This window comes from Moschus berezovskii, chromosome 14, assembly GCF_049115385.1.
Source record: "Moschus berezovskii isolate FMDL1 chromosome 14, NW_MosBer_1.0, whole genome shotgun sequence".
Classification (NCBI taxonomy): domain Eukaryota; kingdom Metazoa; phylum Chordata; class Mammalia; order Artiodactyla; family Moschidae; genus Moschus; species Moschus berezovskii.
The window spans coordinates 86,999,164-87,286,431 of NC_142473.1; the positions used below are offsets into that span (position 1 = coordinate 86,999,164).

The 287,268-nt window shown below is 45.6% G+C and overlaps 8 protein-coding genes and 1 pseudogene across 12 annotated transcripts; 6 read left to right on the forward strand and 3 right to left on the reverse strand.

The window, feature by feature from the left end:
* Positions 1–10,503: 10,503 nt before the first annotated feature.
* LOC129553746 (olfactory receptor 5B21-like) lies at positions 10,504–18,462 on the reverse strand (annotated as a pseudogene).
* A 10,275-nt stretch (positions 18,463–28,737) lies between these two features.
* LPXN (leupaxin) lies at positions 28,738–68,543 on the reverse strand. The gene is made up of 9 exons (XM_055424175.2): positions 68,531–68,543; positions 63,341–63,498; positions 56,148–56,194; positions 49,183–49,282; positions 45,380–45,547; positions 43,330–43,503; positions 43,147–43,228; positions 31,046–31,194; positions 28,738–30,092 (listed from the first exon to the last, which is right to left on the reverse strand). The coding sequence occupies exons 1-9, from the start codon at positions 68,541–68,543 to the stop codon at positions 29,823–29,825; spliced, it is 1,161 nt and encodes a 386-aa protein (XP_055280150.2). The 3' UTR covers positions 28,738–29,822.
* Positions 68,544–71,720: 3,177 nt separating this feature from the next.
* On the forward strand, positions 71,721–107,234 carry ZFP91 (ZFP91 zinc finger protein, atypical E3 ubiquitin ligase). Of its 2 annotated transcripts, none has more exons than XM_055424173.2 (11): positions 71,721–72,103; positions 77,231–77,259; positions 98,850–99,059; positions 99,313–99,349; positions 99,731–99,835; positions 100,359–100,493; positions 101,125–101,175; positions 101,590–101,668; positions 102,567–102,681; positions 105,370–105,469; positions 105,717–107,234. In XM_055424173.2, exons 1-11 carry the CDS (start codon positions 71,793–71,795, stop codon positions 106,225–106,227), a joined length of 1,683 nt encoding a protein of 560 aa, XP_055280148.1. In that variant the 5' UTR covers positions 71,721–71,792; the 3' UTR covers positions 106,228–107,234. The 2 variants fall into 2 exon arrangements, with proteins under 2 accessions (XP_055280148.1, XP_055280149.1); XM_055424174.2 differs by having other exon boundaries at positions 99,734–99,835.
* A 2,284-nt stretch (positions 107,235–109,518) lies between these two features.
* Positions 109,519–117,808, forward strand: CNTF (ciliary neurotrophic factor). The gene is made up of 2 exons (XM_055424176.2): positions 109,519–111,244; positions 112,474–117,808. Exons 1-2 carry the CDS (start codon positions 111,131–111,133, stop codon positions 112,957–112,959), a joined length of 600 nt encoding a protein of 199 aa, XP_055280151.1. The 5' UTR covers positions 109,519–111,130; the 3' UTR covers positions 112,960–117,808.
* Positions 117,809–136,801: 18,993 nt separating this feature from the next.
* LOC129554876 (glycine N-acyltransferase-like protein 2) lies at positions 136,802–172,476 on the forward strand. 4 transcript variants are annotated; one of them, XM_055424181.2, is made up of 5 exons: positions 136,802–137,080; positions 152,514–152,621; positions 155,637–155,763; positions 155,858–156,035; positions 160,480–160,660. In XM_055424181.2, the coding sequence occupies exons 1-5, from the start codon at positions 136,913–136,915 to the stop codon at positions 160,616–160,618; spliced, it is 720 nt and encodes a 239-aa protein (XP_055280156.2). In that variant the 5' UTR covers positions 136,802–136,912; the 3' UTR covers positions 160,619–160,660. The 4 variants fall into 4 exon arrangements, with proteins under 4 accessions (XP_055280156.2, XP_088699476.1, XP_088699478.1 ...); XM_088843350.1 differs by lacking the exon at positions 160,480–160,660 and adding an exon at positions 160,743–161,917 and having other exon boundaries at positions 136,805–137,080; XM_088843352.1 differs by lacking the exon at positions 160,480–160,660 and adding an exon at positions 172,404–172,476 and having other exon boundaries at positions 136,806–137,080.
* On the forward strand, positions 172,419–185,656 carry LOC129554873 (glycine N-phenylacetyltransferase-like). The gene is made up of 5 exons (XM_055424178.2): positions 172,419–172,499; positions 178,239–178,346; positions 180,829–180,955; positions 182,484–182,655; positions 184,891–185,656. Exons 1-5 carry the CDS (start codon positions 172,422–172,424, stop codon positions 185,291–185,293), a joined length of 888 nt encoding a protein of 295 aa, XP_055280153.1. The 5' UTR covers positions 172,419–172,421; the 3' UTR covers positions 185,294–185,656.
* Positions 185,657–189,078: 3,422 nt separating this feature from the next.
* On the forward strand, positions 189,079–205,623 carry LOC129554872 (glycine N-acyltransferase). Its single transcript, XM_055424177.2, has 6 exons — positions 189,079–189,557; positions 192,989–193,084; positions 199,382–199,489; positions 200,902–201,028; positions 203,101–203,272; positions 203,699–205,623. Exons 2-6 carry the CDS (start codon positions 193,007–193,009, stop codon positions 204,099–204,101), a joined length of 888 nt encoding a protein of 295 aa, XP_055280152.2. The 5' UTR covers positions 189,079–189,557; positions 192,989–193,006; the 3' UTR covers positions 204,102–205,623.
* Positions 205,624–227,848: 22,225 nt separating this feature from the next.
* On the forward strand, positions 227,849–251,389 carry LOC129537453 (glycine N-acyltransferase-like). The gene is made up of 5 exons (XM_055396857.2): positions 227,849–227,938; positions 229,443–229,550; positions 236,694–236,820; positions 243,596–243,767; positions 250,853–251,389. Exons 1-5 carry the CDS (start codon positions 227,861–227,863, stop codon positions 251,253–251,255), a joined length of 888 nt encoding a protein of 295 aa, XP_055252832.1. The 5' UTR covers positions 227,849–227,860; the 3' UTR covers positions 251,256–251,389.
* Positions 251,390–277,239: 25,850 nt separating this feature from the next.
* Positions 277,240–279,492, reverse strand: LOC129553747 (macrophage-expressed gene 1 protein-like). The gene has a single exon (XM_055422468.2). It carries the CDS (start codon positions 279,490–279,492, stop codon positions 277,240–277,242), a length of 2,253 nt encoding a protein of 750 aa, XP_055278443.2.
* Between the last annotated feature and the right edge of the window lie 7,776 nt (positions 279,493–287,268).

Sequence of the window (287,268 nt, forward strand, 5' to 3'; positions counted from 1 at the left end):
CAAAACTAAAATTCAAAAAGATACATCCACCCCTACGTTCATAGCAGCCCTATAGACAATGGCCAAGACATGGAAATAACCTAAATGTCCATCAACATAAGAATAGATGAAGAAGACGTGGTACATAAATTCAAAGGAATACTACTCAGCCATAAAAAGGAGTGAAAGAATGCCATGCGGCAGCATGGATGCAGCTAGAGATTATCATACTAAATGAAGTAATTCAGAACAAGAAAGACAAGTGCCAGGACATCATGTATATGTGGGATCTAAAGTGTGTCACAAATGAATGTATCTGTGAAACACAAACATTCTCAGACTTAGAGATCAGACTTGCGATTGCCAAAGGGGAGCGGGGGAGGGCTGCAGGGAGAGGGATAGACTGGGAGTTTGGGGTCAGCAGCTGCTAACTATTACATCTAGAGTGGGGAGACAACAAAGTCCTACTGTGTAGAGCAGGGAACTGTCCCCAGTCTTCTGGAGTAAATCATAAGTGTGCTAGTCACTCAGTCGTGCCCGACTCTTTGCGACCCCATGGACTGCAGCCCACCAGGCTCCTCTGCCCATGAGATTTTCCAGGCAAGGATACTGGAGTGGGCTGCCAAGATGGGAAATAACACAGAAAAGAATGTATATATATATGTATATATATGTTGTCGTGTAGGTCGATCAGTCCTGTCCGACTCTGCGACCACCGACTATAGCTTGCCAGGCTCCTCTGTCCATGGGATTCTCCAGGCAAGGATACTGGAGGGGGCTGCCATTTCCTTCTCCAGGGGATCTTCCCGACCCAGGGATCAAACCCGGGTCTCCTGCATTGCAGGCAGATTCTTTATCATCTGAGCCCCCTGGGAAGCCCCATATACTTATATGGGGTCCAAGCAGCTCACCGTGGCGTCCGCTCTGGGAGGCCCTATTATTGACATAGAAGATGTTTGGAACTGAAGAGAGGAAATGTTAAGAGTAGCCAACTAGGGAACCAAAGAGAAGAAGACGCTGCAATTAACTTGAAAGGCAGCAAGTTGGCTCTTGGATATGACTTTCTCCAGCTCTCGCCAGGCCCCCGTGTCACTCAGGTATGAAGTGATGTTTTCTGAGAAGGCAGCAAGGAACGTGTTTATAAGACTAAGGATGATGCTGTGAGAAATGCCCAAGGAGAAGCAAAAGTGGGCGTTCTCGAGCACAGCCTGGGTGGAGGCCCCCGCCAGGCGCGCTGCGGTGTGTGTGGCGTCAGCGGCCGTGGGATGTGTCCTGGGCTCTGCCTCAGCCACTTTCTGGGCGGGAGACCACTTCCCCTCCCTGGGCCTCAACTTCCTCGTCTTAAACACGCAACGGTGGGTGGCACTGACCCTCGGGTCTCCTTCATTCCCGTGTACAAATAACCCCAGATCTGAATCGTCACTGTCGGCAAGGAACTTTGGTTAGAAAATGGATGACCTGGCAGCTGCTTAGCGTTCTGAGGGGAGTTTAATTCTGTAGCAAGGCTTTCTCTGTGTCATTCATTTCCCTTCTGCCCTGCGCGTTGCAATGCTTATGGACTTTTGTATTACTGACTACTTTTTCTGCTCTATTTTTCAATGTCTTGTCTCCTGGTCACTGTACAGTCCCTGGATAATTGTCACTCACGCAATAGATATATGGTATGTTTGTTACTGAGATCTGCTCAGGCAAACGTAAAGGGGGAAGATGGGATAACTGAAAGGACATCGAGAGGCTCAAAGACTCAAAGGGAAACTGGACCAAAGGCAGGTGGTTATTATTGGTGTTCAGTCGCTAAGTCCTGTCTGACTCTGTGCGACCCCATGGACTGCAGCACACCAGGCTTGCCCGTCCTTCACTATCTCCCAGAGTCTGCTCAAATTCACGTCCGTCGAGTCAGTGATGCCATCCAGCCATCTCACCCTCTGTCGGCCCCTTCTTCTCCTGCCTTCGATCTTCCCCAGCGTCAGGGTCTTTTCCAGTGAGTCAGCTCTTCGCATCAGGTGGCCAAAGTGTTGGAGCTTCAGCTTCAGCGTCAGAGGGACTAAGTCGTTTCGGAGGCTGAGGGACAGCAGTCAGCAGCACAGAAGCCGTGCCCGGCCTGAATGCCACCGACGGGCGAGCGACTCCAGGCCCACACGCTTCCCCCGCTTCATTTGCTTCAGAGTTAAGTTGGGGGAAATGAGGACCTGTTATTGGCTGAACAGGGGACCCCTGTGAGGCCCATCTGCCCCTCCACACAGCACGGTTCAGGGATCTCCTGAAAGAAGGCAGGGGAGGAAAGACTCTCGTTGCCTCAGTTTCCACGGACTTGGGTGGGCATGGGAATTCTCTCATCCATCCAGTAACGGAGATCATTCTCCAAGGAAGTCAGAACATTTTCAAGAAGGAATGTGGATTCTGGACATATCAAGAAATGGTCACTCAGTATGACAGAGTGTAGGTTCTGTTATACTGAGTGAAGCAAGTCAGAAAGAGAAAAATAAGCATTGTACTTTAACGTGTATATATATGGAATCTAGAGAAATGGTATGGGTGCATCTATCAGCAGCGCGGCAAGAGAGATGCAGACGCAGAGAACAGACTCACGGCCAAACCGCGGGAAGGAGAGGGTGGCGCCAACTGAGAGCAGCAGTGCCATCCACACGCGACTGCGCGCAAAGCGGGCAGCTGATGGGCGCTCAGCCTGGGCCGGTGATCGCCGAGAGGGGCGCCACGGGGCGGGAAGGCGGTCACGAGGGAGGGGACATACGCGTGCTTGTAGCCGATTCATATTGCTGTACAGCAGCCACAGCATTGTAAAGCGATTCTACTCCAATTAAAAATAAATTTAAGAAGAAAGCATATAAAAAATGAATCAGTATGTCAATCAACATCAAAAAAAAGATCAGTGTCTGCTCCAAAAGGCGCTGAAACTACTTTTCAGGTGGCTATGTGCTCACACATAAAGTGCTGGACAATTTGCCGAAAGCAAACAAATGCTTTGTTTTAACATAGATGCAGAGGCAAAGCCGTTTTAAATGTTCTCTGCGGTGGCTGGGATTCTGCCTTTAGCTCTGGCAGCTGCACAATATCTAAGCTTCTTTAGTGGTGCTGGGACCTACAGTATAAACTTGAAAGCTTTAATCTGAAGGAGAATGGTCTCCACAATTGGGCACCAACTCCCAGCCTTCCAAATTTATTTTTGATTATTTTTCTTCAAGAATATTACATTTCAGACAAACAAAGCAGCGTTTGCTGAATACATCTGCATACTGTCCGTGTTGTTTCCCTGTCTGTCTCTTCCTTGTCCGGAACAAAGGCCATGCTCTTCACGCCTCCACCGTGGGACCCAGCCATGCTCTCTCCTACCACGGCATTGCGTGTGTACCTCTTGTATTGTTTATAATTTCCACACAGAACTAAAGTTACTTACACCTAGATACTGTCCACACTTTACTTTATACCATAAACCTCCTTAATACAGGAGCTGTTTGATATACTTTTTAAAAAAACATTTCTGATGTGAAATACACCCTATACAGAAAGCATAACCAAAATTTACACAAACTCCTTTAATACAGGAGCTATATTTGATTTACTTCTGTTAAAATTTTTACTGTGAGACATATATATTTCTGAAGTGCATAAGACATGTAGGTTCAGTTTAACAATAGAAAACCCCAATGTATCTACCATCCAAGTCAAAAATAGAACAGCAGCCTTGGTACACCCACTCCCAGACATCCGTTCCTATCCATTTGTGGTTTGCTGTCTTTTTATACAATAAGAGAAAAACAGCTGAAAGATCTGGGGGAAAAAAGTACATGTGTGTTTAATTTCATCAGTAATCAAATAAATGCAAATTAGGACAACAATAAGAAAAACACTGACCTCTTTCCAGACTGGCATAATTTAAAAGCCCAGTTATACCAAGCGTTGGCAGTGGGAATTCACACTCTGTTGATGGGAAGATAAATTGGCACAACCACTTTTGAAAGTAACACATATTATTTGGTAAAGTTGAAACTGGATATAGCCTATGATTCAGCAATTACAGTTTAAAATAGATACACCCTAGAGAGCTGACTGCATTTGTGGAGTGAAATACTTGACAAAAACGGTTACATCAACATAGCTCATCTCTATCCTACAGGTAAACCAAATTAACATGAACAATAGATTGAGCCATTAAATTTTGTACTTTTCTATTGGGTTGTCTGACTTTTTCTCACTGATTTGTAAGAAGTTTAAAACAAACATTTTACACAAACACAGACACAAGTGCAGACACACACTCACTTTTTAGTTGGTTAAGTACACTATGAAAATATTTTGCAATCCCCACCCCCCCACACACACACACCTTGCTTGTGAATCAATCACAGGCCAGCGACTGAGAAATCCCATGTTACGAATGGGAACTAAGACTCCTGGGCTTGGATCTGGGCGGGTGAGTGGTGATACCCTACAGAAGTTTCTGCAAACAGTGCAGCTTCTCTGGGGGGAACCAGTTGTTCCTGTAAGTCCACGTTCTTCCCACAGTTTGATAGGAGCAAGTCTCAACTGTCTTTATTGCAGCATTACTTACAATAGCCAAGATATGTGCGTCAACAGATGAATGGCTAAAGACGTGGTGTATATATATAAATATATATATATAAACTGGAATATTATTCAGCCATGAAAAGGAATGAAACTGGGTCATTTGTCATGATGTGGATGGACCTCGAGTCTGTCATACAGAGTGAAGTAAGTCAAAAAGAGAAAAAACTAATATCATATATTAACATACATGCATGGAATCTAGAGAGATGGTATCACCAGTAAGTGGTAGAGTTTTGATTAGAGGCTAATTCTTCTGTCTTAGAATTCTGGACGTTCTCATCATCCCTTCGGAGTCTGGCTCAAGTTCTAACCTCTTCCAGGGAGCTTTCCCCACCTTCAGGATTCTTTGTCACCTCTGAAGCATTCTAAATATTATCTTCTTTTTTAAAATAGATAATCTATCAGATGCTTTCAAACTCAGTAAAACAAGCTGAGACCATAGAGTTTGGGAAGATCGACACACTACTGAGACTGTGGGTACAGCGATGGCTACTGCGGAGTCACCGCGGGCGCAGGAGGCCTACGCAGCGCTCTGTGCCCACCTGGATGGGAGTCCAGAGAAAGAGGAGACGTGCAGTGGGAGCTCTGTATCCGCTTTGCACATGGCTGCTCACTTTGCTGCAAAGCAACCACACTCCAGTAAAAATTCATTGTTTAAAAAAGACAAGAAATGAATTCCCTGGTCTTTCCCTTCCAACCGTATCACTGCCAGGATCTTTCGGTTTGTTTTTTCAAGCCGTGGTTAAAATGTCGTTGCTTCAGAGGGGCCCTCCTCCATCCATCACAGCTTCCTAAATATTTTTTCTATACTACTCCCTTAACAATAATCACAGGACTGCCCTGTTGGCACAGTGGATAAGAATCCACCTGTCAATGCAGGGGACACAGATGCGATCCCTGGTCTGGGAAGATCCCACATGCCACGGAGCAACTAAGCCCGTGCACCACAACTCCTGAGCCCACGCTCTAGAGCCCACGAGCTGCAACTGCTGAGCCCGGGTGCCTAGAGGCTGTGCTCCACAGCGAGAGAAGCCACAGCAATGAGAAGCCCGGCCATGGCAGCAAAGAGCGGCCCCTGCTCCCCGCAACTAGAGAAAGTCCAAGCACAGCAACAGAGACCCAGCGCAGCAAAAGTAAAGAAGCATCTCAAACACACACACACACACGAAAGCCTTGAGGGGTCATCCATCTCAAAGTATGTGTCTTATTCCGCCACACTATTTGCAGGCTCCTTCCGAAGCAGGAACAATGCAGTATATCCTGGCTCCTTCACAGACCTCACACCATGCCTTTCCTGCTGCTTGTCCCCAGTAAATCCTGGCCGGGATTTGGCTGTCTCCATGGGATGCAGCATTCAAAGAGCCCAGAATGACAAGAATGACGTGCCCTGGTCCATGCAGCTTCCGTAGGATAGAGGAACATCTCCTGCCAACCAAGTCATTGAACACTGAGTCGTGAATCCCAAAGTGCATCCCATCAGTCATCATGTATGCAGGAGGATTTACTTTGTTGAAGTAGGAATTATATCTGATATCCTTAAATCTGTGTGTATTCTCCAGACTGCCTTGCCACACAGCGGGAACTTATCATGAAAGGCTGTCTTTAAATGATTTATACATCAAATAAGTCATCTATTGAAATTTACTACAATATAAGGCTACTTTTCTTTTCTCAGAAGATTGACCAGGGACGTCAAGACTTATGTTCAAATCTGGGCTTCTTTTGTTACCACTCAGCAAGTAAGTCAACTTCTCAAAGAGTTGATTTCCTCAGCTGCCAAACAGAAGCACGAAAATCCATCTCCAAGTGAACCAATGAAAGTAAAACTTTCTTTTGATACATCAAGAGTTTTACAGAAGGTAAAGGATGAATAAGAGTCAAGTAAGATTTGGTTCTTGTGAGAGGAAGCAAGTTAAACTGCAGGGATCAGAGTTCTCAATTGTAAAATGAGAGAATTGGTGTAGATTATTTTTGAAGTCTATCATGGCTAAAGAGTCTGTGAGTCTGTAATGTTCACTTCAATTGTCCAGGACTCTACATATTTTAATTTTTCTTTCCATATACATAAAAGCTAAACAAATTATCTCATGCACAAAGGGAAACTCTTATTTAAAATAATTCAATCATGAATCTTTACTCAAAAGGATGATCTACCCTGATGTAAATAACTGTCCCAGTTTGCGTGTTTTTGCATTCTGCTTCTGGACATTTCAGGAAGGAGTTCCTCTGGGCTACCTGAGCTGGTGCTAACCCGAGCTGCAGGCCCTACCCACAGTGTCTGTCCTGCCCTGCCCACTCCTGCAGGGAGAAGGTGGGGGTTGTTAATAACCAGCTGAGCACACAATCTCTCTCTGAAGATTTCCCATGTGGATGTGAAAAGCTCCCCACAGTAATTTGTATTCTGTAACTGATGTCTTATTGGAAACAAGACGTCTCCTTCTGAGTAGCTTGCATAAATGAATGCTCATGTAATATCAGCTTGAAATGGGTCTGCTGCGTAACTGGGGGCTTGGGAGACAGGAAGGTAAGTGATGGATGGGCATAAAGGCTTGGACACAAATAGCGTGGACAGAGTGGAGCAGCTCAGGAGCCAAACGCCGAACGTGCAAGAACGGTTAAGCGAGAGCTGTTGCAGGAATCTCAGCTGTATGAGACATGCTCTCATTACGATGGGCCTGTTGCCACACTTTATTTCCTGTTATCTTTACCGTCTCGGGCTTCCCGGTGGCTCAGTAAAGAAGTCGCCTGCCAATTCAGGAGATGCAGGAGACGTGGGTTCAGTCCCTGGGTCAGGAAGATCCTCTGAAGGAGGAAATGGCAACCCACTCCAGTATTCCTGCCTGGAAAATCCCATGGGCAGAGGAGCCTGGCGGGCTGCAGTCCATTGGGCTGCAGAGAGCTGGATACGGCTAAGTGACTAAGCACATACACATCTTTGGAGTTTATCCCAAATGATGGGTTCAAAGAAATCAAACAACTTTCTAGAAGTCACACCACTGAGAAGAATAGTAAGGATTTTCATCCAGCCCTTGATGCTAGAACTAGGACGCTTACACTCATTTGCCATCAACTGCACTGCTAATCTGAGGCGATTTCAATTAAAAAAGAGGCAATGTGTAGGCATTAGGCTTTTAACTTTTAGAAGAGCCACATACTTTTTGACCTAAACTGGGAGATAGAGGCAGAAAGAGACATGCCCAGAAACACACATTACTGGGTACTTTCACAGTTCTAATATAAAAAAACTTTAATTTTTCATAGGACCTAAGTGCCTCAAGGTGAGAGAAGTTCTTGCCCAGGCTGAGGAAAAGAAAAAAAGGAACACAAAACAGGAAGAGGAGAAGGGAAAAGAAGAAGTAGAAAATGAGGAGCAGGAAGAAGACGAAAGGGACTTCCCTTGTGGTCCAGCGGGTAAGGCTCTGCCCCCAGTGCAGGGGACCCAGGTCTGATCCCTGGCTGGGGAACTAGGGCCCACACGCCTGCTCCAAGCGTGAGTCCACGGGCTGCAGCTAAGACCCAGTGCAGCCAAAATAAATAAATGGTTTTTAGAAAAGAGGAAGAAGAGGAAAATTTTAATGATATCTATCAAGGGAGGAAAGAAGCTGAGCTATGAGTGGAATACACTCAATGCTCTCATAGCCGCTTCCGACACTCACTTCCAAATCAGGCACCGTGAGCTCAGTAACTCCTATGAGTAGCTGAGAAGGACTCCGTGAAGTGAATCCTGGCCATTAAGCCCTGTTCTGCGATGTGTGCAACTGAAAAGTCCTCACTGCTCAGGCAGTGGGGTGGGAGGGTGGTGAGGCAGGTCCAGGCTGTCAAGGCTTTGGATCCACAAGAAGCCCCCAGTGTGTTCAGATGATGCTGACCAGGTGCTAGAGAAGGTCTCTCCTCCAGGTTGGCCTCATGTCCGTTTCTGCTTCTCTCTCCATGAGACCCATGCTCAACCCTCCTCAGACCGAGGCTGCCCTGTGTATGATAGGGTTTGATCACCTCAAAATCAACTTGACCTTCTAAGTTCCCTGATTTAGCCCACCAAGATTTCTGGTTTTGGACTTCTCTGGTGGTCCAGGGGCTAGGAATCCCCCTGCCAGTGCAGACGTTGATCCCTGGCCCGTGAAGATTCCACATTTGGTGGGGCAACAAAGCCCGTGCGTCACAATTCCTGATTCCCTGTGCCGAAGCGATTGAAACTTGTAGGCCCTAGAGACTGTGTCCCCAAACGAGAGGAGCCACCGCAAGGAGAAGCCTGAAGACCACAGCTAGAGAGGAGAGCCCACTCAGCGCAACTAGTGAAAAGCCTGGGCATGGCCACAAAGAGCCACCACAGCCAAGAATAAACAAATAAATGAAACCTTTTTATAAAAACAGATGTCTGGTTTTCACATTTAAGGTAAAAAAAAAAAATTGAGATCTTGAAAACATGAAGTATGTGACAACTTAGACTCCTTGTAGCTCTAAATATCAAGCAGTTGATGAGAAGTAAGATGAATCACCTCTCCCTTCCCACCCACTCACACCCGTTCACAGCGCCCAGCCCACGAGAACAGACCTGAAGGGGGACTTTGGCTGTGAGTCACGGTCATTCCAGTCTTACTTTTGCTTATCTAATTACAGAACATCTGAAAGGAACAGGATTTTCAGAGGTGAACTGAATTATTTAAAAAGCAGAAGCAATTAGGGCACAAAAAACTGTCGGGTGTATTAATAAGGGATTCACCAAACTTAAGGATGTGAGAGACACGAGCGTTTGATTCAAAGACAAATATCCTTTCTCACAGCCCTTGGGCAAACTTTTTTTTTTTCTTTAAACCTTCTGCAATCTTTGGTAGTTATGTTAGATCAAGGCCAAAAGCATAGAACAGAGTGCAGGTGCTCAAAAAAGAGATACAGTTATGCAAGTTAAATTTTAAACAATTTAACGACTGAAGCAAGGTGGCTTATTGTTCCCTACCAAGGTCGTGCTGACACTTTAATGGGGCGGACTTCACTGGTCGTCCAGGAGTTAAGACTCTGAGCTTCCAGCGCAGAGTGTCAGTCCCTTGTTGTGGACGTAAGATCCCACAGGCTGTATGCTGCAGTCAATCAATAAAGAAAAGGCGGGGACATTTTAGCAGAAGGAGATGGAGAATACAGAGGTGTTCAACCTGTGAGTGAGGTTGGGAATGCAAGCAGGGTGGGGGGAGGGACTTAATACTTGGACCAGCGCCCTATCCTTTCAATTACAACCTTCTCTGAGACGCTATTAAACATATTGAAACCTCCTTTGTCAGCATTAGAAACTTTTAACTTTCAAATCCGTGGATCAGATCAAAGAAATGAAAAGCATAATTCCATGATAAATATTATTCAATGAAGACGTAGTCCTTCTACCCAATTTTAGTAACAAATGGAAGTTTTCTCCAATTAAAATAAGGAGAGGGAGATTCAGTGCCTTCGGTCTCTGCTTTAAAGCACGTCAGGAAACGAATGCAAGAAAGATTTAAACATCCCAGGGTGTTGCTCACTAAACACGAGGTTATTTCTTCTGAGTGAGACATTTCAAAGTGCTGCTTTTTACCACTGCACCTAAGCGCAGAAGCACTGTTCTTGGACAAGAAGGAACTGAAATCTGCCAAGCCTCAAAAGATGAGATGGCATCTGAGTCTGAGGGAAAGCTTATCCATTACCGCCTGCCTACTTTCTTGTTGTTGCTGTTTGTCAGCCGCTCAGTCGTGTCCAACTCTCTGTGACCCCATGGACTGCAGCACGCCAGGCCTCCCTCTCCGTCACCAACTCCCAGAGTTCGCTCAAACTCGTGTCCATCGAGTCGGTGATGCACAAAAACATCCAACCATCTCATCGTCTGTCCCCTTCTCCTCCTGCCTTCAGTCTTTCCCAGCATCAGGGTCTTTTCTGATGAGTCAGTTCTTTGCATCAGGTGGCCTATGTCTTGGCCTACCTCCTACTCACACTGAAAGACTGGGGATCAGGTTTGTTGAATATTTTCCAGAGAGCACCTTTCACTTCTTTGCTCCTGAGACTGTAGATTAGGGGGTTCAGCATGGGAATCACCCACCCCGTAAAACACAGATGCTACCTTGTCCGTGTCCGCCAGCGGCGTGGAGCTGGGCTGTAAGTACATGACAATGAGTGTCCCGGAGAAGATGGACAAGGCCGGGAGGTGGGAGGCACAGGTGGAGATGGCCTCCTTCCTTCCTTCTGCAGAACGTGTCCGTGCCACGGCAATGCACGTGAAGAGGGAGGAGATGAGGATGGCCGGGAGGGTGAAAAAGCCACTGAAGCTCATGATGAAGAAGGCCGCCAGCTCGCTGACGGCGTGCGTCGGAGCATGAGAGAGCCAGGAGCGGCGGGGCTGTCACAGAAAAAGTGATTGATTTCATTCGAACCACAGGAGAGTCTGAAGGTGTCTGCCATGTGGATCGAGGCACTCAGGAAGCCACAGATGTAGGAGCCCACTGTCAGGAGGGCACAAGCACCTGCGGTCACGGTGTTGGTGTAGTGAAGGGGCCTACGCACCGCTGCGTGGCGGTCGTAGGCCAGGGAGGCCAGAAGGAAGCTCTCAACGGTGGCAAATCCCCCAAAGGAGGAGGACTGAGCAGCACATCCACTGTAAGAGATGACTTTGTTCCGTGAGGGCAGCGCTGCCACCATCGTGGGAGCCATGGCTGATCAGTAACCCAGATCTGCAAAGGAAAGGTTGCTAAGGAAGAAGTGCATGGAGTGTGGAGGCGGGGGTCCGAGTAGATGACCACAGTAACCCGCCCATCCCCACCCAAGGTGATGAGGTGGACGGACAGAAATACCAGAAAGAGGGGGATCTGGAGGTTGGGGTCCTCTGTTAATCCCAGAAGATGAACTCTGTTGCTTCTGTGCTGTTCTCCACTGAGGTTTACTTCAACTCAGCCTAAGAAAAGGGGGCGTAAAGTCAGATGAAAGTATAGAGGAATGACATAAAAACAGAAAGCAAACGTCTATCGAGAAAGTCCTATGTGTGAGGCACATGCTAGAGCCTTCTATCCCATTACAACAGCTAATCCTGCAAGGCAGGTGCTACAGATGATGAGATGGTTGGATGGCATCACCAACTCCATGGACATGAGTTTGAGCAAACTCTGGGAGTTGGCGATGGACAGGGAGGCTTGGCGTGCTGCAGTTCATGGGGTCGAAAAGAGTTGGACACGACTGAGCAACTGAACTGAACCGAACTTATTATGCCCACTTTGCAGATGAGGAAGTTAAGGCCTAGGCGCTTAAGATTGACCAGAACAACCTAATTAGTAGAAGTCAGAACTAAATTTCCAGCTTTATACTTCTGAACCCAAAGTCCGTACACTCAAAGTTTGAATTATTACCTGTTTACATCCTTGGGAAAACCAAGATATGTCTGGTAGACTAGTTTTTGAGATTTTATTTGAAGGAGAGAAAGGGAGAAAGAAGGAATTCAAGGGAGAAAACGCTTCAGCTCTGCATGACCTTGGTTTATCTGCAACTGCAGCGATCAGACTGATACGGAGCCTTTCTTATTACATGAAAGGAGACAGTTCAGCCTCTTGAGTTCAGATGATAATTACACCCAGGATTGTGCCAGCTGGCATCAGAAGATGGGCTCAGCCTGAGAAACGCTATCACTCAGGAACCATGATAATACTCCAGTCCTAGCGTCCACTTTCCACCATCGTAAACAATTCTCCAAGGAATACCCTCGTAGATGTTTCTCACACCTCTTTCTTTTACCTTAAGATAAGTTCCTAGAATTTTCTATTTTTATCTTTCCCTTGCTTATTAACAGATTTCCATTCAGTAATGCACCACTTTCTATTACATTTCAATTCAGTTCACTTCAGTCGCTCAGTTGTGTCCGACTCTTTGCGACCCCGTGAACCACAGCACACCAGGCCTCCCTGTCCATCACCAACTCCCGGAGTTCATTCAAACTCATGTTCATCGAGTCGGTGATGCCATCCAACCATCTCATCCTCTGTCTTCTCCCACCCTCAATCTTTCCCAGCATCAGGGTCTTTTCCAATGAGTCTGCTCTTCACATCAGGTGGACAGAGTATTGGAGTTTCAGCTTCAGCATCAGTCCTTCCAGTGAACACCCAGGACTGATCTCCTTTAGGATGGACTGATTGGATCTCCTTTCAATCCAAAGGAGTCTCAAGAGTCTTCTCCAACACCACAGTTCAAAAGCATAAATTCTTCGGCACTCAGCTTTCTTTATAGTCCAACTCTCACATCAATACATGACTACTGGAAAAACCATAGCCTTGACTAGATGGGCCTTTGTTGACAAAGTAATGTCTGTGCTTTTTAATATGCTGTCTAGGTTGGTCATAACTTTCCTTCCAAGGAGTAAGCATCTTTTAATTTCATGGCTGCAATCACTGGCCACAGGACTGTTACGTTTAGCCAGTACTTTTTATTTTCTTTTTTCCCTTTTGACATTTGGCACGTGTGTGTGCTCTCTAAGTGAGCAGACACAATATCCTACCATCTACAGGAGGCAGTTCCTTGATAGCACACATTAGAACACTGGGGCCTCTTAATTGCAGTATCTGTACAAAGTCCCAGAGCGGGATTTATCAACCACAGCTTCGTTAATATTATGAGCTGAACAGTCATTTGGTTGTAGGTGGCAGTGGTGGTGGGGGAAAGGCTGTCCTGTGCTTTGTAGGAGGTTTACAGAATCCCTCGCCTCTGCCCACTAGATGCCAGGGACACACCCCCTTCCTTAGTTGTGACAACCAGCAATGTCTCCAGACCTCGCCAGAAGTCCCAAACGTCCATGGCATCATCCCTGGTTGAGAACCACTGTTCAGGAGATTATAAAACTCTACTTGTGTTCACAGCTCATGTAACCACAATGTCATGAATTATGTGTATTATATATTTCACAGTGTACATATGTATTATAGATCATATTCAAGTATATCTGGGTATGTGTACTTAGTCACCAAGTTGTGTCCGACTCTTTGCAACCCCATGGACTGTAGCTCGCCAGACTCCTCTGTCCATGGGATTCTCCATGTTCATGTATAGTTGCATATGTATGAAGAAACTGAGACTTGGTGAGATAAACTGACTAGTTGAAAATCTAGAGCTCCAGACAAATACTGCTGCTCATTGGTGAGGGAGTCCAAGAAAGGAAAACTGCTTGCCAAGTACCGTGGTCCCTCAACTAAAGAGACACCCACCTTCTATTTCATAAACCAAATGTCTTCCCCAACAAGAGGTAGGACAAACAAGATAGAAAAACTCCAAGAATGAAAGGCAGCTGACTTAGCGTGGTCTCTGAATTCTATTCCAAAACATCTTCTCAAATGCTTAGTCAATTTTCTTAGTTAATGCTGACCACCCAATTATATGTACCTAAGCTGTAGGTCAGGAGAAGGCAATGGCAAGCCACTCCAGTACTATTGCCTAGAAAATCCCATGGATGGAGGAACCTGGTAGGCTGCAGTCCGTGGGATCGCTAGGGGTCGGACACGACTGAGCGACTTCACTTTCACTTTCACACATTGGAGAAGGAAATGGCAACCCACTCCAGTGTTCTTGCCTGGAGAATCCCAGGGACGGGGGAGCCTGGTGGGCTTCTGTCTATGGGGTCACACAGAGTCGGACACGACTGACGTGACTTAGCAGCAGCAGCAGCAGCAGCAGCAGCAAGCTGTAGGTCTGATCTCTAAGCTTTATTACCCACTCCCCCTATTGAATTGCTCCAGAATGGCATCTTGGTACATTATTAGCCTTCAAAGTGTTTCTATTCTCCTGATGGACAATCCTTTCCATTACGCATTGCCATCACTGTTCACAAATGTGTCCAGACCCAGAGCAGCAGAGAGATCTGGAGTCACGGTGGAGACAGGAAGGCCCTGCTGGTCCCCAGCACCCTCTCTCATGGCCTGAATCCACACCCCATTGCTGAGTGCTGTGCCCCTCCCACCAAAGCCCTCCAGAGGACAAGCTTTTCTGCATAGCCCTGAAATAAATACCAGAAGGAGCCTTGAAAAAGCAGACACTTTAACAAATATTAAAGATATTGCTTTATTTAGTAAGTAACAAATAAGAGGGAATTCTCTGGTGGTCCAATGATTGAGAGGCTACACTTTCACTTCCAAGGGCCCAGGTTCAATCACTGGTCAGGGAACTAAGATCCTACAAGCCGCGCGGTGTGGCCAAATAAACAAATAACAAATGAGAAAGTGTGCTGAAAACTGAAAAACATTAAAACTTTAATGATGAAGGGATTATAAAGTCGAAATCAGCAAGACAGATAATCTGAAAATAAAAGTGTCATCAAAATTGCTTCTAAAGGGGTTTGAAGAATCACCCTCAGCCATCATGTTCCATGGGGGAGTCTTCCAAAGAAGAATCTCAGTGGAAAACTCTTAGACTAAATTCCATGAAAAAGAGATAAAGCGTGTTCCTATTCTGTGCAGCAATCTCCACTGCCTAGGCCAGTCCCAAGCGCAGAGTAGATTCTTAAATATTTGTTAAATGAACGGATAGACTAGAAACTCAACAGCTGAGTGAGAATCATAGCTTTAATACTTACAAGTGTGGGACTGTAGGCAAGCCAATTTCCTCTAATAACAGAGAATTAAGTAAGATAAAATATGAGAAAATCTAGCCACTGTGTGGTCTGTGGTGGGTCCTCAATAAAACTGAATTTATCTTTTTATTAGACTGTTGGTCAATCAAGAGAAAGCAAACTTATGGTTACCAAATGTGGAAGGAGGTTGGGGAGGGATACATTAGGAGTCTGGGATTAACAGATACACACTAATGTGTATAAAGTAGGTAAACAAGGTCCTACCTTACAGCACAGGGAGCGATGCTCAACATCTTGTAATAAACCACAATGAAACAGAACACGTAAGCATATGTGAAAGTATATACGTGTGCACACACACACTCATTGGACCACTCTGCTGTCCACCAGAAGCCAGCACAACACTGTGAACTCACACCTCAACTGAAAAAGTAAAAAAAATTAGACACCAACTGGTCAACCATACAACCTCGGTTCCTGGATTTTATTAGCACCAACTGGTAGCAGCGTTCTACATAGAAATGACTGCGTCATTTTCTCTTTAAGAAAAGGTGACCAAAACATTGCCTTGGTGATTTTGTCCTGTCTCAGGTTTTCACACGGCAGAGTAAAGTGGGGAAAAAGGAGTTGAGTCCTAGTTTACACCTTCTTCTGAGCCCCTTTCTCTTAGATAAACCCATTATTTTTATCAACAGTATGAAGAATGCTGGGGAAAAAAAAAAAAAAGAGAAATCATACCTGGGAATTTCAAGGTCTTAATTCAGAGCTGCCTTCAACTACAGGGTTTTTGAAGCCTGTAAAAGAAAAGAAGCACTGTTTAGTCTCTGAAGGCCTCAGATTTCAGAGAGTAAAAGATTTCCTGAGGCTACGGAGCAAGTGTAAAGGCAGTTCAGCTGCCGGTACAGTTTGTTTCAGAGCTTAAGTGAGTGGTACCAAACTATAGGAGAGGCTTGGGACCAGCTGTCTGTGTAGATGTGGAATCCTCTGGGAGGAGGTTCCCCAAATTCTCAACCCCAACCCAGGGCTCAGTACTGTGCAAACAAGGAATCAGAGCACCACTTTCCTGAGGAAATGAGACTCACTGTGATATGAAAGAGGCTGAGAGGCCTGGGGGAGGGCCAGGCCTTCAAGCAAAGGCTAAAATGACTGATGATCAAGCTCCGTCACAATGCCTTCAAAAGAACTGCTGGGTCTAACCATCCCCACTCTGCCCATGGAAGACTTCCTATGAGTATCAGGATTTGGCTCTAAGACTTAGAGAGAGGTAGTGAGTGGTCTAAGGCCCTGGATTTAGGCTCCAGTCATTTTGATGGTCTGGGTTCAAATCCCACCACTGCCACACCTTGAGGGTTTCACTTCTGGGACTTCCCTGGTGGTCCAGTGGCTAACACTCCACGCTGTAAAGGCAGGGGGCATGGGTTCGATTCCTGGTCAGGGAACTAGACCCCACATGCCGCAAATAAGACCCAGCACAACCAAATAAATACTTTTGTTCTTCCTAGCGGCTCAGACGGTTAAGAGGCTGCCTGCAGTGCTGGAGACCCGGAGAAGGAAATGGCAAGTCACTCCAGTATCCTTGCCTGGAAAACTCCATGGACAGAGGAGTCTGGCGGGCTACAGTCCATGGGGTCGCAAGAAGTCAGACACGACTGAGTGACTTCACTTCCTTCTAAGACTAAATGGGGAGAAATTTTAATTGTTATTTCACTTAATATTCACTCCACTCTATAAGAACTCTATTATGTCTCCAGTCTTACAGTTGTAAAAGCTCCAGTTTATACCTAGCACCCCAATCTTTGTTTCTAATAATAATCTCTAATAAAAGGAACCAGGGCTCCTTGGAGAAATGACTGCTTCCAAGACTAGAGCAAGGACTAACCAGTCAAACCCGGAACATCTGACCCCTCCAGAAGGAAGGAGATGCTCAAGCCTGACTTGCTCAGTCTAGGTACTGCAACGCTGTGCTCTGCTGCTCCTTTCGGGAGTCCGTGCGCAAGAGCAGGGATGTTCTCAGAATCTAGAAAAGTGTCCTCTTTTCCACAGGGAGTCACAGAAGCAATCTCCAATAGAGTCAGTTAAAAAAGTGAAGCTTATTCACCTGTTTCTTGTACGAAAATATTTTGCTTTACAAAAAAAATTGTGTAGAATAAATTTAACTTTTTATAAAAATAATGATAAGTGGCGAAAGTAAGTGGCAAGCTAGGTGCTAAAGGGCAGGGGTGTTTTTGCACCAGTCGTGGAATTCTGCGGCTCTCATCTTCCCGCACAGACTACTCTGAAGACTACACCTTCCTCACTGCTCGTTCGTTTGATCACAGCGACAATCAAGGGGGGAGGGAGCGAGAAAGAGGGAGAGAGATTTACAACGAGAGACGGAGAAGGGAGGAGGGTGGGAGGAGGGAGAAGAGAAAGGAGGAGGAGGAGGAGGAGGGAAGGAGGTGAGAGAAGGGGAGGGGAGGGAAGATGGACACGGGAGGGGGGAGGGGAGGAGGGGGAGGGACAGAAGGAAAAGGGAAGAGAAGAGGCGCGGGGAGTGGAAAGACGGGAGAGAGAAAACTTCACCTGTGCGTCTAACATCCCAACCGAGACAACCTGTCAGGACATCTGTTGCCACAAAATAGCTTGCTTCTCCCCTTTATCCGTGTTTAATATCAAGACCGCATTACACAGCTTAAAATGGAGACAGTCGACAAGGTACAATGGAATGGTCCTGGGTCTTGGTGAGCGAGAGCCCAGCTCCCGCTGCTCATCAGTTCCTGCTGGTCCTGAATTTACTTCCCTCCTTTTCTCTCCGGAAGGCTCTGAGCTCCCAGGGGCACACTTGCGCCTGGACTCCTGTGGCTCCTCACTGCTGGGTCCTCAGAAGATCAAGCCCCGACTTCACCTTCAAACAGGTATACTCTGGGGTTTTAGAAAAGTGAAGAAGGAAGGGGCCGATCCTGACTTTTCGGTTAGCTCAAGGCCACATATCTTTGATTGAATGCTGCCACCTTGAGGCCACTGCAAGCTATCCTGCGATGAGCTTACTGGGGTGCCAGCTGGGGGACCAGAGCCTGCATTCCCCCACACCCTGACCAGTGAGTTCACTGAGGAAAGACACTTTGGACTTACAAACAGTGAAGAAGCTGCTAGTGTTCTTAAAATGCTAATTTTGTGCACTCATGGATGCCAGCGCCTTTTAAGACTCAAGAGATCAAGGGGTAAAGGTGCCCAAGTCAGCAGTGGCCCAGTGGAGACAAGGACGGTCCCTAGAGCCAGAGGTACGGGTTCAAACCCTTGCTCTCCGTGTCCCCAAGCACCCTGTGCCTGGACGTCTCGGCCAAGTCACTTAGGCTCTCCATGCCTCTCTTTCTCATTGTAGGGTTGTTGTAAGAATCAAGTTAACAGACATAAAGCACCTGGGGTACTAAACACTATAAATATGTGTTATTTTGTAAATATCTGATTTGATTGAGGATTAAACAGATGTATAGAGATGAAGTGATCCACCCAAAGCCACAAAACTGATTAGCAATATATTTGGAACTCAGTGGACATGGTCGAGTTTAGGAGATAGTGAAGGACAGGGAAGCCTGGCATGCTGCAGTTCACGGGGTCGCGAAGAGTCGGACGCGACTGAGCGACTGAACAGCAAAAGGCTCTAAGGCCCCTGACTGATCTCCACCCATCAGTTTACCCAGAGTCTCCCGAGCTTCTCTTGTGTCCTCAGCCCCACTGAGGTCTCTGCCCTTTCCACGGGTGACGTCATATTCTTTACTACGACTGGGGCCACCCGATTTTAATGTCAGTTCAGTCACCCCATCTAACTTCACACTGCCCGCTTCTGCCTCCCTGGCTGGGACCTTGCCTTGCCCTCTTCCTTTTCCTCCTCCTCCAAGTATACTGTTGATCCTGTCTCTGCTTACTGCTGGGAGAGCTTTACTGTAGCTACTGGCCCCGTCCTCCACACCCTCCCTCACTTGCTCTTACCCTGTGTTCTCAAGCTTGCTTAAGTTACCCATCCTTTCCCCAAAACTCTCAGAAGGCTTTCTCCCACCCTAAGAGACGCTTCTGCCCCACCAGTGTCCCTCCTTCTACCGTTGAGATTCTCATCTACATCATCTCCCGCCATACCCTCAATCCACTGCCCCGCAGCCTCAACCGTTTCCACGTCCGTGCTATTGAAGCGCTGTTTTTAAGGCCGCTCCAGAGCCTGCCTCACAGACAGGCAGTCATTGTCATACAGGGATGCAGGCTCAGGAGGGATCCATCCTTGGGGTTTAATGCTCTGCAGTTGCTATTCTCAAGTTATTAGCAATTTTATCTTCAAATGCATGTTTTGCACGTAAAATCTCCGAGCACGCACAGGAGGCTCGGGACCTCAGCTCATACCTCCCTCTGCTTCCCCTTCTCGCTTCAATCCCCCGTGTTCAGAACTGCGACGACTTGCTTGTTGCCCACAGGATAACATGCAGCTTCTCCAGCCTGACAGTCAAACCCAACTAGCGCAACACACCTTTTTTGCTTTATTTCTCTCTCTCTTTTATACGGGGTACAGCTGATTTGCAATGTTGTGTTAGTTTCAGGTCTACTGCAAGGTGGTTCGGTTCTGCACACACGGACGCCCATTCTTTTTCAGATTCTTTTCACACATAGGTGATTACGGAACATCGAGTAGAGTCCCCCGTGCTATTCAGTGGGTCCTGGTTGATTATCTGTTTTATTTATTCAATGTGCACTGTGTCCTAAGTTGTTTCAGTCGTGTCTGACCCTTTGCAACCCTGTGGACCATAGCCCTCCAGGCTCCTCTGTCCATGGGATTTTCCAGGCATGAATACTGGAGTGGGTTTGCTACGCCCTCCTCCAGGGGATCTTCCCAGCCCAGGGATCAAACCCACATTTCTTTTGTCTCCTGCATTGACAGGTGGGTTCTTTACCTCTAGCGCCGCCTGGAAAGCCCATATAGTAGTACGTATATGCAAATTCTCTTTTATCACTACAAGCACCCTACATCGCTCACACACACCCGCAAAGGCGCACAGTGGGTCTCAGTAAAGGAGCTCCTCTCTCCACCCACACACCAAGCACTCTTACCCTTTGCCTTACCTCTTGCCTTTCCCCTAGGGTTGGAACGCCCCAGTTTTCTCATTTTCACTTGAAGATTCAAATTGAAGCCATCTCCACCATGAAGCTTTTTGCTGAGATTATGAAACACATATGTGTGTCCTTCTATTTATAACACTTTTCCAAACTGCCTTGTAATATTTTGCTGCTGTTGTCATGTCCGATTCTCCGCAGCCCCAGGGACTGTAGCGCGCCAGGCTCCTCTATCCTCCCCTCTCTCCCAGAGTTCGTTCAAATTCACGTCCACTGAGTCAGCGGTGTTCTCCAACCAGCTATCTAGCTCTGAACATCATCTGCCTCCTTTCGTTTTCCTTCCCAGTTCCTGTGTCTCTCACTGCCCTGACATCTGCTGCCAGGCAAGAAGTCCTTCTGTACAGACAAGCTCATATTAAGGCTGGATACGTGACTTTCCTAGGCTGTAAGCTCCTCAAAGATAAAGACTAAGGCTTACTCATCTTAGATTTTCTTCAGGAGCCCAGAGCTGTGCCTGAAAACAGAATGAGCCTACCGAATTTTGCACCTTCTATCTGATTTTCAGTTTAATAAAGTCAACTAGGAACAGAGATGTCATTTGAGGAGCTCAACTTAAAAGAAATGTATTTGTCTCTAACTCACCAAACTAGCATTCAGATCATCAGACGCGGTAATCTTAAAAAAGCACTGGATGCTTCTCATTAGGAATGAAAATGGAAAATGGAAAAGTATCTATTTGTAGATTTGCAAACCCTGAGGGCTTCTTTGTGAAAAATAAAAAAGAACAGCTTAAACTGGTGCTTTGAAATCTCTCTCCCCCTCGCCTTTAAAAGAGAAAGCAGCTGCGTCAGCTGTATCCCAGAACACTGGCATGTGTAAACGCTCAGAACCTGGACCCTTCTCATAACGTCTCCCCCAGCCTCCATCTCATCTGTTCCCTTTAGTATCATCTTCTTCATCTTAAGACGCATGGGTGCTAAGTCGCTAAGTCGTGTCCGACTCTCTGTGACCCCATGGACTGTAGCCCGCCAGGCTCCTCTGTCCATGGGATTCTCCAGGCAAGAATACTGGAGTGGGTTGCCATTCCCTTCTCCAGGGGATCTTCCTGACCCGGGGATTGAACCCGTGTCTTTTACGTCTCCTGCACCAGCAGGAGGGTTCTTTACCACTAGCATCAGCTGAGAAGCCCTGGAGATAGAGCTAATGTAGATTAAATGAGGCCCTTAGGGTGGGCCCCTAAAGCAACAGGACTGTTGTTCTTATAAGAAGAGGAGGAAACAGCAGGGAGACGCGTGCACGGAGGAGAGGACGCCTGGGGACAGCGGGGGGAGGCGGCCGTCGGCCAGACAGAGAGGCCGCAGGAGACGCCAAACCCGTGGACGCCTGGACCTTGGACACGCGGCCTCTAGAGCCGTAAGAAGATGAATTTCCGTTCTTTCTGCCACGCAGTCCGTGGCATTTTGGTACGGCACCCCTGGCAATACACGTGATGATGATGGCGAGGACTTTCCTGGGAATTTCATCTGAATCACGGTCAGGCCATTGACAGGCAGTGACTCCCACAGCCTTGGAAGGCCCTGAACCCTTTTCCCCTTGGCTCTGCTTCCTCAGCCTGGGCTCACTGTTTTCTCTCTACAGGAAGCAGCTAACTGAATGGATTTCCTGTACTGTGGAAATCATTTCGTCTTGAGCACTACTTTGTCAATATGTTGCTGCAAAGGGAGATTATCAGCTCACACTCAAGCTCTTCTCCTAATCTCCCAGCATTTTCAATTCCACCAGCTTTCATCCTGAGCCCCAGAAAAGATTTCTAAAATCATATAAATACAACTAAAAGCCTGCTATATTTTCACAGTCTCCATGGAAATGCTAGAGATGGAAGCTATACTGACTTCCTCACATACCTGTTGGACTATTTTGTTAATGCCTTTTATGTGTGGTTCTTGGAGGTTTACAAAGCTCTTTTGCACTTATTATCTTGGTTAATCCTCAGAGCAAACCCACATGAGAGATATTCTTACCCACATTCAGCATATTATGAAACTGAAGTTTTGAGAAGATAAATAAGTAAGGTTTACACCATCTGTAAATGGTACACTCAGCCTCTGAACTTGGGTTTGTCTGATGTCAAGGCAACAGTCCTTGCCACTAGATCCCAAACAACATAGGTTACACCACTGGATCACCTTTCCTGCCCCAGGGCCCTCACTCATCCTTGAAAATACACTTCATGGGCCTTATTTCTGAGACGTATTTCACACTGTTCAAGTAAAGCCTTAGAGAAAGTGTCCCAGGTAAGGGATACTATAAGCAAGCCATGGACGTGCCATGGCCTGGTTTGAGTGCTAGCACTAAAGTTGAGTGATCTTGGCCAAGCTGTGCAGCTGTCATTTTTCCATGGGTAAAATGGAAATGCCCACTCTTTTCCTCCCTAAATCCCCTCAACCACCGATACGCATGATGAAATGCATTCAGCTTCCTAGAACTGGGGACATTTTATTTTCTTTTAATTGGGGTATAGTTGCTTTACAACATTGGGTTAGTTTCTGCTGTACAAGGTGAGTCGGCTCATGGAAACGTATGGCCTTCCCTCTCTGACCTCCCCCCTCTCCCCCCAGGTCATCGCAGAGCACCAGGCTGAGCTCACTGTGCTACGCAGCGGCCCCACTAGCTGCCTGCTGTGCCCTCGGCCGTGTGCATATGTCAATCCTAACTTCCCAACGCACCCTCGCCCGCGTCAGCGTTCCCGTGCCCTCACATATGTTCTCACGTCTGCGTCTCCATGCCCGCCTGTAGGAGGTTCGTCTGTGTCACTTCTGCAGATTTCACGGGCAGGCGTTAACATGTGATACGCGTCTCTCTCTGACTTCCTTCACCCTGCATGACAGACTCTAGCTGGGCCCATCCACCTCACCGTAACTGACTCCCTTTTTGTGGCTGAGTGATATTCTACTGCATACATGTACCCTATGAAAGTTCTGAAAACAGACGGCTTACTATACATCCCAACTGGAGGAGGTCATGCAACCCACTCCAGGATTCCGGCCGGGAAAATCCCACGGACGGAGGAGCCTGGCGGGCTGCAGTCCGTGGGGTCACAAAGAGTCAGACACGGCCGAGCGGCTGAGTACGAGCAGGCACTCCAAACATGACGCGAAGGCGTTTCCGGTGAATCTCTTCTGAGCAGCTTGCCTCCTCATAACTTTCCCCCACCGACGCTCTGACTTCTTGTGTGTGCTGGTACTCACTGCCTGGGGCAAGCCGTTGCTTCCCGCTGAAAGCACCCGTCACTCAGATTAAGGGCTTTCTATGATCAGAAGCACAAGCTGGAATCAAGATTGCTGGGAGAAATATCAATAACCTCAGATATGCAGATGACACTACCCTTATGGCAGAAAGTGAAGAGAAACCCAAAAGCCTCTTGATGAAAGTGAAAGAGGAGAGTGAAAAGGTTGGCTTGAAGCTCAACATTCAGAAAACAAAGATCATGGCATCTGGTCCCATCACTTCATGGGAAATAGATGGAAAAACAGTGGAAACAGTGTCAGACTTTGTTTTTTTGGGCTCCAAAATCACTGCAGATGCTGATTGCAGCCATGAAATTAAAAGACGCTTGCTCCTTGGAAGGAAAGTTATGACCAACCTTGATAGTATATTAAAAAGCAGAGACATTACTTTGCCGACCAAGGTCCGTCTAGTCAAGGCAATGGTTTTTCCCGTGGTCATGTATGGATGTGAGAGTTGGACTGTGAAGAAAGCTGATCGCCGAAGAATCGATGCTTTTGAACTGTGGTGTTGGAGAAGACTCTTGAGAGTCCCTTATACTGCAAGGAGATCCAACCAGTCCATTCTAAAGGAGATCAATCCTGGATGTTCATTGGAGGGACTGATGCTAAAGCTGAAACTCCAATACTTTGGCCACCTCATGAGACGAGTTGACTCACTGGAAAAGACTCTGATGCTGGGAAAGGTTGGGGGCGGGAGGAGAAGGGGACGACGGAGAATGAGATGGCTGGATGGCATCACCGACTCTGTGGACATGAGTTTGAGTGTACTCCGGGAGTTGGTGATGGACAGGGAGGCCTGGCGTGCTGTGATTCATGGGGTCGCGGAGAGTCGGACACGACTGAGCGACTGAACTGAACTGAACTGAACTGATGGTCAGAAGCGTATCCAGCTTGTGTAGAGGGCGGGCCAGAGGCAGCACGGGTCTGGTGGGGATTGCTTGACATCTCGTGCGGTCTAATAAACCCCAGAAATCGTCCAGAGTTTCGAGCTCCGACTCCCCACTCCAGTGAGCTGTTTGTTAGCGGGCGTTAGTCCCGTCTCACTCCCCCACGCTTCTGTCTGTACACCCGCACGGCTTCTAAATAAACTGCTGCACACGGATCCGAGCCTCGGGTCCACTTCCAGGAGAGCCCAAACTACGAGGCACTCCAGGCTGGGTCTGCGTAAGGGGATCAGCTGAGTGACGGCCAGCCCCACCGCTGCTCCTTTCCCCTGCAGAGAGTGCTACGTGCCACCCTTCTTGCTTCCCCATGTTTCCTGGCAGCACCAGCATCTTCACCTTGTCCAGCTCACGCGTTCACTTATAGAGCCCGTAACTCCTGTCCCCTCCTTTTTCCCCTTCTCTTTCAAAACCGTCAGATTATTTGAGGAAAATCTCTCTCCCTCTAAGCGCCCCTTAGAGGCACACCTTAAGCACACCTTCCTTCTGAGCCTCCAATATCTCTGAACTCGGGTCTGAAAATGGAAGAGCAACCAGACAGGGAAAAGTCTTATTTTCCAAGTGTTATTGGACATAATGAAAACCTTCACCCTCAACCTCCAAAACATTAAAAAGCGTCCCTGCAAGCTCCTCTCAGAATTACTATAAATATCTTCTGTCTCTTCCTCAACTCTTTTTAACCAATTTTCTTCAAGTACCAATTCTCAGGATGAAGGTAAATATAACAATTCTCTTACAATTTTTCAAATTCTTTCTTTTTTTATTTGCAAGTAAGACATCAAAATTTTTAAAAGATTTTCTCACTACAAACATCCAGTATTACAGTGACATTAAAGATTTAGCCATTTTCTGCGGAGGGGAACTAGACAAAGCCGCATATGCAGCACGAATTTCAACGCATGTTTTATTGGAGAGTAATTGCTTTAGCATGTTGCGCCTTCTGCTGCGTGATGACACGGTTGTGTGCATACATATATGGCCTCCCACCTAGACCTTCCTCGCACCCCCCGAGGCCATCACGAGCGCCGAGCTGAGCTCCCTGTGCTACGGAGCTTCTCTGTTTTACACATGGTGGGGTGTATACGTCAACCCCAGTATCCCAATCCGCCCCACACATCCGTTTTCTCTGTCCGCGTCCCTACTCCTGCCCCGCAGATAGGTTCATCGGCCCCATTTTTCTAGAGCCCACCTATATGTGTTAATACATGATATTTGTTTTTCTCCTCTGACTTACCTCGCTCTGTAGATCTGAGACTAGATCTGAGGCACTGCCACCTCTGTTCTTATTAAGGACCTTCTGACACCTAACAGGCTTCCCTTGTAGCTCAGAGGGTAAAGAATCTGCTTGCCATGTAGGAGACCTGGGTTCGCTCCCTATGTTGGGAAGATCCAATTGAAAAGGGCATGGCAACCCTCTCCAAGTGTTCTTGCCTGGAGAATCCCATGGACAGAAGAGCCTGGCGGGCTACAGTCCATGGGGTCACAGAGAGTCAGACACGACTGAGTGACTAACAGACTCCGTATTCTTGCCTGAAAAACTCCCTGGACAGAGGAGACCCATGAGATACAGTCCACAGGGTCACAAAGAGTCAGACATGACTGAGCGACTGAACTCACACACACCTGCGACGCTTGCCCCTGAACGCGGCTGTCACACCTCACTTTTATTTCAGCGATATCTCCTTTCTCAGATTCTCAGACTGAAGCTGCTTTGGATGTCTCTGAATGCCGTGCCCGCGCCCGCCTCCCACCCAGGCCCTGAGGGAGGCCGGTACCCGCCACATGTCTCTGTCACACCCTCACTCCAGGCTCCCCTCCTGTGCCCTAACTCTGGAAATGATCTAGTTTAGTTTAAGGCGGGCTGCATAGTACAGTTCCCCCAGCAAAAGTCACTGGTGGGTATGCGGCTTTCCCTGGTGGCTCAGACAATGAAGAATCTGAGAGTAACGTAGGAGACACGGGTTCGATCCCTGGGTTGGGAAGACCCCCACCCACCAACCCTGGCCCCTGGAAAAGGGAAAGACTACCCACTTGAGTATTCTTGCCTGGGAAATCTCATGGACAGAGGAGCCTGGCAGGCTACAGTCCTTGAGTTGAAGAGTCGGACATGACTGAGTGATTGTTTTTTTCTTTTTTAATGTGATCTAAGCTAGGTGAGTTTGAGTGAACTCCGGGAGTTGGTGACGGACAGGGAGGCCTGGCGTGCTGTGATTCATGGGGTTGCAAAGAGTCGGACACGACTGAGCGACTGAACTGAACTGAAGCTAGTGCAGTTAGGATGAATCTCAGGACTTTTGCTTGCAAAGCTAGAGAAAAGCACTCTGTCTCCCTCTACTGCTCACAAACAGGGAGCTTATGCCCAGTAGCCATCCTACAAAGTTAGGTGCTGGAACTCCAGAAAAACGATTGTTGTCTTTATCTAAGTATCACCTCGGAGGACTCTATTCCGAAGGACCATTGGCCAAACCGAGTGATTCCTCCTTGAGAATAGAGGTCTCAATCAATGGCACATTCTTCTACAAAAATATATATCCTCATGGGCAGGAAAAACCCTGTCTTTTGAGAGTAGGGTTTTTATTTATTAAAAGCTATAAGGGGACTTCCCTGACAGTTCAGTGGCTAAGACTCCATGCTTCCACTGCAGGAGGCACAGGTTCAATCCCTGGTCAGAAAACAAAGATCCTGCATGCTGCGTGGTATGGCCGAAAAATAAGAACAAAATTTTGGAGACTTCCCTAGCAGTCTGGTGGTTAAGACTCTGCACTTTCACTGCAGGGGGCTTGGGTTCAATCCCTGGTTGGGGAACGATGGTCCTGCAAGCTACGTGGCATAGCCAAAAAAGTAATTAATAAAATACAACCTATAAGTTACTCAGAACTGAGTAAACAGGTATATATCACTGTGAGAAAAGTATTGATTTTTTAAGAAAGTAGAACTTTTAACTTTTGAGTGGTTTCCTTGTTGCTAAAACACTAATCCAGAAGACAGAATCCCCTCTTCAGTCCAGTTCAGTTCAGTCGCTTAGTCGTGTCCAACTCTTTTCGACCCCATGAATCACAGCACGCCAGGCCTCCCTGTCCGTCACCAACTCCCGGAGTTCACTCAAACTCATGTCCATCAAGTCGGTGATGCCATCCAGCCATCTCATTCTCTGTCGTCCCCTTCTCCTCCCACCCTCAATCCTTCCTAGCATCAGGCTCTTTTTCAGTGAGTCATGTTTTCCAGTCTTTTCCACTCATCGCATGAGGTGGCCAAAGTATTGGAGTTTCAGCTTTAGCATCAGTCCTTCCAATGAACACCCAGGATTGATCTCCTTTTGGACAAATATAAAATCACTTTCATAATGAAAATAAAAATTTTCACTTCTTAATTTTAACTTAGTAAACTGCGGTTTTTCTTTGACATTTTTAAATACATGGCTTCTACTGAAATCTCAAAATAGCCAATCCTTAAAAAAAAAAAAAGTCACCACCTGAACGTTCTTTCTGGTTAAAACCCCAAGTTTCTTTTGTCAAATTCCAAACCAACCATGAACACCGCCATATTAACACCTGCAAACACCATCACAGAGTCATATGCAGTCAAGAGGATGTTTAGAAACGGAACATGTATTTTGCTTAGTCTGGGACTCGGCCAGCCAAACAGGACGAAAGGCCAGCTGGCTCCCTATCTCATCAGCCTCCCTCACAGCTGGGGTGCATTTGGAGTTCCTATTTTGTCGAATTTCACTGTTACCACTTCCTTTTAACCCTCAAATCCCCCTTACCATTCACTCCAATAAAGGGGGCCAACAGGATAAAGCTTGGCAAGAATCATTTCATCCATTCCTGCCCTCCTAGAAGTTCTGTCCCCATACTAATAATCTGAAGACATCAGTCTATTTTAAAAATTCAGTCCTATTTTAAAAAATACCTCCAAGGAAGGGGATTTCCTAAGTGATTTGAAAAATTTTCATAACAAATAATCATACTGTTGTTTTTAATATCATGGTAAGAGAGATACGTTACAGAGCATATCAAGATTTCTTTTGAGGAAGCATGGCGCCTTTTAAAACTGACCTGAGATAGAACTTGAGAAAGTCAGACTCCTGAATAGTCTGACAAGCTTTTCTACAAGTTTACTCACAATAATTTTCAGAGGAACAAATACTTAGGTGGAGCTTTTTTTTTTTTTTTGGCGGGGGGTTGGATTTCCTAATCCAAACTAGAAAATGGTGAAATGATGTTTAAAGCATCCTTCTTCAGAGATGCTCTAAGAACAGCCATCCTGCTTGTTTTCACACAACAACTGTGAAGTTGAAGGAAAATGCACATTTCACTTTTTAAAATAGCTTTATTGAGATACAGTTGATATACAAGAAAACTGGACAAATACATACCACTTTATGAGTTTGGAGATATGCATGCATATGTAAATATGAATTTGCAACTGCCTAGTGGAAATTATTTTCCTCTGAAGGTAAACAAAGCAATGAAAAAAATTTTAAGAAGCATTGCCATCTTTTAACCAATCACTTAAGTGCAAAAAAATAAAGTGAAAGCTACAGGCCCAAATTAAAAGTCAATGACTAGGAGTCCCTCTTTTCATTTCTTCTGATGTAAACAAAAGGGCCCGCTGTATGGAAGTAAACAAGAGGCATGATACAAACTTAATTGCATATTGTGCCCAGCATACAACAAGTGGAGCAGAAGATTCATTTACCAAACTAATGTGACACTGAGTCATTAAAACCACAAGTTCCTTTATCTATCAGTGATGTCAGGAGTCAAAGTTTTCCACTTAAAATCTACTTTCTCTTGAAAAGGAGAAATACACTGAAGGGAAATACAAGGAACTTAAGAGTGACACCATGATTCCTAATAGCAAGAATAAAGCCCTGGAGCAGTGACCACCATAATGTTGTAAAGCAATTATCCTCCTATTTAAAAAAACAAAAAGAAACAAAGCCCTCCCCCCCCAAAAAAGGAACAAAGTGAGTGATTGTGGGAAAGTCAGTCACAGGGAAATGGGGGTAGCTTAAAAGACCCAGTTCCTAAGGACAAACAGAGAAGATCTATCTGTAGGACCCTCAATAGAGGTGAAAGTGGAGAAAGTTGAGTAAGACAGGAGTGGAACGAACGTGTGCATGTGAAAATACTCCTGCAGAGGCACTAGATAGCAGGTCCCAGATCAAAATTCAACAGCATTATTTAAAAAAAAAAAAAGGCTTGAGATCAAAACTTAAAGCCGGAAGCCTCGTCACGCCACCTCTAGACACTCCCTTCTCTGCCTATCACCTTTGCTTTCTCTCTAAGCCTACTGAGCAGAAGAAGGTCAGGAACTAGAAATGTACTCTTCCCTCTCTTGGCTTAAATTTTCCAGCAGATCAGAAGAAGGCGCGTGTGGGTTCAGCTGGGATTACACCGGGAAGAGCTTGTTGAAGCAGGGGTGACAGTAGGTCTTGGCATTCTGCTCCTTGAAGACCCCCTTGGACAGCTGCGTCAGGCAGAAAGCGCACACGAAGTGCTCAGGGTGAAACTTGTAGCCCATGGCGCTGACGCAGCGGCCCGTGATGGGCTGTCCGCACCCGTGGCAGAGGGTTCCTCGGCGCTGATGGTAGTGGAGCTCACAGAAGGGACGCCCGTCCAGTTCAAAGAAGGAGCCGGTAGAAAAACAGCCAAAGCAGTCCTGGGAGGTGGGGGGAAGAGAAAGACAAGGGGTGCAGATGCCAAGAAGTAAAATTTCAGCCTGGAACTCCCTGCTGGTTTCCCACCAGTGCAGAGCCCCTCTGCAAACCAGACGAGCAAATGCCCACATGGATGTTGTGTTTCGCGTTTCTTTTTTTAAAGAAACTTTTAACTTTGTATTGGAGTATAGCCGATGGAGAAGGAAATGGCAACCCACTCCAGTGTTCTTGCCTGGAGAATCCCAGGGACAGGGGAGCCTGGTGGGCTGCCGTCTGTGGGGTTGCACAGAGTCGGACACAACAGAAGCGACTTAGCAGCAGCAGCAGCAGCATAGTTGATGAACAAGATGGTGATAGTGTCAGGTAGATGGCAAAGGAACTCAACCATACATAAACACGTATCCATTTTCTCCCAAACTCCCGTCCCATCCAGGCTGCCACATGACACTGAGCAGAGCTCCCCCTGCTACGCGGTAGGTCCTTGCTGGTTATCCATTTCCAGTACAGCAGGGTGTGCGTACCCATCCCAGACTCCCTAACTTCCCTCCTCCTCACCCTCCCGCCTCCTCGGCAAGCATGAATGCACTCTCTAAGTCTGTGAGTTTGCATCTGCTTGTAAATCAGTTCATTTCTCCTGTTGTCACTCTTCAGTTGCTGGGTTGTGTCTGACTCTTTGTGACCCCATGGACAGCAGCCTATTTCTTTTCAGGTTCCACATAGAAGGGTGTCATACTGCATTTCTTCTTCTCTGGCTCAGTAAGATAGTCTCTAGGTCCACCCATGTGGCTGCAAATGGCATCATTTCATTCCTTCTAATGGCTGACAAATACTTGTATTTCTTTCAAGAAGCCGCTGTCAAATTCTCGCCCCGAGCTGTGAACCCTCTTACCAGCTGCGCCCCAGAAAGGAGAACCCTGCCTTTCCCGAAACCCAAAAGATAAGGGAGTATACCCACCCCGCACACGAAGCACTCTGGGTGCCAGACGGTGCCCATGGCCGAAAGGTAGTTTTCCAGCACTGGCCGGTTGCAGCCCCCGCACCGGGGTGCGAACATGCCCAGGAAGTCCTTCCGGCAATACGGCTTCTTGTCCTTCTCATGAAAGCCTGGAGACAGGGAAAGCAAGGGTTTGCTCTTGCGGTTTGAGACCTTAAACCAAGGTGCAGACAGAGAAGAGGGCAATGACGGAACTCTCCCACATTCAAAATGTGCTCGTGGACACCCCTGTAGTGGACACCCCTGTAGTGGACACCCATGTAGTGGACACCCCTGTAGTGGACACCCATGTAGTGGACACCCATGTCAGGGGCCGCTACGAGAAGCACACGAGACAGTGCAGCTACCGCGTTTCTCAATCGGGCCTGGTTCACATCTGCTGTTGTTCTGTCGCCAAGTGGTGTCCGAGTCTCTGCAATTCCATGATCTGCAGCCCCCCAGGCTCCTCTGTCCATGGGATCTTCCAGGCAAGAATACTGGAATGGGCTGCCATTTCCTTCTCCAGGGGATCTTCCTGAACCAGGGATCAAACCCACATCTACTCTTTACCACTAAGCCACCAGGGAAGCCTGCCTGATTTGGGCAAGCATTTAATAAGAGTTAAGGACTATTCCTCCTCAACGCCTCTGCACTAAGTATTCCGTTGGCCTCTGCATTCCTAGGTCTTGATATGGGAGCCCCGCCTCGTCTTTCAGAAATCAACTCAAATGTCCTCTAGTCAGAGAGAATCTCTGCAGCCTGTATCTATCTCGTCATCTTTTTTTCATTGCCTTTTCTCTCTCACTGGAATGTCTGCTCTGAAAGAAACTAAGTATACTTGGTCTGGTCACTTGATAATCCCCAGTATCTAAAACAGTATCCTGGGGGGAGAAAAGTGACTAATATTTAAAAAGAAAGCAATATTAAAGAATAATTTCCAAATTGCAAAACCCAAATGTAATAATTCTAACTGTACAAACACGTGACTTAGAAATGGACGGGGGCTTCCTTGGTGGCTCAGCGGTGAAGACTGCACCTGCCAATGCACGAGACTCGGTTAGACCCCTGATCTGGGAAGATCCCACCTGTCACGGAGCAACTGAGCCCGTGCGCCACGACTATTGAGTCTGTGCTCTAGAGCCCGGGCTGCAGCTGCTGGAGCCCGAGCACCCTCGAGCCCACCTTCCATGACAAGGGAAGCCACTGCGGGGAGAAGCCCGCGCCCCGCAGTTAGAGAGGAGCCCCGCCTGTCAGAACTGGGGAGCGGCCCTCACGGTGAGGAAGACCCAGCACAGCCCAAATAAACGAAGAATGTGCTTTTTGAATGGATGGGCTCCTCTTTAACTGGGGATTAGAGAACTGTGATAAAATTGGCTCAAATTTCAAAAGGAAGTTAAAGATTAATAAATTTAGCTACATTAAAAATATATCGGAATGACTTACGTGTGGCCAAAAAAGATCATTAGCAAAGACAAAGAACAAGGAGAAAGGGAGGAAGATATCTGCACCTATTTATCGGAAAAACATAACTAAAGCAAGGGCTTCCAACTGGATATACGATTTCAATTATTGTTTTATAAAACGTAAAAGAAAAATCAATCTCTAAAATTTTAATCAAGTTTTAGCAAATTAACCATACATCAAATTGATAACGTGACTAAAGAAGGCAATAATTCATTCAATGGCTTTAAAACACAGTATTTTGACTGTGCAATTTATTTATACATAGGCTGTATTCTAAAAAGAGCTACTAAAATCTTTTAAACTTTTCTCAATAAGGTTATAAAAGCATTTATTCATGATAAAACCATTTATTCATAGTAAAACATTTTTTTCAGTTTTCCTGTATGAGATGTATTTCAAGATAACTAAATAGCTAATGATGAAATGGTACTGTTTATATAATCCCATCTAATAAATGCTGAAAGAGCGATGGAAAAGTCACCATTTTACAACTGAGATCACTGGTAATAGGCATGACCATCAAAAAGGAACTTGAAAATGGAGGGGTGAGCCTGACACTGCTTGCAACCAGTGGTCAGTCTTAGCATCAGTAAAAGCAGGTCAGGCTTCCCTGGTGGCTCAAACGGTAAAGAATCCACCTGCAATAAAGGAGACCTGGGTTCAGTGCCTGGGTCGGAAGATCCCCTGGAGAAGGGAATGACAATCCAGTCCAGTATTCTTGCCTGGAGAATTCCAAGGTCAGAGGAGCTTAGCGGGCTACAGTCCACGGGGTAGTAAAGAGTCAGACACGACTGAGCAGGTAACACTTTCATTATTCAAAAGCAGGCCAACCAGTCATTACATACCTCTAGATATGACTCAACAAGGAGTACACAGCAGCCAGTATCTACGACCTGCTGCTGCTGCTGCTGCTAAGTCACTTCAGTTGTGTCCGACTCTGTGTGACCCCATTGACGGCAGCCCACCAGGCTCCCCCGTCCCTGGGATTCTCCAGGCAAGAACACTGGAGTGGGTTGCCATTTCCTTCTCCAATGTGTGAAAGTGAAAAGTGAAAGTGAAGTCGCTCAGTCATGTCTGACTCGTAGCGACCCCATGGACTGAAGCCTACCAGGCTCCTCTGTCCGTGGGATTTTCCAGGCAAGAGTACTGGAGTGGCTTGCCATTGCCTTCTCCTGATTCTCCCCTAAATACTAAGCCTAAACTGAATCAAGTCTCCAGGTCTAAATTAACAATCTACACAAAATACAGGAGAAGGTGGGGTCAGATGAAGATAGAGCAAATAAGGTAAACTTCATCATGAAGCCAGTCAAATGAAGAATATGGGACATTTTATAGAACATAGGTTTTTTTTTTAATGAATCAATGCTACAAAAAAGGAAGGAAGGATTGTTACAGAATTCAAAACTTTTCAGGGCTAAAGCAGTCAAAGGCACATAAAGGATCTCGCTTGGATCCTGCTTCAAACAAAGCAACTGAATAAGTTGAAACTTGAGAAACTGGGATGTGGGTTTTAAATGAAAATAAGGAACTGTTAATTTTGTGAAGTATGAAGGGTGTTTATCAGTTGGAGATGACGTTTGCTTAAGTATTTAATGGTGAGATGATGTGGTTTTTAGGATTTGCTTTTAAATTATTCCCTCAGAAGAAAAGGCTAGGTGGTTTATTAGTGGTTAGATCTGCTTGGCAAAATGTTGGTATTTATTGAAATTTCCATAATAAAAAGTTTAAAAATAAATGTGTTGAGGTATAAGTGCTTTCGTTTTAATACTTGAAATGGTCACTGTTATGTGCAGACTAGAAAACCCCTGGCTCTTAAAGATCCTGTGTCCAGATGATGCGAGATAAGAGACCCATGGTGACTGCTTTTAAAAATCTTTGAAATAAGTCTGCTTCACAAATAGACAACTAGCACAAGAAGAAATACTTTTAGGGGTACTGTGTTCAGCATTATGATTAAGAATGACACATGAAAGAAAGTATTGAAGTTCCAAGTTTTGCTAATTAGTAGTTTAATTTCAAATTAGCTAAGTAGTGAAAACAGTGTTAAATAAATAAATACTCAATGCTGCAAAACATATGAAGGTATTCACATAGTTTTATATTCCTAGTGACAAAGATAAATGTTACTATTCCATTATTCTTATAGAAAGTCATTTGATAATGTGTATCAGTATTTTTAAAATATATAAATATCTCGATCCTAGAAATTAATCTATATAAATAATTCAATAGAAGAAAATTCTAAGTTTAAAGATAGTCATTACAGCTCTACTAAGGCAATAGAAGCAATCTAAATATATTGTTACAAATACATTTAGTTGTTTTCAGTATTTGGAACTATAAATAATGCTTTAGTAAACATTGTCAGGCATATAATCTTTTAAAATTTGTCTACATGAAGCCCTGATGGAATAACTGATATTATTAAAATTATTATAAAACTATTAAACAACATGGGAAAATGCTTAAGTGGACAAAAAGGAATTTCAGGTATACTGTACCTTTTATATATACATAAATATTAATAAATGTAGAAAAATATTGGTAGGACAAATTTTTTGTTGCACTAGGTTAAGAAGTTAATAGATTACAAATAAAATTTTATGCAAGGTCTTATTATCTTCACATTAAAAAAAAGAAAAATATAATAAACTGATTCACCCTCAAGCACTTATTCGTGTGATATATTCCTTCTGCTTCAAAAATCATTTCCTAAGACACCCAGATGGTTTGGTTCTTCCCTTAACTCAGGGGTCTGCTTAAGGGAACAACAGCTAGACCACTTTATTTCAAGCAGAGCCCTCTTACGCTCCCTCAGCCCCTCTCCTAAGGTCAGAGTGAGTTCGTTAATCAGTTAGTTGGCTACTTTGACTGCTGTCTCTTTTTCACTAGAACATGCGCACCACGAACGCAGGGACTTTGTTTTTCGTCACCGTCTCCCTAGTTCCTAGAATAGTACCTGATACACATGAGAAGCTGCTCAAAACACATGCCTCGAATTAGCAGACCTGTGAACAGCGCTACAGCAGCAAGGCTGAGACCATCGGCTTCAGAAGAGGGTCGCCCCGCATCAAGATTAACTAGAACATGTATAACCAGGTGAACTTTTCTAGAAGAAACTCTGCTTAGCATTTACAAGGAGATTCCACCTAAAACAAAGAGGACCAGTAGCAACGCCATTTTTGCAGCACCTACTGTTTTACTGTTTCCACCTGAGGATTCTCCCTACAGGACTAAATCAAAATTAGATTCTTCATAGCAACCTTCCCATTTTACAAGGGAGAAAAGGGAAGCTCAGAGAAATTACAAATAACCAACTAGGCGGTAGAGGAACTGATTCAAATCCAGGCCTAACTTCAAAGTCCAACTTGGATGTCACACCCCTGACCTTAAACGCGTTGTCACCTTGATCTCTCCATGGGAACTGCAAGTATAAGCTGAGCTCAAATTTCATGACCCAATAATTTGGTAAACAGAAGAACTCTCTAACTGCGCCCCACTCAAACAGCATGTAAGCAACACACAAGAAACATTACTTCTAGAGACACACTTTGATAGCAGCAACCAGATCCAAAAAAGGCAACAGGAGACGCCAGAGGTTCAAACCCAAATCGTGCAGCTGCAGTGGTCCATAACCTTGGGTCATTTTGTGACATGCCTTGCCTTGTTCAAATATGCTTTCTTTGAAAAGCGGACAATTTAATAGATTTCTGAGGCCTCTAGGTCTAAGAATATAAACCAATTAATTTTTCAGGCTGTGCTGTGTCCTCTTTTCTGCCTCTGAGACGAAGAAGAGCTCAATTGTTCCCTTTGTCAAAGAACGTCCAGAGTCCGATCAAGGACAAACTGAGAGCGGGCATGCTAAGTAGCTTCAGGTGCGCCTGACTCTTTGCAGTCCTTTGCACTGTGGTCCACCAGGCTCCTCTGCCCATGGGACTTTCCAGGCAAGAATACTGGAGATCCTCCCGACCCAGGGACTGGACCTGCGTTTCCTGTGTCACCTGCATTGCGGACCGATTCTTTACCTGCTGAGCCATCAGGGGAAGCCAAGCAAACCAACGCCCACAGCCATCTTTCTCGCTTCTGCGGCACACAGGCTATAGCACGCATCCGTCACCTGGAGAACTGGTCAATGCGCGACTGCGTGGCCCCATCCCACCCAGCTCTTCTGATTCAGTCGGTCTGGGCTGGGGCTCGAAACTCTGCATGCTTGACAAGTCCCCAAGCTGATGCTGATGTTTCATAAAACAAATGGGATAGAACTGAGCTTGCATAGAAGTAGGTGTTACTTGAGAAAATTGTGAGACAGGCCGGCTTCCCGGAATGACCCTCGTCTAGGCATTTACAGGGTAGCTGGTCTCAAGCATGAGACAGTAGGGAAGTAACAGCCTCTGTTTCAGCTCAGGTGAGCCCCAGGAGAGGACTCAAAGCAATCAGCCTAGCTTCCTGTGAAACCCCCACAGTGAGTAATCCACAAATTGAGAAAGTTTCAGCACTTAACTTTTCTGGAGGCTCTCTCCGGGGCCAATTACTCTGGAGGACAGATAAGAAACACTAACAATTTGCAAAAGTACCTTCCAGAGAAGAAGGGTGTTTGTACTCTGGCGAGGCTCGCAGCCACCGGGGAAATTAGGGGACACCAGAGTGGCCTGGATAATAAACAATTAAAGAGGAAGACACAGGCACTGGGGACCCGGTCCCTATGGGAGGATGCTAAGGGCTGGTGTGCTTAGCAACGTGTGCCTTAGAGAGGAATCCTCTGAACTGAAACAAAAATGCAGATGAATTTAATTTCCCAGGAGGCTCAGCGGTTGCGCTGTCATTACAGAAACTTCGTGTGTGACTATGTGACTTGGGGCCAGGCAGGATGCCACCTAATTAATGGACTAACCATATGGCAGGAGGCGCATTTACAGGAAACAATGGATGCAAGCAAACATACAACCCAAGAGGAGCTTCTGCTTAGTAAAGGACCTTTTTTGTCACTTGTCTCAATAAATATGCTTTAAGCGTAGCTTCATATTGATTATATAAAGTCATAAATGACCAAGTCAGCCTTGTCTACTTAGAAGGGGCCCAAGCCAAAAACAATACGAACTAGCTACCTTCAAGGCACTTTCTGGTTATCCTATGGATAGGGTATTTTTCTTTTGTGTTTAACTTATGTCTCTTCTTGAAATATGTCTGCACTGTTGTCTGCTCTCAGGCATCTTCTACGTGATAACTATCCATGGGACGTATTCACTTGCTGACTCTCACCCAACAAACCCTCAGACTTCTATGGCAACCAGTGCAATATAAGTTGACCATGACTTAGATTAAATCTCAATGAAAAATGCTGTTTAACTAAAGTGCAATCTAAAAATGAAAGACCTAATGATTTGTGAAAAGCACTGAACAAGCTTCAGTGAGTGAGCAAATGACTACAAAGCACTTCGCCAGTGGATCTTATCGGTGCTACTCCACCCAGGTCTGTCTTCAAATAGACTGTACTGTGTTTGTGCCAAGAAAGTAGAAACTCAACAGCAGAAGAGGGGTTCAGTCTCCATCAGGGGGCAGTTATAATGGTGCAGAAAAAAACACAGAACTTGCAGAAATGAGACCTGAGTCTAAATTCCAGGTCTTTGATTTTCTAGCTGCATGACTTAAAAAAAAAAAAAAAGAATTTACCTCCCTGATGCTCAGTGCTTCCATCTAATACTTGGTGAAATTATTCTCCCAAAGTTGTGCTGGGGATTAAATGAATAATATTCAGGAATATACATAGGGTTTCCCAGGTGGCACTAGTGGTAAAGAAACTGCCTGCCAATGCAAGAGGCATAAGAGATGTGGGTTCGATCCCTGGGTCGGGTTCCATCCCTAGAGGAGGGCATGGAAACCCACTTCAGTATTCTTGCCTGGAGAATTCCGTGAGCAGAGGAGCCTGGCAGGCTGGAGTCAGTGGCATCACAAAGAGTTGGACCCGACTGAAGCAACTTAGCACACATACATGTTAACCTGCCTGATATTTAAGACCTGACCTCCAGGAGAACTAGCATAACACGGGGTTTACCTTCATACCCTCTTGACTCATCACTATCACAACAGGTAAAGAATTATTTAAAACAGAAGGATTCACGGGAAAATAGAGAAAAGGGAAGACCATGCCACAGGTGAAATATCAAAATCGTCTAAAATTTAAAGTAGGTGTTAGAGTGGACCTAGCTTGGCAGAAACAAAACAAAACAAACAACAGCAACAAAAACCTGAAACCTAGAAAATTAAAGAGGGAGATGCTGGTAAAACTGAAGCCATCCTCGGGCTCCCTGGTGGTCCAGTGGTTAACACTCTGCGCTTCCACTGCAGGGGACAGGGTCTGATCCCTAGTCAGGGAACGAAGCTCCCACATCCCGCACGCTGAGTGACATGGCCAAAAAACCCCTCAACCATCCTGAGCTCCAAAACATCAAAGGGGCTCATGCTGAGATTATTTTAAATTCATAAAATAGTCTTGAAGGCTGGAAGCAGGATTGGTTGAAAGTCTGAAGAACTGTCAGAAAATCATATTCCCATATCCGAACCATAAGATGCAATGATTATTTCTGTAAATTTCAAGTCAGAGTGTCTCAATGTTCAGGGATACTGGACATTTATTATCAGAAAAGAAGTCAAGCTTTCTACTAAAAGTATTAGTCACTTAGCCCTGTCCAACTCTTTGCACCTCTATGGACTATAGCCCGTCAGGCTCCTCCATCCATGGATTCTCTTGGCAAGAACACTGGAGTGGGTTGCCGTTCCCTTTTCCAGGGGATCTTCCTGACCCAGGGATCGAAGCCAGGTCTCCTGCATTGCAGGCAGAGCCACAAGGCAGCTCAGAGCCATTACCATCTGAGCTACCAGGGAAGCCTGATGGAATTAAAGTTCTATGTTTTTTAGTAAAAAATGGGAATTAAATAAAAGTTGGCATCAGTTCAGTTCAGTCACTCAGTCGTGTCCGACACTTTGTGACCCCATGAATCACAGCACGCCAGGCCTCCCTGTCCATCACCAACTCCCAGAGTTCACTCAAACTCATGTCCATCGAGTAGGTGATGCCATCCAGCCATCTCATTCTCTGTCATCCCCGTCTCCTCCCACCCCCAATCCCTCCCAGCATCAGAGTCTTTTCCAGTGAGTCAACTCGTCGCATGAGGTGGCCAAAGTATTGGAGTTTCAGCTTTAGCATCAGTCCTTCCAATGAACACCCAGGATCGATCTCCTTTAGAATGGCATACTGAATGGTAAAAACCCCATTCCCTAATCCCTTTTACTAATTTTTGTAAAGCTGACAGCACAACTCTTTGATAAAATTTATTCAAGACAGAAGACCTAAAATATTAATATTCAAGGGTCCTGCAGTACCAGCCCACCAGTCAGCGTGTTCCGCCTTACCCGCAGAGCTTCCAGCTAGCATTAAAGTGTCTTATTCATTCTTAGGTAAAGAATGGGCAAGCAAAGGCCAGCAGCACTTGGCAAAGACCAGCGCAATGGGATAAGGGCATCAAGACGTGATGTCAAAGTTCAAAGTGGGCGGCAAGATGTCCGTCACAGTAGACAGTTACAGACTCTCTGCACAAATCCTGGACTCTTCACTTACACCCAGGATACTAAACAGGTAAAGAGAACAGATCTTTTCCCTGATGCTGGGAAAGATTGAAAGCAGGAGGAGAAGGGGAGATGGAGGATGAGATGGCTGGAGGGTATCACCAGCTCAATGTCCGTGAGTTAGAGGAAATCCCGGGAGATGGGGAAGGACAGGGAAGCCTGGTGTGCTGCGGTCCGTGGGGTCGCAGAGAGTGGGACACGACTGAACCACTGAACGGCAACAAAGAGAGAGGGAAACCGAGACAGGGGTTGCTCTGAGAAAGCTGTGCTGTGTGTGCTCCCCACCGTCGTCAAGAGGCACGAGGTGCGGCCCCGGGGAGCCGCAAGCCAAGAGCGGGACTGCTACAGGGCCACTCCGAGAGCCGGGCATGGGTGCCCTGCCAGGCGCGGGGTACAGCTGATGGCATCTGACTCATCCCCGGAAAACACCCACAGGTGAGAGTCTGGTTAAAGGGCCTGCCGCGGCTGAATAGAGAGAGGCACCTGAGATCAAGCGCAGTCATTCTAGCCAGCTTCCCTGGCGGCTCAGAAGGTAAAGCGTCTGCCTGTGACGCGGGAGACCCGGGTTCAATCCCTGGGTCAGGAAAATCCCCTGGAGAAGGAAATGGCAGCTCACTCCAGTATTCTTGCCTGGAAAATCCCATGGACTGAGGAGCCTGGTGGGCTGCAGTCCATAGAGTCGCAAAAGAGGCAGACACGACTTAGCAACTAAACAAGAAGAAGAAAGTCAGAGTTGAATATATGCCAAGCCCAGAGAGTTCAAAGCAAATTAGACAACTTAGGACTTTTCTGCCCTCTAGGCTAAACCCTCCTACCCCTGTTTCAACCCTGGAGGGGTCGGCCATGGGGATTAGCAATGGGGGTGAGAATAAAAGCAGGGAGAGGACCAAAGAGCAGCCAGAGTCCTCTCCCCTGGCCTCCTGCAGCGTAAGGGACCCACCAGGAAGAGAGTAGCTGTCACTTTAAGTAAGTTGGAGGCTTTAGTTATCACACGGAATGAATTACCTAAGGACTTGGATTTGTATTTTGTGTCTTAAATTGATTCTCTATTTAGAGTAGTTCATTAAGAATAATCAAAAAGACATAAGACTGCCTCAAATTTTTATTTAGAAGAGAACTTTCCCCGTGAAGTAATTCTAAAAGGACAGGAAAAGAAAAAGAAGCTTTCTGATTTCATATATGAGTCATATTGGTCCAAAACAAACATAAAAAGAAGAAGTCAGGGGAAAAAAAATCAAGACAATGCAGAAAACAGAAGGCAGTAAAAAGCCTGCAACAGGGGAGAAATAGGTCACGTAGAAAGGGTCAGGAATAAGAACAAAATCTGAATAAAAAAACTTTTTCAGCCATGGAGGCTGGAAGACAGTAGAGCAATGTCTTCAGAATGTTGAGGGTAATAGTTTCTACCTAGAATTCTATGTCCAGGACACTTAAGGTAAACAAGATATTTTCAGATGCTCAAGATTTCAAAGCTTTTACCAGGAGCTACTGGAGAGTATGCTCCACCAAAATAAAAGCAGTTATACATATTCAAAGACAGAGGAAAGGATTTAGTACCAGGGATTCCTGAGATAAAGTACTGCTTCTCAGCAGGCAGGCTGGAGCAGAAGGATGAAAGTCTCCTGAACAGATATCTCCAAGAAAAAAAAAAAAAGAAACGAATGGAACTGATGTATTATCAGAAGTGGATGACCATTTTGAGAAGGATTTCACAGCTCTGTCAGATAACTTAGTGATACTTACAATGAGAATTAAGCTAATGAAAAATGGACCCAGATGTTAATTTCAGGAAATAACACATGTGTATGAAAAGAACACCAAGAGATGATCATCAACTTCATTATCAGTCTTCGCGTGCCAGGCACTGCTGCAAACATTGACATTGTCTCTTAAAATCCTCCTAATGACCCTATACAGTAAGCATTATCATCTTTTCTTAAACAAAAAATCTTTTTGGTCATGCCACATGGCATATGAGAGCTTAGATTCCCAACCAGGATCGAACCCACGCTCCTGCATTGGAAGCGCAGAGTCTTCACCACTGGACCAGGAAGGAAGTCCTAAAGTAAGCATTATTATTAGGTCCATTTCACTCATGAGCAAAGTGAGCTCCAAAGAAGGTTAAATAACTTAAACATCACATGTCTAATAAGTGCCACAGCCCAGATCTGAGCCAGGCAGTCAAACCCCCAAATCCACACTGTACTATATCACAGTTTGTTACATGACTCAGCTGTGAGCAATATTTATGTGACTGTCAACATGTACGCACTGAATACTGATCTGACTTATAATGATGACCTAATTATAACTGAGAGACTAGGGGAGGGGAATTATGGCGGGGGTGGGTGGGGGAGTAATAATGTTTCTAAATCCTTATCTCTCTTGGTAGAAAGTTAACACGTCATGGGGAAAATTGGACAAAAAATCCATATAGAGGAATATACTATTTAAAATATACAAGGAAATAATGTGCAGTGCTGTGCTTAGTCGCTCAGTCATGTCCGACTCTTTGCGACCGCATGGACTGTAGCCCGCCAGGCTCCTCTGTCCATGGAATTCTCCAGGCAGGAATACTGGAGTGGGGTGCCATGCCCTCCTCCAGGGGATCTTCCCGGTCCAGGGATGGAAACTGCGTCTCCTGCATTGGCACGCAAGTTCTTTACCATTAGCGCCACCTGGAAAGCCCAAGTAAATAATAGAAGAAGCTAAAATATTGAGAGAGGAGAACTGGACTTGGGGGTGGAAACAGGAAAAGCAAGGGAGTGTTCTTTTTTAATATTACTCTTGGCGTAGTATTTGCATTTTAAACTATGCATTTGTATGACTTTGATTTAAAATTTTCATTTAAGCAAAAGGTATCAATGTCAGATCAGGTAGGAAGGGATGGCGTTTGGTACAAAAAGGGGCACCTGGGTGCTGGAGGCAGGACCCAGGACCAGCAGAGAAGACCAGGGAAAAGCCCTGCTGGTCCTCTGTAAGCACCCGGGCAGTACCTTCTTCGCCGAAGACCTCTCCACAGTGAGCGCAGAAGAAGTGCTCGGGGTGCCAGGTTTGGTTCATGGCCGTCAGCACTTTCTGGAAAAGCAACGGAGGGCGATTAGGAGGCTGCAGAGCCGTAAAGCACGAGCCGGGCTCTGACAGGAACCGCGCGACGGCGGGGCAGGGGGCTCACTCACGTCCAGGATGGGCGCGGCGCAGTAGGCGCAGCGCGGAGAGAACAGACGGTGGTAGTCCTCCGCGCAGTAGGCCAGGCCGCTCCGCTCGAAGAAAGGGCTGGCGCCGATCTCCCCCTTGCAGTGGGCGCACACGAAGTGCTCGGGATGCCAGGCCTGCCCCAGCGCGTGGATCACCTGCAGGGTGAAGCAAAGCCTGGCGTGGGGGCCCGGGCACTCGGGGGTCCGCGGTGTGCGTGACTCTGGGCCGTGCTCTTTCAACAGCACCCATGGAAACGACACCCCTGCAGTTACGCCACACTGAGGCCAAGACCTTGGGTGCACTCACGCGGCCTGTGGTCCATGGGTGTGTATGTGTGTGTGTGTGTGTGTGTGTGAGTCGCTCAGTCATGTCCGACTCTGTGCGACCCCATGGACTGCAGCCCACCAGGCTCCTCTGTCCCTGGCATTTCCAGGCAGGAGTACTGAAGTGGGCTGCCACTCCCTTCACCTGTGGTCCATACTTCACGGGTAATGGCATGGTGTCCACTTTCCCGACTTACAAATGCTCATTCTGCTATACTGCCCCCAGAAAATTGCGGACACGGAATAGAGCATGGTGAAGGGCGACAGGCTCGGCCTGGAAGGGGTCCCCGGAACTCGAGAAGACCAGTGACAGTTTCTATTCCTCTAATCTGGACACCTCATCTCACGCCCTGTGGAAAGTCAGGTCTCAACGCCCTTTGTAATGCCTTGGATGAAGGATGGTGCCCAAGCAGGAATTTGTGGTCCTGCCATGATGCTGAGAGCGGCTGAAAGTCATAATCAGTCACTTTGCACTGGGAAGATTTGAACCAGGGGAGCAGAGGGAAAGTTATTCTCCATAAGGAAGTAGAGGAAAACGGTTCCGAGCTCGAACTCTCAAGCCAGAATCTCCTAGATTGGGATCTTACATCGACCTCTTACTAGACCCGGAACATGTCAGTTAATGACCCTGGGCCCTCAGTTTCCTCATCTTTACAAAGAGCTGTAACCACTGAAGGGCTGTGTGTGTGTGTGTGTAACCTTTGAAGGGCTGTGTGTGTGTGTGTGTGTAACCTTTGAAGGGCTGTGTGTATGTGTTTGTGTGTAACCTTTGAAGGGCTGTGTGTGTGTGTGTGTGTAACCTTGAAGGGCTGTGTGTGTGTGTGTGTGTGTATAACATTTGAAGGGCTGTGTGTGTGTGTGTATAACCTTTGCAGGGCTGTGTGTGTGTGTGTGTAACCTTTGAAGGGCTGCGTGTGTGTGTGTATAACGTTTGAAGGGCTGTGTGTGTGTGTGCGTGTAACCTTTGCAGGGCTGTGTGTGTGTGTGTGTAACCTTTGAAGGGCTGTGTGTGTGTGTGTGTGTGTGTATAACCTTTGAAGGGCTGTGTGTGTGTGTGCGTGTAACCTTTGAAGGGCTGTGTGTGTGTGTGTATAACCTTTGAAGGGCTGTGTGTGTGTGTGTGCGTGTAACCTTTGAAGGGCTGTGTGTGTGTGTGTGTGTGTGTAACCTTTGAAGGGCTGTGTGTGTGTGTGTGTATAACCTTTGAAGGGCTGTGTGTGTGTGTGTGCGTGTAACCTTTGAAGGGCTGTGTGTGTGTGTGTGTGTGTGTGTGTGTAACCTTTGCAGGGCTGTGTGTGTGTGTGTGTGTAACCTTTGAAGGGCTGTGTGTATCTGTGTGTAACCTTTGAAGGGCTCTGTGTGTGTGTGTGTGCTCAGTCGCTCAGTCGTGTCTGACTCTTTGCGACCCCATGGACTGTAGCCCGCCAGGCTCCTCTGTCCATGGGATTCTCCAGGCAAGAACACTGGAGTGGGCTGCCATGCCCTCCTCCAGGGGATCTTCCTGACTCAGGATTGAAGGGATAATGCAACCATTAAATAAAAGAAGACTTGTACAGCGCTCAGTCCCACACCCGGAGCACTGTAAAGGATCAGTAAGTGTTACTAAATTGTCTTAGGTCATAAGAAGAAAGCGCAGTCCTTGGAGGGTAGAGACCGACACACACACAGACGCGGACGGCCAAGGCATCGGTGTCTTGGCCCGCCCCACCTTTCCAGCGATCGGTTTCTGGCAGGAGGCACAGTGGCCCTTGGGTACTGTGGCAATTCCCAGGTTCTGCAAGTCCTTCTCCAAGCCTCCCAGCATGGAGTCCAGGGAGGCCTTGTGATCCTGCTTGTCGGATACGGGTTTCTTGCTGGCATCTGCTTTCACTGTAACCTGTACCAAGAAGAGAACCATGAAGAGAGTCATCCTCACTGGCATCTTCTGCACCATCTCTTAGTCTTTCCCTGAACTTCCTGCAAGGCGCTGGAAGAATGCAACATTGCAACACCAAAAAAAAAAAAAAATGCTTTAATCTCCCTTTCATTCTAAGTTCCTCAGGCTGAATGAACTCTGACTAGTCTTCCTGTTTGCAAATCTCTTCTGGCAGCAGGAAGTTGAAAGTAGGAAGATGATACCTTATCTCTTATGATGACTGCAGGTCAACAATTCATCTTTTTATCCATTTATGTTGCAGTGTTTATTGGGCATCTGGTTTGTGCCACTCACTGAGCTAGACTCGTGGTGGAGAGCAATCCTCAAGACTAACCAAGTGTCTGCCCTCATGGAATCTATCTTCTCTGAGTAACAGACAGCAAGCAATTAAAGAAGTAACAGACGATACGATGTCAGGTTAGAGATATGAATTATGCGTTGAGACAACAGGCGGAGAGTGGGGTGGTGAGAAGAACTGATTCAGATGAGGGCGATCGGAGACGGCTACGGGGCTGGCCCTCGAGCAGTATTTGAGTGACGCACTGAGACACAGAAATATTGATAGTTGTGAGGGAAGCATTCTAGAGGGAAGGCAGGCCCAGAGACAGGCTGACACATAAAAAGTAAAAAGAGGGCAGCAGGGCTGGGACTGAGGATGAGGGAGGCAGGAGAAAACAATGGGAGCAGAGGCAGTGATCACGTGGAGCCCGCAGGACAAAGCTTCGGTTTGATTAATACAAATAAATAATTGCTGTTATTTAATCAAGCTCCGGTTTTATTCCAAGGGTGATGGAACCATTAGGGCGCTTCAAGCATGAGAGGGAAAGAATCTGATTCACAAGCTCCCTGCGGTAGCTGAGTGAGGAGCTAGGTGTGGACAGCAAGAGTGGAATGAGAGGCGCTCGCTAGGTAGCAGACTTTCAAAACGGCTCGGATCAGAAATGACTTGGGCCAGTGACGGTGGAGAAGGTGGTGAGAGGTCCTCAGATAAAACTTGGTGACGGGTTGGATTTATTAAAGAGACACTCCAGTGCAGCTGTGATAAAACATTCAAAGGGAAAACTTCAAATGACAGAACAGTTGCCCAACTCTTCTTAGAACTCCCAGTTTCCAGACTCTGAAACTTCCGGGCCAGAGGACCGCAGTGCTTCTCCATGGCCTCAGGCACTGAAGTTGCAGCGTCAGATGGACGCTGCGTCTCCCATCCACTGCCCTCACTTTGCCTTTCTGACTTCATCTTTGATTACTCAGTAAAAAGCCCGCATTGTTGAAAGCCAGCCAGGCTCGCAGCAGTCTCCCCAAAGTGATGTTACCATTTGCCTTCAGGCCTCTGCCTGGGACAACCTCCCACTATCTCACTAATCCAAAATGCTCATTTCCCTTCAAGAAACTTACCATTTGACACATTTCCTTCCTCTCCTATTATATAATGTTAGTTAATGCTCAAGAGATGAGTGTTCTAAAGGTTAACACCAAAAAGGCCTGAAAGTGACTAAGTAAAAACACAGCAACATGTCTGTGTCTATATATACAATTACATCTATTTGCTGGTGTATTTCAGAGTGCTTCTGAAAGGATTACGTGAAAAACAGAAAATACTGAGTCTCCAGGGGGCAGACCTGGATGGCTGGGAACACTTCACTGTACACTGTTGTACTCTGGATTTTTGTATAGTGTAAAGGTATGGCTAATTCAAAACATAAACATAAATTTTTAAATGTAAATAAACTAAGACACATGCTAAATCAATTTAAAAACATCATACAATTAAAACTGCTAATGTAGATTGTTTTTCCCTAGTATTTGCAGATTTGGGCTTCCCTGGTGGCTCAGTGGTAAAGAATCCGCCTGCCGCTGCAGGAGATGCAGCTTCCATTCTGGAGTCGGGAAGATCCCCTGGAGAAGGAAACGGCAACCCACTCCAGTATTCTTGCCTGGGAAATCCCAAGGACAGAGGCTCCTGGTGGGCTATAGTCCATGGGGTTGTAAAATAATTGGCACAATTTAGCAACTAAACAACAATTTTCAGATATACAGTGCGATAAGGAATGCACTCAGCTTTATTGTAAATATTTTTAAAAAAACTTGTTTCTGATATTTATTCATTGTCTCTCTAATAATACGCATTATTCATAATGTATCAGAAACAGCTCTGGAAAGCCAAAGGTGAGCCACAAAGATCCCTGCCCTTCAAATCACACTCATTTCTATACACTGCCTTGAAATTACTTCATAGTCACTTCAGGTGTGCAGATCAAATACCCCAACCAATTCAGAATGGCTGGATTCTCTGCCTTAAGAATTCTGGCTCAATATTCTGTAATAACCTAAATGGGAAAGGGACTTGAAAGAGGATGCGTGTGTCTATGTGACTGAGTCGCTTCGCTGTGCTCCTGAAATCACCACACCGTTGATCAACTATGGTGGCGGTGGTGTAGTTGCTCAGTCGAGTCCGACTCTTGCGACCCCGTGGACTGTAGCCCGCCAGGTTCCGCTGTCCAGGCAAGAATACTGGAGTGGGCTGCCATTTCCTTCTCCAGGAGATCTTCCCGACCCAGGGATCAAACCCAGGTCTCCCGCATTGCAGGCATATCTTTACCAACTGAGCCACCAGGGAAGCCCAGAGGCTAGACCAAGAGGGGTGGATTTTTTCTCAGGAAGAGTTTAGGACTCACCCTTCCTTCCAAAACCACGCTTTCCCTCGCTTGCTGTGCTCCAGCGTGCTGTGGGCCTCCTCTGTCTAACTCAGGGAGGCCTCTAACAGCCTTTCCACACTGTATCCAGCTTTAGTGCAAACAGTCTCTCTTTTAGTCTAATAAATGTCACCAAGTCTTATGTCTCATTTTATCAAGCACACTCCAAGCCCCTTGAGATCAGAACCTGTATCGCAGAGTCTTTTATATCCAGATAAGACATCTAAAAAAAACCCAACACAAATGAACTTACATGCAAAACAGAAATAAACCCATAGACTGAAAGAAATAAAAAAGTGTGGTTACCAAGGGGGTAAAAGGCTTCCCAGGTGGCGCTAATGACAAAGAATTGCCTGCCAATGCAGGAAATGTAAGATACGAGGGTTCCACCCCTGGGTCGGGAAGACCCCTGGAGTAGAAATGACAACCACTCCAGTATCCGTGCCTGGAGAATCCCGTGGACAGGGGATCCTGGCGGGCTCTGGTCCATGGGGTCGCAGAGAGTCGGACACGACTGAAGTGGCTTAGCACATTTGGGGGTAAAGGGTGGGAGGGATAAATCAGGAGTTTGGGATTACCATGGACACATTACTATATATAACACAGACAACCAACAAGGACATACACTGTGCAGCACAGGGAACCGTACTCAATAGTTTGTAATAACCTGTGACATAAAAAAGTCAGATACAGATATAGATGGAGGTACAGAACTGAATCGTTTTGCGGAACACCTGAAACGAACACAACACGCTGTAAATCAGCTGTGCTTGAGGAAGCTCATCCACTGAGTTAAACTGAGTCCGGCAGAATCAGTAAGGACTTCGGAGAGTCTCTGAAGCGGGAGAGCAGGGCGGAGGTCCACAGAGAGAAGCCCTGCGGGCTGTGCCAGACTGTGCTCACCTGACGTTGCATCTCACACAGATGGGCCATCAGCTCATCCAACTGTGCAGCTGCTGAGGTTTTAGAAGCTGGTGGAGATTCCTTTGGCTCTCGAATCTCACTGTAAGGAGGAAAGAAAATCACACCAACACATCAAAACTCAAATAAGCGCTAGACGGTGCATAAAATACCAGAAAATGCGATTTTAACTATTAGTCCTTTGCGTGCATGCTAAGTTGCTTCAGTCATCTCCGACTCTTTCAGACCCCATGGACTGTAGCCCACCAGGCTCCTCTGTCCATGGGATTCTCCAGGCAAGAATACTGGAGTGGGTTTCCATGCCCTTCTCCAGGGGATCTTCCTGACCCAGGGATTGAACCTGTGTCTCTTAAGTCTCCTGCCTTGAAAGGTGGATTCTTCCCCACTGTGCCACATGGTTAGACCCACTAACCCCTTCAGTTCAGTTCAGTTCAGTCGCTCAGTCGTGTCCGACTCTCCGCGACCCCATGAATCACAGCACGCCAGGCCTCCCTGTCCATCACCAACTCCCGGAGTTCACTCAAACTCATGTCCATATCCATAGAGTCGGTGATGCCATCCAGCCATCTCATTCTCGGTCGTCCCCTTCTCCTCCTGCCCCCAATCCCTCCCAGCATCAGAGATATGACTAAAACTAGACCAATTCAGCAATTTTACTTCCAAGACTCTATCCTACAGAAAAACTGGACATATCTCTAAAGATACTTGCACACAAACATTCCTTGAGACACAAAAGCAGTATAGCTTTATGAGCAAATTAAAACTAAATGGAGATAGAGTCAAATAAATTATGGTCCACTCACACTATAAAATACCCTGTGGCTGCTAAAAAAAAAAAATGTCGACAGATCTATGTGAAGTAAGGGAGACTTCTAATTTATACTGCTAACTTAAGCAAGGCCCACAACCATATGAAAAATACCCTTCCATTTACATCATTTTAGAAACACAGATATACAAGTCTGAAGCTGCACACACAGAGATCTGTAAGAAGACAGACCTGACAGCAGTTACCTGTCGAGCTGGTAATCAGGTGGTGGGAGGAGACTCTGCTGGAGGTGGTCTCACATTTTACCCTGGATATTTCCGATTTGTCTGACTTTTTTTGGTTTGTGTTTGACTGTGCTGTGAGCCTTGTGGAATCTTAGTTCTCTGACCAGGGACTGAACCTGGGCCCGGCAGTGAAAGCACAGAGTCCTAAGCACTGAACAGCCAGGGAATTCTCTGCTTTGATTTTTTTTTTTTTAATGACTATTTTTCAGAGCTGCTGCTGCTGCTGCTGCTCAGTCACTTCAGTCGTGTCCGACTCTGTGTGACCCCACAGACGGAAGCCCACCAGGCTCCCCCGTCCCTGGGATTCTCCCAGGCAAGAACACTGGAGTGGGTTGCCATTTCCTTCTCCAGTGTGTGAAAGTGAAAAGTGAAAGTGAAGTAGCTCAGTCGTGTCCGACCCTTAGCGACCCCACGGACTGCAGCCTACCAGGCTCCTCCATCCATGGGATTTTCTAGGCAAGAGTACTGGAGTGGCTTGCCATTGTTTTAGGTTTATACACAATAGTAAGCAGAAGATACCTCTTCGACTTTTTACATAGGTGAGTTCATAAAATAATTGCGTGTTTGAAGTTATATTTTCAAAACAAAGGTCAGCTATACTAGGAAAGAGACACGACAGAAACAGATGAGACGGTGGCGGCGGGCTGGGCATCAGCAGTCGATTCTCAGGTACGTGCGTGTTTTAGATGCATACGCGCATTTGTCAACAATGATTCCATTAAATGACTTTCAGCGTACTACATTAACATAGTCATAATGCTGCGATTCCTATTAAAAATTATGTTCCGCATAAAATGAGTAATGTTAAATGTAGAACATTTTAAAACCGCAGAGGAATACAAAGGAAAAAATAAAAGCACATATTCTCTTCCTTTTGAGAGGCACTGAATACCCTAGACACGATGGCTTATGCTTTTCCACTCTTCTATGACTGTGTATGATTTTAGGAAATTGAACAGTACTGCTTTTCTTCATGTTTTAAAGTTAACAGTTTTCCATCCCCTAATTCACATCCTTATCTGTCCTTTGCAACCATAATAGTTAACAGCTATTGAGTGTGCAGACAACACTAGGCCCTCTGTAAAGGGCTCTACATGGGTTCTCTTTAAACCCTCATAAAAACAATAAGAGGTAAGTAGGCAATGGCAAGCCACTCCAGTACTCTTGCCTAGAAAATCCCATGGATGGAGGAGCCTGGTGGGCTGCAGTCCGTGGGGTCGCTAGGGGTCGGACACGACTGAGCGACTTCACTTTCACTTTTCACTTTCCACTTTCACACACTGGAGAAGGAAATGGCAACCCACTCCAGTGTTCTTGCCTGGAGAATCCCAGGGAAGGGGGAGCCTGGTGGGCTTCCGTCTATGGGGTCACACACAGTCGGACACGACTGAAGTGACTTAGCAGCAGCAGCAGCAGCAGCAGTATTACCCCCAGATGAAGAAACTGGGGCCTAGGGATGTTAAACCTTTGCTCTACCCTATAAAAGGCAAATAGCAGAGTTTGGGCCTGCAGACTGCTAAGCTTGTGCTCCCTATCACTGAATTATCTTTTAAAATGATGTACAAAGGCTATCCAGTTTTCAAAGGCATAATGTGCTATAATCTATTAAACCAATCATTTATTGTTAGACACCTAGATTGTTTCTGATTTTCACTGTTGTAGTCAACACTGCTAAATAAATGTTTGATGCCTTCACTTCCACAGAGTACATTCTGAGAAGTGGAATTCTGGGTTATACAAGCAACGGGGTCTGGAGTAGTGTTTGTCATCAAATTAATCAAGAAGCTTAGCTAACAACCCACCAAACTATGTGTGCGTGTATGAGAGAGAGAGAAAAACACACACATAAAGCCATGCTGCTGCTGCTGCTAAGTCACTTCAGTCGTGTCCGACTCTGTGTGACCCCATAGATGGAAGCCCACCAGGCTCCCCCGTCCCTGGGATTCCCCAAGCAAGAACACTGGAGTGGGTTGCCATTTCCTTCTCCAATGTGTGAAAGTGGAAAGTGAAAAGTGAAAGTGAAGTCGCTCAGTCGTGTCCGACCCTTAGCGACCCCATGGACTGCAGCCTACCAGGCTGCTCCATCCATGGGATTTTCTAGGCAAGAGTACTGGAGTAGCTTGCCATTGCCTTCTCCGCATAAAGCCATAAACAAAGTCACATATTCTAAATCATTCACTAAATGTGTTTTCATAAATGACAACAAAAGTCTTACTATTTTACTTATTTTACATATTTATCAACTAGGGAAAATGTAGACAAAAGATGGCTATCTTCCTCTCTTAACAAAATAAAGACCGTCTCTTGGGTACAACACGTCCTGCTACCGGCTCACGTACGTTTGAATATCTAACAACAAGGAAACCGTAGGAGGAAAGTGGATCTATTCCCCTCTTAAAAGACTTTGTCCTTTAGGTACAATATGGCTTCCTGCCAGACACAAGTTTGGGTTTAGTTTTTTTTTTTTTTTTTGGAGGCGGGTAGTTAATCGAAGAACAAAAATGGTCAGGTATGCAAGTGACGGATTTAGTCCTTGGAGGTTTCCAACGAAGTGCAAAGGAGCTCTCCCTCTCTCTCACACACACAACTCTTTTCAGTCTGAATCCCTCAGAACTGCTGCCACAGGCCGTGTCTTAGGAATACAAAGGTGGCAGGACCCACCTCCTCTCTCCTGAGTCCCAGCGTAGAACAAATGCAGCTTCTCACGCGGCCCTATATAATCCAAAAACCTGTTCATCCCACAGGTGGGCATCCTTGTTCGCATGGAAAGGACTCTCACTGGTTTGTTCCCCCCGCTTTTTTGGCTGTGTTATGTGGCATGCAGAATCCTAGTGCCCCAACCAGGGATCAGCCCTGTGGCCCCTGCACTGGGAGTGCAGACCCTCAACTACTGCCTGCCAGGGGGCCCCTCTCACTAGTTGCTAACTAGACGCCTGCCTAGTGCAGAAGGAAAGAGAGCTCGCTGTCATAACACCCTCGGAGTAACTCAGCCAACAGCGTCAACCTCTAAATGGGAAGTGAGAGGCCTCCTGAAGCGTCAATGATGACTTCACTACAGGAAACACTCCTGAAAAGAGAGAAACCCTCAAATCAGAGCTCCTTTGATTTCTCCCTCCGTCTCTAAGATGATGCGTGCTTGCTAAGTCACTTCAGTCATGTCTAACTCTGTGATCCCATGGACTGTAGCCACCCCCCACCCCCCGCCAGGCTCCTCTGTTCATGGGATTCTCCAGGCAAGAATACTGGAGTGGGTGGCCAAGCCCTTCTCCAGGGGATCTTCCCGACCCAGGGACTGAACCCGTGTCTCTTAGGCTTCTGCACTGGCAGGCGGGTTCTTTACCATGGACGCCACGTGATGAAAGTACTTAAGTTTGCCGTCAGTAACACCTTCATTAGGCAGAGCTCTTAATGATACAAACAGGGGTGTCAGGATGGCCAAGTGGTCTAAGGTGCCAGCTCTGCTGCACAGCACAGGGAGCTCAGCTCGGTGCTGTGAGATGACCGAGAGGGGTGGGCTGGAGTGAGGGAAGGTCAAGAGGGAGGAGACATACGTATACCTACAGCCGACCCAAGCTGTTGTTCAGCAGAAACAAACACAACTTTGTAAAGCAACTACCCTCCAATTAAAAAAAAAAATCCTATGATAAACCATTACAAAAATATATAAAAGTTGAGTTCAAGACTTCTTAAGTGAAGGGCTTTATTTTTTCCCCTATTTACACCTCTGCAATATGTTTATGAAGTGTCCCTCCCTATTCTTAACTAAAATTATTTTGGGTCATATAAAAGATACATTTCTAAAAATCTTCATATTGTTATATCCACAACTGGTATTGAACATACTTTCAGGGTTGAAAGTAATGCTTGGTTAATTTAGGCAAGTCAAGGGGAACAGTGGAAACAGCATGCAGGAATCTTGCTTCTGTGTCTCATGCTCAATCTGCACATGGAAGCCTCGCGGGCTCTGAATTTTATCAGCCTTGGGTTTGGATCAGCCCGTTACATATTGACTCGGTCACCTGGATTTCATGTCGCTGTCCTACACAGATCGACACGGTGGGTATCGTTCAGTGATGGTATTTGTATCGATTGAGATCTGCTCAGGAAAATACAGAGACTGAGAGTAAGCAGAAGGAGTTTACTCCCGTAATTTAATCACACGGGGGATGGAGAGCTCAGAGCAAACAGGAAACACCGAGGGAACCCAGAGGTCAGGTTCAGCAAGAAGCCGTTAGGTCAAAGGCACAAAACGGAGAGGCAAAGTTACCAGACCCCAGGCGCCCAGGTGCCCAGGCAGAGGAGGCAATCGGGAGCCATAACAGGGGACACAACTGCCGTCAGCGACGCTGTGGAGACAGACTCGGCGAGCACACGCCCTAAACGCCCTTGCCTTGCACCCCGCTCCCCAGCACCCCCAGCCGCCCGCCCGGCACAGGCTCCCGACAGCCTTCCAAAAAGCCAACCCGCAGGGGTCAGTTCTCCGGAGAAGAGGGAGCCGGGTCTGACGGGAAACAGCACGAAGACCTGTACTCCCGAGGAAAGGCGCCCGTCAGCGGGTCACGAGGCCAGACACCCGGCGAGGTGGCTGCCGGCTGGGCTGGGCTTCGTACTACATATCCCTGTGTTTACCAGCGTCTCCATTCAAGTCTTGGTTTCCTCAGTATAAAAAAAATTAAATATTAACTGAGAACCTGTGGTGTACCAGGTACTCACTGTTTTCTTGCTGATGCTTTCAATTTTTTTTTTTTTTTTTTACAAAGGAGAGAGACGGGAAGGCCTAAGGGGCACACCCAGCAGGCAGCTTCCTAGGACTGGAATAAGCTGGCGATACCTTTTGGTAAGTTGGCTTCACTCTCACCTGAATAGAAAGCCCGCTAAAATGGAAAGTCGTGCCAAGGCTTCAAAAGAGAGCACAGGCCCTTCTTGTATTTTTGTGCCATGTGAAACATTACCATCTACATTTAAAACCCTTCAATTTGTTTCCCAGAATGCTGTCTGATTTTTTTTTTTTTAATTTCAAGCTGTAACTGAAGAGAGAACAGAAACAGTGGTCCTTTAATTTTTTCAGATCATCAAACTCTGCCTTGGCCAGAAGAGATCATTTAGTAAGTAGACTCTGCAGCAGTAGGTAACTTTTATTAACAGGAAATCCCTCCACCGCTAAATAAATGTTGAGTAACCCTGAAAATTCATTGGAATGATTGCTACTGAAGCTGAAGCTACAATACTTTGGCCACCTGATGCGAGGAGCTGGCTCATTGGAAAAGACCCTGATGCTGGGAAAGATTGAAGGCAGGAGGAGAAGGGGGCGGCAGAGGATGAGACAGTTGGATGGCATCACAGACTCAATGGACGTGAATTTGAGCCAACTCCGGGAGACAGTGAAGGACAGTGGAGCCTGGAGTGCTGCAGCCCATGGGGTTGCAGAGAGTCAGACACGACTTAGCAACAGAACAAAAACAACATATATTCATCAATCTGCCGTGGAGACTCGCTGTCTTAGTTCAGCCCTGATCTTAGCTCTGATTTTGTCAGCATCTTGCTGACGTTTCTTTAGGTGTTTTCTCTTTTGGGAACTGAAGCCCTGTGTCTGGAATAGCTGGCCCGGAGCACCCATGGTGACTCGAGCTGTTTACACTGTTTCCGGAGGTAAAGGAAAAACAGCGCCCACCCGCGCAGATGACTAGATGACCCGTCTAGAAGTCAGGCTCCCTGAGAAACTGCCACATGCAGCTGGCAGAATTCCACCACTGCTCACAGACCATGGAATGAGGGGGGAGGAAATAGGAATGCTAGTAACAAACACTTGCAAAGCAAATGATGGCCCAGGCACAGGCTGATAACAATTCTCTAGTGTCCTTAATTTTTAAATATTTAATTAAAAAGAAAAATACCTGTAGACATTGGGTCCCTGGATTTCGGTAGTATACACAAGCTGCACCTAAGACACGCAAGTGACAAAGAAGAATAAAGAATGAATATCTCATTATTTGAATGTTGAATAAACAACAACGTCCTACTGAAAAGCACAGGGAGCTATATTCAATATCCTGTGATAAACCATAATGGTAAAGAATATGAAAAAGAAATAGATAATACATATATACATGTGTGTATATGATAATTGAATCCCTTTGCTGCACATCAGGAATTAACACAACCTTGTAGATCAACTGCGCTTCAATAAAATTTTTTAATAAAAGATAAATTTAAAAAGAATACTAGTACTTACCCACAGCCAGAGTTAGAAGATGTTTGGAGCTTCTAAAGGGGACTGATAACTAGCATATGTCAAATCTTTCACAAGGCAGAGGAATAGCAGCCATCTCATAGAAAAAGGTCAAATTCTCAGCACAGAAGCTGGCTCGTGAACAAATATAGGGGACCTCTCCACACCCTGAACTCAAAGCACAGAAACAGATGTCACCACACTCAGAAAAGAACCACAAAACAACATGAGTCAGGGCGAAGCCCCTTGAACTAGACAGGATGGAGTCGGAGAAGAGTATAACTCGGCTCAGTTTAACACACTGGAAGAAATAATGAGTGACTCTAAAGGGTAGCTGACCCGTAGTTATTTCATGAGCAAATATTTATTGAGTGCCTGTCAGGTGTGAGGGCTAGAGGATGCAGGAGTCAAAAAACAAAACAAAAGAATAGAAATTGTTCCTGAGCCTTACATCACGGTGGTGAGAGGCAGATCATAAATTAATATGTAAAAAAATAATAAGCATTAATGACGGGTAGGAGATAAGAAAGGGGCTTCCCTGGTGATTCACTGCTAAAGAATCAGCTGCCAGTGCAGGACCTGCAGGTTCGATCCCTGGGTCAGGAAGTTCCCCTGGAGAAGGAAATGGCAGCCCACACCAGTATTCTTGCCGGGGAGATCCCATGGACGGAGAGGCCTGGTCGGGGCTACAGTCCATGGGGTCACAAAGAGTCAGACGCTCCTGAGAGACTAAACGACAACAGAGGAGATGAGACACAACGGCATTCATCGATATGCCGGTTGGGCAAGGACGCACAGGCAATGAGGACAGTGCAGCTGTCAAGGGTGACGCGTCCAGCGCCGGCGGGACAGAGAACAGCCTGGCCTGAGCCGAGTGCGCCAGTGAGACGAGAACAGTCAGGGCCTGGTTCCCGCAGGCTCGGCGACCACACAGCTGATCACTCAGGCTGGGACACCTTTCAGAGTGAAGTGGGGTGGAACTCGCCCCGTCGTGTCCGACCCTTTGTGACCCCGTGGGCTATACAGCGCATGGGACTCTCCAGGCCAGAACGCTGGAGTGGGTGCCCATTCCCTTCTCCAGGGGGTCTTCCCAGCACAGGGATCCAACCCAGGTCTCCTGCATTGCAGGTGGATTCTTTACCAGCTGAGCCACCAGGGAAGTCCTTGCGAGTGACAGAGAGTACTAAAAATAACTAATATTACATTAATTTTTAAATGTGTATTTATGGACCAATATTTTTATTTTATCATACTGGTGGACCTATCAACTAATTCTACTCAAAATAAAATTTTCTAGAACATTTTAAAATGACATATAGCTATGAACATGAAAGCAAAAATTTTTTTAGACTTTTTATATTGATTACTTGAGCATTTTTAAATGGCACAAGTAAATATTCTTGAGATATATGTATGCATATCTTAATTGGCTACTTAGCGATTGTTGTCTTTTAACATCGTGATGCTAAAATTTTTCTGAAAAAATGCCTTTTTTCAACATGATCTTATTTATTTTTACACTTTTTATTAAACTGCAGTCTTCCGTGAAGCTGTTTTATGGTTAATATATCTGAAATTGTTGACGCTGTTTCTCCACAGCCCATAATAATTTTAATTGAGAAGATACTCCCTGTCTAGATGGTGATGAAGCTTTAAGTTCGGAGCAGATTTTGCTGAGTGGAAGATATTCTCAATCCTATTTTTTACATTAAAATGTGTGAATATTTCGGCTCCAAAATCTTCACGCGCGCGGCATTGCTGCCTCCATTCAGTGCACCTTTCTCTGGCATTTGTACGAGACAGAGCCTTAAACGACGCCTCTAACACTTCATCAAGTGTAGTCACTGCAAAATCATACGCCTTCACAATTTCATCCCATTCTGATGGGAATGTAAATTTATTCAAGTAAAATCAGGAGGTCCATCAAAGTTGAGATGTTTCCAAAACATAATTTTCAAGTTAGGTCATTAAAATGTTTGAGGGCTCATCTTTTGATTGGTTCATTTCCTCCCACACTTTTGTAAGGAGAAATCTGAGCTACTTCCTTTTTGCAAACTTTGTTGCACATAATTGCAACTTGTTAAAAAAAACTTCAAAAGCTGAATATTCATACTACATTCATTAAATAATGTGGTTAAATATTTCCAACTGATTTTGCACATAATGTGGCCTACATTGAAGTTGCTTTACAAAGTGACTTTTCAAAGGTTCAGACATTTCTAAAATCTAGTTGATGTCAAGCAATGAATAGAGAAAATATATACAGCAATGCAAATATATATTTTCATATTCAGCAACAGCTTCTGTCACAAAAGTTTTGTAGATGAATTATATAGATATAAATACACACCCTGATTGTGTGTGTGTGTGCATGTGATAAGTCACTCAGGCACGTCTGACTCTTTGCTACCCCACGGACTGTAGCTCACCAGGCTCCTCTGTCCTTTGGATTTCTCAGGCAAGAATAATGGAGTGGGTTGCCATTTCCTTCTGCACTGATTGTGTGTAAATATATAGAGAGAGACTTTGTAAATTTTAACAACCACAGTCTCTATTCTGATTGGTAGAATACTGAAGCTTATTTGGATGCAGTCATGAATTTTGTGCACATCACGACCAGTTCCAACTACCTATCTGCTCCACAGGCTTTTAAGTATGAAAAAAACATTGACTTTACCATTAGGCTGTGTGCCATCAAAATCTGTATTAGTATTATCACCCCCTCAAAACAACATTGATCTCCATTGTTGAACTTTTCAACTAATTTACAATGGCATTAGCAATATCAGTGGAGAAGGCAATGGCAAGCCACACCAGTACTCTTGCCTGGAAAATCCCATAGATGGTGGAGCCTGGAAGGCTGCAGTCCGTGGGGTCGCTAAGGGTCGGACACGACTGAGCGAGTTCACGTCCACTTTTCACTTTCACACATTGGAGAAGGAAATGGCAGCCCGCTCCGGTGTTCTTGCCTGGAGAATCCCGGGGACGGGGGAACCTGGTGGGCTTCCGTCTATGGGGTCACACAGAGTCGGACACTACTGAAGTGACTTAGCAGCAGCAGCAATATCAGATGTTTCATTTTAGACAGAAGAATAAACTTCTAAGTACTTTTCTGTGGTCTTTTGAATGAGCTGTAACAATTAAACCAATTTGGAACTAAAGTTTCTAATTGAGGCCTCTAACTGATTTAATCTGACATTATTTGGTGGCTTGCAATAGGAGTCAATTAATAATTACTAGTTCACTTTAGTTACAAGCACAAGAAAACTTAGAATTGAAAATGAGCAAAATTAACTGAGGAGTCATTTGATCCGTATGGAAGGTATGTATCACAATGGCATGTAAACATACCTCCTGCAGCTTCACATATTGAATCGGCATCCGGCACGTTCTTCTTAAGTATTAACTTTTCAAAACCAAAACTACATGTTTAATTGTCTCAAGAAAGTTGAATATCGGGACTCCCCTGGTGATCCAGTGGTTAAGAATCTGCCTGCCAAGCAGGGAACACGGGGTCAAAGCTTGGACAAATACTGAGCCCAGATGCCCCAACTCTTGAAGCCTGCACTCCCTACAGCCCATGTTCCTTGACGAGAGAAAGCCGACCAAAGCTAGAGAAAACCAACACAGCGATGAAGACCCAGCACAACCAATAAATAATAAAACTTTTTTAAAAAGAAGAGACGATGACGGGTGGGTATTCTGCACAAAGTATTTGTTCAACTTTGTTAATATTTACCATCTAACATGGGGGGGTAGAAATATCATTGTCAGTTCAAAAACCAGAAGACACAAATATTATGAAGACGCATCAAGATCTACTTCAAAAGCTACATCAGCATAAATAGATCCCACTTAGGGGGCAGATGCTTAACCAGTAGACCACCAGAGAAGTCCCAAACATCAACTTCATTGAGACACTTAAACGTGTAGTTTTGGTTTCGGTTTGGATTTGAGCCAAATGCTGCTGGAAGTGTTCGTTACAAAATTTGAAAGCATTACCAAATAATAAAACTAACGTCTTTAATATACAATCAGTGACAAAACTGCTTTAACAAGAACATTTAGATCACACTGTACCCTATGGCAAGAGTGCTCAGCCTCTGTTTCTTCAGCAAGATGTGTCTGACGTTAAGCCACAGTTTCCCGTATTCCTCTCTGGCCCTGAGGAGACGCTCTGCATCTCACAGATCATCGCACAGACCACAGCAGGGCAGGAGCAGTGCTATGACAAGTGGCCAGCAGGGGAAACAATACCTCATCATTTTTCTTGCCACCACTTAAAACCAGAGGAGTCAGCTGCCACTGACTGCTGCGCTTGAGCTCTAGCTACGACAGCCAGCACCCTGAGAATCACCCTTCAAAGGGTGCTGCCAGTTAGATTTTGCCTTAACAGGATCAGGAAACGAGAGGCTAGGAACTGTCATCAGTCACCTCTGAGATCCTAGACGTCCCTCGTAGCTCAGCTGGCAAAGGACTCACCTACAGTGCAGGAGGCCCAGGCTCCATTCCTGTGTGGCGAAGACCCCCTGGAGGAGGAAATGGCAGCCCACTCCAGTATTCCTGCCCGGAGAATCCCATGGACAGAGGAGCCTGGTGGATTACAGTCCATGGGGTCGCCAAGAGTAGATCATGACTTAGTGACTAAATCACGTCTATTAGATCCAGCTATAATTAAAACTGAGCATTCAAACAACAAAGATCATGGCATCCGGTCCCATCATTTCATGGCAAACAGATGGGAAAAAAGTGGAAACAGTGACAGATTTTGTTTTCTTGGGCTCCAAAATCACTGTGGATGGTCACTGCAGCCATGAAATTAAGAGACCCTTGCTCCTTGGAAGAAAAGCTATGACAAACCTAAACAGTGTATTAAAAAGCAGAGACATCATTTTGCTGATAAAGGTCCGTATAGTCAAAGTTATGGTTTTTCCCGTAGTCATGTATGGGATGTGAGAGTTGGACTATAAAGAAGGCTAAGCGCTGAAGAACTGATGCTTTTGAACTGTGGTGTTGGAGAAGACTCTTGAGAGTCCCTTGGACTGCAAGGAGATCCAACCAGTCCATCCTAAAGGAAATCAGTCCTGAATATTCATTGGAAGGACTGATGCTGAAGCTGAAATTCCAATACTTTGGCCACCTGATGTGAAGAGCTGACTCATTTGAAAAGACCCTGATGCTGGGAAAGATTGGGGGCAGGAGGAGAAGGGGACAACAGAGGATGAGATGGTTGGATGGCATCAGCGACTCGATGGACATGAGTATGAGCAAACTCCAGGAGAGAGTGAACAGGGAAGCCTGGCGTGCTGCAGTTCATGGGGCTGCAAAGGGTCAGACAGAACTGAGCGACTGAACAACAGAAATAATAAAATAAGAACTCTGTTCACTGCACATGTGTTTTATATACTACTACAGGAGACAGTGACAGAAGCCAGAAGAACCAAATGGAGGTTTACAGTCCATGCTGGTTTACTTTAAAGCTAATACTAACTTTTAAAATTTCACAAAAAAATGGAAAATCTGGGGTAAAAGGTAAAGTCAATAATAGAATGTCAAGATTATAAGCAAAAACCCAGGTTCTTCCAGGGAACCAAGACATATGGTCACCCCATAAATAAGGTTAGTGTAAAGACTAGGGCTTTTTACTACCAATGAGATGAGGATTCACCACGGGGTTCTGAGTAGGAGAATGAGGTGATCTGATTTAAGTTTCACAGGATTATCCTGACTGCAATTTGGAGAATAAATTGCAGGGGGTCAGGTTAGGGGACCAGTTAGGAGTCTACGGCTATACCTCACAGTGAGATCAAAGACAACGGCTCCCTAGTAAAGAGAGAAATGTGTATCTTGAAAACTGTACAAGCATAGCTGGAAGGAAGAACAGTTTAAGAGGAAGCCTTCCCACAGGCTCAGGTTTCAAGTCTGTGCTACTGGTGATTGCACATGGTGTACAAGGATGAGTCAGAATACCATAGTTCAGGGACCTCCTGTGGTGCAGTGGTTAGGATTCCACACTCCCAATGCAGGATGCACAGGTACGATCCCTGGTCGGGAAACTAAGATCCCACATGCAGAACGGTGTGGCCAAAAAGAAAAAAATCATCGTTCAGAAACACCAGATATGAAGAGCATCTTCTTAATTCCTTCTATACTAATCCATTCTCACCAAGTAAGCTTCTAATTGTAAAGTAGATGCATGTAGATTTATCCATAGGAAAGGACATATATCAACATATATCAGCAAATGTTATTCGCATCTGTTCTACTTGATCCTTTAAATTCTAACCAGAAGTTAATAAATTGGATTTTCGGGGAGGCTAATTCATAATCTTTCCTGAGTGTAGTTTTCTTGTGTTGGTTCCCTAGAGCTTCCTCACCTCTGGATATACTAATAATTGAATTTCCTAATATATTCAGCAGAAAAGAAGAGCCGGAAAGTGAATACCCTAAAAAAGCCATCCTGAGAAGATTTAGCTAAACTGTCACCTGGCCTTGCCCAGGTGATCTCTGGCCTTACTGAGTGACATTCCAATCAAACTGCAACATGCATGTCTGATACCCAGATGGTGATGTCAGAATATCCCAAGTGAATTACGAAATACTCTGCCAGCTCCAGGCCCTCATAAGAAAAAATAAAGTTTCCAAAGACCTATTCTTCTTTCTCAGTGCTCCTCCTCTTTTCAAAAACAACCACCTCTATCATTAAAAAAAATTTTTTTTTTTAATTTTTAAGGAGTTTTTTTCTCTCTCTTGGATATGTGATTCTTCTTTTTGCATAATTTTATTTGAGATACAATTAATTTTCAGAAATGCACTCAAATATGTACATTCAAGGTACTTCAATAAATGAAAAGTTACCGGAAAGGGATTCATGCCATCAGGAACGGAAGGGACCTTTGAAGTCTCAGCAAGGTTACTCTCCTTTCTGGAATGCTGATCCAGGGGAGAAGAAGCTGCGTTGGAGTATTCATCACTTTCCTGGAAGGTAGAGTATTCCAGTTCCTCCAACAAGGCATCTATATAAAAGATACAAGGGAATCATGATATGGAATCATGGAATGGACTATGTACATCTTCTAGAATAATGATCCTTTTGAGCATCCCCACTATGCCGCCATTTCCTCTTCTCTTAGGTTAAGAGTTAAATGTAAACTCAAACATCCTCCCTTACTCCTTATTTGACTTTAAGAATACGGTCTGTTTTACCAGGAGATGTTTAATGCCCTCTGCATACTGTGGCCTATTTCTTATTTCCCATGGCTGCGCTCAATCGCAGAGTCTCACGCTACAGTTTGACTTTCTACATTGCCCCGTATTCATTTTTATCATTGAGAGTGGATCACCCAGGAAGCTCTCCAATTAGAGAAATGTAAACAGGGACGCCCCTGGGGGTCCAGTGGCTAAGACCCCGCACTCCCGATGCAGGGGGCCTGGTTTCAGCCCCTGGTCGGGGAACTAGATCCCACACTCCGCACTGAAGATCAAAGCTTCCACTTGCCGCAGATAAGACTCGGCACATCCAAGGAAAGAAGCAAATAAATAATTTTAAAAATAAAAACTTTAAATATGGTTTAAAATTATTTATTTTTGATTGGAGGATAATTGCTTTTCAGTATTGTGCTGGTTTCTGCCATATGGCTACATGAATCAGCCATGGGTGTACATATGTCCCCCCTCTGGAACCGCCTTCCCAGCTCCCTCCCCAGCCCACCCCGCTAGGTTGTCACAGAGCAGTGGATCTGAGCTCCCTGGGTCACAGAGCTGCTTTCCACGGCCATCTCAGTTTACGGAGGGTAGTGTGTACGTCTCAGCGCCATTCTCAGTGCTTCCCGAGGCCTCCACCCACCGCTGCGTCCACCCGTGTCTTGTCTGCGTCTGCGTCTCCTGCGGCCCTGCAAGCAGGTTCATCAGTGCCATCTTTCTAGATTCCGTATGTATGCGTTCATATTTGGTGTTCATCTTTCTCTTTCTGACTTACTTCGCTCTGCATAATAGACTCTAGGTGCAAAGGCTACATATTTTCCTATCAGAAAAATATAAGCAATTATTTTACAGTTTTCCCAAACATACCAGTACAGTGAAACTGATTCTTAACCCTGATTTGTTTCCTCATATCCCCAGCACGTAACAAAAGTCTCAAGGTGTCGGTACTGTCTTTTAAAGTGTGGGGAGAAGAATGGGTTGATTGGAAACAGACTGTAAAAGCGAGCAACATGCTGCAGTCCAAACAGTGGAAATTTGTTTCTCTTGTAGTTTTCTTAGGAGAAACCAATGGACTTTCTTGCATGAGGGTTACACTACTGACTTTCTGTTTTCAGGAAATTAATATTAATAACTAATAAAATCAACACAGGACATGTATTTTTTATATTATGCATATAAATATAAACATAACATTATTATATGATACATATTATAGTTATATATTTATACGTTAGTCATCCTAATACTTTGAGTCAAATGATAGTATTGTCCTTATTTTGTAGATTAAGAAAGAGAAAAATATCTCGTGTAAGGTCACACTGCTCCTGAGTGCCAGCTGATGGCTCAGGAGGTAAAGAGTCCCCCTGCCAATGCAGGAGATGCAGCTTCAATCCCTGGATCGGGAAGATCCCCTGGAGTGGGAAATGGCAACCCACTCCAGTTTTCTCACCTGGAGAATCCCATGGACAGAGGAGCCTGGCGGGCTACAGTCCACAGGGTTGCAAATGGTCAGACATGACTGAGCGACTAAGCACTCAGTCTACTGAATGCAGAGCCTGGCAGATCCTGATCTGATCCCCAACGTCTCAAGTCAGAAATGCCATGTGGATTCTCTGGGTCGTCTTTGCATGACATGTGCTTCTCTGAGGCTGTTTTCTCATCCACATAATGAAGCAATTGTATCACAATAGTATTTTTTAAATTGCAAATCCACACCCAGGAGTGAACCTCAGTGAATTTCTTATCAGAGACTGTAGCGTTTTAAACTTTGCAAAACACTGGATTATATTATTCCTAAGGATCTACCTAGCTCTAAAGTCTTCAGATAGGGAAAATTAACTTTACAGGTCATTAAAAAATGATTTTATTTCCGACGTTGGGGTATGGGTATTTCTTAATGGTGTGAAAATATCTGATCATTTTTTTTACAAATGAAATCTTCTGCAGATCTTTCTCAAGCATCTGTCTCACAAATATATTGAATTGTATGCACCATTTTGGAGATAAACAAACTGAGCTAAACTCTTCAGGGCTAATGATCCTTCAACAAATAAACTTTAGTGGAAAAGAAGAGACAGAGGAGGACCATTGGTTAAAAGATTCGGGAGATTTACAACTGATTCAGTGGATGAATCTTAAACAAACAAGCAAGAACCACCAAAAAGAAAGAATTAGAAACAGTGAACAGTGACTGAAAATTCAGTAAGTAGCAAAAACTGTTAATGTATTTCAGGTGTGACAAGGATATTTGATAATATTGTAGTTTCTGTTAATATTTCAGCTGTGATAATGGTCTCTAATGACATTAAGGAATCACTATTAAGAATTTTATGGATACGATATTATGGTTACTTGCATAATGATATATATATATATATATATATATGTTTATAGGTGAAATCATACAATGTCCGAAATTACTTTAAAATAATCTAGGAGTAGAAGGAATGGATGTATAAATGAAATAAGATTGACCAAGAGTTGTTAAATGTTTAAGGTGACTCGGGGATACCTCAGATTTCTTTAAGTATTTTTTCCTCTTGTAAATTTTAAAATTCTCTATAATAAAAGGTTTTCTCTTAATTTTTTAAAGAAAACTATGGACAGGGAGGCCTGGCGTGCTGCGATTCATGGGGTCGCAAAGAGCTGGACACGACTGAGTGACTGAACTGAACTGAACTTCAAATGTATGACAAATAAGGGATTACTGCTGCAGGATTCGGGGTATCAGACCGAAAACTCTACCATCCATTTTTATAGCCCTTTGTCTGAGGAAATCAAGAAACGTCAACATTCACAGGAAAAGAATTAAGGGAGGTCTCTTGAGGGTCTCAGTGGATTGTAATGCCTTCATTCAGAGCTACAGTTTGCTCCTGGTTCCCCCTTCGGTAGCATCCTCCCATAATGAGGGTTTGGGTGAGACCTCCTGAGTGGACATAAACTGCCCACCTTGGGGGCAGTGCTGCCAAGAGGAAATACTGGCCGGCTGGGCTGACTGGTCCTCCCCACACTTCCCCACATTGGAGAAGACAGCCCCACCCTAAGTCTTTGAGGGAGATGTGGAGCTGATGACGATCTGAAGGCGTGACTGAGGTGCAGTTATTAATAGCCTGATGAGGCTTGGCCACCCGGATAACACACATGAATGTTACCTTCCAGGCCACTTGGTAGTTTCTATATTTCTGGACCAAATTTCTCTGCCATTCTTCCTGCTGAGGAAATCTAAAACTACGCCAGTCTATTTTTTTTTTTTTAAATCTTTTAATTACCTGGGTTGTCCTATTGGCTGGAACACTGGGGCCAACAGACTCCTAAAAGAACACCTTGTCACTGAATCAGGGTTTGGTTTAGTCATTCAGTTAGGTGTTCCTGTGAGTGACGCTCAACAAGTTATTTTGTTTTTTTGATTCCTTATTTGAAAAACCAGAAGTGGGTAATACCTATTTCAGAGGGCTGTTTGGAACACTAACATGATTGACACATATAAACATGTAGAGCTTCAGCTTAAGTCACGGAATGAGGATGAGCTCCCTTTCCGATTTCCACGTGAAGCCCTCTCTCTCTCCAGCCGCTCAGTCGTGTCTGACTCTTGAGACCCCGTGGACTGTAGCCCGCCAGGCTCCTCTGTCCATGGGATTCTCCAGGCAAGAACACTGGAGTGGGTTCCCATTTTCTTCTCCATGAAAGCCATGATGTATCCCTAAAAGAGCAGAGCTGGATTCGGGTAGAACTCAGCCAAAAACATGAGTCTCTCCAACCCTCACACAGGATAAGAACTGGGATTCCACCCCAAGTTCAAAATATATTCTACTCCACGTGTTAAAATAGACTTTACTTCCAAAACAGTTCACATTTTAATATTAAATACCCTTTTCCTTTTCATTAACATCTCTTCCCTTCTGTAATTTGCCTTTCTTCCTTCCTCTATCCTCTAGCTCTCAAAACACGTTTTAAAAAAAGACAATATGAGAGATTGTTTTTGTTGCTGTCATTTGCACTTTTGACATACAACCACCCAAGACACTGTGGAATTATACAGCTTGGACACTGGGTAATGTTTAGTGACTCAGCGTTCGTAAGCATGATGGCAACAAAAATTGGCAAAGGATATGGCCTGAGTCCCGAGAATGACAAGCCTGACGGCACGCCCAAGATTTGAAATCAGGGATCTCTGAGCAACGCGGCCCACAGCTTCAGTGTTGTTTCAGTTGCTTTGGAGTGGAAAGAGGCATCATATTTGCTGGCCATGGTCATTTGTTCCTGCAGAGCTGCTCTCAATAAAAAGCTTAGCAGTGAAAGCCCTGGAGTAACAGTGATGTGTCTTCGTGATTTAATACTCAGCGATGGAACAAATGAAGAACTCTGGCCTTTCTCCACCCTTTGCGGATCCCTCTTTCTTATACTTCTAGTCCGGTTCTTCTCCTCTTAACACCCTTTAACCAGTACCCCCTACTTCTTTTCCTCTCCAAATCACATCTCTGAACTTACCAACTCTGTAGGCCCCCTTTGATCTCTTCGCAGCCCCCCAAGGAGCAAAAACGCTCCTAACAAAATCACAATTTCAAGCACAATTCAGTTCGAAAGTATTTGTGCAGAGTTTACTCTGTGGTTAGTACCAAATTCTTTGCCTATTGTGCCTCTAAAAACAGCGAACCCATAGTTCCCCCAAATAACATAGTTCCTCATGCTTCACTCTTGGTTGGCCCGAGGTCAGGAAAGCAGTGGAAAGAACATCTTCCAAAACACTATCCTCCATCTGGCTAGAAGTACACCCCACCACACATGGAGATGGCAGCCAAGTCTTCAATCCCTTCGAGTCGCTCCTCCAGGAAGCTCCTCACTCACCCAGTTCTTCCATTGTCTCACACCCGAGATGCCCTGGTGCCACACACAGGTTGCAGAGCACTGCGCTGGCATGTGCTGGAGAAGAGGACCGCAAAGGGACTGAAGGAGCCAGCATGAAGCAGCCTCTATAACCCTTTTTGGTTCCTGTATTTGCTTAGCACTTCCTCTCTTTTGATGAGTTTTTTTTTCTTTTTTCTAAGTCAGAGTTTTAAAAAATGAGACATAGAAAGATGGGTTGTTGGATTTGAGTTCTGGTTGTGCGTTGGCCAAGGTGATAAAGAAGCAAAATTAATTTTGAAAAATCTGAGAACCTGCTATGCGCCTGGACTTATCTTGAATCCATGGGAATGTCAGAGCTGCATTTGTGTTTTTTTCCCAGAGTGGGTAGGGTAGCCTGCTGTGACTGCGAGAAAGATTCTGATTTTTTTTTTTCTGTGAACCTGAAAGACCATGGAAGCATAATCTCCTTCATAAAATTTCCATCAGAGTTAACTAGCACTCGATTCATTTTGCTGTCTTTATTTACCCAATAATCCAGAAAGTATGCTTACTTGCTTTCTGAATAGATCATCAATCCAATAAACGCAGAACAGGATTCTCTGGACCAGGCTTACAGTTGGATTCTCCAGCCAGGTTTATTTCAGTGGTTTAAAACGCAATCATCTAGAGGTGTCATGAAGAATGAAACTGGAAGATTTGACACCAGGTTCTAAGGGGCAGATATTTCAATCATGCACACCTGCTGTTTAGTTACATGGCCTTAATTTCTCTCAAAAGTGACATTGGGGTCAACTTTCCCACTTTTTTGGCTACTGGGATTTTATTTACCTTGAATAAAATGAAGCCATTTCAAAAGGTCTGCTATAATAACGTGGCAGTACATAAAGAACTAAAACTATGGTCTTGTTAGATATTATCCCCATTTTTACCAGTAGTGAAGTAGAAATTTGCTAGTTACTATAATACATATAATACAGATTTAATGTCAAACCCTGTATTCTTTCCTCTACAACCCAGTGGTCTTCTTTTACGGTTAACTGAAAGGAATCACTCATTCTCCATTCCTTTGTGACTCTTAAACATTTTTACTTTTATTTTTTAATGTAAAGGAGATCCCACCTCTGCATTACTTTTCGCAGCCATTGGATGTCAGCGTCATTCCAAAAGTCTGCTCACTGCAAACACAGCTTTGAAAAACTCCCACCCACACTATGCCAGTTTTTACAACTGAAATGCCTTTAGCCCCATCAAAGCGCAAAACACGCCACAGAGAAGATGAACATTTGCCCAATCTGAAGTGGTAACTGAGCCAAAACACTGGAAGGAAAAAGGCTCTTCAGCACTTGGCTTGCAAAATATTGGACTCCATCTGCAGTTTAACTAAATGATTCATGTGAAATGTAGAACTGGATTCTGAGAGCTTGTTTCCAGCCACTCACTTTGGAGATTTTTAACCCCGGGTGCTTTCGTTTCCGGGAATGAGGAGCATTCCTGCAGATCACTCCTTCATTATAATGGAGGAAAGGAAAAAAAAAGTGTGTGTGTGTGGTGGGGAGGCAATGCAAGAAGTTCAGAGCCATCACCAAATGCAACTTGGAGATAAGCAAATGAAAACTCCCGTTTGAGGCATTAGAGTCACTTAGTTGCACACGCTCGTGGAAAAAAAAAATTCTGACAAAGCTGCTGTTCTAACCGTGCTTCCTGTGTAGCAGAGACACTTAAAAACCGCAGCAGCAGACGGTTTCGGGGTGGGGAGTGGCGGTGGTGGCGGGGCTGGTGGGGAGCCTTGTTACCTGGGGAGGTCACAAGAGTCGGGCTGACAACGCTTCACCACCCTTCCTTCCAGCCCAGGGGCACGGCCGAGCCTAAGCAGCGGGTGCCAGACCTCGGCCGTGATATCCAGGGGAAAAAAGCAATTCCACGGGTCTCTCCACAAACTTTCACTAAGGGCCGGATGAGGGGTCGGAGTTGTGCCAGACCCACTGAGAGCCGACGGGTCCAGCCGACTCCTGAGCTGCGGACGTGCGCAGCAGAAGGTGAGACAGTGCAGGCGCCTGTGAACGCCAGCCGGGCCCCGCGGCGCCGGCGCCGTCCGACCAGAGGCCAGGGCTACTGCGCGGCCACGCTGACACGGCTCGCCAACACCGGGCGGAGAGCTACGGGAAACCCTGCCAGGCCACTCCAACCGGCTCGGCAGGCGCACCCGGACGCGGCCGGCCGCTCAGGCCAAGCCGCAAACGCCGCCTCCCGGAAGAGCAAATTGGAACTGACGGGTCAGTCGCCTGCCTCGGCCGGCGCGCAGGGGTCACAGCCTCCCGGCATCCTCTCCGCCTCGGGGTTCCCAGCAGTCTTCCGAGGGCTCGGGCGGGAAGCCGAACTTCACTTCCCAGGATGCCTCGCGGCGAGCCCAGCACGCGCATGCGCCAGAAGGCGGGTCCTCTTGGCCCTCAGGCCCCGCCTCTGTCTCACCGCCGCCATTTTTTCAGAGACTTTCATCCGGCGGCCGACGGGGATTTTTTTCTTAAAGGAGAAGCGACAGCTCAAAAAAAAAAAAATTTCCCCCCTTCTTCCCCGCAAGACCTCGCGGCGCTGGGGACAGAAAGGCCACAGACAGGAAAGTGGGGCCGGGGTGGAGGCGGAAGGACGCCGAGGCTCCTTCCGCGGCTTGAGGGAGAAGGATAGAAAGCCCTTGTGGCGTTAGCGGCTCCTTAGGGCGGCAGGTGCGCGCGCAGCCAGCGCAGGGTGCGCGCGAGGCGGGGAGGAGGTGCGTTTCCCACCCGCCCCCCTGCGAGGCCTGCCCCGCCCACTGCCCCGAGCGCGCGTTGGGCTTCGGAGGTGGGGGGGAAAAAAAAGGTCACTTTGGGACTGTCGCGAGACGCAGCCGTTTAACGGTGAGAACGGGTGCGCGGGGAAGGAAACCTCGCGCGCTCCCTTGGAGCCGTTTCCTGATTGGTGGAAGGCCGCGGTGGGGGTGGGCGGAAGCCCGGGACGCCGCGACGTGAAAACCCGCGGGGGGCGGGGCCAAGGGGCCGCTCCTTGCCCCTGATTGGCCCGCGGCGCGCCTGCGGCGGGCGCGCGCGCGCGTCGCCAGCCGTACCGGCCCTTGAGTGGCAGGGGGCGGGGGGGCGCCCTCGGAGCCGGGCGGAGGGGAGGGGGGAGAGAGGCGCGCAGAGGGAGCGAGCCGGCCGCCCCGGGGGCGGGGGAGCAGCGCCGCGGCCGCCGCCGCCGCCGGGACCGGGGGTGGGGGGGCGCACGCGTCCCGATGCCGGGGGAGACGGAGGAGCCGCGACCCCCGGAGCGGCAGGACCCGGGAGGCGGCCCGGCGGCGGCGCCCCAGCCGCAGCGCCCTGAGGCGGCGGCGCCCGCGGGGCCCCCCAGCGGCCGCGTGCTGAGGGGAGGCCGGGACCGCGGCCGCGCCGCCGCCGCCGCCGCCGCGTCCCGCCGCAGGAAGGCCGAGTACCCGCGCCGGCGGAGGAGCAGCCCCAGCGCCAGGCCCGCCGACGCCCCGGGGCAGCCGGCCCCGGCCGCGACGCCGCCGTCCCCGGCCCAGGGCAAGAGGAGCCCGCGCCTGCTGTGAGTACCGCGCCTCCGCGGCGGCGGCAGCGGCCCCCCTCCGCCCGCAGCCCGCGCGGCTCCCGTAGCGGCCGCCCCACGTGACGCGCCGCCGCGCTGCCCCCTGCCGGCCGCCCCGCGCCGTCCGTGCGGCGGGTCCGGCGCGTCCCCGTGGGGAAGCCGGCGGCGGGGGCGTCGGTCTCGGCGCGCAGGATGAGGTCGTTCCCCCACCCTTCCCTCCTGATCACCCTCAGTGCTACTCGGATTGTTAGGCAGTTTGTTTGGGTTTTTTTTCCAAACGTACTAAATTTTCACGTCACTTTTCACTGGTTTAAAAAAAAACAACTTTTTCGTAGGATAAAAACGTGGCTTGCCAGTTTTAAGTGTAGACTCTGAAATGCGTGTTTTTGGTTTTTTTTTGACGACTGTCAGAAACTTTCACTATTTCCTACGTATCATGCTTTGTATTAGGTGCTGCACTTAAGTCTCACAAACTCATTGAGCTTAACATTATCTCCTATAGATAAAACTGAGGCACACACAAGTGTGTGTTTTTGGATATGTTTTAGTGTAGGGACTTCGTCCTTACAATTTTGAATAATATGAAAGGAATTCTTTCATTCCCGAGAGCTCATAGAGGAACCAAGATGACCAGCAATCTACGTATTTTTTAAGTTGTTCGTTAAAATGTTTCTGTGCCTAAACTAGTGAAGCACACGTGTTTGTAAGTTGTAGAAATGAAGCGCATTCGCCATGGAATTAGTTGCTGAAGACTTTTATGGCTTTTTGACTTTAAAGTGAAAAAAAGTAAAAGCAGGAAAAATTGAAGGTGCGGGGAGAAATCAATTTTAAATGCCCCGGTCCACCGCCGCCACCCTACCACCCCAGTAGAGATCCTGACAGTATTTGGCTTACACCGGCCTGGTCAATTTAAAATTTGAAACACACCTATTCCCCAATTAAGAGTGAAGTCTGTGACCGTGGCATACTTGTCTTGGAAGACTCTTAGAAATAACAGTCAAAGGTATATTGTGTTTTAGATGTACTTTCAAATTATTGGATGTTATTTGGTTAACATGTGGGTCAGCTGGTAAAGTGGAGAAAGAAATGGCAACCCACTCCCGTATTCTTGCCTGGAAAATCCCGTGGACAGAGGAGCCTGGTAGGCTACAGTCCATAGAGTTGCGGAAGGTCGGAGACGACTGAGCAACTTCACTTTCTTGGAGCTGGTAAGCAATCCGCCCGCAATGCCGGAGACCTGGGTTCGATCCGTGGGTTGGGAAGATCCCCTGGAGAAGGGAAAGGCTACCAACTCCTGTACTCTAGCCTGGGGGATTCCATGGACTATATAGTCCATGGCGTGGCAAAAAGTCCGACAGTTAAGCGACTTTCACCAATTAACATAATTAGAGAATTGTGTAAATTAGGTTTCTGTGGACAACAAAAATCTGTACTTATAAATGATTGAGCTGCAGTTAGGATTCGATTAATAATTGTTGTAAGTGAATTTCATAGACACAAAAAATTTAAACAGTATTTACTGTCAAATTTGAAAAGGTATGTCATTGGCCTTATTTGGATATAAATTCCTTGAACAAGTTAAACTGCTTGTGCCTCGGTTTTATCTATAGTAGATAATGTTAAGCTCAATGAGATGAGTTTGTGAGACTTTAAGTGCAGGGCTTAATTCAAAGCATGAAATACGTAGGAAATATTGAAAGTTTTTGTTTGCACCAGTGATACGCTACCTATTATATACCTCTACTATATATAGTTATGTAGTAGTTATACCTCTACTGTAGTTATATAGTAGAGGTATAACTACTGGTAGTGGAGTTTTTCATGTAAATTCTGCCAAATTGAATTTTTAATTTTTTCTATAACCACACACAGGAAGGTTAATAACGTAATCTTTTAAAATTGCCATTTTCACCTACCCATTTGGAAGTTATATGTGGCTAGATCTCCTTAGCACGTTTCCCCCCCGCTGATTCATCAGTTTTACTTAGAGAAAGTCTCTGAAGTGTTAGTTTTACCAGCTCTTATGGTTGATTATGTTCCCTAACTTCTGTCAAAAAAGTGTCTTTTTATTTCCACAATGTAAATGTTACAACAGTTGAAGTTGGATAAAGATGACTTAATTAAATCCCTTCAGTTTTTTTCTCTGCAGTATTCCTTGTGGGGAGGAAAGAAAAGTCTTAATTCTTACAAGTCCCTCTCTCTCTCATCTAGTATCATAAAAGATCATAGTGTTCTTTTAGCCTCAGAATTATTTCTTAACTGTATGTTTTAAATTATGCAGTTTTCATTGAATTGTTTGATGAATTTTTACTTTAATGATTTTTTTGTTAAACATTTTCAATTTACTACATGCCCTGGAAATCGAACTAAAGCATTTCAGCTCAGTAAACCATGATTAAGCAAATAATGGGGTCTGGTCGTGTGCTGAGCCAGGGTTTATAAGGAAAAATGAGACATGGATTTCAGTAAAGGGGGATGATGCATTGATTAGTGGAAGTTTGTTGAATGTATGCACAGTTTACAGATTTTCAGAGCGATAAATTTTAAAAAGTAATTGAGAAACTTTATCCTTTAAGGCATTTCAAGTTTTGAAATGTCTGATCACTGAACCCTGGTCAAGTGCCTTCTGACCTTGATGTCAACTCTGTTTTCCAAATAACATTTCTCCCAATAAATTTCCAGTAATCAACTGTTTAACCTACCTTTGTTTCTCTTGATCAAGGAAACAGCAAAGTGACTTGTACAGTAGCTTCAAGTGTCAGTAAATAGACTTGGATTGATTGTAATCGCTTCCTCTTACAAGGCAAAATAGAAAAAAGCATTGATTTTTACTGCTTACTAAGTGACCTTGGGCAAGTCACTTAACCTTCTTGAATATGCTTCTTCATCTTTAGCTGATTATTTATGATTTGTGGAATGAGCTTTACAGTTACATGGCAATTAGTTTGTATAAACTTTCCTAATCTTCTATTTTTCTATTTGCATTGACATACTCAGAAATTAATGAAAAGAATAGGAACTCTTTGTGAAGGGGAATAAAAAGGATTTTTCAGTGAATGTGCTTAAGCAAAAGGCATTAAGTTAGATCTATAATCATTTTAAATTAAAAGCTTAAAGGCTAATAATAAGGAAAGATAAACCAAATTTGAAGAAAGGTTATATGTTAGTGCTAAGAATTAGGCTCTTTATTTGCTGTATTTTAGCCAATAAATTCCAGAGTTAAGGTTCTTATGCTTCAAATGCAGATGTTTATATCCTCATCTAATTTAAAAATGTGTAGGCGTCTATGTATGGGTACATACAGGTATATACAGGCATCTGTATACACACACACACACTCCAGCTTATTTCTGATTTAGAAGTTAAAACATCCATTCTCTCCTAATAGGGAAACACTGTAATTTGTTAAAATAAGATTACTTTAAATGCAGAAGACTTACTTTCTTCTTACTGTGTGATAATAAGCCCTTTGATTATCTGATGCATTTCAGATACCTAAATACTTTTTTGATTTTAATTTCTCACTTGGCTGTTGAGAAAAGCTGTTCTTTCCTCACCATAAGGAATATAGGCTAAAATAGTATTCCTAGTGGTAAACCTACAGGTTCAGATGGGTTACAAATGAAACAAGTACTGCGCTGTATTCCAGTATATGGCATTCCATTTGGGATTTGTTTTCTTGCAGAAAGAAAAATAGTAGTAAGCCTTTGCTTCACACTTTCTTTTTGTAAGGAGAAGGTGGTGGTCATGATAGTGAGAATGAAGAGTCAGTGATACTCTGAATTGGAAAAAATTCTGGATTCTGTGGCTCTTTAGAGAAGGCTTCAATTATATAATCCCGAAATCCTGAGTTTTCCTTTTGCGGTGATTTTGGTAAAGGAAACACTGAAGCATTCCCATAGGCTTTCAGAAAGTTTATTGCATGGTGTTTCAACATCTAGCAATGATTTATGTACTTTTCATTTAGAGCTAGGATGACGAGCAGTATTCTTGTGTTAGTAGTTAATTGGAACATTAAAAATATAATAAATTATAATACCAAGCTTTTAAAAAAAATGAGATGAGAAAATGATATCTAGTCTCTCTAAAGAGAACAGAATTTGTATTATGCTGTGGCTTCAGTATCTGCTTGGATACTCTTTGTAATATAAGAGTCTTCATTTGTATTAGGTTTATTTTCAAAAAAGAAAAAAAAAAGGAGAAAACTTTATATTGCTCAGAGATGCTGTTTGGCATCTTGGGAAAGATCCAAGACAGGTCAACTTTGAATTTGGGTAAGAGCTATAGAGGAGAGTCATTATACAGTACTCAACAGTTACTGTTTGATAGAAATTCCCCGAATTAAAAACATGTGAATGACATTTTTTTAACCGCCAGTTTTTTACACATTAGACTCTTTACTATTCCTATCTAATTTGTAAAGTTCAAGTTAATTTATTTCTAGGTCCAGTCTGCTGCCATTTAGGAATAGATTTTGACTTCAGTTTAACAAATGAATAATTTTAGGATTTTCTTTTAGGTTTGTTAAATTTTTATTATGAGAATTGTCAAATATATCCAGAGTAGAGATAATAATGAATCCTCAGTATTCATCACCTAGATTTAACAGTTATCGAGATTTTGCCATTCTTACTACCTTTATCCTTCTTCCCTCTGTTTTTCTGTTGGCAAAAGTGTTTTAGAGGATATCTCAAATATTTCATTGCACCACTAGTTACTGCATTTTTGTAAAATAAAAGCATTTTTCTTTTATGACCATTAAATACTACAGAATTAGCAGTAGTTTATTTGTATCGATGTTTTTTTACAGTTAAAAACAACTATTTTTGAATGATAGTCTAGCTGTGTGCTGTCAAATATGATAGCTACTTGTTGCTCCTTAAATTGTATTAATCAAAACTGAAAATTCAGTTTCTTGGCTGCATAGCTATTTCAGTCACTCAGGAGACTACCATATTGGACAGTACAGACGTAGAATATTTTTGTCATGCAGAAAGTTCTGCTGGACAGTACTGCTCTAGATGTTTTCTGTATCACTCTGGAGACGAACCTGAAGAGGATAAATGTTTGTATTTTAAGAAAATGTGCACGATTATTCATTTACCATTTGATTCTCTTTTCTTTCAGATGCATAGAAAAAGTTCCAACTGAGAAAGGTAAGATGGTCCTTAGCACTCATAAACCTTCCATGACTACTTTATAATCTGATAGAAAAGACAGTGAGCTTCAACCTCATCATTCAGATTGCTCCTATTTAAAAGTGACTTATTTAGTAATGAATTGTTGGAATGGGTAGGCCATATTTAAGTAGTGGCAGGTTTAGACAAGTGGAACATTTTAGTATTAAAACCTAATAATGGGAAATCAGATTATTTGATGTCACTTTATTGTAATTTTTAAAGTTACTTGGTTTTTCAGTAAAGTAGCAGAGAGGAATGATACCCAGAATACAGAATTCAGTTCAGTTCAGTCCAGTCCAGTCGCTCAGTCATGTCTGACTCTTTGCGACCCCATGAATCACAGCACGCCAGGCCTCCCTATCCATCACCAACTCCCAGAGTTCACTCGAACTCATGTCCATCGAGTCGGTGATGCCATGCCGTGTGGGGCCACCCAAGATGGGTGGGTCATGGTGGAGAGGTCTGACAGAGTACAGTATAGACAAAATCTTGATTCTTGTGGAGAGTCATAAATGCACTGTGAAGAATGCAGAAAGAAAAGTGTTCTAAGATTGCAGCCTGGTGAATAATTAAGTGGGCTTATTCAGTTCAGTTTAGTTCAGTTGCTCAGTCATGTCCGACTCTCCGCGACCCCATGAATCACAGCACGCCAGGCCTCCCTGTCCATCACCAACTCCCGGAGTTCACTCAAACTCATGTCCACAGAGTCGGTGATGCCATCCAGCCATCTCATTCTCTGTTGTCCCCTTCTCCTCCCATCCCCAACCTTTCCCAGCATCAGAGTCTTTTCCAGTGAGTCAGTTTGTTGCATGAGGTGGCCAAAGTATTGCAGTTTCAGCTTTAGCATCAGTCCTTCCAATGAACACCCAGGATTGATCTCCTTTTCTCCAACACCACAGTTCAAAAGCATCAGTTCTTCGGCCATCAGCTTTCTTCACAGTCCAACTCTCACATCCATACATGACCACGGGAAAAACTATAGCCTTGAAGAGACGACCTTGGTTGGCAAAGTAATGTCTCTGCTTTTTAATATACTATCAAGGTTGGTCATAACTTTCCTTCCAAGGAGCAAGCGTCTTTTAATTTCATGGCTGCAATCAGCATCCGCAGTGATTTTGGAGCCCCCAAAAATAAAGTCTGACACTGTTTCCACTGTTTTTCCATCTATTTCCCATGAAGTGATGGGACCAGATGCCATGATCTTTGTTTTCTGAATGTTGAGCTTCAAGCCAACCTTTTCACTCTCCTCTTTCACTTTCATCAAGAGGCTTTTGAGTTCCTCTTCACTTTCTGCCATAAGGGTAGTGTCATCTGCATATCTGAGGTTATTGATATTTCTCCCAGCAATCTTGATTCCAGCTTGTGCTTCTTCCAGCCCAGCGTTCCTCATGATGTACTCTGCATGTAAGTTAAATAAGCAAGGTGACAATATACAACCTTGACGTACACCTTTTCCTATTTGGAACCAGTCTGTTGTTCCATGTCCAGTTCTAATTGTTGCTTCCTGACCTGCATACAGGTTTCTCAAGAGGCAGGTCAGGTGGTCTGGGATTCCCATCTCTTTCAGAATGTTCCACAGTTCATTGTGATCGACACAGTCAAAGGCTTTGGCATAGTCAATGAAGCAGAAATAGATATTTTTGTTAGGGTATTTCAAATAGCAAACCAGATATATGTATTAAAAGTATTCTTATCTGGATTATGAAGGGAAGCTAGTGTTCAGTTTTGTTTTTTTTTTTTAATGCTCTTTTTAAAAGACTCTTCTGGCTTTGCAGATTGGATTATTAAAATTGCCCATATCATGTTGAGACAGTTGCTCATTTATTAAATTTTTTTCCCGAGTTACTGACTTTGTTCCTTGATACTGCATTCAAATACATAGCATCCTTCTTAAAACTAAAACAAAGATATGTTTAAGCATATTTCATTTACTTTGTCTAATCTTGGTCCAGTCCTAAAGTATTAATCAGTTAATTTATTATGTATATATGTAATATGAATATATATTATCCTCAGTGTGGACTTTTCTCTTTTAAAGAATACTTTGCAGTATGAATGTATAGGTCAAGTGTAAATCCTGAATTTATGCCATTTAGAAGAATGATAGTGGATGGAGGAGCCTGGTAGGCTGCAGTCCGTGGGGTCGCTAAGGGTCGGACACGACTGAGCGACTTCACTTTCACTTTTCACTTTCACACATTGGAGAAGGAAATGGCAACCCACTCCAGTGTTCTTGCCTGGAGAATCCCAGGGATGGGGGAGCCTGGTGGGCTTCCGTCTATGGGGTCACACAGAGTCGGACACGACTGAAGTGACTTAACAGCAGCAGCAACTTGATTACTCTGTGAGTAAAATTAGGTATCAGTGACCAGGTTTTTTTTTCCTCTAAATTTTATAATCTGCTAATATTTCATTTCATAGTATACAGGCAGAAGTATTTCATATTAGGCAGGTTTTTGTGTAGAAAGCTTTGCATGACTTTTGTTCAGGAAGTTTTGGGTTTTTTTGCTGTTGATACTTGGAAATTAGAATATGTCTGCCAAGAATGGAAGCTCTTGTGTTCCTTATTCAGAGATCATTTTGGAAAATTTAGGATGTGGGGGGAATGTTGTGACAGGTGACCAGTAACAGAGCAATTTCTATTAAGACAAAAACCACAACCTGCATCTGTCAGAGCTAGAATTATCTCCTGTATCTAAAGACTGTGTCTAAAATTATTTTGGTTTGCCTTGTAGTGAACTCACAGAATGTGGTGGAAATTAAGAACTCTGTTGTAGATGACTTTTTAATTGATCTTTTGTGTCGATTTCTTAAACCAGAAGTTGCCATGTTATGTAAAGTTTTGCATTGAGGAGAGATTAAAACTGCATTATGGGTAATTCAGTCTGTCAGTACCGCTTTAATCCACTACTTAAATGCTCTGGATTTAGAGTTAGAGCTCAGAGTTTGAATTCAATATCTTTTATTGCAAATAAACTCTGAACAACAACTATTAGAGTTAATAAACAAATTGAGCTTGGCAGTGGGATACAAGAGTAACATACAGAAACCTGTGGTGCTAACAGATTTCTTCATGTTAACAGTGAAACATCAGAAAGAGAAAGTAAAAAAAAATCCCCCTTAAAATTGCATCACAAAGATAACATAAAATACCCAGGAAAAACCCTGACCAAGGAGGCAAAAGATGTAAATGCGGAGAACTGTAAAACATTGATAAAGGAAATTGAAGGTGATTCAAATAAATAAATATGGAACCACAAAAGCTTCAGAATTATCAGAATTCTGAGAGAAAAGAACAAAGCTGGAAGCATAACCCTCCCATACTTTAGATTATACTACAAAGCTGCAGTTAAGGCAGAGTGGTGTTGGCACAAAAACAGGAATGAGTCAATAGAGCAGAATAGAGAGCCCAGAAATAAACACGTACACCTATGGTCAATTAATCTTCAACAAAGAGGCAAGAATATACAATGAGGAAAAGACAGTCTCTGCAGCAAGTGGGGTTGGGAAAGCTGGACAGCTGCATGCATGTCAGATGAAGTTAGAACACTTCCTCACACCATACTTAAATTCAAATTGGCTTAAAATGTAAATATCAGATATGACACCATAATACTCGGAGAAGTAGGCAAAAAACATCCTCTTACGTAAACTGATAGCAGTGTGGACTGGGAGAAAATATTTGCAAACACTGCAACTGACAAGGGTTTAATTTCCAAAAGAAATACAAACAGCTCATGCAGCTGAATATGAAAAAAAAAACACAATCAGACAGTGGGCAGGAGACCTAGACAGACATTTATCTGAAGAAGACATACAGGTGACTTGATGAGCACATGAAAAGATGGCCATCAGTGTTAATTATTTGGGAAATGGAAGTAAAGCTGTAACGAGGTGCTGCCTCATACTGGTCAGAATCAGCATCATCTGAACGTCTACACTAGTAAATGCTGGGAGAGTGTGGAGACACGGGCCCCTCCACACCACTGGCGTGAGAGTGACTTAGAGCAGCCCCTGTGGAGGGCAGTGTGGATATGTGTTAAAAAGCTAAAAATAGAGCTATCATGATCCAGCACTCCCTCTCCTGGGTATATTATCCGAAAAAGATGAAAACTCTTAATTCAAAAAGATGCACAAGCCCAGTGTCACGCAGCACTGTTTACAGTTGCCAAGAGATGAAAGCAGCCTAAGTGTCCCTTCACAGGTGAATGGATACAGAAGGTGTGGATTGTGTGTGTGTGTATAGATATATACATATATTTTCCAGTGTATGGGCACACACACACACACACACACTGAAATATTCAGATCAGATCGGATCAGTCGCTCATTCGTGTCCGACTGTCCGCGACCCCATGAATCACAGCACGCCAGGCCTCCCTGTCCATCACCAACTCCCGGACTACACTCAAACTCATGTCCACAGAGTCGGTGATGCCATCCAGCCATCTCATTCTCTGTCGTCCCCTTCTCCTCCCGCCCCCAACCTTTCCCAGCATCAGAGTCTTTTCCAGTGAGTCAACTCGTCGCATGAGGTGGCCAAAGTATTGCAGCCTCAGCTTTAGCATCAGTCCCTCCAATGAACATCCAGGATTGATCTCCTTTAGAATGGACTGGTTGGATCTCCTTGCAGTATAAGGGACTCTCAAGAGTCTTCTCCAACACCACAGTTCAAAAGCATCGATTCTTCGGCGATCAGCCTTCTTCACAGTCCAACTCTCACATCCATACATGACCACGGGAAAAACCATTGCCTTGACTAGACGGACCTTGGTTGGCAAAGTAATGTCTCTGCTTTTTAATATACTATCAAGGTTGGTCATAACTTTCCTTCCAAGGAGCAAGCGTCTTTTAATTTCATGGCTGCAATCAGCATCCGCAGTGATTTGGAGCCCCAAAAAATAAAGTCTGACACTGGTTCCACTGTTTTTCCATCTATTTCCCATGAAGTGATGGGACCAGATGCCATGATCTTTGTTTTCTGAATGTTGAGCTTCAAGCCAACCTTTTCACTCTCCTCTTTCACTTTCATCAAGAGGCTTTTGAGTTCCTCTTCACTTTCTGCCATAAGGGTAGTGTCATCTGCATATCTGAGGTTATTGATATTTCTCCCAGCAATCTTGATTCCAGCTTGTGCTTTTTCCAGCCCAGCGTTCCTCATGATGTACTCTGCATATAAGTTAAATAAGCAAGGTGACGATGTACAGCCTTGACGCACTCCTTTTCCTATTTGGAACCAGTCTGTTGTTCCATGACCAGTTCTAACTGTTGCTACCTGACCTGCATACAGGTTTCTCAAGAGGCAGGTCAGGTGGTCTGGGATTCCCATCTCTTTCAGAATGTTCCACAGTTTATTACTCAACCATAAAAACATAGGAAATAATGACTTTTGCAGCAACATGAATAGACCTAGAATTATCATACTAAGTAAAGTGAGTCAGACAAATACAAATAACACATAATTGCTTATATGTGGAATCTGAAAAAAAAAGATACAAATGAGCTTAAATTTATGGTTACCAAAAGGGAAAGGAGGGGGGAATAAGTTAGGAGTTTGGGATTAGCAGATGCACACTGCTGTATATAAACTAGATAACCGACAAGGACCTGGTGTGTAGCCAGGGAAGTATAGTCAGCGTCTAGTTACGATGGAAAAGAATCTGAGAAAGCATGTTGGGTGGTGTCTGTATGAAATGAGTCCCTTTGCTGTACACCTGACACTAAAGCAACGTTGTGAATCAGCTGCGCTGACACTGAAAACAGAGAAAAGCACCTGCAGTGTGGACCAGGCAGTCTTTAAGTCTCATTGTAGTCCCCTAGGCAGATGCTCTGGATCTGGAGTTACAACTCAGGGTTTAAACTCAAGTTCTGCCTCTTAGTCCCTGTTTAGTACTTGGATGGGGTAAATTCTGTCTTTTATTTTAAATAATCTAGTAAACTGAATCCAGTAAAGGCGCAATAAAAAGTAACTGTTGTTAAGCTTAAAAAAATTTCAAAGAAATCCTCTGCCACTCCCATCTCAGTCTCTGCGTAAGTTTAGTTGCTACAGTGGTCGTTCAGCTTTGAACTGTATGTATAGGTATGTAAGTGTGTCTTATATTCTGCAGCTAGATCACTGAACGTAGAAATGAAGATTATTTTCTAAAGATACCTCTCTGTTTCGTTGGTATTGAAAAGATGTTTTCAGGATTATTTTTACTGTTACTCCAACAACTTAGAAATTAAGTGCTCTCTTTCAATTAAAGGTGAGAACTCTGGACATGTTTAAATAAATGATATTGCACACTCAAAAAAGGAACTGGCTGCTTTAGAATTACTAAATTGCAAAGTGCCATGGTTATTTTTCAAGCTGAAATAATAGTGAAGAAGTGCCTTAGGTCCCTGTGCCTGCTGGGTTTGTGTAACCCTGATGGATGTGTCTAGAACACAGTGGAAAATTGCTTCGCGAATAGTTCATTCAGCACGTGATTGTTGAGCATTCGCTGTTGTGCCCAGCACCATCCTAGATACTAGGTTGTGTGGTAAATAAGTGTGGGGATGAAAAAATTCTAAACAGTGTAACACGGTGAAGGTAAAGGAATGATTTGCTTCATTGTTGTTATTAGTAATCCTAGTGTTGCTTTGTCTGCTAATTTTAATTTCACAGACTTTGTTTCTGGGTAGTATGCAATGTAGATACCAGAACACACAGCAGTTGCATGTCGGACAGCCCCTCCTTTATTTCCCTTAAAGAATACCTCATGAAATCCGAGCTTGGAGGAAGCAGTGTGGAGTCCTGGCTGTCTGCACATCCGATCGCCCTGAAGTGTGGGCTTCACCCTTACTGTCACCATCCTGCGCTTTTTGGTTACTCTTCCTGTTGTACTGATGTTCAGAAAATTGCCTGGACAGAATCACCAAATGAGTTCGTCAGATCTAAAGATTTATTTAGATTGTTTTCATCAGAGTATTTCTGTTTTCCTGTGGTGGTATATAAATTCTTAATTTTTACCATTTGAGTTTCTACACAAAGGATGTACCAAAAGCATTGTCTTCACAATGATACTCTTCTAAAGTTGGCATAAATACTAGTTTTGTTTTTTAAAAAAGCAAAGGACTTGCTTTCCCTGACTTCTCTAAATATGTTGAGATCGGCTAATATTAATATTTCAAAATGGACTTTACTAATTATTTATGGAAAACAAAGTAGAGCTAATTATAGAAATACACAGAGTCGCATGATCAGGTTTCTGAGACTCAAGTTCTGACTATTATAATGCTCATGTCTCGAGAGGCTGACAGTGCACTGGATAGTCATTGTATCTATCCTGTTTGCTTCCTGGCCCTTTATCTTAAGGTGATAGGAGCCACATTATTCCTCTCAGCCATGTTATTCCGCTCAACAACTTGTTCCTTGTTAGGAATGCCCCGTAGCCTGCAGACTGTTTTTCTCCTTCAAATATCCAGACCTCCGATGGTTCTTCCTTTCTGTTCTAGTTTCCTGAACGTGCAGACATACCTCATTTATGATTAGTGTGGATTGTGACATGGGCTTAGAAAGCCTTGATTTCAGTTCTTTTCGGTTATGGGATGTTTTACCAATCAGGTCAATGGGTCTTTCTCTCCCTTACATATAAAGAAGATAGGTGTGTAATAATTTGCTTCTTATGATTCAGCATATCAGAACTGTCTTGACACAGTTATAAGTTTATCTTGTTATATATAATAATTATTTTATATTGAGATCCCTTTTCCTCCGAACCAGTTGAGAATTGCAACAGAACACCCTGGCAGAAGAGGCCTAAGGTCCCGAGTGGGCAAACCTCCACTCAGCAGATAAGAATCGGAAACCCCTGAGAGATCACTCATCTCGACGTGTGGACATAATGTTATCCTTAGGCCGAGATTATGGGTGGGCAAGATCCTCTGACGCAAAGAAATTAGCTCTGAGTTAATGACCCCTGATCTTTTAAGGATCAAGCTCCTCTGAATTAAAACTAGCCAGGTTGATCTAACTGTTAATACACCCAGGCAAGTACTCCCTTTAGCTTTAGTATGGTTAATTCCCTGCTGAGAGTTATTGAGGGTCTGCTGCTTACATGCTTCCTTAATTGTGACTTACTTGTTTGATCCTACACTCCCAACTTACAGCCTACCTTCTTACTGACTGATTCGGTTTGTAATTTTAACTGTTTGAGAATTTCTAAACCCCATTTTCTTTACTGTGACTCTCTCTATAAACTTTTGCGTCAGTTATATATTGTATAACAAACCATCCAAAAGCTTAGTGGTTTAAAATACAATAGTTTGTTATTTCTCAGTTGGGCCATTCTCATCAGTGGTCTTCTAGTTCAGACATTTTCATGTCATGTGGTCTCAGGACGGTGGTCCAAAACCTGCAAGGCTTCTTGAAGTCTTCCCACAGAAAACAAGATCTGCATACAAAAATCAGTTGTATTTGTGTGTAAAAATACCGCTTACGGTGGTACCAGAAGTATGAATTACTTGGGGGTAAATGTGACAGAAGATGTGACGTATACACTGAAAAGTACGAAGCACTGCTGAGGGAAGTTACCAGTGAAACCCAAGTGAAGGGCTGTATGCCTTGTTCATGAGTCTGAAGACTCATTGTTAAGATGTTATTTCCCCCCATATTGATCTGTAAGTGCAGTATAATCCAAATCCCAGCAGGTTTTTTTGTGACCAGTTTTGACTTTGAAAACTTCTTGAAAGAGTATTGGGGGCCCATAGGAGTTTGCAGACTACACTGTGAAAACCGTTCGTTTCCACTCAAATCCCAACATGTTTTTAGCGGAGGGATTGACTCTCTAAGGAAAGAGGAGGAGATGGGTTACCTCGTGGGCTTCCAGCTGTGACTACTGCACATGGGCGGTCTGTGTTTGTGGAGCTGGTACTCGACTGAAGGACAGTGGGTATGTCTCACCTTCTCCCCCAGCCCCCCCGGGGGGGGCATAGATTACAGGTGATTGTGTTTTTTTTTTTAAAGAAATTATTAAGATATGCTTTACATATACAAAAGTACACTTAACGGAAGTGTACGGTATCATGTACGTCCACAAAGCAAGTCCAGTCATGGAAACATTGCCCAGCTCCAGAAACAACACAATCAGCCATCACTGCTGTTCCTCTGAACAGCACGAGTTAGTTTTTGCCGTTTTTTGAGTTTTATGTGAGTGGAGTAATTTGTGATGTCCTCTGTGTAGGCCCTCTTTTGCTCCCCATTATGTGACATTCTTCTCTGCTGCATTTGTTATAGACTGTTCATTGTCATGGCTATGTACTGTTCCATTGTGGGAATATATCACAGTTATCCATTTTACACTGATGAGTGTTTGGGTAGTTTGAGTTACTGGCCTTTATGACTCAATGCTGCAATGCCTATTTTATTAACACAGTTTTATTGAGGCACAGTTTACATATCGATAGTTTAAAATACACACATTTTTAAGTGTGGTTCTGTTTATGTAGATATGTCTTTTCTGACGTGTTGTATACAGACTTAGAATATGTGAGGTTTTCTGTTTTGAGTCTGACTTCTTTCACTTAGCACAGAATTTTTTAGGTACTCCATGTTGTAGCATATATAAATATTTTCATCCCTTTGTGTGAAAATGCTCCATTTGATCTGAACAGATTGTTCATCACTTGATCTACTTTTTAAATAGCTACTGTGAATAATGATGCTGTGAATGTTCGCTGCAGTTTTAGATTAAGAATTAATTTTCTTGAAATAATTCTTGTGGTCTTTTAGGTCAGAATCTTACATAAATGAGCCGCTCTTTTGGCACTTGAACCTGAGACTTGGTGAAAGTGAACCAGCTCTCAAATCTGAATGAAGCTCTTGGACTGGCACTTTCCCATTTCTTTTTATATGATGGGTGTGGTGTAGCGGAATGAGGGTAGACTTTGGACTCCGATAAACCTGAGTTCCAGTCTTAGCTCCACCATTTAACATGTGATTTTGCGGAAGTCAGTTACTTGTTCTCCTCAACTATTAAATATGTTATTTGGCAAGATTATGAGGACTAAGTTTAGAAAAAAGGAGAAAATATTAGGCACTTAACAAGTAAGTATTTAGTTTGTTAGTTTTCCTCCCAAAATGTAAATTTTTAATTAGAGATAAGACTTTCACTCCAGTTTGTCCCAGCCTGTTAACCAGCCACTCCCTGTTCACCATATCAGTGTTAACTCTTTAATCTTGGATGAGTTGTTTAATTTCTCTCAGCCTCAATTAGAAAAGTGAGGAGCCAGTCTGGAGGAGGACCAGATCATATTAGAATAAAACTTAGAACTTGAAGTGTTTTATCGTGATGAAATGGCTGTCACCTTTTGGATTTGATGTTAGGCTGTTTTAAGAGGATTGCCGGCTGCTCTCACATTGAGAACACTCACTTTGTCTCACCTTTGGTGCCTGGAAGACTTGGGAGAGGCCTGCCTGCCGGTGGCCCCAGTGTCTTTTTGTCTCAGCTTGGCCCGTCCGTTCTCCCTCACCCCACCATGTGGTATTCACTGCACCCACAGTGGCTGCCTGGTTCCTCACTCATGTAACAGTATTAACCGTCATGAAACATAGAAGTCAGTGCCGTTCAGTACATTGACAGTGTTGTGCTCCCATCACCTCGATCTGCAGGGGCCCTGTACCCATTAAAGGGGGTCTTTTCCCACCCAGCCCCTTTCCAGCCTCTAACAAACAGTAACTTAGTTTTATTTTTTATGTAGGAGTATAGTTTAACAATACTGTGTTCACTTCAGGTGTGCAGCAAACTGATTCAGTTATACATATACGTGTATCCTTTTCATTCGCATTTAGGTTGTTACAGAATACTGACCAGAGTTCCCTGTACTGTACGGTAGGTCCCTGTCAGTTATCTATTTTAAATGTAACGGTGTGTATCTGTCAATCCCAAAGGTACTTGATTCTTCCTTGTTTGTCCATTCGGTGTCTGACAGATGTCTTGGTTGTTTGCACGTTTGTGGATTGTACTGTTACCGACATCCATGTACAAGTATTTGAATATCTGTTTTCAACTTTGAGGGTATACATGTCGGAGTGGAGTTGACAGGTACTGTGGCCCCTGATGTGAAGCGCCGACTCATCAGAAAAGACCCTGGTGCTGGGAGGACTGAGGGCAGGAGGAGACGGCTGGACGGCGTCACCGGCTCAGTCAGTGGTCGTGGGTGTGAGTGGTCTTAGGGGGACAATGATGGACGGGGAAGTCTGGCGTGCTGCGGTTCTTGGGGGCCGCAAAAACTCGGACGTGACTTAGTGGCTGAGCAACAACCAATGGCAATTCTATGTTTATTTTTTTTGAGGAACTGCGAAATAGTTTCCACAGCGTCTGCATCATTTTACGTTTCCACCAGCAGTGTACAAAGAGTTCCAGTTGCTCCACGTTCTGATACTTGTTATTTCCCATTTTTAGAGTTGCTATGATTGTAGGCATTGCAGTGTGTATGAAGCAGTAGTCTCATTGTGGTTGTGATTTACGGATGACTTATAGTGAGCATCTTTTTGTGTGATTTTTGAGCATTTGTTCGTCTTTGGATAAATATCTGTTCAAACCCTTTGCCCATTTTTTAATTGGATGGTTTGTCTTTTGTTGTTAAATTGACTTTTTTTCATATTCTGGATATTAAACTCCTATAAGATATATGACTTGCAGATATTTTCTTCCATTCTATAGACTTTCTTCACATCTAAGAGTTATTTAGTGCTGCCCCTCCACATTTAGGTCTCTGATCCATTTTGAGTTAATCTTTGTGTTATGGTATAAGGTAAGGATCCAGCTTCATTCATGGCATGTATATCCATTTGTTGAAGAAGCTATTCTTTGCCCACAAACGGTCTCGGCAACCTTGTCAAATTATTTCACCATAGGTGTTTGGGTTTTGGGGGCTTTCCCAGTGGTTGGGTGGTAAAGTATCCCCTGCAGTGCCGGAGCCACATTAGATGCAAGTTCCATCCCTGTTAGGGAAGATCCCCTGGAGGAAATAAAGCCTCCCACTCAGTTGTTCTTGTTGGGACAATCCCGTGGACAGAGGAGCCTGGCGGGCGACAGTCCACATGGTCACGACAGAGCAGGCACACAGAGAGCATGGGTTTACATCTGGACTGTCGACATGGTTCCGTTTGTGGGAATGTCCACCCTTTTTCCAGTCCCACACTGTAGTGCTGATTGATGACTATAGCTTTGTAGTAAGTTTTGAGATTGGACAGAGTACTCCAAATTCACTTTCAAGATTGTTTTGACTAAACTAGGCTGCTTGCATTTTCATATGAATTTTAGGATCGCATTGTCAATTTCTACAAAAAAGGATCTGTAGATCTTTTGGGAGAGTATTGCCATTTTAGCAGTATTTAAGTATGTTTTTCTTTTTGGTTGAATTGTAAGTGGAATGGAATCATTTTCTTAATTCTCCTTTTTATATTGCTCATTGCTGGTATAGTTTAAACAGTTTTTGCCCGTTGATCTTGTATTCTGCAACTCTGCTAAATTTTTGTTACCTTTAATAGTTTTGTGGTTTTTTTTTTTGCAGATTCTTTAGAAATAAGGTCCTTTCATTTGCAGGTAGATTTAGCTTTACTCTCTCCTGTTTGTGTGCCTTTTTTCTCTCTAGCCTAATGCTCTGGCTAGAACTTCTGCTGCTGCTGCTGCTGCTAAGTCACCTCAGTCGTGTCTGACTCTGTGCGACCCCATAGACGGCAGCCCACCAGGCTCCCCCGTCCCTGGGATTCTCCAGGCAAGAACACGGGAGTGGGTTGCCATTTCCTTCTCCAGTGTGTGAAAGTGAAAAGTGAAAGTGAAGTCGCTCAGTCATGTCTGACTCGTAGTGACCCCATGGACTGCAGCCTACCAGGCTCCTCCATCCATGGGATTTTCCAGGCAAGAGTACTGGAGTGGCTTGCCGTTGCCTTCTCTGGGCTAGAACTTCTAGTACAGTGTTAAATAGAAGAGCAGGAAAAGGGCATTGTTACTTTGTTTCTGATTTTAGGGAAGGAGCTTTTGCCAGTAAGTATCTTAGCTCTGGGGTTTTGATAAATGTCATTTACCAGGCCCAGAAAGTTCCTGTTGTGTGTTCTTATCTTGAAAGTCTGTTGATTTTGTCAGATGCTTTTAAGCGGCATCATCTGGGGTTGACTCTTGTGTGTTGAGCCCTCATGATCCCGGGATCGCTCGGTCCTAGTTGTAGCGTGCTGCGCTGTCTCCATAGGCCGCTGAGTTGGGTTTGCGGGAATGTTGATCTCCAGTTTTCTTGTATCTTTGTCTGGCTTTGATATCAGAGTTATGCTGTCCTTATGGAATGAGTTGGGGAGTTGAGAAGTTCCTTCTAGGCTTTTTTCTTTATCACTGGGAGGTTTCTGATTACCAACTCAGTGTCTTCACTTGTTATTAAGTGTGTTCAGATTTTTGGTAGTTTGAGCCTCCTTTTTTTCCCCTCAGTCTAACTAGAGGCTTATCAATTTTGTTGATCTTTTCAAAGAACTAACTCGGTTTCATCTTTTTCTCTGTTGTCCTAGTGTTTTCTTATTTATCTCCACTTTTTATTCCTTTGTTTTGCTAGTTTTGGGGTGGTTTGCTTCCCCCGCCCCTATTTTTCTTTAAGGTGTAAAGTTCAGTTCAGCTCAGTCCTGTCCCACTCTTTGCCACCCCATGGACTGCAGCACACCAGGCCTCCCTGTCCATCACCAACTCCCGGAGGGGACCCAAACTCATGACCATTGAGTCGGTGATGCCATCCAACCATCTCATCCTCTGTCGTCCCCTTCTCCTCCTGCCCCCAATCCTTCCCAGCATCAGGCTCTTTTCCAGTGAGTCAGCTCTTAGCATCAGGTGGCCAACGTATTGGAGTTTCAGCTTCAGCATCAGTCCTTCCAATGAACACCCAGGACTGATCTCCTTTAGGTTGGACTGGTTGGATCTCCTTGCAGTCCAAGGGACCCTCAAGAGTCTTCTCCAATACCACAGTTCTAAAGCATTAATTCTTCAGCGATCAGCTTTCTTTAGAACTCTCACATCCATACATGACCACTGGAAAAACCATAGCTTTGACTAGACAGACTGTTGTTGGCAAAGTAACGTCTCTGCTTTTTAATATGCTTTCTACGTTGGTCACAACTTTGCTTCCAAGGAGTAAGCGTCTTTTCATTTCATGGCTGCATTCACCATCTGCAGTGATTTTGGAGCCTCCAAAAATAAAGTCAGCCACTGTTTCCCCACCTATTTGGCATGAAGTGATGGAACCGGATGCTATCCAAATGTTGAGCTTTAAGCCAACTTTTTCACTCTCCACTTTCACTTTCATGAAGAAGCTGTTTAGTTCTTCTTCACTTTCTGCCATAAGGATGGTGTTATCTGCATATCTGAGGTTATTGATATTTCTCCTGGGAATCTTGATTCCAGCTTGTGGGTCATGCAGCCCAGCATTTCTCCTGATGTACTCTACATTTAACTTAAATAAGCAGGGTGACAATGTACAGCCTTAATGTACTCCTTTTCCTATTTGGAAACAGTCTGTTGTTCCATGTCCAGTTCTAACTGTTGCTTCCTGACCTGGTGTAAAGTTAGGTTATTGATTAGACATATGTTTTTTGCTTGTTTGTGTTTTAATTTAGCCACTTATGCCACTCTGACTACTACTGCTTTTGCTGCAGTCCATGTTTTATGATATGTTTTGGGATTTGTTGGGCGGTGTTGTTTGCCTCTCTGGGCAGCGTGCCAGATCTTAGTTCTCAGGCAAGGGGTTGAACCCATGCCCCTGGCAATGGAAGTTAAGGGTTGTAACCACTGACCACCAGAGACTTCACTCAGTCTTTTTAAATATCTTAAGTGGCCTAATATATGGTCTTTTCCAGATAATCTTGTGTGTGTACTTGAGACAATTGTACATTATATCGTTTTTGTATCTGTTAGTTTCCGTTTTATTTTTCCTGTTTTAAGTATTTTAAATACTGTTGTGCAGGTCCTCTGCTTCCTATTTGAATTTCTGAATAGTCGTTCTATCCATCACTGAAAGCAGGATATTGAAGTTTCTAACTTAGTTTAGTAATACCTGTTTTCCCCTTCAAATCTGTCATTTTTACTTCATGTATTGGGTATGTATAGATTTATAATTCTTACGTCATTTTGATTGACTTTTATTAATATACAGTGTCTAACTTTGTGCTCTTACAGCAGTTTTTGATTGAAGTCTATTTTGTCTGATACTTGTAGAGCCATTTTCTGTTGATTGGATTGTTTGCTCTCAAAAGATGTTGAGAACCTGTGAATGTAAGATTCTTTGGCAGTAGGATCATAGAGCTTCTTATTTGCGTGGATTTGTGTCTTAGACTTGTCCTTTATTTCTCCGAGTATTCTTTCTGCTACAGTTACAGAAAACTAACCAAACTGATCACATGGATCAGTCTGACTCAGTGAAACTATGAGCCATGCCATGTAGGGCCACCTAAGACAGACGGTCATGGTAGACAGTTCTGACAAAACATGGTCCACTGGTGAAGGGAAGCACTTCAGCATTCTTACCTTGAGAATCCCATGAACAGTATGAAAAGGGAAAAAATTGTACACTGAAAAATGAACTCCCCTGGTTGGTAGGTGCCAAATATGCTACTGGAGAAGAGTGGAGAAATAGCTCCAGAAAAGAATGAAGAGACGGAGCCAAAGGGGCAGCAACACCCAGTTGTGGATGTGACTGGTGATGGAAGGTCAAGTCCAGTGCTGTAAAGAGCAGTATCGCATAGGAACCTGGAATGTGAGGTCCATGAATCAAGGCAAATTGGAGTGGTCAACAGGAGATGGCAAGAGTGAACATCGACATTCTCGGAATCAGCAAACTAAGATGGACTGGAATGGGTGAATTTAACTCAGATGACCATTATATCAACTACTGTGGGCAGGAATCCCTTAGAAGAAATGGAGTAGCCATCATGGTCAACGAGAGTCCGAAATGCAGTACTTAGCTGCTGCCGCTGCTAAGTCACTTCAGTCGTGTCCGACTCTGTGCGACCCCAAAGACGGCAGCCCACCAGGCTCCTCCATCCATGGGATTTTCCAGGCAAGAGTACTGGAGTGGGATGCCATTGCTTTCTCCGCAGTACTTAGATGCAATCTCAAAAACAACAGAATGATCTCTGTTCGTTTCTAAGGCAAATGATTCAGTATCACAGTAATCCAAGTCTATGCCCTGACCAGTAATGCAGAAGAAGCTGAGATTGAATGGTTCTATCTAATTTGTAGGTTCTAATGACCTACACGGAGAAAGCAATGGCATGCCACTCCAGTACTCTTGCCTAGAAAATCCCAAGGACGGAGGAGCCTGGTAGGCTGCAGTCCATGGGGTCGCTACGAGTTGGACACGACTGAGCAACTTTACTTTCACTTTTCACTTTCACACATTGGAGAAGGAAATGGCAACCCACTCCAGTGTTCTTGCCTGGAGAATCCCAGGGAAGGGGGAGCCGGGTGGGCTGCCGTCTGTGGGGTCGCACAGAGTCAGACACGACTGGAGTGACTCAGCAGCAGCAGTGACCTACAAGCCCTTCTAGAACTAACACCCAAAAAAGATGTCCTTTTCATCATAGGGCACTGGCATGCAAAAGTAGGAAGTCAGGAGACCCCTCGAGTAACAGGCAGGTTTGGCCTCGGAGAACAAAATGAAGCAGGGCAAAGGCTAAGAGTTTTGCCAAGAAAACGCCCTGGTCACAGCAAACACCCTCTTCCAACAACACAAGAGAAGACTCTACACATGGACATCCCCAGATAGTCAACACTGAAATCAGATTGATTATATTCTTTGCAGCTAAAGATGGAGAACCTCCATTCAGTCAGCAAAAACAAGACTGGGAGCTGACTGTGGCTCAGATCATGAACTCATTGCCAAATTCAGACTTAAATTGAAGAAAGTAGGGAAAACTACTAGACCATTCAGGTATGACCTAAATCAAATCCCTCATGATTATACAGTGGAAGTGAGAAATAGATTCAAGGGATTAGATCTGATAGACAGAGTGCCTGAAGAACTATGGATGGAGGTTTGTGAAATTACAAGAGGTGGTGATCAAGACCATCCCCAAGAAAAAGAAATCCAAAAAAGGTAAAATGGTTGTCTGAGGAGACCTTACAAATAGCTGAGAAAAAAAGAGAAACAGAAGGCAGAGAAGAAAAGGAAAGATATACCCATCTGAATGTGGAGTTCCGGAGAATACCAAGGAGAGATAAGAAAGACTTCCTAAGTGACCAGTGCAAAGAATAGAGGAAAACAATAGAATGGGAAAGATTAGAGATCTCTTCAATAAAATTGGAATTACCAAGGGAAAATTTCATGGAAAGCTGGGCACAATAAAGGACAGAAACAGTATGGACCTAACAGAAGCAGAAGATAATAAGAAGAGGTGGCAAGAATAGACAGAAAAACCATACAAAAAAAGATCTTAATGACCCAGACAACCACGATCGTGTGATCACTCACCTAGAGTCAGACATCCTGGAATGCAAAGTCAAGTGGGCATTACTGAACAAAGCTAGTGGAGGTGATGATATTCCAGCTAAGTTATTTAAAATCCTAAAAGATGATGCTGTTAAAGTGTTGCACTCAATATGCCAGAACATTTGGAAAACTCAGCAGTGGCCACAGGACTGAAAAAGGTCTGTTTCCATTCCATGCAATGCCAAAGAATGTTCAAACTACTGCACAGTTGCACTCATCTCACACGTTAGTAAAGTATGCTCAAAATTCTCCAAGATAGGCTTCAGCAGTGTGTGAACCGAGAACTTTCAGATGCTCAAGCTGGAATTAGAAAAAAACAGAGGAAACAGATCAGATTGCCAGCATCCGCTGGATCATAGAAAAAGCAGGAGACTTCCAGAAAAACATCTGCTTTATTGACTATGCCAAAGCCTCTGACTGTGTGTTTCACAACAAACTGCGGAAAATTCTTAAAGAGATGGGAATCCCAGCCCACCTTACCTGCCTCCTGAGAAATCTGTATGCAGGTCAAAAAGCAACAGTTAGAACTGGACATGGACTGGTTCCAAATTGGGAAAGGAGTACTTCAAGGCTGTATATTGTCACCCTGCTTATTTCACTTCTATGCAGAGTATATCATGTGAAATGCGGGGCTGGACGAAGCACAAGCTGGAGTCAAGATTGTCGGAAATCAAGATAATCAGGAAATATCAGTAACCTCGGACTATGCAGATGACACTGCCCTTAAGGCAGAAAGGGAAGAGGAACTAAAGAGCTTCTTGGCTCTTGAAAGTGAAAGAGGAGAGTGAAAAGTCTGGCTTAAAACTCAATGTTTAAAAATCAAAGACCATGACATCAGGTCCCATCACTTCATGGTTAATAGATGGGGAAGCAATGGAAACAGTGACAGACTTTATTTTCTTGGGCTCCAAAATCACTGCAGATGGTGTGTGTAGCCATGAAATTAAAATTGTGATGCTTATTCCTTGGAAGAAAAGTCCTAGACAGCATATTAAAAAGCAGAAACTTTGCTTTGCCAGCAAAGGTTTATCTAGTCAAAGCTATGGTTTTTCCAGTAAAAGCTATGGTTTTTCCAATAGTCATATAGGATGTGATAGTTGGACCATAAAGAAAGCTGAGTGCCGAAGAATTGATGCTTTTGAACTGTGGTGTTGTAGAAGACTCTTGAGAGTCCCTTGGACTGCAAGGAAATCAAATCAGTCCATCCTAAAGGAGATCAGTCCTGAGTGGTCATTAGAAGGACTGATGTTGAAGCTGAAACTCCAATACTTTGGCCACCTGATGTGAAGAACTGACTAATCGGAAAAGAGCCTGATGCTGGGAAGGATTGGGGGCAGGAGGAGAAGGGGACGACAGAGGATGAGATGGTTGGATGGCATCACAGACTCTATGGACATGAGTTTGAGCAAGCTCTGGGAGTTGGTGATGGGTAGGGAGGCCTGGCGTGCTGTGGTCCATGGGGTCGCAGGGAGTCAGACACGACTGAGCTACTGAACTGAACTGATTCTTTCTACTCCATTCTGTACTCTCCTTCTAGGACTTTGTATGCTGATTTGTTTTAATGGTCCCCCGGTGATCTCTTAGTTGTTAATTTTTCTTCATTTCTTTCTGTTCTTCAGAGTGGATGCTCTCAGTTGACCTATCTAAGTTTGCTAATGTGTCTCCTTTCTCAAATCTGCTGTTTAATGAAACCTTGTAATGAATTTTTCATTTCAGATATTATACTTTTTAGCCCCAGAATTTGATTCCTTTTTATAATTGCTATCTTTTTGTTGGCATTTCTTCTATTTGTTGAGCCATCATTCTTCTGATATCCTTTAGTTTCATAAGATTTCCTTTAGCTGTTTGAGCATATTTTGAAAATGTCTTAAGGCTGTTTCCTTAAGCTTGAGTTCAGCTCATGATCTGACAGAGATTTCCTTGCATGGCTTGTGTAACTTGTTTCTTGCTTTGGTGTTTACTTGGTTGCTGTAACCCTATGACTGTATCGCAGAGTTCTTACAGAATTGATTCTGGCAGGTGGTGTGTGTGTGTGCATTTCTGATGAGGGACATTTTTGCTGTTGCCACTCTTGACAATGTTTTTTTTTTTTTAAAACTAGAGTTTTAGGTGATGTGTGGGTTATTCAGTAAAACAGGCTGCTGTGCTTTATTTGTGAGGATAAGTGGTTCTCATCAGATTGCCATCGTTCGTCCCGAGGATGATACCCACAGTTTGAGAAGATGTGGGCTGTCCTTTCACTGTGACATCGAGAAGAGCTTTATCGAGTACAGGAGGTCATGGGATAGGTTTCAAGCCCACATTAGTGTAGCTAGATTGAAGAAAAGAAATAATTTTAATTTTCTCTTTATTATTTAATGTTGCAATACTTTATAAAGGGTGTTGAGTTTCTCCCTTTGAAGAAATTTTCTTAAAAGCAGTGGTGACCTAGATGTAAAAGTCCTTGATTACTAGCCCAAGACAGGATTTTTAATTTTAGGTCTACTTAGATAATTTTCTGATCTTGAACAAGTTGAAGTTGCCACTGCTATTCATCTCTGCATTTCAAATGGATTTTATTTCATTACTTTAATATGGTCTCATAAAACTTTCAAACCAGTGTAGTTAAAACTGAAACAATTCCCAGTCACCACCTTGTTCTGCAATAAAGGAAACTAATTTTTCGTATCTTTTTAGTAAACACTTTCCCCTAAATATGGAAAGTTACATTGTTTGCATTTTTTATTTTAAACAGGCCCTAGTGAGCCTGCATGGAGAAGGAAATGGCAACCCACTCCAGTATTCTTGCCTGGAGAATCCCAGGGACGGGGGAGCCTGGTGGGCTTCCGTCTCTGGGGTCACACAGAGTCGGGACACGACTGAAATGACTTAGCAGCAGCAGTGAGCCTGCATGTGTCAGTTTCTTTTCACAGGGTAGATACTGTGAGGTGGAATTACTGGAAGTGTCTTTAGATCTTCCCTGGAAGGTGGCCAGTATTTATGTTTCTTGAACAGTCTGTACAGAAGTGTTGTGATATCTATAGGTTGATGTACGATAGGTAGATTTATACTGTGTATACACATATATAATTTGTATTATATAGACATTTGATGGATGTGGGTTTTGTAAGTGTGATCTTAGTTTTGTAGGATAAATTCCTAGTAGTTGAACTTAATGGGAAAGGTATATGTACTTAAAATTTTGATAGATATTGCCAAATTGTCCATTATAGAAAGGTTTTACTGATGTCCACATGTTAATCTCTGTCACGAGTTCCTTTTTTCCTACAACCTTGCCAGTACAGTGTGTTGGCAGACATTTTGATTGTTGCCAGTATTCTAAGGGAACACTACTCTGGCTCTGTCGGTTTCACTGGAGTCTCTTGTTACGAGTGGATTGAGCTTTGCGGTCATTGTTTTTGTTTGTTCACACGTTTCAAAACCATTTTTACTGAATTGCTATCTTTCTGTTGTGCTATTAGACTTTGATTATAGTGGAATTTGCCATGCCGAAAACTTTTTATGTTTATAAAGGTGGGTGTATCAGTCTTAAGACCTAAAATCCTGTGCTGTTCTTTGGAAGGACTTTTCCATTCTGAGATTATTGAAAGGATCTTCCATGGTCAAAATAGGCTCACTTTTAATATACTAAGTAAAATTGAATAGATGCAAAGGAATTCCTCTTGATGGAATTGCTCTTTTGCACTTACTCGCAACAGTGTTTAATTATTAAATCATCTAGAACTATGCTTCTTTCTTGCTCATGCCTGTGTAGTTCTGGTCATCTTTTGGGGACCACTCTCTTCTGTCTTAGATCTAATGGTTAAAATATAGAACAAAAAGTTAGATCTTAGGTATATTTCTCTTAGCATTTTATTTTTTTTAGTATATATGTAAACTATAAATATAAAATTGCTGCTTTGCAACCTACAAAGCTGTTTCTTTAGACTGATGACAGTAAGAACAAGTTTTTATCAGATTTTTCCCCTCATCTTGCTTCTATTATATCAGTAAAATTCTGTCCACAGGTGGTGGGGAGATAACACAGAGATGATTATTGGCCAACTGTAAACTCTAAAAGAATGGTATATGTTTTCCTCTAGATCCCAAGGAAGAGAAAGAGGAGGAAGAGTCTGCCCTCACTCAGGAAGCTCCCGCGGCAGCAGCTCGGCCTAGCCGGGGCTGGCGCGGCAGCAGTCGTACGTCCGTCTCTCGGCATCGCGATGTGGAGAACACCCGCAGCTCTCGGTCCAAGACTGGTTCCCTGCAGCTCATCTGCAAGTCAGAGCCAAACACAGATCAGCTCGATTATGGTACAGTGCCAGTAGGGTGTGATTATTTAATCACCAGTTGCCTGTTGATTTTTATGGCATGTTGAACATTTACCGGAACAGCCTGACTTTTAGGGTCACGTGTGCTGTTACAAGAAGGCTCCTTTTTGTTAGTTTACAGAGAATTCTCCATTTGTGTAATGACCCTAAACTGTAATTTGGTTTGAGTCTCTTGGCTGCAGAGAGAAAATATCTAACCCTCCATACCAAAAGTTCTGTTTTATACCTTTTATAGATGCTGCAGAAGAGCGTCAGTCTCCAGGTGGCATTAGGTAAGAAACTTTGCAATATTTCATATTTAAACCCTTGGGGACATAAAGGGGATGAAGACCTGTCAGTCAGATCACATGACTCAGAGGTTTTCTACTTGAAATAATTGAGTCAATTGTTTTTTAACTCTTAGTGTCACTGAGCCATCTTTTCTTTGCCTTTATTTAATGAAATGAGAATATGTCTAGGATTTTTGTCTTTTTAGTTCCAGTTATTAGTCTTTGGGGGAAAGCAGCTAGGTTGCAGTCCAGCTAAATCATTAGAATGAAAATCCTAGATAACGCTGTGAATCTTTGGCTGCGTCTCAGTAAATTGCTGAATAAAATCAGTCAGATATGATTTATAGCAGCTGGGATTTCTAATCTCTGTTGGCTTCTTTTTAGCAGTGATGAGGAAGAGGAGGAGGAAGAAGAGATGTTGATCAGTGAAGAAGAAATACCCTTCAAAGATGATCCAAGAGATGAGACCTACAAACCCCACTTAGAAAGGCATGTCTCGGGTTTCTTGGTGAAAAATAAGTGAGGAAAACATTTTTGCATGCTTTCTTTCACCTGTTGCCAGACTCTTGGGTATGGACTGAATTTTTACAGGGGTCCTTTCACTTGTTCTGCAAACAGCATTGTCCTGTTACTCCCTGCTGCAGCGCGCTCTTCCGTTTATAGAACTTTGGTTTGCTCGTATTCGAATTATTATGACATCGGCCTGTTTTAAGATTTCATGAGTTGCCTGAATACTTAGAATTTTTTTTTACTTTTGTTTCTCTTTGCATCTATAGTGAGATTTTATTCTAAGGCTTTGTTAGCTTGGGGGTGGGGGGGTCATCTCATTGGCTTTACATATATGTATGGTTACTGTCCATATGACCAATAGTGGCTGGAAACCACATTTTGTATACCGAGGAGGATAATTTTCTAATAAATCAGGTATAACTCCAGGCTTTACCCTTCTGTCACAGGTGTTCTTGAAAGGGTCCTTTGCCGGATCCGTGTTGAAATGTGCTTGTATTTTCAGGGAAACCCCGAAGCCACGGAGGAAATCAGGGAAGGTGAAAGAAGAGAGAGAGAAGAAGGAGATAAAAGTGGAAGTCGAGGTGGAGGTGAAGGAGGAAGAGAGCGGGACCAGGGAGGACGAGGAGCCTCCTCGGAAGTGAGTGGGCCGCGCCTGCTGAGCACGGCGGCGCAACAGCTGTCAGATCGCCAGTGGAGACAGGGGAGGAGTGGGAGGAGAGACGGGGACATGCTCCTGTTGTTGCCTCAGGCAGCTGGCAGTGTGCTCGGAAAGGCTTGTCTCCAAAGCCTGGGACGTTTCATTCTCAGCAGCACTTAAAGATGCTCCGTCGAGGCTCGTAGGACAGTGGCTGTAGGGACGCAGAGAGAGGAGTGCAGACAGCAGACCGTGCGGCAGATGAGGCACACGGTACAGCGGCTTCACAGGTAGAAGTCGTGCCTGGTGGCCAGTTCCTGCCGCAGAGAGAGCGCTTTTAATGGTGTAGGCTTTTGTTTCTGTTACAAAGAGGGTATCCTGTATATTCTTAGGGCTTTTAGATAATAGACTAGTTTCTTCTACTTTTCCAGTTAACTTGTGGTGCAGTCTTATTTACAGGTAGAGTTGCTTCAGAGAGAAATGTTTGATTTTGGCAGATTTGGCTTTGTGTGTTCTGGGTTACCCGCTGTTTCTGCCACCAGCTGTTTGGTCTTGAGTGTATGTCCTCAGCTAATGTTCACCGTGTGGGCTTCAGCCTGGACCTTGTGACAGTTGCTCTGTTCTCTAATGACAGGAGAGGAAGAAGGCGGAAAGATGACAAAAGCCCCCGACTACCCAAAAGGAGGTGAGTGACGGACAGTCCTGCGGGCTCGCGCCTTCTTGCTGGCAGTGGGCCCTGTACTCACGCGCTATCCTGTGGGAATGACTAGTTAAGAATTTCGCAAAAGCAGCTTCATTGGTGTCCTTGATGCAGAGCTACTATGTTTTAATTTCCATTGTTAAAGTTTCTAAAAATTTTAACACTTCTTTGCCTTTGGGGGAGTTACTGGTTTATTTTGTGCTCTTTTTGAAAAACTAAACATTTGGCAGTTTCTGGTTATTTCTAACATAAATTCTGTGCAAGCTGTAAGCTAGTAAAAGAGATTTTAAGTCTTCGCACTATGGAGTAGCGATCCCCTGTAGTGCAGTTGCAGTGAGAGGCCAGTGTGCATACTGCCTCCCTGCTGTTGCTGACTTTTCCCCTCCGTGGTGTTACTAGAAAGAAGCCCCCCATCCAGTACGTCCGCTGTGAGATGGAAGGCTGCGGGACCGTCCTCGCTCACCCGCGCTACCTGCAGGTCAGTGGGGCTGTTCCCAAGGAGGCGGGCTCTCAGGGTGCTGCCGTTACTCGTTCTCGTGCTTACTGAGACTTCGTAGTTTGGGAACTGGCATAGGCGTCATCGTTACATGTGTCATGTCAACGACAGTCATTTATTAAACATCAGATTGCTTCAGTTGGGCTTTTGTTGTTGTTTTAAGTGATTAAGAACCTGAATGTAAATGTTTCCTTGGAGGTGTGGGATATTCCAGTGTTTGTCATGGTGTAAATGCACCTGATATAATGGATGATTGTGTGATGACACACCGAGACACAGTTAGACAGGTTTTGTTTTTCGTGTCTGTTGTTAAAGAATAAGGTTAACAACCGAAACCTGTGATCTCTCGATTACTATTCTGAATAAATTTTTAGCTTGAGGTTTTTATTTTAAGTGAGTAGATTTTTTTTTTTTTTAATGATTAAGGATACAGCTTGTATTTAGGTCTGGCAGAAGACATGAAATATTAATTACTAAAGCTTAAGAAGTGTTTGATCTTTAGCAGCAAGTATGACATACGACTAAGGCCTTCCTCCCTGATTCTGGTTCTGTTGTAATAATGATAGCTGTGATTCTTTGGCCATGTGCCATTTGCTGCACTGAGCACTATACAATATATGATCTCTGTACTCCCACAACACTGACGCAGCTGTCATCATCTCCACTCCGCACGTGGGAGCTGCAGCTCGCACTGTCGCAGTGTGTCTTCCAGGGTCGCGAGCGAGCGGCAGAGCCGGGCACGGAAGCGCTCCATGACGGTGCTCTGCTCACGGGCAGAGGACTTGCTTTTCCTTCAGTACTTTTCACTTTGCAGAGGAATGAGCTGAGCTTTCTGGAAGCTCTAATTTTCATCTCTCTTCACTTTGTTTTACTGTTTCAGCACCACATTAAATACCAGCATTTGCTGAAGAAGAAATATGTATGTCCCCATCCCTCCTGTGGGCGACTCTTCAGGCTCCAGAAGCAACTTCTCCGACATGCCAAACATCATACAGGTACTTTCTTAAAATGTTTATCAAGTAGCTAGATGCCCTGTTAAGTGTGTAGATTGGTAACAGTATTTTTTTCTAACCTCTCCATCCATCATCACCAAGTTTGTTTATAGTACCCTTTGTTTTACAATCAATAAAACAGAGACTGAGCAGCATTAGGTAACTTGCCAGTGGTTACATAGCTAGTTTTTAGCAGAGAACAAATAATAATTTTGGGGGTGGTTTCTAATTCTGCTTCAGTTAGATGGATACTTGTAGTAACTACTTGGACTGAAAGTGAGGAGTATGTGGAGAAAGCCTTAATGGTAAGGAGGCTTGCTGATAGTTTATACTGCCTGTTGAAAATCTCCCAAGACTTCTGCTACTGTTGGAATCACAAAGGCTAGCTGTTGAATCCACATGTCACCTCCTGTGGGGTTTCCCAAGTGGCTCAGGGGTAAAGAATCCACCTGCCAGTGCAGGAGCCACAGGAGACACGTGTTCAATATCTGGGTCAGGAAGATCCCCTGGAGGAGGCATTGGCCACCCATTCCAGTGTTCTTGCTTGGAAAATCTCATGGACAGAGGATCCTGGCAGACTGCAGTCTGTGCGGTCGTGAAGAGTTGGACACTGCTGAGCAACTGTGCACGCATGTAGCCTCCTACAGGAGCTGTTGACTGGAAAAGAGAAATTGAATGCCTTTGTGATACATATTGTCGAAGGAGTTCAGACATCGTTCATTTTCAGCCGCTCGACAGTTTCGGTGCAGTGCAGCTAATGGGAACAGATTGGGCTGGGTAAGGTTAGTGATGATTCCAGTAACGCTGCCTTATTGCAAGGATGAACTGGGATCACGTGTAAAGCGCTGTGTACTTCACAGAGCTGGGCGCCTCGTAGACTCCGCACTAGAGTTTAACCCGAGGTGTTCATCACTCCAAAGGCTGCAGTCTTTGCACTCCCCTGTGTTTCTTCAGTGAGAATGCTGTCTCCACTGTTTCTCTAAAGGAGCTGCCGTTTCTCGGCTCCTTCTCCCTGTTACAGTTTCATTCTATAGAAAATAATTTCTGACAACCAGTTTAGACTACTTTAGCTAGATTTTATAAGTCAACTATGACAAACACTGTTTTAGAAATTAAGTCCTTTCCAAATATTTGTATGTAGTTAATACAATTTTATGATGTCAGTGTTAGAGTTTTACTTTTCCAAATGAGTGTGAATTGGCTTCCTTTGAAAATATAGTTTCCTTAAGTATGTGAAACGCTCCACGTGGGTCCGTCATGCTCCCGTGGAGCTGGGAATGTGGCCCAGACCTGAGAGATGGTAAGGCTTGTTCCTGGGTTAGGAGTGTGCGTTTCAGACCCTATGTTCATGAGGAATGCAGATGGACAGGCCTGGCATCGTGAGCTCCCTGCTAGAGGTGGTGTGTCTCAGGCCCCGCCTAGACCTGCCGAGTCCGCGTCTCCTAGACCCCCTGGGTGCCGCCTCCGGTGCGTTCAGGTGGGAGAGACGTGGCTCTTCTCCCACACTTGGTTTTAGAACTGTTTGGGATGGAGGGTGGGATTACACTGGTTGTCGTTCGCCTCTTGTGTTTTCACTGTGACTGTTTCTAGTCATTTTAAGTGAAAGGCATACAAATAGTGTAGTGGCCATTTGTTTAACAAGTAGACATTGAGTATCTGTTTCTCCACTTTCTCCCCAACCAGTTGATAAAGAAGAAAATAAGTCCAGTGCTCCTTTGCCCTATAGGATTTTTTGAGAGAAGTTTAAATTGTTTATCTTGGGTAACTTTTTTTTTTAAATCTGAAACAGAAGATATGAGTACCACTCTGTATGGATCAGTTTGCTCTAGGTAACGTCAAATTCTTTTGTTAATGTTGTTGTTGGTTGAACACCAGCTTCTTTGTATGTAACCATTCAGCTTTCACAATCTGTGAAAAAGCTGTTTGAAGACTAAAGCTGTGAGAAATATAATTGTTTACTTGCTAAGCAGTTTATCCTGCGTCTGACTTACTGGTAAAACTGACTTTAGGATTCACGTTCTCACATTTCTCTCCAGCTGTGTTTTTTATTTTTGTTACTCTGAACACGTTCTTATGTTAATGAATGGCTGCTGCTGCTGCTTCTGCTGCTGCTGCTAAGTCACTTCAGTCGTGTCCGACTCTGTGTGACCCCATAGACGGCAGCCCACCAGGCTCCCCTGTCCCTGGGATTCTCCAGGCAAGAACACTGGAGTGGGTTGCCATTTCCTTCTCCAATGTGTGAAAGTGAAAAGTGAAAGTGAAGTCACTCGGTCATGTCTGACTCGTAGCGACCCCATGGACTGCAGCCCACCAGGCTCCTCCGTCCATGGGATTTTCTAGGCAAGAGCACTGGAGTGGCGTGCCATTGCCTTCTCCGAATGAATGGCTAGGCTGAAAAAAAAGATGAAAATGATACTTTTCTGAGTGTGCTGTGCAGTCTATGCGGAATTTCAGTTGCCCCACCAGGAGCTGCTCTTGGCCAAGAAACTGCAGAGTCCTAAACCACTGGATTGCCAGGGAATTCCCTCATGCTGTTTATTTTTAAGTTTCATTTATCCAGGGTGCTTATACTCTACATTGCTTTTACTCTAAATTCACCTGCCTGATTATCTGCTTACTTTTTGTAAGCTAGGAGAAAATACTTAAGATGATTCCAAGTGGAACACTAACTAATCACACTATTTTTCTTAGATCAAAGAGATTATATCTGTGAATATTGTGCTCGAGCCTTCAAGAGTTCCCACAACCTGGCAGTGCACCGGATGATTCACACCGGCGAGAAGCCACTCCAGTGAGTACTCATTCCTGGGGTGCCTGGGAGAGGCGGGCATGCCCTGCTGGAGGAAGCCCCTCTCCTGGCCCTCCAGCAGTCACGGCGTGTGGCTTTTCCCCATGTGAGAGCAGGCGTTGACTGAAGGGCTAATAACTCCTAGGGACCTGTTTCGATGATGAGTCGTTTGCACGTGTGACCCTGACCCTTGATAGGAGGGCACTTCCTCTCTCTCTTTGATGAGCTGTTTCCTTTCTCAATCTCTTAGATGCGAGATCTGTGGATTTACTTGTCGGCAAAAGGCATCCCTTAACTGGCACATGAAGAAACACGATGCAGACTCCTTCTACCAATTTTCTTGCAATATCTGCGGCAAAAAGTTTGAGAAGAAGGACAGCGTGGTGGCACACAAAGCGAAGAGCCACCCCGAGGTGCTGATCGCGGAAGCCCTGGCCGCCAACGCTGGCGCGCTCATCACCAGCACAGACATCCTGGGCACGAACCCCGAGGCCCTGAGCCCGCCCGCCGACGGCCAGGGCCTGCCACTACTTCCCGAGCCCCTGGGGAACCCTGCCCCTGGAGAGTGCCTGCTGCTGGAAGCTGAGGGCGTGTCCAAGTCCTTCTGCAGCGGGCCCGAGCGGGTGAGCCTGGTGGCCGACGGCAAGCTCTTCGTGGGCGGCGGGGGCGGCGCGGGCGCGGACGGGCTGGTCATGAACTCGGACATCCTCGGTGCTACCGCAGAGGTCCTGATCGAAGACTCGGACTCGGCGGGGCCGTAGCCAGGGGCGGACCGGGCGCTGGGACGGCTCAGACTTTGTATTTAAAAGACAAAAAGGACAAAAAAAAAATTTAAAGCATTTAAAATCTAGTGAAATAACTGAAGGGCCTGCTCTTTCCATTGGGTCACAGCACACACACACCCCCCCATACACACACATCCCCTGTTCTCCCTCTGTCATCCCCTCTATAAAATTGACGTTGCCTTTCCCAGAAAGCTCAACAAAGAAGCCGCTGCAGCAGCTCTTAAAGGAAGGGTTCTTTTTAAACTCATTTCCAACCAGGCAGACTTCCTGCTCACGAGCAGACCCCCCTTCACCCTGTAACTTTGATGTGCTCTGGGTCAGCTTTCAACTCTTAATAACAGACCAGTGTCCTCTCAACCAGTCCTCCTCTCCTCCCCCTGCCCCGGGGTCCTTGCTTCTACCCTCGCAGCACTTGTATCTTCCAAGCATCATATACTTCTAATCTCCGGAGGCTGGCAGCTTGACTTGGCACTTTAGGGCCCCTGAGCAGGGTGAGCTGGTAAAACAGCGCACGTCTCTCACCCCTCTCCCTCATTCTCTCCGGGTGAAGGCAGGCAGGCAGGCTGCGTGGGGACCACCTCCCTCCTCTTGACCTTCTCCGCCTTCCTTAAAACCCCCTTCCCCATCCCCAGGCCCCGGCGCCTCCATAAGGTTCTCAATGGTGCTCACTCGCTTGCACGCAGGCTCCCTGCAAGGAGGGGCCGCCCGCCACGCGGTCTCCAACCACAGACAGGGCTCTATCGGTGAGAAGTCCCAGACTGATGACAGAAATTTGCACTTTGAACATGTGTGTTTTTGTGTTGTGGAACCTGAGATTCCTTATTTATTAATGGAAAGTCTGATTTTTTTTTTTTTTTTGTCTTTGTTGCTATATTTTGTGGGGCTGGGCACATTATTCTGATGTGGGGTCCTTTGCATAAGAGGTACTTGTGGAAGGCAAGATAGAAGGTTGAAGAAGCACAGCCAGCCCCTGAAATCATAGCGCTCCAGTGGCCTTTCCAAAAAGCTGGTCCTCAGCACTAACAGAATCACTACAGTGCTTTTCTGGAAGCCTCTTCAGGGAAGGGCAGTGGGGGTGTGGTAACTAGCACTCTTTGAGCTTGCAGAGCATCCCGGTTCAGGAATTTTGAGGGGAAGAAGGAGGTTATTCAGGGTCTGAACTACAGATGCAAGGCTTTCTCTTGATAATTTTCATTTTCTTCTTTGTCCCCATCATTTCTCTGTACATAGTCCCCTGTTAGCCCAGCTCTGGCCCCATTGTCTTTGCTTTGTTTCATCATGGGTTCGTCTCAGCTCCCAATTGGTGAAGGGCACTGCTGTCAGAGAAGGAATCGTTGGTCTTAAGTCAAAGGAAATCGTTCTCTTCCCCTTGTAATAACACTTCAGAAGAAGGAAGTCTTCAACACAGTTAATAGTCTGTAGGATGCTTTGGCTTTCACCTGAAATTCCAGGAATTACCATTGCCCTTGGGGTAGGGATTTTCATGGGGTGGATTGCTTACTACTGTCCATGGGAGAGAGACAGTTTTGTACAACTTCATAACCCAGAAGACTAAAAACCTATTTTGGCTCATTTTTAGAGAACCAGAAGGGCAGTTTCTATCCTCCATAGCTCAGGAACTGGAATTAAAGGCTTGCCCTGCTCATGATTTGTTAGGAGTGTGTAACGACTGGTGGAAAGAAGGAAGCTTTGACGAGAACATAATGAGGAACAGCTTGTTTTTCACAAACACTAAAACTGCAGAGTTTACCAGTTTTCTCTTTGACTTCTTTTTCCCCCTGAAAAGAAGGGTAACAAAATGCCATCTCTGGAAGAGGCTTGCTCTCCACCCACTGGTGTGAGTGTTTGGATGCCCGGGGGTAGGGAGGGAAGCGTCTGCCGGAGCGTCTTAGACGCTTTGTTCCTGTTCCCTGCGGAGGCCGCGGCAGAGAGGGGAGTGGGGCTGGAAGGAATATGGAATGTGCTTTCCTGGCCGCAGTGAGGACTTGGAGTTGACTTTGGTGTGTTGAGTGGATGTGAAACTACTATAAGATTGATCAGACGGGTCTACAATGACGTTCTTTCCCGTATAAGTCCATTGATTCACTAGCAGGCGTCTATACCCGACACTTCTTGTCATCGTCACGTTTATCTTATCCCTGGTCTCCGTGAATTACATTTGCAGCGGTTAGTCGCCGAATGTTTTAGCCACCTACACAAAAGCAAACTGCATTTTTAAAATAAAACTTGGAGACAGAGGGAAAATGTTTTCTTCCCTTTATCACACTCCTCCCCACCAAAAGCAGCTCATCAGTTCTTACCATTTGAAACTCCCCTTCTCTCTCTTCATAGCTACCATTTGCCTGTAATTTGCTTCAGTAAATTGTTGTAGCAGAGTGCGGTGAATTTTCAGGTATTTTCCGTGGGTTTAGTTTGTTTTTTCTTCCTCTGAGAAAGGGATGCCAGCATAGGGAGGAGTTGTTTCAAGTGAGCTCTCACCAGTCTCTCTTCCCCTTAACTTTCTGTCCCTCAGACGCTTACATCAGTGTCCTTCTAAGGAGCTCAGTCTTAACACTCTCCGTTTCCTGCTCTTAATCAAACTCTGCTACATTTTTAATACTGTCTTCCCACAGCGTAGTCTCCATCTTTAATTGGCAGTTCCGGATTCTGAAAATGTACTTGAAACAGGTGTTGTTTCTCCAAGGTGTGCTTTCCCCTTGTTTGTGGCTGCCCGGGGTTATTTTGCATAATTGAGACTTAATATGTTTCAGAGAATTTAGATAAACACTGGCCAGGATGACTGGGAGTGAAAAATAGATACATTAAGGTATGGAAAAGCATCCACATTAGAGCACTTGAACCTCCTTAGAACCTGTTTGGAGAAAAAATATAGAGTGTACTAAACCTCACTAAGGTTATTACGGTCAGGCTGTTTGAAGCACCATCTTTCCCTCCTGCCTTTTTCCCACCTTCCAGTGTACTCAAGAAAATTGAAAAATTGTAATGAATCAATTTAAAATATTTTATTTCCTAAAAGCCTTTTTTGCCTGTTGTAATATGCAGGACCCTTCTCCTTTGATGGGAGAGAGACCTGAATGTAGGTCGAAAAGGTTATGTAAAAAGAAATTATAATAAAAGGGATATTCTGCTTTTCAAATCCGTGTTTTCTCTTAATCTAGTTAAGGCATATCCAAAATAAAATGTAAAAAAGAAAAATAAAAATTGTCTTCATGGAAGCAGCTGGTCTTCCTTGGTTGTACTGAGTTATAGTTATGCTGGGGTGAGATAATTGATGCTGCTTAATGAGAAAACCAAGTGCCCTCAGAGCAGGTTTATGTGGCAGAAACTTGTTTGCACTTGTCGCGAATCAGGTAGCTAGCTTTTGACTCTGTTTAGTTCTTGATTTCTAATACTGAGATGCCATCTGATCATTTGGCAAAGTTGGAAATCCTTTCCGTGTTTCGACGATATGGAGAAGGTGGCCATCTTAATGTAGTAAAGGAAGCTATGGGTTAATTTCACCTTGCTGATGACAAAACCCGGATAGCTCCTTCACAAAACTCAGTGTCCGTAAAAGTACAGAGTTAAGATAGACTCCTGCTGCTTTCCTTAAAGGCCTGCTGTGACACCACCCCCCGCCTCGGCCCGTTTCTTTCCCTCTGTGTCCCTCGATCGTTGTTTGTGGGACTTTTCCCCTGAGAAGACATTTGATTCGATTCATAGGTAGTGTCTGTGATGAAATAGTGAGAGCTGCGTGATTCATTTGGGGATGAAACATGGGACTCTTAGCCCAGTTGGCATCACCCTCGAACCTACAGTTGGATGCGATAGGGCAGCGCTGTAAGCTCTTGCAAACTCTGCCTTTGCTGCACAGTCCATCTCATTCTCTTGTTCTGTTAAGAAGCAGTGTGGTATGACTGGGATAAGGAAGAAGAAGAAAAGCGTGTTGTCACTTGAGTGAGACTGCCTCAGAAATGTTACCAAGTCAGGGTTGGGTGTTTCCTGAACAGTCCCTGCCTCATCCTGGAAGCTACAAGAGAGGCGCCATGATTGAGATGATAGTGATGCTCCCTGAGCGAACTTGTACTCAAGTGCAAATTCAGTTTCAAACACAGAGCAAAAGGATGGGAGTGGGGGAAAGTGCTGTATTTTTACAGGATCTATTTCATGTAAACTCTGTGTCTTGAACAAAATATGAACCACCCAAAGAATGAAATTGGAAAGTCACTAGGAGAAACAGCTGTAGAATCAAAGACCTATATTTAAATTTTGAACCTAGTACTGGATCTTGTGCACATTAAGTGACTTCTTTAAGCCTGCATTTCATATGTAAAATGAAGAAAACTTGATCTTGTAGAGTTACTCTAAAGATCAAAGAAAGGCTTTAAAGCAGTTAAGCATGTCTGGCCCAGGGTAGATGCTTAATGAATGGCAGCTGTGTCAGTAATAGTAACAATATTGTTGTATACCAGGCCAAAGAGAGCGAGGACCTGGGGAGCACAGGCGAGTGGTAATCACGCGAACTGATGGTGCGTGTGTATGAAATGGGTCGCCTTAGGCAGGGGCGTCCTGAGTGAGTGTGACAGCGACGTTATTGCCCAAGTGCAGAAGCAAAACGACGACATGAAAACAAGTACACGAGGCAGCGGGGCGGAGAGGGTATGTAGGCAGACGCTGCGGGACAAAGAGCCGATTGAAAAGGGGCCTCTGAGTCCACAGGCGCGACGATCCACAGCCAGGGATTTGCTGCCGCCTCTGAGTCAGGCCGGGGGTGGGGGTGCACAGTCCCATTAGGAGAGAGATGCCCAGCGGATTTGGCCCGAGAGGCACATTTCTGATTGGGACCAGTGTAGACAGACTCAGCTCCCTTGTTTGCTGGGCGCGGCCATTGAATTAGGGGATGGCTTTCGCGGAGCCTTCGCTGCTTCCCCCTCGCCGCCGGGACCTGTGTAGCCGCTCCATCTGGCTAGCACGGAAGATCCGTTCAGACCTGACTGCTCTGGTGGACTCTTACGTAAGTTGCCGACCTTGCTGTTGTCTATTTTCACTTCATCTCTTCTGACCCCGCCCTTCATCATATTTCCGCCCTGTTACCGGTTACAAAAGCCCTCATCAAGCAGTCATTTTATACACTGGGCACCTGTCGTTTGACACGGCCCTTTCCCCAAAGGAAAGTCTTTAAGACTGTTTTCTACGGTATTTAGGAAACATGTTCTTTACGGAAGTATACATGGGGTTCTAGGTAGAATTGTCTGTCTGTCTTGGAGGTTGCTCCTAATTTGAATACCTGTCTGAATTCTTCCAGAGTAGATGAACCATGAGCCCTCCCGAGTTTGGGTTCTTCATATATACGTTGTTCTGACTTTTTTAACTGCATAAACAGAAGTCTGAATGAGGTGTATAGAACTGGCTGAAGAGCAGTATGAACCAGCCATTTTTTCTTTTTAGAGTATTAGGACCCTATACAATCAAGGAGTGTTTGTGTGTCTAAATAGAAAGGTCACCTATAAAAAAAAGTCTTCTGGAAGAAACCCTGGGGAACTGGGGAAGTGTCCGATTCTTAAGGAGCTAACCATGGCGTTAGGTACGTTTTCTGTACAGGAAGATTCCTGTCAGTCTTCACCTAGGGCCTGCTGTGGGAACTGCAGGCTCCTGTGGAGAGCTCTTGAGTTTTAAGTTCTTGGAGGGTTGGTTTATCTTCCTAAAGCCCGAGGTTCAGAAATCAGACTTTCAAATACAAATTAAATATATATATATATAGCTATTGACTTCCTAATAAATGACCGTCCTCACCACTGAGAGTAGGCAGTGGAGAGGGCTGTTAAAACAACTCTGTCAAGGCCGTGTTTTAGAGCTTCTTAGGTATGGCCAGTGTCTTAAGGTATATTTAAAATACTTAAACTCCAGTATGATTGTAATAGTCTAGGTGCCAGCAGGGAGTGTCAAGTGGGGAGGAAAAACTATTCTAGACCTGGCAGTGGTTTTCAGCCTTTGGAACCTAGCAAAAGCTGCGGATTCTCCCAAGAAAAGTGGACAGTCCAGGCGGTGTGTCTAAATTCTGGGAGAATAGGGTCTTCTAACGCCAGTCACGGATCCCAAAGGAAGAATTCCTCTTCTAGACTATTTTCTTTACAATCTGGATCCTTGACCAGGGAAGTGAGTAGCGTGTGTGGGACTTAGAGGTGACATGAGAACGGTGGAGTGACTGCAGGAGGGGTGACGTGTCTCTGTATCCTTGGCCAGATGAAGCATCAGGGTCTGAACGGGAGCCTGAACCTGGACTCTCTGGAAGGTGTGCCAACGGCCAGCTCCAGCAGATGGAGCGAGCTGACTGAAGCGGAGCGGCTCCAGGAGAACCTCCAGGCCTACCGCGCCTTCCACGGGATGCTGGCCCGGCTGTTGGAAGACCAGCGGGCACACTTCACCCCGGCTGAAGAAGACTTCCATCAGGCGATACACACCGTCCTCCTCCAGGTGGCGGCCTTCGCGTACCAGCTGGAAGAGTTGATGGCGCTGCTGGAGCACAGGGTGCCCCCCAGGGAGGCCGGCGGGCCGCCCCTTCTTGCTGGGGACGCTGGGCTCTTTGAGAAGAAGCTGTGGGGCCTAAAGGTGCTGCAAGAGCTTTCTCAGTGGACAGTGAGGTCCGTGCACGACCTGTGGACCATCTCTCAACAAAGTGGGGTCCCCGCACGTGGGAGCCACTGTGCCACCAAGGACAAGAAAATGTAGAGGTTACGCCCCCGCTCCCTCGCTTCCTCTCCTGACGGAGTAGACGCTGTTCTCTGAGGCCTCAGTTCCCCAGTCTTAGTTTTGGAAACCTCTAAAACCACAGGCATTTTCACAGGGTTGGCGACATGGACAGATAGGCATACAGGTTTATTCTGGGGGTGCGTGTGTGTGTGTGTGCATGCCATAAAGGAATGACGGGCACAGGTTTATTCTGGGGTGCGTGCGTGCGTGCGTGTGTGAGTGTGTGTGTGCGTGCGTGCGTGTGAGTGTGAGTGTGTGTGTGTGCATGCCATAAAGGAATGATGGGCACAGGTTTATCTGGGGTGCGTGCGTGCGTGCGTGCGTGCCGTAAAGGAATGCGGGCCGTAACTCCGGTCGTGGTTGACTCTTCTGAGAAGACTAAGAGAATGAACTAAAAATCACAGACCCTCGCCAGTTCAAGCTCTGGGATGACAGAGATCGTGATTAGCGCGTGTTGAGTATCTGCTGTATTGAAGCGCCCTGCCAGGGGCTTGATGGGAATCATGATCTCCCACAGCCCCGCTGAGGGAGGAGGTGGTGTCTCCGTTTGGCAGAGGAGAAGACAGGCTCGCAGAAATGGGTCCCGCTTGGTCAGGGTTTCCCGCCTAGGAGACGCACCCTGACTTTGGGCCCAGACGTTTCGCACCCCAAAGCCTGTGCGCCCTTCACTTCAGAGGCCTGGTTACGGGCCTCTGCTCCTCTGCCCCGGAGGGTTGGGAAGTGCGTGCGTGTACTCCATCCCGGGGCTGAGGAGCCAGCCCCCAGCTGTGTCCTGAGGGCGCTGGAGGCCGCGCTAGCACTTGCTGCCCATACTTAGCAAGGAAGAGAGCAGTTAGAGCCTCAGATCGGTCCGCCACGCTTCTGGAAGCTGGCAGTGTGCATGCACACGGTATGCTTTCAGGTACCCGCTGATGCCCTTGAGTGCGGGCTTGGGCACAGCGTCCACCAGGCTGCCTCAGTCCGCGGCAATCAGCGCCGCAGTGAGTGACACAGGCCCTGTAGCCCAGACCTCCCTGAACAGCGGGTCTCGGGTGAAAAAGTCGAAATCCTCCTCCAGCCGCCCTCCGGCCTTAGTCACGCGGAGGGCATGCGGCCCACAGTGTTCCCAGTGGGAATGCGGAGCTTCTGAGGCCACGCAGCACGGCCTTCCTAGGCCTCAGCAAAGGGCACGACTCTGCGCGTGATGTTCTTGAGAGGAACTCTGAAAAGCACCAGCTCGTGCACGCGGCTATTAAAGGAAAAGCTCACTTCCAGTCGGGCTTATGAGCTAGCGGGGCAGGGGTATCAGAAGTTCCCGGGGTGTCATGCACTTCACAACGCCAGTGGATGCACGCTCGGGGTTGGGGGTTCAGATCAACTTGGCTTTCTTCTTTAAAGGCCGCGAGTCAGAGAGGGCTGGCTGCCTGACGGGTCTGTGTCCCACGCCCCGTGACCTCCGTGCGCAGTGCTCGGGCCAGCCTCTGGCGCGCAGGGAAGGTGGGCTGCGCGCCAGCTCGGCTGCAGGCCCGGACTGGACCGCAGTCTGAGCTGCGTGTAAGGGGCACGCAGCTGAGGGCTGGCGCGGGGCAGAAAGCGCTTCCCAAGCAGGCAGGGGTCCAGTGTGTCTCAGAGGCGGGGTGAGGAGCAGAAAAACCACAAGAGCCAGGGAAGAGTGTCTTACTAGAAGAAAATCAGGCAATTTTAATGCACAGCTGGGTCCAGCCAGCCCTAGAAGTTTATTGCTGTCTGTATCGTTGGTTATGGTATGTGTCACTTTGCAGTGAACGCATAGAAGCGCATTTCATTCAAGCTTTTCCTTGTTTCAATGGTTTCTTCTGCTTAAGAACAGAATTTTGATAAAACACGTATTAATATGAAATGCTTAGATTTATCTGTACAGTACATTAGGCTCTTTTGGTTTAATGCAGAATGATCTGACTGACATTTCTTACTGAGAAATACTGATCACAACTTTAAGTCCCCCAGTCGGTACAATTTTTTAAAAAAGATTTGGGGGGAGGGAGGGTGTTTTTTAAAGCCTTAATTGAATTTGTTACAATATTGCTTCTGTTTTAAGTTTTGTTTTTTTTTTGGCCAGGAGGCGTGCGGGCTGTTACTTAGCTCACCAACCAGGGATGGAACCCACACTCCCTGCATTGGAAAGCGAAGTTTTAACAACTGGACTGCCAGGGAAACCCCTGTGCAACTTTTAAAGTGTATTTATTTTTCTGGCTTCTTTGAGTCTTGTGTGGTGCCCAGGATCTGCAGTCTTTGTGGTGGCATGCGGGATCTTTAGGTGGGGCCTCCGGAATCTCGTTCCTTGACCAGGGATCGAACCTGGGCCCCTGCATCAGGAGCATGGCGTCTTAGCCATGGATATCCTGTTGTCTGTTCACATTGAGCGGACGTGGCAGGGCAGACATCTGTAGGAGTTTCAGACGCCAGTGGAGTGTGGCTTCAGCTCTGCTGAGCCGCACCTGAAGGAATTTTTATCTACTAGATGCACATTTGACATGGCAGGGGGTCCAGGAAAGGTGTAAGTACTGACTACTGGACAGGAGGAGGTAGAAAGATCAGGTCACAAAAGTAGCGTGTCTTCTGAGGGCATTCCCCGGCAGCATGCAGCTCTGTGCCGCTGTCACCTGCAGGAAACGCGGACAGACTTCTTAGAAAAGGATGAAGGGGAAACGGGCACTTGTCCATAATAACGAAGACATAAACGTGTGGATTGAATGCGTAGGCACCGCGTCATGCTGGTCTGAAATAGATGAAACAGACTAAGTAAGGGAGTGACAATACTCCGTGCATACACATAACGCTGCATATAATAAGGCCTCTTTTAAATTTATGTTTAACTGGAGGGTAATTGCTCTACAATGTTGAGTTGGTTTCTGCCATACGTCAACATGAATCAGACACAGGTGTGCTGATGTCCCCTTCCCCTGGAACCTCCCTCCCACCCCCACCCCAGCCCAGCCCACCGCTTTAGGTTGTCACAGGGCACCAGGCTTAATAAGGTCTGAAGAGGCAAACATTTAGTTCCCAGCGCCTAACTCGGCTCAGAGGTTAAAGCGTCTGCCCCCAATGCGGGAGACCTGGGTTCAATCCCTGGGTCGGGAAGATCCCCTGGAGAAGGAAATGGTAACCCACTCCAGTATTCTTGCCTGGAGAATCCCGTGGACGGAGAAGCCTGGTAGGCTACAGTCCACGGGGTCGCATAGAGTCGGACACGACTGAGCGACGGAACGGAACTCCTATTTTGTAAAGAGAACTGGGACTCCCTTGATGGTCGGGTGGTAAAGAATCTACCTTCCAATGCAGGGGACAAGAGTTCGATCCCTGGTCAGGGAATTAGGATCCCACCTGCTGCTCTGGATCCCACCAGAGCCTGCGGACAGCAGTGAAGACCCAGCACAGCAGAAGTAAATAAACACTACCACCGGAGAAGGCCTCCCTCAGGGGACAGATTCCTGAACCTGTCCAGGAACTGCATGGGTGAGAGTTGACAAATACTTCATGCATTGATTTCCGAAAGTAATTTGGAAAAAGACTTGAAAATTAGCACAAACAGAAAGTCCACGTCTGGAAGAAAATTGACGTTAAGACAGCCAGGTTGGAGGGAGTGAGAGTCTCAGGACAAATGGAAAGTGTGAGGTCGCAGCCCGGGAGTCGCATTTGTTTCAGGCGGCTCTGGATTCAAGCCTGACAGATGACTCATTGTTGTGACTGCTGGTCAAAGAGGGACAGGGCCGGTGAACAGCGGAAAAGCCGTTTAGAAGTATTTCTGTCTGTGAACCCTCAGCTCATGATGTGGCTGGGCGCCGTCTCTTTCTTTTGGGTAAAATAGAAATGCAGGAAGCAGGGGGATGAGAAAGGGACTGGTGAAGAGAAAAAAGGGGGAAAAGAAAGATGCGGGTGTCACTCCCGTTGACGCACCTCTGTGTGTGTCTGTGAGGGTTCGGGCCAGGGCCTTGAAAAAGGGATGCTGTGGCCTCCTGCCTCTCAGCCTGCCTCAGCGTCAAGCCTCAGACCCAAGAATGAGCCCTCCAATGGCAGTACATTTAAGAAGTGAAAATGAGGGACTTCCCTGGTTAGGCAGTGACTGAGACTCTGAGCTCCAAACGCAGGGGCCTGGCTTTGACCCCTGGTCCTGGAATTATATCCCACATGCTGCAACTAAAGAGTCTGCATGCCACGGTGAAGACCAAAGACCCCGCGTGCCACACCTAACACCTGGCACAGACAAATATTTTTTTAAAAATGAAGATGATAAAAAAAAGTCATCATTTCATTCAGAAGCATCTATTGAACTCTAAGGTCTACAGATAAAAACGATAAAAATATAATTTGATCTTTTGATAAAATACGTGTGGGGTGTGAGGTATGAAAATCCGCACACGTGTGGCTCTTAAAATACCCTATTTTGATCAGTCTATTGGCAGATGGATGCCAAAATGAAAGAATAAGGGATTCGGTAACGGCTAACAATAAAGATTTTGCCTCAGCAAGACCACGAGTCGCTGCGTCTATTTTTGTATCTGGATGAACAGGGGGAATTTCAAGTGATTTCAACATGGGATGAAACGTAATCCCTCCGGCCAGGGCCAGGCTCACTCGAGCATGCTGGGTAAAGCTCTGTGATGCCAGGCCACTGGGCACTGCTCCCAAGGCCGGCCAGGCAGCCTCGAAGAGGTAGACTTCCCCTACGTTTGCCAGCTTGCCTGCAACTGAGGGAGATTTCCTTTAATCCAGTTTTACATGCAAGAGAAGAAACCTTAGGCAGAAACCAAGTTGAGGAAAATCCGTGGTGGGAAATACTAAAACGTGCCTAGGAGGTTCTGCATTTTTATCCACGTATGAAAGGGAGTACTGCACTGACTCCCGTCAGACTCCTCCATGCTGATTCATGTCATTGACTCGCCCTTCTGAAGCCCCTGATGCTGGGAAAGGCAGAAGGAGAAGGGGGCGGCAGAGGATGAGCTGGTTCGACAGCATCACTGACTCAGCGGACATGAATCTGAGCAAACTCCGGGAGACAGTGGAGGACAGAGGAGCCTGGCGTGCTGCAGTCCGTGGGGTCTCAAAGAGCTGAACAGGACTTAGCGACTGAGCAACAGCTCCCCTGAAACACTTTCACGAGCAGGGCGAGCAGCAGTGAGTGCTAACCTGCCCGAGTTCCCTGCTCGAGTATGCGGGAGGTTTGCAGAGTTCTGGCTCCAAAGCTCACCCCACTACCCCTGGCTGCAGTGGGACCGCTAGGAATCAAGATGGCTCTAGCCTGAAATACCCATTCTCCATCCCTGTGATTCAATCTCCTTGCACGCAGCCAGTGACAGACTTTACACAATCTCTGTAACAGACTGTACTCTTTCCAAACTCAGGAGCAAGTCGGTTTCTTCTGAGCTGAAATGCCAATAACAGCTCACTTCACAGGATTTTATACAGCGCAGACACATTTGAGTATCTGAAAGTATTTGTCAGTGACATGCGAACATAGAGCATACTTAACGCCTCCAACAGCTCGGACTAATGGCAGACTTCTTGCTAAGAAAAGAGCTCTGCAAGCATCTCAGGGATAAGTCCCCGGGAGCTTCCTGGGGTCATTCAGCCAGAGCCTAGACGTTACCCGGCTTATTGCACTGTGGGCCTTTGGCCACTAGAGGCCGATGTCGTTTCATGCAGAGCCTCCAACTCCCTGGAGAGCGGAGACCAGGCTGTCCACTGCATCCAAAAGACAGTTTCCGCAAGCATCAGACACGTTCCGGAGATGCGTGGTAAACAGCCAAGGAGACATGCAAACCAAGGCACCCTCCAGTAGCAGTGTCAATCGCTCAGTCGTGTCTGACTCGGACCCCATGGTCTGTAGCCCGCCAGGCTCTTCTGTCCATGGGATTCTCTAGGCAAGAATCCTGGAGATCTTTTAGACCTAGAGGCGGAACCCGTGTCTCTTAGGTCTCCTGCACTGGCAGGTGAGTTCTTTACCACTAGTACCACCTGAAAAGCCCAAAGAATGAATACATGAACGATTGAAATGAAAGAATGGAAAACCCTCCTTTCTTTCACATCTTATCTCCAACTCTCTCTACTCAACTCTCCGGACCGTGACGCTCCGCAGAGATTCCTCCAACTCCAGTCTGAGTTTTGAACCCCCAGCTTTGCTGATTTATTTGCCTGTGACTTAGTGATTGCCAGCCTTTCAACGCTGCAACATTCTTTTCACAAGAAACACACAGTCCCTTTTTATTTGTACCTCCAACTTGTTTTAAAAACAACATCCTAACTTTAAAAGTAAATTTAAAATTAATTTTCATTGTAAAATTCTTAGGAACTTCATGAGCTAACTAGTGACTATCTGGTTTACACCAGTCTGTCTTCTGTAAAGCACAGGATGGTTTAGAGCAAGTCTAAAGCTCCAGGGAGTCAGACTGTGGCTGAGATAGAGTGGGCATGGAAGCTGGGGCTCAGAATTGACCGGGTTCACCCTTGTGAATTTCCCTCCACAGCTGCTCAGTTCTGTTATCCATTTCTTTATTTTTTAAAAATAATATGTGGAATTTTATGTAAATGCACATCTCATAAAATTTTGAAACAGTGAGTTAATCAAGAGGGAATATAAGTGTTGAAAAGTTGGAACTAAGATTGAGTTTAGCAGCAAGAATGTAGTAGAAGGATCCAAATTTGGCTCTGAGCTCTCTGGAAGTCAAAATAATGACAAAGACCTCTTTGTTCTACATGACTCACAGCGTCCACGAGATCACAACAACCCAGTGTACATGAGAAACAGCTCACAGTGCCCACGAGATCACAGCAACCCCATGTACAAGAGACACGGCTCATGGTGCCCACAAGATCACAGCAACCCCATGTACATGAGACACGGCTCACGGCGCCCACGAGATCACAGCAACCCCATGTACAAGAGACACGGCTCACGGTGCCCACGAGATCACAGAGACCCCATGTACAAGAGATACGGCTCACGGTGCCCATGAGATCACAGCGGCCCCGTGTACATGAGACACGGCTCATGGTGCCCACGAGATCACAGCGACCCTGTGTACAAGAGACACAGCTCACAGTGCCCACGAGATCACAGCAACCCCGTGTACGAGAGACATGGCTCACAGCGCCCATGAGATCACAGCAACCCTGTGTACAAGAGAAACGGCTCACAGTGCCCACGAGATCACAACAACCCCGTGTACGAGAGACAAGGCTCACGGTGCCCACGAGATCACAACAACCCCGTGTACGAGAGACACGGCTCACGGCACCCACGAGATCACAGTGACCCCGTGTACGAGAGACACGGCTCACGGTGCCCACGAGATCACAGCAATCCCGTGTCCCAGAGAAGCCAGTTTCAGGAGGAGGTGCTGTGTGACGTCCAAGGGCAGCTCCCAGGCAGCATGTTGTCCATCAGTCCCTGTCCTGTTGCTGGCTGGGATGGCGTTTCAGCAGCCTCTCCACCCTGTTTCTGAGGGTTCTGAAGGATCTTGGAGACTCAGGGGTGTCCCCACGTTGCCACCTACCCTTTCCCCATCCTTTTTATCTTTATTTTTTGTCTGCTTGCCTCCAATATTCGGAAACAATGAAAACTGAGTTGTATTGATCATTTCATTTCTTCAAGCTCTTATACTAGGCAAAATGAAGCTTAGAACTGTTCCATACATGAAATAATAATACATTTAAGAATCCCAGAAGGGCAGGTGACCTAAAAGGATTTGAGAACTGAGTCATATACCTTAGGCCTCCCAAGAGCTCTTCTGGTTTTCTCTAGTCAGCAAGCTTACAGAGCATCTGCTGGGTTTCTGCCTGATACTGAGCTCTGGAAATGATTCTAATGAGCACAGCACCTTCCTTCCTGCCATTCAAAGAGTTCCTGATCAGATTGGATGAAGAACTCATTCAAAGGGACAGACTCACAGTTACATGCTGCTGAAGATGTTAGCAGAGGAACCAGAGATCAGATAGCCAACATTGGTTGCATCATAGAGAAAGCAAGTGAATTCCAAAAAAAATTCTAATTATTCTTCATTGACTACGCTATCTGTGTGAACTGTGGGAAATTTTTAAAGAGATGGGAATACCAGACCACCTTACCTGCCCCCTGAGAAACCTGCATGCAGGTCAAGAAGCAACAGTTAGAATCGGACATAGAATGGACTGTTTCCAAGTTGGGAAAGGAGTATGTCAAGGCTGTATATTGTGACCCTGCTTATTGAACTTATATGCAGAGTACATCATGAGGAATGCTGGGCTGGAAGAAGCACAAGCTAGAATCAAGATTGCCGGGAGAAACATCAACAGCCTCAGATATGCAGATGACACCACCCTTATGGCGGAAAGAGAAGAGGAACTAAAAAGCCTCTTGATGAAAGTGAAAGAGGAGAGTGAAAAAGCAGGCTTAAAACTCAACATTCAGAAAATTAAGATCATGGAATCCCATTCCATCACTTCATGGCAAATAGATAGGAAACAATGGAAACAGTGAGAGACTTTATTTTCGTGGGCTCCAAAATCATGGTGGATGGTGACTGCAGCCATGAAATTAAAAGACCCTTGCTCCTTGGAAGAAAATCTATGCCAAACCTAGACACTGTATGAAAAAGCAGAGACATCACTTTGCCAACAGTCATGTACAGAAGTGAGGGTTGGGGCCATAAGGAAGGCTGAGTGACGAAGAATTGATGTTTCTGAACTGTGGTGTTAGAGAAGACTCTTGAGAGTCCCTTGGACTGCAGGGAGGTCAAATCAGTCGATTCTAAAGGAAATCAGTCCTGAATATTCATTGGAAGGACTGATGCAGAAGCTGAAGCATGAATACTTTGGCCACCTGATATGAAGAGCCAACTCATTGGAAAAGACTCTGATGCTGGGAAAGATTGAGGGCAGGAGGAGAAGGGGACGACAGAGGATGAGATGGTTGGATGGCCTCATTGCCTGAATGGGCATGAGTTTGAGCAAACTCTGGGAGAGAGTGAAGGACAGGGGAGCCTGGCATGCTGCAGTCCATGGAGTCGGAAAGAGTTGGACACGACAGAGATGGAACAACAAAACATCACTGTGAACCTGCCTGCAACCCTGCCTGGGTTCGATCCCTGAGTCGGGAAGATCCCCTGGAGAAGGGAAAGGATACAGACTCCACGATTCTTGCCTGGAGAATCCCATGGACAGAGGAGCCTGGCGGGCTACAGTCCATGATTTGGACACAACTGAGCGCCAGCACTAACCACCACAAAACAAGCATTTTTTTGTTGTAATTTTCCACAGTGGCTCCAGATACGAGATGGAGATGTGAAATCATCAAGGAGACCGATTTCTATCAAGCAAAGAGCAAGTCCAGTAGAGCAGACCAGGGGCAGATCGGGCTGCCTCTGAAGGTCATGATCTCCCTGTTCTCGAGCTGCTCAGGCAGACACCACTCGGTGAACAGGCTGCACACAGACCCCAACCCCGGCAGCCCTGAACATCTAGGAATTCACTTCCAGGTTTGTCCACAGACACGGGATGCTCTGTGACCCTCTCCCAATGTCTTGACTCTCCCCAGTCTTTGGGCTGCTCCAGGTTTGTGATACCCTTTTCCACAGAAACAGGAGGAGCCCATTCAAGCTTCAGGCGGTGGCGGACAGGTGGACAAATTTTAACACAGGCATCATCCGGCCACCAAAACAGGGAGGAGTGTGTGTTCTTTTGTGGAAACCCCACTTCACTGCCCTGTGATACTTACACTAGGGCTGAAAGCAACAAGCTCTCTGCTTGCATAGATTCCTTAGTATTCTGGAGACCTTCTTTTTCTTTTTTTTCCTAACCATCCAGAAAATGACGCAAAACTTTAATCATGACACCAACACTTACCAAGTCTGTTCGAAAGCTCCAGGACCTTGGTAAAAGGTCCCTGTCTGGCCAGGAATTTTCAGCGGGAAGTAGCATTTACAGATTCAAGGGGAAAGCATCTTTGGGGCCTTCTGTGGGAAAAAAGATGGGTCCTTTGGAAGCACAGCCCCTGGTAGCCAAGGTGACAGGGTGAAACTGTGCTCCTTGCTGGCGTACGAATGGCCCATCTGCTAGAGCACTCTACTGTTCACTCTTGGCCTGAGTAGGTTGTGTTCATCCTTGACGTTTTAGCCTGAAGCCCACTTTCCCTTTTCTTGCATACTTACTGGCATATTTGGCGGGGCTGATTCCTAGCTGTGGCATGCTGGGTCTTCGACCTTCACGGTGGCACGTGGCATCTTGAGTTTCAGCATGGGAACACTGCGTTGAAGCATGGGGGATCCAGTTCCCTGGCCAGGGATCAAACCCACGGCCCCCGCACTGGGAGCTTAGACTCCTAGCCACTGAAGCTGCAAGGAAGTCCCTTAAAGCCCACTTTCTAAGAGAGGCCCGTCTTATTCCCAAGCAGAGTGTAGTCTGGGGCAAAGGGTGCCGCAGAGTGCAAAGGGGCAGCAGCTGGGGGCGGTCAGCCCCCTGCACCCACAGAGCCGCCTCTCTCACGGGACATGTGAGAGCTACACCGCCATTCTTGCCTCCACGCCCTGCTCCAAGTGTGTTGAATGTGAATACTGCTTTCCTCCTTGAGTCAATTCTTTGGAATAAATTCCCAGACACGGAGACATTGAATTAAGGAAGGAGTATGAACAATGGCCAGGTCCTGAGACCCAGACCCAGAATGCGCTGCTGAGGGACGGCCCAGTGAGCGCGTCAGTTTTCCCGCTGTCTCCTCCATAGAAGCCCGTTTGCGCAGCCCATGTACGTAAACAGGTGTATGTGGCCGGCCCAGGAAGAAACTGACGGGAGACATGACACCCCCACTTACAAACAGGTGCACGCTAGCTCGCTTCAGTCACGTCTGACTTTCTGCGACCCCGTGGACTGTTGCCCACCAGGCTCCTCTGTCCATGGGATTCTCCAGGCAAGAACACTGGAGTGGGCTGCCTGACATACCGTGCAGTGTTGAATCAAGAGAGAGAAGACAGGAGTTGCCTGGTGGTACGGTGGATGAGAACCTGTCTCCCAGTGCAGGGGAAATGGTTCGGTCCCTGGTCTGGGAAGATTCCACAGGCCCAGAAGCGACTAAGCCCGGGCACGACAGCGACTGAGCCTGAGCACCCAGGACCCGAGCTCTGCAACAGGAGAGCCCCCACGATGAGAAGCGGGCATCACACAGCACAGTCCCGGCTTGCTGCGGCTAGAGAGAGCAGGTGTGCAGCAGTGAAGGACCAGCACAGCCAACAAGAAATAAAAAGTTAATAAAATGACAAAAAACGCCCTATAACCCTCAGGTTAAACAAACAAGGAAAGAGAGAGAAGACGTGCAAAAGTAGCTGCTGCCAAAAGGAAGGAGGTTCCCGTGCACTGTTGCTGCTGTTCAGCCGCTCGGTCGCGTCCGACTCTCTGCCACCCCAAGGACTGCAGCACGCCAGGCCTCCCTGTCCATCACCAACTCCCGAAGTTCACTCAGACTCATGTCCATCGAGTCGCTGATGCTATCCAGCCATCTCATCCTCTGTCGTCCACTTCTTCTCCTGCCTTCAGTCTTCCCAGCATCGGGGTCTTTTCCAGTGAGTCAGCTCTTCACATCAGGGGGCCAAAGCATTGGAGTTTCAGCTTCACCATCAGTCCTTCCAGGGAATATTCAGGATTGATCTCCTTTAGGATGGACGTGTACATGCTACAGCACAGATGCAACTTGAAGACGTTAAGCTAACTGAAATACATTAAGCGCTTGGAACAAGCTAGTCACAAAAAGGAAAATGATACGTGGTTCCACTTACCTTGGGTGTCTAATGTAATCAGATTCTTAGAGAGTAGAGAGCTCTCCCAGGGACTGAGGCGGGCAGAGTGGGGACCAGGAGGTGTTACATGAGTGTGGAGCTTCACTCTTGCAAGAGGAAAGAGTTCTGCACACTGGTTCCACAACACTGAATATACTTAGCACTACTGAACAACACCATCAGAAAAGGGTAAATGGTAAATCCTACGCTACGTGCTTTTCACCGTAATTGAGGGAAAAGAAAAAAGACTTTCTGGCTCACAAAACAGCCTGCCAAGTGATGTCTGCACTGCCTACTGCTGGGTATTCCCCGCTTTCAGAATAAAATACCACCAGGGGGAGCCATTTCATACTGTTCATGGAAACTCAACATTCAGAAAACGAAGATCATGGCATCCAGTCCCATCACTTCATGGCAAATAGATGGAGAAACAGTGGAAAGAGTGACAGACTATTTTTTGGGGCTCCAAAACTGCTGCAGATGGTGATTGCAGCCATGAAATTAAAAGACGCTTACTCCTTGGAAGCAAAGTTACGACCAACCTAGACAGCATATTAAAAAGCAGAGACATTACTTTGTCAATAAGGGTCCGTCTAGTCAAGGCTATGGTTTTTCCAGTGGTCATGTATGGATGTGAGAGTTGGACTGTGAAGAAAGCTGAGCACCGAAGAATTGATGCTTTTGAACTGTGGTGTTGGAGAAGACTCTTGAGAGTCCCTTGGACTGCAAGGAGATCCAACCAGTCCATCCTAAAGGAGATCAGTCCTGGGTGTTCATTGGAAGGACTGATGCTAAAGCGGAAACTCCAATACTTTGACCACCTGGTGCTAAGAACCAACTCATTGGAAAAGAGCCTGATGCTGGAAAGTTTGGGGGCAGGAGGAGAAGGGGACGACAGAGGATGAGATGGTGGATGGCATCACCGGCTCAATGGACATGAGGTTGAGTAAACTCTGGGAGTTGGTGATGGACAGGGAGGCCTGGCGTGCTGCAGTCCATGGATTCGCAAAGAGTCGGACACGACTGAGCGACTGAACTGAACTGAGGGGGAGCCATTTACTCTCGTTGTCAGGGCTTTGAAATACAGGCAGGGAAGGAGAAAAAATCGCTGAAATAGCTCAGTTAAGAGAGCGTTAGACTGAAGATGTAAAGGTCCCTGTTTCAATCCCGGTTTCGGCAATGGTTTTGGGCTTCCCTTGTGGCTCAGCTGGTAAAGAATCCGCCTGCAATGCAGGAGACCTGGGTTCGATCCAGGTTGCAAAGATCCCCTGGAGAAGGGGAGGGCTCTCCTCCACACTATTCTGTCCTGGGGGACTCTGGCCTGGGTCAGAAAGAGTCGGACAGGACTGAGAGACTTTCACTTTCATTTCACTTTCAGAGGAGAGCTGGGGGGAATAGAAAGAGTAGCTCTGACTGACATGTATTCACTCTCAGGGGCAAGGCAGGCAGCGGGCGGGAAGCTGCTGGACAGCACAGGGAGCTCTGCTCATGCTCTGTGGCGAGCTGGGGGGAGGGGGAGTGGGAGGGGGTGTGAGAGGGCGGGGTATAAGGACATTTACTGCTGACACATACTGCTGTGCAGCAGAAGCCTGCACAACATTGTAAAGCAAATGGATCTCATCAAAATCCTGCACCACAAACCCGAAGGGCTGAAAGCCATCCCTCAGTTTCCCCCTTACACTCGTCCCTGCGGTCACATGCTCACAGCGTCTCAAAGGGTGTCCCAGCCTCTACCAGATAACAGTAATGAGTGATTTGGAACATGAAAAGCTAGACTCCAGGGGAAAGAGAGGGGAATGAATTAGGGGTCACCAACGGGGGACAACAGAGACGTAAACATGCAGTCACACTGTGTTCTGCTTGCTCATCGCTTTTCAGGGGCGAAGTTGTGTCCAGCTCTTTGCAATCCCATGGACTGCAGCACGCCAGGCTTCCCTGTCCTTCACCATCTCCCTGAGTTTGCTCAAACTAAAGTCCACTGAGTCAATGATGCCATCCAACCATCTCAACCTCTGTGGCCCCGTTCCCTTCTTGCCCTCAATCTTTCCTGGCATCAGGGTCTTTGCAATGAGTTGGTTCTTTGCGTCAGGTGGCCAAACATACAAAATAGATACACACCAAGGAGCCACTGCATAGCACGGGGGACTGCAGGACTTCCCTCGTGGCTCAGGCTGTAAAGAATCTGCCTGCCAGGTGGGAGAAGCGGGTTCAATCCCTGGGTCGGGAAGATCCCCTAGAGAAGGGAATGGCAACCCACTCCAGTATTCTTGCCTGGAGCGGAGCCTGACTTGCTATAGTCCATGGGATTGGATTCATGATGAATAAGTCCAATAACATTATAATGGGAAAGAATCTAAAAAGTGTATACACATATATGTATCTCTCTTTTCTCTCTCTTTAGTCTGTAAGTTGTGTCCGACTTGCGACCCCATGGACTGTAGCCCGCCAGGCTCCTCTGTCCATGAGAGTCTCCAGGAAAGAATACTGGAGTGTGTTGCCATTTCCTTCTCCAGGGAATCTTCCTGACCCAGGGATCGAACCCAGGTCTCCTGCATCAGCAGACAGGTGCTTTACCAACTGAGCTACGAGGGAAGGCCTGCTGTCTCCTCTGTGAAGTAGTGTATATAATGAACTTTATAAATATGTGTATATATATAAATCTAATCACTTTGCTGTGCAACTGTAAGTAACACATTGGAAATCAAATGTATTTCAATACAGAAAGATTTTAATAATGAAAATTTTAAAGTATTTTTTAAAGCTCTCGGGATACGACTTCCCTGTCAGTCCAATGGTTGCTGCTGCTAAGCTGCTGCTAAGTCACTTCAGTTGTGTCCGACTCTGTGCAACCCCATAGATGGAAGCCCACCAGGCTCCCCCATCCCTGGATTCTCCAGGCAAGAACACTGGAGTGGGTTGCCATTTCCTTCTCCAATGTGCGAAAGTGAAAAGTGAAAGTGAAGTCGCTCAGTTGTGTCCGACCCTTAGCGACCCCACGGACTGCAGCCGACCAGGCTCCTCCATCCATGGGACTTTCTAGGCAAGAGTACTGGAGTGGCTTGCCATTGCCTTCTCCGTCTTAAAATAGGCAGAAGAATTGAATAGGCATTTTTCCAAAGAAGATATACAAACGGCCAACAGATACATGAAAAACTGCTCTGTATCACTAACTATCAGGTAAATGCAAATCAAGACCACGTACATAGCACAACGGTTATCATCAAAAAGACAAGAGATAACAAGTATTGGGGGGGTTGGAGCAAAAGGAACCCTTGTGCTCTGTTGGTGGGAATGTAAGTTGGTATAGCCACTATGGAAATGGTATGGTGGTCGCCCCCAAATTTAAAACAGAACTGTCATAGGCTTGGGAATCCCACTCTGGGTGTACCTCCAAAGGAAATGAAAACAGGATCTGGAATAGATACCTGTGCTCCGTGTTCAGTGCAACGTTATTCACCATAGCCAAGACATGGAAACAACACACGAACGGACAGAGAAAATGTGGCCTGTCTCTACAATGGAATGTCAGTCACCCGGAGAAAGAAGCAAGTCCTGCCCTCTGTGACGCACGGGGAGACCTGTACGCTCTGTGCTAAATGAGACGAGGCGGACAGGAAGACGAGCGCTGTATGACGCTTTCCGTGTGGGACTTTGAAACACTGCATCACAGAAACAGAGCTGAACCGCGGTTCCTAGAGGCTGGGGACGCCCAGGAGCGGCAGTGGGAGATGCTGGTCAACGGGTGCAAACTTCCAGTCATAAGACGAACGAGTTCTGATGATAAAGAGGCACAGAGTGAGGACTACAGTCAATGCTGTTTTACACGCAGCCGAGCATCGAACAATGCAGGAGTCAGGGACCCCAACTCTCCACACGGCTGAAGATCTGCGTACAACGTTACAGTCACCCTTTGTATCTGCTATTCTGCATCCACGGATTCAAGCATCGTCAGATGGTAGAGTACTGTAGCATGTCATTATTGGGGAAAAAAATATTTAAGTGGTCTTGTGCAGCTCCAACCCACATTGTTCAAGGGTTAACTGTACTTGAAGGTTGCTGAGAGAGCAGAGTTTCAATGTTTTCACTAAAAAATAGAATGGTAATTATGAGACAGGATGGACTGTTAGCTAAAGTTATGGAGGGAATTATTGCACTGTACATGTATATCAAATCTGCAATGTTGTAGATCTGACACAATCTTATATGTCAATGATCGCTCTTCAAGTTGGAAAAGTCTTATTTTTAAGACTGTATTTTTGAAAGTAGCTCAAACTTCTATCAATAATTAAAAGTCTTCATTTTAAATTGTTATTTAATTTGGTTTCTTGAATATTTATTACCCATTTCACTTCTATATAAGTTATATTAAATGATAATATATTTATATTAAAATTTTACTTGATATTTTAAAATATAATTATACATTTCATTTTTGAATAAACATAACTATTAAATAAACTTAACTATTCAATTTTACTAATTAAAAAAATATCATACAATATGTAACCAACAATTCCAACTATGTAATTTGCTCCTTAATTTTCCTTAATTCACTGTCTTGTTTCAGACTTTATCCCTTGCAACCGCTTTGAATGAAGTCCTGCTCTGCCACCATGGAAAAAATCCTGTTTATATTCAACAACCAATTTTGGTAAAATTTCTACTGGGAATCATTCCTCTCCCTGCAACCTCTACCACATGCTTTTCCCCCCCCTGCCTGTAGGTTATAACATGGTGCAGCATCTCAACAGGAAGAGGCCATCACAATGAGAAGTTTTGAGTTAGCATGATCTTGGTGTGCTTTCAAAACTGGTGATTTTACAAGGTATGAAATATTTTTTTCCCCTTAGGTTAAGAGTCTAAAATGGGCTTGATTTATTCCATGTAGAAATCCAGCCTGGGAAATGCTTCTCTGACGCCTTTCACAAAAGATCAAGCTCTTGTCTATGCCATCGACATGATCCTCCATTAGCGCAGCCTCCCACTGGTTGCCCCTATTCCCACAAACTGGATGCAAGAAATAACAAAGTGTTTGGTCCTAAGCAGTAGCGGGATGCCATTTGTGTTTTGATTCTGCCCATGTCACACCACGGGGCCCTAGTGGCTCAGACAGTAAAGAACCTGCCTGCAATGCAGGAGACATGGGTTCAATCCCTGGGTTGAGAAGTTCCCCTGGAGAAGGGAATGGCAGCCCACCCCAGTATGCTTGCCTGGAGAATCCCATGGACAGAGAAGCCTGGCAGGCTACAGTCCACGAGGTCACAAAGAGTCAGACATGACTGAGCAACTAACCATTTCACACCAGGCTGTCATTTACCTCTGGGTTTACCTATAATCTCCTCCAGGCTGTGGACTTGTTGACATGTTGACTTTGTCACCTTGATTTATTTCTATATGCCCAGGGTCTACCATATTGCCAAGTGCATGGCAAGTGCATCACAAATATGAACATAAATACATATTCATTCCGCGTCTGGCCGCTTACCTGCTCCTGAGGGCGGATAACCACTGTATTAAAATCGGGCCACTTGTCCACCAGAGCCTTTAACTTGAAAGGGTTTCCCCGGTTTATGTGGAAGGTGGTCCCATAAACCTGCAGTATTACAAGAACGTGAAGAATGATCTTATTAGGAAGAGATGGCAAAGTGCCGTGTTGGCATAGGACAAGGCTTATTTTTATGAAATAATGGAATTTTTTGATTGGAAGGTACCTAGTGAGAACTTCGGAAGACCATCGGTGAGATTCTACGTTTCCCCCCCAATAAAGATACCTGTAAAAATATTCACATAGAAGATATTCAAGCCAACAGAATTTATGAGCAGAAATCACGAACTCTCCCATTACAGAATTTCATAAGATCTTTAATAGACTTACGTCTGTTCATGTACGTGTGTGCATGCTAAGTCCCTGCAGTCATGTCTGACCCTTTGTGACCCCGTGGACTGTAGCCCACCAGGCTCCTCTGTCCATGGGGTTCTCCAGGCACACACAACAAGTTTCACAAAACTGGAGAATATCAGATACACTCCACTTCAGGTGTTTCCAACTTTTTGACGTAAACAGTACTCTTCAAAGAAAATCTTTTTGTTGAAATCTTTGCATTTGTACCTGATATTTGCTTAGGGAAGGTTTTCAGAAGGGAGATTGCTGGGTTTAAAGTTATCTGCATGTTTAAGACTTTTTAACACATATTTTCAAATTAACCTCTGGTAAAGGTAAATATTTCCTACAAATAAGTGGAGGCTATAGTAACCAAAGGCCATGGAGAATTGTCTCTTTGGTCCCTTTACAGTAAATATAAACAAAACCAGATAGGCTACCTATAGAAGAATGCTTACCTTTCTCTTCCCCAGAGTAAAAGGATGGTTTACGAATGGTTAGGATTGAGAAAGATGAAGATATTCAACTCATCCCAAATTATGCCAAGTTTTTCAAAGTATTAGCCTCAAATGAGATAAACCAATGTAGCCACAATTCGCCCCACTGTAAATTTATGGTCTGATCGATACCCATAGTGGCTAATATTTGCATAGCTTCTCTGTGTACAAGGCACAGTCTGCCTGTTCCCCATAAAGTCTTCTCATCTGACAACAACCCCAAGAGGCTGGAGGTCCTGTTACTCCCCCTCCTGTTTTATTGTGACCGCGCAGCCTGTGGGATCTTCGCTTCAACATCAGGCATCCAGGGATTGAACCCGTGCCCTAGGCAATGAAAGTACCAAGTCCTAACCCCTGGGGCCACCAGGGAATCCCCTCGTAACTCCCATTCTGTGTGAGGAAACCAGGCACGTAAAAGTTAAGTGACGTGGCGGGGAGACACAGCCTGTAGGTGGAACGGGTGGGTACAGACCCAGGCAGGCTGCCCTTTTAGCCGTAGAACCAAGGAGAAGTCACCGTCATCAAGGTGGCTCCCACGGTGGGATGAGGGTGCGTATTCTAGACAAAAGTGTAAGACAGAAGCTGATATGTATAATCACTGTGTATAGCACAGTCCAAGGCGCTGTGCTAAGCAGATGAGTGTAACGGTTAGGCCTCGGCTTCAAGCGTTCACTTGCCCATTGTCCAGTCGTGGCGGCTTACCGTGTGAACTTGGTGAAGCCCAGAGACCTACTGGACGCTAGGCGCAACACCGCAGCAGGGCTCTGACACCGACCCAGTTCAGACGCAGAATCCGCCCCTTCTCTCGAGGACGGCTCCTGGGGCTCTTTATAGTCACACCCACTACCGGCCTGTTGCCACCTCCTCTGTCACCTCCAGAAGCCATCAGTGAGTTCTCGTTTCTGTTATTCCAAGGATTTTATACAAATGGACTTATATAGCGTGGAACCCTTTGGGACTGGCTTTTTTCACTCAGCATAATTTTCTGGGGATTCATCCAAATTGTTGCAGGTATCCCTAGGTCATTTCTTCTTTAAAATTTATCATTTCTTCTTTATCATTCTTCTGTATCATAGTATAGATGTACCACAGTTCATTTAGCCACTCAACTCCGGGAGGACACATGAGTTGTTTCCAGCTTTTGACTATCATGGATAGGATTGTTACAGACATTAGGGTGCATGGTTTTGTGTGAACATGAACTTGCATTTCTCGAGGGCAAATGCTCAAGATTGCCATTGCTGCTTGTGCGCTGGCTGCACCATTAGTTAGACACTTACAAATAGCTCTTCAAGAGGGGCTGTACCATCTCACATTCCCAGCAGTGATGTATGAGAGATCCAGTTTATTCTCTTAACAGGATCTGAAGTTGAGGGCCTGCTTTGCTCAAAACATACAGGTAGGCTCTGGAGAGTTGAAACTGAATAAATGGATTATATTTCTGGCCCCAGGAGTAAGCAGATGGGCAAGTTACTAAGTTTTCCTGGCCTCAGATACATCCTCCACAACATAGGGAGAAGAGCGGCCCCTCCTCCTGCGGGAGTTCTGAGGCTGACACGAGTCCACAGATCAAGTCCAGCGGCTGCAGTGAGGTGAGGGCTGCAAGTGCTTTCCGTTGCCACTGATAACCACGCTGCCATTGTTCTGCCTTGAGGCCCCGCTAGTGCTGGTGCTGGCAGCGGTTCTGTGATTAAACTTCTATCTTTACATGTGAAAGGAGCTTTTAAAAGCAGTTCAGGGAATTCCCTGGTGGTCCATAGTTAGGACTCATGCTTTCTCTATCGAGGACCTGGATTCAATCCCTGGTCAGGGAACTGAGATCTGACAAGTCACGCAGACAAGAAAAAGAAAAAATGAAAGAAAAAGCATTTTCCTCCTTTCCTCAATCCTCTGAATGTTAAAAGTGAAAATATAAATAAATTGGCATAAATCCAGCTGTTCTGCAGTAAATATCATTGCCTTATGGTAATGATTAGTACATAATTGTTTCTAGATCTCTTCCACGCACACTTGGATTTCAAAGAAATAAGATTTGACCTGTTAAATATTCCAAGAAGATACATGGTGGTTAACTTCACCTCATTCACAAATGTTTAAAAGTTAGTATGTACTTAGATCAATCTTTTAAATAGAAATCAAGGAAATACTTTTGAGTCTTCAGAGGGTAGTGTTTTTGTAACTTAAAATTGTTGGGTAAGTCGTATAACTGAGAACTCCCTCTTCCTCGACATGAGTGTAATATGCTTCCCTCGCCAAGAGATGGCCTGAACTGCCTGAGATGGGGTGGGAGTGAGCCCTCACACAGAGCGGGCACTCAGCGAGAGCACACTCTCGTTCCGACCTCTGTGGTTCCCTAAGAACGCAGCCCTCTGCTTCCCTAAGAATGTCCCGTGCTCGCCTTTAAGGATTCAGGGATGCTCTTCCTCAAGGATTTTTCTAGCATCTGCAGCATCTGTGGGCCTTGTTAGTGGAGCATCTTGGCAGGTACCTTAGCCTAATAAGGACCAGGAAAAGGAATGAGAACATGCTGAATCAATAGGAAAAGATTCACACACCTTTGCCTGAGTTTTAGAAGGTAACAGGGAAGATAAATTTGCCCAGAATAACTGCCTTGGGAGGGGGAGAGAGATTTCGATTGTTCCCATGTCTTGCTGGTCTACGATCCCCAAAATTTCCTCTTGTATTTTCTTTCAGAAGTCTTACAGGTTTAGCTCCTATATTTGGGTCTATGAAAATTTCAAGTTGACTTTTTGTAAGTGGTGTGATGTAAGAGTTGATATTCTTTTCCCCAGGGTAGATTTGTTGTTGTTGATCAGTTGCTAAGTCGTGTGCCAACTCTTTGCGGACCTATGGACTGCCGCACGCCAGGCTTCCCTGTCCTTCACTATCTCCTGGAGTAGAAACTGGTTATTTAATTACTAGTTATTACAAGGACTTTCCTTTCTCTTTTGAGTCACTTTGATGTAATTGTTGAAAAGCAATTGAGTTTCTATGTATGCGTGCATCTCTCAAGTTTCTATTAGTTTAATTGATCTATATATCTATCCTTAAGATTTTTTTTTTTACTACTATTTTTGAGTACTGTGGCTTTATACTAAGCCTTGAAATCTGATAGTGTGTGTCCACCAACTTTTTTAGATGCTTTTTGCTTAGGTTTTTTGCATTTCTATTTAAATGTTGTAATAATCTTATGAATCTTTATTAAAAACTTTCTGACATTTATGTTGATATTGCAGTGAATCTGTAGCTTAGTTATATAAGAAGTAATATCTGAAAAATATTGAATATTTTAGTCTATGAATGTGATGTGTCTCTTCATTATTTTAGGTCTTCTTTAAATTTTTTAGCAAAGTACTTTAGTTTTTGGCTATCTTCTGTTAAACGTATTCCCATTCATTCCCTCTTTGGATGGCATTATAAATAAATATGAGACTTCCCAGGTGGCGCTAGTGATAAAGAACCCACCTGCCAATTCAGGAGAACTAAGAGACCCCAGATAGATCCCTGGGTCGGGAAGATCCCCTGGAGGAGGAAATGGCAACTCACTCCAGTATTCCTGCCTAGAAAATCCCACGGACAGGGACATTTGGCAGGCTACAGTCCATGGGGTCACAAAGAGTTGGACACAAGCAAAGTGACTTAGCACATAAATACCCCTGACCCCTCACCTCTAACAGCCTCATCCCTCGTTCCACCCCCTATTCTATGAATATATTCCCCCGTCCATTGCCACTGCTGTTCTTTCAACCTCATAAAGTACATTCATCCTACGCTCTTGACATCTTTCCCACTTGGTGGGACCTGTCTCCTGTTTTACTTCTTTCTTTCTCTCTCCTGAAAGTAAAGGTGTTAGTTTTGCTGAGTTGTGTCCAACTCTTTGTGACCCCGTGGACGGTAGCCGGCCAAGCTCCTCTGTCCATGGAGATTCTCTGGGCAAGCATACTGCCGTGGGTTGCCGTTCCCTTCTCTTCTCCAGGGAACCATTCCAACCCAGGGATGGAACCCGGGTCTCCTGCACTGCAGTGGGTTCTTTACCATCTGAGGCATCAGGGAAGCCCCTTCTCTCACCAAGATCCCACAAATTCAGTTTCGAGTGTCATCACCTCATTCTCAAATATTTACTTTGCCGCTTATCTTTTTTTTGCTGCTCCAAGCCTGGAAAATCTAAGCCTAGTTTGTTTCAGTCTGTCTCTTCTGCCTCTAGTCTCTGGGTGCTGAGCTCACCCGTTTGGATAAATACCCCTTCCAAACGAGGGTTTTCATCTGAACCTTGTCTTAAGCAATGCTGGGGAATCCCTGCGTGTATTACCAGTCTGTACTTTCGCTAATGAACATCAGAAGCCATTCAAATTTTATTTTCCCTTGCTTGAATTTGAAGATCTTCTAATTTTCCCTCAGGTATATATATACACACACACTTACACACACACACACACACACATACCATCTGTCACTTTGCAAAACACATCACATACATTTTGTGATGACATAATCCTCAAAACAGCCTACAAAAGAGCTATTATTATGCCTCTTTTGTAGATAAAGAAAGCGAAGCTCAGAGACATTCAGGTAAAGTGACCTGCCTACTCCAGCGATCATGTTCTTGACCATGATTTCCGTTCGCTTTGTTTTGGCTATATGCACGTATGGGCTTCCCTGGTGGCCCAGACGGTGGAGTCCGCTCGCAGTGCAGGAGACCTGGGTTTGATCCCTGGGTCGGGGAGATCCCCTGGAGAAGGGAATGACTACCCACTCCAGTATTTCTTACCTGGAAAATTCCATGGACAGAGGGGCTACCGTCCATGGGGTCACAAAGAGTCAGACACAACTTAGCAACTAACACTTTCACTTTTTTTCCCACACACATATGGGGCTTCCCAGGTGGCGCTAGTGGTGAAGAATCTGCCTGCCAATGCAGGAGATGCAAGAGATATGGGTTCGATCTCTGGGTTGGGAAGATCCCCTGGAGAAGGAAATAGCAACCTGCTCCAGTATTCTTGCCTGGAAAATTCCAAGGACAGAGGAGCCTTGCAGGCTGCAGTCCATGGAGTCACAAAGAGTTGGACATGCCTGAGCACACGTACACACATACACAGGATGTTGGATTTTTCAGGATTGTTAAGATTTTAAAAAATTTGCTGCCTCTCCTATAAGCCATCAAAATTGCTTGCAATTTCTTGTATTTGTTAATTTTTAGAAAATATGGCTACTCTTGTATAATGTCTTTAAGTATCATCTATTCCTTGATCGAGTACATGAAATATATATTATATAATTATACATGCAGCCAGATATTTGTGTGTATGAGACTGAAGAATGTTCATAAGCGTGTCTTACTGATATACTACATTGTTTCAGAATGAATCTGAGGTGAGTACTAATTTGGGATTATATCACATCTCTATTTTATGACTTGGATATTTTCCTGTGTCATTAAATCCATTTTGAAGACATCATTTTAATGGCTACCTGGTGAGCCATCGTTTGGATATGCCATCATTAACTTCACCAATTTCCTATAATGGACTTCGGATCATTTATAAATTTACAGTATCATAATACTATGGCAAATTTTCTTATATTTACATTCTTATAGGTGTCTACTATTATCACCTTGATATGAGTTCCTAGAAGTGGAATTATTGAATACAAGGTTTGCTCTATTCTCAAGGTTGATAACATACAGTTCCAGTTTCTGGGTTTTGCCAGGTGGTACTTGGGCACATCCTTGGATTCGATATTGTACCTCGAGCAGCGCATGGCTGTCCTCGGGGACTCCTCCTTCTTGCTCTTCCGGGATGCCTGTCTCAGATCTCCAGGGGTTTCTGTTGGTGTGTTTCTTTCCTCAGATTGTCTTCCTCAGGGAAGGGGCTTGGGTGCTACGCAAGATGCTTGTGCTTCGTGAACCCCAGCAACTTCAGATTTTGTATGAATCCTTGGAAGAGAGCACGCCTGAGTCCTTGAAGGTAAGGGAGTAGGGGAGATGGGGGAAGAGAGGACTTTGGTGTGAAGAAGACAGACTCGGGCTCAGGACACTCCAGGGCAATTGGAGGCACAAGTCCCAGATTCCTTCTGCCTGGGACTGTCTTAACACCCACGGCCAAGCACCTCCTTTACTTCCCTGGGGATTCTTCAGTATCTCTTAAAAAAACTATTTATTTTGTATTGGGGTATAGCTGATTACTCAGAGAAGGCAATGGCACCCCACTCCAGTACTCTTGCCTGGAAAATCCCATGGACGGAGGAGCCTGGTAGGCTGCAGTCCATGGGGTCGCGAAGAGTCGGACACGACTGAGTGACTTCACTTTTACTTTTCACTTTCATGCATTGGAGAGGACAATGACACCCCACTCCAGTGATCTTGCCTGGAGAATCCCAGTGACGGCGGAACCTGGTGGGCTGCTGTCTACGGGGTTGCACAGAGTCGGACATGACTGAAGTGACCGAGCAGCAGCAGCAGCAGCAGTGCTGATTAGCGATGTCATGGCAGTTTCAGGTGAACAGCACAGGGACCCAGTCATACATGCACTGCTGCTGCCGCTGCTCGGTCACTTCAGTCATGTCCGACTCTGTGCGACCCCACAGACGGCAGCCCACCAGGCTCCCCCTTCCCTGGGATTCTCCAGGCAAGAACACTGGAGTGGGGTGCCATTTCCTTCTCCAATGTGTGAAAGTGAAAAGTGAAAGTGAAGGCGCTCAGTCGTGTCCGACTCTGTGCGACCCCACGGACTGCAGCCTACCAGGCTCCTCCATCTGTGGGATTTTCTAGGCAAGAGTACTGGAGTGGCTTGCCATTGCCTTCTCCGCTATATATGCATAGTACCTTTTTATTTTATTTAAAAATTTTTTAAATTTATTTTATTGGAGGCAAATTACCTTACATTAATATATTGGTTGGTTTTGCCATACATTGACACGAATCCGCCCCGGGTGTACATGTGTTCCCTTTCTTGAATCCCCCTCCCACCTCCCTCTTCCCCATATCCTCCCTCCAGGTCATCCCCGTGCACCAGCCCCGAGCATCCTGTATCATGCATCGAACCTGGACTGGTCACTTATGATAATATACATGCTACAATGCCGTTCTCCCCAGTCATCCCACCCTCACCCTCTCCCATAGAGTCCCAAAGACTGTTCTATATACCTATGTCTCTTTTGCAGTCTCGTGTACAGGGTTCAGGTTACCATCTTTCTAAATTCCATATACATGCGTTAGTATACTGTATTGATGTTTTTCTTTCTGGCTTACTTCACTCTGTATAATTGGCTCCAGTTTCATCTACCTCATTAGAACTGATTCAGATGCATCCTTTTTGATGGCTGAGTAATACTCCATCGTGTATATGTACCAAAGCTTTCTTATCCATTCATCTGCAGATGGACATCTAGGTTGCTTCCATGTCCTGGCTATTATAAACAGTGCTGCAATGAACATTGGAGTACATGTGTCTCTTTCAATTCTGGTTTCCTCGGTGTGTATAACCAGGAGTGCGATTGCTGGATCATATGGCAGTTCTATTTCCAGTTTTTTGAGGAATCTCCACACTGTTCTCCATAGTGGCTGTACTAGTTTGCATTCCCACCAACAGTGTAACAAGGGTTTTGGAGGATCCTGCTGTGATTTATGTCAGAGAGTGTTTTGCCTACGTTCTCCTCTAGGAGTTTTATAGAATCTGGTCTTACATTTAGCTCTCTAATCCATTTTGAGTTTATTTTGGTGCATGGTGTTAGGCAGTGTTCTAGTTTCATTCTTTTACAAGTGGCTGACCAGTTTTCCCCGCACCACTTGTTAAACAGACTGTCATTTCTCCATTTCATATTCTTGACTCCTTTGTCAAAGATAAGGTGTCCATAGGTGCGTGGGTTTATCTCTGGGCTTTCTATTTTGTTCCATTGATCTATCTTTCTGTCTTTATGCCAGTACCATACTGTCTTGATGACTGTGGCTTTGTAGTAGAGCCTGAAGGCTGGCAGCTTAATTCCTCCAGTTCCATTCTTCTTCTTCAAGATTGCTTTGGCTATTTGAGGTTTTTCGTATTTCCATAGAAATTGTGAGATTATTTGTTCTCAGTTCAGTCGCTCAGTTGTGTCCGACTCTCCGCGATCCCGTGAATCACAGCACGCCAGGCCTCCCTGTCCATCACCAACTCCCGGAGTTCACTCAAACCCATGGCCACAGAGTTGGTGATGCCATCCAGCCATCTCATTCTCCATCGTCCCCTTCTCCTCCCGCCCCCAACCTTTCCCAGCATCACAGTCTTTTCCAGTGAGTCAGCTCGTCACATGAGGTGGTCAAAGTATTGCAGTTTCAGCTTTAGCATCAGTCCTTCCAATGAACACCCAGGATTGATCTCCTTTAGAATGGACTGGTTGGATCTCCTTGCAGTCCAAGGGACTCTCAAGAGTCTTCTCCAGCACCACAGTTCAAAAGCATCAATTCTTCGGTGATCAGCTTTCTTTATAGTACAACTCTCACATCCATACATGACCACGGGAAAAACCATTGCCTTGACTAGACGGACCTTTGTTGGCAAAGTAATGTCTCTGCTTTTTAATATACTATCAAGGTTGGTCATAACTTTCCTTCCAAGGAGCAAGCGTCTTTTAATTTCACGGCTGCAATCAGCATCTGCAGTGATTTTGGAGCCAAAAAAAATGAAGTCTGACACTGTTTCCACTGTTTTTCCATCTATTTCCCATGAAGTGATGGGACCAGATGCCATGATCTTTGTTTTCTGAATGTTGACCTTCAAGCCAACTTTTTCACTCTCCTCTTTCACTTTCATCAAGAGGCTTTTGAGTTCCTCTTCACTTTCTGCCATAAGGGTAGTGTCATCTGCATATCTGAGGTTATTGATATTTCTCCCGGCAATCTTGATTCCAGCTTGTGCTTCTTCCAGCCCAGCGTTCCTCATGATGTACTCTGCATATAAGTTAAATAACCAAGGTGACAATATACAGCCTTGACGTACTCCTTTTCCTATTTGGAACCAGTCTGTTGTTCCATGTCCAGTTCTAACTGTTGCTTCCTGACCTGCATACAGGTTTCTCAAGAGGCAGGTCAGGTGGTCTGGGATTCCCATCTCTTTCAGAATTTTCCACAGTTTATTCTGATCCACACAGTCAAAGGCTTTGGCATAGTCAATAAAGCAGAATTAGATGTTTTCCTGAAACTCTCTTGCTTTCTCCATGATCCAGCGGATGTTGGGAACTTGATCTCTGGTGCCTCTGCCTTTTCTAAAACCTGCTTGAACATCTGGGAGTTCACGGTTCACATATTGCTGAAGCCTAGCTTGGAGAATTTTGAGCATGACTTTACTAGCGTGTGAGATGAGTACAATTGTGCGGTAGTTTGAGCATTCTTTGGCATTGCCTTTCTTTGGGATTGGAATGAAGACTGACCTTTTCCAGTCCTGTGGCCACTGCTGAGTTTTCCAAATCTGCTGGCATATTGAGTGCAGCACTTTCACAGCATCATCTTTCAAGATTTGAAATAGCTCAACTGGAATTCCATCACCACCACTAGCTTTGTTCATAGTGATGCTTTCTAAGGCCCACTTGACTTCACATTCCAAGATGTCTGGCTCTAGGTCAGTGATCACGTTATCGTGACTATCTTGGTCATGAAGATCTTTTTTGTACAGTTCTTCTGTGTATTCTTGCCACCTCTTCTTAATCTTCTGCTTCTGTTAGGTCCATACCATTTTTGTCCTTTATCGAGCCCATCTTTGCATGAAATATTCCCTTGGAATCTCTAATTTTCTTGAAGAGATCTCTTGTTTTTCCTATTCTGTTGTTTTCCTCTATTTCTTTGCATTGATCACTGAGGAAGGCTTTCTTATCTCTCCTTGCTATTCTTTGGAACTCTGCATTCAGATGCTTATATCTTTCCTTTTCTCCTTTGCTTTTCACTTTTCTTCTTTTCACAACTATTTGTAAGGCCTCCTCAGACAACCATTTTCCATGTTTGCATTTCTTTTCCATGGGGATGGTCTTGGTCCCTGTCTCCTGTACAATGTCACGAACCTCCATCCAGAGTTCATCAGGCACTCTATCAGATCTAGTCCCTTAAATCTATTTCTCACTTCCACTGTATAATCATAAGGGATTTGATTTAGGTCATACCTGAATGATCTAGTGTTTTTCCCTACTTTCTTCAATTTGAGTCTGAATTTCACAATAAGGAGTTCATGATCTGAGCCACAGTCAGCTCCTGGTCTTGTTTTCGCTAACTGTATACAGCTTCTCCATCTTTGACTGCAAAGAATATAATCAATCTGATTTCGGTGTTGACCATCTGGTGATGTCCATGTGTAGAGTCTTCTCTTGTGTTGTTGGAAGAGGGTGTTTGCTATGACCAGTGCGTTCTCTTGACAAAACTCTATTAGCCTTTGCCCTGCTTCATTCCGAACTCCAAGGCCAAATTTGCCTGTTACTCCAGGTGTTTCTTGACTTCCTACTTTTGCATTCCAGTCCCCTATAATGAATAGGACATCTTTTTTGGGTGTTAGTTCTAAAAGTTCTTGTAGGTCTTCATAGAACCGATTAACTTCGGCTTCTTCAGCATTACTGGTAGGGGCATAGGCCTGGATTACTGTAATATTGAATGGTTTGCCTTGGAAACGAATAGAAATCATTGTGTCGTTTTTAAGATTGCATCCAAGTACTGCATTTCGGACTCTTTTGTTGACCATGATGGCTACTCCATTTCTTCTAAGGGATTCCTGCCCACAGTAGTAGATATAATGGTCATCCAAGTTAAATTCATCCATTCCAGTCCATTTTAATTCACTGATTCCTAGAATGTCTATGTTCACTCTTGCCATCTCCTGTTTGACCACTTCCAATTTGCCTTGATTCATGGACCTAACATTCCAGGTCTCTATGCAATATTGCTCTTTACAGCATCGGACCTTGCTTCTATCACCAGTCACATCCACAAGTGGGTATTGGTTTTGCTTTGGCTCCATCCCATTATTCCTTCTCTAGTTATTTCTCCACTGATCTCCAGTAGCATACTGGGCACCTACCGACCTGGGGAATTCCTCATTCAGTATCCTATCATTTTGCCTTTTGATACTGTTCATGGGGTTCTCAAGGCAAGTATACTGAAATGGTTTGCCATTCCCTTCTCCAGTGGACCACATTCAGCTGTGGTCCATGTGATCAGATCAACTAGATTCCTGTGATTATGATTTCAGTGTGTCTGCCCTCTGATGCCCCCTCGCAATACCTACAGTCTTATTTGGGTTTCTCTTACCTTAGCGTGGGATATCTCTTCACAGCTGCTCTAAGAAAGCACAGCCGCTTCACCTTACCTTGCACGAGGGATATCTCCTCAAGGCCGCCCCTCCTGACCTTGAACATGGAGTAGCTCCTCTCGGCCCTCTTGCGCCAGTGCAGACACTGCCTATTGGATGTGGGGTAGCTCCTCTCGGCCTCTGGCCCTGGCCTCAGGCATGGAGTAGCGCCTCACGGCCTCCCCTCTTTGCGTGGTCAGTTGCGCCAGGGCCGGCGTCTCTTGCGTCTGCGCCGCCGGGGCCGGCGTCTCTCGCTTGATAGGGATTGCATTGAATTTATAAATTACTTTGGGTAGTATACTCATTTTCACAATATTTATTCTTCCAATCCATGAACACGGTATATTTCTCCATCTATTAGTGTCCTCTTTGATTACTTTCACTAGTGTTTTATAGTTTTCTATGTACAAGTCTTTTGTTTCCTTAGGTAGATATATTCCTAAGTATTTAATTCTTTTCATTGCAACAGTGAATGGAATAGTTTCCTTAATTTCTCTTTCTATTTTCTCATTATTAGTGTATAGGAATGCTAGGGATTTCTGTGTGTTGATTTTATATCCTGCAACTTTACTGTATTCATTGATTAGCTCTAGTAGTTTTCTGGTAGAGTCTTTAGGGTTTTCTGTGTAGAGGATCATGTCATCAGTGAACAGTGAAAGTTTTATTTTTCTTTTCCAATTTGTATTCCTTTTATGTCTTTTTCTGCTCTGATTGCTGTGGCCAAAACTTCCAGAACTATGTTGAATAGTAGTGGTGAGAGTGGGCACCCTTGTCTTGTTCCTGACTTTAGGGGAAATGCTTTCAGTTTTTCACCATTGAGGATAATGTTTGCTGTGGGTTTGTCATATATAGCTTTTATTATGTTGAGATATGTCCCTTCTATTCCCACTTTCTGGAGGGTTTTTATCATAAATGGATGTTGAATTTTGTCAAAGGCTTTCTCTGCATCTATTGAGATAATCATATGATTTTTATTTTTCAGTTTGTTAATGTGGTGTATTACGTTGATTTATTTGCGGATATTGAAGAATCCTTGCATACCTGGGATAAAGCCCACTTGCTTATGATGTATGATCTTCTTAATGTGTTGTTGGATTCTGATTGCTAGAATTTTGTTAAGGATTTTTGCATCAATATTCATCAGTGATATTGGCCTGTAGTTTTCTTTTTTTTGTGGGATCTTTACCAGGTTTTGGGATTAGGGTGATGGTGGCCTCATAGAATGAGTTTGGAAGATTTCCCTTCCTCAACAATTTTCTGGAAGAGTTTGAGTAGAATAGATGTTAGCTCTTCTCTAAATTTTCGGTAGAATTCAGCTGTGAAGCCGTCTGGACCTGGGCTTTTGTTTGCTGGAAGAGTTCCAATTACTTCCTCTAGTCCCGTGCTTCTGATGGGTCTGTTCAGATTTTCTATTTCTTCCTGGTTCAGTTTTGGCAAGGTGTACTTTTCTAGGCGTCTCTCGTGTCGCGTATGCACCACCGGGGCCGGCGTCTCTCGCATCGCGTCTCTCGCGTTTCATGCAAAGATGGGCTCGATAAAGGACAGAAATGGTATGGACCTAACAGAAGCAGAAGATATTAAGAAGAGGTGGCAGGAATACACAGAAGAACTGTACAAAAAAGATCTTCACGACCAAGATAGTCACAATAACGTGATCACTGACCTAGAGCCAGACATCCTGGAATGTGAAGTCAAGTGGGCCTTAGAAAGCATCACTACTAACAAAGCTAGTGGTGGTGATGGAATTCCAGTTGAGCTATTACAAGTCTTGAAAGATGATGCTGTGAAAGTGCTGCACTCAATATGCCAGCAGATTTGGAAAACTCAGCAGTGGCCACAGGACTGGAAGAGGTCAGTCTTCATTCCAATCCCAAAGAAAGGCAATGCCAAAGAATGCTCAAACTACAGCACAATTGTACTCATCTCACACGCTAGTAAAGTCATGCTCAAAATTCTCCAAGCCAGGCTTCAGCAGTATGTAAACCGTGAACTCCCAGATGTTCAAGCAGGTTTTAGAAAAGGTAGAGGCACCAGAGATCAAGTTCCCAACATCCGCTGGATCATGGAGAAAGCAAGAGAGTTCCAGAAAAACATCTATTTCTGCTTCATTGACTATGCCAAAGCCTTTGACTGTGTGGATCAGAATAAACTGTGGAAAATTCTGAAAGAGATGGGAATCCCAGACCACCTGACCTGCCTCTTGAGAAACCTGTATGCAGGTCAGGAAGCAACAGTTAGAACTGGACATGGAACAACAGATTGGTTCCAAATAGGAAAAGGTGTACATCAAGGTTGTATATTGTCACCTTGCTTATTTAACTTATATGGAGAGTACATCATGAGGAATGCTGGGCTGGAAGAAGCACAAGCTGGAATCAAGATTGCCGGGAGAAATATCAATAACCTCAGATATGCAGATGACACTACCCTTATGGCAGAAAATGAAGAGGAACTCAAAAGCCTCTTGATGAAAAGTGAAAGAGGAGAGTGAAAAGGTTGGTTTGAAGCTCAACATTCAGAAAACAAAGATCATGGCATCTGGTCCCATCACTTCATGGGAAATAAATAGAGAAACAGTGAAAACAGTGTCAGACTTTATTTTTGGGGGCTCCAAAATCACTGCAGATGCTGATTGCAGCCATGAAATTAAAAGACGCTTGCTCCTTGGAAGGAAAGTTATGACCAACCTTGATAGTATATTAAAAAGCAGAGACATTACTTTGCCAACCAAGGTCCATCTAGTCAAGGCAATGGTTTTTCCCGTGGTCATGTATGGATGTGAGAGTTGGACTGTGAAGAAAGCTGATCGCCAAAGAATCGATGCATTTGAACTGTGGTGCTGGAGAAGACTCTTGAGAGTCCCTTATACTGCAAGGAGATCCAACCAGTCCATTCTAGAGGAGATCAATCCTGGATGTTCATTGGAGGGACTGATGCTAAAGCTGAAGCTGCAATACTTTGGCCACCTCATGCGACGAGTTGAGTCACTGGAAAAGACTGTGATGCTGGGAAAGGTTGGGGGCGGGAGGAGAAGGGGACGACGGAGAATGAGATGGCTGGATGACATCACCGAGTCTGTGGACATGATTTTGAGTGAACTCCGGGAGTTGGTGATGGACAGGGAGGCCTGGCGTGCTGTGATTCATGGGGTCACGGAGAATCGGACACGATTGAGCGACTGAACTGAACTGAAATGAACTGAACTGAACTTTTCTAGGAATTTGTCCATTTCTTCCAGGTTATTCATTTTATTGCCATATAATTGCTGACAGTATTCTCTAATAATCCTTTGTTCATTATTCAGCAGCGTGTTGTTCAGCCTCCATATGTTGGCATTTTTAATGGTTTTTCTCCTGTAATTGAGATCTAATCTTACTGCATCGTGGTCAGAAAAGATGCTTGGAATGATTTCAATTTTTTTGAATTTACCAAGGCTAGATTTATGGCCCAGGATGTGATCTATCCTGGAAAAGGTTCCGTGTGCGCTTGAGAAAAAGTTGAAATTCATTGTTTTGGGGTGAAATGTCCTATAGAGATCTATTAGGTCTAACTGGTCTATTGTATCATTTAAAGTTTGTGTTTCCTTGTTAATTTTCTGTTTAGTTGATCTATCCATAGGTGTGATTGGGGTATTAAAGTCTCCCACTATTATTGTGTTATTGTTAATTTCCCCTTTCATCCTTGTTAGAATTGTCTTACATATTGCGGTGCTCCTATGTTGGGTGCATAAATATTTATAATTGTTATATCTTCTTCTTGGATTGATCCTTTGATCATTATGTAGTTTCCTTCTTTGTCTCTTTTCACAGCTTTTGTTTTAAAATCTATTTTATCTGATATGAGTATTGCTACTCCTGCTTTCTTTTGGTCTCTATTTGCATGGAATATCTTTTTCCAGCCCTTCACTTTTAGTCTGTATGTGTCCCTTGTTTTGTGGTGGGTCTCTTGTAGACAACATATATAGGGGTCTTGTTTTTGTATCCATCCAGCCAGCCTTTGTCTTTTGGTTGGGCATTCAACCCATTTACGTTTAAGGTGATTATTGATAAGTATGATCCAGTTGCCATTTTCTTTATTGTTTTAGGTTCGAGTTTATATACCCTTTCTGTGTTTCCAGTCTAGAGAAGATCCTTTAGTATTTGTTGGAGAGCTGGTTTGGTGATGCTGAATTCTCTCAGCTTTTGCTTGTCTGTAAAGCTTTTGATTTCTCCTTCATATTTGAATGAGATCCTTGCTGGGTATAGTAATCTGGGCTGTAGGTTAGTTTCTTTCATCACTTTAAATATGTCTTGCCATTCCCTCCTGGCCTGAAGAGTTTCTGCTGAAAGATCAGCTGTTATCCTTATGGGGATCCCCTTGTGTGTTATTTGTTGTTTTTCCCTTGCTGCTTTTAATATTTGTTCTTTGTGTTTGATCTTTGTTAATTTGATTAATATGTGCCTTGGAGTATTTCGCCTTGGGTTTATCCTGTTAGGGACTCTCTGTGTTTCTTGGACTTGGGTGATTATTTCCTTCCCCATTTTAGGGAAATTTTCAACTATTGTCTCCTCAAGTATTCTCTCATGGTCTTTCTTTTTGTCTTCTTCTTCTGGGACTCCTATGATTTGAATGTTGGGGCGTTTAACATTGTCCCAGAGGTCTCTAATATTGTCCTCATTTCTTTTAATTCGTTTTTCTTTTTTCCTCTCTGTTTCATTTATTTCTACAATTCTATCTTCTAGCTCACTTATCCTGTCTTCTGCCTCTGTTATTCTACTGTTTGTTCCCTCCAGAGTGTTTCTGATCTCATCTTTTGCATTATTCATTGTATACTGACTCTTTTTATTTCCTCTAATTCCTTATTAAACATTTCTTGCATCTTCTCAATCCTTTTCTCCAGTTTATTTATCTGTAACTCCATTTTGCTTTCCAGGTTTTGAATCATTTTCACAATTAAAATTTGAAATTCTTTATATGTAGGTTCCCTATATCTTCCTCTTTTGTTTGTGTTGGTGGGCATTTATCCTGTTCCTTTACTTGTTGGGTATTTCTCTGCCTCTTCATCTTGCTTATATTGCTGTGTTTGGGGTGGCCTTTCTGTCTTCTGACAGTCTGTGCAGTTCTCTTTATTATGTAGTTACCTTGTTGTGTGTGGGGTTGGATGGGTGACTTGTCAAGTTTCCCTGGTTAGGGAAGCTTGTGTCGATGTTCTGGCGGGTGGAGCTGGATTTCTTCTCTCTGGAGTGCAATGAAGTGTCCAGTAATGAGTTTGAGATGTCAGTGGGTTTGGAGTGGCTTTGGGCAGCCTGTATATTGAAGCTCAGTGCTATTCTCCTGTGTTGCTGGATAGTTTGCGTAGTATGTCTTTCACTGAAACTTGTTGACCCTTGGGTGGTGCCTGGTTTTAGTGTATGTATGGAGGCATTTGATGAGTACCTATCAATTAATGTTCTCTGGAACAGCAGATCTCTGGTGTTCTCAGGATTTGGCCTTAAGCTTCTGCCTCTGTTTTTCAGTCTTATTCTTGCAGTAGGCTCAAGGCTTCTCCCTCTGTTACTTCCAAGGCAGTTCCTTCTGTTGAAAAAGCTCTTCTGTTTTCTGGTCTCCTCAGTGTCTAATTCCCGTCCTTACACCAGGATGCGGTAGTGGACACTTTTATTTTTTTCCCGGCTCACCTGTTCAGTCCTGCTATGGGGAGGGAGGGACAGCTAACAAATATCCCTGGTGTCTGTGGGGAGTGTTCGCAGTGTCTCAGCTATACTGGGAATGCTCCTGCTCGAGGCGTGTGTGCTTTCCCTGTTTATTCTGCTTAGGCTTTAGTTTGCTCTGCTGGGAGCTGTCCGCGGCTGGCGCTGGGTTGCATGCACTTCCCAGGTCTGAAGCGGCTCAGGTTCAGGTTCTCGGGTACTCGACAAAGGCGCACACTTGGCTGGGCCTGCATTTTGTGCCTTCCCCGGTCTGAGCAGCTCAGGTGACCAGGCATTTGGCGAGCGCGGTCGCTGCGACTTATCGCCTTCCTGGTCCCTGCTGCTCGGTTTTCTGGGAGTACAACCGGTGCACTCTCTCAGGCGGATATCAACCGGCCCGAACCCAAGAAGTCCTGGCCAGCAAGGAAGCCTGCCTGCAACTTGGCACGGGAAGCCTCTCTGGGGCCACGGCTGCCCCCACCCCAGCGCTGCCTGCCCTCCCCGCCCACGTCGGCAGGGGATGGGCCGCCCGCTGCTGGCTCGCTCTGCTCCACGCCCTGTTCTGTGGGCAGGGCTGGCGGAGTCCTGGGTTGGGGCTTTTCACAGGCTTTTCCTAGCCTTTTTGCCTTTTAGCTGCAGCTTTGGTTTCCCTTGTGGCTCAGACGGTAAAGCGTCTGCCTACAATGTGGGAGACCCGGGTTCAGTCCCTGGGTCGAGAAATTCCCCTGGAGAAGGAAATGGCAACCCACTCCAGCATTCTTGCCTGGAAAATCCCATGGACAGAGGAGCCCAGTAGGCTACAGTCCATGGGGTCACAAAGAGTCCGACAGGATTGAGCGACTTCGCTTCACTTCACTTCTGCTTTGGTATCTTAAGTTCTCGCCCTCAGTTTGCCCTGGGGCGTTCAAGCCCGCTCTCCCTCTAAGCGCCGCGGCGCCTCCCTGCCCCACCCCTGCCTGCTAGTGGGGGGCGTGGGCGTCTGCGCCGCTTCTCTGCTGAGTTTCCTCGGGCACTTAGTCTGTGAGTTTTAATTATTTATGTCTTTTGTCTCCCAGTTATGCGGCCCCCTGAGGTTCCACTGGCCAGTGTTTCCAGGTGTTTGGAAACTTCTCTCTTTTTTTTTTTAAGCCTCCCTTCCAGGGACGGAGCTCTGTCCCTCCCTCTTTTGTCTCTCTTTTTATCTTTTTATCTATTTCCTATCTCCTTTCCACGACTATGGGCTGCTTTCCTGAGTGCCTGATGTCCTCTGCCGGTATTCAGAAGTTGTTTTGTGGGATTTACTCGGCGTTCACATGTTCTTTTGTTGATTTTGTGGGGGAGAAAGTGGTCGCCCCATCCTATTCCTCCGCCATCTTCCCATGCTCCACACAGTACCTTTTTAAAATTAATTTTTGTTCATTTATCTGCACTGGGTTTTAGTTGCGGCATGCGGGGTCTAGTTTCCTGACCAGGGGTCGAGTCTGCTCCCCGCTGCTTTGGGAGCTCAGGGTCTGAGCCACTAGACCACCAGGAAAGACCCTACAATATCTTTTGAATCAATTCTGCTGCTGTGTTTAGTGGATTTCCTTAACTGTCCCAAGCTATTGGTCACCTGTAACTTGATAACCAGAGTATCTATCTGACACACATATGATCATGTAACTCCCTTGCTTTAAAATGCTAGTGGCGATGGAGAACAGTGTGGAGATTACTTAAAAAACTGGAAATAGAACTGCCATATGACCCAGCAATCCCACTTCTGGGCATACACACAGAGGAAAACAGAACTGAAAGAGACACGTGTACCCCAATGTTCATCGCAGCACTGTTTATAATAGCCAGGACATGGAAGCAACCTAGATGTCCATGTGCAGACGAATGAATAAGAAAGCTGTGGTACATATACACAATGGAGTATTACTCAGCCATTATGGCAGAAAGTGAAGAGGAACTCAAAAGCCTTTTGATGGAAGTGAAAGAGGAGAGTGAAAAGGTTGGCTTGAAGCTCAACATTCAGAAAACAAAGATCATGGAATCTGGTCCCATCACTTCATGGGAAATAGATGGGGAGACAGTGGAAACAGGGTCAGACTTTATTTTTTTGGGCTCCAAAATCACTGCAGATGCTGATTGCAGCCATGAAATTAAAAGATGCTTACTCCTTGGAAGGAAAGTTATGACCAACCTTGATAGTATATTAAAAAGCAGAGACATTACTTTGCCAACAAAGGTCTGTCTAGTCAAGGCTATGGTTTTTCCCATGGTCATGTATAGATGTGAGAGTTGGACTGTGAAGAAAGCTGATCGCAGAAGAATTGATGCTTTTGAACTGTGGTATTGGAGAAGACTCTTGAGAGTCCCTTGTACTGCAATGAGATCCAACCAGTCCATTCTAGAGGAGATCAATCCTGGGTGTTCATTGGAAGGACTGACGCTAAAGCTGAAGATGCAATACTTTGGCCACCTCATGCGACGAGTTGACTCACTGGAAAAGACTCTGATGCTGGGAAAGGTTGGGGGTGGGAGGAGAAGGGGACAACAGAGAATGAGATGGCTGGATGGCATCACCGACTCGATGGACATGAGTTTGAGTGAACTCCGGGAGTTGGTGATGGACAGGGAGGCCTGGCGTGCTGTGATTCATGCGGTCACAAAGAGTCGGATACGACTGAGTGACTAAACTGAACTGAACTGAAAAAGAATACATTTGAATCAGTTCTAATGAGGTGGATGAAACTGGAGCCTATTATACAGAGTGAAGTAAGTCAGAAAGAAAAACACCAATACAGTATACTAACGCATATATATGGAATTTAGAAAGATGATAATGATAACCCTGTATGTGAGACAGTAAAAGAGACACAGGTGTATAGAACAGTCTTTGGGACTCTGTGGGAGAGGGCAAAGGTGGGATGATTTGGGAGAATGACATTGAAACATGTATATTATCATATGTGAAAAGAATCGCCAGTCCAGGTTCAGTGCATGATACAGGATGCTCGGGGCTGGTGTACTGGGATGAACCAGAGGGATGGGATGGGGAGGGACGTGGGAGGGGGGTTCAAGATGGGGAACACATATACACCCGGGGCAGATTCATGTCAATGTATGGCAAAACCAGCACAATAATGTAAAGTAATTAGCCTCCAATTAAAATTAAAACAAAAAATTTAAAAAAGCTATGTTATCCCTTGAAAAAAAAATGCTAGTGGCAGTTCATGCCCAAAGCATAAAGCCCATACTCCTTAACTGGATATACAAATGTTTATCAAAAACGTCTCTTCGTTTCCCAACATGGAAGATGTACTATGCGTTTCGATCACTGACCCCTCACAGTTCAGCAGGTGGGATCGAATCTCAGCACCTTCAAGCCTCCAATCACGCGCCTTCTCCTAACAGAAATTGCCTGTCTTCCTCTTCTCTTTGCTTCACCAGGTTTATTTATTTCTCATGGTCCGGTTTCCACGTTGGTTTTCCTGTGCGTCTCCCGCCGCTTCTGGGCGGGCAGTGACTTTGCCTGTTCGAGCCCCCACCTGACCGTGTACACAGACCCGTCAGAACATGCTCCGTTTAAGATTAGACTGTGCATCTCTGTGCTCTTGTAGACTTGAAGGCAGCAGCCACATCATATCCACATTTGAATATGTGAATTCTCCACATTTGACACAAATTTGATATATTCCTTTCTTTCATTAACAGACAGCTAGTGACTATATCGGAGAAGGCAATGGCAAGCCACTCCAGTACTCTTGCCTAGAAAATCCCATGGATGGAGGAGCCTGGTAGGCTGCAGTCCGTGGGGTCGCTAAGGGTCGGACACGACTGAGCGACTTCACTTTCACTTTTCACTTTCACACATTGGAGAAGGAAATGGCAACCCACTCCAGTGTTCTTGCCTGGAGAATCCCAGGGACGGGGGACCCTGGTGGGCTTCTGTCTATGGGGTCACACAGAGTCGGACATGAAGTGACGCAGCAGCAGCAACAGATGCTGAATAAATGGCATGGTATTAACATTTAAAATAGGAAAAATATCAATAGTATGTAGTTTTTCAAAAAATAAATGAATACTTTAGAGAAGCCAGTTCATTTGTTATTAACTTGGATTTTTGGGGATCCTTCCTGCACCGTTTTGCAGTATGTCTTTGGACGAATAGTCCAACGAGCCATCTTGGAAGCACTAGTCCTGCCGGTTCAAGTCTTTCTTTTAAAAAAAACGTTTATTTGGCCCCAGGCCTCAGTTGCAGCATGTGGAACCTTTCACCGTAGCATGTAACCCTTAGCCAGGGATCGACCTGGGCCCGCTGCACTGGGGGCTGGAAGTCTCAGCCCCTGGACTAGCAGGGATGTCCCCATCAAGTCCTTCTAACTCCTGCTTTTACTTCCCATGCCACAGGCAAGACTCTGTCTCAAAGAAAACTTTCATCCTCTCCTGCTTTGTTTTTGCTCTTGTAGGTGTATGGCGCCCTTTTCCACATTAGAAACAAAAACCCGTTCAACCTGGAGGTGCTGGTGGACGCCTGGCCAGAGTATCAGACAGTCATCATACGGCCTCAAAAGGAGGTAAGACCCCTGGCTCCTGAGGGTCAGGTCACTCACCCTCAGGACGGGGATGAGGGGCTGCAGCTAGGGGCCGGCGGTGGGCGGGGGTGGGGAGGGGAAGGATCTTGACACACCTGATTCATGCAGATTTGGGAAGGGTTGCTTGGAGGAGACGGAGAAGGCAATGGCACCCCACTCCAGTACTCTTGACTGGAAAATTCCATGGACGAGGAGACTGGTAGGTTGCAGTCCAGGGGGTCGCAAAGAGTCGGACACAACTGAGCGACTTCACTTTCACTTTTCACTGTCACGCATTGGAGAAGGAAATGGCAACCCACTCCAGTGTTCTTGCCTGGAGAATCCCAGGGACGCGGGAGCCTGGGCTGCTGTGTATGGGGTCACACAGAGTCGGACACGACTGAAGCGACTTAGCAGCAGCAGCAGCTTGGAGGAGAGGGCAGGAAGGTGAGGCAAAGCGCAGGAGTAGACCGCAGAGCCAACAGTCCAGGACCTGTGAGTTGCTCTAGAGTTCCATTCAGTCAGCTCTCTCCCATCAAGACTCCAGTCAGAGGCATTCACCTCAACCTAGATGCCTGCGGTTGGAAATGACCAGGAAGTGTTTTTCTTTCCCTGTGACTCAATAACCGCAATCCGACAGTGCTTTGAGCAGTGCTGTGTGAGGTGTAAGACTGCTGCTCTCCGAACACAGAAGGTGAAGTTGACAAAAATGACGCTGTCAGATGTTTGTGAAATAGCAGATGGCATGTTTGTTTCATAAGAGTGTCTTCATCTTTCAGGGGAGTATGGGTAGTGAATCCCATCCTTCCCGGAGTAGTGATACTTTAACAGCCCCGGTCGCCCTTACCCATAGAGAGAGTCATCAGGAGTGTCAGAACACAGAGTTGGCGAGCCAGCAGCAGGGGGCAGACAGGCGGCTGGGGGCACAGCAGGCCCTGCACTCCAGGTGCTTCTGTGGGCTCTGGCACCATGGCTCGCGTAGGGACTTTTTCTATCAGTGCTCTGTTCTCACGGGCACACCGAGCGCTGATCACCATGCCAGTTCCAGAGGGCTGGCTCAGAACCTGAAAGGGTCAGTGGCCCAGTCATTTCTGACTCTGTGTGACCCTAGGGACTGTAGCCCTCCAGCTCCCCTGTCCATGGGATTGTCCAGGACGGAACACTGCAGTGGGGTGCAGTGCCCTCCTCCAGGGATCTTCCCGACCCAGGGACTGAACCCACATCTCTTACGTCGGACGTCTCTTACGTCGGACGTCTCTTACGTCGGACGTCTCTTACGTCGGACGTCTCTTACGTCGGACGTCTCTTACGTCGGACGTCTCTTACGTCTCCTGCACTGGCAGGCGGGCTCTTTGCCACTGTCGCCACCTGGGAGTTCACTTTCAGAATTAGCTGAGGCGTCACCTTCTCAGAGAGCACGAGCCTGGACCTCAGCCCTGTTCTGCGTGCATCCCTCCACCCCTCAGGCCCCCACTCTTTAGGCCTTTAACACGCGCTCTTTCTGCTGCACTTCCCACCTCAGACACTGTGACTACTTGCCCGTCGTCCCAGAGGCAGCTGACTCGAGGGCACCCCCAGGAAGGAGCCCCTTCCAGTGGCTTATTCTACAAGGGAGTCCAAGGACATTGCCTGCACCGCCACCAACAGAGCCTATCCAACAAATTAGTCTCTAGTACTCTTCAGTTCAGTTCAGTCACTTAGTCGTGTCCGACTCTTTGCGACCTCATGAACCACAGAACGCCAGGCCTCCCTGTCCATCACCAACTCCCAGAGTTCACTCAAACTCATGCCCACAGAGTCGGTGATGCCATCCAGCCATCTCATTCTCTGCCGTCCCCATCTCCTCCTACCCCCAATCCCTCCCAGCATCAGACTCTTTTCCAGTGAGTTAACTCGTCGCATGAGGTGGCCAAAGTATTGGAGTTTCAGCTTTAGCCTAAGTCCTTCCAATGAACACCCAGGATTGATCTCTTTTAGAATGGACTGGTTGGATCTCATTGCAGTACAAGGGACTCTCAAGAGTCTTCTCCAATACCACAGTTCAAAAGCATCAATTCTTCTGCGATCAGCTTTCTTCACAGTCCAACTCTCACATCCATACATGACCACGGGAAAAACCATAGCCTTGACTAGACAGACCTTTGTTGGCAAAGTAATGTCTCTGCTTTTCAATATGCTATCTAGGCTGGTCATAACTTTCCTTCCAAGAAGCAAGCGTCTTTTAATTTCATGGCTGCAATCAGCATCCGAAGTGATTTTGGAGCCCCCCAAAATAAAGTCTGACACTGTTTCCCCATCCACGTCCCATGAAGTGATGGGACCAGATTCCATGATCTTAGTTTTCTGAATGTTGAGCTTCAAGCCAACCTTTTCACTCTCCTCTTTCACTTTTATCAAAAGGCCTTTGAGTTCCTCTTCACTTTCTGCCATAAGGGTGGTGTCTTCTGCATATCTGAGGTTATTGATATTTCTCCCGGCAATCTTAATTCCAGCTTGTGCTTCTTCCAGCCCAGCGTTCCTCATGATGTACTCTGCATATAAGTTAAATAAGCAGGGTGACAATATACAACCTTGACGTACTCCTTTTCCTATTTGGAACCAGTCTGTTGTTCCATGTCCAGTTCTAACTGTTGCTTCCTGACCTGCATACAGGTTTCTCAAGAGGCAGGTCAGGTGGTCTGGGATTCCCATCTCTTTCAGAATGCTCCACAGTTTATTGTGATCCACACAGTCAAAGGCTTTGGCATAGTTAATGAAGCAGAAATAGATGTTTTTCTGGAACTCTCTTGCTTTCTCCATGATCCAGCGGATGTTGGCAATTTGATCTCTGGTGCCTCTGCCTTTTCTAAAAGCAGCTTGAATATCTGGAAGTTCATGATTCACATATTGCTGAAGCCTAGCTTGGAGAATTTTGAGCATGACTTTACTAGCGTGCGAGATGAGTGCAATTCTGGACATAGGCAAAACATTTTGTGAATGATCTCACTGTGTAAATGTGGTTGATGCTTGTCACATCAGGAGATGAAGGATGACCTGGATTATTACACCAACACTTACCACGTCTTCACCAAAGCGCCTGACAAGTTAGAGGAAGTCTTAGCGTGCCCGCAGGTCATCAACTGGGAACAAGCCTTCCAGATCCAAGGTAATTGCTCTAAATTAAAGCCGAAGCCATCCCAGTTAACTTACAGTGGCTGTGAAAGGGGGTGAAATGATGCTTGCTGTTCTCCTCTCCCCAGGTTGTCAAGAGAGCTTGGGCGAGGCGTTGCAAAAAGTCGCAGCTTCCAAATCAGTGCAGGTGGATTATCTGAGAACCATCCTTTTTGTGTTTGAAAAACCAGCGCTCGCGGCATCGAGTGGTGACAAGATGGATTTGATGAAGTTTTTAAAAATTCCTAAAGTGCTTGAAGAGAGAAGGTGAGCTTTTTACCTTTTGCTTCTGAAATTTCGTATAGAATAGTTCAGTTGCCCTATGGGCCAGACTTGTAAATGTAGGATCTGAGGCTAAATTATAACGGTGTTCAGAGCTGCACAGGTAAGAAAGGGAACTGTGTTAGGGAATGCTCGCTGAGCGTGGGCAGGAACTTCGTTAGAGAAGGTTCTTTTCCACATATCAACTTCCTTAGATCTCACAAGTTTGCTCCCGGAAGAATACTGGACGTCACGGTGGAATTGAAAAACTTTTACTGAAACTATTCATTTTTTGACCAAAAAAAAATATAAAAGAACACTTCATACTATGCAAAGTACGTGTGTGTGTGTGTGTGTGTGTGTGTGTGTGTGTGTGTGTAGTCGCCAAGTTGTATTTGACTCTTTGTGACCCCGATGGACTGTAGCCCTCCAGGCTCCTCTGTCCATGGGTTTCCTGGGCAAGAATACTGGAGTGGGTTGCCAGTTCCTTCTCCAGGGGATCTTCCCAACCCAGGGATCAAACGTGCATCTCCTGCATGGCAGGAGAATTCTTTACCACTGAGCCACCAGGGAAGTCCTATGCAAAGGATACAAATATGCAGAGTAAACAGTGAAGGCTTGCCAACGTGCATTTCCAAACTCTTTCTGTCCATGTGTAGAGACTCTTAGCATTGCTGTTGGAACTCTGTATGTGTGAGTTGCTTTGTTAGTTTTTTTCTCAACAACATGTGCATGACTATACTGCAATTTACTCTTTTCACTCAGCAATGTGTTATATATATATCATCTTTCACGTAAGCTCGTACAAGCATCCTTCAATTATTTTGACAGCTGCATAGATTACCATAAGAGGGAGATGTACAATTCTGTATTTACACACTTGATAACAAAAATTCTGCAATAAATGTCTTCACAAATAGATCCTCGCACAAGTTGTATATGTATTACTGAAAACTGAACTCCTAAAATTGAAACACCTGGGTAAAATAATATGTGCATTAAATGGAAGATTTTACCAAATTGGATGGTGTGCATGATGTATGAACATATGATAGCATAGCATATGAAAAAACCCATCCTGCCGTAGGGACATGGATAGATTTACTATGGTACAGTCGAAACGCTGGAATAATATACAGCCATTAACAAGAATGAAACAGCCCGCTGTGAACTAATAAGGAAACAATTCCAAAAATATATTCTGAAGCAACAGCAACAACAAAAATAACTTCTTAGTGAAGCAGCAACATCAGCAGCAACTAAGATGGGCAGAACCGTGTAGCCAGCGTGTCATCACAGTGGAGCACATCTAAACTTCCAAACGATGCCTCTGGAGAGTGACATAAATTCATCACAGCGCTCGCACTAGTTGCCTCTGGAGAAGGAGAAGGAATCAGAGAAAAAGGAGACAATTATTTTCCACTGATATCCATTTATGCTTAATAATTGTATTGCTACATCAAAAAATAAACAAAATCTAAATACACACTGAATAGGCAGCTGGGGGCACAGGAGGCCCTGCACTACAGGCGCTTCTGTGGGCTCTGGTGCCGCGGCTTGGCATAGAGACAGTTTCTCTCAATGTTCTGTCCTCACGGGCCCACTGAGTGCTGATCACCGTGCCACCTCCAGAGGACTGGCTTAGAACCTGAAAGTGTCAGTGGCCCAGTCATGTAATTGATTTAGCAACAACTAAATAACCCACTTCAGTATTCTTGCTTGGAGAATCCCATGGACGGAGAAGCCTGGTAGGCTACAGTCCACGGGGTCGCAAAGAGTCGGACACGACTGAGCGATGGAACGGAATGGAAGTTACTAATAACAGCAGTCGATTCTTGACGTAGAATTGATTTAGCCAGGAGAGTCAATAATATTTGAACCGTGCCCTGGCTCAACTGTGTTCCCATGAGAATCATAAAAGAAATATTTGCATGGGGAAAAATGGTAAACAGGGATTAAATACTACTTGATATTATAACTGGAAATCTGGAATGAAGTGCGTGTCCTAAGGCGGTTCTTTATTTCCTCTAAACCCAAATATATATTTGGGTATCTTGCCCTTCTGGGTTTAATTGTTGCCTTAGTTTCTGGGAGTCAGAAACTTAAAATGGGTCTTGAAAGTGAAAGTGTGAAAACATTAGTTGCTCAGGCATGTCCAACTCTTTGTGACCCCATGGACTGTAACCCTGCAGGCTCCTCTCTCCATAGAATCCTCCAGACTAGAATACTGGAGTGGGTGGCCGTTTCCTTCTCCAGGGGATCTTCCTGACCCAGGGATCGAACCCAAGGCTCCCTCATTGCAGGAGGATTCTTTGTTTTCTGAGCCACCAGGGAAGCCCTAAATGGGTCTTATGGGATAAAAATAAAAGTGTTGGCAAAGCCAGCTTCTGGAGTCTTTAGGGGAGAATCTATGTCCTGGCCTTTTGAGCCTGAAGAAGTTTTCCACATCCCCAGGCTTGTGATCCCAACTCACTCTACCTTTTCTCTCTACTTCCATCATCTTTCCATAGTCTTCTCTTATGTATTCTAATCTCCTTCTGTGTCCCTCTTACAAGGACGCTTGTCATTGCCCTTGCAGGGTATTTGGTCCTATCCAAGAAGTCCATAAGATATTTGGTCCATGCCAAATGCTGGGAGAAATATAATTAACCTCAAATATGCAGATGACACCACCCTTATGGCAGAAAGTGAAGAGGAACTAAAGAGCCTCTTGATGAAAGTGAAAGAGGAGAGTGAAAAAGTTGGCTTCAAGCTCAACATTCAGAAAACTAAGATCATGGTATCCGGTCCCATCACTTCATGGCAAAAAGATGGGCAAACAGTGGAAACAGTGGCTGACTTTATTTTTGGGGCTCCAAAATCACTGCAGATGATGACTGCAGCCATAAAATTAAAAGATGCTTGCTCCTTGGAAGAAAAGTTATGACCAACCTAAACAGCATATTGAAAAGAAGAGACATTAGTTTGTCAACAAAGGGCCATGTTGTCAAGGCTATGGTTTTTCCAGTAGTCATGTATGGGTTTGAGAGTTGGACTATAAAGAAAGATGAGCACCGAAGAATTGACGCTTTTGAACTGTGGTGTTGGAGAACACTCTTGAGAATCCCTTGGACTGCAAGGAGATCCAACCAGTCCATCGTAAAGGTGATCAGTCCTGGGTGTTCATTGGAAGGACTGATGCTAAAGCTGAAACTCCAATACTTTGGCCCCCCGATGTGAAGAGCTGACTCATTTGAAAAGACCCCGATGCTGGGAAAGATTGAAGGTGGGAGGAGAAGGGAACGACAGAGGATGAGATGGTTGGATGGCATTAGTGACTCAACGGACATGAGTTTGAGTAAATTCTGGGAGTTGGTGATGAACAGGGAAAACTGGCATGCTGCAGTCCATGGGGTCGCAAAGAGTCGGACACGACTGAGCGGAACTGCAGATCAGGGAAGTTGGAAGAAGATTCGAGGAGCTCTGGGGACTGCAGACACGTTTATTCTCCCCAGGAAGCAGCAGCAGCAACGAGTCTTCAAAGACTACTGATACACTGAGACAGACAAAAGCGCCCCATGGCCCAGTGCTCCCAAGGTCAGCAGTGTCGCTGTTTACAAAACGTGAAAATGCAGGGTGAGGCTGTGAGACAGTGGGGCAGGAGGGCCTGACTGACTCCATGTTGTCAGTTCATTTCTCAACAACGTTCTATCTTTCATGAAGGCTATCCCATTTCACACCGAAGGTAAAACAATTCCATTTGCTCCCTTTTGTGCTATTGTTAGAGTATCATCTTCTGCATTTACTATAACTCTGGTATACAGTTATTATGTTCTTATTGTTTAGTCTCTAAGTCGTGTCCGACCCTTAGGCGACCCAGTGAACTGTAGCCTGCCAGGCTTTTGTGTCCATGTGATTCTCCAGGCAAGAACACTGGAGTGGGTTGCCATTTCCTACTCCAAGGGCTCTTCCTGACTCAGGGGTCAAACCTGTGTCTTCTGCTTTGGCAGGTGGATTCCTTTACCTCTGAGTCACTTGGGAAGCCCCGTACAGTTACCATATTTGAATTTAAAATAGTCAATTGTTTGTAAAGAATTTAAGAAAAGAAAGAAACATAGCTTTAAACCACTTATATTGTCAATAGTCTCTCTAACTGCAGTTTCAAAATATCATTGAATTTAATTTCCTTTTGGTTTACAGACTATTTTTTTCTTGTAGGGCAGATATGCCTTGTTTATCTGAAACTTTTTTTTTGCTTGTGTTTTGCAAGGATATTCTGTTTGATATGAAATTTCAGGCTTTCAGCATTTTAAAAATGTCCTTCTATTGTATTAGGGAAGAACGTTTGTATTCTACTGCAAATTAATCTCTAAAGGAATGTTGCATGTAAGCTTGAATTATATATAATAGCCCAACTCTGGGAACCATGCCTCCCAGGTAGGCAGTGTTAAACTAAAATACCTTTGTTTAGCTCACAGGAAACATCCTCAACCAGGCCCACCTGTGAGTGGCTGCAGGAAGGAAGAAATGAGCACATCCCTTCTGAGTCTGATTGGAACCTTGAAATGTTTGACTTGACTCCCTTCCCTTTTAGTGTGAAAACATCCTGAATCCTAACTCAGGAAAAAGGATTCTTTGGGGCCTGAGTCCATCATCTTTCTGGTCTGCTGGCTTTCTGAATAAAGTCATTCTTCCTTGTCCCAACAACTTGTTTCTCAATTTGTTGGCATACAGTGTTAATGAAGGAGGAAACAGAACAGGCTCCATCTTGAAAGCAGGACTCCATCTTGGGACGGACTGTGAACTGTGAGCTCTATGCATAGTATCTTATGGAAACAACATACCAACTGGAAAACCAGGCCCCCTGGATGGAAGAACCCCAGGGCTCGTACCTAGACTGTCCATTGCCTAAAAGAATACCCTAATTATCTGTGTAACCAAATAGAATCATAAATTCTATTATGCTTATTGGGGTGTGACTACAGGCCTATTGATAATTGTCCACGGTTAACTCCCTAGGCTTGAGGTATATGGGTTAACTTTGATTGTGTCTTTCTTTTCCTTTGTTCAGATTAGTTTCAGGGAATTTGGGGAGGTGGACCGGTCGGAGTCCTTGGCTAAGAGGAGACTCTGCCTTGGGCCTGCCGGTGTAATAAACTGCACTCCACTATCTGCATCGTCCTTCTGAGTGAGTTTGTTTCCCAGAACGCGTGGCTGCAACACAGCAAGCAGTGCAAGCTTGGACTAGGTAACAAATATTGGGGAGCCAACCAGGGCCCTTGCTGCCTGTGGTCAGATGCCCCGGTCCCCTCGCCACCCTGGGAGGCTTCTGGGTGAGGCCCTTAGCAGCTGTGGACACAGTCGTCGTGTCAGAATTCCCCAAGGTGGCCCTGGCGGTCCCAGCGCCTAACTTGGAGGAAGGAATCCGCACTGGGGAGAGGTCAGACTATAGAACCTAATGTAGAACTTAATGCTCCTGTAATGCATTTTTGCTTCTGTACTTTGCTTGCTGCTTGTAGAACCAAAGTTACTCCATTTTAGATAAGGTTGTTTTAAGTAAAGATTCCTAGAATTGTTTTTTTAGTAAGGCTGTGTAAAGATCCCTAGAATTGGTTGCTGAGAAAGGATGAGAGAGGATTCCTAGGAAGACAGCAACCTGAAGAACAAGTGAATCTTAAACACCAGAATGTGGGTGGTTGTGACACAGAGATCAGGCAAACAGGTCAAAGGGCCAGGGTGGGCTTATCTCGTTAAACCACCAGGAGGTGACGCAAGCCAGAGATATACAGCTGTGTATAGAGTGTGGAAAATTACTGTGTGCAAAAAGATTACCATGTGTGGATGCTTTGAAGCCAATATGGTTTGAAAATGCTATATAAACCCTTGGCTTAGAGTGCTTGGGGTCCTTGTTGAAACCCGCTGCGTCGGGCAGACACTTGGACCCCAGCTAGCTGGAAATAAACCTCGCTGTGTGTCTTGCATTATCGTGAGTGTCCTCTGTTCCTTTGAGGGAAGGGCAACTCCGGACCCTAACAGGACTCCCACGGTGGGGTAGGCCACGCCAGTGTGCACACCCAGAAACCTTATCTCCTCTTGGCAGGGGCTTTTTCTTCAGAATAAGTCAGTCTCATTTGTATTTGAGGAGGGTTACCCCATGGAAAGAGGAAACAGTTGCTGAACTTTTACCCAGTTTGTGAACCAGTTCTCTGTTCTCTGTTGCCTTCTTTTCCTGAGGTTAACATTTGTGTGCCATTTGTGTTTTGTCCGTCTTGAATTTGTCTTTAAAACTGGGGAATGTTGCACTGTCCCTGAAGAAGACTCCCCCCGGGCACACTTTGGGTGAGCGATCTAACGAGGGCCACGAACCCCCGACTGAGAGGAAGATACTTTACTGTAACAAGGTGTGGCCGCAGTGCCTGCTGGGATCGCCACAGGGGGTGTAGGTGGGGTTAGCACGGGGCCCTGTGCACCGCGTACTGTCCACCTTGCGTGTTAACTGCATAGTTTGTGCTCTCCGGTGCTGTTGGTACATATAAAACCACAAGACCAGACCCGAAGGTTTATCCAGGATTTCCTGTTTGTCCTTTAAGGGTTCTCGTCTCTTTTTGTTTGGTGCTGTTGCTCCAGGGCTTCTTGGGTGGCTCAGTGGTGAACGATCCGGCTGCCAATGCAGGAGAGGCAGGTTCAGTCCCTAGGTTGGGAAGAAGCCCTGGAGGAGGGCATGGCAACCCACTCCAGCATTCTTGCCCCTGGAGAATCCCACGAACAGAAGAGCATGGCCGGCTACAGTTCATGGGGCTGCAAGAGAGACAGACATGACTTAATGACTAAGCAACAGCAATCTTTTCTCCTTTTACAGCCAAATCAATTTTGTGATATTCAAAACTTTTACTGATGTCAAATGGAGGAAAGGACTGGGGGGAAAAAAGCTCTTCCTGTCCAAGAGTGGGATATTCTCAGGGAAAAGAGAAAGGTTCCATTTGGTTCTTAAAGTCACCAAAAGCCCCATCCTAAAATTCCACCCGGTTGCTTGGTACTGTAAGGTCACGGAAACGGGCGTCTCAAGCTGTAAGGAAATAACCCAGACACCAAGGGAAAGTAACAGGCTTTATTTGGCAGTGCGCTCCCGGGCAGAACCCACTGACCGCAAGAATGACCACGAGGAGTTCTGCCCCGAACAAAGGCAGGGTGCGATTTTTATGCCTTCGGGGCAGGAAGTGGCATCATATAACCTGGACAGGCCTAAGATACGGTAAAGCTCGGGAATGCGAGATTGTGAGTGGTCAGCTAGACCAGGTTGGTCACTCTGGAGGTCAGGAAGGAGGAGATAGATCTCGGCAGAGGGTTATTACGTTAGAAATTCCTCAGCGGTTTGGCGGGACTTTTTCCCTCCAGCGGGGGATGGAGAGGGGAAGAAGGAGACAAGATAGCCACCGGGAAGGGGAAGCCAAGAAGGCCACCAGGGTCCGACCTTACAGGTACCAAAGCAAAAGGGTATCCTTTTAATGGTTAGAAAGGACCAATGTCTGTTTACAGCTTTACAGAGATTTTCTCCCCTATGGCTCTTCTGTGAAGAAGCAAGGAAGAATGATGAGATCCTTCAGGTGCAAGCATGTGGGCTGTTACATCAGGGAAAGGAAGAAAACAAAGGAAACGAGTGTGAGGATACGGTGCTTCAGACCTGAAGTCCTGTGGCTGAACTAGAAGTCTCAGCCGCTCCTGCTGCTCTGCTAATACGTCCACCGCTTCCACCACCTTCGCTTCCTAAGCAGCCCCAATTCCTGACACCAGGGCTCAGGACTTCCCCTCCTACTAGGGATCGCCTAGAAAACCCTGGGTTAGTTTCTGGGGCACAGGGACTTGGCCTGGTATTACCATCTAAGACCCAACAGGGCAGCCAGTTTGGGCCAAGAGCCGCTCCCAGGGCAGGGCTGTCTCCGTGGCTTTCTCATGTGTGCGCGCTACATCACTCAGTCGTGTCCGACTCTTTGTGACCCCGTGGATTGTAGCCCACCAGGCTCCTCCATCCATGGGATTCTCCAGGCAAGAATACTGGAGTGGGGTGCCATTTCCTTCTCCAAGGGCTGTTATCTCATCAGTTCAGTCGTGTTCATCTCTTAATGACCCCACGGACTGCAGCATGCTAGGCTTCCCTGTCCATCACCGACTCCCGGAGTTTACTCAGACTCACGTCCATTGACTCAGTGATGCCATCCAGCCATCTCATCCTCTGTCATCCTCTTCCCCTCGCCCCTGCAATCTTTCCCAGCATCAGGGTCTTTTCCAATGAATCAGCTCTTCTCATGAGGTGGCCAAAGTATTGCAGTTTCAGCTTCAGCATCAGTCTTTCCAGTGAATATTCAGGACTGATCTCCTTTAGAATGGACTGGTTGGATCTCCTTGCAGCCCAAGGGACTCTCAAGAGTCTTCTCCAACACCACAGTTCAAAAGCATCAGTTCTTCAGTGCTCAGCTTTCTTTATAGTCCAACTCTCATACCCATACATAACTACTGGAAAAACCATAGCTTTGACTAGATGGACCTTTGTCAGTAATGTCTCTGCTTTTTAATATGCTATCTAGGTTGGTCATAGCTCTTCTTCCAAGGAGCAAGTGTCTTTTAATTTCATGGCTACAGTCACCATCTGCAGTGGTTTTGGAGCCCAAGAAAATAAAGTCTGTCACAGTCTCCACTGTTTCCCTATCTATTTCCCATGAAGTGATGGGACCGGATGCCAAGGTTAGTCTTCTGAATGTTAATTTTTAAGCCACCTTTTCCACTGTCCTCTTTCACTTTCAACATGGTGGAGAGCTCTGACAAAACGTGGTCCACTGGAGAAGGCAATGGCAAACCACTTTAGTATTCTTGAGAACCCCATCAATATTATATGGGAGGCTAAATGCAAATGGCCAGCCTGTTGGGTTTCTCAGGCATCTTAAAGTGGCGAGACAACAGCCGTCCTTATAGGGAGGGTCCTTGACACCTTACGCATGCTTGGCAGTAACCACAGCTGAACCACACTGGGACCTGAGGAGAGCAGACTGCCCTTGTTCGGGCACCACTTGTTATGCATCAGGGCGGGGCTTTGAAAAGGGAGACCAAAGCTAAAGAGTTTGAACAATATTCAAGAAATTCAGTAAAACAAATGAAGACCTCGCTCAAGTTTTAGGAAGGATTTATCAAGACTACAGGGCTTCCCTGGTGGCTCAGACAGTAAAGAATTTGCCTGCCAATGCAGGAGACACAGGTTTGATCCCTGGGTCAGGAAGATCCCCTGGAGAAAAAAATGGCAACCCACTCCAATATTTTTACCTGGAGACACCCATGGACAGAGCATCCTGGTGGGCTACAGTCCACGGGGTCGTAAGGAGTCAGACACGACTGAACAACTAACACACCCAGATGCCATGCTAATGCAGACCCGGAAGCCCCTGAAAATATTAGAAAGATAAATTGGACCTTTTTTTGAGCAGGTACCTCGATCAGAAGAAAGCTGCAAAGATTAGGTGCTACATTTAGAATGAACATTTCTCAGTTGGTCGGCGTTGCTTAGAAAGTGTTCAACAGGGAACAACAGAAGAAAGATGCAAGGCAACACGCCGCTTCCCTGGGGGCAGCATTGAACATCTGAAGGGCAGGTAACCTGGAGACAGGAAGGCACCACTGAGGAAGGAACGGTGCGCTTACGGCAAGAAAGACAACATGAAGGGTTGACCACCCAAGGCCAAAGCAGCAGAAGAGAGGAGGCAGCTGAGAGCCTCTCCTGCGGTAGACACGATCACGGTGGTGGAGGACAAGGCCCGGGGCTCCCTTGGGCTTGAGGTGCCTAATTCCCCACAGGAGCCCAGGGTAAAATGGTGCGGGATGGGCTGCTGAACTTTCTGGTGATAGACCTCGTCCTGAAGTTTTTCACCAAGACAGCTTGGCGTCAGTCACACCAGACAGCACTTTAAGCCTATACAGATGGCGCTCATGAAAACCCCAGAAAAGGAGACAGAGCTCTTCCCCGCTTCACTGACCACACTCCCTCCTGGGTCTGTGAAAAGATAGCCACTAGTATCTGTGGACGTTTTTTTCAGTGTGGGTGAAAGCGTATCCCACTTGCACAGGAAGTCTCTGAAGAGGATGTCTGGGTTTTGAACAAACTGAAAGCTGAACGCAAGCATGATATCACCATTGATATCTCCCTGTGGACATTTGAGACCAGCAAGTTCCATCACTGATGCCCCAGGACACAGAGACCTCATCAAAAAGGTCTGCTGTTGGATGTGGATAAGAATTTCTGAGTGCTGAGAGTTATGCCAGGTGAAAAGGAAGTGGTTCCCTTTGAGAAATCTGTATCAGGCATGTACTGTGTACGGGGTAGTGTCCTGATCACGGGCCATCCGAGACTGGTGATGCTGACCTGATTGCTGTTGCTGCCAGTGAATTTGAAGGAGGTATCTCCAAGAACGGGCAGATCCTTGGGCATGCCCTTCTAGCTTCCACTCTCGGTGTGACATGTCTAGTTGCTGGACTTAATGACAGATCCCACTGAGCCACTTTACAGCCAGGAGAGATGAGGAAGTTGCTAAGAAATTCAGCACCTGCGTGAAGAAAATGGACTCCAACCCTGACACCGTGGCGTCCGTGCAATTTCTGGCTAGAACAGGGACAACACGATGGAGCCAAGTGCCAACATGCCTTGTTTCAGGAGTTGGAAGGTCAGCCCTAGAGATGGTAACGCTGGTGGGACAGAGCGCTAAAGGGTGTTAGCAGATTCACACGGCTGCAGATAAAAAGGGAAAGAGGACTTTTACTACTGACTGAAGATTCTAAGAAATATTCGTCGCCCCATTTGGCAGGAAATCCTTTTCCCCACACGTTTGTGGAATGAACATTGACAGTGGAGAAACCTAACAGGGAAGAACCTTTGTATTCTATCACAATTTAATCACTAAAGCAGTACTACCTTTAAGCTTAAATTGTGTCTCTGGGAATGAGAGATGGGGCATTACGTATCATTTGCATAATTCCCTATTATCTCTGCCTCCCAGATGATGAGCTTCAAGCTAAAATACTTTTGTTAAGCTCACAGGAAACATCGTGACCAGACCCACCTGTGAATGACTGTAGGAAGGTAGAAATGAACACGTCCCATCCAGCGGCTGATCCAAACTAGGAAATGTTTGATTTTAATCCCTCCCGTTTAAGTAGAACAGAAGCCTGGATTCTAGCTCAACCAAGATGGTTCTTTGGGACGCAAGCCACTGCCATTTGGCCTGCTGGCCTTGTGAATAGTCAGTTCCTTGCCGGGACTGTTGTCTCAATTGACTAGACTACCGAGCTGCACGCAGTGTGGGACTGAGCTCAGTGACACCACTGTCTCCCCGACCTCGTGCACCTTCTGAAAGGGAGCCAGTTTGTGCCTCTGCTCCCTTTTGTGTTGGACGCGCGTTTCCTGTGGCTTCCTTGAAGCTTCTGTCTCTATCTGGGATTTTCAATGGTTCAATTATGATGTGCCTGGGGGTGGTTCTCGTTCTGTTTATTCCGTTTGGGGTTTACCAAACTTATCCTAAAGGTGGGGGTGGGGAGTACCTTCTAGGCCCTTTAGTCTTTCCAAGTAAGTACTTTCTTACGGTTAAAAAAAGAGCTCTGATTCTCTACATCAAGTTCAAACAGTCGCCCTCTCTTGCTTTTGCAGCAGGGAACGCAGCAGGCGTTACCTGTAGAGATCCTGCCTCTGGGATCTCACAGTCAGAGTTGCTGAGGACTGGAAGGACCTCTGGGATCAGAAAGCAGCTCAGACCTCTGGAAAAACACGAGCCTCAGGGGGGCACTCTGCCAAACCGGGACCTGGGAGGAGGGATCCCCACACACAGCCGCCGGAAGTGCAGCTTGGTGCCTGGGTTCAGTTAAGACGCTCAGCTCAGCAGGTTGGGGATCAGACCCGTAAGCACGCTTTTCAGGACCACAGTAGCCAAAGGACACGTGTCATCTTCTCGAATGACCTTCTGCCTCTGGTTTCTGGGGGGGGATCTCCGCAGAGACTGAGCGGGAGACAGGGTCACAGGTGAGAGCCAAGGAGGGTCGCTGCTCCGAGACGCCTCGGCCGTCTCCTCACCGAAGCGGATGAACCGAGGAGCTGCTGCTGTCGTGGATAAGAATTTCTGAGTGCTGAGAGTTATGCCAGGCGAAAAGGAAGTGGTTCCCTTTGAGAAACCTGTATCAGGCATGGACTGTGTACGGGGTAGTGTCCTGATTCTGTGAGAACTTTTCTCTGGATAAGGACAGGCTTTTGTTCTGAATTGATGCATAAATGTGGCGGGATTTGGGAGCTTCCTGTTAATAGCTGGCCTGCCAGAAAAGGTAACAGCTTCTGGGAAGAAGTATGTGGGTTTGGGTGATATTTATGGAACAGTTTGTAGACATAGTCTGCAAACGTGATCTTATTCAATTCCCTAGTAACGTTATACGGTAGTCAGATTCCACCCCCACCCCTCCACCCCCGCCCTTGGATAAATGATGGCCAGGGAAATTAAGTGCCCTTCTTAAAGTTTCCAAAAGACGAGGTAGACTGTAGTCAACAGACTACAATCCAGATAAGATTAATATTAATTTAAAACCATGAAAAAGAAATGTAATTTTAAAAATCTCAGTTATAATGCTCCTATATAATTTGATGTTTCCTTCTAAATTTTTACCGTCTGTGATTTATGTAAATATGCACACAAAAAGGCCTCTAGTTCTTTTTACAGTGTCATGTCCATCTTTAAGACTCTCTCATATGGCAAGATACAGCCTTCATGTTAAAGTGGGTTTTAGAGTTGTAAAATAATGATCATATTTCCGTGAATTATATTTCTAGCAGGACACTGAGATGTGTCCTGTGCATCCCTGTGAGTTAATATTGTATTGCTTTCAAACTTTTTCAGTGTATTTTTCTTCATTTGAACTGTTTTCTTTGGATAAATTCCCAGTACTGGAATGGATTTGTCAAAGGTTTCAAACTGTGCTTCACAGGACTTTGGCTGTTATCAAAGCTGGCAACCCCCTAAAATGAATCTCCTCAGTTTTACTCAACTGCATTTATTGAACGTTATATTTGTGTGCATTTTGTGTGTGTGTGTGTGCATATATGCAAGTGCAGAAAGTTTTCCCAAATGCACTTGTCAGAACTTTAATATTCTATCCCCAGTAACCTGGCATCAAATGCAACTTCTTTTATTCTCATGCAATCTTCTTGTGAAATGCTCCTAGCTAATGTCTGAATGGGCTTCCCAGGTGGCACTAATGGTGAAGAGCCCACTTGCCAATGCAGGAGACGTAAGAGACAGGAGTTCAATCCCTGGGTCAGGAAGATCCCCTGGAGGAGGGCATGGCAACCCACTCCAGTATTCTTGCTTAGAGAATCCCATAGACAGAGGAGCCTGCGGGCTACAGTCCATAAGGGCTGCAAGAGCCAGACACAACTGAAGCAACTTAGCGATGTCTAATTAATGTTTGGAAACGATACACTTCTACTGTCTTGATATTTTCCAAGATATGGCACAGGTACTTCTATTCTGGTCTGAGCCTTTTTTTCAAAGAAACATCTGGTAGAGATGCCCAAGCCCAGAATGTAGTTGGTTCTTCTACTGACACCTGTTGAATGAAAGAATGCGTCCTTTCCCTCGGTAAGCAGAGTGACTAAAGAGACGATTCTGTTTATGCAAGCGTGTCATACATTAAATCAGTAAACGCTGAGTTCTTACTGTGTGCCTGACAGTGTGATAAACACTGAGAGTAATAGAATAAGTCATTTACCACCCTGCCTAGAGGACTGATGTCTAGAAGGCAAACTGTAATTTGCTGCAACAAGTTTTGATTGAAATGTGTCCATAATCTCTGGGGAGTACAGAAAAGAGAGTGGTCTGTTCTGTTTGGATTGAGGAATTAAAGGGAGTCAGTAGAGAGAAAAGGGGGATTTGGGTAAGACTTTGAAGCAGGAACAAAACCTGGATTTTGAAGGTCTTCTGGAATTAGGGCCTAAGTAAGATGAAGACAGTCCAGAGTTGTTAAATCAGATACTGAGTTAAAGAAATACTCTGTGGTCCTGTGTGGGAAAGGACAACAGAGGAGACTAGCGCACCTCACCTCACAGTAAAGAAAACATGTATTTACAGGACTTCAGTGACTCCTGCCAGCCTCAGTGACTGCCCACAGCAGCTACAATCAACATACAAAGACCACTTCAAAAAATTAACCTAGAATGGATTAAAGGCTTACATGGATCGAGACCTGAAATCATAAACCTCCTAGAAGAACATGGGGGGAAACTTGACCGTGGTCTTGGCAATGATTTTTTTGTATATGACAAAAAAAGCTCAAGTATTGAAAGTAGAAAATAAACACACGGGGCTATATCAAACTAAAAAGTTTCTGCACAGCAAAAGAATCAACAAAATGAACAATGTATGGAATGGGAGAAAACATTTGCAAACCACTAAGGGGTTAATATTCCCCTGTCCCAGGTGACAGACCCAGGGGACAGAGAAGCACTTCCAGCCCAGCTACCACCTTATGTCTTGAGTTACTGTGCCACGTCCAACTTTGTGCCACCTGCCAGGCTCCTCTGTCCATGGGATTTTCCTGCAGAAATACTGGAGTGGGTTGCTATTTCCTCCTCCAAAGGATCTTCCTGACCCACGGATCGAACCAACGTCTCCTGAGTCTCCTGCATTAGCAGGTGGGTTCTTTATCACTGAGCCACCTGGGAATCCCTGAGGTTAGCTGCAAAATTCCCGCTGCTTTAATTCTGCTCTCTGGGTTTTCCACTGGGAAATATTGAAGCCAGGAGGAGAAGGAGGCAACAGAGGATGAGATGGTTGGATGGCATCACTGACTCAATGGACATGAGTTTGAGCAAACTCCAGGGGATACTGAAGGACAGGGAAGCCTGGTGTCCTACAGTCCATGGGGTCACAAAGAGTCAGACACTGCTGAGCAGCTGAACAGCAACAGCCAGGTTTTCCATGGGAATCTCTCCGTGCCGTGCTGTGCTTAGTCAGTCAGTCGTGTCCAGTTCTTTGTGACCCCATGGACTGTAGCCTGCCAGGCACCTCTGTCTATGGGGATTCTCCAGGCAAGAATGCTAGATTGGGGAGCCTAGCCCTTCTCCAGGGGATCTTCCCAACCCAGGAATCGAACTGGGGTCTCCTGAATTGCAGGCAGATTCTTTATCAGCTGAGCTACCAGAGAATCTCTGTGTCCACCCTAAGTGGAAACATAAAGGGAAGGGAATTCTGGGAAATGTAGTTCAGCCTAGCCTAGGTGACACCTCATTCATTGAATACATTGAGTTCTCAATAAATATTAACCCTTATTGAGTGATTGAATAAGTGAATGACTGCATAGATGAATAAATCAATACTTAGGTTTCCAGGCTAGTCACAAAAATCTATTTAAATTATAATGAAACTATGCCAAAATACCATTAAATAAAAAATCAAAGCCAGACTCTGGTAAGGAGAGACTTTATTTGAAAGAATTATTTCAAGAGGGAAAAGGAGTGCTGAAATAGGAAGAGGGTATTATTTCAACAGAAGACCCCTCAGACGGTAAGATCTACAAACATCTGAAAGGTCAGGCAGAAAAGGGTTATTTCATGGAAAGGAGTCAGCAAAGTTTCACGGAGGATCATTCTGAATGCCAGTGCTGGCTTGGGCTGAGGATGGGTCCCGGTGCAGAGGACTGTGTGTGGGAGGGGAGACGGATTATGTTATCAAGCCAATAACCTTTGCTCGGCGTTAGAACACTTTGTTGCCATTGGTCAGTGGGGATAAGCCGTCCACCGAACCATGTAGGAAGCGAGAGGAAATAGAGTTGGAAAGAATCCAGTTCTTACGCCCTTTTAATGGGGTTGTTTGGCTTTTTGTTTGGAGTTTTTTTACGTTGACCTGCATGAGCTTCCCTGGTGCTTCAGACGGTTAAGCGTCTGCCTGCAACGTGGGAGCCCCGGGTTCTAATCCCTGGGTCGGGAAGATCCCCTGGAGAAGGCAATGGTAACCCACTCCGGTACTCTTGCCTGGAAAATCCCTTGGACTGGGGAGCCTGGTGGTCTGTAGTCCACGGGGTCGCAGAGAGTCGGACACGACTGAACGCCTTCATGCTCACTTTCACGTGTGAGCTGTTGGAGATGGGGTTTGAAGGGTTAGCACCCGGCCTTGGCGCAGATAGCGTGAGGGCCGTGGTGCGTCTTAGGCCCAAAGGGGGAAGGGCAGCTCCTTCAGGAAGACACTCAGAAACACGAAGGGAGTTGGGGGTTCTGTTCTGTTTTGTTTTCTAACCATTGCTGTTTCCCAGGAAACAAGGACTTGGGCATCTTTGTGTGTCTTCCAGCACTTCTCATGGCTTGTCTGTCGGTCCTCTGTTTAGGTTAAGGGACCTGCCAAGATGTTCCACTTACAAGGCCCACAACTGCTGCGGATGTTAGAGAAATCCTTGAGGAAGAGTCTCCCTGAGTCCTTAAAGGTGAGAGTGGAGCATTCTTAAGGGGAAAAGGGCTAGGAGCAGCTTCAGGAAAGGTGGGAAAGAGAACAAGGAATCCCTGAGCACCTGCTCTGTGCCAAGCTCACTCGCCGGGCTGCTCATTTAGTTTACCACACCGGTCTGCAGGGCAGCTGTACCGTGTCTGTAGAACCAAAGACGAAAGGGAGGTTCGGTTCCGTGACTTGACCAAGATCGTGCCAGCAGTGAGTGGCAGTGCGATGATTTGAACCCGTTGTGATCTTTGTTGTGTGATGATGCCAAAACTTTCCCTTGTGCCCTTTGAACTCATGTTATGTAACTCTGGAAGTTTTCTTTTTTTTCCCAGAATTGGCAAAGTCAATGTTTATTCTTATCAAACAATCAAGTACCTGATGAAAAGTTATCCATTATGGTTCTTCTTTGTAATTAATAATCAGTCAAATTCTGTTTTTTGTCAAACCCCAAGGATGATGTTTAACTTTGAATGAGATGGAAATTATGTTTAAGGAATGGTCTTGTACCATAGAGAAGTGGAAGTGTTTTTTCTTGCAATAATATATATTACAAAGGGAGTAGGCTGTTAGTAGAGATAAAGACTGCCACTGCATTATGATAAAGGAATCAATTCACCAAGAAGATATAAGAAAGCCTGAAATGTATACACCTAGTGACAGAAGCTCAAAGTACATGAGACAAAAACTGATAAAACTGAAAGAAGAAATAGGGAAACACACAGGTATATAGAGTTCAACACTTCTCTCTCAGTAATCTGTAGAGTCGGCAGAAAACCTATACATACATATATGGACTTATTGTATATGAAATACCATCAACCAACTTGAATAAACTGACATTTACAGAATACTTCCCACAACCATGGCAGGGCACATAATATTTTCAAGTGCACATGGGATGTTTAGCAAAATAGACCGTATTTTTAAAAATTTTAGAAGAATTGAAATATAGCAAGTCTGTTCTTGAACAATATAGAATTAAACTAAAAAAAAAATACCCTGAAATATATCTGGAAAATACCTGAATTTCTAAAAGTATACAACGTCTTCTAAATAAGTCATGTTTAAATTACAAGGAAAATTAGAAAACATTTTAGTTGAATGAAAATAAGAATACAATGTATGAAAAGCTTTGGGATGCAACTAAAGCAGCTGATAACTGAGAAACGGATAGCATTAAGTGCTTTTACTGAAAAAGAATAACAGTCTAGGGACTTCTCTGGCATTCCAGTAGTTAAGACTTGGCACTTCCAGTGAAAACAATTTTCAATACTAAGTCCATAAATTTCACATTGCATATTCTGTGAAAAGCATGAATTACCAAAGGTCACTGAGGAAGAAATATGCAACCTAAATTGCCCTGTATCTATTGGGGAAATTGATTTTGTAGTTTAAAACCTTCTAACAAAAAAAATTCCATGCTCAGATATTGTCAGTGGCAATTTCTACCACACACGTAAGGAAAACATATCACTTCCACAAAAACCCTTGCAGAACAGAGCAGAGGAGAAAACACTTCCCAAATCATTTTATGAGTCCAGAATTACCCTGATACCAAAGGAAAACTACAGAACAATATTTTTGTGAACAGAGATATCCATTAACAAAATAATATCAAGTCAAATCCATCAACATATCAAAAGGATAACACATCATAACCAAGGGAAGTTCATCTTGGAAAGGCAAGGCAGATGCAACATTCAGAAATCAATCAGTTCAATTCACTGTTATCAACAGACTGGAGAAAAGCCATAGATCTTCTCTCAATAGATGCAGAAAAATGTTTGACAGAATGTAATATTTCTGATAAAAATAAAGCTCTCAGCAAACTAGAAACAGGAGGGAATGCCGACCTGATAAAAACGTACTGGCAAAATCTATACCTGAGATTAAACTAAATAGTGAAAGGGTTAATATTCCTCCTAAGGTCAGTAGCAAGGGAAACATATATTTATTCCCACCACTGCTGGTGGGAATGGTACTAGATATCCTAATCAGCACAATAAGACAAGAAAAAGAAACCAGAGAAATACATATTGGAAAAAAATAAAATAGTGTTTATTCACAGATGGTATAATTGTCTAATGAGAAAAATCTCAAGGAATCTACCAAAATCCCAAAGCTCCTAGATGTACAACTAAGTTTAACAAAGGCCTTAGGGTGAATATACAAAATACAAAACTTGGTTTTCTGTGTACTAGCAATGGACAATTGGAATTAAAAATCAAGGCGATTGATAAGATAGAAACAATAGGCAACAACAAGAAACCTTAAGTATGAACTGTTAGCATACAGGCTTGTCTCGAAAATAAATGCTTTCACTTTTATTGATGAATCACAGCTCCAGACTTCTCAGGGCAGCATGAATATGATGTATAATTTAGTAGAGTTAATGATACTGATCATGCTGATGGGAAACCTGAAAGGAATAGCACCATATTCTATCCTTTTCTGGCCAGGGGCTTGGGGGGAGCTTCCTTCGTGGCTCAGCTGGTAAAGAATCTGCCTGCAATGCGGGAGACCTGGGTTCCATCCCTGGGTTGGGAAGATCCCCTGGAGAAGGGAATGGCTCCCCACTCCAGTATTCTGGCCTGGAGAATTCCATGAACTCTATAGTCCATGGGATGGCAAAGAGTTGAACACAACTTCTCCTTGGTGCCCTGACACCTTATTTAGGGGTCACGTGTGGACTGAGCCACAGGCCGGAGGCACGCTACACTGAGGGTAGGGTAGGGAGCTCTTGAGAGGAACAGGGTCAGGAGTCAGATGGCTTTGATCGCACAAATTCATTGTCTTCTGGTAGCACTGCAAAACTCTCAGTGCCCTTGCAGGTAAAATGAGTAAAACCAGAAAGTAAATACCCTTGGGAGACACTCCTCAAGCTTGAACAGGGTCGTGTGTGTCAGTCGCTCAGTCGTGTCTGACTCTTTGAGACCATGGACTGCAGCCTGCCAGCCTCCGCTGTCCAAGGGATTCTGCAGGCAAGAATACTGGAGTGGGTTGCCATTTCCTTCTCCAAGGAATCTTCCCGACCCAGGGATCAAACCCACGTCTCCCACTTTGCAGGCAGATGTTTCACCATCTGAAACCAGGGAAGCCCTAAGCAGGGTTATCATTACCTTGCAGAGATGTTTGGAGGATTAAATAAGATATGATAAAATTAATAACCAATACTTCTTCAACACTTACCGAATATCAGGAACTATACCACGTATTCAAAATAACCTCAAAAGTAATTTTTCAGGAGGAGGAGGAGGAACTAAATCAGTTAGGTGCCTGAGTTATTTTTGTCTTAAGTGTCTACTTTGAAAAATTTTCCAAGTTAAATTGTTTTCTTTTATGCTCTATGTCTGGGGTTTGAATTGTTATTCACTTCTTGTGTTATGTGGATCCCAACTTTTTGGAGAAAATTCTTGGCGCTACTAGTCTTAGCCCAACTCTGCTGTAAGGCAAAGTAACTCTCAAGATGAGATCCTCAGTTTTAATGAGGATCTTTTCCTCTCTACTCACCTGAATCTTTGATGACATAGCCTTTCCCCCACAAGCAGAAATCTGGGATATTTGTAAAATTTATTCTTGTTACAAATGTATGACCTAAGACTCGTTGACTAGTTGCTAAGTCTCAGGTGAGAGAAAAACCTGGGTATCGCAGCCTGAAGGACTGCCCATCTGTCTCCCATGCAGAGGAAACTAAGCAGGTTTATTTCACATTCGCTTCAGTTCCTTCAATTTGTGGTGGCCGCCTGAGCCACTGTGTTCCAGTGAAATGACGCTACCGTGTACACAGAAATGTGTTTATAAATGTCACTGGTTCCAAACATCATGTGGAAAAGCGTGGATTTTATTTTCCTTAAAACTGCATTTAATTTCTATATTGAGCGTCAGCTAATGGCAGAAATGTAATTTATAAAATGTCAGTTAAGTCAAAGTTTGAAAAACAAAGGTCACCTCCTCCCTGTTTCCCCTTAGTCTGGCATGAACGTTTCATGGCAAGAGTAGGACAGCACAGGCTGAGAGGCGGTCCTTTGTCACGGAAGCGGTCACCATTCCATCGGGCCCTGGCCTTTGGCATTCTTCCACGCCTTCTGCTAAGGCATCTTGTTTCAATGCATCTAGGTCCTAAGGTCTACCCTGTATGGATTGCTGTTTTTCGTCTCCCCACAGCCACGTAGCTCACTCCAGTTTGGACAATCTCTTTCTCAGCCTCTTTAATGTTTTGAGGTCACCAATGTTTGAACAGGTGCTTGCGAAGATTAAAAAAATTGCCCAATAAGTGATGCCCTTGGTCCTTGGCCACCAAAGCTTGTGTTGTTAACACTACGCTGTGTCTCTACTTTTTACATAGATGGGAATTCATTTAACCTTTATGGAAGGTGTCAGAGATGTGTGCAAGAAAAATGAAATATTTAAACAACAGTTGATATTTGACCCAGAAATTCCCCTTCTAGAATTTGTAATATCAGACATATTTGCAGATTTATGCAAAAGCAATGTTCATTGAAAAATAAACTGTTAAAAATGAGAAAACACTGAAATAACCAGCAATAAGACACAGTAAAATAGAAGTAGTCCTTCCATATAACGGATATTATGCAGCCATTACAGATGATCATATAGATCTGTGTTTATTGATGTGGAAACATGCTCATAGTATAGTGGGTGTGTGTATGTGGGGGGGAAACAGATGCTAAATTAATATGCATTAGGTAATTAAATTCATGTTTAAGAACTGTGTGTGTGTGTGTTAGTCACTGCATCATTTCTGACTCTTTGTGACCTCGTGGACTGTAGCCCACCAGGCTTCTCTGTCCATGGAATTTTCCAGGCAAGAATACTGGAGTGGGTGGCCATTTCCTTCTCCAGGGAATTTTCCTGACCCAGGGATTGAACCCGGGTCTCGTTCGTTTCAGGCTGTTTCTTTAGTTTCCCTGACTGAGCCATCAGGGAACACTGAAAACTATGTGTGTGTGTAAATAAATGGAATAAAACGGAAAGATATAACACTAAATTCTATGTGTTAGTAGATGATTTTAATTTCATATACTAATAAAATATTCGCTCTTCCCTGGTGGCTCAGACAGTAAAGAATCTACCTTCAAGGCAGGAGATCTGGGTTTGATTCCTGGGTTGGGACAATCCCCCAGAGAAGGAAATGGCAACCCACTCCAGTATTCTTGCCTGGAGAACTCCACAGACACAGGAGCCTGGCGGGCTACAGTCCATGGGGTCAAAAACAGTTGGACACAACTGAGCGACTAACACACACACACTATATAATGTTTTCATTATTTGACCCCAAAGTCTATTTCCATTTGGAGTAATAAAGTAGAACCTGATGCTAAAGCTGAAACTCCAATACTTTGGCCACCTCGTGCGACGAGTTGACTCACTGGAAAAGACTCTGATGCTGGGAAAGGTTGGGGGCGGGAGGAGACGGGGACGACAGAGAATGAGATGGCTGGATGGCATCACCAACTCAATGGACATGAGTTTGAGTGAACTCCGGGAGTTGGTGATGGACAGGGAGGCCTAGCGTGCTGTGATTCATGGGGTTGCAAAGAGTCGGACATGACTGAGCGACTGAACTGAACTGAACTGAAGACCAAAATGAAGGCCCTATTAGGTACTTAACCTGATTTCATAGAAATAAGCCTTGTCCTGAACAAGCAAGCGGCTTCACCATCCCTTCCTGATGAGCTGACCCTCTCGCTTTCTCGGGATATGGCAGGTTTACGGGACCGTCTTCCACATGAACCAGGGAAACCCATTCAGCCTAACGGCCCTGGTGGACAAGTGGCCTGATTTTAGGACTGTGGTTATCCGCCCTCAGGAGCAGGTAAGGGGCCAGGGGTAGAACAGACGTGCATCTGTGTTTGAATTCGCTATGCGCCCACCATGTGCCTGGCAATGTGGTAGGCCCTGGGGATACAGAAACGAAATGCAGTGACAGTGAGCAGGTCCCTGTGCTCAAGATCCTCAGAGTCTGGAGGGAAGCAGACAAGCAAAGCAAATGCAGCAAGGTGTGACAGTGTAGCGTATATATCTGAGATACAGGAGTAGCCCTGGCCAAGAGACGGATGCGGGGCAAGGAGCAGAGAGCTTTCGCGGAAGACATTTTGCCAAAAGGGAATTTTGAAGAATGATAGGTTTTTGACAGGTTGACAAGAACAGAGACTGTGTTCTAAGCAGAGAAAGGAACACCCCAATGTGTGTGAACGTAAATATGACAACGTTGTGTGCAAAACCGCTTCGGTCGTGTCCAACTCTCTGTGACCCCATGGACGGCAGCCCACCAGGCTCCTCTGTCCATGGGATGCTCCAGGCAAGAACGCTGGGGTGGGTTGCCATTTCCTTCTCTGATGATAACATTAGGGAAATAAAAAGAACAAATTATGATGCTTGTATTTGGGAATATATTTTCAGTACTAGACTTTTAAAAATCACTCAAACTAAGTTGTTAATCTGTTTCAAATATAAATATGTTACAAGCATATTGAAAATAAAGTATAAAAATTCCCACATGCAAAAATATGTAAGCGTATAGTATCATTTGATGAATTGTTTGGAAGTAAAATTTAAATCTGTGGTGATTTTTTAAAAGTACCAAATTAAACAGAATACAAAAGTAAAGATACTTTAATTATTGAAATCTAAAAAGGGAATAATATTCACTTTTTTATGCAGTCTTTAAAAAACAGATTGTTGGTGGTATTAATGGGAAGGGTATTTCTGGGCAACAATTTCCAGCTATTCTTCCCTTGTTGGGTAGTTGTTCTTTGATTTCTTCCTTCAGCTTCAAAATAATCTCATCATCTTTTATTTGTTAATTTTGAGACAATCTTTGAGCTTTTAGCTTTTTTGGAAATATGAATTATTTTTTAAACAGTGCATTGCAGTTTACATTTGAAAGGCATCCTGGGTCTTCATTCTGCATAGCTTTATCACATGTGAGAATTCTAACGCAAGGTTCAGTTCAGTTCAGTTCAGTCGCTCAATCATGTCTGACCATTTGCGACCCCATGAATGGCAGCACGCCAGGCCTCCCTATCCATCACCAACTCCCAGAGTTCACTCAAACTCACATCCATGGAGTCGGTGATGCCATCCAGCCATCTCACTCTCTGTCTTCCCCTTCTCCTCCCACCCCCAATCCTTCCCAGCATCAGAGTCTTTTCCAGTGAGTCAACTCGTCGCATGAGGTGGCCAAAGTATTGCAGTTTCAGCTTTAGTATCAGTCCTTCCAATGAACACCCAGGATTGATCTCCTTTAAAATGGACTGGTTGGATCTCCTTGCAGTCCAAGGGACTCTCAAGAGTCTTCTCCAGCACCACAATTCAAAAGCATCAATTCTTCGGCGATCAGCTTTCTTCACAGTCCAACTCTCACATCCATACATGACCACTGGAAAAACCATAGCCTTGACTAGATGGTCCTTGATTGGCAAAGTAATGTCTCTGCTTTTTAATATACTATTTAGGAGAAGGCAATGGCAAGCCACTCCAGTACTATGGCCTAGAAAATCCCATGGATGGAGGAGCCTGGTAGGCTGCAGTCCGTGGGGTCGCTAAGGGTCGGACACGACTGAGCGACTTCACTTTCCCTTTTCACTTTCATGCATTGGAGAAGGAAATGGCAACCCACTGCAGCGTTCTTGCCTGGAGAATCCCAGAGACGGGGGAGCCTGGTGGGCTTCCATCTATGGGGTCGCACAGAGTTGGACATGACTGAAGTGACTTAGCAGCAGCAGCAGCAGCAGCAGGTTGGTCATAACTTTTCTTCCAAAGAGTAAGCGTCTTTTCATTTCATGGCTGCAATCAGCATCTGCAGTGATTTTGGAGCCCCCCAAAATAAAGTCTGACACTGTTTCCACTGTTTCCCCATCTATTTGCCATGAAGTGATGGGACCAGATGCAAGGTTACCTGTGTCCATTTCAATACTGTCCTCATAATCCATTTGTTCTAAGACTCTTTGAAACAGAGTAATGTTTACTCTTGCAATGGAAGCTTGTCTTTAACCAAAATTCCTTCTTTCTCCTGAGGATTGTAGAATCACTGAAGATTGCATTCTAAACTGGTAAGTGTTTGGTTGATTTGAAATTGTCATGCAACATAGAAATACCTTCATCAAGTTTTTCTTACTTGCAAGTGGAATCATTCATTAAATCCCTGACTTGGTCGTATGGTGAAAATGACTCAGGGATGATGATGGCTCACCAAGGAGAACAGCGGTATTTAGTTTGTATAATGAAATACCAAACGAGGATTCGGATCACTGGATATGATCAGTTTGATATATTTACATTACCCAACCATGCAGGAGATGGCAGATGACTTTGATCATTACACCAACACCTACCAAATCTATTCTAAGGATCTCAAGAACTGTCAAGAGTCCCTTACCACATCAGATGTCATCAACTGGAAACAACATTTGCAGATCCAAAGTACGTAAGGGATCTGGGATGTGCCCACTGCGGGGACTGCTTCTATCTGTACCTGGAGCGTCCCTTTATCCTGAGTACATCCCCTACAATCAGTATTTACTACTAGACCCCGGACAGTCAGCTTGATGGTCACTCCCTGTCTCAGCTAGCACCATCTACCTCTTCAGTGGAGTTGAATTCAAGCATTGCAAACTATACGGTTCTTTTAAGGACATGTGAGTAAAGTAAGTTCTGGTTAGATGAGGATTCCTGATATATTTTGCAGACATAGTGAAGATCCCTTAGGGTGATTGGGTGTGAGAGCAGAGCTCCCCCTCTGGCCTTCTTGTTGTTTGTTGTTTAGTTGCTAAACCGTGTCCAACTCTGCAATCTCAGGGACTGCAGCCCGCCAGACTCCTCTGTCCATGAGATTTTCCAGGCAAAAATACTGGAACGGGTTGCATTTCCTTCTCCAGGGGATCCTGCCGACCCAGGGATCGAACCTGAGGCTCTTGTGTCTCCTGCACTGCAGGTGGATTCTTTGCCACTGAGCCACGATTGGAATGATAAGTCCGTGTGCCATAGAGCACGTCCCCAGTCACAGGGACACCCGTCACTGCTGGAATCCGACTCCCGTGGGTGACATCCCTGTTCTGCCTACTACTTGCTTCATGATCCTGAGCAAGTAGTGTAACGTATCTATTATTCAGTCCCCTCACATATAAACAATGAGGGTAACAGAAGTACCTAAACTTGTGGCTGGGCTTCCCGGGGGCACAGTGGTAAGGAATCTGCCTGCCGATGCAGGAGACCTGGTTCCATCCCTGGGTTGGGAAGATCCCCCTGGAGGAAGCAGCCCACTCCAGTATTCTTGCCTGGAGAATCCCATGGACAGAGGAGCCTGGCGGGCTGTGGTCCCTGTGGTTGCAAAGAGTTGCACATGACTGAGCATGCATGAGATACATGCGGTTAATGTAAGGATTAAATGCAGTATCAGACCAGTACCAGGACATGTCATCCGTATACATGCAAGCTTGGCTACTGCTTTTTTATTTTTTTGCCTGTGCTGGGTCTTTGTGGCTGCCCGTGGGCTTTCTCTAGTCGCAGGAAGTAGGGGCTGCTCTCCGTTGCGGTGTGGGCTTCTCATGGCCCTGGCTCCTCTTGTTGTGGACCACAAGTTCCAGGAGAGCGGGCTTCAGCAGCTGTGGCACACAGGCTTAGTCCCTCCGAGGCATCTGCTCAGATCAGGGACCCAACCCGTGACCTCTGCATTGGCAGGCACGTTCTTAACCACTGGACTACCAAGGAAGCCCAAGTTTGGCTACGATTTTTTAAATACCACGTGCCCTTGATTCCACAGTATTTCTAGTATTATCTCTGTATTGGGTAAGAGCAAACAGGCTGAGGTAGTGATGTGGCCGTGGTCACATGGTCACTTGCAACACCAGAAGCAAAGTTACTGACTCTCAGTCCTGGACGTGTCTGTTGGGAAGCTTCCCGGAGCATCTACAAGGGCAGTTACTTCTCGCCTAACGTTACCCCTCTCTAGGTTCACAGTCCAGTCTGAATGAGGTGATACAGAATCTTGCAGCCACTAAATCTGTTAAGGTCGAGCACACACAGTGCATTCTCTACGTGATGCCTGAGACAGTGAGGAGACTGCTTCCTTCCCTGCCGGAGACAAAGAACTTACCTGTTGGAATTGGCGCACCCACAGCCCTGTGAGTTTGAAAGCATGCTTACCGTTGCAGTAGCCTCCCGACTTCTCGCCCTGTGTTCACTCTTGGCCCCTGCAATCCATTTCCAGGTCGATGCTTTTAGGGTGTGATGTGTTTTACGTCCATTCACTGGGAGAAGCCACTGAGGTTTCTCAGCTCGCTGTTGCTGTTCGGTCGCTGAGTGGTGTCTGACCTTTTGCAGCTCCACAGACTGCAGCACGCCAGGCCTCCCTGTCCTTCGCCATCTCCAGGAGTTTGCTCAAACTCATGTCCACTGAGTTGGTGATGCTATCCAACCATCTCATCCTCTGTCGTCCCCTTCTCCTACTGCCCTCAAACTTTCCCAGCATCAGGGTTGTTTCCAATGAGTCAGCTCCTCACATCAGGTGGCCAAAGTATTGGAGCTTCAGCTTTAGCATCAGTCCTTCCAGTGAACACCCAGGACTGGTCTCCTTTAGGATGGACTGGTTGGATATCCTTGCAGTCCAAGGGACTCTCAAGAGTCTTCTCCAGCACCACAGTTCAGAAGCATCAATTCTTCGGCGATCAGCTTTCTTCACAGTCCAACTCTCACATCCATACACGACCACTGGAAAAACCATAGCCTTGACTAGACGGACCTTTGTGAGGAAAGTGGTATCTCTGTTTTTTAATATGCTGTCTAGGTTTGTCATAGCTTTTCCTCCAATGAGAAAGATTTTGTGTGTGTGCGTGTGTGTGTGGCTGCAGTTACCATCTGTAGTGATTTTGGAGCCCAAGAAAAGTCAAACTCCTTTATGAACTTCCACGGTCCTGTGAGACCTGGAACGCGTCACCTTCGGACTGTCCCTGCTGCTCTTGCTGACTCCTAGCAGCAGCTCTGACCCTCTTTATGCACCTTGACCGCAGACAGCACACGTGGCTCTGGGCCACTCCATCTGCACTTTGTCTTCCCATGATGTCCTCCCTCTGATCGTCATACACTTGCCTCTTTCTTGTCATTCATGCTCTCAGATGCCATTTCTTCAGAGAGGCCCAGACCTGTGGCCCTCTCTCTGTGTTAAAATGACTGGAAAAGCTTCACTCACAGCATCATACATCACTGCCCATGGAGTTCTCCAGGCAAGAACACTAGAGTGGGTTGCCATTTCCTTCTCTAGTGGATCATGTTTTATCAGAACTCTTTGCTATGACCTGTCCATTTTGGCTGGTTCTACACAGCATGTCTCATAGGTTCATAGAGTTACATAAGCCCCTTCGCCACAACAAGGCTGTGATCCATGAAGGGGTGTAGGGGCGGCAGAGGATGAGATGGTTAGACAGCATTGCTGATGTAATGGGCCTCAATTTGAGCACACTCCAGGAGACGGTGGAGGACAGAGGAGCCTGGCATGCTACATCCGTGGAGGCACTAAGGCGTTGGACATGACTTAGCGACGGAGCCACAATCCCGCGTTACACCTGGAAACACCGCCCCATCTACAGTCTCACTTGATTCTGTTGTCCACCCCGGAGGCAGACAAGACAGGAGATACTTTCCCTATTTCCTGACAGAAACGGGCTTGGATGATGAAATAGCTTGTTCAGGTCATGTGGACAGTTGAGGGTGTACAGATCCCCTAGTTCCCCATCACCAGACCCCTCCCAAAGCCCCCGACAGCCTGAAGACAACGTCAGGCTCAGGGTCCGTGCCTCGGGGGCTGTCTGCACTCCACATCACTCCCCGCCTCAACTTGAGCTCCCACGGTGGACAGGACCCTCCGACGCCGGCACCCTACGATTCCATGATTCCTAAGCTCTGGTTCCACCCGCAGTCGCTAGCATGTGCTTTGGGGCGCTTGTCTGTTTTCTGTTTACCTAGTTTTCTTATCGGTAAAATGGGGTATTATCCATGCCCTCATTAAACACCGAGTCTCTGCTTTGCTGACAGCAACCATACTTCACTTTTAGGCACTTCTCACTGCAGGTAGGTGCAAGTCCCGTGTGCTTATGGTGTCACTGCTCTTATATCAGTGTTTGAGGAGGGTACAATTGATAGGCTCACTTTATAAAGGAAGGAGGCAGAGAGACAGTATGTTGCCCGTTTGAAATCACACAGCTTTTGAATTCTGAATCTGGGGAGCCTCGTTGCAGAATCTGTACCTTTCCCTGTACTCTCAAATGCATCATCTGAAGACAATTTGGGGGCAAAAAAATATATAATACTTCACAGTATGTGTGACTCACGAGTTTGTTTTTTTTTTCCCTTCATCTCAATAGTAACCAGGAGATGTTTAAGCTCTCATCCATGGGTCCTGCCCATGCCACTTTGGTGAATAAATTCTGGCATTTTGGTGGCAATGAGAGGAGCCAGAGGTTCATCGAGCGCTGTATCCGGACCTTCCCCACCTTCTGCTTTCTGGGGCCCGAGGGGACCCCTGCCTCCTGGTCCCTGATGGACCAGACGGGAGAGATCCGGATGGGGGCCACGCTGCCTGAGTACTGGGGCCGCGGGCTCATCTCCCAAATTCTGGCTGTCCACACCCGGGCTCTGGACCAGCTTGGCATCCCCGCATATAACCACACGGACAAAGGCAACAAAATCGTTCAGAGAATCAGTCACAACCTGCATCACATCGCCATCCCCCGTGGGTGGAACCAGTGGAACTGTGAGCCCCTGTGAAGCGGGCCTCCCCCCGAGCCAGCACCAGGCGGGCTGGACACGGGGCCAGAGAGGCAGAGGGCTGGGCAGGAAGGAAGACAGACTCGTCATCAGCGGGGGAGCAGCGTGCGCTCTTTGGGGCTGGGAGAGCGCGGAGCGGTCAACAGAACCCCAGAGTCCCTGTCCCTGCTCCCACGGACTTCCCTTTGGGTCCTGCAGACCTTCCTGCTTCCTCCACATTCCAGCCCTGGCAACCACCACGCTATTCTGTGCTTCTATGACTTCAACTTCTTTTCAAGACCCCATGTATAAAGAGGGAGTTGACATATGTATAATTATGGCTGATCTGTGCTATTGTATGGCAGAAACCAAGAAAACATTGTAAGGCAATTTTCCTCCAATTAAGAAATAAATTAAAAAATAAAGTCAATGCTTTGAAGAAACGTTAAAAACATGTCCCAGTGATATCATCTGGCAGTCTTCCTGTTTCTGTCTGGCTTATTGTACAGGTTCATGAGTCTCTTGTAACACATATGGCTAGTAAGGAAAGCGCCTGTAATCAGTAAAGGACAATGCAACTCCCTATTCTAGTGGTGCCGCTATTGTTTCCAGCACCGTCGTATTTATCTCTGTTTAGAGTGTATACAGGGCTTCCCCGGTGGCTTGGTGGTAAAGAACCCGCCTGCCAATCCCTGGGTCGGGAAGATCCCCTAGAGGGAAAACGGCAACTCACTCCAGTATTCCTGCCTGGAGAATCCCATGGACAGAGGAGCCTGGCGGGCCACAGTCCTTGGGGTCGCAAGAGTCGGACATGACTGAGTGGCTAAGCACAGCACAGCACAAAACCTTACAACAACAAAATGCTCACAGCTCTGATGAATTAGTGTAACACAGATATGATTATCGGAAAAGAAACACTGGGGATGTGTCAGTGGCAGGAAAGAAAAAAATTCTCCAAGCTGATACTTCGAGGAAGAAGTACTTCCTCATTTCAGGAAGATGAACTGAAATTTTGCTGATCTAAGACAGGATTTCTACATTACATCTGTGACCATCATCACGTCGCTGGGATTTCCCGAGTACTGAAAATGTGAAACAGCACAGATTCCAGTAATAAACTACATTAACTGCTTATTTTGAAGGATATTTTCACTGAAAGTAGGATTTTTTCAATGTTTTACCTGGAGCCTTTTTTATGTTGTTGATCCAGTGCTTTCTTTTGTAGTGATAAGAAGCCAACTGCAGTTCGTTGTTCCCTCAATGAAATGTGTCTTTTGTGTCTCTGACTGCTTTGTCCCCCTACTTGTAAATTTTATGTATTTATTTTACTGTAGTTGAAAAATAATGTGAGATATTAACAAATATTTCAGTGTATGGGACAGGATTTTTATCTGTGAGCTCGGTATCGTAGAGCAGATGTCTAGAGCTTTTTCATCTTACACAGTGGATACTTTATACTCAATGCTAAGCAGCTCATCCTGTCTCCCTTTCCTCCTAACTGCCACGCCACTCTTTGCTTCTACGAGCAACGTTACTTTAGATACCTCATGTAAATGGAGTCATGCACTGCTTGTCCTTCTGTGACTAGCTTATTTTACTCAGCATGAAGTCCTCAAGTGTCATCCACGTTGTCATATATTGCTGCACTTCTTCCTTTTCAAGGCTGAGTAATATTCCTTTGTAGGTATGTGCCACATTTTCTTTATCCATTGTTGTGACACTTGGGTTGCTTCCCCATCTTGGCGGTTGTAAGCAATGTTGTAACGAACGTGGGAGTGCAGAGGGCTGTTCCGGATCTCGGGCTTAGCTCTCTTGTCTGTACACACAGAAGCAGAATTGCTGGATCATGTCGTAGTTCTAGTTTTACGTGTTTGACAAGCTGCTGTCTTGGTTTTCATAATGTCTGCGCCATTTTTCATTCCTACCAACAGCGCACAAGTGGTTGGATTTCTCTCCATCCTTGGGAACACTGCTGAGTGTTTGCTTTTGGGGAAAGCTGGAATCCTGCTTGGCGCTGTGCACCCCGGGGTGGTGTGGCGGGACCAGTGAGTGTGCACAGGCGCAAACCAGCGCCTTGTTCTCAGTGTTTCCAAACACGGGGCTCTTTCCTCTCGATACTCAGACTCAGGCGAGTTGGAAAGATAAGTCCCTCTAGTCGCTGCTGAAAAGTCAGGCCCCTGGCTCCGTGGTCCAGGCCTCTCCTATCCCCAGGGACAAGCTGGAAGCTGGGGTCTTCCTCCCAGCCTGAAATGCTGTGCTGCCTGGTTGGGAGGTGATGGCGAGAAGGTGCCGTGTGTCTCCCTATTGGCTTCAGTATGCTGGCCTCGTTCTCCCCTGGTGTGCAGGATCCTGTCCACAGGTCTCTGCGTTTCTCAGAAGGGGGGCTGAGCTGTTTCTTAGCTTTGAGTTGGTGTGTCTACGGTTTGGAGAGTGTGTTATAAATAAGTGTGTTTGTATTGTATTTTTATTAGATTTCACGTATAAGCAGTACCATATTGTGCTTGTCTTTCTCTGTCTGGCTGACTTCACTTACTATGATAATCTCTAGGTCCATCCATGTTGCTGCAAATGGTGTTCTTTCATTCCTTCTATGGTTGAGTAACACTCCATATATATGTATTCCACGTTATACGTGTGTATATATGTACATTTCACATCTTCTTCATTTCATCTGACAATGGACTTTTAGGTTGATTCTATGTCCTGGATGTTGTAAATAGTGCTGCCATGAACACTGAGGTGAACGTATCCTCCTGAATTACACTTTTTGTCTTTTCCATATGCATGACCAGGAGTGGGACTGCAGGATCATATGGTCACTCCATTAGTTTTTTTAAGGAACCTCCATACCATCCTCCATGCTGTCTGCCCCAACTTACCTTCCCACCAAAATGTAGGAGGGCTCCTTTTTCTCCACATTCTCTCCAACGTTCGTTATTTGTAGACTTTTTGATGATGGCTATTCTGAGACAAAAGTGCTTCAACAGCCTTTAACGTTGGAGGAAGAGCAATGAATAATTTAGTAAACTTCAACCGCAGGAGACAAGACGGAGCAACAATATTCTAGGAAGGCAGAGGTAACCATGTGTAAGCATGTGCTGTGCTGGTCTATGGACTGAAGGAGCTTACAAGCTTCTTCGACTTTCTGATCACCCTTGTCCCTGCTCCTCTGATCAGAGTGACTCCTTCCTTCTATACAGAAACTGTCCACTAACCCGTAAACAAGGATAACAGTGACGGGGACAAAGAGCCAGATAACGTCAAACATCCTTCCTTGGTCGTTTCACCCAGTGGACTATCTTTTCCACAAACCCGACCTTCCTTTCTGAGGATGGTAGGACAAGTGTTCCCACGGGATCCAGGGCACTTTGGAGTGAAAGGCTCTGGACTGAATTCTCTCTAACTCAGCCACACTGAGCCTTACGTTCCTTTTCTATCAAAGTGAAACTAACACAGGGCCAAGTTGAACCATTGTGGGGACGTTTAGCTACAGCCTCAGGATGGACAGGGAAGAGAACGCAGCTCATCCTAGGAAAAGGAGGGGCCCAACAGCTTTAGGATTCTTGCGAATGATCTTCTGCTCTGTGTATATGTAAAAGGAGAGATCAAACTATGTAAATCAGACTGGAACTCTCTTTCCTAATATCTTCCTCACAATGCAGAGGGCTTCCCTGGTGGTTCAGCGGTAATGAATCCACCTGTCAATGCAGCAGATGCAAGTTCGACCCCTGAGTGGGGAGGATCCCCTGACTAAGCAAATGGCAACCCACTCCAGTTTCCTGCCTGGACAGAAGAGCCCGGGCTATAGTCCATGGGGTTGCAAAAGAGTCGGACGTGAGTTCGCAAATAAACAACAGCAGCAACACAGAGCGGGAAGGGGAGGAGGGAGGTACCGTCTACCTAGTGTGCCCCAGGCCCGGCCTATTGGCTTCACGCAGCGTGGATTTCAGAGGAACGGCAGGGCCTGTGGGCAAAGAGCAGCCTGGGGTTTCAGAAAGAGACGCTCACGTGGTACGCGGGCAGCCTGCCAACCTTTCAGGAGCAGTTCCCACAAATCGAGACCCAGACAGCAAGGCCTGCATTTCATGAACACTGGCTCCTGACTGTTTGCCTCAGTGCAAGGTCTGCATCGCAAGCCTCCGCTTAGCAATTTCTGCAGAAAACATCCCTAAAGGCACTCAGCAAGACACCAGCCAACTGACTGCATCAAAGGGAACTTTCATCATCCAGAGAGTGCTCCTCTTCAGCTGTTTCTGCAAAGCTTGGTGTGAAGACAGCTTTCCAGGTAAGTACCCGTTCCAGAAGAAAAGGATACTCACTGGTCTGTGACATCTTCTCCACTTACATTAGTAAGACAAATCAAAGCGCTCATGTTGTATTATGCTCCGAATATGAGGACAGCTATAAGGAAGAGGAATAGCTTCAACCTAAGAACAGTGTATCCGGCACCTATTCTGGAAAACGCACCTTGTTAAGCACCATGAGAAAAATCTTGCATTTTCCAGATCTGAAATGACAAGGGAGTGAGGAAAGATCTGAGCACTTCCCAGAAGCGTGTGTGTAAGCGGAGCACTTAATGTGTGAAGACGCTCTGCACACCACCCTGTTCGATCCTCTGGTCGCATTTGAAGATGGGCAGCGTTTTGTCTCCTCGAATGATAAGAAAGTTGTTGTCCTTCATGTCAGAGGGGAAGCGAGCAGACGAGTAAGGACAAGAATACAGAACAGATCTGCTGTAATAAACTTGCTTTAGGAATTCACCTATTTTGCTACTACCACAATCCATCTTTTCGTGTTCTCTTTTGATTTATGCCCACGTATGTGGTATATGAACTGTTTCGCGGCCCACATTTTCTCACTTTATTTTGACTGCTTCTCGCCTGTCCCTGTGTGTGAGGACTGCGGTGGCTGCCATGGAGGTGTATCACAGTTTATATTTCCTTCCTCTGGCTGCACACTGCGCTTTTGTTCAATCCTTGCTTATGTTTACGTAGCTTTATCAGTTGCTGCTGAGAGCATTTTTTCTTCCTTTTGAATTGTTTTCTTTGGGTTAATTTCTTCTTCTGGGAATATCTAAGTCAAAGGTTCGGATTTCACTCCCCAGGATGCTGCCTGTCACCCAGTTCTGCCAGCTCACAGTGAGTGTGTCCAAAGCCCTGTAGTGTGTCCAGACTCCTGTCCCCATTGCCTTCCGTCTACTTGATTTATGGATCTCAGGCTCAGTTGTTTTCAGTCTAGCCACCAAGCTTGGTTGTGGCTTCCTGTGTGAGTCCTTGAAGGATGGTTCTAAACCCTATGCTTTTCAGGAAATATGGTGATATTACACTCCACAGATTGTTTAAAAACTTTACTGAAGTATAGTTGATTTACAATGTTGTGTTAATTTCTGCTGTACAGCAAAATTATTCAGTTATACATATTGAATACATATATATTTTTATATATTCCTTTTCACATTCCTTTCCACTGTAGTTTAACACAGGATGTTGAGTATAGTGCCCTGTGCTATATGGTAGGACTTTGTTTTTTATCCTGACATCCTATATGTAATAGTTCACATCTGCTAATCCCACACTCCCAATCCTTCCCTTCCTGACCACCACCCCCTTGACAACCACAAGTCAGTTCTCTACGTCTGTGAGTCAGTTTCTGATTCATACATAAGTTCCCTCGTGTCACATTTTAGATTTCATTTCCGGGTGATATCACAGGGTATTTTTCTTTCTCTTTCGGAAATGGCAACACACTCCAGTATTCTTGCCTGGAGAATCCCATGGACCGAGGAGCCTGGTGGGCTACAGCCCATGGGGTCGCAAAGAGTTGGACACGACTGAGCGACTTAACTTTCTAACTTTTCTGACTTCCTTTACTTAGTATGATAATTTCTAGATCCGTCTGTGTTGTTGCAAATGGTATTATTTCATTGTTTTATGACTGAAAAATATTCCACTGTAATATATATATATATAAATATATGCGTGTGTGTGCATATATCATATCGTATCTTCCTTATCCATTCATCTCTCGAAGGACGTTCAGGCCGTTTTCACGTCTTTGCTAGTGTAAACAGTGCTGCTATGAACAGCAGGGACATGTATCTTCCTGAATTACAATTTTGTCTGAATATATGCCCACGAGTGGGATTGCTGGATCAGAGGGCAACCCTATTTTGATACTGCTTTTCATAGTGGCTGCAGCCATTTACATTCCCACCGACAGTGGAGGAGTGTTCGCTTTTCTCCATACCCTCTCCAACATTTATTATTCATAGACTTTTTAATGATGGCTGTTCTGACCTCACCTCACAGGGGTCATCTTATACTCGGGTAACCTCCTTGTGAGATGCCTCCAGATAAATGTTAAGATAGCCTTCAGGAATGCTATCCTTTTTACGGTCCTAAGATCTTCAACTAGGGCTTCTCTGGTGGCTCAGTGGTAAAGATTCTGCGTGCCAATGCAGGCGACACGGGTGTTACCCCTGTTCCTGGAAGATCCCACATGCCAGGGAGCAACTAAGCCTGTGCACCACCGCTACTGAGGCTGTGCTCCGGAGACTGGGGCCATGACTACTGAACCCACGCACCCTAGAAACCATGCTCTGCGACAAGAGAAGCCACTGCAGGGAGAGGCCCGCGCACCGCAGGGAGAAACTCACACACTGCAGGGAGAGGCCCGCGCACCGCAGGGAGAAACTTGCGCACTGCAACTTGAGAACAGCCCCGGCTCGCTGCAACTAGAAGAAAGCCTGAACAGCAACGAAGACCCAGTAAAACCAAAATAAATAAATAAATTAAAAAAAAATCCTCCAATACACGACAAGGGTCTGGACTTTTCTTCAAGACATACCTTAGTACAAAGCAACTGGAAACCTTTCCCGTGTCCAGTACATATATTATGTACTCAATACATATATGTTGATTGGATTAATTAATCTCTATGGCTCTGGAAGGTGGAGTTAGTAAACAGGTAAATACAGCATTTCTTGCATCAAATCATCCTCATCACCCACTTACTGAGGGCATGTTGTGTGCCAGATGACGGAGGATGAGACGGTTGAATGGCATCACCGACTCAATGGACATGAGTTTGAGTAAACTCTGGGAGTCGGTGATGGACAGGGAGGTCTGGCATGCTGCAGTCCGCGGGGTGTCAAAGACTCGGACACGACTGAGGGACTGAACTGAACTGAGTGCAAGAAACATAACAGGATGATAAATAAGATGAGGTTCTCGTGCCAGAGGAGAATACAGTCCGGAAAAGTAAACTCTAGCCCAGAGTGACAAGTTTTGTAATGCAGGTATGCAAAGCACTTAGGAGAGCAGAGAGAAGGGAGTGACTGTTCTGTCTGAGTAAGAAACAAGCCGGGGTCATCGTCCAGGAGAAACAATCACAGTATTGTCAGGCAGCGACACGCCAACAAAGATATTAGAACAAACACAATGTGAATGAACGAGCCGGTTCTTTGACACTTGGATCAAAATAGACATTTCTTTGTTAGGTATTGGAAATGGGACTGTGTATTTGCGTGGTTTTTCTATACCAATGTGTATAAATCGGTTTTTAACCAGAGATGATTAGACTATCGTTGTGCACACGTGAGGAACAGAAGAGAGACTCGGAAGAGGGCTCTGGCAACCAGCACAGAACTGGCCACTCTTGCTCCTGAATCTCCTCCAGCTCCTGTCACTCATGGCTGTTTCCCGGTTGTCTCTCTAGGCTCAGGTGTCTTGCACGATGTTCCCATTGCAAGGCTCCCAGATGCTGCAGATGCTGGAGAAATCCTTGAGGAAGAGCCTTCCTACGTCCTTAAAGGTGAGAACAGCAAATTCTTGGGGAGCTTTCCACTTGGGTTGTGAGGCCTAGGAAGTTCCTGCGAATGAAGAGAGACTAGTGTTTGCTGAGCGCCTATTCTGTGCCAGGCCTTAGAGCATGTTCCCTCGGGTTTACTGCGCATAACCTCTCTGCACGATGTTCGCTGTTGTGCCCACATCACTGCTGTGAAGACGGAGGCTTGGTGAAGTGGTTTGCCCGGTCCCCCACAGACAGTGAGCTGCAGTGCTATGGTATGAACATAGGAACGCCTGAGACCTCAGTTCAGTTCAGTTCAGTCGCTCAGTCGTGTCCGACTCTCCGCGACCCCATGAATCACAGCACGCCAGTCCTCCCTGTCCATCACCAACTCCCGGAGTACACTCAAACTCATGTCCACAGAGTCGGTGATGCCATCCAGGCATCTCATTCTCCGTCGTCCCCTTCTCCTCCCGCCCCCAACCTTTCCCAGCATCAGAGTCTTTTCCAGTGAGTCAACTCCTCGCATGAGGTGGCCAAAGTATTGCAGCTTCAGCTTTAGCATCAGTCCCTCCAATGAACATCCAGGATTGATCTCCTTTAGAATGGACTGGTTGGATCTCCTTGCAGTATAAGGGACTCTCAAGAGTCTTCTCCAACACCACAGTTCAAAAGCATCGATTCTTCGGCGATCAGCCTTCTTCACAGTCCAACTCTCACATCCATACATGACCACGGGAAAAACCATTGCCTTGACTAGACGGACCTTGGTTGGCAAAGTAATGTCTCTGCTTTTTAATATACTATCAAGGTTGATCATAACTTTCCGTCCAAGGAGCAAGCGTCTTTTAATTTCATGGCTGCAATCAGCATCTGCAGTGATTTTGGAGCCCAAAAAAACAAAGTCTGACACTGTTTCCACTGTTTTTCCATCTATTTCCCATGAAGTGATGGGACCAGAGGCCATGATCTTTGTTTTCTGAATGTTGAGCTTCAAGCCAACCTTTTCACTCTCCTCTTTCACTTTCATCAAGAGGCTTTTGAGTTCCTCTTCACTTTCTGCCATAAGGGTAGTGTCATCTGCATATCTGAGGTTATTGATATTTCTCCCAGCAATCTTGATTCCAGCTTGTGCTTCTTCCAGCCCAGCGTTCCTCATGATGTACTCTGCATATAAGTTAAATAAGCAAGGTGAAAATATACAACCTTGACAGACAGTGAGCTGCAGTGCTATGGTATGAACATAGGAACGCCTGAGACCTAGCATTGCTTTTTTCTCCAAGCTGAGTCAAGAAGTGTTCCCTTGCTCCTTTTCAAGAAACATTCCATAATAGCACTGGGAATTTGCCCAGAGCTCTCCTACAAAATTAGCTAAGACTGCATGTTAATTTTTAGCTTTTTCTCCCTAAAGGAGCAGTTGCCAGATCACGAGCCTCCTTTGAAATTACCAATGAATCAATTTCTATTTGACTTAAATTTCCCAGTTTCTCTGAACATACTGCACATCAGACTATTTTGATAGGCTGACACTGAGGATCTCTGTTCACCTAGTACAATTGATCAGAAATGTTAGGATTAAATAGGGCATACTCATAAATGCCCCCATCCAGAACTGTTCCATAGCAGCTCTACTGATTGGCTGAGCTCCTCACCTCTGTTTTTCTTAGCAATGAAAGGGATGGTGTCCGTTCCAGTGGAATTTAAACACAACCACGTGTCTGTGTGGAGTTTGAGCAAACTCTGAGCCATCATGAAGCACAGGGAGGTCTGCCGTGCTGCAGCCCACGGGGTTGCAAAGAGTCAGACACGACTGAGTGACTGCACAGCAGCAGCAACGTGTATGTGTGTCTGTGTAACAATCGTTTTTCCCTGAAAGATTTATTGTTTCTTTGGTCAGATTAGAAACTAGATTTCTACTGTTTCGTCAGACACTCCTACAAGATACACACATTTGAGATTAGGACTCTGTGGACATGGGTTTGGGTGAACTCCAGGAGTTGGTGATGGACAGGGAGGCCTGGAGTGCTGTGATTCATGGGGTCGCGGAGAGTCGGACACGACTGAGTGACTGAACTGAACTGAACTGAAATGCATTTTTCACCCCCCTCACTCTCTAATAGATTTTTCTGCTCCTTCTTTCAGTATATAAAGGTGGAAAATATTAGAAGTATTTTATTTCTAGATCATATGGCTTCATTTGTTAGAAATAGACTAATGGGGGCACTCCCTGATGGTCCGGTGGTTCGGACACCACACTCCAAGGCAGGGGGCCCAGTTCCAATCCCTGGCCAGGGGACTGGCCCCCACGTGTCACAGCTAAAGGGGCACAGGCAGCAACCAGAGGTGTGCATGCCGCAGCTCAGACCTGGGGCTACCAACTAAATAAATATTTTATAAAAGAGAGAAATAGGCTAATGAAACAACTCACCCTGTCTTTAAATTGCTGCCTGAAAATGGCTCCAGATCAACTAATTTAAAACTAAAAAACCACCCCCTTCAGTGGGTCCCACTAAATACAAATCTCTGTTACCTAGTTTTAGTGAACTTCTTTCACTTGATAAATCCCTAAGATCCAGGCAACCTCTCAGAGAAAGAGTCCATTTTTCTTGGAGATAGCATCAGTTATACGTTTTAAGAACACTTGCTTAAGATATTTTTTATGGTGAGTAGCTATTTTTGAATATTCTTCAGCCTAAAACTTTCTCCTCAAGTTAAGTGGACTCCAAACATTTCGAGAAAACTGTTGGTTTCCTAAGGGTCCTAAGGGCCCTTATTTGGAACATCTCTGTGTTAAGAAAAGGTGGTCCTCTTGGGTCCCCACCTTTCATGAAAAAATAGCATTGCTTGTATATTAGAGATGGACATTTTGCCCTAGTTCAAATCTACAGTGGCTGTTTGCCAGGTACTTTTAATGGAACTATAACCTAGAAATCAATATTTGAGTCTCAGTTCAGAAAATGTCCATCTTTCCTTCCAAGTGTTGAATATTCAGTACATTTTATTGTGTGTGTCAGCTCCAGTTGAGTCAATTTAGAGTAGTTGCCTGACTCACGATGTTCCGAGTTCAATAGAAAACAGGTTTTATTTAATTCAGCCAGAGGAGTAAGAAAGAGCAACAGTCACACATCTTTTCAGACCTCGTAATGAATCGTATATTATATAAAATGCTTTTACAGGCTCCGCAGGTGGTGCTGGTGGTGAGAAATCCTCCTGCCAATGCAGGAGACGCAGGAGACGCAGGGTCGGGAGGGTCCCCTGGAGTAGGAAATGGCAACCCGCTCCAGTATTCTTGCCTGGAGAATCCCACGGGCAGAGGAGCCTGGGAGGCTGAGTCCACGGGGCTGCAGAGTCAGACGCGACTGCGCGACGAAACACAGGCACGTGAAGTAGTTGCGCAGCCCCCAAATGCCGATGCGTAAGAACGCCTGTATTTTGCCAGACTCCACCGAGTTTCTCTTTCAAGCCTCCATTCGTGGCTGAAAACAATAAATTCAGGTCGGACCAGTGAACATAGATTTTTCTCCTCTTTCTCCATGATCTAACATCAGTAGTTCGCGTGAGATGGAGAGTAGAAGGAGGGAAAGACGTTGAAAAGTCTTTGGTCATCAGTAACCATGGTAGAAGTCATTCAACTGGATAACTTGTTTTTGTTTTTTGTTTTGTTCACTTTGGTCTCTGGCAGTTCCCATGCTGGTACTGGCAGAGGTTTCATGTCCACAGGAGTCATGAGGCCCATGGCAGAATTTGTTCACTGCTGCCTCCCCAACCCCCAAACAACTAGAGGATTTAAGATCCTCGGGTGCCCTCGCACATTCTCGCCTTGCTGTTCCCTCTCTCTCAACAGCCTGTGCCACACGGTGGGGCTGGGGTTCCAAGCCTGGACTCAGGCCGACAGATTCCACAGTCCATTCTCTTGAGCATTTTGCTGTAGCCTTTGCTTATTGGTGGGAGGAAATTGCCTTTCCAAGGGGTTATGCAGACATGTGAAGGAGTTTTAAACATGTCCATAACCTTTCAACTAGCAATTACCTTCTGGATAATGTAAGGAAATAGCAGGTGCCCATGCAAAGATGTGGAGAAGGCAATGGCACCCCACTCCAGTCCTCTTGCCTGGAAAATCCCACGGATGGAGGAGCCTGGTAGGCTGCAGTCCATGGGTTGCGAAGAGTCGGATACAACTGAACGAGTTCACTTTCACTTTTCACTTTCATGCAATGGGGAAGGAAATGGCAACCCACTCCAGTGTTCTTGCCTGGAGAATCCCAGGGACGGGGGAGACTGGTGGGCTGCCGTCTATGGGGTCGCACAGAGTCGGATACGACCGAAGCAACATAGCAGCAGCAGCAGCATGCAAAGATGTCTGTGCAGGCATGCTTTTTGAAGAACTATCTGTTAAAATGAAAATTTGGAAACAGCTGAAATGACCTTTAACAGGCAAATGTACAAATGAACTGTGGTCTGATTCCATATAATGGAATCCTCTGCAGCAATTAGAACATAATTTAAAATGTTGTTATATTTATGAACAGAGAAGTACTTCCACAATTAATTCAGTGAGGGAAAAGATCATGTATCTGATCATTTTGCGTTTGTAAAATTGTGTATGTCCATGAAGTTCTCTGGTGGCTCAGATGGTAAAGAACCCACCTGCAATGTGGGAGACCTGGATTCGATCCCTGGGTTGGCAAGATCCCCTGGAGGAGGGCATGGAAACCCACTCCAGTGTTCTTGCCTGGAGAATCCCACGGACAGAGGAGCCTGGCGGGTGGCAAAGAGTCAAACATGAGGTGGCAAGGGTCCATGAGGTGGCAGAATCAAACACGACTGAGTGACTAAGCATAGCACATGGGTGTGACTAGAAGACAGTCTGCGAAAAGATAACAATAAATCCTACCAAAAAAAGAGTGATGTCAAGATCGCTAACTTTATTTGTCCGATATTTTGCCATTTGCATGTATGATTTATATCTGTTGTTGTTCAGTTGCTCAGTCGTGTCCAACTCTTTGGGCCCCCATGGACTGCAGCACACCAGGCTTCCCTAGACTTCATTGTCTCCCAGAGATTGCTCAAACTCACCTCCACTGAGTCAGCGATGCCGTCCAACCATCTCATCCTCTATCGACCCCTTCTCCTCTTGCCCTCAGTCCTTCCCAGCATCAGGGTCTTTTCTAGCGAGTAGCTCTTCACATCAGGTGGCCAAAGGATTGGAGCTCCAGCTTTAGCATCAGTCCTTTCAATGAATATTTGGGGTTGATTTCCTTTAGGACTGGCTGGTTTGATCTCCATGCTGGTCAAGTGACTCTCAAGAGTCTCCTCCAGCACCACACTTTGAAAGGATCAATTCTTTGGTGCTCAACCTTCTTTGTGGTCCAACTCTCACAACCACACATGACTATTGGAGAAACCATAGCTTTGACTAGACAGACCTTTGTCAGCAAAGTGATGTTTTTACTTTTTAATATTTTGTCTCGGTATGTCATAGCTTTTCTTCCAAGGAACAATCTTTTAAGTTTATGGCTGCAGCCACCATCCACGGTGATTTCAGAGCCCAAGAAAAGAAAATCTGCCACTGCTTTCATTGTTTCCCCATCTATTTGCTATGAAGTGATGGGACCAGATGCCATAATCTTAGTTTTTTGAATGCTGAGTTTTAAACCAGCATTTTCACTCTCCTCTTTCACTTTCATCAAGAGGCTCTTTAGGTTCTTTACACTTTCTGCCATAAGGATGGTGTCATCTGCATATCTGAGGTTATTGATACTTCTCTTGGAAACACTGATTCCAGCTTGTGCTTCATCCAGCCTGGCATTTCACATGATGTACTGTGCATATGAGTTACATAAGCAGGGCAACAATATACAGCCTTGATGTACTCCTTTCCCAATTTGGAACAAGTCTGTTGTTCCGTGTCCAGTTCTAACTGTTGCTTCTTGACCTGCATACAGATTTCTCAGGAGGCAGGTAAGGTGGTCTGGTATTCCCATCACTTGAAGAATCTTCCAGTTTGTTGTGATCCACATAGTCAAAGGCTTTAGTGTAATCAATGAAGCAGAATTAGATGTTTTTCTGGAATTCTCTTGCTTTTTCTATGATCCAGTAGATGTTGGCAATTTGATTTATATTAGATGGGGAGAAAAATTTCTCATTTCAGGTTAAAAATAAAAGCTTCCACGTGGAGATTTTTTACATAATGCCCTATCTGTCTTTTTTCCACTATAAGATTCCATGACTTCATGGAAATAAGCCTTGTCCTGATCAGAGAAGGCACTTTGCTGTCCTTTCCTGATGAGCTGACCCTCTCACACTCTCTGCACACGGCAGGTTTACGGGACCGTCATGTACATGAACCGTGGAAACCCATTCAATCTGAAGGCCCTGGTAGACAAATGGCCCAATTTTAATACAGTGGTTATCCGTCCTCAGGAGCAGGTAAGGAATGAATGTGCTGTGTTTATGTTTGCTGTGTGCTTGGCTTCTGCCTGGAGGTGTGGCAGACCCTGGAGATAGGGGGATGAAATGCAGTGACAGTGAACAGGTCCCTGTTCTTAAGAACCGCAGAGCCTGGAGGGAAACGTAGATAGATAAATAAATCATAATTCAGCATAAAGTGTACAAGAACAGAAAATGGACAGCACACAAAGAAATCACTGCTGAAAACCGATGAGCTATGGAGGGTGAAGACGGAAGTTACAGAATCAGGTGAAAGACACCTCTGAATGGATGCTTCATCGGAACTGGAGTTTGTTGATAAATACATCTTTGTTAGGCCGAAAGAGCATGGAGGACATTCTAACCAGAGAAAGTAGCAAGGACAAAAATAGGAAGGTATGAAACAAGACAGTTAGCTAAGGTGATTATAAAAGCAGACTGATATTAGAATTTCTGTATGCATTTTGGAAAAATATTAAGAAGTAGTAAAACTAAATAGTTAATACATTTCAAAGACAAAACACTCTAAGTTCATTAAACTATCCAGTAAAATTATAGCTTATAAATATATAAATAAACTTTTCCTGAAAATAATGTTATTTAAAAACTGGAAACAAAATAAATATATTGAATGAATAAATTTATATTGATAAAAACTTAACTGAAATAAAATTATTAGATCTTTTATCTTCAATGAGATATTAAGAAACAAAATTTGTTAATGGTGTCATTGCTGAGTTGTGAATTTATTTTTATGAAACATATTCCAAACTTTTTAAAGTTCTATAATTCTGCACTAGCGGTCTGTTTTTCTGTGACTTTTTCTTCCAAATAATCTCACCCCTTTTTAAATAATTTGACAGGATTTTTCTACATAAGTGATTTCATTTTTTTTTCTCTAATTGCAGTTTGTTCAACTAGTGTAATATTGTAAGTAAGCATTTCTAATAGGTTTTCATCTTCTTTGTCCTAATTAACTATAGATAGACATTTCAACCCAGAATTATCAATATCTAAATTTAATATTGTCATCCTCTAGTTGGTATATTCAACGCGTATTTGAAATGAGAAAAATGTATTCTTGCAACAGAAATTTTTCCTTCTCAATTGCTTGTATCCCTGTTGAGGAAATGAAAATATAGACAAGTGGTTTCTAGATAGTTGTGCCTTTGTTTGAGGGGAAATTTTGACACAATGTATATAACATTCTTCAGTTTTTCATCATAATTTGAATACCTGAATAGCTTATACCTCATAGCTTAAATGAGTCAGAAAAATTTGTAATGCACAAATAGAGACAGCAATATTTTAGTACTTAAAAATGCCACAGTTTAGTAGATTTTAGGGAAAAAATTACTAAAATTATGAACAATAAGAAATTTGTTTTGTCCCCTGTTTCTTTATGACAACAGGACATGAAAGATGACCTTGATCACTACACCAATACTTACCATGTCTACTCTGAAGATCTTAAAAATTGTCAGGAATTCCTTGACTTACCAGAAGTCATCAATTGGAAACAGCATTTGCAGATCCAAAGTAAGTGACAGGAACGGACTCACATCTCCATCCTAGCAATTTCCTCTTGTCATCGATGTCCCTTCTCCAAACTCCAGACCCTCAGCCTGCCATCAACTTTGGTGTTGTTGTTGAAGTACAACTGTACATGTAAAGGGGAAAAAACACCCCCCAAGCTTGTATGGGCTTCTATAGAGGACTGTACGTAGTCCCCGGATAGCCTAGGATTTGTGCCACACTTTGCAGACATAACCAGGGTGCCTTAGGATGGTTGGGTATCAGAGCAGAGCTTTCCCCAGGGACTTTCCTGTGGCTCAGCCAGGAAAGCATTCCCCTGCAATGCGGGAGACCTGGATTCAGTCCCTGGGTTGGGAAGATCCCCTGGAGAAGGGAACGGCTACCCACTCCAGTATTCTGGCCTGGAGAATCCCATGGACTGTATGGTCCATGGGGTCGCAAAGAGTCGGACACGACTGAGCGACTTTCACTTCACTTGCAGACATAACCAGGGTGCCTTAGGATGGTTGGGTATCAGAGCAGAGCTTGGCCCAGAGACTTCCATTCTTAGGTCACCTCTCAGGGCACAGAGAACAGCTGTCGTGGTTAAGAGCATCCCCTCCAGAGTCAGACCATCTAGGAGGGCATTTGCCTGTGGCTTTGCTATGTGATCCTAGCCAGAGACATTATCTGAGATTATGATTTATATATATAGAATTGAGAATAATCAGTTCAGTTCAGTTTGGTTCAGTTGCTCAGTCGTGTCTGTCTCTTTGCGGCCCCATAGATTGCAGCATGCTAGGTCTCCCTGTCCATCACCAGCTCCTGGAGCTTGCTCAAACTCCTGTCCATTGAGCCAATGATGCCATCCAACCATCTCATCCTCTGCTGTCCACTTCTGCTCCCTCCTTCAATCTTTCCCAGCATCAGGGCCTTTTCAAACAAGTCAGTTCTTCACATCAAGTGGCCAAAATATTGGAGTTTCAGCTTCAGCATCAGTCCTTGCAATGAAGGACCCAAAACACAGCAGTGCTGAAAAGATGCAATGAAATCTTGACCAGGAATTGCTGAGTACAATGCCTGGATGTTTCAGTTCACTTCACTGCACAGCGAAGCTCATGATTCTGTGAATGGACAGGTGGGCTGGGCTTGGCAGGGCGGTTGTTCTGTTGGTCTCCTCTGGGTTTACAGATGCGACTGCATTCAGCTGATGGCTGGGCCATGGGCTGGTTTCTCCAGCGTGGCCTCACGTATGTCTCAATGATGGTCTGACTGTCAGGGCTGGCTACTTGTGGTCACACCACGATAGGCACACACGTCCTCAGCAAGCTAGTCTAGGCCTATCCATGCGGTGCTGATCTCAAGGAAACAGAAATGCAAAGACGTGGTGAGCCGCAGTGTGCAGGCATTTTTAAGCCCCTCTCTGCATCAACAGACTCTTTCCCAGTTGGTGAAATCCAGTCACATGGTCAAGGTCAGATGCAGTGCAGGAGGGAGACTATTCCAGGGAATGGACATAAGGACGTGTGGGCAACCGGGGACCACTCCTGCAGTCGTCTCTGCGATCATCTACCACACTGGAGACAGCAAGTTCTCCACGGACAGTGGCAACTGTAATGATGGCTGTTCACCTTCTCTGGTCATCAGAGCCACATGTAGCCCAGGAAACTTGGGTCCTGCTATGACCACGACGGAATGAATCCCAGTGTTTTCGGTTTTGTCAAACAAGGGAAATTGCACAGACAGAACCCCAGTCATGCAGCAGCAAACCAGACTGTGAGTGGCTCAGACCTGTGCAACTCTCTGTGACCCTTTGGACTGTAGATTTTCAGGTCCTCTGTCAGTGGAATCCTCTCGGCAAGAACACTGAAGTGGGTTACCATTCCTCTCTCCAGGGGCTCTTCCCAACCCTGGCATCAAATCCGGGTGTCCAGCATTGCAGGCAGATTCTTTACTGGCTGAGCCACCAGGGAAGCAGCCCCAAGCCCACCCCCAAAGTTCTCTGTCTATAAATCCTCAGACACTCCCACTCCACTGGAGAACTTTTCCCTAGAATGGACTTAAAACATGGCATGCCTCCTTATAACCCCATCTAGGCACACAGTCCAGCCTGAATGAAGTAATACAAAATCTCGCAGCCACGAAATCCTTCAAAGTCAAGCGATCAAAAAACATTCTCTATATGGCATCTGAGACAGTAAAGGAACTGACTCCATCCCTGCTGGATGTAAAGAACATACCAGTAGGCGACGGCAAACCCAAGGCCATGTGAGTTTGATAAATCTACTCTGCACCACTTACACCTCTCATTACGCAAGTAGCCTCCAGCCTTCTCTGCCTGCTTTTACCCTGGCTCCTTCCCCACAAAACATCTTCTTCAAAGCAGCCAGAATAAGCTTTTCTAAAAACTGTAATTCAAGCGTGTTTCCCGCCTGCTTAAAAGACGCCACCAGGTCCTCTCCTCTGGAGCGTGTCAGGCCTGTGCCGCCCTCCCTGACCTGTCTTGCCCTTCTGGCTCACGCAGTCCCGCAGCGTCGGCCTCTTTCCGTCCTCCGTCCTCACACGCTCAGCCACAGTCCAGGATTCTGTGTGCCCTCTCTCCTCCGCCTCCTCTGTCTCTCGGGATAAGAGAGGTGGGGACAGAGGCAAACCTCTAAACTCACAGACTGTGCTTTTCTCTTGGAACACCCACAGCGACCCAGAGATGTTTAAGCTCTCATCTGCGGATCCTAGCCACGCGGCTTTGGTGAACAGATTCTGGCTTTTCGGCGGCAATGAGAGGAGCCGGAGGTTCATTGAGCGCTGTATCCGGAGCTTCCCCAACTTCTGCCTGCTGGGGCCCGAGGGGACCCCTGTGTCCTGGTCCCTGATGGACCACACGGGAGAGATGCGGATGGCAGGCACGCTGCCAGAGTACCGGGCCCAGGGGCTCGTCACCCACGCTATCTACCAGCAGGCCCAGTGTCTGCTCCAGCAGGGCTTCCCCGTGTATTCTCACGTGGACCCCAAGAACCAGATCATGCAGAAGATGAGTCAGAGCCTCAACCACATGCCCATGCCCTGTGACTGGAACCAGTGGAATTGTGAGCCTCTGTGACCGGCCCTGAGCGGGAGCCAGGGCTGGGGGGACCTGAGGACGTGACGGGGTCAGGGGTGGGCAGAGCACGGTGGAGGGAAGAATAAATTGTGGCTGTGATCACTGTGAAGGCGTGTGACTGCGATCCCTGTGAAGGCGTGTGACTGTGTTCACCCTGAAGGCGTGTGGCTCTGATCACCATGAAGGCGTGTGGCTGTGATCACCGTGAAGGCGTGTGGCTGAGATCACTGTGAAGGTGTGTGGCTGTGATCCCTGTGAAGGCGATAATTTATCACTGATAAAGTAATTCCTGTTTTAGAACATTAACGTTTGATTTACCCATAAGCATTACTTCATAGTTGATTTGCTTGAGTAAAAATTCAAACAAGATCTCCACTCTTTATTTTCTCTTTTTGTCACCACTTATGTGTTGAAAAAAATTGGGTTGTTTGTCCTGTAGATTTTCCCATATTCTGAATTTGATTAATTTGTTTTTCCAAAGCCTGCGTGTTGTTTAACCTGTTCTCTGCCACCTGCATTTTCTGTAAACTTGCAGTCAGATTGAGTCTTGATCAGGTTCAGGTTTAATTCTACAGCAAGAACCTTTCATGATTGTCTTCGTGCACTTTCTGCTGTGTCCCGTGCGGGTGAGTGTTCAGTGTGTCGTTTCTCTTTCCTGGTGATCAGATGGATGTGGGTCCAGATTCTGTCAGACTTCTCCAGCCGTTACGATGCTCCAACAGCTGCTCCTCAGTGGTCAAGTATGGATGTGAGAGCTGGACCATAGAGAAGGCTGAGCTCCAAAAAACTGATGCTTCTGAACTGTGGTGTTGGGGAAGACTCTTGAGAGTCCCTTGGACTGCAAGGAGATCCAACCAATCCATCCTAAAGGAGATCAGAACATTCATTTAGAAGGACCGAAGCTGAAGCTGAAACTCCAATACTGTGGCCACCTGATGCTAAGAACTGACTCATTAGAAAAGACCCTGAGGCTGGGGAAGATTGAGGGCAGGAGGAGAAGGGGACGACAGAGGAATGAGACTGTTCGATGGCATCACTCAGTGGGCATGAATTTGAGCAAGCTCTGGGTGGTGCTGAAGGACGGGGAAGCTGGCGTGTTGCAGTCCATGGGGTCTCAAAGAGTTGGACACGACTGAGTGACTGAACTGATATATAATAGGTAAACAAAGGGCTATCCTATAGCAAGGGAACTATACTCAGCATGTTGTAATAACCCATAATGGAGGAGAATCTGAAAAGAATATACAGAGAACTCAATCACTTTGCTGTACACTTGAAACTACCACAGCACTGTAAATTAAGTAAACTTCAAGTCCTCAAGAAAGCACCAAATTCACTAGCTGGGTGTCTGATTTTCTCTAATTAACAGTAATTTTCCAACGAGCTCACCACCTGGCTTTTGTTACAGACTCCCATAAATCCTGGCTCTTCCCCTCCGTGTTCAGAACAGTCCCTCAGAGCTCTCCGAGATGCTGGCTCCTGGGCTTGAAACCCTCAGGAAAATCTGATGAATAAAACATAATTCTCGACTTCTAAGTTGTGCATTTCTTTTCAGTCAAGATGAGTTGGCCTCAATAGATTAACAAAACAGATACCTACCTGTCCCTGAGGCTGGGCGAAGGGTGAGTGGGAATTAGATCATCTGTTTGCCAACATCATCAACTCAAAGGATTCACGTAGGTCACAGGGAAAATGGTACTCAAAAACTCAAAGACTGCTGCCCAAGAAAGTGACAGATCTGCAATGCAGAAATAAGGTTTTGCTTTTTTTTTTAATTACTTCTTTTGGCCAACTTTATTCCTGAGCTATGCTCACGCATAACGGTCTCTCGATTTTACCCAGTCCATTCTTCCTCTGGGGCTTGAGTTTCCCCAGCCTCTTTAAGGGAGGATTCCATCTCTATCAAAATCTCCAAGTGATTGAGTAACTTGGAGTCCTGAGTTTGAGGGGGTGAGTCAGAGCCTCTGCTTAGAGAACTTGAGAACTCAAAGATCACAGAAATCATCCAGCTCAAATGAACCGGAGGCCCTCGGAGGCAAATGGCTTCTACTGTCAAGCACAGCTGGGTGATGGCCAGTCAGGACAGAACCACAGTTCTCCGGCCCCCAGTACTCAGTCCATTAAAACCCAGATACAGTGGAGAGGAGGCAGGCCAACGAGGGACAGCTGATGGAGGCCAGCTTCCATCTTGATGGCAAGTCTAGTGCCGGGAACAACTGTGCTTTGCTGTCCAGCCACTAAGTCGTGTCCAGCTCTTTGCAACCTCATCGACTACGGCACCCCAGGCCCCTCTGTCCTTCACTGTCTCCCAGAATTTGCTTAAATTCATGTCAATTGAGTCAGTGATGCTGCCTAACCATCTTCCACCTAAACTCTGCCACCCTCTTCTCCTTTTGCGTTCAGTCCTTCCCAGCATCAAGCTCTCTTCCAAAGAGTTGGCTCTTCGCATCAGGTGGCCAAAGTATCGGAGCTTCAGCTTCAGCATCAGTCCTTCCAATGAATATTCAGCACTGATCTCCTTTAGGATAGACTTGATCTGATCTCCTTGCGTCTTCTCCATCACCACCACTTGAAAGCATCAATTCTTTGGCACTCAGCCTTCTTTATGGTCCAACTCTCACAACAGTACATGATTACTGGAAAAACCATAGCTTTGACTAGGTGGATCTTTGTCAGGAAAGTGACGTCTCTGCCTTTTAATATGCTGTTTAGGTTTGTCATAGCCTTTCTTCCAAGGAGCAAGAGTCTTAATTTCATGGCTGCAGTCACTGTCCACAGTGAGTTGGGAGCTCAGAAAAGAAAATCTGTCACTGCTTCCACTTTTGCCCATCTATTTGCCATGAAGTGATGGGACCAGATGCCATGATCTTAGTTTCTCTGTGTTGAGTTTAGAGCCAGCTTTTTCACTCTCCTTTTTCACCCTCATCAAGAGGATCTTCAGCTCCTCTTACTCTCTGCCGTGAGAGTGCTGTCCTCTGCCTCTCTGAGGGCGTTGATATTTCTCCCCTCAGTCTTCACTCCAAACTGCTCCATCCAGCCTGGCATTTCACGTGATGTACTCTGCTTAAGATGATGCTTGGAAAGTGCTGCACTCAATATGCCAGCAGATTTGGAAAACCCAGCAGTGGCCACAGGACTGGAAGAGGTCAGTCTTCATTCCAATCCCAAAGAAAGGCAATGCCAAAGAATGCTCAAACTACCGCACAATTGCACTCATCTCACACGCTAGTAAAGTCATGCTCAAAATTCTCCAAGCCAGGCTTCAGCAGTATGTAAACCGTGAACTCCCAGATGTTCAAGCAGGTTTTAGAAAAGGCAGAAGCACAAGAGATCAAATTGCCAACATCCGCTGGATCATGGAGAAAGCAAGAGAGTTTCAGAAAAACATCTATTTTTGCTTCATTGACTATGCCAAAGTCTTTGACTATGTCGATCACAATAAACTGTGGAACATCTGAAAGAGATGGGAATCCCAGACCACCTGACCTGCCTCTTGAGAAACCTGTATGCAGGTCAGGAAACAACAGTTAAAACTGTACATGGAACAACAGACTGGTTCCAAATAGGAAAAGGTGTACGTCAAGGTTGTATATTGTCACCTTGGTTATTTAACTTATATGCAGAGTACATCATGAGGAGCGCTGGGCTGGAAGAAGCACAAGCTGGAATTAAGATTGCCGGGAGAAATATCAATAACCTCAGATATGCAGATGACACTACCCTTATGGCAGAAAGTGAAGAGGAACTCAAAAGCCTCTTGATGAAATTGAAAGAGGAGAGTGAAAAGGTTGGCTTGAAGCTCAACATTCAGAAAACAAAGATCATGGCATCTGGTCCCATCACTTCATGGGAAATAGATGGGGAAACAGTGGAAACAGTGTCAGACTTTATTTTTTTGGGCTCCAAAATCACTGCAGATGCTGATTGCAGCCATGAAATTAAAAGACGCTTGCTCCTTGGAAGGAAAGTTATGACCAACCTTGATAGTGTATTAAAAAGCAGAGACATTACTTTGCCAACCAAGGTACGTCTAGTCAAGGCAATGGTTTTTCCCGTGGTCATGTATGGATGTGAGAGTTGGACTGTGAAGAAAGCCGATTGCCGAAGAATCGATGCTTTTGAACTGTGGTGTTGGAGAAGACTCTTGAGAGTCACTTATACTGCAAGGAGATCCAACCAGTCCATTCTAGAGGAGATCAATCCTGGATGTTCATTGGAGGGACTGATGCTAAAGCTGAAACTGCAATACTTTGGCCACCTCATGCAACGAGTTGACTCACTGGAAAAGACTCTGATGCTGGGAAAGGTTGGGGGCGGGAGGAGAAGGGGACGACAGAGAATGAGATGGCTGGATGGCATCACCGACTCTGTGGACATGAGTTTGAGTGAACTCCGGGAGTTGGTGATAGACAGGGAGGCCTGGCGTGCTATGATTCATGGGGTCACGGAGAGTCGGACACGACTGAGCGACTGAACTGAACTGAACTCTGCTTAAAAGTTAAACAAAAGGTGGCAATATGCAGCCTCATCACACTATTTTCCCCATTTTGAACCAGTCAGTTGTGCCATGTCTGGTTCTTACTGCAAGCCACCATATATGAATATTAGTATTGAAGCCTTATTGATGAAGACACTGAGGTTCAGAGTGGCTAAGTTCACACACACACACAGAGGTTTCATTATTATATTCAAACCCCATGTGCTGAATTCCAAAGCCCACATTCTGCCCACTGTAACCCTTTATCTTATGAAAGGAAAATAGAAAACACAGTACAGCACATATTTTGATGATAAAATAGCATTTCCAATGAATGCTAGGAGTTCACAGAGATTCCTCAGTAACTCTAGATCATAGGGCATAATTTCATGAACAGTTATTAAGGGACTGATTCTTAATGATTAGCCCGAGGTTACAATGACAAGTCCACATGAAGGAGATTTCCTTCCAAAAGGCCTTCACACTAAGTTCAGTTCAGTTCAGTTCAGTCGCTCAGTCGTGTCCGACTCTCCACAACCTCATGAATCACAGCACGCCAGGCCTCCCTGTCCATCACCAACTCCCGGAGTTCACTCAAACTCATGTCCACAGAGTTGTTGATGCCATCCAGCCATCTCATTCTCTGTCGTCCCCTTCTCCTCCCGCCCCCAATCCCTCCCAGCATCAGGGTCTTTTCCAGTGAGTCAACTCATTGCATGAGGTGGCCAAAGTATTACAGTTTCAGCTTTACCATCAGTCCTTCCAATGAACACCCAGGATTGATCTCCTTTAGAATGGACTGGTTGGATCTCCTTGCAGTTCAAGGGACTCTCAAGAGTCTTCTCCAACACCACAGTTCAAAAGCATCAATTCTTCGGCGATCAGCTTTCTTCACAGTCCAACTCTCACATCCATACATGACCACGGGAAAAACCGTAGCCTTGACTAGACGTACCTTGGTTGGCAAAGTAATGTCTCTGCTTTTTAATATACTATCAAGGTTGGTCATAACTTTCCTTTCAAGGAGTAAGCGTCTCTTAATTTCATGGCTGCAATCAGCATCCACAGTGATTTTGAAGCCCCCAAAAATAAAGTCTGACACTGTTTCCACTGTCTCCCAACCTATTTCCCATGAAGTGATGGGACCAGATTCCATGATCTTTGTTTTCTGAATGTTGAGCTTCAAGCCAACCTTTTCACTCTCCTCTTTCAATTTCATCAAGAGGCTTTTGAGTTCCTCTTCACTTTCTGCCATAAGGGTGGTGTCATCTGCATATCTGAGGTTTTAAATTTAAGTTACTCTACACCCACAATCTTCTTGCCTTTTCATACTGTTCATGGAGTTCTCAAGGAAAGAATACTGAAGTGGTTTGCAATTCTCTTCTCTAGTAAAGTGAAAGTGTTAGGTGTTCAGTCATGCCCTACTCTTTGTGACCCCCATGGACTGTAGCCCTATAGGCTCCTCTGTCCATGGGATTTCCCAGGCAAGAACACTGGAGTGGGTTGCCATTCCTTTCTACAGGGAATCGTCCTGACCCAGGGATTGAAGCTGCATCTCTTGTATCTCCTGCATTGGCAGGTGGGTTCTTTACCCTCTGAGCCAGGGGATGGTATAGGAAGCATTACTATGAACAAAGCTAGTGGAGATGATGGAATTCTAGCTGAGTTATTTCAAATCCTGAAAGATAGTGCTGCTAAAATGTTGCACTCAATATGCCAGCAAGTTTGGAAAACTCAGCAGTGGCCACAAGACTGGAAAAGGTCAGTTTTCATTCCAATCCCAAAGAAAGGCAACGCCAAAGAATGTTCAAACTACCGCACAGTTGTGCTCATTTCATACGCTAGCCAAGTAATGCTCAAAATTCTCCAAGCCAGGCTTCAACAGTGTGTGAGCTGAGAACTTTCAGATGTACAATCTGGATTTAGAAAAGGCAGAGGAACCAGATATCAAATTTCCAACATCCATCGGATCATAGAAAAAACAAGGAAATTCCAGAAAAACATCTACTTCTGATTCACTGACTACGCTAAAGCCTTTGACTGTGTGGGTCACAACAAAGTATGGACAATTCGTAAAGAGATGGGCAAACCAGACCACCTGACCTGCCTTCTGAGAAACCTGAATGCAGGTCAAGAAGCAACAGTTAGAACTGGACATTGAACGATGGACTCGTTCCAAATAGGAAAAGGAGTACATCAAGGCTGTATATTGTCACCCTGCTTATTTAACTTATATGCAGAGTACATCATGAGAAATACCAGGTTGGACGAAGTACAAGCTGGAATCAAGATTGGCAGGAGAAATACCAACAACCTCAGGTATGCAGATAATACCACCCTAATGGCAGAAAGTGAAGGGGAAGTAAAAAGCCTCTTGATGAGGGTGAAAGGAGAGTGAAACTGGCTGGCTTAAAGCTCAACAGTCAAAAACTTAAAGTGAAACTTTCCGTGTTTCGTGACTAATTTGAGTCTATAGATAAGTTTGGGGGAAATAGTGGCATATTAGCAGTAATGACCCAGTGGTTCTTTCTCTCCCTCCCTCCATCACTGTGGATAGTTTCAATGGCTGTGTCTTTAGCTGCTCTTCCTTTGCAATGTCTCATTTACTGTTAATCACATCTAGTGTATTTTTCATTTTAGATATAGCTTTGCACGGCTATAAACTTCATATGCATCTTCTTTATACTTCCATTTTCCTCCTCATTATAATCACATGTTCCTCTATCTCTTACACATGTGGAGTAAAGTGATAACTATTTAACATCCTTGTTTGTAGGTTCTAACATCTCTGCATTTACTTACTTATAAAGAGAAACCTTATTGGCAAGAGTTATTGCAATAAGGGGCCTCCCTGGTGGCTCAGATGGTAAAGGATCTGCCTGCAATGCTGGAGACCCAGGTTTGGTCCTTGGATCAGGAAGATCCCTTGGAAAAGGAAGCAGATACCCATTCCAGTATTCTTGCCTGGAGAATTCCATGAACAGAGGAGCTGGGAAGGTTACGGTCCATGTGGTTGCAAAGAGTCAGACACAACTGAGCAGCACACACACACACATACGTGCACGCACACACACACACATTACAAGAAAAGGAAAAGCATTCTTGCAAAAGGAAAAACATTTTCACCATATGTTTGTCTCCTCTGTGTCTAACTGTTCTGATGTGTGTTCTTCTATTTTCCTGATCCTTTACATCCATTCTGTTCCGTTCAGTCGCTCAGTCGTGTCCGACTCTATGCGACCCCGTGGACTGTAGCCTACCAGTCTTCTCTGTCCATGGGATTCTCCAGGCAAGAATACTGGAGTGGGTTACCGTTTCCTTCTCCAGGGGATCTTCCCGACCCAGGGATCGAACCCGGGTCTCTCGCATTGGAGGCAGATGCTTTAACCTCTGAGCCACCAGGGAAGCCCATACTTATCATTTATTGGATGGTAGACAATTTGGATCATAGGCTGTTAGTTGCTAGGTTTTGTCCTAGGTATTTATAATGCTGTCTCTTCTCCTGGTGCCTGGTTAAGCTATTTGAATCAGTTGGATAATGTCAAGGCTTGCTTTTAACCAGAGTTAGGGTGAATCTTGAGGTGGCAAGGATGAATTTCATCCCCTGCTAAGCCTGAGCATCTTGCCCGATGCTGTACGTTATGAGATATCTTCATGTCTGCTCCTAAGAACACAAAGTATTCCCAGCCTTGTGGGACCTAGGGGAAATTTCCCAACTACTCGTTTTCAATGATCTTCCCCTAGGTTAAAGTCTAAGGGAGTTTCCCCTCCACAGGTCAGTACTGAGCAGAGTCTAGGAGGTTACTCTTCCCCAAGAATTCCCCAGATATGCCTCCCTCCGTCCCTCTGTCCGTCTGTCTGTCTGTCTCTCTCTGAAGCCCCTCCCGCATCTCCCCAGCCTCCCGTCTCTGTGTGCACAGCTCTGGTCGGTTCTATTTCCCTGAGCTGCGGCCTTCACACAGTGAGTTGATTCAATCCTAAGGCTCACATTTTCTGTTTCTCTTTTCTGAGGGATCGTATTTCTACGGTGCCCGATGTCCAACATATGAAAACTGCTTCATTTACTTTGTTGAGTTGTGTCATTGCTTGAGGAGGGAAGGTAAGTAGTCACATCCTGTTCCTCTGTCTTGGCCAGAAGCAGAAGTATATTTACTGTTTGAAAATCACATTTTATCCACTTCTGGCCTGAAGCATGGCAGTCATGCATGGCAGGTTTTAAGAGAACATCTACTCAGAATGCCTCTTAGCGCCTTCATGAGAAAGGAGTTTCCTACCGAGGGCCACCTCTCCAGAGTTGAGAAACATAAACAAGCTTGTTGTTTTTATTGTTCAGTCACTCAGTTGCGTCTGACTCTACGGTGATGCCCTCCAACCACCTCACCCTCTGTCGTCCCGCTCTCTGCACACCTTCAACCTTTCCCAGCATGAGGGTCTTTGCCAATGAGTCAGTTCTGTGCATCAGGTGGCCAAAGTATTAGCATTTCAGCTTCAGCATCAATCCTTCCAATGAATGTTCAGGATTGATTTCCTTTAGGATTGACTGGTTGGATCTCTTTGCAGCCCAAGGCACTCTCAGGAGTCTTCTCCAACACCACAGTTCAAAAGCATCAATTCTTCGATGCTCAGTCTTCTTTATGGTCCAAATGGTCTCACAGCCATACATGACTACTGGAAAAATCACAGCTTTGACTAGATGGACCTTTGTCGGCAAAGTAATCTCTCTGCTTTTTAATACGCTGTCTAGGTTGGTCATAGCTTTTCTTCAAGGAGCAAGCATCTTTTAATTTCATGGTGCTGTCACCATCTGCAGTGATTTTGGAGCCCCCCATAATAAAGTCTGTCATTGTTTCCAATGTTTTCCCATCTATTTGCCATGAAGTGATGGGACTGGATACCATGATCTTAGTCTTTTGAATGTTGAGTTTTAAGCCAGCTTTTTCACTCTGCTCCTTCACTTTCATCAAGAGGCTTTTTAGTTCCTCTTCACTTTCTGCCATAAGGGTGATGTCATCTGCATATCTGAGGTTACTGATATTTCTCCCGGCAATCTTGATTCCAGCGTGTGCTTCATCCAGCCTGGCATTTAGTGTGATACATAAAAACATAAGTAGTAAGTTAGACAAGATGAGGCAGCGGAGGAATATGTTTTAGATGAAGGAAGAAGATAAAACCCAGAAAAAGAGCTGAGTGACATAGAGATAGGCAATCTACCCTAAAAAAGACTTCAGTGTAGTGACCGTAGAGGTGATCAAGGAACTCGGCAGGAGAGTGGATACACAAAACCTGAAGTTGGAAATATTTAACAAAGAGGTTAAAAATATAAGGAACAACCAAACCGAGAGGTGAAGAATAGAGTGACTGAAACGAAAAATACACTGGAAGGAATCAATAGCAGAGGAGATGACACAAAGGAGCAGATCAGTGAGCCGGAAGCCGGCGCACTGGAGCTCACTGCCACTGAAGGGAAAAGAGAATGAAAAGGAGCAAGCCAACGTCCTTAACGATAAAAAGATGTTTCATGGAAGCAAGATTGTCCGGCCTTCAGTTCAGTTCCGTTCAGTCACTCAGTCGTGTCCGACTCTTTGCGACCCCTTGGGAAACATTGGAAACAGTGTCCAGCCATAGGTGGGTTTATTTGGATATTCTTTTAACATGCTGGTTGCCATATTGTTTGAGGTAGGTGGTAAAGAAACGGGCAGGATGCCCCAAGATTTATGCCGATGCCTGTCCAGAGACTTCGGGTTTCCAGACCCTGAGAGTCATTGCTCAGTTGTCATTTGTCATGACAATTGCCATGTAACCCTCCATTGTCGTGTAACTTTCTTATTTGTTTTAATTGCAGCGTTTCCTGTCTAGGGTAAGCAATAACACTATAGCAAGGACTTCTGTGAGGAAAAGCTAACACGATGCAACTGAACGTGCTTTATAACTGCTCCATGTTATACACTTAGAGATAATTGGTTCAGTATACCCAAATCTAGCACCTCGGGGAATGTGGTAAAAGCATGAGATTAGGGGTCAGGAGTGTGTCTGAATTACGAGTAAGGTTCAGCCACTCAGTGGATGATACTGCGCAAATCTCATCAACACCGTGGATTTTTGTTTCCTATTTTTTTAAAAGGCAGAGAAAAATACATGCACCTGTAAAAACAGATATGAAAAGGATTGTGGAAATACAAGTTAGAGACCTGGCTCAAGATTCCAGCTGGAGGCCAGTAATCATTTGTCTAACCTTCATTATGTGATTAAATTAACACTGCTTGGAGTAAGAGAAAAAGTACCCTGTTGATGCCCCAGATGTGTTGAGGATTTCCTGTAAGCTGGAGAAGGAGTAGGACCAACACCAGGGGAAAGAAAAGTCTAAGAAACGGCCCCTGAAACAAACGTGAGAAATGTCAGCCAGAGGCGCTCACAGGGCAGAATCAGCCCGCTGTCAACAAACTGGAATAATCCTAACGCAGGCTTGTTATTGCTCAGAGCTAGATTATGTCAACTTGGCTGGTTGACCTTTGGTTCCATCCTGATTTTTTGCTGAGTAATTTGCAAATGTGAGTGTCACTCAAGCAGAAGGCATTTGGGGGGCGGAGAAGGTAGAGGAGGGGCTTTGGGGCCTGGAAGCCACAGAGGGCGATGACCTTTGCAAGAGGGGAGGGCCTCACCTAAAGAGGGAGATGACTGCCACAATCTGTAACATTCCACTCCCATCCTCCAAAATACCAAGGATGTGGAGCAACAGCTCTTTTAAAATTGTGAATAGGAGCTCTCAAACTCAAAGATAAAAAGAAAACCAGCAATGACCAAAGAATCGACAAGGAAAGAAAGGCATAAAACTCAGCCTGTGGGTGAATTCACACCTGCTGAAACAGACACAGAGCAGGTAGGTGATTTTAGGAAAGTATAGTTGTTGGAATATTATATTCATAAAAGGAATCAACCTCCAGTCAGTCTCTAATTTTGGAAATAAGTACTGGAACTTTGAATAGAAATCTCAGGAGATGTTCTCAGTAGCAGAGTGGACACAGCTGATAGATGATTAGAAAGGTAAGAAGTTCTGGTAGACCGTATATGTCAGAACATCACACAGAACGGAGACAGGATGGAAAATAGGAAAGAAACATGGGAAAGCTGAACAACACTGACGAGCGTGGACACTCATCTAAGTGGCGTTCCAAACAATGAGAGCGGAGAGTGGTGTTATGAAAACAGTGTCAAGGGGAGAAGACAAAGAGGTGGCAGCAGCATCAGAAGACGCGGCTGCCGCTGCTGCTGAGTCACCTCAGTCGTGTCCGGCTCTGTGCGACCCCAGAGACGGCAGCCCACCAGGCTCCCCCGTCCCTGAGATTCTCCAGGCAAGAACACTGGAGTGGCTTGCCTTCTCCAGTGCATGAAAGTGAAAAGTGAAAGTGAAGACGCTCAGTCGTGTCCGACTCTTCAAGATCCCATGGACTGTAGCCTACCAGGCTCCTCCGCCCATGGGATTTTCCAGGCAAGAGTACTGGAGTGGGGTGCCATTGCCTTCTCCAGAAGATGCGGCAGATTTTCCAAAAATGAGGAATGGCTTAAGACTGAAATAACTCACTTAAAACTGAGTGTGAAAAGAACTCCTCAGATATATCACTGTGAAATTTCTCAGCACCAGAGGGGAAGACAAGATCCTACAAGGTTTTGGAGAGAGGGGATAACCTGGTTCTGAGGAGAAGAATAAGGATCTTCCTGACTTCAGACTTTTCATTAACAACCCCAGACACTTAGTAAACAGAGAAGTGATACCATGGAGATTCTCAGAAAAGGTCTTAAATCCACCATAGTAAAGACAGGAAAACAGGCTCTAATTAAAGATCAAATTAAAGAAATAGTTGGACATGCAAAATCTTGAGACTTTTAATACACAGATTCTCTCTCTTAAAATGTGTTATTAATGTGTGATGTGTGTGCCAATATTTCATTCACTTTATTGCTGAGTGTTATTCAATAATGTCCCATCCTATATGGGTCTGATCCCTGCATTGGCAGTTCCATGTCACAGGAAATAGCTCCATCAATACTAAATCCCAGGATTTTACAATCTGACCGAGGTAAATGTTGAAAAGCCAGAGCTATCTATAGTACAATCTGAGCTGTCTTCAATAGGAGCAGTCTACATTTCCTCATCAATTACATGACCAATCCCCGCCTGAGCTATAAAGCTGGTGATTCTGGGAAAGAAATCTGAGAATGACTTCTTTGGAGCCTCTCTGGAAGGGACTCCATGGGTACTCCTGATGACCAAATTCTACTGGAAGGCTCCATGGACTGATCTTCAAATAATAAGAATTAGAAAAGCATCAAAAGTCTTAAAATTCACTTTTTAGGGAGCCTCTGAAAGTAGATGGTTCACAAAATGGCCTCAAAAGAAACAAAACCCAAACCAGAAATCTACATAAATTAGTCAGCTTCCTCCAAAGACCATTGTGCCAAATTCTCCCAGACGTCTCCAGCTACTAATAGTTTTTTCTGTTTATATCATTTTGTCCTTTGTTGTTTAGATTGTATTATTCTTTTTTCCAGGTTCAGTTCAGTCGCACAGTCGTGTCCGACTCTTTGCGACCCCATGAATCACAGCACGCCAGGCCGGCTTATGCAATTCTAATTCTCCACAAAATGTTTCCCTGGCCACGTGCTAAGTCACTTAAGTCGTGTCCAGCTCTTTGTGACCCCATGGACTGTAGCCCACCAGGCTTCTCTGTTCATAGGATTCTCCAGGCCAGAACACTAGAGTGGGTCGCCTTTCCCTTCTCCAGGGGATCTTCCCAACCCAGGGATCGAACCCAGGTCTCCTGCATTGCAGGCAGAGTCTTTACCAGCTGAGCCACGAGGGAAGGCCTATCTCTGATGAGATAAAAGTAACTTGCCTTCATGCTTTTATCTCTGTTTGCAAGATACATTGTGTGTGCTAAGCTATCTGACTGCTGATAATTTTTTAAAATTTCTTTCTGTGGTTTTGGTTTTTTCTTTTAATATTTCTTGGCTTCTTTGGTCCCGTCGGGTCCTGGTTGCAACACGAGGGATCTTGGCGCCCTTATTCAGCGCCTTTGTTGTGCTTTGTCTCTAGCAGTGTGGGCTTGGTTCCCTACCCGGGGATTGAACCTGCTTCCCTGGCATTGCAAGGTGGATTCTTAACCTCTGGACCCCAGGGAAATCCCTTATAATGTTGAAACACGAATTTGCTTTCCTTGAGTACCAGGAATCCCAAGGGAAGGCAAAACCTTACCTAACCCTTACATGAGTATCTTCACTTAGATGTAACGAGCTAGTTACGAAGAGCCATTTTGAGTCAACATAAACGAGGGCTTTGCTGGGGATGTTTACAAGAAAAACTTCCACTGTGCAGGACTGCTCAGGATGGGTAGTAGGGCCGCGTAGCGCTTCTTTCTGACATTCTTCTCTTCAGCGCCTCACATTAGAATGATCGTATCAAAAGGGATTGGATCTATAACCACAGGGAAAAAAGGCTTTCACTCAAAGTTTTGAGAGACACATTTCTTAGGCAGCTTATACTATATATGTACGTAATTTTGTTTTGCTCTCTTTCATTTAAGAGACATTAATATACATTTTGTATTTGTCAGGTACTTTCCTAAGCAGCTCACAAATGTTAGCCTGTTTAACCTAACAAAGCAGAAACCCAGTAAGTAAGTGTAGGCAGTGTTATTGATCTCACCTATAGATAAGGAAACAGAGGCAAAGAGGTATTAGCTGCTTTGGTCATAGATTAAAAACCCTGAGTTACAACCACACTCCCAGATTTGCAGAGACAGCAGAACATGTGACCCAGAAGGAGGGCCCAGAGGTCCAGGAGAGGCTGCCCAGCCCCCTGAACCTTCTCCCTTCTTTTTTAAGGAGGAAAGGTCCACATTAACAGCTCCAACTTAGCTGTTTCTGTAGAAAAACTACCACAACACACTTTGCAGTTTCTGGCTGGGTGTGCCAGGACAACGGAGTTTTCACGTTCTGGAAAATTCTGCCGCTTCTCATCGGTTCCTGGGGACTCTTCTCTGTGGCGACAACTTTCCAGGTGAGGACTCACCTCCGTGGAGAGAATCGCAGCTCTGTGATACTTGCCTCTTCCCTTTTCTTCCCACAAGAGGGTAGGAAAAATCAAACGCTCTTGTCGGTTTTAGACAGGAAGTGCCAAGCTTATTGATTGATATTTATGCCAAAGGGGAGGGAGTCTATTTGATTTGAGAAATAATGCATTGCCTCTACTGTGTGTATGATAGACGTACTGTGGGAAAAAAAACTTCTTGGAAGGACGAAGCCAGGTTTCCATTCTGAGCAGATGAATAACAAGGAGAGGGTTTGGAAGTTGGTGGGTGAGTGGAGAGGTAAGAACGTTTGCAGGAAGGGTGCTGACCCAGGTAACATTCGCCTAACACACCTACAGTGCTGAGACACGAGGCAAATTGGTTCCGTTGACTCCGTCAGGAAACATTCCACAGGAGGCAGCTTGTTCCTTAGATAAAGGTTAACCAAGAAAGCAAAGCAGTCGGTGCAAAGTCAGAGAGGAGATACGCAGAGGAACACGGACTAGAATGCCCGTTGGGTTAACCGTTAATTCAGATCCTGTGAAAAAGAAAGTTACTGTAAAACGTTTTATCAGTAATGTTACTGCCATAAAATGGCTTTTTCAGTTGTTGTTTTTTCAGTTGAAATATAACTGCTTTGCAAGGTTGTGTTAGTTCCTGCTGTACAACAAAGTGAACCAGCTCTCTGTATGCATACATCCCTTCCCTGGGCTTTGTGGGTGGCTCAGATGGTAAAGGATCTGCCTACAATGCAGGAGTCCTTGGTTCAATCCCTGGGTCGGGAAGATGCCCTGGAGGAGGAAATGGAAACCCGCCCCAGTGTTCTTGCCTGGGGAATTCCTTGGACAGAGGAGGCTGGAGGGCTACAGACCATGGGATCGCAAAGAGTCGGACACTCAGCAGTGTTCACTGACTCATGAGGTCCTCTCCCCCGTTAGGTTCCCTCCACCCCATCCCACCCCTGTGAGCCGTCACAGAGCACTGAGCTGAGCTCCCTGTGTTACACAGAAACTTCCAGCTGGCCGTCTAATTCACACATGGTCGTGCGTACATGTGAATGCTGCTCTCTCAGTTTGCATAAAATGGCTTTGCACATCTTGTTTTCCCTTCTAAGTTTCTCTTTCTAGCTCCTTACAGTTCTCATATATGTTGCATATTGAATATGTGCAAGCCGAGATTTACATATTATAATCACAGATCATGTACTGTGCTGTGTTCTGCATTTTCTCCTTTGATTTTAGGATTCTCCTGTGCGTGCCATGGTCATTACGTCAATGGCTCCTAGAATCGTAGTGTGCTGAGATCGGCGTTTATTAATCTTCTAGTGCTAGACATCTTATTTGTTAGTGTTGTTTTATAAAACTATTCTTTAGAGCTTGCTTTCTTTGTTTGAATTGTTCAACATTTTGCAAATATTTCCATTCAGGATGGCCGGGTCTGAAGTGCTTCTTTTGTGTGGGTGTGTGGACTCTGCCCTTTGCCAAAGCTAACAGCTCATGATGACTGGGCAGTATTCTGCAGCCTCTTCAGTTTTCAATCTACTCATTAACAGGGCAACATGCTTTGCTGTTGCTGGTGGGGATGGTGGTGCTTTTCACTGTGTGTATGTATGTGTGCCTAATAGAACGGTCTCATATTAAAAGGCTTGCAGTATGTAACAATGTTACAACCCTAGAAACTTGGCATCAGACTCATTTTGCCTCTTACAGGAGGCTTTTGGACAAAAGGTCACACTTGCCTCCCGGAATGCTGGACTTCTACTTGACGCTGGGAAGGATTGAAGGCAAAAGGAGAAGGGGGCAGAGGATGAGATGGTTAGACAGCATCACCGACTCAGTGGACAAGAATTTGAGCAAACTCTGCGAGATAGTGGAGGACAGAGGAGCCTGGCGTGCTGCAGTCCATGGGGTCGCAAAGGGTTGGACACGACCTAGTGACTGAACAACAAATCCTGAGGCTCTCAGGAAGATGAGATAAATTCCTAGACACATTTTTATTTCTCACAACCGAGAGTGGAGTTGTTACTATTGAGAGCTAGTTGGTAGAGTCCAGGGATGTTACTATACGTTCTATAATGCATAGAATTGCCTCCCCCAACAAAGACTTATCTGGACCGAAATATAAATAGCACTAAATTTAGGGAACCCTACTCCAAACTGGTTAAGGAATTTTGAAAAAGAACATGAATTACCATACTGTCAGTGATGAGCGAGGGAACACTGCTATAGATCCCACAGATATTAAAGGAGGAGAAAATATAGATGATTTTGTGCAATACATTCTACAGCTTAGATGAAATGGAAAAAAATCCCTCTGATGACCTAAATAAATAACCAGATGTGTCTGACTCTGCAACTGCATGGACTGTAGCCCGCCAGGCTTCTCTGTCCATGGAATTCTCCAGGCAAGAGTACTGGAGTGGGTTGCCATTCCCGTCTCCAGAGGATCTTCTCGACCCGTGGATCAAACCTGGGTCTCCTGCATTGCAGGCAGATTCTTTACTGTCTGAGCCACCAGAGAAGACCCAACTAAATAACCAGAAGTTACCTCAAAAATCAGAAAAGCCATATATTCACAAAGGAAATTGAATGTGTAGTTAAAACATTTCCAAGAAGAAATTTAATTGCAAGTAAAAATATTTCCCAGTCTCAGATGGCTTCACTGTTGAAATGAACAAATACTTGATGAAGAAGTATCAGTTCTCTTAAGAAAATAGGGGAGGAGGAAACTCTTCCCCAATTAGTATTTTCTGAACATAAATATTATAGCAAAACAGATAAAAACTTTACTAGAAAATAAGAATATAAATCAATATCATTCACAAACATAGGTGCAAAAAATCCTTTAAAATAATAGAAAATTGATCCAACAATATGTAAAAATAATACCTTACGAATAACTGGGGTTTATCCTGAAAATATATTATTCATTTAGCATTCAAAAATAAATAATTAAAATTCAACATGTCAACAAGAAAAAATCATATAATTATCCCAATATATGTATTAAAAGTGGCTGACAAATATCACGATTAATTTATGACTTTAAAAAAACCTCTTAACAAGCAACTTTTTCAACATGACAAAGGTGATCAATGAGAAATGAACAGCTGAGCTTAAGTAAGAAAATAAATACTTTTCCTTAATATCAAGACAAATGCTCATATAACACTGCCTATAAAATATTTTCCTGCAAGTTCCAAGTGGTACAATAAGACAAGAAAAGGAATAAAACACATAGAGATGGAAGCAGCAGCAGCAGCAAAAAAAAGTTTGATCACATATGTAGAAAATTTTAATTGAAAAAGTACACAACTACTAAAGGTAATTGTGGGACAGATTAGTTTTCATTCCAATGCCAAAGAATGCTCAAACTGCCGAAGATTGTACAATTGCACTCATTTCACATGCTAGAAGGTAATGCTCAAAAGCCTTCAAGCTAGGCTTCAGCAGCACACGAACCCAGAGTTTCCAGATGTACAAGCTGGGGTTAGCAAGGGCAGAGGAACCAGTATCAAATTGCCAACATTGGTAGGATCATAGAGAAAGCAAGGAAATTCCAGAAAAAACATCTACTTCTGCTTCATTGATTACGCTGAAGTCTTTGATTGTGTGGATCAAAGCAAACTGGAAAACACTTAAAGAGATGGGAATATCAGACCACCTTACTTGTCTCCCGAGAAACCGGTATGAGGCAGGAAGCAACAGTTTGAACCAGACATGGAACGACTGACTGGTTCAGAATTGGAAAAGGAGTTCAAGGCTGTTGAACTGAACTGAACAAGGCTGTCAGTTTGTCACCTTGCTCAATTAACTTCTGTGCAGAGTAGATCATGCAAAACACCAGGCTGGATGAGTCACAAGCTAGAATCAAGATTGCTGGGAGAAATATCAGTAACCTCAGATAGGCAGATGATATCAATTTAATGGCGGAGAGCGAAGAAGAACCAAAGAGCTGCTGGGTGAGGGTGAAAGAGGAGAGTGAAAAGCTGGCTTAAAACTCAACGTTTAAAAAAGGAAGATCTCGGCCTCTGGTCCCATCACTTCATGGCATGAAGAAGGGGAAGAAGTAGAAGCACTGACAGATTTTCTTTTCTTGGGCTCTAAAATCACTGCAGATGGTGACTGCAGCCATGAAACTGAAAGACACTCACTCCTTAGAAGAAAAGCTATAACAAACTCAGACAGCATAGTAAAAAAGCAGAGACGTTGCTTTGCCAACAAAGGTCCATCTAGTCAAAACTATGGTTTTCCCTGTAGTCATGTACGGATGTGAGAGCTGGACCATGAAAGAAGACTGAGCACTGAAGAATTGATGCTTTCAAATTGTGGTGCTGAAAAAGACTCTTGAGAGTCCCTTAGACTGCAAGATCAAACTAGTCAATCCTCATATATGTGGCATATTGAATATGTGCAAGCCGAGATTTACATATTATAATCACGGATCATGTACTGTGCTGTGTTCTGCATTTTCTCCTTTGATTTTAGGATTCTCCTGTGCGTGCCATGGTCATTACGTCGATGGCTCCTAGAATCGTAGTGTGCTGAGATCGGCGTTTATTAATCTTCTAGTGCTAGACATCTTATTTGTTAGTGTTGTTTTATAAAACTGTTCTTTAGAGCTTGCTTTCTTTGTTTAAACTGTTCAACATTTTGCAAATATTTCCATTCAGGATGGCCGGGTCTGAAGTGCTTCTTTTGTGTGGGTGTGTGGACTCTGCCCTTTGCCAAAGCTAACAGCTCATGATGACTGGGCAGTATTCTGCAGCCTCTTCAGTTTTCAATCTACTCATTAACAGGGCAACATGCTTTGCTGTTGCTGGTGGGGATGGTGGTGCTTTTCACTGTGTGTATGTATGTGTGCCTAATAGAACGGTCTCATATTAAAAGGCTTGCAGTATGTAACAATGTTACAACCCTAGAAACTTGGCATCAGACTCATTTTGCCTCTTACAGGAGGCTTTTGGACAAAAGGTCACACTTGCCTCCCGGAATGCTGGACTTCTACTTGACGCTGGGAAGGATTGAAGGCAAAAGGAGAAGGGGGCAGAGGATGAGATGGTTAGACAGCATCACCGACTCAGTGGACAAGAATTTGAGCAAACTCTGCGAGATAGTGGAGGACAGAGGAGCCTGGCGTGCTGCAGTCCATGGGGTCGCAAAGGGTTGGACACGACCTAGTGACTGAACAACAAATCCTGAGGCTCTCAGGAAGATGAGATAAATTCCTAGACACATTTTTATTTCTCACAACCGAGAGTGGAGTTGTTACTATTGAGAGCTAGTTGGTAGAGTCCAGGGATGTTACTATATGTTCTATGATGCATAGAATTGCCTCCCCCAACAAAGACTTATCTGGACCGAAATATAAATAGCACTAAATTTAGGGAACCCTACTCCAAACTGGTTAAGGAATTTTGAAAAAGAACATGAATTACCATACTGTCAGTGATGAGCAAGGGAACACTGCTATAGATCCCACAGATATTAAAGGAGGAGAAAATATAGATGACTTTGTGCAATACATTCTACAGCTTAGATGAAATGGAAAAAAAAATCCCTCTGATGACCTAAATAAATAACCAGATGTGTCTGACTCTGCAACTGCATGGACTGTAGCCCGCCAGGCTTCTCTGTCCATGGAATTCTCCAGGCAAGAGTACTGGAGTGGGTTGCCATTCCCGTCTCCAGAGGATCTTCTCGACCCGTGGATCAAACCTGGGTCTCCTGCATTGCAGGCAGATTCTTTACTGTCTGAGCCACCAGAGAAGACCCAACTAAATAACCAGAAGTTACCTCAAAAATCAGAAAAGCCATATATTCACAAAGGAAATTGAATGTGTAGTTAAAACATTTCCAAGAAGAAATTTAATTGCAAGTAAAAATATTTCCCAGTCTCAGATGGCTTCACTGTTGAAATGAACAAATACTTGATGAAGAAGTATCAGTTCTCTTAAGAAAATAGGGGAGGAGGAAACTCTTCCCCAATTTGTATTTTCTGAACATAAATATTATAGCAAAACAGATAAAAACTTTACTAGAAAATAAGAATATAAATCAGTATCATTCACAAACATAGGTGCAAAAAATCCTTTAAAATAATAGAAAATTGATCCAACAATATGTAAAAATAATACCTTACGAATAACTGGGGTTTATCCTGAAAATATATTATTCATTTAGCATTCAAAAATAAATAATTAAAATTCAACATGTCAACAAGAAAAAATCATATAATTATCCCAATATATGTATTAAAAGTGGCTGACAAATATCACGATTAATTTATGACTTTAAAAAAACCTCTTAACAAGCAACTTTTTCAACATGACAAAGGTGATCAATGAGAAATGAACAGCTGAGCTTAAGTAAGAAAATAAATACTTTTCCTTAATATCAAGACGAATGCTCATATAACACCGCCTATAAAATATTTTCCTGCAAGTTCCAAGTGGTACAATAAGACAAGAAAAGGAATAAAACACATAGAGATGGAAGCAGCAGCAAAAAAAGTTTGATCACATATGTAGAAAATTTTAATTGAAAAAGTACACAACTACTAAAGGTAATTGTGGGACAGATTAGTTTTCATTCCAATGCCAAAGAATGCTCAAACTGCCGAAGATTGTACAATTGCACTCATTTCACATGCTAGAAGGTAATGCTCAAAAGCCTTCAAGCTAGGCTTCAGCAGCACACGAACCCAGAGTTTCCAGATGTACAAGCTGGGGTTAGCAAGGGCAGAGGAACCAGTATCAAATTGCCAACATTGGTAGGATCATAGAGAAAGCAAGGAAATTCCAGAAAAAACATCTACTTCTGCTTCATTGATTACGCTGAAGTCTTTGATTGTGTGGATCAAAGCAAACTGGAAAACACTTAAAGAGATGGGAATATCAGACCACCTTACTTGTCTCCCGAGAAACCGGTATGAGGCAGGAAGCAACAGTTTGAACCAGACATGGAACGACTGACTGGTTCAGAATTGGAAAAGGAGTTCAAGGCTGTTGAACTGAACTGAACAAGGCTGTCAGTTTGTCACCTTGCTCAATTAACTTCTGTGCAGAGTAGATCATGCAAAACACCAGGCTGGATGAGTCACAAGCTAGAATCAAGATTGCTGGGAGAAATATCAGTAACCTCAGATAGGCAGATGATATCAATTTAATGGCGGAGAGCGAAGAAGAACCAAAGAGCTGCTGGGTGAGGGTGAAAGAGGAGAGTGAAAAGCTGGCTTAAAACTCAACGTTTAAAAAAGGAAGATCTCGGCCTCTGGTCCCATCACTTCATGGCATGAAGAAGGGGAAGAAGTAGAAGCACTGACAGATTTTCTTTTCTTGGGCTCTAAAATCACTGCAGATGGTGACTGCAGCCATGAAACTGAAAGACACTCACTCCTTAGAAGAAAAGCTATAACAAACTCAGACAGCATAGTAAAAAAGCAGAGACGTTGCTTTGCCAACAAAGGTCCATCTAGTCAAAACTATGGTTTTCCCTGTAGTCATGTACGGATGTGAGAGCTGGACCATGAAAGAAGACTGAGCACTGAAGAATTGATGCTTTCAAATTGTGGTGCTGAAAAAGACTCTTGAGAGTCCCTTAGACTGCAAGATCAAACTAGTCAATCCTAAAGAAAATCAGCCCTGAATATTCACTGGAAGGACTGATGCTGAAGCTGAAACTCCAAGCCTTTGGCCACCTGATGTGAAGAGCTGACTCACTGGGAAAGACCCTGATGCTGGGAAAGATTGTAGGCGGGAGGAGAAGGGGACGACAGGATGAGTTGGTTGGATGGCATCACCGACTCAATGGACATGGGTTTGGGTGAACTCCGAGAGACAGTGAAGGACAGGGAGGCTGGTATGCTGCAGTCCATGGGGTGGCATGATTGGGACACGACTTAGCCATTGAACAACAGCACTAAAGGTAATACATTAGCTCAAAAAGGTCACACTACACAAAGCCAACATAGAAAAATCGCACTTCTATAAACAAGCAACAGATTTTTTAAAACTTCAAAATGTAATTTACAGTTATATGTTTATTTATATGCTAAGTCACTTTGCTTGTGTCCAACTCTTTGTGACCCCATGGACTGTAGCCCGCCAAATGTCCCTGTCCGTGGGATTTTCCAGGCAAGAATACTGGAGTGAGTTGCCATTTCCTCCTCAGGGGATCTTCCTGACCCAGGGATCTATCTGGTGTCTCTTAGTTCTCCTGAATTGGCAGGTGGGTTCTTTATCACTAGCGCCACCTGGGAAGTCTCATATTTATTTATAATGACATCCAAAGGAGGGAATGAATGGGAATACGTTTAACAGAAGATAGCCAAAAACTAAAGTACTTTGCTAAAAAATTTAAAGAAGACCTAAAATAATGAAGAGACACATCACATTCATAGACTAAAATATTCAATATTTTTCAGATATTACTTCTTATATAACTAAGCTACAGATTCACTGCAATATCAACATAAATGTCAGAAAATTTTTAATAAAAATTCATAAGATTATTACAACATTTAAATAGAAATGCAAAAAACCTAAGCAAAAAGCATCTAAAAAAGTTGGTGGACCCACACTATCAGATTTCAAGGCTTAGTATAAAGCCACAGTACTCAAAAATAGTAGCAAAAAAAAAATCTTAAGAATAGATATATAGATCAATTAAACTAATAGAAACTTGAGAGATGCACGCATACATATAAACTCAATTGCTTTTCAACAATTACATCAAAGCGACTCAAAAGAGAAAGGAAAGTCCTTGTAATAACTGGTAATTAAATAACCAGTTTCTACTCCAGGAGATAGTGAAGGACAGGGAAGCCTGGCATGCGGCAGTCCATAGGTCCGCAAAGAGTCGGTACATGACTTAGCAACTGATCAACAACAACAAATCTACCCTGGGGAAAAGAATATGAATTCTTACATCACACCACTTACAAAAAGTCAACTTGAAAATTTCGTAGACCCAAATATAGGAGCTAAACCTGTAAGACTTCTGAAAGAAAATACAAGAGGAAATTTTGGGGATCATAGACAAGCAAGACATGGAAACAATCGAAATCTCTCTCCCCCTCCCAAGGCAGTTATTCTGGGCAAATTTATCTTCCCTGTTACCTTCTAAAACTCAGGCAAAGGTGTGTGAATCTTTTCCTATTGGTTCAGCATGTTCTCATTCCTTTTTCCTGGTCCTCATTAGGCTAAGGTACCTGCCAAGATGCTCCACTTACAAGGCCCACAGATGCTGCAGATGCTAGAAAAATCCTTGAGGAAGAGCATCCCTGAATCCTTAAAGGTGAGCACGGGACATTCTTAGGGAAGCAGAGGGCTGCGTTCTGAGGGAACTGCCTGGGTCTGTACCCACCCCTTCCACCTACAGGCTGTGTCTCCCTGCCACGTCACTTAACTTTTACGTGCCTGGTTTCCTCACACAGAATGGGAGTCACGAGGGGATTCCCTGGTGGCCCCAGGGGTTAGGACTTGGTACTTTCATTGCCTAGGGCACGGGTTCGATCCCTGGATGCCTGATGTTGAAGTGAAGATCCCACAGGCTGCGCGGTCACAATAAAACAGGAGGGGGAGTAACAGGACCTCCAGCCTCTCGGGGTTGTTGTCAGATGAGAAGACTTTATGGGGAACAGGCAGACTGTGCCTTGCACACAGAGAAGCTATGCAAATATTAGCCACTATGGGTATCGATCAGACCATAAATTTACAGTGGGGCGAATTGTGGCTACATTGGTTTATCTCATTTGAGGCTAATACTTTGAAAAACTTGGCATAATTTGGGATGAGTTGAATATCTTCATCTTTCTCAATCCTAACCGTTTGTAAACCATTCTTTTACTCTGGGGAAGAGAAAGGGAAGCATTCTTCTATAGGTAGCCTATCTGGTTTTGTCTATATTTACTGTAAAGGGGCCAAAGAGACAATTCTCCATGGCCTTTGGTTACTATCAGATCAGATCAGTCGCTCAGTTGTGTCCGACTCTCCGCGACCCCATGAATCACAGCACGCCAGTCCTCCCTGTCCATCACCAACTCCCGGACTACACTCAAACTCATGTCCACAGAGTCGGTGATGCCATCCAGCCATCTCATTCTCTGTCGTCCCCTTCTCCTCCCGCCCCCAACTTTGGTTACTATAGCCTCCACTTATTTGTAGGAAATATTTACCTTTACCAGAGGTTAATTTGAAAATATGTGTTAAAAAGTCTTAAACATGCAGATAACTTTAAACCCAGCAATCTCCCTTCTGAAAACCTTCCCTAAGCAAATATCAGGTACAAATGCAAAGATTTCAGCAAAAAGATATTCTTTGAAGAGTACTTTTTTACATCAAAAAGTTGGAAACACCTGAAGTGGAGTGTATCTGATATTCTCCAGTTTTGTGAAACTTGTTGTGTGTGCCTGGAGAACCCCATGGACAGAGGAGCCTGGTGGGCTACAGTCCACGGGGTCACGAAGAGTCAGACATGACTGCAGGGACTTAGCATGCACACACGTACATGAACAGACGTAAGTCTATTAAAGATCTTATGAAATTCTGTAATGGGAGAGTTCGTGATTTCTGCTCATAAATTCTGTTGGCTTGAATATCTTCTATGTGAATATTTTTACAGGTATCTTTATTGGGGGGGAAACGTAGAATCTCACCGATGGTCTTCCGAAGTTCTCACTAGGTACCTTCCAATCAAAAAATTCCATTATTTCATAAAAATAAGCCTTGTCCTATGCCAACACGGCACTTTGCCATCTCTTCCTAATAAGATCATTCTTCACGTTCTTGTAATACTGCAGGTTTATGGGACCACCTTCCACATAAACCGGGGAAACCCTTTCAAGTTAAAGGCTCTGGTGGACAAGTGGCCCGATTTTAATACAGTGGTTATCCGCCCTCAGGAGCAGGTAAGCGGCCAGACGCGGAATGAATATGTATTTATGTTCATATTTGTGATGCACTTGCCATGCACTTGGCAATATGGTAGACCCTGGGCATATAGAAATAAATCAAGGTGACAAAGTCAACATGTCAACAAGTCCACAGCCTGGAGGAGATTATAGGTAAACCCAGAGGTAAATGACAGCCTGGTGTGAAATGGTTAGTTGCTCAGTCATGTCTGACTCTTTGTGACCTCGTGGACTGTAGCCTGCCAGGCTTCTCTGTCCATGGGATTCTCCAGGCAAGCATACTGGGGTGGGCTGCCATTCCCTTCTCCAGGGGAACTTCTCAACCCAGGGATTGAACCCATGTCTCCTGCATTGCAGGCAGGTTCTTTACTGTCTGAGCCACTAGGGCCCCGTGGTGTGACATGGGCAGAATCAAAACACAAATGGCATCCCGCTACTGCTTAGGACCAAACACACATCCAGTTTGTGGGAATAGAGGCAACCAGTGGGAGGCTGCGCTAATGTAGGATCATGTCGATGGCATAGACAAGAGCTTGATCTTTTGTGAAAGGCGTCAGAGAAGCATTTCCCAGGCTGGATTTCTACATGCAATAAATCAAGCCCATTTTAGACTCTTAACCTAAGGGGAAAAAATATTTCATACCTTGTAAAAACACCAGTTTTGAAAGCACACCAAGATCATGCTAACTCAAAACTTCTCATTGTGATGGTCTCTTCCTGTTGAGATGCTGCACCATGTTATAACCTACAGGCAGGTGGGGGGAAAAGCATGTGGTAGAGGTTGCAGGGAGAGGAATGATTCCCAGTAGAAATTTTACCAAAATTGGATGTTGAATATAAACAGGATTTTTTCCATGGTGGCAGAGCAGGACTTCATTCAAAGCGGTTGCAAGGGATAAAGTCTGAAACAAGACAGTGAATTAAGGAAAATTATAATGAAAGTGAAAGAGGAGAGTGAAAAGGTTGGGTGAAAAGGTTGGCTTGAAGCTCAACATTCAGAAAACAAAGATCATGGCATCTGGTCCCATCACTTCATGGGAAATAGATGGAAAAACAGTGGAGACAGTATCAGACTTTATTTTTTGGGGCTCCAAAATGACTGCAGATGCTGATTGCAGCCATGAAATTAAAAGACGCTTACTCCTTGGAAGGAAAGTTATGACCAACCTAGATAGTATATTAAAAAGCAGAGACATTACTTTGCCAACAAAGGCCCATCTAGTCAAGGCTATGGTTTTTCCCGTGGTCATGTATGGATGTGAGAGTTGGACTGTGAAGAAAGCTGATCGCCAAAGAATTGATGCTTTTGAACTGTGGTGCTGGAGAAGACTCTTGAGAGTCCCTTGGACTGCAAGGAGATCCAACCAGTCCACTTTAAAGGAGATCAATCCTGGGTGTTCATTGGAAGGATTGATGCTAAAGCTGAAACTGCAATACTTTGGCCACCTCATGCGACGAGTTGACTCACTGGAAAAGAGTCTGATGCTAGGAGGGATTGGGGGTGGGAGGAGACGGGGACGACAGAGAATGAGATGGCTGGACGGCATCACCAACTCGATGGACATGAGTTTGAGTGAACTCTGGGAGTTGGTGATGGACAGGGAGACCTGGCGTGCTATGATTCATGGGGTCGCAGAGAGTCGGACACGACTGAGTGACTGAACTGAACTGAACTGAACTGAAGGAGCAAATTACATAGTTGGAATTGTTGGCTAAATATTGTTTGATAATTTTTAATTAGTGAAATTGAATAGTTAAGTTTATTTAATAGTTTATTCAAAAATGAAATGTATAATTATATTTTAAAATATCAAGTAAAATTTTAATGTAAATATATTGCCATTTAATATAACTTATATAGAAGTGAAATGGGTAATAAATATTCAAGAAACCAAATTAAATAACAATTTAAAATGAAGACTTTTAATTATTGATAGAAGTCTGAGCTACTTTCAAAAATACAGTCTGAAAAGTAAGACTTTTCAACTTGAAGAGCGATTATTGACATATAAGATTGTGTCAGATCTACAACATTGCAGATTTGATATACATGTACAGTGCAATGATTCCCTCCATAACTTTAGCTAACAGTCCATCCTGTCTCATAATTACCATTCTATTTTTTAGTGAAAACATTGAAACTCTGCTCTCTCAGCAACCTTCAAGTACAGTTAACCCTTGAACAACGTGGGTTGGAACTGCACAAGACCACTTAAATATTTTTTTCCCCAATAATGACATGCTACAGTACTCTACCATCTGACGATGCTTGAATCCGTGGATGCAGAATAGCAGATACAAAGGGTGACTGTAACGTTGTACGCAGATCTTCAGCCGTGTGGAGAGTTGGGGTCCCTGACTCCTGCATTGTTCGATGCTCGGCTGCGTGTAAAACAGCACTGACTGTAGTCCTCACTCTGCGCCTCTTTACCATCAGAACTCGCTCGTCTTATGACTGGAAGTGTGCACCCGTTGACCAGCATCTCCCACTGCCGCTCCCGGGCGTCCCCAGCCTCTAGGAACCACGGTTCAGCTCTGTTTCTGTGATGCAGTGTTTCAAAGTCCCACACGGAAAGCATCATACAGCGCTCGTCTTCCTGTCCGCCTCGTCTCATTTAGCACAGAGCGTACAGGTCTCCCCGCGCGTCACAGAGGGCAGGACTTGCTTCTTTCTCCGGGTGACTGACATTCCATTGTACAGACAGGCCACATTTTCTCTGTCCGTTCATGTGTTGTTTCCATGTCTTGGCTATGGTGAATAACGTTGCACTGAACACGGAGCACAGGTATCTATTCCAGATCCTGTTTTCATTTCCTTTGGAGGTACACCCAGAGTGGGATTCCCAAGCCTATGACAGTTCTGTTTTAAATTTGGGGGCGACCACCATACCATTTCCATAGTGGCTATACCAACTTACATTCCCACCAACAGAGCACAAGGGTTCCTTTTGCTCCAACCCCCCCAATACTTGTTATCTCTTGTCTTTTTGATGATAACCGTTGTGCTATGTATGTGGTCTTGATTCGCCTCTACCTGATAGTTAGTGATACAGAGCAGTTTTTCATGTATCTGTTGGCCGTTTGTATATCTTCTTTGGAAAAATGCCTATTCAATTCTTCTGCCTATTTTAAGAGGATTATTTGTAAATCTTCTGAGAACTATTCCCAGTTTGACATTTCTTATAAGGGAAGTCTTTTGGTGATGAATTTCTTCAGTTTTATTTGCTAGTGAAAGTCTGTCTTGTCTCTGAAGAATAAATTTGATGGGTAAAGTGTTTTTGGTTGACAGTTTATTTCTTTCCATACTTTAAATATATTGCCCTATTTTCTCCTGGCTTGCAAGGTCTCTGAGAAATCGACTGACAGCTGCCCTAAGGGGTTTTCAACAATATTATTCTGATGTATCTAAGTGAGATCCTCTCTAAGTTGTTGGGTGACCTATTAGCTTCTTAAACTTGTATATCCGAATTTCTTCCAACAATTGGGAAGTTCTCAGCCATTATTTCTTTAAATAAACTTTCTTCCCTCTTTCCCTCTCTTCTACTTGTGGACATTTAATAAATTCACAAATTGGTTCGTTTGAGATATCCTGTAGATAAGTGGTTTCATGAGATTAATTTAGGTGTATTCAAGGCATATGGGCTTCCCTGGTGGCTCGGCTGGTAAAGAATCCACCTGCAATGCAGGAGACCTGGGTTTGACCCCTGGGTTGGGAAGATGCCCTGGAGAAGGGGAGGGCTTCTCACTTCAGTAGTCTGGCCTGGAGAATTCCTCGGACTGTATGGTCCATGGGGTGGCAAAGAGTCAGACACGACTGCGTGACTTTCACTCCACGTTGGTGGGTCACACAGGCTTTCCTCACCGTTTCTTATCCTTTTTCTTTCTGCTCTTCTCATTGGATAATTTCAGCTGGTCTAACTCTGAGCGCTGACTCTTTCTTCCATCTGGTTGAGGTTGTCGTTGAAACGCTCTGCTGAATTTGGCGTCCTCCCCCTGCTCTTCACTTCCAGAGTTTCCCCTCGGTTCTTTCTTGTGTTTTCCATCTCCGAACGTCTCACTTGGTTCTTGCATTGTTGTCCCGATACCATTAAATTACCTTTCCGTGTTCCCTTATAGCTCGCCGAGCATCTTTTGCAAAATTATTTTGAATTCTTTATGAGGAACTTCCTGGGTACCCACTGCTTTGGAGCCAGTTGCTGGGGTTTGCTGTCTTCTTTTGGTGGTTTTGTATTTCCCTGATTTTTTCAGTTCAGTCGCTCAGTCGTGTCCGACTCTTTGTGACCCCATGGACTGAAGCACGCCAGGCGTCCCTGTCCATCACCAACTCCCAGAGCTTGCTCAAACTCATGTCAATCGCGTTGGTGATGCCATCCAACTGTCTCATCCTCTGTCGTCCCCTTCTCCTCCCGCCTTCCATCTTTCCCAGCATCAGGGTCTTTTCTAAGGAGTCAGTTCTTCACATCGGGTTCTTTCTGAGCCCTATATCCTTGCATAGGTGCCTGAACTTTTGAAGAAACAACCTTCCGTACTTTATGGACTGACTTTGGTAAGGGAAAATTTTCTTGTGGGTAGCAGCTTCCCTGGTGGCTCAGATGGTAAAGAATCTGCCTGTAATGCGGGAGACTCGAGTTCCATCCCCTGGAGAAGGGAATGGCTACCCAGTCCAGTATTCTTGTCTGGGAAGTCTCATGGACAGAAGAGATTTGGCTGTAGTCACGGGGTCACAAAGAGTCAGACGTGACTGAGTGACTTTCTGGGGCTCTCTGGAGTGCGTTGTGACCCCAGGTCTAGTGGTGCAGGGCACTGAGTGTGGGGCTCGAGGTGGCATTGGTCTTCGGGGCTACGGGGTGACATCTTTTCCACTCAGGCTACTGGGACCCATACTGACAACTGTGTGATCCTTGGTGAGCATTTCAGGGGGGTCAACAGTGGCTTCAGGGCTTTTGGGGTCCTCGGTGATGTCTCCAAGTCCAGTGGCTATGGGCCAGGGCCGGCGTGGTAGTGGCTGCAGTCAGTGGCGTGTTCAGACACAGCTGTGGGGGCCAGCGGCAGACTGCTGTGCAGTGGCTGGGCCATTTGCGAACAGGCACACGATGGTGGGGGCCCCAGCAGGCAGCAGGGCCAGGACCAACTGCAGGCACACTGGTAGCCGTGGGGACCTAGCTGTTGGCACTCAATACAGTGTTTACTGGGTCTTGCCACGAGGGCGCAGCAATTGGAGACTGGGGATGGGGGCATGCAGGTGGGCAGCTGGGGTTCAGCTGCAGGTCAGGGCAGGGGTGCAGGCCAGATCCAGGCCCACAGACAGCTGTGGGGACCCTAGCCATCGGCGGGCTCTCTCATGACCACACAGTCTGTCTCTCACTGTGCAAATGGCAGTGGATGACAGTCACCTCTTGAGTGGCACGCAAATACACAGGTGGAGGGGCCAGCGCCCAACGTGTGCTCGCTGGTGGATGTCAGCTGCAGAGCTGACTGTGGGTTCAGTGATCTTGTTCCTGTAGGAGCTGGTCTGAGGGTGGGAGAAGGGTTTTGGGTGGCTGGCACAGAGCATGTGAATACTGGTGGGGCGAAATTTGATGATATCTGCAGGTGGGCCAATGCTGACTGTTGATTTCTGCAGGGGCAAAAACTGCTGGGTTCTCCTGCAGAGCAGGTCACCGTGAACTGTGAATCACCCCATTACATGGCTGCCACTGGTAGCCCCTGCATTTCGTTCTTGTTTCTAACCACCTCTGTGTATCTCAGTTTTGCCAGTCTGGGTGGGATGAAACCACAATGGGACCTTGCTGTGGTCCGGAAGGCTGGGGAAGCTGCTCCTTCATCCTGTAGTTTCTCTCTTGAGAGAGAGAGAGCTTTCTAGCTGGGGATTTCCCTCTTGGCACTCAGCAATGCTGGCTTGGTGAATGGCATGATGCAGGCAAAATGGGACTGTCTTTCTTCTCTTTGGGGGCAGCTAGTCTCAATTTTTAAAAAAAATTATTCTCCTGTGTTGCTGGACTCCAGGGCTCTCTCACAGCTGTTTTTGTGCATGGGTAGCAGGCACAATTGATCTAATTATTGATCTTTGTGAGGGATAGAGGCTGGGGTCTCCTATACCAACATTTTTGGTGGCATTACTCTTAAAAATACAGTTTGATCAGAAGTAAGCCTTGCTGAATAGGAAGTGCAGTTGTGTGGCATATTTTCCAGTTACAGGGGAAAAAGCTTTCTGATTCTGCACTAGGTAAAGGAAGTTTCTCCTCTCATCTATTCCCTTATCCTCCTGTATCAGTTTTAATAATTTCACTAGATATACGTAAATGAGTATGCTTGTTTACTGATGGGATTGTTGGTTTTACAACAGCATGATTTTTGTTTTTTGGCTGTTCTGTGCAGCATGTGGGATCTTAGTTCCCCAACCAGGGATGGAACCCATGCCCTCCAGTCCAACCCATGCCTCCTGCAGTGGAAGCATGGAGTCTTAACCGGACCACCGGAGAAGCCCTTGAGTTTTTTTTTAGCAAAGCAAATCAATTTCATCATCCTTTTCTTGGTTTCACAATGTGTAGAAGAATCGTCTGACCTGTTGCCTGTCTCTGCTTCAGGAAAACATGTTCATAGCCCACATAAGCTAAACATCTTTGCCCTAAAGCAGGATTTATTCTTTTGGCCAAATATTTTGCTTCTCAATTGTCATTTTACTGAGCTGGTAGGACTGGGTAAGTCGCAGTCCCAAGCCTGGCCATAGATGCTAGCTTGGTTTTTGCTGTTCATTGACCACACTTACGGAAGTGGATTGGGCAACACACAGAAGCCTCAGGGTTCTCAAGAGCAGCGGGAGACGACAAGATTCAGTGCTCAGTCGCTTCTCAAGCTTCTTCAAGTGCTCCATGGAGGGGTGGAAAGTAATTTTAAATAGATTATTTTTGTTAGGTTTGAAAATTTAGAGCAATAACTGAGTTGGAAGTAGTTTCGTTCAGGACATTATTCATTATTAATTGAAAAAGGGAGTTCTTGACTTGATCTCATAAAGTAAATAATCCTTCAATAAAATAAATACAACAAAAAAATACCATAATATAACAGAACACTGAGAACTAGTATGGCAATCACTAAATAGATGCATTTTGGTTGATTCTACTTTCCTGACCCAAACAGGAGATGACAGATGACCTTGATCACTACACCAATACTTATCAAGTCTATTCCAAGGAACCTCAGAAATGTCACGAATTCCTTGGCTCACCAGAAGTCATCAACTGGAAGCAACATCTGCAGATTCAGAGTAAGGGGCCAGGATGTGGGCTGGTTGCCGGACTCTCCTGTGTCGGATCTCTAGGGCCCCTTTACCTTTGGAGTGACCCCCTATATCCTCTATAGCAGGCTTCCTGGGTAGCTCAGAAGGTAAAGAATCTGCCTGCAGTGCAGGAGACCTGGGTTTCAGCACTGGGTTGGGAAGATCCCCTGGAGAAGGGAATGGCAATCCACTGCAGTGTTCTTCCTGGACAGGTCCAGGGACAGAGGAGTCTAGTGGGCTACAGTCCATGGGGACAGCAAGAATCTGACACGACTGAATGACTGACACTCACACACCACACACACACACACCTTCTAGGTCTTTATTGCAATCCCGACATTCAGCTGGCGGTCCAGTCTCTCTCAGGTGCCATGAGCACCTCCATAGCTGCCAGTTCAGAAAGCTCATAGGGAGCTTCCCAGATGGAGTCTGAAAGCTACCCCGCTATGAGCACACGGCAAGGAGAGGCTAAGACAGGGGCAGGCCACTCCAGACTCGCGGCTGGCGGGTTAATAAGCAGGAGAACTTACTTCCAGGCTTGTCTTGGGAGACTGCAGGACGAGGGAATCCCTTCATCTGCCTGCCAAAATCTTAAAAATGTATACAGTGGCCTTATCTGGGTTTAGTCACGTGCCCAATCCAGATGCGTGAACACCACATTTCTACCTCAAGGCTGCATCCTTGGAGCAGTTTCTGGAAGGCAAGTGGAACATGTGTTCCAAGGGCAGGGGAGGGAGGGGAAGCCTCCAGTTGCCTCTGGAGTCAAGGGCGACGTGTCTTCTCGATGACCTCCTCCAACAATAGTGAATTACAACTTAAAGACTGCAGTGTATGGGGTTTACACAGGAAATCATGAGCAACAGAATTTCTTAATAGTTAAAAATTCATGGCTACCTGAGTCAACTCACTGGAATTACGACCTGATGCTGGGAAAGACTGAAGGCAAAAGGAGAAGACAGTGGCAGAGGATGAGATGGTTAGAAAGCACCACCAACTCCATGGACGTGAGTTTGACCAAACTCTGGGAGACGCTGCAGGACAGAGGAGCCTGGCGTGCTGAGGTCCACGGGTCGTAAACAGGCAGACACGACTCAGCGAATGAAGAGCAACAATTCATGGTTTCTTCCAGGATCGATGACATGGGAGCAGAGCTTCCGTTATGCCTCACCTCCAAGGCATCAATACATCATACTTACAGAGGAGGAATTCAGTTCAGTTCAGTCGCTCAGTCGTGTCCGACTCTCCACGACCCCGTGAATCACAGCAAGCCAGGCCTCCCTATCTATCACCAACTCCCGGAGTATACTCAAACTCATGTCCACAGAGTCGGTGATGCCATCCAGCCATCTCATTCTCTGTCGTCCCCTTCTCCTCCCGCCCCCAACCTTTCCCAGCATCAGAGTCTTTTCCGGTGAGTCAACTCGTCGCAAGAGGTGGCCAAAGTATTGCAGTTTCAGCTTTAGCATCAGTCCTTCCAATGAACACCCAGGATTGATCTCCTTTAGAATGGACTGGTTGGATCTCCTTGCAGTATAAGGGACTCTCAAGAGTCTTCTCCAACACCACAGTTCAAAAACATCGATTCTTCGGCAATCAGCTTTCTTCACAGTCCAACTCTCACATCCATACATGACCACTGGAAAAACCATTGCCTTGACTAGACGGACCTTGGTTGGCAAAGTAATGTCTCTGCTTTTTAATATACTATCAAGGTTGGTCATAACTTTCCGTCCAAGGAGCAAGCGTCTTTTAATTTCATGGCTGCAATCAGCATCTGCAGTGATTTTGGAGCCCAAAAAAATAAAGTCTGACACTGTTTCCACTGTTTCCCCATCTATTTCCCATGAAGTGATGGGACCAGATGCCATGATCTTTGTTTTCCGAATGTTGAGCTTCAAGCCAACCGTAGCATTCTCCTCTTTCAATTTCATCAAGAGGCTTTTGAGTTCCTCTTCACTTTCTGCCATAAGGGTAGTGTCATCTGCATATCTGAGGTTATTGATATTTCTCCCGGCAATCTTAATTCCAGCTTGTGCTTCTTCCAGCCCAGCACTCCTCATGATGTACTCTGCATATAAGTTAAATAACCAAGGTGACAATATACAACCTTGATGTACACCTTTTCCTATTTGGAGCCAGTCTGTTGTTCCATGTACAGTTCTGACTGTTGCTTCCTGACCTGCATACAGGTTTCTCAAGAGGCAGGTCAGGTGGTCTGGTATTCCCATCTCTTTCAGAATGCTCCACAGTTTATTGTGATCAACACAGTCAAAGGCTTTGGCATAGTCAATGAAGCAGAAACAGATGCTCTTCTGGAACTCTCTTGCTTTCTCCATGATCCAGCGGATGTTGGCAATTTGATCTCTGGTGCCTCTGCCTTTTCTAAAACCTGCTTGAACATCTGGGAGTTCACGGTTCACATATTGCTGAAGCCTGGCTTGGAGAATTTTGAGCATGACTTTACTAGCGTGTGAGATGAGTGCAATTGTGCGGTAGTTTGAGCATTCTTTGGCATTGCCTTTCTTTGGGATTGGAATGAAGACTGACCTCTTCCAGTCCTGTGGCCACTGCTGAGTTTTCCAAATCTGCTGGCATATTGAGTGCAGCACTTTCACAGCATCATCTTTCAAGACTTGAAATAGCTCAACTGGAATTCCATCACCTCCACTAGCTTTGTTCGTAGTGATGCTTTCTAAGGCCCACTTGACTTCACATTCCAAGATGTCTGGCAGTAGGTCAGAGATCACATTATTGTGACTATCTTGGTCGTGAAGATCTTTTTTGTACCGTTCTTCTGTGTATTCTTGCCACCTCTTCTTAATATCTTCTGCTTCTGTTAGGTCCATACCATTTCTGTCGTTTATCGAGCCCATCTTTGCATGAAATGTTCCCTTGGAATCTCTAATTTTCTTGAAGAGGTCTCTTGTTTTTCCTATTCTGTTGTTTTCCTCTATTTCTTTGCATTGATCACTGAGGAAGTCTTTCTTATCTCTCCTTGCTGTTCTTTGGAACTCTGCATTCAGATGCTTATATCTTTCCTTTTCTCCTTTGCTTTTCGCCTCTCTTCTTTTCACAGCTATTTGTAAGGCCTCCTCAGACAGCCATTTCACTCTTTTGCGTTTCTTTTCCATGGGGATGGTCTTGGTCCCTGTCTCCTGTACAATGTCACGAACCTCCGTCCAGAGTTCATCAGGCACTCTATCTATCAGATCTAGTCCCTTAAATCTATTTCTCACTTCCACTGTATAATCATAAGGGATTTGATTGAGGTCATATCTGAATGGTCCAGGGGTTTTCCCTACTTTCTTCAATTTAAGTCTGAATTTGGCAATAAGGAGTTCATGATCTGAGCCACAGTCAGCTCCTGGTCTTGTTTTCGCTAACTGTATACAGCTTCTCCATCTTTGGTTGCAAAGAATATAATCAATCTGATTTCGGTGTTGACCATCTGGTGATGTCCATGTGTAGAGTCTTCTCTTGCGTTGTTGGAAGAGGGTGTTTGCTATGACCAGTGTGTTCTCTTGGCAAAACTCTATTAGCCTTTGCCCTGCTTCATTTCGTGCTCCAAGGCCAAATTTGCCTGTTACTCCAGGTGTTTCTTGACTTCCTATTTTTGCATTCCAGTCCCCTATAATGAAAAGGACCTCTTTTTTTGGGTGTTAGTTCTAAAAGGTCTTGTAGGTCTTCATAGAACCGATTAACTTCGGCTTCTTCAGCATTACTGGTTGGAGCATAGGCCTGGATTACTGTAATATTGAATGGTTTGCCTTGGAAACGAACAGAAATCATTGTGTCGTTTTTAAGATTGCATCCAAGTACTGCATTTCGGACTCTTTTGTTGACCATGATGGCTACTCCATTTCTTCTAAGGGATTCCTGCCCACAGTAGTAGATATAATGGTCATCCGAGTTAAATTCACCCATTCCAGTCCATTTTAATTCACTGATTTCTAGAATGTCTATGTTCACTCTTGCCATCTCCTGTTTGACCACTTCCAATTTGCCTTGATTCATGGACCTAACATTCCAGGTTCCTATGCAATATTGCTCTTTACAGCACCAGACCTTGCTTCTATCATCGGTCACATCCACAACTTGGTATTGGTTTTGCTTTTGCTCTATCCCTTTATTCCTTCTAGAGTTACTTCTCCACTGAGCTCCAGTAGCATACTGGGCACCTACCGACCTGGGGAATTCCTCATTCAGTATCCTATCATTTTGCCCTTTGATACTGTTCATGGGGTTCTCAAGGCAAGTATACTGAAGTGGTTTGCCATTCCCTTCTCCAGTGGACCACATTCGGCTGTGGTGCATGTGATCAGATCGGCTAGTTTCCTGTGATTATGATTTCAGTGTGTCTGCCCTCTGATGCCCCCTCGCAATACCTACCATCTTATTTGGGTTTCTCTTACCTTGGTCGTGGAAAATCTCTTCACAGCCGCTCCAGCAAAGTGCAGCTGCTGCACCTTACCTTGGACGAGGGGTATCTCTTCAAGGCCGCCCCTCCTGACCTTAAACGTGGAGCAGCTCCTCTCGGCCCTCCTGTGCCAGCGCAGCCACTGCCTGTTGGACGTGGGGTAGCTCCTCTCAGCCGCTGGCCCTGGCCTCAGGCGTGGGGTAGCTTCTCTCGGCCGCGCCTCTTTGCGTGGTTCGTTGCGGCGGGGCCGGCGTCTCTCGCGTCTGCGCCGCCGGGGCCGGCGAATTGAGTGACTACAAATAGGTTTGGGAATTCCCTGGCAGTCAGTGGTTAGGACTCTGTGCACTCACTGCCAGGGACCCAGGTTCGATCCCTGGTGAGGGAATTAAGATCCTACAAGCCTTACAGGGTAGCCAACCAAAAAAAAAAAAATGTGTTTTCTGGAGTCAGACTCGCTGAAGTGTGACCTTGTTAGGCTTGTTAGTAGTTGTGTGGTCTAAGGCAAGGAACAGCAGCTCTGTGCATCAGTCTTCTGATGAGTAAAAATAGCAATTACAATAGTGTCCAAAACACAGGGCTCTTTAAAGATGAAGTGAGATCTTGAAGGAGAAATGCTTGGCCCTATGGCATCTGGTCCCATCACTTCATGGGAAATAGATGGGAAAACAGTGGAAACAGTGTCAGACTTTATTTGTTTGGGCTCCAAAATCACTGTGGATGCTGATTGCAGCCATGAAATTAAAAGACGCTTACTCCTTGGAAGGAAAGTTATGACCAACCTTGATAGTATATTAAAAAGCAGAGACATTACTTTGCCAACAAAGGTCTGTCTAGTCAAGGCTACGGTTTTTCCCGTGGTCATGTATGGATGTGAGAGTTGGACTGTGAAGAAAGCTGATCGCCAAAGAATTGATGCTTTTGAACTGTGGTGCTGGAGAAGACTCTTGAGAGTCCCTTGGACTGCAAGGAAATCCAACCAGTCCATTCTAAAGGAGATCAATCCTGGGTGTTCATTGGAAGGACTGATGCTAAAGCTGAAACTGCAATACTTTGGCCACCTCATGCGACAAGTTGACTCACTGGAAAAGAGTCTGATGCTGGGAAGGATTGGGGGCGGGAGGAGAAGGGGACGACCGAGAATGAGGTGGCTGGATGGCATCACCGACTTGATGGACATGAGTTTGAGTGAACTCCGGGAGTTGGTGATGGACAGGGAGGCCTGGCGTACTGTGATTCATGGGGTCACGGAGAGTCAGACACGACTGAGCGACTGAAGTGAACTGAACTGAACTGATGCCTGGTTTTGTCAGTCGGGTTTTGAAACCACCCCAAAACAGTGACTGAAAGCGCAATCATTTATTAGCTCAAATGTCGTGAGTCAGCAGCTTGTATGAGACTCAGCTGGGAGGTTCTTCCACCGGTCTCTCCGAGGTTCACCCACCTGACGTCAGTCAGCCAGGCTTGCGCATGAACTGGCAGGACTAACCTAGCCACAATCTAGAGGCTGCCGTTAACGCTGGCTTCTTCTGTACTGGATATTGGCTGTGCCAGTGAAGTGGCTTGGGTGATATACAGAAGTCACCCACGGTTCTCAAGAGAGGGAGAAAAGACAAACTTCGTATACAGTCGCCTTCCAGCTTCTTACTCATTCACATTTGCTATTGCTCCAGGCCAAGGCAACTCTCACAGTCAATCCCAGGAGTCAGTTCAGGAGAAAAAAGTCTGGATAGCGAAGGGGTAAAAACTGGGACCATTGTAGCAGCAACCCACAGCATAGAATTGTTCAATAAACTCAGTAAATGTCAGTTATTATCTCCACCTCATCTTTGATGAGGCGACTGTACTGTGGCATGTTCAGGAATTGTACTTCTCTCCCAATTTTAATGTTTTTAATTGGAACTTAGTTGCTTTCCACTGCTGTGTCCATTTCTGCCGTCCTGCAAAGTGGATCGGCCCTATGTGTGCACACGTGTCCCCCCTTTTTAGGATTTCCTTTCCGTTTAGGTCACCGCAGAGCGCCGGGTGCTTTCCTGTGCTGTGGCAGGCCCTCACAGTCCTCTGCTTTATACCCGGCGCTGCACACGCGGCGGTCCTGGCCTCAGCTCGCCCCGCCCTCCACTTTGGGGTCCAGGTCTGTTCTCTGTGTCTGCGTCTCTGTGTCATCTTTGCGGGCGGATCTCCTTTAAATGTGAGAGTGACTCACCATTATCCCAGAGACGTCTTTTCATGATGGAACACGAGTTTTCATCATTCGAAACCCACAGACTTTGAAGTCATTGGACAGCTTTTTCCTGACGTGTAGACGAACAATGATATCTCATAGGATTCTTCATTTCCTCCGTCTAGGTTCACAGTCCAGCTTGGATGACGTGATAAAAAACCTTGCAGCTACTAAATTGGGCAAGGTCAAGCAAACACAGTGCTTTCTCTATATGGCCTCTGAGGCAGGGAAGAAATTGGCTACTTCTCTGCTGGAGGCAAAAAAATTATCAGTCAATGGTGATAAACACAAATCCAGGTAAGTCTGATAGACTCTGCTCTGGGGAATTCCCTGGCGGTCCAACGGTTAGGATTTTGCACTTTCACTGCCTGCCGAGGTTTAATCCCTCTGGTCTGAGAACTAGTTAAGATCTCACCCACAAGCCACGTGGCAGGATGAAACAAAACCAAACCAAAAACGTCACATCTGTTACCACTGAAGTAGCCAGCTCATTAGTCTCTTAGGACAGTCACAAAAAGACACAACAAACTGGGTGGATTTAAACAGCAGAAAGTTATCCTTCTCGTTGTGGAGGCCAGGATCCCAAGTCCAGGTGTTGGCAAACCTATGTTCCCGTCAAAGCCCCTAGCAGAGAATCCGCCCTTGCTTCTTCCACATTCTGGTGGCTCTGGGCATTCCTTGACAGGTGACTTTGATACTGACCAGGGTGCTTGGCCTTCTCCAAGCAACAGACGTTGATTAGAAGCCCGACAAGCAATGCAGGCAAAGCTTCACTGATGCCCCTGCTGCAGCAGGTGGGGGTGAAAACCAGCAACGGTTTCCCTTGCTTGCTTGCTGAGGGTGCGGAGCTGGCTCCTTATATGGGGTGAGGGCAGCAGTGTGTCCAGGGGTCAGATGGGCAGCTCAAGCTCAAAAGACTCGACTCCTCAATGGTTCTCAGGGAAGGGGTTTTAAGGCAGTGTGAGCAAGAGGGCTGCAGAGTGCACGATTACCTTGTGCGCAGTTCTCTGGTTGCCATCAGGTGAAGTTACAAGCAAAATCAACCTTCTGGTTTTGACCAGCCTGAGGTCTATGTGCTTGCGGTCAGAAGTGTTCATCTGGCGGGGGTCTGCTTCCTGTAGAGACAGCTCAGGAATGTGTTTCAGGCCTTTATCTATATGTCACTTCCCTGATTCGGCGATGTGGCCAGTCTATAGTCTAAACTGTTAACGGTTTCTAAGTCAAAAGCTGTTCTGTTTCTGTAGCTGCACAGATCCTAATCATTAACTCTTTAAAATTTATTTTTTATTTTTGAAATTATGACAGTATGATGACACATTTACAGGGGACTTGGAAAGTATAGAACAAAGTTACCTATAGTTCCAATATATATTACAAGCAATTTTTTTAAGTCGATAAGCTAAGATTTTTAGTTGGAGTTTCAGCATCAAACTCTCAAAATTAATGGAATGAATAGACACAAAATTAGAAGGATATAGTAGACCTGAAAATCACTATAAACCAGTTCAACATAATTAAGATTTATACAGTTTTCACACAGCGGCAGGGTACAAGTTCTGTTCAAGTTCCCATAGACTGTAAACGAGGAGACAGTGGGACGTATCCAGGGACATACAGCAAGGTGAAAAAGTTTCGTGGGCTAAAGGCATTGAAGTCATGCAGGGTCTGTTCTCTTCTCACTGTGGAATTATGTTCAAAATCAATATCGAAAGATATTTGAAAATAACCCTCATGTTTTCAAATGCAATGGGACATTTACTGAGAGAGATCTTTGACTTAGCCATTGAAAGCCTCAAGAAGGTTAAAAGACTGAAAAAACACAGAGGGTGATACAGAAAAGGAAGCATTTAAATGAGAAATTAATATCAACATAAGAAATTAATATCAAGGATAATTAAAAACCCCATGTATTTAGAAATTAAATGTCAACTTTTATATGATGAGTATATCTAAGAAACCATGACAAGGAAAATTAGAAAATATTAGTAAAAGAATAAAAAGCGAACTTATCAGAATTCATTGCGTGCAGCTGAAGCTACTCAGTGCAACCAAACACAATGTAGACTCTTGAATAAGCTATGAAAACAAATAATAGACACAAGCATAAAATTTTGTGAAATTTGAATAAAATCTATACTTTAATAATACTGCATTACATGCTAATCTCCTGGGTTTTTTTTTTTTTTACAACATAATACCTATTTATATTGTCAGAATTGGATTAGAAGTTTCAAGCCTCATTCAAATTTTTTTAATGTCACAAAATAATAAGCTTTCTAGATTTTTAGCAATAATTCTAGATGGCAGAATATATGAAACTATATCAAAATTTTGAGTGAATATAACTTAGAAATTTAACATTCTGTTCATACCTAGTCAAACAAATGGAACCAAAAATGTCAAATATTGAGCTAAGCAAAATTTCATGTTTCCTAAATATATATATCATGCTTAATATTTATATATGTATATATAGTATACAAAACCTTTTCTACTGCGCTTGGTAAAGGCTAGAGAAAGAACAACAAAAAAAGAGATGGAGAAATTGGAAAACATAAGCTGAATGAGATGGGAGCACTGAATACGAAATAGAAAAAAGTGAAACAAACTGGATAAAAGTAAAACATCATATAGTCCAGCTGTTCTAAACATGGCAGCTCATTAAAGTCACATCTGGAACTCAGGCCAGATTTGTGTTGTCCAAGAAATTCCAAGATAATTCTAATATGCAGCTGGATTTTAAAAAGTGATCAGAAGTTTTTCTATTAAGTGGTAGTTTTAGTGACATAGAAGTCTGTTATATTCTGTTGACCAATCATGATGCAATGGAATTAAAACGAATATTAGCTACATAATCACAACAGTAAAAGGTGTTTATCAGTTTTCATAAGTAATAGCCAGAGTGAAAATAAAAGATAATTGCAAGCCTTAATGGAAGCATGATTAATCTACCAGTATAAAATGATTACATACAGTTTGGGGGTTAAGTAGAGTGATGTGGTAAGTGGAAGTGAGCACATGCACACGTTTGCATCCATCCACCAGTCTGTGTTTTTCTGTTGTTGCATTTAATCCCTTTACATTTAAAGTGATTTTTGATATGTAGGATCCTATTGTCATTTTCTTAACTCTTAAGGTCTCTTCCTTCTCTTGGGCTTCCTGCCTAGAGAAGCTCCTTAAGCATTTGCTGTGAAGCTGGTTTGGTGGTGCTGAATTCTCTTCACTTTTGCTTGTCTGGAAAGGTTTTGATTTCTCTGTGAAATCTGAATGAGAGTCTTGCTGGGTAGCGTAGTCTCGGTTGTGGGTGGTTCCTATTCACCAATTTAAATATATCAGGCCATTCCCTTCTGGCTTACAGAGTTTCTGTTGGGAAATCAGCTGATAACCTTATGGGAGTTCCCTTGTATCTTATTTGTCATTTTTTCTCCTGTTGCTTTTAATATTCTACCTTTGTCTGTAATTTTTCTCAGCAGTTTGATTACTACGTGTCTCTGCGTGTTCCTCCTTGGGTTTAGCCTGCCTGGGACTCTGTGCTTCCTGGACTTGGTTGACTATTCCTTTTCTCAGGTTAGAGGAGTTGTCAGCTATTATCTCTTCAAATATTTTCTCAGGCCCTTTCTCTCTCTCTCTTCTCTTTGTAGGACCTCTGGAATGCAAATGTTGGTGTGTTTACTACTGTCCCAGAGGACTCAGGCTATCTTAACTTTTTTTCATTCTTTTCTCTGTATTCTGTGTTACGGCAGGGGCTCCCACCATTCTGTCTTCCAGGTCACTTACCCGTTCTCCTGCCTCGGTTCTTCTGCTGATCCCTCCCAGTGCACTGCTCGTGTCCATCTGCTTGTGCTTCAGCGCTTCTAGGTCTCTCGTGAGCACTTCTTGCATCTTCCCCATCCCTCTCCCGAGAACCTGGATCATCTGCACTATCATGATTTTGGATTATTTTTCTGCAAGGCTGCCTATCTCCAGTTCATTTAGTGACTTTCCTGGGGTTTTATCTTGTTCTTTCATCTGAGAGATTATCCTCCCCCTTTTCATTCTGATTGACTTTCTGTGGTTGCGGCTTTGTTCTGGAGGCTGCTGCAGGACTGACTTATCACTTCTTCTACAAGCCTTCTGGTGGGTGAGGCTGATGGGAGGGGCTGGTGGTGGAAAAACTAGATCTTCTGGCTCTCAGTAAAGCTTCAGTCTGACTATCAGCTGATGGGTGGGGCTGTGCTTCCTCCCTGTTAGTTGTTTCGCCTGGGGTGAACCAGCCCTGGAGTCTACAGGCTCCTGTTGCTGTTCAGCCACTAAAAGGTGTCCAGCTCTTTGCCACCCCATGGACTACGGCACCCCAGGCTCCCCATTCTTCACTGTCTCCCAGAATTTGGTTAAACTCATGTCCGAGTGATGCCGTCCAGCCATCTCATCCTCTGTCGGCCCCTTCTCCTCCTGCCCTCAATCCCTCCCAGCATCAGGGTCTTTTCCAGTGAGTTGGCTCTTAACATCCAGTGGCCAAAGTGTTGGAGCTTCGGCTTCAGCATCACTCCTTCCAATGAATAGTCAGGGCTGATGTCCTTTAGGATGGACTGTTTTGAGCTCCTTGCAGTCCAAGGGACTATCATTTCCAGCACCACAGTTCAAAAGCATCAACTCTTCAATACTCAGCCTTCTTTATGGTCTAATTCTCACATCTGTACTGACTACTGGAAAAACCATAGCTCATTATATGCATCACTTTGTTGGCAAAGTGATGTCTTTGCTTTTTAATATGCTGTCTAGGTTGGTCATAGCTTTTCTTCCAAGGAGCAAGTGTCTTTTAATTTCATGGCTGCAGTCACCACCTGCAGTGGCTTTGCAGCCCAAGAAAACAGAGTCTGTCACTGTTTCCACTCTCCCCCACCTATTTGCCATCAAGTAATGGGACCGGGCGCCATGACGCTCGTTTTCTGAACGTTGAGCTTTAACCAGCTCTTTCTCTCTCCTCTTTCACTTTCATCAAGAGGCTCTTCAGTTCCTCTTTGCTTCTGCCGTTAAGGTGGTGTCATCTGTATATCTGAAGTTGTTGATATTTCTCCTGTCACTCTTGATTCCAGCTTGTGCTTCTTCCAGCCTGGCATTCCACATGATGTACTCTGCATATAAGTTAAATAAGCAGGGTGAAAGTACACAGTCTTGACATACTCCTTTTCCAACTTTGAATCCATCTGTTATTCCATGTTTGGTTCTAACTGTTCCTTCTTGACCTGCATACAGGTTTCTCAGGAGGCAGGGAAGGTGGTCTGGTATTCAGACCTCTTTAAGAATTTTCCAGAGTTTGTTGTGATCCACACAGTCAAAGGCTTTAGTGTAGTCAATGAAGCAGATGTAGATGTTTTTCTGGAATTCTCTTGCTTTTTCTATGATCCAACAGATGTTGACCCTTTGATTTCTGCTTCCTCTGCCTTTTCTAAATCCAGATTGTACATCTGGAAGTTCTCGGTTCACATACTGTTGGAACCTAGCTTGAAGGATTTTGAACATTACCTTGCTAGCATGTGAAATGAGTACAATTGTGTGTGGTAGTTTGTACATTCTTTGGCATTGCCTTTCCTTGGGTTTGGAATGAAAACTGACCTTTTCCAGTCCTGTGTCCACTGCTGAGTTTTCCAAATTGGCTGTCATATTGAGTGCAGCACTTTCACAGACAGCATCATCTTTCAGGATATTAAATAACTCAGTTGGAATTCCATCACTGCCACTTGCTTTGTTCATAGTGATGCTTCCTAAGGCCCACTTGACTTTGTACTCCAAGATGTCTGGCTCTAGGTGAGCGATCACACCTTTGTGGTTATCTAGGTCATGAAGACCTTTTTTGGATAGTTCTGTGTATTCTTGCCAACTTTTGTTAATCTCTTCTGCTTCTGTTAGGTCCTTACTGTTTCTGTCCTTTATTGAGTCCATCTTTGCTTGAAATGTTCCCTTTGTATCTCCAATTTTATTGAAGAGATCTCTAGTCTTTCCTCTGTTATTTTCCTCTATTTCTTTGCATTGATCACTGAGGAAGGTTTTCTTGTCTCTCCTTGCTATTCTTTGGAACTCTGCATTCAGGTGGGTATATTTTTCCTTTTCTCTTTTGCCTTTTGCGTCTCTTCTTTTCTCAGCTATTTGTAAGGCTTCCCCAGATGACCATTTTGGTTTTTTGCATTTCTCTTTCTTAGGGATGGTTTTGATCACTGCCTCCTGTACAGTGTTATGAACCTCCGTCCATAGTTCTTCAGGCACTCTGTCTATCAGATCTAATCCCTTGAATCCATTTATCACTTCCACTGTATAATCATAAGGGACTTGATTTAGGTCATACCTGAATGGCCTACAGTTCTTCCCTACTTTCTTAAATTTAAGTCTGAATTTGCAATAAGGAGTTCATGATCTGAGCCACAGTCAGCTCCTGGTCTTGTTTTTGCTGACTGTATAGAGCTTCTCCATCTTTGGCTGCAAAGAATATAATCAATCTGATTTCGGTGTTGACCATCTGGTGATGTCCATGTGTAGAGTTGTCCCTTGTGTTGTTGGAAGTGGGTGTTGGCTATGACCAGTGCGTTCTCTTGGCAAAATTCTGTTAACCTTTGCCCTACTTCATTCCATACTCCAAGGCCAAATGTGCCTGTTCCTCCAGATAGCTCTTGACTTTCTACTTTTGTATTCCAGTCCCCTATAATGAAAAGGGCATCTTTAGGGGGAGGTTAGTTCTAGAAGGTCTTGTCGGTCTTGATAGAACCATTCACCCTCAGCTTCTTCAGCGTAGGCAACCTGGCTTTGGTGGGTTTCGGTGTCCTCCTGTCCATGGTGTTCAAAAGTGAGTTAGAATGTTGGTGCTCTTGCGGTAGGAGATGAGTGCTTGTCCTTCTATTCCTCCCTCGTGATTTAATCTCTCCATTAAATCTTTAAAAACAAAAAAGATTTTATTTATTGTTTGTTTTGGGCTGTGTGGGCCATTGTTGCTGAGTGGGCTTCCTCTCAGTGCAGTGACTGGGGGCTACTCTGTCATCACAGTACACAGGCTTCTCATTGCAGTGGCTGCTCTTTGTGCAGAGCGTGGCTCTAGGGTGTGTGGATTCAGTAGTTGCCCATGAGCTCTAGAGTGTGGGTTCAGTATTTGTGGCACGAAGCCTTAACTGCTCTATGTTCGTGGGCTCCTCCAGGCCAGGGATCGAAACCTGCATCTCCTGCATCGGCAGGTGGATTCTTTCCCGCTGAGCCACCACAGAAGCCCCCCGACCATTAACCCTTGAGATAGTCTTTTGAGACTCTGGGGAAGCCTGAGAGGCTACAGCAAAGCCTTTGACTTCAAAGGACAGGGACACAAGGGCTTGTGTACCGTTTCGATGTTATGGGCTATTCTTTCCTTCCATTTCCAATAGCCACCAAAAGATGTTGACACTCTCAACCCTGGATCCTGCCCATGCTGTCTTGGTGAATAAACTCTGGTATTTCGGTGGCAATGAAAGGAGCCAGAGGTTCATCGAGCGCTGTATCCAGACCTTCCCCAACTCATGCCTGCTGGGGCCCGAGGGGACCCCTGTGTCCTGGATGCTGATGGACCAGACAGGAGAGCTGAGGATGGCAGGCACCCTGCCTGAGTACCGGGCCCAGGGCCTCATCTCCTACATCACCTGTGTCCATGTTCAGACTCTGAACAAACTTGGCTTCCCCTTGTATTCCCACGTAGACAAGGGCAATCACATCATGCAGAAAGTGTGCTCCAACATGCAGAGCATCTTCGTGCCCTGCGGCTGGAACCAGTGGAACTTTGTGCCTCTGTAAAGCGGCCCTGAACACAAGAGAGCATTGAACAAATGCAGAATGTGGCGGGAGGAGCCAACGGAGAGAAAGTATACAGAGCAATGAAGGGCGATGAAACGGCCTGACTGACGAAGCGGTGGCGCGTGGCGACAGGACAGACCCAGTGTCTGTGCTCAAAGATGTCCCAGAATTCCCTTAGTTTCCTCAGGAGGAGACAGACCAGGGGCCCGGCCGTCTGGGTGCCTGGATGCCGTCAGATCCTCGTCGTGATTCAGACTGAGTTGCATGCTTTTCTGCATTGGTCTTCCTGGAACTCCTAGCTCATTAACTCTTTCCAGTTTGCCAGAAATGTTGCAATATTTTGTGGGTTTTATGATTATTTTTTCCCTTTCTATGACTTTTTAATTGACTGGGGAGTGACCTGTCTGCTAAGTAGATCTTTGAAGATCGTCCTCTCAGGTCATTTCTTAAACCTTATATTATAATCACATGAAATATGTCATACAAATACACTATACATTTCTCTATCTGTAAAGGTGTTGTTATTGTTTGGTCACTAAGTCATATCTGACTCTTTTGTGACCTCATGGACTGTAGCCCCCCAGGTAGCTCTGTTCATGGGATTTCCCAGCAAGGATATTGGACTGGGTTGACATTTCTTCCTCCAGGGGATCTTCCTGATCCAGGAATCAAACCCGAGTCTCCTGCATTGCCGGCGGATTCTTTACCACTGAGTCACCAGAGAAGCCATTTACACACATGCACACACACACACACACACGCACACACACGCACGATGCCGCACAGAAAATTAAGAGAGAAAGACTGACTGCTATCAGGACCCTTTTCTGCAACACCTATTGAAACTGTGCAAACGCCTGTGTCCTTGTCTTCTGGAGTGAAATGCTGACTCAAGAGTTAATGATTGGAAAATGTGAAGATGTGGAAACAAAGAATACTTGTTGGGTTGGGACGGGTAACATTTAGGATAAAATTCTGCCACACAGCAGAATCACTGAGCTCACAGTTCCCTGAAGGACATAGATAAAGGCCTGACAAACATTCCTAAGGGGCTTTTATAGGAAGAAGACCCCCTCCAAATGAAAACTGCTGACCGCAAGAGCAAACATCCTAGACTGGTTGAAACGAGAGGGTTGATGATGCTTGAAACTTCACTTTGATGCCAACTAATCCAAGAACTGTCCACGCTGACCACAGCCTGCTCCCTGAACACTGTAAAACCCCTCACTACCCTGTCCAGCGTGGGCCCCATGGTCTTCAAGGCATTAGCCCACTCTGGCCTCCTTTGTCTGGTCAGGCAATGAAAGCTCTTATTTTCTGCTTCACTCGGACCTCCGTCTGCACCGGGGACAGAGGCTGAGTTTCAGCAACAGTGTCCCAGGAAAGAGATGCTGATGTCGTTTCTCTCAAGGCTTTCCTGCTGGCCAAGTGTAAGAGTCCGTCTTCCAGAGCAGAGCCATGGGTTTGATGCCTGGTCGGGGAACTAGGATCCCACATGCTAACCGGCAGTTCAGCCTTCATGCTACAGCTAGAGAAAGCCTGCATGCCCCCAACGAAGAGCCCACACAACACGAAGGAGACCCAACTCAGCCAAGAAAAAAATTGTTCCTGTCGACTGAAATATGAGTAAAAATGCACAAGGTGAAAGCTGTAGGTTTCAGATTTATTGTGGGATTTGCTGAGGACTAACCTGTGAGACAGCCCCTCAGATAACTGTGAGGATTTCCTCCAAAGAGGTAAGGGTGTTGGGGTGGCGGAAATGATACAGATGAACTTATTTATAAAGCAGAAACAGACTCACAGGCTTAGAGAAAGAAATGTGGTTACTGTGTGGAGGGGAGGGGAGAGGGATAGGGAATTTGGGTTGACAGGTACACACTGCAATATTTAAAATGGCTAACCAACAAGGCCCTACTGTACAACATAGGGAACCCTGCTTAATGTTATGCAACACTAACTGGGGAAAGAATTTGATAAAGAATAGATATATGTGTATGTCTAACTGAATCATTTTGTTGTACAACTGAAACTAACATAATCAGTTCAGCTCAGTTCGGTCACTCAGTCGTGTCCGACTCTTTGTGACCCCATGGACTGCAGCACGCCAGGCCTCCCTGTCCATCACCAACTCCCGGAGTTGACCCAAACCCATGTCCAGTGAGTCCGTGATGCCATCCAACCATCTCACTCTCTGCCGTCCCCTTCTCCTCCCACCTTCAATCTTTCCCAGCATCCGGGACTTTTCCAATGAGTCAGCTCTTCACATCAGGTGGCCAAAGTATTGGAGCTTCAGCCTCAGCATCAGTACCTCCAATGAATATTCAGGACTGATTTCCTTTAGGATGGACAGGTTGGATCTCCTTGCAGTCCAAGGGACTCTCAAGAGTCTTCTCCAACACCACAGTTCAAAAGCATCAATTCTTCGGTGCTCAGCTTTCTTCACAGTCCAACTCTCACATCCATACCTGACCACTGGAAAAACCATAGCCTTGCTCGATGGACCTTTGTTGGCAAAGTAATGTCTCAGCTTTCTAATATGCTATCTAGGTTGGTCATAACTTTGCTTCCAAGGAGAAAGTGTCTTAATTTCATGGCTGCAGTCACCATCTGCAGTGATTTTGGAGCCAGAACAATAAAGTCAGCCACTGTTCTTAGTTACCTATTGTACATACAGAAGTGTGTCCACGTCAACCTCAGCCTCCCAGTGTATCCCCGTCCCTTCCCCCCTTCCCTGGGGTCATCCTTGCTGAAGTCCAGACGCATCCCAGGGAAGGATGAGACAGGCAGAAACTGCACGTCCTGCCTCCTGAAGTTTTCAATCACTTTCTTAAAATGTCAGTGAATTCCAATCATTAACTTCAGTTCAGATTACCAAGCACTTTTTAAATATATATTCAGTTCAGTTCAGTTCAATCGCTCAGTCGTGTCCGACTCTCCGCGACCCCATGAATCACAGCACGCCAGGCCTCCCTGTCCATCACCAACTCCTGGAGCTCACTCAAACTCATGTCCACAGAGTCGGTGATGCCATCCAGCCATCTCATTCTCGGTCGTCCCCTTCTTCTCCTGCCCCCAACCTTTCCAAGCATCAGAATCTTTCCAGTGAGTCAACTCGTCGCATGAGGTGGCCAAAAAATTTAGCTGCTATAATTGATTCTCCTGACTCTACCAGTATTAAGCTGTATAACCTTGGGAAAGGAACTTAGCTTCTCTGTGCCTTGGTTTCCTCAAAATAGATGGGTCATAGTACTGTCAAACTCAAAGTTGGAATGAGCTAATACACTAGAAGAGAAAATAGTGTTTGGAAGAGTATCTGTCACATGGCAAGCTTTATCACACTTGTTCACTTCCAGGTAGCAAGAGGCTGCTACTCTGATCTTTGCCTCCGGGTTCACGGGTAACAGCCTTAAACAGAACTGCAATGCTTCCTGGGTATCCAAGTCAGGCGGTTCCCAAGGCGTGGACCCTTTTCCCACCAGGTCCCACTCAAGCCCCTTCTGACACCCTCTCCCTGAGATGCACCATCTTTCCCGGCTAGTGCTCTGTCTCTCCCGCTGCAACAGACAATGCAGCTGACTTGGTCGGACTTCCCGTGTGTTCACAGGGCCTTTGACTAGAAGTTACCCACAGAATAAAGGGTTCAGCTCCAGGCATCAGCTCCTACTGGCTTGCTCTCCAGTTACTTTGGCTTCCCGAAGCCTCTTCCTTTCAGCTCAGCTCCTCCTGATTTCTTCACGATGGTAGTGGAAGGTTTGGATTTGCAGAAATGAAACCAATATCAGTTCATTTCTGTGGAAAACCATCTCTACGCTACGAAGACTTCACTCTACTTCGGATCCTGCTGCCTTACCCGGAGAAGGCAATGGCAAGCCACTCCAGTACTCTTGCCTAGAAAATCCCATGGATGGAGCAGCCTGGTAGGCTGCAGTCCAAGGGGTTGCTAAGGGTTGGACGTGACTGAGCAACTTCACTTTCACTTTTCACTCTCACACATTGGAGAAGGAAATGGCAACCCACTCCAGTGTTCTTGCCTGGAGAATCCCAGGGACGGGGGAGCCTGGTGGGCTTCCGTCTATGGGGTCGCACAGAGTCGGACACGACTGAAGTGACTTAGCAGCAGCAGCAGCAGCAGCCTGACCAGGTTGGGCAATGTGAGGCCTGGCGAATGTCCCTTTTTTTCCATGTGTGTGCCCCCGTCTCCTTCCCGCTTCCTGTCCATCATTTGAAGAGAACGGCATGTGCTTGATTTACCCTTGCATCTCCTTCTTGAGGTGGGGAGAGACTTAGCCAGATCTTGACGGCTGTGGTCACCTTGACCATGGCCGCTGAACTCCCTGAGATCCACTCAGGAAATGGAGGCAGGATCTCATCAGCCACCTGCCTCCGGTCTGTTTTCTCAGACTCTGCTGTGGCTACTCCTCACCACAAAGGGCCGCAGGAGGTTTCTTCGGGGCGGCGTCCGCTTTTTCAGCGCCGCTGTTCCTTCTGCATTTTGTTCTTTGTTTGGAATTCCCGGATTCCTCTCGTCTGAGTTCAGCTTCCAACACCCTTCATCCAAGTCGGGCTGAAGGGCCTGTCACCTCTGCTGACTCCCTTTCTTGACTTTTACTTTTTAAATGTTTTATTTATTGTTTGGCTGCACAGGGCCTCGAGGCTGCGGGCGGGCTTTCTCCGGACCGGGCGAGCGGGCCGCTCTCTGGCTGCGGTGCGCGGGCTCCCCCTCGCGGTGGCTTCTCTGGGGAAGGACGAGCTCTAGGCACACGGGCTCCCGTCGTTTGGATCTCTGGGCTCAGTACTTGTAGGCTTAGTTGCCCCATAAAATGTGGGATCTTCGCAGAGCAGGGAGCGAACCTGTGTCCCCTGCATCAGCAGACGGATTCTTACCACTGGACCACTTAGGGAAGTTTTCTTATTTCTTACTTTAGACACAGTAACCGCTCCCTTTTCTCTGCTCTCGCAAGTGCCTATGCAGATCTGCATGTCAGAACTTGTTCCATCGGGCTAGAGCTTGTTTTTCCGGACTGTGTTCTCTTTGGGGGCAGGAAGCTCTTCTATTCCTCCCCATTATGCCTATCACTGTACCTGGCACATAATATGCCCTCAGCGGTGGGTGCTGAGAATGACTTAAGGCACAAAATGCTTCTAACCACCTGTCCAATTACTCTCACTTCCAGAGGCATAGGTGGGTAGATTGATTAATCTAATCAACATGTATGTGTGGAGTGCACAGATACATGCTGGATATGGGGAATATTTTCAGTTGCATTGTACTAAGATCTGTTTTGAAGAAAAGTCCAGACAAAGGTGCAGTCACCCTTGTCTTGTTTCTGAGGATCTTAGGACTACTAAGCATCTGAGGATCTTAAGACTACTTAAGACTATCAGAGATCAATGCAAAGAAATAGAAGAAAGCAACAATGGGAAAGACTAGAGATCTTTTCAAGAAAATCAGAGATACCGAGGGAACACGTCATGCAAAGGTGGGCTCGATAAAGGACAGAAATGGTATGGACCTAACAGAAGCAGAAGAGATTAAGAAGAGGTGGCAAGAATACACAGAAGAACTGTACAAAAAAGATCTTCACGACGAAGATAATCACGATGGTGTGATCACTCACCTAGAGCCAGACATTGGAATGTGAAATCAAGTGGGCCTTAGAAAGTATCACTATGGACAAAGCTAGTGGAGGTGATGGAATTCCAGTTGAGCTATTTCAAATCCTAAAAGATGATGCTGTGAAAGTGCTGCACTCAATATGTCAGCAAATTTGGAAAACTCGGCAGTGGCCACAGGACTGGAAAAGTCAGTTTTCATTCCAATCCCAAAGAAAGGCAATGCCAAAGAATGCTCAAACTACCACACAGTTGCACTCATCTCACACACTAGTAAAGTAATGCTCAAAATTCTCTAAGCCAGGCTTCAGCAATATGTGAACCATGAACTTCCAGATGTTCAAGCTGGTTTTAGAAATGCAGAGGAACCAGAGATCACATTGCCAACATCTGCTGGATTATGGAAAAAGCAAGAGAGTTCCAGAAAAACATCTATTTCTGCTTTATTGACTATGCCAAAGCCTTTGACTGTGTGGATCACAATAAACTGTGGAACATTCTGAAAGAGATGGGAATACCAGACCACCTGACCTGCCTCTTGAGAAACCTGTATGCAGGTCAGGAAGCAACAGTTAGAATTGGACATGAAACAACAAACTGGTTCCAAATAGGAAAAGGAGTACATCAAGGTTGTATATTGTCACCCTGCTTATTTAACTTGTATGTAGAGTACATCATGAGAAATGCTGGGCTGAAAAAAGCACAAGCTGGAATTAAGATTGCCGGGAGATATATCAATAACCTCAGATATGCAGATGACACCACCCTTATGGCAGAAAGTGAAGAAGAACTAAAGAGTCTCTTGACGAAAGTGAAAGAAGAGAGTGAAAAAGTTGGCTTAAAGCTCAACATTCAGAAAACTAAGATCATGGCATCTGGTCCCATCACTTCATGGCAAATAGACGGGGAAACAGTGGAAACAGTGGCCACTTTATTTTTCTGGGCTCCAAAATCACTGCAGATGGTGACTGCAGCCATGAAATTAAAAGACGCTTGCTCCTTGGAAGGAAAGTTATGACCAACCTAGACAGCATATTAAAAAGCAGAGACATTACTTTGCCAACCAAGGTCCATCTAGTCAAGGCTATGGTTTTTCCCGTGGTCATGTATGGATGTGAGAGTTGGACTGTGAAGAAAGCTGATCGCCGAAGAACTGATGCTTTTGAACTGTGGTGCTGGAGGAGACTCTTGAGAGTCCCTTGACTGCTAGGCGATCCAACCTATCTATCCTTAAAGACATCAGTCCTGATTATTCATTGGAAGGACTGATGCTGAAGCTGAAACTCCAATAATTTGGCCACCTAATGCGGAGAGCTGACTCATTTGAAAAGACCCTGATGCGGGGAAAGATTGAGGGCAGGAGGAGAAGGGGCTGACAGAGGATGAGATGGATGGTTGGATGGCATCACCGACTCTGTGGACATGAGTTTGAGTGAACTCCGGGAGTTGGTGATGGACAAGGAGGCCTGGCGTGCTGGGGTTCATGGGGTCACAAAGAGTTGGACACGACTGAGCGACTGAACTGAACTGAAGACCATTAATAAGTATAGAATTCGTGAAGGGTAATTCACAAGAAAGTTACATAAATTTAAGATGCAGAGATGCAAGTCAAATCTGGATGGTCAGAATCAGTCAGTTCAGTTCAGTTCAGTCGCTCAGTCGTGTCCGACTCTCCGCGACCCCATGAATCGCAGCACGCCAGGCCTCCCTGTCCATCACCAACTCCTGGAGTACACTCAAACTCATGTCCACAGAGTCGGTGATGCCATCCAGCCATCTCATTCTCCGTCGTCCCCTTCTCCTCCCGCCCCCAACCTTTCCCAGCATCAGAGTCTTTTCCAGTGAGTCAACTCGTCGCATGAGGATGGTCAGAATACCCATCATTGAAAAGTTTGCAAATAATAAATGCTGGAGAGGCTGTGGAGAAAAGTGAACCCTCCTGCACTGTTGGTGGGAAGGTAAATGTAACTGGTGAAGCTCCTCTGGAAAACAGTATGGAGGTTCCTCATAAAACTAAAAACAGAGTTGCACCTGCCACTCCTGGGCATAGACCCAAACAAAACTATAATTCAGAAAGATGCATGCACTCTTATGTTCATAGCAGCACTATTTACATTAAGACGTGGACAACCTAATTGTCCACCAAGAGACGAATGCATGAAAATGATGTGGGAATATGTACATGATGGTATATTGCTGCTAAGTCGCTTCAGTGGAGTCCGACTCTGTGCGACCCCATAGACGGCAGCCCACCAGGCTCCTCCGTCCATGGGACTTTCCAGGCGAGTACTGGAGTGGGTTGCCATTGCCTTCTCCGAATGGCATATTACTCAGTCATAAAAGAGAATGAAATAGTGCCATTTCAGCAACATGAATGGACCTAGAAATGATCTGAAGCAGAGGAAGGCAGGTTGAGAAAGACAAATGCAGTATGACATCACTTACCTGCGGAACCTAAAATGCAATGCAAATGAGCCTGTGAAACAGAAAGACTCAGAGACACCGAGGGCAGACTTCCGCTTGCTGGGAGGAGAGGGGTGAGCTGGGGGTCTGGGGTTAGCAGAGACAAGCTACTTCACGTCGAGTGATTAAACAAGATCGTCCTGCACAGCATGTGGAAAGATAGTCTACACGCTGTGATAAACCGAAGCAGAAAAGAATAGCAGAAGGAATATTAGTGTATACATATATCAACCATGTTGCTGTGCAGCAGAAAGTAACACAACTCTGTAAATCAGCTATGCTCCAATAAACTTCAAAATAAATCTGTGGGGTGTGATGGTAATGAATGTCCTGAAAAGTATAGGATTCGGAAGCACCCTCCAGGGATGCCCACTCAACCCAACAGCCCAGCATTGGGCCTCATAAAAAAAGGGAGATTGAAAGCAGCTGAGACTGAGATTCTTCGTGACATTGGACACACTCACTGTGAGCTGGCAGAAGAGAGCAACAGGCAATGCCTTCGGGATGAAATTCAGAATCTTTGACCTAATTATTCCCAGAAGAGGAAATTCATCCAAAGAAAACAATTCAAAAATGAAAAGAGCTCTCAGCAGACTATGATAAAGCTATGCAAACATAAGCAAGGACTGAACAAAATCCCAGGGCCCAGCAATAGGGAAGGAAACGTCAACTGTGATGCAACGCCATGATGTTACATAGCTCCTGTACATATGGACGCACGGGGAAGGAACAGAATTAAATGAGAATACGTAGGGCATTAAATAAGGCACACCTGCAGAGTTCTTGGTGCTGAGTTAGTTAGGCTGGAATGATATTGGGTTGAACTGATTAGCGTCTTCATAAGAGGGGAGAGAGATACAGGGGGGAGGTGGCCACGTGGGGACACGGACACCCAGGGGGACAGAGAGAATCCGCGGAATGACGCAGGCAGAGACTGGAACGAGGCTCCAACCAACCAAGGAGCGCTGAGGCCTGGCGGCCACCCGCTGCTTGGAAGAGCCAAGGAAGGCTTCTCCCCTAAGGTTTCAGAGGAAGCGTCACCCTGCCCTCACCTTGATTTTGGCCTGTTAGACTCCAGAACTGTGAGAAAATAAGTGTATTTGAGTCTACCCAATTTTTGGTACTTGTGAGCCAAATATTTGTGGCCCTGGAGAGTCAAGTGCGGTGGGGAAGCGCACAGCCTCTATAGCCAGACTGCTTCACCTGAAACTCATGGGGCTTTGGGGTTTGGACAAGCTGTGGGGCTTTGGACAATTTACTTACTCTCTCTCTGAGTCGTAAAGAAGGCTGAGAGCTGAAGAACTGACGCTTTCCAACTGTGGTGCTGGAGAAGACTCTTGAGAGTCCCTTGGACTGCGGGGAGATTCATCCAGTCCATCCTAAAGGAGATCAGTCCTGGGTGTTCACTGGAAGGACTGATGCTGAGGATGAAACCCCAATACTTTGACCACCTCATGCGACGAGTTGACTCATTGGAAAAACCCTGATGCTGGGATGGATTGGGGGCAGGATGAGAAGGGGACGACAGAGGATGAGATGGTTGGATGGCATTATCGACTTAATGGACATGAGTTTGAGCAAACTCCAAGAGATTGTGAAGGACAGGGAAACTTAGTGTGCTGCCGTCCGTGGGATTGCAGCGTCGGACACAACTGAGCGACTGAACAGCAGCGTATCGGTGATGGCACACGGTATTTGCCTGTCTGTCTGACTCATTCCACTGAGCAGAAAGCCCTCCAACTCCATTGGCCTTTTTTAAAGATTATTTTTTATTACGTGGACCGTTTTTAAAGTCTTGGTTGAATTTGTTATAATATTGCTTCTGCTTTATATTTTGGTTTTTTGACCCAGAGGCACATGGGATCCTAGCTCCCCAACCAGGGATCCAAGCTGCACCCCCTGCGCTGGAAGGAGAAGTCCCAGACACTGAACCATCAGGGAAGTCCCTCCATCCGTGTTGTAATTAGCAAGATCCCTCTGTTTATGGCTGGATATGAGTCCACTTCTGTTGCCCTTTCATTAAAGTTGTTGTCCTTATCCTACACCGTGAGCTCCTTGAGGTCAACAAGCTTTCCTGTTCTGGGTCTTCCTTCACTTCCTGTGGAGCCACAGCAACTAACACACCAAGCGAAGGTGCTTTGCAACAAAGGAGCAGGTGGTGGAGAGGAAGGAAGCCCATCCTCCAAAGCTCCCGAGTCTGTGGAATGAGGTCCGTGTAGTGTTCCAGGAAACACTTGGTTCAGATGCTAACATTTTAAAAAATAGGTCATTTTGATGCAGAATTTCATTCACAGTTCTCTTGAAATCTCAGATCTGGCCAAAGCAGACCTTCTGCCCACGAGGCAAGAATCAGCCAGAGCTCAGTAAGCTGCTTTCCCTCAGGTGGGTCACGTGTTGTCCTGAATGCCATGGAGTGGAGGTGAGCCCACCACACTCACACCACTGCTTATTAATTCATCCCCTGTCCGCCACCAGGAGGAAGCTGAGTTTCCTCCGCTCATGCCCTGCAGGAAAGTCTGACCTGAGTCCAATGAAGCTTTCCAAATTTACTTGCCTCCCCGTACCTTTTAATATTTTCTGTCCCTGTCAAGTTTTCTCCTGGTAAAGTTAGTTTTGCAATACATTATACATTTCTGTTTGACTATTTGCTCACTAGACAAGGTCTAGTTTCCCTTTCACTTGCTCTTCTTTTCAAAATATCAACCTTCAACATAGCAAAGGCAAGTTTATGTTTTAAAAAGACAGAGAGCGAGCAGGAGAGTTTATTCCAGCACAGCAGAGGGACGGAGGCCTCCTAAGCGGCTCAGTAATAAAGAATCCGGCTGCCAGTGCAGAGGGTGCAGGACACATGGGTTCGGTCCCTGGGTTGGGAAGATCCCCTGGAGAAAGAAATGGCAACCCACTCCAGTATTTCTCCCTGGGGAGTCCCATAGACAGAGGAGCTCGGTGGGCTACAGTCCACGGGGTCGCAAGGAGCCCGACATGACTGGGTGACCGATTGCAGACACAGCGGAGGAATTTCAGGACAAGCCAACTGGCTAAAGCAGAGACCATCCAAAGGACAAAAGGAAAGCAGTCTTTTATAGAAGAAAGGAGAGAGTTAGCAGGGGTCGCTCTGAACAGAAATTCATTGGAGAAAAGGAGAGTTGGAAGCAGTGGAGGCCCTAACTGGCCGCAGACCAGGGCAGCCTGCTTTGCTGGGTGAGAGACGAGATCCTCCTTGTCCCTGCTGGTCCACACAAGCTGCAGTGACGAGCACAGGCCTGAACGCCCTCCCTTCACGGCTTCCACCTCCAGCTTGGAGTAAGCCTTCTTTACCTCATCTTCACACTCATGGCGTGTCAGGGGAACTACACTGACCGCACAGTGACTGCGTTTCCGACCTGGAGCGATTAGCCCAGCTCCGACCTACTGAGGGCTTCCCTGTGGCTCAGACCGTAAAGAATCTGCCTGCAACGTGCGAGACCTGGGTCCGATCCCTGGGTGGGGAAGATCCCACGGAGAAGAGAATGGCCACCCACTCCTGTGTTCCTGGCTGGAGAATTCCGAGGACAGAGGAGCCTGGCGGGCTACAGACAGTCCTTTGCAAAGAGTCGGACACCACTGAGCGGGCACTCACTGAAGAAAGACCTCCTGAGTTTGTGGTTCAGTGGTCAGTGCAGTTTTCCAAGAGAATAGATTGCAAAGCCGAATCTTACACGAAAAACATGTTTTATTTGTTCTGAATCAGGGTCAGACAAGGCCCGGCTCACCAGACTCTACGACTCAAAGTGCCTCAACAAAATGCCTGTCACTTGGAAAGTACCTACGAAGGCTGGAAAGCTGGATACACAGGCCTCACGCAGTTTGGGCCAAGTCTGGCCCCAAACACCCTTGGTCAAAAGAAAGGGAGCCTTCATGTGTGGTGACCTGAGATTCTCAGGAGAAGCGGAGCGAGGGAGGCGTGTGTAAAATCTCTGCAGAGGCTGTGATGCTGTGAACCGTTGCACAGGCCAGACACGCGGTGCTGCAATCGTGGCAGAACCGCGGGTACTTTATCCGCAGTCCCTCATGTCTCTCCTCCCCGTCTCTCCAGGCTGCTGTCAAGGATCTCAGGGTCTTTATGCGCCCATTCTGCTAAACATGTACAAAGTTACAAATTCCTCCCAGAACCCTCACATTCCCTCAGAATAGCTGATCTGGGGATAATGAAAGGAAATATGATAAAAAAAAGAATAGAGTTCTATCCTTTCAAATGCATGAGTGTTGACTTTTCTAGTGTTCCAGTGCCTAAGACTCAGGATCTCAATGCAGGACGCTCAGGTTCAGTCTCTGGTTGGAGAACGAGACCCCACATGACACAACTGATAGCTCCTACGTACTGCTGCTAAGGGCCCTGCAGTCTACAGCGAAGAACAGCGTGACCAAATGAACCAATAAGACAAACGCATGAGTCATTAGGGAAATAAGGGCCATGAAGTGACCGGCCGACGTGGAAACTTCAAGAAGAAACAGCTGTCACTCGCCAGTGGAATCCCCGTTAGAGATCTGGAGACCTACTAAATGGTCCCAGGGGACGAAATGATGTTGCTGGAGGCCTGGCCCACTACACAGGGTGATCCTGAGCCTCCCTTCTCCCAGCTCTTCTCATTTCCCTAAGGTTTCTTGGTCCTTTATAAAGCTTCAGCCAAAACGCTTGCTTTAGATGGTATCCAGATGCTGAGGACACGGGAGAAGTCCATGAGTGAAAACAAACAAACAACAATCCTGAGTTCATGAAGGTGGAGATGTGAGCTTCTGTGGGGAAGTGTGAAACTCAGCCTCTAATGCAGTCCATGGGGGCCAGCACCCCCTGAGTCACGTCCATTCAACTTACCCTCCTAATATCCCTGGAAGGAGACACCAGTATTCAGTGCTATGAACAAAGGAGCAGAGGCCTACAAAGGATGAGCAAAGACTGCAAATAGTAGAGCCGAGGCTTGCTGATTCCCATTTATCTGACTCTGAAACATCCCCCTGTGTTTCAGATGAGATTTCAAGTCAGTGGTGACTTTTACAGGTTCTCACGTCAAACCAGTGTGCAAACTTATGTCCAACGTTAGCTTTGGTTATTGTCCCAGATATTAGGGAAGGTATGCTGATAGGGCAGGGCTTCCCAGGCGGCGCTAGTGGCAAAGAACACACCTGCCAATGGAGGAGACGCAAGAGAAGCTGGTTTGACCCCTGGGTCGGGAAGAGCCCCTGGAGGAGGGCATGGCAACCCACTCCGTTCTCTTGTCTGGAGAATCCCTGGACAGAGGAGCCTGGCAGGCTACAGTCCATAGGATCGCAAAGATCAGACATGATTGAAGCAACTTAGCACACCGCACATACTGACGTGGTGTTTATCTGAATAATGTGCCAAATCATACACCAGCAGTTTCCAGTCAGCATCTGTCTGGACATCAGCTGCGATCGATATTCTCTGGACTAAGGGGGCCATGGGAGGATGCCGGGAGCCAGCGAGGGAAATCCTACCCATGGCAAAGGTCAATTGGGGAAGAGTCCTGACGGGCAAAGGCTAATCAGGACTCGAGGAACCCCCTGGACTTACCCGAGCATCTACCCCAAAGCAAACCGGAGTCTGACTGCCTTACTATCTTACGCCTCTTATCAAGTCCTCTGATACTTACGGGGGCTTCCCCCCAACCACCTTTCTCTGAAAACATTACTTCAGAGCTGGAGTTAAAAAGTTCTCCTTGGCTTAATAGGCGTGTTCCAATCCAAGCCCCTCTGATAGCTTTCTAACTTGCATGACAAGTTTGTCCGGGCTCTTACAACTATGAATGTGACTGTTTACAGCCTCCCAGCCACGCAAGGACTGAAAGCCTAATATTCTAAAATACAGGAATCTGTTGAAGAAGTTAAAATCATCAGAATAGTACTAAAAAAGATTTCATTGTTGAATCAATGCTTGCTGCAAAGTTTCCTCTATCTATTGTATCCTTGGAAATATATTAATCACATATAGAGAAAATAAGTAGTAGCCTTTGATTTAACCACATCAGATGTTAAGTTAATAAATTCTTTTCTTATAGCTCACTACATCCTTGCCTTATAGGAAAGTAACTTTGTCATGTGTCTTTGGAGAATAGCACCTGACTTTAGGAAAATCAATTTAAAAGAATATAAGCCTTTTTCTAGCTTTTCTCCTTTGTTAGGAGAGAGGGCCATAAACTGTTAGCAGGCCTCCTGGCCAGAAGATGATGTAAACCACCTAAAACTTTTGTATATCACGAGACATACAAAAATAAGCCCTGATCCTGATAAGGGTCAAGACTGCTGACCCCGCGTGATTTTGGCGTGACTCTATACCTCTCTTTCTCTATTTTTTATGTGCACAACTTAGGGTATAAAAGCAGCACTGGAAAATAAAGTTTTGGGCCTTGCTCACTGAAGCTTGATCTCCCCATGTCGTTCTTTCTCTTTTTCCGTCCTTTTCTCTATTCTCTTTTTCTGGTTGAGATCCTTGGAGCGCTGGGCCCTCTGCGTTTACTTATCTTCCTGAACTTCTAAGACCCACTCGAGGGGGTGCCCTGGTGGGGTGCCTCCAGTGATTCGAGAGGGCACCTGCGGCCTACGTAAACAGAGCAAACCCCGTGCTGGGGTTTTATTGGTTTCCTGCGTAAACCAAGGAATCATCAGCCCCTGTCTCTCTCTCTCTCTCTCTGACGCCGACGCCGTTCATCCCGAGGATACCCTGGGCCATATCGAGGCTGGTTCCCGATAGAAGGAGACTTAAGAATCACTGGTGCTCAGTTGCTCCCTGTTCCATGCCTGCTAATAGCCAGACTCGGTGCCAGGCGCTAAGGAGGTAGCATTTTATTTTACATAAATAGCCATACAAATATAATTCTAAAACTAGATCTGAGATCACAAAAAGTTACTTCCTTTCTCCAGATGTCCGTTTCTGTATATGATGAAATGTGTGGGTCAGATGATTCGCTCACTTTTTCCAGGACTAGCATTCAATAATTCTGTCTTTTAAGGACTGATTCTGCCACTTATTAATTATAGAAGTCAGGCCAAATCACTCTTCATCTTCATCATCTAGCGTCTTCACCTCAAAGATGGTAATGATATTCTTTTCCTGCTCAGAACTCAAGAGTTTTGGTAGGGATCAGCAGGAATGGCCTTTGAAAACTGCCCCAGGGCCAAAGAAAACTTCTCGCTTCTCCAACCTAAGTGTCCAACAACAAATGAATGGCTAAAGGAGATGTAGCATTTCTCAGACGTAAAAAGCTGGAATATTTATCATCCACAAAAGTATGAGACAAGGTCATCTGAACAACACGGGTAGACCTAGAGATTACTATACTACATGAAGTAAGTCAGGCAGAGACAGACAGATATCGTGTGCTAGCTCCTACATGTTGAATTTATATAAGGTATGTCTAGACATGGTCATGGAAAAAAACGAGATTTTCCACGACCAAGGTAAGAGAAACCCAAATAAGATGGTAGGTATTGCGAGGTGGCACCAGAGGGCAGACACACTGAAATTATAATCACAGGAAACTAGCCGATCTGATCACATGGACCACAGCCGAATGTGGTCCACTGGAGAAGGGAATGGCAAACCACTTCAGTATACTTTCCTTGAGAACCCCATGAACAGTGACAAAGGGCAAAATGATAGGATAATGAATGAGGAATTCCCCAGGTTGGTAGGTGCCCAGTATGCCACTGGAGCTCAGTGGAGAAATAACTATAGAAGGAATAAAGGGATGGAGCAAAAGCAAAACCAATACCCAGTTGTGGATGTGACCAGTGATAGAAGCAAGGTCCGATGCTGTAAAGAGCAATATTGCATAGGAACCTGGAATGTTAGGTCCATGAATCAAGGCAAATTGGAAGTGGTCAAACAGGAGATGGCAAGAGTGAACGTCGACATTCTAGGAATCAGTGAATTAAAATGGACTGGAATGGGTGAATTTAACTCGGATGACCATTATATCTACTACTGTGGGCAGGAATCCCTTAGAAGAAATGGAGTAGCCATCATGGTCAACAAAAGAGTCTGAAATGCAGTACTTGGATGCAATCTTAAAAATGACAGGATGATTTCTGTTCGTTTCCAAGGCAAACCATTCAATATTACAGTAATCCAGGCCTATGCCCCAACCAGTAATGCTGAAGAAGCCGAAGTTAATCGGTTCTATGAAGACCTACAAGACCTTTTAGAACTAACACCCAAAAAAGATGTCCTTTTCATTATCGGGGACTGGAATGCAAAAATAGGAAGTCAAGAAACACCTGGAGTAACTGGCAAATTTGGCCTTGGAGCACGGAATGAAGCAGGGCAAAGGCTAATAGAGTTTTGTCAAGAGAATTCACTGGTCATAGCAAACACCCTCTTCCAACAACACAAGAGAAGACTCTACACATGGACATCACCAGATGGTCAACACCGAAATCAGATTGATTATATTCTTTGCAGCCAAAGATGGAGAAGCTGTATACAGTTAGCAAAAACAAGACCAGGAGCTGACTGTGGCTCAGATCATGAACTCCTTATTGCGAAGTTCAGACTTAAATTGAAGAAAGTAGGGAAAACCACTAGACCATTCAGATATGACCTCAATCAAATCCCTTATGATTATACAGTGGAAGTGAGAAATAGATTTAAGGGACTAGATCTGATAGATAGAGTGCCTGATGAACTCTGGACGGAGGTTCGTGACATTGTACAGGAGACAGGGACCAAGACCATCCCCATGGAAAAGAAATGCAAAAGAGCGAAATGGCTGTCTGAGGAGGCCTTACAAATCGCTGTGAAAAGAAGAGAAGCGAAAAGCAAAGAAGAAAAGGAAAGATATAAGCATCTGAATGCAGAGTTCCAAAGAATAGCAAGGAGAGATAAGAAAGACTTCCTCAGTGATCAATGCAAAGAAATAGAGGAAAACAACAGAATAGGAAAAACAAGAGACCTCTTCAAGAAAATTAGAGATTCCAAGGGAACATTTCATGCAAAGATGGGCTCGATAAAGGACAGAAATGGTATGGACCTAACAGAAGCAGAAGATATTAAGAAGAGGTGGCAAGAATACACAGAAGAACTGTACAAAAAAGATCTTCACGACCAAGATAGTCACGATAACGTGATCACTGACCTAGAGCCAGACATCTTGGAATGTGAAGTCAGGTGGGCCTTAGAAAGCATCACTACTAACAAAGCTAGTGGAGGTGATGGAATTCCAGTTGAGCTATTACAAGTCTTGAAAGATGATGCTGTGAAAGTGCTGCACTCAATATGCCAGCAGATTTTGAAAACTCAGCAGTGGCCACAGGACTGAAAGAGGTCTGTCTTCATTCCAATCCCAAAGAAAGGCGATACCAAAGAATGCTCAAACTACCGGACAATTGCCCTCATCTCACACGCTAGTAAAGTCATGCTCAAAATTCTCCAAGCCAGGCTTCAGCAATATGTAAACCGTGAACTCCCAGATGTTCAAGCAGGTTTTAGAAAAGGCAGAGGCACCAGAGATCAAATTGCCAACATCCGCTGGATCATGGAGAAAGCAAGAGAGTTTCAGAAAAACATCTATTTCTGCTTCATTGACTATGCCAAAGCCTTTGACTGTGTGGATCACAATAAACTGTGGAACATTCTGAAAGAGATGGGAATCCCAGACCACCTGACCTGCCTCTTGAGAAACCTGTATGCAGGTCAGGAAGCAACAGTTAGAACTGGACATGGAACAACAGACTGGTTCCAAATAGGAAAAGGTGTACGTCAAGGTTGTATATTGTCACCTTGCTTATTTAACTTATATGCAGAGTACATCATGAGGAACGCTGGGCTGGAAGAAGCACAAGCTGGAATCAAGATTGCTGGGAGAAATATCAATAACCTCAGATATGCAGATGACACTACCCTTATGGCAGAAAGTGAAGAGGAACTCAAAAGCCTCTTGATGAAAGTGAAAGAGGAGAGTGAAAAGGTTGGTTTGAAGCTCAACATTCAGAAAACAAAGATCATGGCATCTGGTCCCATCACTTCATGGGAAATAGATGGAAAAACAGTGGAAACAGTGTCAGACTTTGTTTTTTTGGGCTCCAAAATCACTGCAGATGCTGATTGCAGCCATGAAATTAAAAGACGCTTGCTCCTTGGAAGGAAAGTTATGACCAACCTTGATAGTATATTAAAAAGCAGAGACATTACTTTGCCAACCAAGGTCCGTTTAGTCAAGGCAATGGTTTTTCCCGTGGTCATGTATGGATGTGAGAGTTGGACTGTGAAGAAGGCTGATCGCCGAAGAATCGATGCTTTTGAACTGTGGTGTTGGAGAAGACTCTTGAGAGTCCCTTACACTGCAAGGAGATCCAACCAGTCCATTCTAAAGGAGATCAATCCTGGATGTTCATTGGAGGGACTGATGCTAAAGCTGAAACTCCAATACTTTGGCCACCTCATGCGATGAGTTGACTCACTGGAAAAGACTCTGATGCTGGGAAAGGTTGGGGGCGGGAGGAGAAGGGGACGACGGAGAATGAGATGGCTGGATGGCATCACCGACTCTGTGGACATGAGTTTGAGTGTACTCCGGGAGTTGGTGATGGACAGGGAGGCCTGGTGTGCTGTGATTCATGGGGTTGGAAAGAGTCGGACACGACTGAGCGACTGAACTGAACTGAAGTGAACTGATGTCTAGACTTTCATCCCTGGATGTTCCCGTGCTGCCTTGACGAGTGAATTTTGGCATTTTGGTGGGAAAGAGAGAAAGTTGAGCATCGAAGAATTGATGCTTTTGAACTGTGGTGCTGGAGAAGACTCTTGAGAGTCCCTTGCACTGCAGGGAGAGCCAACCAGTCCATCCTAAAGGAGATCAGTCCTGGGTGTTCATTGGAAGGACTGATGCTAAAGCTGAAATTCCAATACTTTAGCCACCTGATGCGAAGTGCTGACTCATTTGAAAAGACTCTGATGCTGCGAGGGATTGGGGGCGGGAGGAGAAGGGGACGACAGAGGATGAGATGGTTGGATGGCATCACCGACTCAATGGACATGGGTTTGGGTAGACTCCGGGAGTTGGTGATGGACGGGGAGCCCTGGCGTGCTGCAGTCCAAGGGGTCACAGAGAGTCAGCTCTGCCTGAGCGACTGAACCAAACTGAACTCAGACCAGCCTGAGATTTACGATGGACAGGATCCAGACCTTCCCAGCTTCCGTCTGCTGGGATCTGCTGGGCATCCTGAGCTGTCACCCGACACGGTGAATACCCCACCCTCTCCCTCCCCACCCCCTCCCCGTGTTTAAACGTCCAGTGACAATGAAATAAATGCCCAGTGGATTCCATTCTGAAAGCCCGGAACGCTCCTCCGTGTCATGGGCGCCACTGACCAGCAGAGGGCAGTGCAGACAGCAAGCGACTCCACTTGGCTTGGTGAGCAGGAGACTCTCCAACGCCGAACAGAAGCCACAGTGCTCGCCCTCACCTCCTGCAAAGTTTGTTTGTTTGTTTTCAGCCATGTGAGCGGAGACAGAGTGTGGAAAACTTCACATCCACTCTGAACTGCTTGGCACCCGAAGTGACCCATCACTTGTGCTATTGTTCCCATTGGCAAGTACTTAAAAAAAAAAGTTTATTTATTTTATAGCTTGCTTTTCACTGTGAAAATCTGTTCATTTGTTCATTTCATACAGTGAACATTTGTTCATTCCTTTGGATCAGAACACAGCAAGAGTGAAAGGAAGTCCCTCTGAAAATTAGGTAAGGATTTATGTCTAGATCACGGCATCTGGTCACATCACTTCACAGCAAATAGGTGGGAAAACAGTGACAGGCTATTATTTTGGGCTCCAAAATCACTGCAGATGGTGACTGTAGCCGTGAAATTAAAAGACGCTTACTCCTTGGAAGGAAAGTTATAACCAACCTAGATAGCATATTAGAAAGCAGAGACATTACTTTGCCAACAAACGTCCATCTAATCAAGGCTATGGTTTTTCCTGTGGTCATGTATGGATGTGAGAGATGGACTGTGAAGAAAGCTGAGCGCTGAAGAATTGATGCTTTTGAACTGTGGTGCTGGAGAAGACTCTTGAGAGTCCCTTGGACTGCAAGAAGAGCCAACCAGTCCATCCTAAAGGAGGTCAGTCCTGGGTGTCATTGGAAGGACTGATGCTGAAGCTGAAACTCCAATACTTTGGCCACCTGATGCGAAGAACTGACTCATTGGAAAAGACCCTGATGCTGGGAAAGGTTGAGGGCAGGAGGAGATGGTTGGGTGGCATCACTGACTCAAAGGATATGAGTTTGAGTAGCTCTTGGAGTTGGTGATGGACTGGGAGGCCTGGCGTGCTGCAGTCCATGGGGTCACAAAAGAGTCAGACACGACTGAGCGACTGAACTGAATGACTGAATTTAATGATTCTCAGACTTTCAATGCCGCAACATTCTTTTTACAACAAACACACAACCTTCTTTTTTGCTCCTCTAAGCTGTTTTCAATACAACATCATAGCTTTACAATTAAATTAAAATTAGTCTTCATTGTCAAATTTTCAGAAACTCCTTGAGATAACCAGAGGCTATGTGATTTACAACAGTCCATCTCTGTGGAGTCAGTATGTACAAGTCACTCAGTACAAGATGAGTCAGACCAAGCCTAAAGCTTCAGGTGGTCAGCCTGTGGCTGAGATAGAGTGGGCGTGGAAGCTGGGGCTCAGAATTGACCGGGTTCACGCTTGTGTCTGCTCGGCTGTTATCCATTTCTCTACATTTTAAAAATAACACATGGGTTTTTATGTAAATAAAAAATATATCTTATAAAATTTGAAAAAATGAGTTAAGAGGAAATAGAGGTGCAGACCAGTTGGAACTGAGATGGAGTTTAGTAACAAGGATGCTGTGTGGAGAAGGAAGTGGCAACCCAAGAACGCTGCAGACACGGCCGGATTCGGCCTGAAGCTCCCTGAAGGCCAACGTGAGGAGAGACCTCGTTGTTCTGTGGGAGTTACCGTGAGATTGCAACCACCCAGCGTCCCAGAGAAGCCAGTTTCCGGAGGAGGCACTGTGTGATGTCCGGAGCAGCTCCAGGGCAGCCCGTGGCCCATCCATCCCCATTCTGTCCTCGGCTGGGAAGGGGTTTCAGCAGCCTCTCCACCCTGCTCCTCAGAGTTCTGAAAGGAACCCGGAGACTCAGGGTTCCCCCAGGCCAGCAGCTCCCGCCTCCCCGTGTTTTTTTATTTTTTGTCTCTCTGCCTTGACCATCGTGAGTCAGTGAAAGCTGAGCTATATTGATCGCCGCGTTTATTCACTTAAACCTCATTCATTCACGGCATGACACGCGCAAGTGCTCTGGACGGGCAAGGGGCCTGAAAGGGTCTGATGGCTGATGACGGGCAAGGGGCCTGAAAGGGTCTGATGGCTGATGACGGGCAAGGGGCCTGAAAAGGTCTGATGGCTGATGACGGGCAAGGGGCCTGAAAGGGTCTGATGGCTGATGACGGGCAAGGGGCCTGAAAGGGTCTGATGGCTGAGTCTCTCACCTGGGGCCTCCCACGGTGTCTTCTCGTTTTCTTTCATCCAGCAAACGTGTGGAGCAACAACTGTCTGTTCTGTCTGACACTGAGCTCTGGAAATTACTCCAATGAGCACAGCACCCTCCCCTCCCCAATTCAGGGAGCTCCTGATTGGGTTGGATGAAGAACTCATGTCAAGGGACAGGCTCACAATTACATGCTAAAGAGGTTAGGAGGAGTAAGAGACAAATTCTTCCTGGGAGATGGAAGGAATGTGTGGCTTCCCTGGTGGCTCAGATGGTAAGGAATCTCCCTGCAATGTGGGTGCGATCCCTGGGTCAGGAAGATCCCCTGGAGAAGGAACTGGCAACCCACTGCGGTGTTCTTGCCTGGAGAGTCCCACGGACAGAGAAGCCTGGAGGGTCACGTATGGCAGAGTCGGACACAACTGAGCGACCATCTGATGACATGGTGACGGGCAGCGGGGAGAAGAGGCGACCACAAATGTGTCCTGCGTCCTCAGGGAGGTGACCTTTGACCCGAGTCCTTCTTTTCTCCCTTTATTCGCTTTTGGCTGTGCTGGATCTCCGTTGCCACCCACGGGCGATCTTGAGTTGCTGTGAGCAGGGGCTACTGACTAGTTGCAGCGCACGGGCTTCTCATCACGGTGGCTTCTCTCATTGCGGAGCTCTTGGGCCCTGAGCCCAGTCTGGAGTGATGAGCAGGACTTCATCAGTCATCACTGGACATGCCATGGGGTCAGCGTGTGCAGCAGAGGGTGAGTCTCGGGGAGAGGCTCAGGGTGGCAGAGCCGCCCTGTGCCCACGGATACAGTCACCTCCAAAAGCGGAGTGAGGACTTCCCAGCTGGCTCAGGTGTTGGGAATCCACCTGCCCACACAAGGGACACAGGTTCGCACCCTGGTGCGGGATGACGCCACAGGCCATGGGGCAGCGGGGCCTGTGAACCACGACTGAAGCCTGGGGGCCTGGGGCCCCCTCCACAAACGTCATTTCAGCGAGACAGCATGCACCGCGGCTAGGGCAGCCGCTGCTCACTGTACCAGGAACAGCCCAAGCCCAACGAAGACCCAGTGCAGCCAAAAAGAAAATAAATAATTTTTTAAAAATAGGCTCTGCATCTTTCAATTAACAGGCCCTAGGTAATTATTATTTGGGCTTCCCTGGCGGCTCAGATGGTAAAGCATCTGCCTGCAATGCAGGAGACTCAGGTTCAATCCCTGGGTCAGGAAGATACCCAGAGAAGGGAATGGCAACCCACTCCAGTATTCTGGCCTGGAGAGTTCCACTGACAGAGGAGGCCGATGGGCTCCAGTTGCAAAGAGCTGGGCCAGACTGAGCGACTAACACTGTCACGTAATTATTTATAGTGCTGCTTTTTGGTCTTCACAGGGTCCAGGTGTGGATGCTCAGTCATGTAGTCAGTCTTAAAGGGCGGTCCATCTTGCCCCCTTCCTCTTTATTCCACACCAGATCCCTTTATTAAGCCCCAATCCCCCCCTGCTTGGAGAGAGCTCAGTTTTTGAAGCCTGGAGGACTGTTCCAGGAAATGAATTGAGACCATCAGAAATAGGCATTCCGTTTCTGTTGAAAGGATCCTCCCAGGCCAGTAGAATTGAACTAACCTGAAAATATGCCAAACTGACCCAAGAGTCCAGTCCCATGCCAGAAATCCTATGAGTGCCCTCCCAGCTAGAATTTGTCACCCTAACTCGCTTTCGCATGTTTTGTTTGAAGCTCTATGACATTTTCACTACGGGGGATCTATGGTTTGTAGGTGTCTTACCCACTCAACTGAGCCCCAAACATAGACCTTTGTGTCCTGAGGCCTCATGAGACAGTTCACTGGGAGCTGCCAGATGAGAGGCCCCGAACCAGGGGACTTTCATGCATTTCTCATTTAATCCCTGTAACAAGGTATGACATCAGTCTACGATCATCCCCATTTACCAGCTGAGATTAGTTCTCAGAGAGGTGAGACCATTTTCTCATAGTCACGGAGCTAGGAAGCAGCTGTGCTGGGACTCAAACCCCGTTTGTCTGGTCTGATTCTGAAATGCCACGCTTAAGGCAGGAGCAAGTCAGACCCCATAATGCTGGTGTCAGCAGTTCCAGACTAAGGAAGGCCAGGCTATTTCATTTCGGCCACCTGATGCGAAGAGCTGACTCATATGAAAAGACCCTGATGCTGGGAAAGATTGAGGGCAGGAGGAGAAGGGGACGACAGAGGATGAGATGGTTGGATGGCATCACCTACTCAATGGACATGAGTTTGAGTAAGCTTTGGGAGTTGGTGATGGACAGGGAGGCCTGGAGTGCTGCAGTCCACGGGGTCACAGGGAGTCAGACAGGACTGAGCGACTGAAAAACGAGCTATTTCAAGGGACTTTGCATCCATTCGCTAATTTCACCTTCTCAAATAACCTGAGATTTTAACAGCTTCTACAGTTAACGGAGGACCAAACTGAGGTACAGGGAATTTCCAGAAGCGCATATCAGCCCCAGACCAAGCCTGCAGAATTATTGTGGTCCTCAGCAAATAATTAAATGAAATAATCTTTCCATAGGGCAAACTCTAAATACTCAGAAGGCATGAGCCATTTTTCTTCTTTTTTTTAATTTTCAGGCCATGCCACGAGGCATGTGGGATCTTAGTTTCCCAACAAGGGATTGACCCTATGCCTCCTGCATTAGTGGCACAGAGTCTTAACCTCTGGGCAGCCAGGGATGTCCCACAATTATCGTTCTTAATATTTGAGTCATGTAACTTTGGGCAGGTCAACATCTGTACCTCAATTTCCTCACTCATAACATGAGAACTACTTACCCACTTAAGGTTTGTGAAGACGAAGTGAGAGGCTATCATAAAGGTAACTCTCACATAAAGAAAGCCTCTATAAATGGTAATGACCACAAGTCTGGAGAAGGCTCAGGAGGGCCACCGGCCAGTCAGCTCTTAACTGGTAGCCTACTCCAATGTGCACATATCGGACCAGGAGAGATCGCTCAAACATCCCAGAATCACTTGGATTTTTATTGTCTGCTCTCTCAGGACGCAGACTTTGCACCAATACCACCCCATCAGGACCCTGGAATATTCCACTGTGTAGCTCGAGTCAGTGAAACAGTGAGAAGTAAAACAACTCACCTAGCTTACTCAGGCCATGGAAATAGGGGTCTTGTCCATCCTAGGGGGGCAACACTTTATGCTACCTAGGGCCTCTCCAAGTGCTTCAGATTTGGCTCTAAAATTCCCACATGCGGGAATCATCTGGACTTGTCCTGCAGGTCCTAGAGTTTAATGGGACACTCTGAGTTTGTTCTTGTGAAAACTACAGACCCACCCACACTCTGGGCTTAAATTGTGATGAGGTTTTTGCTGCAAGAACATCACAAATGGAACACCGGTCCCAAGAGACTTGTCTTGGATTAAAGAATGACGTTTACTCTGGTGTACTGGAGATAAATAGAAGCTTCAAAGAGAGACCTCTTCCACCATGGTGAGGACCCTTAGTTCTCCAAAGCTCAGTTTCACAGAATAGAGGATGAAATGGAAGAGTTCTCCCGTGGGTCTCAAGCGTTTTGAGTGTGATTATAGTTTGTATCACATTTTACATTGTGATCCCATATATATGTGTGTGTGTATATACCTGCCATTTTAGGGTGAGTCAAATGGTTGGATTTGGACAATTTTATGTGATTAACTTATTTCACAAAATAATCATTATAGCTGTTTCATGCAATATACTGTGTTTTCTGTCATTTAAAAAATTGCTTTAAAAAATGTGATTAAAAAAACAACCTAATTCATTCCATCATCCACAAGTCGGTCAGGCCCTATTTGGAAAACAAAAATAAAAGACCCTCTAACTTAAAACGAGTCCAAGAGGGAACTTTTGGGGTTCAAGGCAATAATTCTGGGAAAACGAATGGACAAAATGAATTTTATAACAATTACCAAAAATAAAAATAAAAAGCTAACACAAAGCTACATCATATATCCTGGGGTCAATACTGATTCTACCTTCTCTGTTGCTTCCCCTCCTATCCCATCCCATCCCCCACCAAAGAACACCAGGAACACACCTGTATTTGAACAAAGTTGGGTTTATTGGCTCTTTGCAACAAAGAAAGTGCCCAACATAAGAATATGGCAAGAAGAATGGGGGTGGGGGGTTGCTCTCAACAAGAGGGCACTAGGAAGAGATTGTTCCAGGAATTGAGCTTGAATTAGGTGATTTGGGGCACAACTTGAGAAAGCACAGTTTAGTCCCTGTACCTTAAGAAAGGGGGCCCATTCGACGAGCAGGTATCGTATCTCTGGTTACCCAGGCAGTGGGGGAAACAGAGGGACTGAAGCTCTGACTCGGGACGAAGGAGGCTGCCGTTTGGTCCAGGTCTAGACAGCATTGTTGGCATTCTCTGAGCAGTCAGACGGAGCTGGGCTCTCAGTGGTGTCTGCGGTCCCATAGACTGTCTGCTCCTCTGCCAGGATGCCCTCCGGCAGTCTCCTGTAACCCCGCTTCTGGTAGCGCCTGAAGCCCCAGGTTACCCCCAGAGCCAGAGCCACAACGCCCAAGATGGCCCCCAGGCAGGCGCCCGCGATGGCCCCAGCCCTGGGCCGGGAACCCCCCTGACCCAGGAGCTGGGCTGCCAGGGATGGGTCGTGGATATCGGCCTGCCGCCAGAGGCCGGAGCCCTGCAGCTTCACCCAGGCCCGCTGACGGCCAGTGTCCACCAGGACCGAGGGCCCGCGGCCGCTGCTGTTGCCCAGCAGGCCGGGGCGGGCCACAAAGGGCGGCAGCCGGACCATGAGCTGCTGCGGGCTCAGGAGGAACCCGGCCCGGAGGCAGTAGAGGATCTGGCAGCCGCTGCTGAGGTAAGCCGGGTGTTGGCTGTAGCCCGCGGGGCAGGTCATGGGGTTATCCGTGGCGACGTTCACGTTGAAGACTTCCTTCAGAAGCTCGAGGCCTCTCACCCGGGCCGCCAAGGGGTTGCCCACCTGGCAGCTGAAGAAACCCCCGAAGGGGACCGCGTGGGCCGCGCCCAGCTCCCAGTCACTGCTGACGCACACCTTGAGGTCACCCAGGAGGGTCAGCGGGAAGAAGGACGAGGGGCAGGCCTGGGCCCCTGTACGGGGGTTGGGGCGGCCGGGGCTGTAGAGGCCTCCGAAGAGGAGGCCAGCCGCGGCTGTCGGGGCGGCCCCCGAGGGCGCGCACCAGGACGCATTGACGCGCACGACGCGCTGGACCTCCAAGTAGCCGCACACCCTCTGGCAGCAGGTGAAAAACAGCCAGCAGGTCTGGCACTGCGGCCAGCACTCGTGGCTTCTCTCGCTCCACACCTTGACCTCGCTGCTCAGCGGGCTGGCCGTGTAGTTGGCCGGGCAGGAGGCCTGGCCGGTGAGCGGGTTCAGGATGGTGTAGGGCGCGCACAGGCGGCCTCCCTCAGGGCCTGTGATCGCCTCGCACTCCTGGAAGACGCCCCCGAAGCTGAAGTTGGCGTGCTGGCCGTCAGTGCATGAGCCATCGTCCACGTTGGCCAGCGGGTCAAAGTTGGGGGCCCCGCGCTTCACGCACCCGGGGTGCATGTTGACCGCGTAGTAGCGGCTGATGGCGCTGCGCACGGCCTCCTCCACGCGGCGCACGGCGGGCGCCGGGAGCTCGGGCAGCGCCTCGGGCTGCAGCAGCGCGGGCAGCGGCAGGCCCGAGCGGCCGATGGCCACCAGCCGGTTGGCGACGCCCTCCTGCCACTTCTGCAGGGTGAGGCCCTCGTAGAAGGGCGGGCCCCCGCGGCTGTGTATCTTGGAGGCCACCGTGCCCCGCCGGTACGCCTGCACCAGCTGGCTCTCCTTGTCCAAGGACACCGCGTCGCCCACCCCAATCTTCCGGTCGAACAACGCGGAGGCAGCGAAGGTGACGTTGAGCCTGTCCTCCTCCTCGTGGCCCACAAGCTCCCGTCTCACCTGGTCCTCCTGCACCAGGGTGGCCCCCACCTCCACCTCTGTGAGGACGTGCGTGCCATAGGCAAACACGAGCATCTCCGCCAGGTACTCCGCCTCGAGGGTCTGGTTGTTCTCCAGGTGGTCGCTGAGGGTCAGCAGGCGCTGCCGGAAGTCAGGGTGGAAGTCGGGGGTCCCGCGGACCCTCACGGAGTAGATGCTGTGCCGCCGCTGCACGCGGGTGGTGACCGTCTGGTACTGCAGGCTGTACCTCCGGACGTTCTGGCAGTCCACGGAGAACTTACCATTGAGGATAGAGAGGAAGGAGAACTCTGCGTTGACCGCGGCCGCCCAAGCGTCGGTGTAGTTGACCCAGCTGTCCATCAGGTCGGCGCGGGTCTGCACCACGCTCTCCCGCCGTGGCGCCGCCAGCATGCCGTCGGGGATGAGGTACTCGCCATCCTCGGTGGTCAGGCACTGCGAGTAGACGCGCCCGAGCACCAGCCCCAGCTCCATGTTGCGCAGGTTGTCCCAGCCCGCCCCGGGCAGCGCCCCCAGCACCGACACGTTCAGCTGCTGCTTGCAGCCTTGGAAGCCCCAAGGCCCCCCGTCCGCCCTGCAGCCCGGCCCGGCCCAGAGTAGGACCAGCAGGGGCACCAGGCCCAGGCCCAGGGCCGGGGGCGAGCTTCGCCAGTGCAGCTTGCCGCTCATCTCCTCCAGGACCCCGAGGTAGCTGAGGTGAGCGGTCCCGGGCCTGGAGCTGAAATAGGCTCAGCCTCGAAGCCCGGAGCGACTCAGCCCCACTCAAGCCCCTCCCCAAGCCGGCGGCCCCTCCCAGGCGCCTCTCCCGGAAGTCCTCCCGACAGACGAGCAAGGCGGTCTCTTATCAGAAGCATCTAGGCGCGTGAAGTTGATTCCATGCTTGAGGTTAGGGTGGGGTAGGTTAGACCAGGGAATGGCCTGAAGACCCACCAACAGTCCAGGGCCCAAGAACTTTTCTCCTCCCCTTGTATCTGCGAGGAGCTCTCTAGGGCCCCTCTCCCTGAGGTCGGCTGCTGCTGCTGCTGCTGAGTCACTTCAGTCGTGTCCGACTCTGTGGTCGGCAGCTGCTCTAAATACGCTGGGCTGCTGCTGCTAAGTCACTTCAGTCGTGTCCGACTCTGTGTGACCCCATAGATGGAAGCCCACCAGGCTCCCCTGTCCCTGGGATTCCCCAGGCAAGAACACTGGAGTGGGTTGCCATTCCCTTCTCCAGGAGATCTTCCCAACCGAGGGATCGAACCCATGTCTCCTGCATTTGCAGGCATGTTCTTTACCATCTGAACCATCAGGGAGGAGCTTGTTCTTTATTTTAAAAAAAAATGTTTATCAATTTTCAGTATGAGAACAGCTACACTATTGTTTTTTTTTTCTCCCAATTGATCCCCACAGAGACCAAAGGAGAGAACGTTACAAGCCAAGTAAGCTGCAGCATACTCACCGAGCAGATGTCACTGAAACCTCGTCCAGAAGGGGACTGGGTCGGGAAAGAAGCTTTAAAAGGTCAGCACACTGCCAGCCCACAGGCTGTAGAGAGCTCTCCCAGCCAGAGGGGCCACCGGTGTGCCCCCATCCCAAAGAAACCAAGTACCACAATTATATAAAAATTCAAAACAGGATTGTATACAAGCTCTTCATACTTTCTCCAGCAGTAACCAATACAAAGCACAATGAGATGGCACTTTTATTAGACAGCAGCTTCAGACCCAGAAAAGAGTGATGAGATAAGTTTCCTATGGCTAAATCAGTGGCAAAACATACTTTCCTTTCTTTCAAGGAGGCCGGAGAGCAAATGTGTTCAACTCAACATAAGGGCCACATGATCCATTCTGTGAACCCAGGTTGGGAACAGGGTAGAGCTGGGACAAGGATTTAGTCTCAGAGGTTTCACCATCTTAAATTTGTTGGGTCACTTCTGATGAAAAAAGAGGAAAAAAAAAAGATTCAAACATACCCTAAATCTGAAAACTGGAAGAACACTTTTTTTTTTTTTTTTTGCTGACTCCTCCTGCAATCATCTTTGTGGTTTGGGGGGTACTTTTCCCAGAGCAATGAGGTTTCCCCAGATGGAGACTTGCTCTGGGCTGCAAGGCTCTCAGTAAGGCAGGCCCATACCTTTTCCCCTCCCCTATGGAGAAGGTCTTTGAAAAGACCCTGATGCTGGGAAAGATTGAAGGCGAGAGAAGAAGGGGATAACAGAGGATGAGATAGGTGGTTGGATGGCATCACTGACTCAATGGATGTGAGTTTGAGTAAGCTCTAGGAGTTGGTAATGGAAAGGGAGGCCTGGTGTGCTGCAGTCCATGGGGTCGCAAAGAGTTGGACATGACTGACCTACTGAACTGAACTAATGGAGAGGCAATGTGCATTAAGCCGAAACGTTACCTTCCAAAAGTGAGAAAAGGGTTAGACTGTTGCTTCAGAACCATGGAATTGTCTGGAACGTTTTTACAAATGGTTGTTACATCAACAACAGAAAAAGGTAATTACAAAATGTGTACATCACAGCAGGCTTTTACAGACGCTTCAAACTGTGCTCACTTTCCCTTAAACCTTGCCTCCAAAGGTGTTCCATCTCTAGCCCAGCTGGGGTCTCTGGGGAAAGGCAGAGACAGTTTGGCAAAAGGGACGCAGGGTGGGGGTGGGTGAGGTGGCGAAAGGAAAGAAGCAGTTAAAGATCAGCCTCAGTTTGCAGGTGAGCTTCGGGCAGGGTGTTTTCAGTGGAGTCGAGGTCGAGGGAGGAGGCGCTTGCGGCAGGGGTGACCAGGCGCTCTGCGTCTGGCTCAGGTCAAGCAGCGTCTGCTCCAGCATCCTTTGCTCACAGGGTTGCTCCTCTTGGTTACATTTCACTTTCTCTTCCAAATCGTCCGTTGTCTTTTCCAGCCCGGCTACCGATCTCTCAGCAAACTCAACCCCGTCTCTGCCTCCTTGAGTTTATAGGTAGGACTCTTTATCCCTTCCTCGTATTTGTCTCCTTTTCAAGAGTACTTCTCTTCAGCAGGTCTCAGACACTTCAGGTTCAGCTCCATCAGTCTGATTCGCTCATCCATCTCTCAGCAATGGCACTCTGTCAGCTCAGCTGGCTCCTCTGTGCGTGCCAGGTCTCCCCCAGTAATCCCCAGCTTCAGTTCAGTTCAGTCGCTCAGTCGTGTCCGACTCTTTGCGACCCCATGAATCACAGCACGCCAGGCCTCCCTGTCCATCACCAACTCCCGGAGTTCACTCAAACTCATGTCCATCGAGTCGGTGATGCCATCCAGCCATCTCATTCTCTGTCTTCCCCTTCTCCTCCCGCCCCCAATCCCTCCCAGCATCAGAGTCTTTTCCAATGAGTCAACTCGTCGCATGAGGTGGCCAAAGTATTGGAGCTTCAGCTTTAGCATCAGTCCTTCCAATGAATACCCAGGATTGATCTCCTTTAGAATGGACTGGCTGGATCTCCTTGAAGTCCAAGGGACTCTCAAGAGTCTTCTCCAACACCACAGTTCAAAAGCATCAATTCTTCGGCGATCAGCTTTCACCCGGTTCTACTGTCCATAAATAGACACTGTGATCAGCTGCGTGAATATCCTTTCAGCCATATGCACCTAGGCACAGAGGCATCTTTGTGTGTCTGGCGCTGACCATGTGTTGACTTTACTGTGGAAAAATGGGTTCCCAGGGAAAATGGGGTCACACAGAGATAGACTTGGCAGGGAACTGATTTAAGTCCCCAGGTCCCAACCCGCAGACTGAATCCACTCCCCACCCTGCCTCACAGCTGTGGGGATTCCAGCTTAGAGCCTGGGGAGGACTCACAAGCGAGTACCCTGGCACATGGGCAGGAGAAGCAGTCCGGATCCCTAACACCCTGCACGTGGCAGGGGAAGCCAGAACTCACTGACTGCAAGCAGGCCTCCTGAGGTTACTGGCTGAATATTGGCCCCTGCCTGGAGGGGTCTTCTGGTCAAACCCAAGTTCCAGTGTGTGATGCTGTGACCCTAAGAATCAGAGGTTTTCATTTTTATTTGTTTAGTATTTCTTCATGGCTACGCTGAGTCCTTGTTGCCTGGTGCAGACTTTCTCTGTTTGCAGTGAGCTGGTGCTGCTCTTCGTTGCAATGGCCCGGCTGCTCTTGTTGGGAACTGCAGGTTTTTGGGCTTCAGTGGCTGCTGCATGCAGGCTCCGTAGCTGTGGCTCTCGGGCTCTAGTGCAGGCTCCAAGTGTGGCCCATGGGCTTCGTTACTCTGAAGCCTGTGGGATCGTCGGACCAGGGTTCAAACCTCTGTCCCCTGTATTGGCAGGAGGATGCTTACCCACTGAGCCAGCACAGAAGTCCCGAGTTCGGAGCTCAGGAAGGGTTGTTGCAAGCTGCTGGGCCAGGAGAATGGGCAATTCATGCTGAAAAGACCCGCCCTGCCCCAGAGTTTTCAGGGGTAGCATTTCAAAGGCTAAACTTGGGGCAAGGACCTCAGAGTGCGTGAGTTTCCTCTGATGGGTTGGTGGTGGGGTAACAGGAATCTCGGGAATCTCTGCCTTCTGGCTCCAACCAGCCTGGATCTACATGCCTGCAACCTTGTGGTCCACAAGTGGTCATCATCCTCCAGCAGGGCAGAGCTGCGGGGAGGAGGAGAGTAACTGGGAGATGCGTATCGGACTGTTATCTACAGCCCCTCAGGAGGAGCTCAGAGTCCTGTGATTCTCTGCCTAATTGCTTGAGCCTGCTCTTTGGAACTTGGGGAAGGCCTAGAAGACTTAAAAAAAAAAAATTTTTTTTTAAAATTTTTAAAAATCTTTCTAAAATTTGAAATTATTTATTTACTTTACTTTTGACTGTGCTGGGTCTTCGCTGCTGCCTGCGGGCTTCTGGTTATGGGGTGCACGGACTGCTCTAGCTGCAGTGCTTGGACTCCTCAGTGTGGTGCCTTCTCTCGTTGCAGAGCTCAGGTGCTGTGGCGCATGGGTTTTGGTAGCCACAGCACACAGGCTCGGTTGCCTCGTGACATGTGGGAGCTTCCTGGACCAGGGATCAAAGCTGTGTCACCTGGAGTGGCAGGTGGATTCCTGACCCCTGGACCACTAAGAAAGCCCTTTCTTTCTTATTTTTTTAAAATAAGAAACTGGGACAGGTAGGAAATTTTATACCCAAGAGAACTCCTCAGGGTCCTGTTTAATTTCTGTCTCATTTCACTCCCTACGTGTCTGTAGATGCTTAGTTGAGAACGGAACAGAGTGAATGACGATGAATGCGAAGTGATCTGAAATGCACCGCTAAGGAAGAAATTCCTTTCAATAGAACCACAGTATTATTAACTGCAGCGTTGCATATGTATATACTTTTTAAATAAGGACAAACGCCAAGTAATCATGCTGCTTGAAAAACATCATGCTGCTTGTCAAAGAGAAGGAGGCAGTAAAGATAAAGAAGTTCAGCAAGGCAGGATTTGAGACAGAGCATGGCACTTAGTCCCCGGTGGCTGAGGTGGTAAAGATTCTGCCTGCTATGCAGGAGACCCAAGTTCAATCCCTGGGTCAAGAAGACCCCCTGGAGAAGGAAATGACAATCCACTCCAGTATTCTTGCCTGGAGAATTCTATGGACAGAGGAGCCTGGTGGGCTACAGTCCATGGGGTTGAAAAGAGTTGGACATCACTAAGTGACTAACAGTTCCCACTCATTAGCCTGTGAAATTGCCCAGCCTGTAAAAGCTAATCACACCATATTTCTAGGGCTTCTCTGTGGCACAGATGGTAAAGAATCTGCCAACAATGCAGATCTGGGTTCAGTCCCTGGCTTGGGAAGATTCTGTGGAGAAGGGAATGGCAACCCACTCCAGTATTCCGGCCTGGAGAATGCTATGGATAGAGGAGCCTGGGGCGGGCTACGGTCCCTGGAATGGCAAAGAGTCAGAGAGGACTGAGCGACTAACACTTTCACACTTTCCCTTTCATGGCATGTAGTGGCTCTGTGATCTTGGACAAGTGACTTCATCTCCTTGAACTTCTTTCTGAAGCCTCTGAGAATGTGAGGGGAGGAGAGGGACACAGTGACTTAGGCGACATCGCGCCAGCCAAGGGTCGATGCACCAAAGGCTCTGGGGGCTTCTAGTCTGCTCTGTTTACAGCTCAGTACCAAGGGCGTGCATGCTCATTTGCTCGGCTGTAGCCGACTCTCTGCAACCCTGTGGCCTTAGCCCACCAGGCTCCTCTGTCATGGGATTTTCCAGGCGAGAAGACTGGAGTGGGTGGCCATTTCCTCCTCCAGGGAATCTTCCTGACCAGGGGATCGAACCCTGCATTGAAAGTGAAAGTGAAGCCGCTCAGTTGTGTCTGACTCTTTGCAACCCCAGAATGCAGAGCTCTGCATTAGCAGGTAGATTCTTTATCGCTCAGTCACCTGAGAAGCCCCAGTGTCAGGGGCAGACCAGACTTCAGGATTTCAACATCCTGAATTGGAGCTGATGGGGATTCTGAGTTATCTAAGTAACTCCTGTCTCCTCTGGGAGCACCCCCACCCCCACCCTGCCATCCACACCTAAGCGTCACCTGACCAAGGGACTTGCAGGATCAAAGACCAGCTCCCCCTTCTCCCCTCCTTCCCCAGGCACCTTGGAATCACTGCCTCCTGAATTCTCCCTGCCTTTCCTGTGATACTTTTCCCCAAGGATTCTTCCTGGGTCTGCCTCACCTGGCAATGGATATATGTATTCTCTGCAGCTTAGCTTGGAGAGCTCAGACTCTCCAAGCATCTGCCTGCATTGTGGCAGACCTAGGTTTGATCCCTGGGTCAGGAAGATCCCCTGGAGAAGGAAATGGCAACCCACTCCAGTGTTCTTGCCTGGAAAATCCCATAGATGGAGGAGCCTGGTAGGCTGCAGTCCATGGGGATGTGAAGAGTTGGACACGACTGAGAAACTTCACTGGTCACTGGTAGCTTGGAGAAGACTTAGAATCATCAAAGACACGAGGAAACTGGCAGGGGACATAAAGTCTAGGAAAACCCTGACCACATCCCTGATTTAACCTGTATTTATACCATAATAATATATTTGTTATTGCTTGTTTGGGGTGAACCTCAAAGCTGGTAGAACTTCCCCAACCAGGGATGAAATTGTGGTCCCTGCAGTGGGAGCTTGGCGTCTCCACCACTGGGACCAGGCCTACCCAGAATCATTATATCTCCACCTACAGTGGTTCGTAGGATTCCAAAGTGACTCAGTGGTAAAGAGTCCACCTGCCTGTGTAAGAGATGCAGGAGACTCAGGTTCAATTCTTGGGTCGGAAAGATCTCCCGGAGGAGGAAATGGCAACCCACTGCAGTGTTCTTGCTGGGAAAATCTCACGGACAGAGGAGCTTGGTGGACTATAGCCCATGGGCTGGCAAAGAGTTGACATGACTGAGCATGCACACACAGTGGTTTGTAGCTTGGTAGAAGAATAAAAATAATTTCCCTCCACCTTTCAGAGCTTAACTGTGACCCTCTGTAATAAAAGACGGGTTGACAAGAGAAAGACACATTTAAAACACGTCTACTTCATGTGTATGTGAGAGACAGCTGGGGGAAATGAATAGCTTAAAGAGATTGGCTTTAGAAGCCTGGTGGGCTGCCGTCTATGGGGTCACACAGAGTCGGACACGACTGAAGTGACTTAGCAGTAGCAGTCCGTCCATCCGTTCCGTTCCGTCGCTCAGTCGTGTCCGACTCTATGCGACCCCGTGGACTGTAGCCTACCAGGCTTCTCCGTCCATGGGATTCTCCAGGCAAGAATACTGGAGTGGGTTACCGTTTCCTTCTCCAGGGGATCTTCCCGACCCAGGGATCGAACCCGGGTCTCCCGCATTGGAGGCAGACACTTTAACCTCTGAGCCACCAGGGAAGCCCAGCAGTAGCAGTAGCATCCTCTGAATAGGAAAAGAGGAGTGCCACGTGGAGACTCCTTAGGGCAACGGTCCGCAACCTCTAGGACCTAATACCTGATGATCTGAGGTGAAGCTGATGCAATAATAATAGAAACACAATGCACACAAATGTCACATGCTTGAATCATCGCGAAACTGTCCCCCCGTGCTCCCTGGACCATGGAAACATTGTCTTCCACAACACCAGTCCCGGTGCCAAGCGGTTTGGGGACAGCTGTCTCCAGGAACAGCAAGTGATTTTTAGGAAAGGTGAATGGGCCCTTAGGAGACGGGGGGAGATGTGATTGTGATAAAGTTCATCTGGGTCTGTCCGGTGTTAACCTGTGTTGAGTCCATCTTCCCTGGATGATGAACTCCCCGGGAGGGGGTTTATGATGATAAAGGTCCTTTGGGATTATCTGTCTTCAGGTAGATAAGGAAAGCTCAAAAGGAGTCTCTTCCAGCATTTGCTGCTTTTCAAATGCCTTTAGCTCAAAATAAGCAAAATTCCAAAGCCCCCCGTTTGTGGGGACCTGCCCTGCTACCCACCAGCTTATAGCCTTGATTCCA

Excerpts from the sequence above, each read along its gene's own strand:
- LPXN (XM_055424175.2), bottom strand. Across the intron at positions 49,283-56,147 it reads CAGGGACCCAATGTCTACAG|TGAGATTCGAGAGCCAAAGG; the intron begins GTATTTTTCTTT and ends TCCTCCTTACAG. Across the intron at positions 45,548-49,182 it reads TGTGTGAGATGCAACGTCAG|GTTACAGTGAAAGCAGATGC; the intron begins GTGAGCACAGTC and ends TTCTTGGTACAG.
- ZFP91 (XM_055424173.2), top strand. The coding sequence starts at position 71,793 with ATGCCGGGGGAGACGGAGGAGCCGCGACCCCCGGAGCGGCAGGACCCG. Across the intron at positions 99,836-100,358 it reads TACAAACCCCACTTAGAAAG|GGAAACCCCGAAGCCACGGA; the intron begins GCATGTCTCGGG and ends TTGTATTTTCAG. Across the intron at positions 100,494-101,124 it reads GACGAGGAGCCTCCTCGGAA|GAGAGGAAGAAGGCGGAAAG; the intron begins GTGAGTGGGCCG and ends CTCTAATGACAG.
- CNTF (XM_055424176.2), top strand. The coding sequence starts at position 111,131 with ATGGCTTTCGCGGAGCCTTCGCTGCTTCCCCCTCGCCGCCGGGACCTG. Across the intron at positions 111,245-112,473 it reads CTGCTCTGGTGGACTCTTAC|ATGAAGCATCAGGGTCTGAA; the intron begins GTAAGTTGCCGA and ends ATCCTTGGCCAG.
- LOC129554876 (XM_055424181.2), top strand. The coding sequence starts at position 136,913 with ATGCCTGTCTCAGATCTCCAGGGGTTTCTGTTGGTGTGTTTCTTTCCT. Across the intron at positions 137,081-152,513 it reads GCACGCCTGAGTCCTTGAAG|GTGTATGGCGCCCTTTTCCA; the intron begins GTAAGGGAGTAG and ends TTGCTCTTGTAG. Across the intron at positions 152,622-155,636 it reads TCATACGGCCTCAAAAGGAG|GAGATGAAGGATGACCTGGA; the intron begins GTAAGACCCCTG and ends TTGTCACATCAG.
- LOC129554873 (XM_055424178.2), top strand. The coding sequence starts at position 172,422 with ATGTTCCACTTACAAGGCCCACAACTGCTGCGGATGTTAGAGAAATCC. Across the intron at positions 180,956-182,483 it reads ACAACATTTGCAGATCCAAA|GTTCACAGTCCAGTCTGAAT; the intron begins GTACGTAAGGGA and ends ACCCCTCTCTAG. Across the intron at positions 182,656-184,890 it reads ATTGGCGCACCCACAGCCCT|TAACCAGGAGATGTTTAAGC; the intron begins GTGAGTTTGAAA and ends TCATCTCAATAG.
- LOC129554872 (XM_055424177.2), top strand. The coding sequence starts at position 193,007 with ATGTTCCCATTGCAAGGCTCCCAGATGCTGCAGATGCTGGAGAAATCC. Across the intron at positions 193,085-199,381 it reads GCCTTCCTACGTCCTTAAAG|GTTTACGGGACCGTCATGTA; the intron begins GTGAGAACAGCA and ends TGCACACGGCAG. Across the intron at positions 199,490-200,901 it reads TTATCCGTCCTCAGGAGCAG|GACATGAAAGATGACCTTGA; the intron begins GTAAGGAATGAA and ends TTATGACAACAG.
- LOC129537453 (XM_055396857.2), top strand. The coding sequence starts at position 227,861 with ATGCTCCACTTACAAGGCCCACAGATGCTGCAGATGCTAGAAAAATCC. Across the intron at positions 229,551-236,693 it reads TTATCCGCCCTCAGGAGCAG|GAGATGACAGATGACCTTGA; the intron begins GTAAGCGGCCAG and ends TGACCCAAACAG. Across the intron at positions 236,821-243,595 it reads GCAACATCTGCAGATTCAGA|GTTCACAGTCCAGCTTGGAT; the intron begins GTAAGGGGCCAG and ends TCCTCCGTCTAG.
- LOC129553747 (XM_055422468.2), bottom strand. The coding sequence starts at position 279,492 with ATGAGCGGCAAGCTGCACTGGCGAAGCTCGCCCCCGGCCCTGGGCCTG.